Raw genomic sequence first — 286,873 nt, 5'->3', positions numbered from 1 at the left:
AGGAAGAGGAAGGCCACCTGGGCAAGGACAGGAGTGATGAGTCACAGTTTGTCACGGCCCCAGGGCTTCAGCACAGTAGTTGTGTGGCCTCCAGGAAACTGGTCTTTTCTTCTCTGGCCACGGAGGCCGGAGGTCGGCAGGTCTTCCCAGCAGGTCTCGGCACTGACCGGCATGTCCTGCTGCCTTGGGCTTTCCAGTAAACTGCCACCTGCCCTCTCCAGGCAGAGCCACACTGACCCTTATGAGTGTGTTGCTAAGAGCTGCTCACATCCTTGGGCTTCCAAATGTGACCCCGGAGCCAGGTCTGCAACATTAGCTGACTTGATTAACGGAAAGAGTTGACAGTTCAGGGGACATCACGTAAGGGAAGAAAACAGCTCCTTACCAAGTGGCATTTGCCTGGAGATGTTCCGTCCCCAGGAGGGGACTATCCTGGGGGTGACAGAGAGGTGAACAACCTACGTGTCCGCACCTCTTTGGAGTCTTTGGTTGAGTCAGAAAACAAATGTTCTTCTTGTTCTCAAGGAATCCCACACCCGGGGATGAAACTCGTGGACAAGTTCAAGGAAAATGGAAAACTGTTTCTATACAAAAAAAAAAAAAAGAAAACTGTTTCTATTTGTGATTCCCTCCCCATCTCTCCCGCATGAGGGAATTACTGCGTTCTGATGGGTCTCTATTTTAATGGCGAGACTGCCGTCATCATTTTTCAGAGAACCCCTGTGGACTTGGACAACTGGGGGCCATGGTGGGAAGTGGGGTCCCAGAAGGCTCTTCTCTTTTGGAGTCTTCTGCTTATTTTTGCCTTCCTGTTTTTAATTAGAAGTAACTTTTATTTTCCTACTATGAGATTTTCATGTGTTGAGTTTAGAAAAAAACGCAGAACAATAAACGAGACAATTAAAATCCCCGTTACTTAAGTGATCCTGTTAGTTACAACTTAGCATCTGTCTCTCTGCTCATTTCTCCCTGCTCATATTAAACAACTGTCTTATTTACCAACAAGGAGAAAATACTGGTTTATTCTTCTATGGAAATCTGGCAGGGGGAGCTGAGTATGAAAGCTCTTTTGCACGTTTTTCTCTTGACCGTGTCCTGGTTCATGTAACCCAGTGGTCCCCAACCCCCGGGCCACGGACCAGTACCAGTCCATGGGCCATTTGGTACCGGTTCGCAGAGAAAGAATAAATAACTTACATTATTTCCATTTTGTTTATATTTAAGTCTGAATGATGTTTTATTTTTTTTAAATGACCATATTCTCTCTGTTACATCCGTCTAAGACTCACTCTTGATGCTTGTCTCGGTCACGTGATACATTTATCCGTCCCACCCTAAAGGCCGGTCTGAAAATATTTTCTGACATTAAACCAGTCTTTGGCCCAAAAAAGGTTGGGGACCACTGATGTAACCAATCTTCTAGTGTTGAATATTTGTATTCTCCTTTATTTTTAGGAATTAAAGATATTTTTTATATTTTCCTAACTTTTCTACATCACCGTGATTCTACCATAACAATTCCGAATATCTTTGTAACTAAACCTTTATGTGCATTCTGACTTATTTCCTCAAGTTCAGTTCTTAGAAATAACACTCTGAATCCTTTTTTTTTTTTTTTAATTTTAATTTTTTTTTTATTCAGTAAGAGAAAGGGAGGCAGAGAGACAGACTCCTGCATGCACCCTGACCAGGATCCACCTGGAAAGCCCAGTAGGGGGTGATGCTCTGACTATCTGGGGCCGTTGCTCTGGTGCTCAACAACCGAGCTCTTCTTAGTGCCTGAGCCGGAAGCCATGGAGCTTAGGAAGAGCTTACGTCAGGACTGTCCCTGCTTTGGAAGAAATGAGATGATTGGGTTGCAGCCCATAAGTGAAGGCATTGAGTCCAGAATTGGAAAGCAGCGTGTGGGGGACATGGTGACACCCCTGCCCCACAGCCACCCAAAGGTCTCGACCAGGCAGCCTGCCCTCCCTCTGAGTGTGCACATGGTCACGGCCTTCCTCCAACTTTCTTTTCCTTCACTGTAATCCGCTCATCTAACATGAGAAGGTAGCTAGGAAGGGAGGAAGCAAACAAGGGCTCCTCTTAGCTCCGAGTCCTCCCGGGAAAGCCATGCCACTGAAATTGCCCTCCCAACCACAGTCACCGCTGGGCCCCAGCCCTGAGGCCCCAGGGCAGCCCTTCATCTAGTAAACAAATGGATGTAAACCCCAACACATTTCTTTTTTTTTTTTTTCATTTTTCCGAAGCTGGAAATGGGGAGGCAGTCAGACAGACTCCCGCATGCACCCGACCGGGATCCACCCGGCATGCCCACCAGGGGACGATGCTTTGCCCCTCTGGGGTGTCGCTCTGTTGCGTCCAGAGCCATTCTAGCGCCTGAGGCAGAAGCCACAGAGCCATCCCCAGCGCTCGGGCCATCTTTGCTCCAATGGAGCCTCGCTGCGGGAGGGGAAGAGAGAGACAGAGAGGAAGGAGAGGGGGAGGGGTGGAGAAGCAGATGGGCGCCTCTCCTGTGTGCCCTGACCGGGAATCGAACCCGGGACTCCTGCACGCCAGGCCTACGCTCTACCGCTGAGCCAACCGGCCAGGGCCCCCAACACATTTCTTGACTAAACAGAAACACTCCCAGAAAACAACCACTTAGAAAAGTCCACCCGGAGCCAGGGACATCTGGGTCCGGTCCCCTGGCTCCTCCACTGGCTGTCTGTCACTCACACCCTCAGGTGGCCTTCTTGCCCCTGAGATCAGTCTGCCTTTGGCCAGCACTGGTTGCACTTTCATGAACTCCATTTCCAAATTCCTGTGATTTTTGCTTCATCCTGTTAGTGTATTTTGGCCCATTTTCTTCCATCAAACTGAGAACCAAGACATCACCCACATGGAAATAGAAGCCTTTTATCTTTTCTTTTTTTAAATTAGTTAATTTATTGATTGATTTTTAGAAAGAAACATGTTGTTCAGCCTATTTACGCATTCTTTGGTTGATTCTTGTATGTGTCCTGCCCGGGGATCGAACCTATAACCTTGGCATATTGGGACAGTGCTCTAACCTACTGAGCTACCCAGCCAGGGCAACAGCCTATATCTCATAAATCAGATGACACTGCTGTTCAGGGTGAGCTGCAGCCCTGTTTTTTTTGTTGGGTTTTATTTTATTTTTTTGCTTTTGTTTTTGTTTTTAACAGAGACAGAGAGTCAGAGAGAGGGATAGATAGGGACAGATAGACAGGAATGGAGAGAGATGAGAAGCATCAATCATTAGTTTTTCGTTGTGACACCATAGTTGTTCATTGATTGCTTTCTCATATGTGCCTTGACCGTGGACCTTCAGCAGACCAAGTAACCCCTTGCTCAAGCCAGCGACCTTGGGTTCAAGCTGGTGAGCTTTTGCTCAAACCAAATGAGCCCACGCTCAAGCTGGCGACTTTGGGTTCTCGAACCTGGGTCCTCTGCATCCCAGTCCAACGCTCTATCCACTGCACCAATGCCTGGTCAGGCTGCAGCCCTGTTTTTAATAAGGCCTTCAAAGTTAACTCAAGCTAATCTAATATTCTAATTCTATACTAAAACGGATGCCTTCTCCAGAAAGATGACCTCAAATCAAGCTTCTGGGAAGCGTGTGGTTTTTCTTTTTCCTTTTTTTGTATTTTTCTGAAGTTGGAAACGGGGAGGCAGTCAGACAGACTCCCGCATGCGCCTGACCGGGATCCACCCGGCATGCCCACCAGGGGGCGATGCTCTGCCCATCTGGGGCGTCACTCTGTTGTGACCAGAGCCATTCTAGTGCCTGAGGCAGAGGCCACGGAGCCATCCCCAGCACCCGGGCCAGTGTTGCTCCAATGGAGCCTTGGCTGCGGGAGGGGAAGAGAGAGACAGAGAGGAAGGAGAGGGGGAGGGGTGGAGAAGCAGATGGGCGCTTCTCCTGTGTGCCCTGGCCAGGAATCGAACCCAGGACTCCTGCACGCCAGGCCGACGCTCTACCACTGAGCCAACTGGCCAGGGCTGGAAGCGTGTGTTTTGATGGGACACTAATATTCTTATTCTAGTTAAGGCGTGAGCGGAACATGCGCGAATAGCTTTGCAGTGATACCCCTCCCCACCACCGTGCTTACGAATGAAGAGGGACCTACTGCGCCCTAACCTGCAGCGAGAACTGCTCAGCATGGGTTCCCAAGCCCCTGCCAAATGAGGTCCTCATGGTGGGAAATTTTGCAGGGCGTGAGTCCTATATTATGTATTATTCAGCTCAGGAAACTTACTTTTGTTTGGTCCGGTGTTTCTCAAGGTTACCGGGTGGTGGGACTTAGCCAGGCGCCGCGGCACCCAATGGACGTCTGTCCGACGAGTCAGCGAACCTCCCGACGTGTGCACTGGGCGATGCTGCTCCCACCAAGGGTGCAGGGGCACAGGAGTATAGATTAATTCGGGGGCTATACTTTTAGACAGGTGACCCCTAACTGCCCATCGGAATCACACTCGGAGGCACACGTGCACTGGAAGTCAGTCCTGGGCTGGTCGGTCCCATGAGCAGCAAACTCTCGAAGGCAGAGAGCTTGAAGAAATGAGTAATTCAGTTAATGAATGCCTGGGGATGAGAAAATGAACTCATCGTCCTAAGTATTCGAGACTCTCCTAGCTGAGAAAATTTCTCTGAATTTCTTCGAAGAAATTGTTAGCAGCTGTTGATTGTGGTTAAAGTCACTGCGACAGTAGAGAATTGAGTGATTGGCCCAAGCTCGTGCACTGAATTAGTCATGGCAGCACCTTAGGACGGCTCTTCCTACAACAATGTCTGACGCTGTGTTGCTAGCCCCGCCAGCTCTGGCTGTTTTTGTTTTTGTCTTCACATTTTTTTTTTAACTTATTCGGTGACACCTGTTAATAAAGTTACACAGGTTTCAGGGGCGTAGCTCAAGCTGTTTTATTTATTTATTTATTTATTTATTTATTTATTTTTTCTAAAGCTGGAAACGGGGAGAGACAGTCAGACAGACTCCCGCATGCGCCCGACCGGGATCCACCCGGCACGCACACCAGTGGCGACGCTCTGCCCACCGGGGGCGATGCTCTGCCCCTCCGGGGCGTCGCTCTGCCGCGACCAGAGCCACTCTAGCGCCTGGGGCAGAGGCCAAGGAGCCATCACCAGCGCCCGGGCCATCTTTGCTCCAATGGAGCCTTGGCTGCGGGAGGGGAAGAGAGAGACAGAGAGGAAGGAGGGGATGGGGGTGGAGAAGCAAATGGGCGCTTCTCCCATGTGCCCTGGCCGGGAATCGAACCTGGGTCCCCCGCACGCCAGGCCGACGCTCCACTGCTGAGCCAACCGGCCAGGGCCTCAAGCTGTTTTAAACCACGTACCGATGCTGTGCTACGTGCTGATTGTATGGCCACCTCTTCAAGTGAGCAGGGTTTGTGTGCAGGCACCATCGTTCACCTCACAAGCGAATACCCCCGCCTATATTGCAAATGTGTGTTTTGTATCACCCGTTTCGAGAACGGGAATTAAAAATCCCTCAGGTGGCTACAATGATCACTTTAGTAATCGGGTCACCCTGGGATTTTTCCTTCAGTATTTCTTACTGGAATTTTATGAAAGTTTTCTTTCTTTTTTTTTTTTCTTTGGCTCCCTATTAAGTCCCTTGGAAGCTCAAAGGAACGCACATGTATTTCCTTCTGAAACAGATTTGTTCTTCAGGGGAAGGTCGGAGGTTTGTTTTGCTGCAGAAGGATAAATGAGCCTCGACAGACCTGTGGCCTTTTCCGGGTAAACGCTGCCCAGGAATCATTGGCGGTCACGGGAGTACTAACTTGGGCTACAGAAGGCCCGAGGGGCTCTGTTTAATGCATCTGTTCCAATGTTGTTATCTTCACAGTTGCCAAGTCCAAATAAATAGGAGATCGGGTAACGTGATTTTAGGAGCTACAGATTGGCCCTTATGCCCCCAAATACTTCCCCACTTATTTTCCTCAGTTACTAAATGCTACAATAAAACTTTAATAATTTGGATTAAAGTTTGTGCCCTGTCCATGGATCAAACCCACAACCTTGTTGTTTTCGGGATGATGCTCTAACCAGCTGAGTTACCTAGCCAGGACCAAAAGTTTGAAATTTTTGATTAAAAAAACGACACAGAAAGAAATAGAGCCTGACCTGTGGAGGCATAGTGGATAAAGCGTTGACCTGGAATACTGAGGTCGTGGGTTCAAAACCCAGAGCTTGCCTGATCAAGATACATACAAGAAGCAAGTACTATGAGTTGATGCTTCCTGTTCCTTTTCCTTTTTCTCTCTCTCTTCTCTCTCTAAAATCAATAAATCATTTTTAAATATTTTTTTATTCATTTTAGAGAGGAGAGAGAGAGAGAGAGAGAGAGAAGGGGGGAGGAGCAGGAAGCATCAACTCCCATATGTGCCTTGACCAGGCAAGCCCAGGGCTTTGAACCGGCGACCTCAGCGTTTCCAGGTCCACGCTTTATCCACTGCGCCACCACAGGTCAGGCCAATAAATCATTTAAAAAAAAAAGTAGAAAACCTGAGGAGTTCTATACATATGAATAAAGTTGACTGTAATTTAAAACCTTACCCAAAGAAAACTCGAAGTCCAGCTGGCTTTTCCTGTGGACTCTACCAACATGTAAGATAGAAATAAAACCAATCTCACACAAACTGTCAGATAAGTGAAAAAGAGAACGTTCCTCAACTTATTTTTTTTTCTTTTTGTATTTTTCTGAAGTTGGAAACGGGGAGGCAGTCAGACAGACTCCCACATGCGCCCGACCAGGATCCGCCCGGCACGCCCACCGGGGGCAATGCTCTGCCCATCTGGGGCATTGCTCTGTTGCAACCAGAGCCATTCTAGCGCCTGAGGTAGAGGCCACGGGGCCATCCTCAGCGCCCGGGCAACTTTGCTCCAATGGAGCCTTGGCTGCGGGAGGGGAAGAGAGAGACAGAGAGGAAGGAGAGGGGAAGGGGTGGAGAAGCAGATGGGTGCTTCTCCTGTGTGCCCTGGCCGGGAATTGAACCCAGGACTGCTGCATGCCAGGCTGATGCTCTACCACTGAGCCAACTGGCCAGGGCCTCCTCAACTTATTATATGAGGCTATCATAACTGTTTACCAAGACCTGTCAATGAGATTACATGAAAAAAATAAGAAATTAAAGATTAATATTATTTGTAAAGATATATGCACAGATGCCAAATAAAATATTGCCCAGGTGATTTTGAACTTCTATAAAAAGTTGATGCAGGCCCTGACCGGTTGGCTCAGCGGTAGAGCGTTGGCCTGGTGTGCGGGGGACCCTGGTTCGATTCCCGGCCAGGGCACATAGGAGAAGCGCCCATTTGCTTCTCCACCCCCCCCCTCCTTCCTCTCTGTCTCTCTCTTCCCCTCCCGCAGCCAAGGCTCCATTGGAGCAAAGATGGCCCGGGCGCTGGGGATGGCTCCTTGGCCTCTGCCCCAGGCGCTAGAGTGGCTCTGGTCGCGGCAGAGCGATGCCCAGGAGGGGTAGAGCATCGCCCCCTGGTGGGCAGAGCATCGCCCCTGGTGGGCGTGCCGGGTGGATCCCGGTCGGGCGCATGCGGGAGTCTGTCTGACTGTCTCTCCCCGTTTCCAGCTTCAGAAAAATACAAAAAAAAAAAAAAAAAATAGTTGATGCATCATGACCAATATGAACTTTTTTTTTTTTTTTTTTTTTTTTTTTTTCATTTTTCTGAAGCTGGAAACAGGGAGAGACAGTCAGACAGACTCCCGCATGCGCCCGACCGGGATCCACCCGGCACGCCCACCAGGGGCGAGGCTATGCCCACCAGGGGGCGATGCTCTGCCCATCCTGGGCGTCGCCATGTTGCGACCAGAGCCACTCTAGCGCCTGGGGCAGAGGCCACAGAGCCATCCCCAGCGCCCGGGCCATCTTTGCTCCAATGGAGCCTTGGCTGCGGGAGGGGAAGAGAGAGACAGAGAGGAAAGCGCGGCGGAGGGGTGGAGAAGCAAATGGGCGCTTCTCCTGTGTGCCCTGGCCAGGAATCGAACCCGGGTCCTCTGCACGCTAGGCCGACGCTCTACCGCTGAGCCAACCGGCCAGGGCTCAATATGAACTTATACCACGGATATAAAATTGGTTTCCTAAAATACAGTGCAATGTAACACACTAACAAAATAAAGGAGAAAAATTGTTTTAATCAATGAATTAAAATGTTCGATAAGCCTGATCTGTGGTGGCGCAGTGGATAAAGCGTCGACCTGGAAATGCTGAGGTTGCCGGTTTGAAATCCTGGGCTTGCCTGGTCAAGGCACATATGGGAGTTGATGCTTCCAGCTCCTCCCTCCTTCTCTCTCTCTGTCTCTCCTCCCTCTCTCTCCCTCTGTCTCTCCCTCTCCTCTCTAAAATGAATAAATAAAAAATAATAAAAAAATTAAAATGTTCGATAAAGTTAGCCTGTGTAAAGATACTTCATAGAAAAATGTTGAAAGTTTTCCCCTGGCAGTTAGGAATGAGGACAGGTGTCCACTTGTCCCCGCCTGTACAGGAGTTGGGGCGGTGGTCTGGGGGCCCTAGGAAGGTCAGAAGTCAGTCTGAGAGCCGCATCTCAGATGAGGACCCATGGACACAGGGATGGCGGGGTTGAGGTGGACCATTGGATCAGGTGGCCGAAAGAGGAAGGAGGTGCAGGCTGTGGGCTGGAGGCTTATCTGGACTATTCACACGGGCACCAAAGGCACTTGGGGAGCTAGGATGGGAGGTTTAACCTGTGCCGTGCCATCAACGAGTACAGAGGAATGACCAGGACTTGTGTAGATGGCACAGAGGAGGAAGGGAGAGTACAGGCAGACCTTGGAGATATGGCAGGTTCGGGGCCAGACCACCCCAATGTGGGGGAGTGTCGCAGGAGAGCAAGCGGTAACCTTTGTGCTGGTGGAGGGTCTTGCCTTCAGTTTGTAAAAAACTCAGCATGCGTGAAGCACAGGAGAACAATGTGGTGATACAACCACCTGCTAAACCGCCAACGTTATTCTTGGGCAGAGCCATAACGGTTTGGAAAAAATGGTGGGCGGTGGAGAGCCAGGAGGACCTTGATCACAGGGCCCGGAGGCTAGGAGTTGGCATACACAAGCCAGCTCCCCTGCCACAGTGCTGGGGGTAGCCTCTGGCGGGACAAGGCCAGAAAGGGTTTGGCATCAGAGAGTGTCCACAGAGTGCTCCCTCAGTGCCTTGCACGTAGATGTTCCGTAAGTGTTACATAAAAGGCGCGGGGCAAGGGGAGGGGGAAGTCATGATGCAAATGTATGTCGATGGAGAAGGGGCTCCCACCAGCAGAAGGATGTGAATGTGGAAGGGCAGTGGTGAGGATGTCATAGGCAGAATTTCTTGGCCTTGCACCAGGTTCCTGGCACACTTGGGATGGTGTTCAGAAGTGTGACACTGGATGACAGAGTCTATCTCTGAAGAGCTTGTGAGGGCCCATCCAGCGGGTGATTCTGTGGTGTCTGCTTCCAGGATACGTCCCACAGTCCTACATTCCTTTCATTTTCATTAGGAGCATCCTGGTCCTGCCCGTGATTTCTTCCCTGAACCCTTTTTCCTGCCTCCTGCCATTTCTTACGGACTACTTCCAAGTTAATCTCTTCCTTCATCTCCCTGCTTGAGAACCTTTGCTGCCTCCCTCCTCAATCAAGTGCAGTTTCCTCACCTAAAGGTCAGGGCCGTCCTCTGCTTGCTGAGAATAGTTTGATCCTATTGTCCAACCATGTCACCAGCTCCCCCTCACTGTTCCCCAAGGTGGTGACACTGTATTTCTTCCATGCTCTGCTACAAGCTGTTCTTCCTCCGGAGCGAGCGCGTCCTCTCTCTGGTCTCTACCTGTTCAAATCCTATTCTTGTCAGGGTCACACCATCAGCCAGCAAGCTTATGAAACCCCTTGTCCCTCACATGCACCCAGGAGCGGTACTGAGCATACTTAACCGGGGCCCCACCACAGGACACTATCTTTGCAGAACAAACTGAGGCTGTAGATGGAGGAGGACCTCCAGGTCCCGGGATTGGGCGAGGGCGTGGGTTCCAGAGGAGGGAACCAAGGTGGAGGGCAGAGGAGGGACAATGAGGGGCTCAGGGATTTAATATTTAACACTGGACACAGTGGTGCAGATCCGCAGAGCGCCAGCCATTCGTCACCCTCACGTGAGCATCCTCTTTGCAACGCCCAGTGTTCATGGACTTCTGCAGCATCCAGCCCTCTGTGCTTTGTGGACCACTGATCCACGCTGTCCCTCTCCGTCCTGCGTGCAAGAGGAGTATAAACCCTTCAAAGGACATCCGGCTCATCGCCATGGCCCTCCACTACCCGCAGTGTCCCGCGGACTCTCAGCAAATACTCGTTCCTTTGGCTCGCAGAAGGAGAGGCTAGCTGTTAACTCTTGGATGTCAGCAAAGCCAGGTTCCTAAGGAGAAGGGGAAAGAGAAATGATTTTAAACAAGCGCCTGCTCTGTAAACACCAATGCGTTCTCACAGTCAACCTGGGAGGCTAATTTTTTTCTTGTGCGCGTTTTGCAGCAGAGTAAGTCCAGGCCCTGGGTGACTCGGTGTGTCCCCACTGGAGGTGGCAGAAGGGCGCTCGCCATCCTGTCTGTCTTCCACTCAACTCACCGGCACCTGGTCAACACTCACGCGTCTCTTCTGCAGGGTGGTCGTTCTATTGACGCGGGTGGCTCTTTCCAAACCATGCCCATCACAGGTGTGTGTCTATCTCATGAGGATTCAGTGAACCGAAGACCGTTCTTACCTTTCTGGTTTTGGGCCAGTAGCCCCGGGAAGCCTGACCGTGGACTTTGCGGAAGGATCTCAATTGGTCTTCGCAATTCGGTTTTTACAGCCTTGACTACGGTGACTTGGATTATTTTGAAAAGAGGTCTTTTTCCGAATCTTTGCAGAAGGAAGCTTCCAGCACAGCCAGAAAGTATAAAGGGAAACCATTTTAATTTTTTAATCTGTGCCATTATTAGCTCCCAGCTTCTGCTTCTAATTATGTAGAAGCGCACCGAGCCGACAGAGCGCCTGGCCCTGACTCATGACTTACTAATGAGATCATATTTTTCATTATGGCTCCAAAATCCCATCAATCTTTTCCTAATTATTTTTAAGTGAATTTGCCGCTCGCAAAGGGGAAGGACGTATGTTATGTGGCGCTAGCAGGCACCAGGGAAGTTTTGTGTGATTTCCATTTCAGGAACTTTTGTTGGCAAGATGGCCCGTCACCCTTGCCAATGTTAATAAATCACATTTCGACGTCTAGGAACGGGTTTAATGCCGTGGGTACCCCCTCTGCGCCGTGTACCAGAACTCACGCTTAGATGCAATGTCGCAGACCCCGTAGCGCTGCTAGGAGCGGGGGTCTGTCTGTCCTGACGCTGCGCCGGAGCTAATGCTGGGCATGCCTGACAGCCGGCCTCGTTGGGACTCAGAGACTCGGCCCCGGGTTAACTCTTTACAGGTGGACATTAGGAAGGCCCAGGAGGTGCGGGAGGAGGGCTGGAGTAGACAGACTTTGGGGGTGGGGTGGGAGAGGGGGAGCAGTGCTGTAAAGTGTGGTGCGGCACAGGCACTCTCTGGCCCCCACCAGCCTGCAGCGATGTCCCCCAAACTCCACTGAGCCCCAGTTTTTCCTGTCCTGCTGTTCAGTTACATCCAGTCCTCCCCGGGGGAGCTTCTACCTGAACTCTGTCCGCACTCACTGACCACGTGGTCCATGTGAGCTGGTCCTCACCCCGTCCACCCTGCAGCTAGTCACCCGTCTGAGGGAGAACACCCGGCACTTGCATCTTGCTTGCTCCTGCTGACCTTTGCTCCGCATGCCAACTTTTGTATTTTCCCCATAAAACATAGGACTCCAAAGTGGAACTCCAGTTGTCTGATTACAAATATCAAGGGTTTAGCCTGACCAGGTGGTAGTGCAGTGCATAAAGCGTCAGACTGATACGTGGAGGACCCAGGTTCAAAACCCTGAGGTTGCCAGCTTGAGTTTAGCTCACCAACTAGAGCCATGGGGTCGCTCGCTTGAGTGTGGAATCACAGATATGACCTTATGCTCGCTGGCTTGAGCCCAAAGGTCACTGGCTTGAGGCCAAGGTCGCTGGCTTGAGCAAGGGGTCACTCACTCTTCTGTAGCCCCCCCCACCTCCATCAAGGCACATATGAGAAAACAATCACTGAACAACTAAGGTGCCGCAACAAAGAATTGATGCTTCTCATCTCTCTCCCTTCCAGTCTGTCTGTCCCTATCTGTCCTCCCCCCCCCTCACACAAGTGCACGCACACACACACACACACAACAAATATAAAAGGTTTAATTTAAAAAAAATTTTTTAATGTAAAGCAGATGTTCGATGTCAGTGCCATCATGTTTGTAGCTCTTGGAGGTTCCAGTAAGCCCTTGGAGAGTGGCTGAAGAAGGAGGTCGCCTCTGTGAGTAAGGAGGGGATGTGGCCTCCAGGCTAAGTTTAGGGGGCAGGCGGTACTGGCAGTAGGAACACCTGCCTGTGCCCAGAGGAAAAGCTGCCTGAGTCCCTGACCATGGCGACCCTCCTCTCACCTGCCCCGTGTCAGCCCCTTGTGTTCCCTGGGGCAGCTTCCTCCCCTTAGTGTGCCTCAGCCAGAGCTGGACCGTGAGAGCCTCGCTGAGCCGTTCTCCGTACCCAGCACTCTGGAGAAATGTCCTGGACTGGAGGGGGGTGGGGGAGGGCAGGACTCCAGACAGGGAAGCGCTACCAGGGAAAGGCGCTGCCTCCATGCCTATCTGAAAGCAAGCCCGGGAAGGCAGGCCCAGGGCCTAGCAGTGGGAATGTGACCAATGACCGTGGCAGGGCCCCGGGCGCCCCACTCCCATGGAGATGCAGAGCCAGGCCCGGCCTCCCATCCTGCTCCTGGTCCTCCAGCCCGCTCCTTGCCCCCACCTCATCCATGTACTATAATAACTAAGTCGACTGGAAGAGAAACACTGGAGGGAGGCTGAGGGGAAGCCTACGGGGTGGCCAGGCCAGGAAGGAGAACTCCCAGCAGCACAAAGGAGCATTGTGCTGGGCCCTCTGCGGGCGCGGGGACTTGGCACCCTCAGCCCTCAATGGTCCACTTTCTCTGGAGGGGATCCTCGGGTCCTGGCTGAATAAAGAGTGGGAAGGAGGGTGGACAGTCCAAGGACTGCAGAGCTCAGAGGAGCGCCAAGAAAGGAAGGGGCAGGAGCGAGGGTGGACACAGGGCCCCTGTCTGTCCTCACCTCCGTCTGGGACGAACTACGCCGTCACCTTGCCAGCTGGCCCTGGGAGAGCGGCTCCCCATGTGACTGGTCGACCAGCGTGAAAATCATGTTCTTGCGGGAAGGGCGGCCAGGAAAGGACCCTGGACCCGCCCCTGCAGCCATCCGTGGCCAGGCCGCGATTCACTGTATTGCTCCCGTGGTTTGAGACTGTAAGGAATGGGGGAGAGGACAGGAGAAAGGGGGGACATTGACCTCCCCAGGTATGTTGGGTGAGGGGTTTCCTTCTTACATCTTCAGTGACAGCAACGCCTCAGCTTCCTGGTTTGGGAGCTGCTCCCTGCCTTCCACCGGCCCTGTTTGCCCATGTCTGCCGATGTCTGCCCACGGCTGCCCACGGCTGGGGAAGGTGTATAGAGCCAGGACCTCCTTGAGAGTGACTGTTTGTTGAAAACAAGATGTACTAGGGAGTTGAGAGAATCTGAAAGCCAGGGATCCAGGGAGGCTTTGACTTGGAACTCCCTTGAGTCCCTTCCCTCAAGGTTCCCCAGGGCCAGGGGACGAGTAATTCACCCTGGACCAGCGCTTTGCCCCAAGGACAAGTTGGGGGTAGGGGAGAGCCTGGGACCAGCCAGAAAGGGCGCTGAGAGGGGAGCTGGCACTGCGGAACGGAGGATGTTCCAGCAGCTTAATCCGTGGGGATAGGACCATTCGTTAGGTGGGAGCCCCTGAAAGGAGGAAATGCCCCCCCCCCCCGGGCAGCCCGCCAGCTCCCCCCTTCTGTCTTCCTCTCCAAATCCTTAGTGCCTTTGTTCAGGGCTGATCCAAGCCTGCAGAGCCAGAGCCACCTGTTCCTGTCCCCTCCTACCTCCCTGACCTCGGAAATGAGAGGGAACACCATGGGAAACCCAGACAGCTGCTGTGGCCGCTCCCCCTCCCCCAAAGACAAGCCACGCCATTCTAGGAATTGGGCCAGACCCTGGCAGATGAGTTACTCTCTGAGAGAAATGCTTCTTTCTGGAAGCACATTAACTCTTTCCTTCACTAATGGCCTTATTGAATAGAAGGTCAAGTCAGGGCTAGGAGGGACCTCCCAGATATAGCCTTCCCCTTCTTGTTCCAGGGGCCTGCCCACGGTTGGGACACACATTCCAGCAGAGTCATGGCAGCCGGCCTCCAAGACAGCCCCCCATGATCCCTGCCTCACAATGTCTGCAGCCTTGGTGTCCCTCTCATGGTGACCTAGGGCTGGCCTGGGTAAGTAATAGAAAACTGCAGAAGTGACTGCGTTCAACTTCCAGGGCTGGCTCACAAAAGACATGGCGGCTTCCATCTCCTCTCTCCTTGCTGTGTGAGAAACCACTGCCAACATGTCACAAGGGCGCTCAAGCAGCTGCATGACAAGGTTCACGCGGTGAAAGGTGAGGCCCACGTGTTTACTGTCGTGTCAGAGGGAAACAGAGCTGGCCGCCTGTGTAACACGGGTTTGTGCCGACTGTACTGCGGGGGAGGTGGGTGTCCGCAGGGGCTGAGCTGGGCTTCGACCTGTGCAGAGGTGGGGCCCATGGAGGGAGGGCGAGAGCAAGTGGAAGGCAGGGACCAGCAAGGGCCTGGGCAGAGGCAGAGAAATGGACAGTCATAAAAAGGGGGGTGGAGGCTATTTCCTGAGAACTGTTAGGTCAGGTGACACCTGAAGGGGCCCTGACTCATGCCAGGGATAGGGCTTCGAGCTTTGAGAGACCTGGCTATCATTTGTTTACGCGTGAGATTCTGCACGAAGGGTCTACGTTGAGAAGAGGGTTCAGGGTAGCCTGACCGGAGTTTGGTCAAGACGAGTCTCTGGAAACAGCTCAGCCACTGTGAGCTTGGGAAGAGTCTGGTTTGCAGCACTAGGAAACCACCCAGCAAGGAAGGGAACCCATGTGTCCAGGGTTCGTGCCTCATGCGTCTTCTACCACAGTGCTTGGCCCCGATAGCAGAGAAGTCACCAGTGGGCTGCTCTGGAGTTGAGTTTCGATTTTTCTTTCTTTCTTTTTTTTTTTTCTTAATCCCTTCATCTTTTTCACCCAGTGGTTGGCCATTTTTCTTAAAAATGCAACCCTAAGCCTTTCTGGATACTGGTTCCTATAGACTTTTAAAAATTCACGAACACGACCCTGGCCAGTTAGCTCAGTGGTAGAGCGTTGGCCTGGTGTACAGAGGTCCCGGGTTCGATTCCCGGCCAGGGCACACAGGAGAAGTGCCCATCTGCTTCTCCACCCCTCCCCCTCTCCTTCCTCTCTGTCTCTCTCTTCCCCTCCTGCAGCCGAGGCTCCATTGGAGCAGGGATGGCCCGGGCGCTGGGGATGGCTCCTTGGCCTCTGCCCCAGGCGCTAGAGTGGCTCTGGTCGCGACAGAGCGACGCCCAGAGGTGCAGAGCGTCGTCCCCTGGTGGGCAGAGCATCGTCCCCTGGTGGGCGTGCCGGGTGGATCCCGGTCGGGCGCATGCGAGAGTCTGTCTGTCTCTCCCCGTTTCCAGCTTCAGAAAAATACAAAAAAAAAAAAAATTCACGAACACCCTGACCATTCATAGTCAAGGTAGAGTTTACTGTGGTGATGGCCAGGCAGCTTGTGGAACCAGGGCCTCCGGCCAGACCTGGCGCAAGAACCCCTTCCTCTGGACACCTCCATGAGTAGGATGAAGTGTCTGCCCCTCTGATTGGCGATGTCTGCTGTTAGCAGGTGGCTGGAACTACTGGTCTCCATTGGACTCAGCCAAGGATTTCAGGGTCCCTGTTGTCCACCTGTCGCCCTGATACTTAAAACAGTGGCTGGGAGTAGCAAGAACTTAACCGTGAGTGTAGGATGGATGGATGGATGGATGGATGGATGGATGAGTGAATGATTGGATGAATGACAAAAATGTATAAGTAGCCAGTTATCCTTGAAGTGACTTCTATATAGATAGTATGAAGTAGTCAACCCTGAGAGCAGTCCACCAATTGTCAGAATGATGGTCTAACATTTAGGGCTAGCCCTGGCTGGGTAGCTCAGTTTGTTAGAGTGTCATCTAATACATCAAGGTGGCAGATTTGATCCCCGGTCGGGGCACATACAAGAATCCACCAATGAATATGTAAATAACTAGAACAATAAATCAGTTTATTTCTCTTTATATATCTCTCTCTCCCTCCTTACCTTCCTCTCTTCCTCTCCCTTTAAAATCAATCAGTTAAAAAAAGTAAAATAAAATTCAGGTCTGTGGCCTTCCCTGACGTCTGGACAGTATTTCCCCACAGAAGTAAAGCTGCGGAAAGCACCCCGTCCACCCAGCGATGCTGCTGACCTGCACCCCTCCAACAACACGTGCTACTCTTACTTAGTTCAGGCTCCCAACACCAAGCTCACAAACGGACTTCCCTCCTTTTTAATCCTTTTTAATTAATTTGGAAAAAAAATATATATCAATTACTAATACGAAAGACTGTCGTTGGCCGGGGCCTAGTGCAGGATGGTGGAGACTCAGAGATGAAAAGCAGAGTCCTTACCCCCGAGCCCCGGTCTGCCGGGGAGAGAACTAGCAGGTGTCAGTCAAATGTAGCAGGTGCCCCAGCAGAGACAGGGGCACCTGAGGCCATGAATCCCAACCCAGGAAGTTTTCTTGGGGAAGACACTAGAGAGTTGACGCATACAAAGAGCAGGCAGAGGAAGCAGCATTTGCAAAGGCCTAGAGGTTAAAAAGGGGACGGTTGATCATTTAGAACCAAGCCCTAGCACCACCCTTGGGCTCCCATCATTCTGCACTTCCCAGCGGTGCTGCCTGTGGGAGTTTGGGCAGGTTCCTTGGCGCTGCCCGGTTCATCTTCGCATCTGGGTAGTGGGTGGGTGACACCCACCTCGCGGGGCTACTGAGCATTTAGTGGGAGAGGGCACACACCTGACTGAGGGTCTGTGCGTCTGTGCCTGGGTGGGGTCGGGAAGAGTAGCAATGGGTGGTGCTCCGGAAGGTGCCTGCCCCTCTGGGTAAGAATCCGGGGTTTGGAGGAGGGGGATGCAGACCAGGGAGATGAGAAGTAGGATCAGATCAGGAGAAGGAAGGGTCACGGGGACAGTGGGCAGGAGAGGGTACAGGTGGCACGGCGGGACGTAGCGAAGCCAGCCCTGAGCCCAGCTCCTGAAAAGACAGAGGAAGAGTCTGTGAATTTTGGTCCAAAACTTGTGCAGGAAAACCCAAAAGAACTACCAGTCTGCCTGCTTCTCGCTTCAACATCCCTGCACCTTTATGTTAGGTGCAGAGTACTTAGGGGCTTGGTGATTTTTTTCGCAGCCACAGATAACGGCCCAGAGGGGAAGGATTAAACTCCAAAGACAGAAGATTTCATTCATCTTTAAGAGCTCCGTGAAATGGCTCAAAAATGCATTAAAATCAAAGCAAGATTTCCAAAGCCACGGAATTATGGATGGCAGCAGAGGGCCCTCTTATGTGGGAGGTTCTTTGAGTAGGACTTTGTCTCGCCATCCAAAGACTAAAATTTGTCATCAGTCGTTTGGGTCTCTTAAAAACAAGAATGTTCCGGCCCTGGCCAGTTGGCGCAGTGGATAAAGCGTCGACCTGGAAATGCTGAGGTTGCTGGTTCAAAACCCTGGGCTTGCCTGGTCAAGGCACATATGGGAGTTGATGCTTCCAGCTCCTCCCCCCCTTCTCTCTCTCTGTCTCTCCCTCTCCTCTCTAAAATAAATTTAAAAAAAAATTAAAAAATAAATAAATAAATTAGCATTTTAAAAAAACAAACAAGAGGCCCTGGCCGGTTGGCTCAGTGGTAGAGCATCAACCTGGCGTGCAGGAGTCCCGGGTTTGATTCCTGGCCAGGGCACACAGGAGAAGCGCCCATCTGCTTCTCCACCCTTCCCCCTCTTCTTCCTCTCTGTCTCTCTCTTCCCCTCCCGCAGCCGAGGCTCCACTGGAGCAAAGATGGCCCAGGCGCTGGGGATGGCTCCTTGGCCTCTGCTCCAGGCACTCGAGTGGCTCTGGTCGCAACAGAGCAATGCCCCAGAGGGGCAGAGCATCGCCCCCTGGTGGGCAGAGCGTCACCCCCTGGTGGGCGTGCCGGGTGGATCCCAGTCGGGCACATGCGGGAGTCTGTCTGACTGTCTCTCCCCGTTTCCGGCTTCAGAAAAATACAGAAAAAAACAAAAGAAAACAAACAAACAAAAAAAACAAGAATGTTCAATTTCATCGCGTACGCACAGATGTGTACATGTGTGTATGGGAAGCCTGTACCAGTTAGCACACACCATGTGCCTCTTGTATGAGGTGGAGAGAGTAACCGTACCTGCAGCACGGAGGGGTCGTGAAGGCAGAAAACGTGCCTGGTGCATGGTTACTGCACAGGGACCATCAGCGATAATGAAATGGTGACTGCGGACCGTGCATGGTGCCTCCTGAATGGTCTTAGTCCGTAGTCCTCTCTATGTGGCCTGCGTCCCTTGGCCGGGGGTGTTCCCAAGACCCTTTTTAGGACACGCAGGGTCACCACTGCGCGGACACACATGCTCGGGTGCCTAATGCCCTCCCCCTTCTCACCCTCTCATGAGGGCACAGCACAGCTGCCCAGCAAGCTCATGGCACCAGCTGTCGGAGCAGGTTCCACGCAGGAGCTGCCGGAGCTGAGGTTGGGGGCTCCAACTGTCAGGAGATCTGGGATCACGTGAAGCCACGTCCCTGTCGTGCCAAATGTCATTCTGGTTGGGAAAGCAGTTATTTTTCATAAAAATCGACTTGCTCTATCATGGGTTTCTTATTCATTTTAAATCAATTCAAGACTTCAGTTTTCTCTGTTTTAATTTCTTTTTAATATTTTTACATTTATTGCTTGACTTAAGAGAGCTTCTGAGAGGAAGGAGGAGAGGAAAGTGTTTATTTTGTGGTTCCCCCTATTTGTGCGTTCACTGGTCACCACCTGTGTGTGCCCTGACAGGGGATCAAACCTGCAACCTTCATGTTTCAGGACCATGCTCCAGCCCACTGAGCCAACCAGCCACGGCTCTTCCTTTCTAATACCATAAATCTTGGTAGCTATAGCCCAGATCAACAGAAAGCATTGAGGTTCACCATAGCGGTTAGGAGTGAAAGTTTGGGAAGTGCTCTGTGGCCCCACTGGCTCTGGTCTCCACCACGGTCCAATACGACTGTCCTCACGGCCTCCACCCCCCACCCAGCATCCACTCCGACCCTGTCCCCATTCTCCCAGCACCAAACAGAAACAAGACAAATAACGAGAACTGTTGCAGACTGGAAGAGCCTGAGGAAGGACCAACTCCTGGCACAAGGGTAGAGCCAAAGGGGCCTCCAGGAACAGGGTGTGGCTGGCAGGTCCCCTGGGTGAGATGGCTTTCTGGCTCAGGACCCCCCCCCCACACACACACACACAGCCTGCCTGACTCGCCGGGGGCTGGGGACGCAGGGGACGGGTGCTGCAGAGGGACTCTCCTGGGCCCAGCTCCCAGTGGGGTGGACGTGAGGGACGAGGCCAGAGCCGATGGGGGCCAGCAGCACGGGGTGGGTGACCCCTGCAGCCTTGTCCCTGCATTGCAGGCAGAGCCCCCCATTTGTTCACGTCACACGGACGCCTTTCCCTGGCTTCTTGTCCTCAGAATGAAGAGCACAACTCTAGGTGTGGCCTTCAAGGCCCCATGGGTCCGACTCCTGCTGACTCCACAACAACCCTCACATAACTCCTCACCCTCCCACTGTTGTGCACAGGCAACCTGACTGAATCAGTCTGCATCTTCAGTGTCCCGACCTCAGATGTGAACCTATGGCTCCTTCTCCAGCCTCTGTGCCAGCTTCAGATCTTTTGGAAGCAAGTGTCAGGATGGAGTCTGAAGTCCCAGAGAATTCCTAGGGGAGAAGTCTGTGAAAGGCAAGGGAAGTGGAGAGGAAGGAGTCAGGGAAGGTCCACAGATTGAGACACAGGTCTGACACCTGTGGGCTGGAGGGAGGGAGAGATCAGGAAGGAAGTGAGCCCCTGAGGGGCCTCCAGGCTAGTGGGGAGCGCAGAGCCAATCTAACCTTTCCTACAACCCATGATGGAGGTGAGGTTCCTCCATATCAAAGCAGAGAAGACAGAGGCTCTTGGATTCAGCCGACCCATGATCACACAGCTCAGCTGTCTGGGCCTGTGATCCAAAGCCCAAATTCTCAGCTCAATATTTGTCTTTTGTGTTCATCCGCCAATGTCCCACAGGTTGTCCATTCCTTGCGTTGGGGCTCTGACGTCACTTTACTTTTGTTTTTTTGGGTTTTTTATGAGAGAGACAGAGAAAGGGACAGATAAGGACAGACAGACAGGAAGGGAGAGAGATGAGAAGCATCAATTCTTTGTGGTGGCTTCTTAGTTGTTCACTGATTGCTTTCTCATGTGTGCCTTGACCAGGGGGCTACAGCAGAGCAAATGACCCCTTGCTCAAGCCAGCGACCTTGGACCCAAGCTGACATCACCTTCCTTAACTGCAGAAGTGATTCCTGCTGTCGCCCACCAGCTTCTTGTCCCACGGGCCGGCCGTGTACCTGAGCAGTGCTCCGCCCCAGCTGCTGATGGATGAGTAGATCACAGTGTCAGTTCCTCCCTATTTCCTTTTCTTGCCCCCAGCAGCTGCCACAATTCAGAGCACTCCAGCTTCTCTGGTGTCCTCTCTTGCTGTGAGTCCTTCCCAGAGCACGCTAACCTCCTCAACCAAGTGCAGTAACATAAAAATATCAGAGTACAGTATAAGCTCCAGAGGAGAAGCGGCTGTGCATACGGGGAGCCCAGGTGTGCGCAGGGAGCCCGGGGAGTGGGAGCAGGAGCAGCCAGCTCTCTGCCCCAGGGCTGCACTCGCCCAATGGGTACAGGGATTTATATGGCTCTACAATTTTAGGGCAGTCATTAGGTATAGACTCTGGCTTCGTCCTTCCGGGGTTGAATCCCAGCTCCACTGGGATTGATGAGCAGTGTAACCTTGTCAAGTTCCTTCATCGAGATTCTGTGACTTTACCTGACCAGGCGGTTACGCAGTGGATAGAGCATCGGACTGGGATGCGGAGGACCCAGGTTCAAGACCCCGAGGTCACCAGCTTGAGCACCAGCTCATCTGGTTTGAGCAAAGCTCACCAGCTTGGACCCAAGGTCGCTGGCTTGAGCAAGGGGTTACTTGGTCTGCTGTAGCCCCATGGTCAAGGCACATATGAGAAAGCAATCAATGAACAAATAAGGTGTCTCAACGAAAAACTGATAATGGATGCTTCTCATCTCTCTCCAATCCTGTCTGTCCCTATCTCTATCCCTCTCTCTGACTCTCTGTCTCTGTAAAAAAAAAAAAGAAGAAGAAAAAGAAAAAGAATGGGCTTTGCCTAAATTAGCAAAACACACAAAAATCTTTTTTTTCCCTTGAGTATAGATAGTAAACCAAAGTAGGAAGGAAGTCTACAAAATTCCCGACAAACCTTATTTTGTGTCATTTGCTATTTTATTACATATGTTTGGTAATTGAACAATTTCCTGCTCTGGTTTGGATTTTTTTTTTTTTTAATTACAAGATGGCACGAATATTCTTCAAACATAACTCAAGCCTCAAGCAAACGTGACAGTCCTCTCTGCTGCCTCTGCCCTTTGCCCTGTCCCTACCTGCCCTTGTAGTGACCTGCTAAATCTACTTGCTGTGCCCTGACGTATACATAGCTTTGCTTTTTTTTTCTGTACATAAAACTATCTGAGTACTGATTTTTCAACTTGCTTTCCCTCCCTTTGTGTATCGCATATCCCTGTCAGGATGTGTGGACTGATTGATGGCTGGGTGTTTCACACCTAGCAACTGTTGCTCTCTCCGCTTCCCATTCCTAGACACTTTGTTTCTAGTGTGGCTCTCACAGAACAATGCCGGATAAACATCCCCTGCATATCTATTTCTATAGTTCTGTTTTACATTTATTTATACCCTGCCTATTACTAAAATGGATTTTAAGAAGCTAAAAATTATTTCCTAAATTGAATCCAACTCTCAGGGATGCCAGTTGTGATTTCAGATAATGGAGGTGGGGGAGATGGGGAGGGAGAGATCAAGCGAATGTCAGAAAATTTAGGAGGGCCTGACCAGGCGGTGGCGCAGTGGATAGAGCATTGGACTGGGATGTTGAAGGACCCAGGTTCGAGACCCCGAGGTCGCCAGCTTGAGCATGGGCTCATCTGGCTTGAGCAAAAACTCACCAGCTTGGACCCAGGGTCGCTGGCTCCAACAAGGGGTTACTAGGTCTGCTGAAGCCCGCAGTCAAGGCACGTATGAGAAAGCAATCAATGAACAACTAAGAAGTCGCAACGCACAACGAAAAACTAATGATTGATGCTTCTCATCTGTCTCCATTCCTGTCTGTCTGTCCCTTTCTATTCCTCTGACTCTCTCTCTCTGTCTCTGTAAAAATAAAAAAAATAATAATGAAAAAAAAAAGAAAAAGAAAATTTAGGAGGGAATTCAGCTAAAATGGTAATTTGGAGAGGGTGAAACAGATGGGACTTGGTGGTAGGGGATCCAAAAGTTTCCAGAGACGCTTCTCTTTGAAGTAGAGTATGCAGCCCACGTATCTTTGGCAGCACACATCGAAAGCAAAGTGATGTTGATTCACCCTCCCCCAAACAATCCGTCCCACCAGAACATCCTCCATCATTCATTTTTTTAATACATTTTTTAAAATATTTAAAAAAAATTTTTTTAATTCATTTTAGAAAGGAGAGGGGGGGGAGAGAGAGAGAGAGAGAGGAGAGAGAGAATGGGGGGGAGGAGCAGGAAGCATCAACTCCCATACGTGCCTTGACCAGGCAAGCCCAGGGTTTCGAACCGGCAACCTCAGCATTTCCAGGTCGACGCTTTATCCACTGTGCCTCCATAGGTCAGGCTAATACATTTTTTTCTATTTAACACATTTAGAGAGGAGAGAGACAGAGAAGTGGGGGAGGATCAGGAAGCATTAACTCCCATATGTGCCTTGACCAGGTGAATCCAGGGCTTCAAACCGACGACCTCAGAGGATTGCACTCTTAAAACTCACCAAGAGCCTCCTGCCCAGGAGATTTGTCAAGGTAAGTTATACTTGCATTTGCTGTTTTAGAAATTAAAATTGAGAAAATTAAATTTTTTTAACCGTTCATTTGCAATGAACAATGACGAACCCTCTGCATGTTAACTGAAATAACACATGTGTATAAAGTAGAATGAGCCTGACCTGTGGTGGTGCAGTGGATAAAGTGTTGACCTGGAATGCTGAGGTCGCTGGTTCGAAACCTGTACTTCTCTGGTCAAGGCACATATGGGAGTTTATGCTTCCTGCTCCTCCTCCCTTCTCTCTCTCTCCTCTAAAATTAAATAAATAAAGTTAAAAAAAAAAAGAATAATGCGCCTGACCTGTGGTGGCGCAGTGGATAAAGCGTCAACCTGGAAATGCTGAGGTCGCCGGTTTGAAACCCTGGGCTTGCCTGGTCAAGGCACATATGGGAGTTGATGCTTCCAGCTCCTACGCCCCTTCTCTCTCTCTGTCTCTCCTCTCTCTTTCTCCCTTTCCTCTCTAAAAAATGAATAAATTTTAAAAAATGAAAAAAAAAAGGAATAATGATATTTTATCACACAAAACATTGCAAAGAGAATCATTGTCTTACGGTTTTATATGTCTCTTTGCTGTCAGCCTTAATAAGAGACAGCTGGACTCTCATATCTGCATTCAGCCTACTGCAGTGTGATATTTTGAGTTGTCATATGAAGAAAATGTGGCCTCACCCAGATGCATAGTTGGAAAAGGGTCTCCAGGGCCCCAGGGGCCCCCTCTCCACATGTGGAGAAATGCTGGGCTGCAGCGGGAGCATCCTGATGAAGGACCGGACAGTGGCAGGGACACAGAGATCTACTCTGAGAACTCTGTATTACCATGACGTGACTTCCCACAGCACAGTCATTGTCATGACACTACAATCAGAAGCTGAAAATTATCTGTGCTTCACAGATTGTCCTCATTTCCAACACAATGTAAAAGTATAACTTCAATATCTTTTTTTTTTTTTTTTGATAGAGACAGAGAGAGAGGGGGACAGATAGGGACAGAAAGACAGGAAAGGAGAAAGATGAGAAGCATCAGTTCTTCGTTGTGTCTCCTTGGTTGTTCATTGATTGCTTTCTCATATGTGCCTTGACTGAGAGGCTCCAGCAGACCAAGTGACCCCTTGCTCGAGCCAGCAACCTTGGGCTCAAGCCAGGGTCCATGGGGTCATGTCTATGATCCTACATTCAAGCCAGTGACCCCGCGGGTCCTCTGCATTCCAGTACGACACTCTATACTGTGCCACGGCCTGGTCAGGGTAAATATCTGAAATAATAAAATGAAGCAAAGGACTTCATTTATCATTGAAAATACAGCTGTTGGTATCTAAGGGTGAGAGGAACTATATCTAATCATCTCTCAGAATATAAAAAATGTGAATAAAACGTATTCAGACACAGAAACCCTGTGGGTCACAGGTATAACATTTTTTTTTTTAATACATGAATTGAATCATACACATCATAAAATTATAGAGCTAAATACGATCTTGAAGATCAAATAGTGTGACTTCTTTCTCAGATAAGGGGAACTGCTTCAGCAAGGCTCAAACAATTGACCAATTTTTGCCTACAAATTAGTTGAAACTCAGCTTATCCAAAATCAGTCGGCTTCATAAAAATCATTTCATTACATAAGGGCTGAGGTCGATAGAGCCAGTGGGGAAAACTTTAAGCGAGAAAGTTTTATGAGGTTAATTTTGAACGCCATAGCAATAATAGCTAATATTTAGTGATGCCAGGAATCTCACATAGAACATAAGATTCAGTTTTCACAATTGATACACATTTCTGTCAGTCTGTGTGGCTGTCACCAAGTACTGTAGACTGGGGGTAGTTTTGACAATTCTGGAAGCTGGAAACCTGAGGTCAGGGTGCCCGCGTGACGAGGTTATTAGGAGGGCCCTCTCCCCGGGGTGTGGATGGGATACTTCTTGTGGTGTCCTCACATGGCGCAAAGAGCAAGGGAGCCCTGTGGGGTTCCCCTTTTTAAGGGCACTGATACCATTCATTCGGGCCCCATCCTCTTGACCAGCTCACCTCTCGAAGGCCCCACCTCCTAGTACCGCCACTTTGGTGGTAGGGATTTCAACCTATGAAGTTTTGGGGAGAGGGCACACACATTCAGTCCATAACTACATAGATCTGTTTATCTCATTTGGCAGATTAAAGAGGTAAATTTAAATCACTTTCAGCAACTTCCACACAGTCACAGAGCCCAAAAGGGAGCAAGCCATGTCCTTCTGATGTCAACTGCCTTCCTCTGGACACACTGCCCTGCGTCTCCACAAAGTGATTTAGTTTCATCTTTTTTTTTTTTACAGAGACAGAGAGAGGGATAGACAAGGACAAACAGACAGGAATGGAGAGATGAGAAGCATCAATCATTAGTTTTTTTGTTGCGCATTGCGACACCTTAGTTGGTCATTGATTGCTTTCTCATATGTGCCTTGACCGCGGGCCTTCAGCAGACGGAGTAACCCCTTGCTGGAGCCAGCGACCTTGGGTCCAAGCTGGTGAGCTTTTTGCTCAAGCCAGATGAGCCCGCGCTCAAGCTGGCAACCTCAGGGTCTCAAACCTGGGTCCTCGGCATCCCAGTCTGACGCTCTATCCACTGCGCCACCACTTGGTCAGGCTAGTTTTATCTTTTTTTTTTTTTTAATATTTATTTATTTATTTATTTATTTCAGAGACAGCGAGAGTCAGAGAGAGGAATAGATAGGGACAGACAGACAGGAACAGAGAGAGATGAGAAGCAACAATCATCAGTTTTTCGTTGCCACACCTTAGTTGTTCATTGGCTTTCTCATATGTGCCTTGACCGCGGGCCTTCAGCAGACCGAGTAACCCCTTGCTTGAGTCAGCGGCCTTGGGTCCAAGCTGGTGAGCATTTTGCTCACACCAGATGAGCCCGCGCTCAAGCTGGCGACCTCCAGGTCTCAAACCTGGGTCCTTCCACATCCCAGTCCGACGCTCTATCCACTGCGCCACCGCCTGGTCAGGCTAGTTTCATCTTTTTAAAGTCATAAAACTCACTTAACTTTTCTAGATCAGTAAAGTCAGAGGTAGACCTCTCCCTAAAATAAAAAAGAAAAAAAAAGGGGCCTGACCTGTGGTGGCACAGTGGATCGAGCGTCAACCTGGAATGCTGAGGTCGCTGGTTCAAAACCCTGGGCTTGCCTGGTCAAGGCACATATGGGAGTCAATGCTTCCTGCTCCTCCCCCCTTCTCTCTCTCTCTCTCTCTCTCTCTCTCCTCTAAAATAAATAAAAATAAAAATAATTTTTTAAAAAAGAGCCTGACCAGGTGGTGGCGCAGTGGATAGAGCTTTGGACTGGGGTGTGGAGGACCCAGGTTCGAGACCTCGAAGTCGCCAGCTTGAGCGCGGGCTCATCTGGTTCTAGGAAGGCTCACCAACTTGAGCCCAAGGTCGCTGACTTGAGCAAGGGGTCACTTGGTCTGTTGTAGCCCCTCGGGGCCAAGGCACATATGAGAAAGCAATCTGTGAACAACTAAGGTGCCACAACGAAGAATTGATGCTTCTCATCTCTTTCCCTTCCTGTCTATCCCTCTCTCTGACTTTCTGTTTGTCACAAAATAAATAAATTTTTTTTAAAAATGAAAGAATGACTTCTGAAATCCTCAAGTGAGCCTTTATCCTCATTCTGTGGACTGCATTTTCCAGTTTTCAGGCGAGATAGTCTATCATTTCCGCCACAAGAACAAAATGGGCAGATGTTTACTTCTACTTGATACCCCTGTTGTTGAGTCGGTGGTTTAAGTCGGAGATTCAAAGGCTCACGGAAGCTCTCAGTGTTTTGGAAACATCACCTGGATTCCCAACTTTATGGGAAAACAGAAAGACCGGGCATCACTTGTTACACATTCTGACCAGCAGGGACCCTGTTCAGTCCATCCTTGTTCCGACCACCTTCTCCTTGATACCCCAACATGGAGGCCCATTTTTCTCATTGAACAAACCTGCCCTGTCCTTACTGTCACATGACTTTGCAATCCCTGGTGGAAGAAAAACTTTATCCACCTTTCAGGAATGTTAACACTGTGCTACCATAGGCTGCGCCTGGATTTATATCATGAAATTCCAGCAAGGTGACTTATTCATGGCTCCAACTGGCATGAAAGTTACACAGCACCTCTTGCTTCAGTATTTTTCAAAGCAAGGTCTGCAGGAACCTCGTTTGAAGAGCATGTGATGGTCGGCGGCTATTTCTGCTAGAGCATCAATTGGCAAACCTGAAGACTCTCTGGAAATTGGCCGAGGAGTTTGCATTTTAAACAATTCCCTGGGAGATCCTTACTGTGTACTCCATGTTGAGCACCATCATCCTGGTAAAAGCAGGCAATTAATTAGCTTTGACGATTAAAATACAAGCAGGGAAAAAATTAATTTGCAACTTGTTTTCACTGCAGTGGTCCTCCCACTAAACAGAGAAGTTTGAAGAAAACTGAAAGCAGAGAGAACATGATTCCTTGTAGCTAGGGAGGGCAGAGAAGGCTCTTAATCAAAACCTAGGGCAGGGGTCAGGAACCTATGGCTCGCGAGACAGATGTGGCTCTTTTGATGGCTGCATCTGGCTCACAGACAAATCTTTATTAAAAAAAATAATGTTAAAAATATAAAATATTCTCATGTATTACAATCCATTCATTTCCTACCTCTCATGTTCATGGCTGCGATTGGCTGGAGCCAATCACAGCTGTCCTCTGGGACAACACCAAATTTTTATTGGATAATGCGTAAAGTACACAGATCATTGTATGGCTCTCACAGAATTACATTTTAAAATATGTGGCGTTCATGGCTCGCTCAGCCAGAAAGTTTCCCGACCCCTGACCTAGGGTGTAGACAAGTGGAGAATGGAAGGGAGGATGTTTCAGGGAGTAGGAACTGCATGAGCAAAGGCACAGAAGGTTCACAGCTTAGGGTCACACATATGGAAGGGGAAGCAGTTTGTTTGGGGTATCTGGTGGACAGCAAGTAAGTACAAAGTTATCGTGGGAGACAGAGGGACTAATAGGGGCTAGTGACAGAACCTGAGGAATACTGACAGGTGCTCAAGAAAGTAGAACATTTTATTTTTATTTATTTATTTATTTTATTTTACAGAGACAGAGAGTCAGAGAGAGGGATAGACAGGGACAGACAGACAGGAGAGTGGAGAGATGAGAAGCATCAATCATTAGTTTTTCGTTGCGCACTGCGGCACCTTAGTTGTTCATTGATTGCTTTCTCATATGTGCCTTGACCACGAGCCTTCAGCAGACCGAGTAACCACTTGCTTGAGCCAGCAACCCTGGGTCCAAGCTGGTGAGCTTTTGCTCAAACCAGATGAGTCTGCGCTCAAGCTGGCGACCTCGGGGTCTCGAACCTGGGTTCTCGGCATCCCAGTCCAACGCTCTATCCACTGCGCCACTGCCTGATCAGGCAGAACATTTTAATGTTTAACAGTTTAACCCTCCCTCCCTCCCTCCCTTCATCCCTCCCTCCCTCCCTCCCTTCCTTCCTCTCCCTTCATCCCTCCCTCCCTCCCTCCCTCCCTTCCTTCCTCTCCCTTCATTAATATACTTCTCTCTGACTTTGAAGATTTGTATTTGTATATTAGACAAATTAGAGAGTGAAAAGTGGTGAGTTTGCCTGACCAGGTAGTGGCGCAGTGGATAGAGTGTCGGACTGGGATGCGGAAGGACCCAGGTTCGAGACCCCAAGGTCGCCAGCTTGAGCGCAGGCTCATCTGGCTTGAGCAAAGAGCTCACCAGCTTAGACCCAAGGTCGCTGGCTCCAGCAGGGGGTTACTCGGTCTGCTGAAGGCCCACGGTCAAGGCACATGTGAGAAAGCAATCAATGAACAACTAAGAAGTCGCAACGCGCAATGAGAAACTGATGATTGATGCTTCTCATCTCTCTCCGTTCCTGTCTGTCTGTCCCTGTCTATCTCTACCTCTGTAAAAAAAAGAACAAAAAGTAAAGTGGTGAGTTATATACTTGTATAATTAAGTTCCCAACTGGACCACTTTGGCCTCTATCCTGTATTGGCTTTCTCAAAACATGATAACATCCCTTAGAAAAAATATTCTTTGCTATAGGTATGGAACCAACTGTAGAGATTGCCAGGTACATTGGTCAGAAAAGGACTAGTCTGACCAGGTGGTGGCTCAGTGGATAGAAGGTCGACCTGGGACACCAAGGACCTAGGTTCAAAACCCTGATGTCACAGGCTTGAGCACGGGGTCGCCGGCTTGAATGTGAGATCATGGACATGATCCCATGGTCGCTGGCTTGAGCCCAAAGGTCACTGGCTTGAGCAAGGGGGTCACTCACTCTGCTGGAGCCCCTTGGTCAAGGAACATAGAAGAAAGCAATCAATGAACAACTAAGGAGCTGCAATGAAGAATTGATGCTTCTCATTGCTCTCCCTTCCTGTCTGTCTGTCCCTGTCTGTTTCTGTCTCTCTCTCTCTTGCTAAAATAAATAAATAAAAGCTATAGGACCAAAAATGGCCAAAGGTTAGTGGTACCCTAAGATAAAGCAAATTATTGCACTCATGTCATGCCTGGGGTGTAAGGGTTCACGAAGCTACAAGAAGAAAAGTAGCTTGACCTGTGGTGGCACAGTGGATAAAGCGTCGACCTGGAAATGCTGAGGTCGCTGGTTTGAAACCCTGGGCTTGCCTGGTCAAGGCACATATGGGAGTTGATGCTTCCAGCTCCTCCCCACCTTGTCTCTCTGTCTCTCCTCTCTCTCTCCCTCTCTGTCTCTCTCTCTCCCTTTCTCTCTCCTCTCTAAAAATGAATAAATAAAAAAATTTTTTTTAAAAAAGAAAAGTAAAGTAAAGGAGCAAATGGGAAACAAAAATATAACGTGATATAGTTCAGGTAAAGCACTTAGAATTATGTCCAGCATACAACTATTGCTCAGTAATGTCAAGACACTGTTATCATCATCATCATCATTACTCTGTAGCCCTTTGGGGAACTCCTCTTCTTACATAAGCTTTCACAGTTGTCACTATTTCTAGGTTCTGTTAGCCCAGACTCCCAGTAATATTCATTGAAATCAAGGCAATGACTTCCTAAGTGGAAAGTATAGCACAAAAGTATTATTTTCATTTATTATTCAGTTTTTTACTTTGATACAACCTGACCTTTCCTCATGCCACGGGACTGATAAGAGAAATAATGGGGGACATCCGGTTGCCATATATCTATCATTCCAGTAACTTTCCAGTCCTGACCTCATTATATTCATTTAGAACAAAAAACCTAAGGTCATCTCTCCTTCTTAAGTCATAACTCCTTCCTGTAACAAAGTCTTTTACAATTTTACATGACCCAGAGCAGGTATTCCAAACCCTAATTCATTCAGTGGCCAGGCGGCTAGAACGACAGTTGCTGAGCCCCACATAGTGTGCCACCCTGTCAAAAGGGGGCAGCAGCCCATCGGTTACAGCAGCAAGCAAACCTGGCAAGAGACAAATGAGCCATAGCGAATTTTCAGACACAAGCAATTCTGCCTTTTTATCTGAAGTCTCCCATTTCTTTTCAAACTTAGAAACTACTTTAAGAAAGTTTAAACATTGTGAGAGGTAAACAAACCACATCTGTAAACCACTGGTTGGCCACCTCTAACTCAAGGCATATTTATTTCCCATGCACAGAAATCTCTTTCCCCTTTCTGTCCAAGCTGAATTTCCTTCCAATCACACAGCCCAGGCTGAGCTGCCATGACGGTGTCTGTACCCTGGGGAGAAGCCACCCACTGTCCTTGCTGCTATTTCCTGCCAGTCCAGGAAACATACTGCAGACTGAGAAATGAACCAGTGCCAAGGCATTCTGGTAGGGAATTTTAAAAATCCTCCTTACAGGAGGGCATTAGACATCAAGTGTTTATGTCAAACAGTAACTCCATTTTATGAAAGTAATTAAGTTCCCAAATCGATTTAAAAGGTATTTGCTAGCAGGGGGTGGGGTGGGGGCAAGCGAAGATATAATTAAGGCAGAATGTTTCTAATTTTTATCTTTGAGGAGAGAAATGGAAGGAGTTAGCTTTTCATGAAATCATAAGTTAAAAAAAAAAAGACGTCCTATCCTAGCAAAACACTCATTTTGAGAAACACGAGGAGGGAAAGTATACCCAAAAGTAGCAAGATGATTGTTTTAGGATTGCACGTTGTTTTAAAATCTCGTTTTACTTATTAATGTACTTTATCCAGTGGCTAAATTCCAGCACATGCAACTTTTGTGTAAGAATATACAATTCAATCTCATGTTGATTTTCCTGTTATTGACAATCTTGTGGGTTTTGTTTTTTTTAAGAAAAAACACTTGTTTTATTTTCTTCTTAGTATTAATATTTATTTCCTTTTCCAAAAGGATGACACTTTTGGAATAGGAAAATACTACTTTTTTAAAATCTTTGAGGGCAAAAAGCTTTGGACACCGCTGGGTTGCTAATTGATCTAAACAGAATGACTGGCCTGACCAGGCGGTGGCGCAGTGGATAGAGCATCAGACTGGGATGCAGAGGACCCAGGTTCGAGACCCCGAGGTCTCCAGCTTGAGTGCGGGCTCATCTGGTTTCAGCAAAAGCTCACCAGCTTGGACCCAAGGTCACTGGCTCGAGCAAGGGGCTACTCGGTCTGCTGAAGGCCCGCGGTCAAGGCACATATGAGAGAGCAACCAATGAATAACTAAGGTGTTGCAATGCGCAATGAAAAACACTAATGATTGATGCTTCTTATCTCTCTCCGTTCCTGTCTGTCTGTCCCTGTCTATCCCTCTCTCTGACTCTCTCTCTGTCTCTGTGTAAAAAAACCCAAAAAACAGAATGACTACTCCCTGTGAAAAATTAGTTAGCAATTAGGAATTGGCAACAATGAACATATAAAAGGGTTTTTGTTTTTTTTTAGATTTTAATCTTTAATAAAAAAATTTTAAAGATTTTTATTTTTTTAATTTTTTTTTATTTTTCTGAAGCTGGAAACAGGTAGAGACAGTCAGACAGACTCCCGCATGCGCCCGACCGGGATCCACCCGGCACGCCCACCAGGGGCGACGCTCTGCCCACCAGGGGGCGATGCTCTGCCCCTCCTGGGCATCGCCATGTTGCGACCAGAGCCACTCTAGCGCCTGAGGCAGAGGCCACAGAGCCATGCCCAGCGCCCGGGCCATCCTTGCTCCAATGGAGCCTTGGCTGCGGGAGGGGAAGAGAGAGACAGAGAGGAAAGCGCGCCGGAGGGGTGGAGAAGCAAATGGACGCTTCTCCTGTGTGCCCTGGCCGGAAATCGAACCCGGGTCCTCCGCACGCTAGGCCGACGCTCTACCGCTGAGCCAACCGGCCAGGGCAAAGATTTTAATCTTTAGGAAAAAAGGTTTGGCATCTACCCCAACCTTTTATTGATAATACTATATTATAGAGTAATAAATACTATAGTTCTTCAAGTATTATAACGCTACTGCTTATCTGATGCGTTAAACTCACGCATGTTAAGCTCATGAATTTAAAGGATATTTTACATTTTTAAAAACTTTATCCAGAGTTTTTTCTTGTTGACCATGCTTCTCATAAATGTAAAAAATTACATCTGTACATTATGTATATAGGTGATTTAGTTTCTTCCCAATGCAGTAGCTAAAATGCATATAAAGACTGGACTTTAAAACGAAATTTAAAACTTCTTTTACTGATGAAGTTATGCATTTGGCAAAGTAAAAAATATTTAGCACAATGCTTTGCACAGAAACACATTTAGATGTTTGAACACAATATAATGCTGGCAATATTTAAATATTATTGGCATGAAAAGTGAAGTGTTTCATTTCACTGTAAAATTGCAAGGAGACACTTCAGATGATAACTGGCAAAAAGTGTAAATTTAGCTTTGTTACAATGCAGCATCACCTTGTGGGGGCTGGGGTGGGGGTGGATTAACATAATTTGAAAGGCCAAGCTGTCAAAATTAACACCTAATATTGACTGTGCATTTATTGCAAGAGTCCTAAGCAACTCAGCATCAAGAAAGGAACAGAAGGGATTCATGAACCTCAGTGTTGCTTCATTAGAGACTGTGCGTCAGCCTCCACTTGGAGCGCGGACAGCCCCCGGGCAGCAGTGCCCTCGAGGTGCCAGCGGGAGGATGCCGGGCATCCAGTCCCGGGACGACACCGGAACAGCGTGGGTGGCACCCGGGACCGGAACTCACGCGGAACCCTCCCTGAGGCTTTTATTTCGTTTTCATTCTCCGCGGCCTAGCTAAGCAGGGACGCGCTGCCACACGGAAGGGAGGCCGGGTCTCTGCTCCGGTGGAAACAGGTGATCGAGTCGCGCGCGGGCTGCATGGATCCCTCCGCCGCGCGCAGGTCCTTCCGCGCCATGTAGTGCGCCGCCGGCCCGGCTTCCGCCAGCGCGGGCCCCGTGCGGCCGGCAGGGTGAGCGTAGTCTCGGCTGCGCAGGGCGGCGCGGGTGGCGGCGGCGGACGGGGAGACGCGGAGATGCCGTGCAGCCGAGCGCCCGGCGGCGGCGGGGCGAGGAGGCAGGTGTAATGGGCGCCGCCCCCGCCCGCGCCAGCACAGGAAGCGGCCCAGCCCGGCCTCGCGGGGCGGGAGCGCCCGGGCTCTGGCCGGCGCGTGACCTAGTTCCTCCTGAAGTGGGATTTGACAGGTTGTCAACCCGACTTCCCCGCTCCCTCCGCCTTCCGGATTCCCCTCCCGGGGCGCCGGATCCGATGGCCGCCCGCTCTTCCTGCCTCGGCTTCCCATTGGTCCTCTGGCCGCCAGGCATCCCGCCCCGCCTCCGCCTCGGTCTCTCATTGGCCTATAAGTGCTTGCGCTCCGCTTCGCTCTCCCATTGGCCCGGCGGTCCGCTCCGCCCGTCCACGGCCCCTCTAGGGCATTCGCGCCTCTTTGGGGTCGCTCAGCTCTCGGCCTGTGTGGGTGTCACCAGTCCCCGGCCACTCTCGCCCTGGCTCGTCCAGCTCCTGTCCCTCGCTTCTGCGCCACCCCCAGCATCTATCGCCGCCCCCACGTCTCTAGCCGTGCTCTGAGCTCCGGGAGCCTGAGCTGAGCCCCGAGCTCGCCTGCGCTGCGCTGCTCTCCTGCCCCTCTCTTTTTCCCGTCGCTTCGCATTTTCCTTTCTTCCTGGGAGTGAGAGACAGCGAAAGCCTTGGAGTTCCGTCCGGGGCTGGATCTGCAGGGCCCTATCGCGGCCCCTGGCTCCGCCCCTCCGCCACTCCCTCCCTTGCTCGGGCGGGGGGGGGGGGGGGGGGGCGCAGTCCTCCCAGCGAGCGCGGGAGACGAGGGACTGCGTGGTAAACATCAGTGTTAAGATGGTGATTGCTTTGGGTTGGTTTTTGAAACGGAATGATCTGGGACGCCCACATCAACCCAGACCTGGGGATCAGGATGGAGTTCTTTAAGAAGGCCGACTGAGAACGTCACGACAAAGTTGATAAGCCCCGCAACAGAGTCAGCTTTTCCTGGGGAATTGACTCCTAGCGATGCCGATGCCGTGTCGTTTTCCTAACAACGTTACCTTTGTGTGTGTGTGTTTTCCGATTTGTGCTAGTTTTGTAAAGGGCTGCTTTGGGCTGGAAGGGTCAATAAACTGATGACACTTGAGGTATGGAGCTTACTTCACAAACAAAGCAAAACGAGACACCCTAGATTATTCAAATGAGGGAACTCACATAGATTTCTCAAGGTCATTGAAGTGAGAGATCTCAAACTTAAACCCAGGTTCAGCCTCCACAGACGTCCATCAGGAGAATCCGTCATGGCTTACTAGTATGTGCAGAACAGCACGTGGATCGCTGTGTTCCCGTCTACCACAGGGATCCTTAGGAAGCCCCCACCATGAACTCCACGACAGTTGAAAACAAAAAAGAATCAGTATAACAAGCACAATCGTACATGCAGTTTACTCAGTGTCACAAAACGACCAGAAACTGTAGTTCGCATCACAACTGCTTTTAACTAATATCTAGCTAGGATGCTAGAGAAATGAAAAATACAAGTAGGCCCCTAGGCTTACTTAATTTTATCCAAAATATTTTGAACTTCGTGGATTAGTCTGCGGGCCGCGAGTTTGAGACCCCTGGCCTAAGGCTTAGTTTTAAGACTAAGCCTTTCTTATCCTTTTAATCCTAAAATCTTCTCAACACTAAGCTTTTCCCCACACCCTTGACTGTTGCATGATGTAGGGTGGTGCACTCTTATGAGGAATCCCATTTATGCCTCAGATAAGTGGCTTTGTATCAGAGACTTCCTTATTTGTATACTGGCTTAAAGGCTTTAATTTCTACACTATAAAATAAAGGAGACCAGGAGCTCTCTCTCTTGGTTTCTGAAATTAGCATTGCAGAGGAGAAGCAGCCAAGATGGCCAAGTGCTGAAGGAGAAGCCAGTTTATGCAGAGTTTGTACAGAGAGGAGATGGGGAACAGAGGTGAATAAGGCTGGTGAGGTAGAAACCTTTGATTCTAGGAATACTCGGATGAGTCAGTGGCTTTGGGAGCCCTGAATGGAAAGGGAAATGTTTTCCCACTGTGTGTATTTCTCACCCACTGGGTGCGAGCTAGGATTAAAGGTAATGGCCCACCAGTTCTTGGCTCCGTTGTTTTATTACTGTTCTTATCAAACCTGAACCTGCATGGGCTAGGTGGCTGTGATGGTGGCCATGGCTACTGGCTTTACAAGGAGGGAAGCTGAGTAGATATTCAACACTGCCCCTGTTGGTACTCGGCATCCTGCACAGCACACGGGGACAGCTGGTCAGTGTGAGCCATGCTGCTGCAGCATAGAGAACAGGGTGGGGGAGAATTAACCTGTCACCCAAGGATATTCGCCTCAGGTCCCGCCTCTAGCGTTGTGATATCAGAAGCCTTACAGAAATCACACTGTTTTTAGAAGTGGAAGGGGACTTTGAGGTTAAAGTGTTCGAGCCTTCATTGCACAGACTTGGAAACTGGCACTCGCAGGGACTAGTCTGTCTCAGTTTCTTCCTCTGTGAAGTGGGGCTGGTACCACTGGTCCCATCTAAACTCATGGTTATTATGTGGTTCAAGTGAGGTAATGGTTCTACAAGGGTCTTGAGAAAGTAAATAAAATGTTACTCTTATGAAAGGCTTTTTATTTTTATTGTTATTAACATAATAATAATGTCTTAAGAGGAGAAAGGGATGCCTGACCTGTGGTGGCGCAATGGATAAAGCGTCGACCTGGAAATGCTGAGATCGCCGGTTCAAAACTCTGGGCTTGCCTGGTCAAGGCACATAAGGGAGTTGATGCTTTCAGCTCTTTCCCCCCTTCTCTCTCTCTGTCTCTCCTCTCTCTCTCTTTCTGTCTCTCCCTCTCCTCTCTAAAAAAATGAATAAATAAATAAAAAAGAAGAGAAAGGGAGAGTGTGTTCAAAGGATGGGCTTACTTGGCTCCTAGAAATAAATAACATTCAAGAAAGAGCAGTGGCCTGACCTGTGGTGGCGCAGTGGATAAAGCGTTGACCTGGAAATGCTGAGGTCGCCTGTTCGAAACCCTGGGCTTGCCTGGTCAAGGCACATATAGGAGTTCATGCTTCCAGCTCCTCCCCTCTTCCCTCTCTCCCTCTCTGTCTCTCTCTCTCCCTCTCTAAAAAATGAATAAATAAAATAAAAAATTAAAAAAAAAAGAAAGAGCAGTGTGTGTGTGTGTGTGTGTGTGTGTGTGTGTGTGTACACACAAGGTGGGGAAGGTGTAACGCAAGGCGGCAGTTCAGATCTGGCTCTCCTGCCTTTAGGGAGTGTCTCGGGGTGGGAGGGGAGGTTATAAATGAAGTTATCTGTCCTCTAGTGACTTTTAAGGAATCACTCACAGGGGAGGACAATTCTAGTATAAGGAAGAAACAACCCGTTTCAAAGTAATCGCATGTTTATGGCTTTGCTTCCCAAGTTAGTTAAGGTCCTCTGCAATACACACACACACACACACACACACACACACACACACACCCCTAGATAGGGTTGTCATGCAGCAGATTTCTAGGAGGAAATCACTGTGGAGGAAAAAGGAGAAGACGGGAATGAGCAGAGCGTCCGACCCTCTTGGGAGAGGGAGGTGAAGGGGGCAGAGAAAGTGGAGAGGTCTGCAGCTCTCAGATGGTTTGGGCCAGGCTGATCTGCAGTGCTGGTGCCAAGTTTCCTTCTAAGGAATGTGTATGTGGATTCTGAAGACAGGTGCTTGGTCAGGTACACTTCTTGGAGCAGGAGATCTGAGTGGGGTATTTTTTAAAATCTATTTATTGATTTTTTTAGAGAGAGAGAGAGAGAGAAAGGAAAGGAGGGAGAGAGACACACACATCCATTTGTTGTTCCACTTACTTATGCATTCATTGGTTGATCCTTGTACATGCCCTCCTGCAACCTGAGTGTATCGGGACGATGCTCTGACCAACTGAGCTACACTGCCAGGCCCTCAGTAGGGTATTTTCACACCATTCCATGAGATTTGAAAACGGCTTCATTCATTCATTCATTCATGCAATAGGGTAATCATCCACCAGTTGTCATGTGTCAGTCGCTATAGCAAGTGTGACCCTGACCCTTGTCTTTCCCAGCTATCTTCCATGTCATTTGTTCTGTTTCTAAATAGCAAGCTGGCCTGATCAAGATTCCTTGCTTGTTGACTTAGCTGATGTCTGGTATCTGGGTAGTTCTTAACACTGGCATAACACTTAATAAATGTTCAAATTGCAGAGGGAAATCCATCGTACCCCACTGTGATTTGAAGTGTAGTTACATTTACTTCTAGAACCCTCCACTGTTGACTGCAGAATGAGAGGAAAATGTTAACCATTGGTATATCTAAAGCCTATTATTTTATGAAGGCCAAAATAAAGGGTATATGAGGGTTCACTAGCGAAAAGAGGAAAAAATTTATAAAAGTAAAAAGCTGAAGAGATCAACAGAATGAAAAACACAAAAGAGGAGAAATAGAATTGATGAAAAGGAAATCCAGATCTTAGGGAGGAAATAGGGAATTACCTTACTGTTCAATCTTATTCTTTCTTTTTATTTATTCATTATTAGAGAATGGAGAGAGAGAGAAGGGTGGAGGAGCAGGAAGCATCAACTGCCATATGTGCCTTGACTGGGCAAGCCCAGGGTTTCGAACTGGCGACCTTAGGGTTCCAGGTTGAGACTTTATCCACTGCGCCAGCACAGGCCAGGCCTCAACCTTATTCTTTTCCATAAGGTTGAGCAGGCATTTCAAGAAGTTACAGTGAGCCTGACCTGTGGTGGTGCAGTGGATAAAGAGTCAACCTGGAACCGCTGAGGTTGCCGGTTCAAAACCCTGGGCTTGCCCGGTCAAGGCACATATGGGAGTTGATGCTTTCTGCTCCTCCCCCCTTCTCTCTCTCTCTCTCCCCTCTCTATAATGAATAAATAAAATCTTTATTAAAAAAAGTTACAGTGAAATAAAAATCAAAGAAGATGAGTCCTGGCTGGATAGCTCGGTTGGTCATTGTCCCAAAGTACAGAGGTTGCCAGTTTGATTCCTGGTCAGGGCACATACAGGAACAAATTGATGTTCCTCTCTTTCTCTCTTTTTTTCTTTCTCCCCCTTCCTCTCTTGCTAAAATCAACAAATAAAAATAAAATTAAAAATTATAAAAGCAAAGAAGATTACTCAATTGTAATGAGAACACATAGAAACTGATGGAAAAGTAGAAACTATGGGCAAAGAAATAAAGAAATGGGTGAGAAATACATATGATTAGGAATTTGAAATAAACCAGTGTGTGTGTGTGTGTGTGGAGGGGGGATGACACACAGAAAATAAAATGTGGGAGGGAGGAGAGAAGCAATTGTACCCAATGAATCTGTGATATATAAGAGGTATTGGAGAGGGTGTGCAGTAAGGGGAGCCCTGGGTCTCTGTTGGTGGGAATGTAAATTGGTGCAGCTACTATAGAAGACAATATGGAGGTTCCGTAAAAAACATAAAACTACCACTGCCATAAGATCCAGCAAATTTCATTTCTGGGTATTTATCTGAAGAAAACTAAATTACTATCTCAAAAAGATATATGCACCCCATGTCTGTTGCCAGCATTATCTACAATAGTCAAGACAATGGAAACAAACACAGTGTCCGTGGACAAATGGATAAAGAAGATGTGGTACCTGTGTGTATACAGAGGAATATTATTTAGTCGTAAAAAGAAGGAAATTGTATGAACAACTAAAGTGACGCAACTACAATGCTTCTCATGTCTCTCCCTGCCTGTCTCTCTCATACAAACAAAAATATGCATGTTGCAACAACGAGTTAACTTTGAGATCATTATGCTAAGTGAATAAGCCAGAGAAAGACATTGTATAATCTTCTTATATGTGGAATCTAAACAAGCCCAAGCTTAAAGATACAGAAGACAGATTAGTTGTGTCAGGTGCAGAAATTGAGGAGGGTGGAGTGGGGATAAGGAGTGAAATGAGTGAACGTCATCAAAAGGTACGAAAAGTCAAACTTCCAGTTATAAGATAAATAAGTCGTGGGGATGTGATGTGATGTGAGCACAGTGACTAGAGTTAATAATACTGTATTGTATATTTGAGGTTTGCTAAGAGAGAAGACCTGAAAGGTTCTCATCACAAGAAAAAAAAAGTTTGTAACTGTGTAGTGATGGATGTTAACTAGATTTATGGTGGTGATCATTTCACGATATATTACATGTATCAAATTATGTGGCACATCCAAAATGAATACAATGTGATATGTCATTATATCTCAATTAATTATAAAAAAGTTTAAATTTTACTAACATCTGGGTATATTTTGAAATGATTTTTATTTAGTTTCAGGTATGAAGTCCTGTGTAGATTCTTTGCAAATTGAAATCTAATAAACAAAACAAAACATTGCAAGTAGTTTTGGAAACTTTTTCACATGAAACAATATTGTAATGGGTTTTATACCTTTTGTAAACAAGTTACATTAACAGAATTGAAAGAGGAGGTTTTTGGTCAAAATGAAGGTAAGAATGAAACGTGAAGCATGTGAGTTTTTTTGTACCTACGCAGGGGAGACTGACTGAGGTTGGCGAGACCTGTCTGGTCCCTACTAGAAGGGAAATGCTAGTTCAGAGGGCTGGATAAGAATGCAGAATGTAAGGGCAGGAGAGAAATATGATAGCTCTTAATTATCATCACTAACATACAAGGTGAATACAAAACAAGGACAGACACATCAGAGGTGTCCTAGGTATCTTAAATTAATAATAATGAGCATCGTTCTCTACCTTTCCATTAGCCATCTTTTGTGCACTAACAGTTTTTCAGGACTTCTTCTGAGTTTCAAACAAAATTTGGGAAATGTATTTGGCTTGGGTGCAGCTATACTGTACCCACTGTAAGACCTTTGCTTCTTGAGTCTGCTTCTCTCTCCAAATGTTTAAAGTTTTTTGTTGTTGTTGTTTTGTTTTTATGATTTGGAGAGACTGCAGTTTCCCAGTCTTCTAGATTTTTCTCCTAGACCTAGACACTTCCCTTTTCCCAGAGGCAAAGGAACTTGGACTGTAAAAGTGGAAAAAGCTTGGGCAGCATGTCCAGCTCTGCTCCCAGCTCAATGCAGTCCCGCTCTGTAAAGCCCAAGGGTGTCTGGTCATAATGGTAGCCCCACCCAGATCTCCTGGTGCCTGGTGCTCCCAGCCCCTCCCCCCTGCCCTGCACAACCTTAGTGCACTTCTTTTTATTTTATTTATTTATTTATTTTTTTGTATTTTTCTGAAGTTGGAAACGGGGAGGCAGTCAGACAGACTTCTGCATGCGCCCGACCAGGATCCACTTGGCACGCCCACCAGGGGCGATGCTCTGTCCATCTGGGGCGTTGCTCTGTTGCAACCAGAGCCATTCTAGTGCCTGAGGCAGAGGCCATGGAGCCATCCTCAGCGCCCGGGCCAACTTTGCTCCAATGGAGCCTTGGCTGCGGGAGGGGAAGAGAGAGACAGAGAGGAAGGAGATGGGGAGGGGTGGAGAAGCAGAAGGGTGCTTCTCCTGTGTGCCCTGGCCGGGAATCAAACCCAGGACTCCTGCACGCCAGGCCGACACTCTACCACTGAGCAAACTGGCCAGGGCCTCTTAGTGCACTTCTAACCCATGTGTTTTTACCTTCTGTTGTCTATGCCAAGGATGCTTTTTTTTTCTTTAAGTTTTATTTATGCCTGCCTCTTGGCTAATTCTTCCTTCTCCCCCTCTGCCTCCTCCTCCTCCTCCTCCTCCTCCTCTTCCTGGCCTTAAATGATATTCCTTTCTTTTTCTAAATGCAGCAGGATGGGGCAGCCACTTAACTGCTGTAAGCTGGGGCTGATGTTCTCAGATAGCTAATAGGGATAACTAGACAGACATTTACACATATTAGAACATTATGCAGGAAGATTCAAATAATTGGGAGAAGATTTGTGCCTTTTTTCTTTTCTTGCGTCCCTAGGTAATTAATCTAAAACTCTTTTTTTTTTTTTAATTTATTTATTTATTTTTAGAGAGGAGAGAGAAAGGGAGAGAGAGAGAAGGGGGGAGGAGCTGGAAGCATCAACTCCCATATGTGCCTTGACCAGGCAAGCTCAGGGTTTTGAACCTGCGACCTCAGCATTTCCAGGTGCCACCACAGGTCAGGCAATCTAAAACTCTTGAATAGAATTGAATCCTGCTCTTATTGGAGGAAAGGAACTGAATCTGATGGAGGGAAATAGGAAATAAAAACAAACAAACCAAGAATCTGAAAGGAAGTAATTCAAGGAAGAGGACTTTTATTTTTACTCAAAAGAAATGGACTCTGTCCTAAAAATGGACTAAATAAGGCTAACAGTCATTTTTGGGGTGATAGTGCTGCCTTCCAAATTGGTAGCCCCCCCCTTTTTCTTGAGAATGTTGCTACGTATTTTTTTTTCTCAGGTGATGAGTGGGGTTTTTTTTGTTTTTTCCTTCTTAGGATTAGGAAGTCAAGTCCTTCCGGTACGTGGGACCTTTCTTGGCCACCACAATTTCATCAACGGTGGCGAGCTCACGCACCACATCAGCCACAGCTCGAAGGCCTTGGAATTTGGCTGCGAAGGTGTCCCACACCTCTTGCTGGGCCACGTTTATGATCCCTTCCACCCCCACTCCCACGAAGAAGTGGCCGGCCTGGTGGATGGCCGTCAGGGACGCCAGCACGTGGGAGACCGCCAAGCCGGCGTTCTCTGCCAAGGTGGCGGGAAGCGTCCGCAGGGCCTGGGCGAAGGCGAGGAACACCAGGCCGGCGGGCCCTTCCAGAGCGGCGCCCTTATCAGAGAGGATCTGCGCCAGGGCCATCTCAGTGGCCCCGGCTCCGGGCAGCAGTCTGGGGTCCAGACACAGCTGGAAATAGGCATCAATACCATGGTAGACCGCCTGCTCCGCCTCCCAGAGTCCCTCCTGCGTAGCACCCCGTAGGACCAAGGTGACCGCAGGGATGTCCGGACTTTCCCATTCAAACACCACGGCTGAACCTTCTTTGCCCAGCTCCTGCCCGTAGACCCGCTGACAAGTCCCCGGCTCCAGGGGAGGGACCAGAAAGCGCATCACAGGCGTACCCAGGACCTCACTCAGGTACACCAACTGGCGCAGGGACCGCATCCGAATCACCATCATGCCGTGCGTGTCGGCCAGTGCGAGGCTCGTCTCCTCGATGTCCCCCCATACCACCGCCACGTTCACGCCCGCGGTTACCAGCTGGCCCAGCTGCGTTTTGATCAACTGCCTGCTTCCTTTCGTGAGTTGAAGGAGTTCGGTCGGACTGGAGAAACGGGCAGTCGCTGGTGCGTTTGGACTGGCAGGGCCAAAAGAGCAAGAAAAGAGAGCCACCCTGGCGCCCTTCAGCACCGTGGTCACTTGGCCGCAGGGGCTCCCAGGCAGGGCCAAGCCAGGGAGCACGCACGAGTCTTCCAACCGCCCTCCCTGCAGCCTGCACACCCCCACCCGCTCTGGGTAGAAGGTGCCGTCTAGCTCCTTGACGGCCCAGCAGGCCTGAGCCACCAGCTTGGTCAGGTGGCCCGGCTGTGACAGAGTGTGGGTATTCATCACAGAATGGAGGACCCAGAACGGGTCTTCCAGCGGCCCCAGCACCCGGATGGCCAGTGAAGGCAGCAGGGCCAGGGTCTCTGCTGTGGCAGTGGCGTAGGCCTCCCAGAGACGGGCGCGGGGCAGGCCGGCCAGCAGCAGGTGCTCAGCCTGCTCCAGCAAGGCCTCGGCCAGCAGTACCACGAAGGTCACACCGTCACCTATGTGCTCCGCCTGGTAGAGGGCTGTGTCCTGCAGGAGCCGGGCGGCGGGGTGCTCCAGCTCCAGGGCCTCGAGGATGGCTGCAGCATACCCAGTGAAGACGGTCTCTCCTTGGGCTGTCACCAGGAGCTTCTGGCGGCTGTGAGGGCCATAGCATGGCCTTATGATTCTTGCCAAAGCCTGCGCCGCGGGTAGACTGTGGAGAAGGTGTTTCTCATCCTTTCTGGGGCTGGGCCATAGCGGCTGGGGCAGCTCCTGCATGGAAGGGTCTCCGCAGCTCATGGCCTGCGGAGAGGGCAGCCCCCCAAGCTGTAGGGATGCTTCAGAGAAAACAGCAAGTACCCCCCCTTCACACACACACGCACACACACACACACACACCTTTGAAGCACCTGAAGGGGTCAGTGGATAGAGGTGCCCATCACCTGATGTCCGTGCACTTCTGCCCTCCAGGGTCAGGGCGGTTTTACCTGCTGAGAATGTGGGCCTGACTGCCCCCTCTCCCCCAACAAACCGATCTGTAAAGGAATGGGGTCTTCGGGCCTCTGACACTTGCTAGCTAAAAGGGATCTTATCTTGATGACCTCACAGAGTGGCAGGTGGAACCTGGAGCATGGAATGAGGTCACAGAAGGATAGTTATGGAAGGGGAGGGCTTGCAGGCGAGGTGGAAGTCAGACCTGGTTGTCCCACGAATGAGTGACACGCCCATGTGCTAGGCCCCAGAGGTTCATTTAAACTTGTGAGACTAGGATGCAACAATGAACCAGATGACAGCATGACCCACTTCAAATTCCGGATGAAGCTGCCTCTGTCTGTCTGAAAGGAAGTGGCATTGTGGGCTCTACCCCCTGTGCAGTGCCACTTAGTACCCGCCACAGCTGTTGTCTGCCTGCCTCTGCCTCTCTCCTTCTCCGTCCGTCATTGTTCTGTTCATCTGATTCCTTCAGCTTTCTGTTGGTCTGTCTTTCAGGCTGCAGGTGTGTGGGGCCACCCAGAGTTCGACAAGTCCTTTTTCCAATGACAGCGATGTCACGGAGCTGACAATGGCAGGCCAAGATGACGGAGGGAAAGATGTCCATGCTAGCGCTCCTACGGACGAACAGAAGTAGACACAACAGAGTGGAAGGGACCAGCCTGCCGGCTGTCAGTCAGGAAGGTCGCAAACCCAAGTGAGTGGGATCGGGGCCTCCAACCCTCAGAACGTTAGTTTTGTATTTCTATCTACCTACCTTCCTCCTTTTCTCTTGTGGAGCCTGCTGGTATAATGATCGCTGCTTTTTCAGTTTCGCAAATATTCACTGAGTACCCGTTATGTGCAATGTAAGGAAGAATACAGGGATGACAGGAACAGAGAGACCAGCGAGGGAAGGAGAGCGATTTCTACCAGATGAGCATCTTCCCACAGGTGTTAGACACCTGCTGGGGGAGATGAATGTGTCGAAAAGACTAGGGGAACGACAGAGCAATATTCATTTTTTTAAGACCATTCATTTTCATTTGGGAGGAAAAAAACAACCCCACAACAAAAGCCCTTTTTACTTTGTTGAAGGGTGGCATGTGTTCCTAAGGGGGAAGAAATAGAACTCTGAAACTGATGATAACAGGAGTCATGGTGGTATGGCATTGTTTTAATATTTCCGTACAGGAGATAGTAGTAAGAGGCCTGACCTGCAGTGGCACAGTGGATAAAGCGTTGACCTGGAATGCTGAGGTTGCTGGTTTGAAACCATGGGCTTGCTGGTCAAGGCACATATGGGAGCTGATACTTCCTGCTCCTCCCTCTCTCTCACTCTTTCTCTCTCCTCTCTTCTCTCTCCCTCTAAAAGTGAATAAAATCTAATCTAAGAAAATCAACCTTAAAAAAAACAGTAGTGAGAGAAAGGAAAGGAAAAATAACAGTGAAAGTGAAATAAAATTAAGGCTAAAGAGATAATTCTGGAGGAAGAAAACCCAATTGCTTTTATAAGAATGATGCTTTATTTCTTATAACATTAAAAAGAAAACTACAAAGAAACTCAGAGGAGATGTAGAGTACAGCACAGGGAACACAGTCAATGATACTATAATAACTATGTATGGTGCCAGGTGAATACTAGGTTTGTTAGGGGGAATCACTTTGTAAATTATATGTCTAACCACAGTGTTGTATACCTGAAGGTAATATAAAATAATGTTGAGTATTAACTGTAATTGAGAAATAAAAAAAACAACAAAAGAAAAAAAAAGACAAAGTAAGTAAATGTCATCTGGAATCCCAGCCCAGAGATAATCCTTGTTTACATTTTTAAAATTCTTTAAAAATGTATTCATTGATTTTAGAGAGAAAGGAAGGTGAGACAGAGAAAAAGAGATAGACATATCGATCCACTTCTGCAGGTGCCCTGACCAGGGAGAGAACTGGCAACCTTTGCGTGTCAGGATGATGCTCTAACCAATCCAGCACTCTGCTTAGGGCTTTGTTTAGATTTTGATGAATGTGATTACTTTGTGTACACACACACACACACACACACACACACACACACACACACACACACACACAGAACTGTGGACAGTTTTACAGAACTGGATTGCATGATACATATTGTATATGTAACTCTGTAACCATTTTCCCCTCAACACTATCTGGGATGAGAAATGTTTCTAAAGGAGCTATGTTGTCTGAAGACTGTGGACAAGTCTTCTGACCTCTCTTGATTATAGGCACTCCATGGGAAACAGCTTGATCCTCTCCTTCCAGGTTTCCGAAAGCCACCCACACTGGGAAGAGTCACAGAACAGATTCTGATTATCGGTGGCCAAGATGACTTGCCTGTTTATTTATAGAAATGTAAACGGTAATGACCAAGGTAAAATGTAGCAAAATATGCAGGTATACATTATTTATAAAGATACAGTTTTTTTTTGTTTGTTTACTTTATTGATTTTAGAGAGGGGAAAGGAGAGAGCAGGAGAGAGCTTAGAACATCTGTCTGTTCCTTTGTGCGCCCTGACTGGAAATGGAACTGTCAACCTCTGTACTTTGGGGTGATCTGACCAACTGAGCTATCGGCCAGGTCAGTTTCTTTTTTCTTTTAATAAGAGAGAGACAGACAGGAAAAGAGAGAGATGAGAAGCATCAAGTTATAGTTGTGCCACTTTAGTTGTTTATTCATTGCTTCTTATATGTGCCTTGACCCGGGTGTGAGGTGGGGGAGGCTCCAGCTGAGCAAGTGACCCCTTGCTCAAGTCAGCGACCTTGGGCTCAAGCCAGTGACCATGGGGTCTCGTCTGTGGTCCCAACTTAGGCCGGTGACCCTGTGCTCAAGCCAGATGAGCCCATACTCAAGCCTGCGACCTTGAGGTTTCAAACCTAGTAGACTGAATTTTTTTTTTTTTGTATTTTTCTGAAGCTGGAAACGGGGAGGCAGTCAGACAGACTCCCGCATGTGCCCGACCGGGATCCACCCGGCATGCCCACCAGGGGGCAATGCTCTGCCCATCCGGGGCGTCGCTCTGTCGCGATCAGAGCCACTCTAGCGCTTGGGGCAGAAGCCAAGGAGCCATCCCCAGCGCCCAGGCCATCTTTTGCTCCAATGGAGCCTTGGCTGCGGGAGGGGAAGAGAGAGACAGAGAGGAAGGAGAGGGGGAGGGGAGGAGAAGCAGATGGGCGCCTCTCCTGTATGCCCTGGCTGGGAATCGAACCCGGGACTTCCGCACGCCAGGCCGATGCTCTACCACTGAGCCAACCAGCCAGAGCCAAGACTGAATTTTCTTTTTTTATATTTTTCTGAAGCTGGAAACGGGGAGAGACAGTCAGACAGACTCCCACATGTGCCCAACCGGGATCCACCAGGCACGCCCACCAGGGGGCGATGCTCTGCCCCTCCAGGGTGTCGCTCTGTTGAGACCAGAGCCACTCTAGCACCTGGGGCAGAGGCCAAGGAGCCATCCCCAGCGCCCGGGCCATCTTTGCTCCAATGGAGCCTCGCTGCGGGAGGGGAAGAGAGAAACAGAGAGGAAGGAGAGGGGGAGGGGTGGAGAAGCAGATGGGCGCTTCTCCTGTGTGCCCTGTCCGGGAATCGAACCCGGGACTTCTGCATGCCAGGCCGATGCTCTACCACTGAGCCAACCGGCCAGGGCCCCAAGACTGAATTTTTTAAACTTATTTTTACATAGCTTAAACTAGCCAAGGAACTACTAAGTCTTTATTTTTTAATTGATTTTAGTGAGAGAGGCAGGGAGACACACACACACACACACACACACACACACACACGGGAACATCAGTCCTGTATGTGCCCTGACCAGGGATTGAACTAGCACCCTCTGTGTTTCAGTATGACGCTCTTAATCAACTGAGCTATCCAGCCAGGGTGGAACTACTAAATATTGATTTTTCTTTTACTCTATGGACATGGTCATTGTGAAATTTACTTTGATTTTATTTAGTCTTTAGGTACATTCATTAGGTGTAAAATAAATGTAAATACATTTGTGTGTGTGTGTGAAGAAGTTTGCTTGGTGTGAACCCATTATATAAAACTTGCTCACAGCATACACTTTGATTTGCTAAGATGGATAGGCATCCATGTAGGCTGTTCGGTAGTTATAACCTTCCTGGGACCTGAGAATGTGACCTTATTTATCAATAGAATTGTTGCAGATATAATTAAGTAAGACGTAGTCATATTGGAGCAGGGTGGATCCTAAATCCAATATGACTGGTATCCTTATAAGAACAGAAGACACACACACACAGAGAACACCCCGTAAAGACAAAGACACACAGACACGAGGGCCATGTAACGACGGAGGTGGAGATTGGTGTGATGCACCTGTAAGCCAAGAGGGCCAAGGCTAGTGGGCAACCTCCAGAGGTCAGGAGAGGGGCTTGGACAGATTGTCCCACAGAGCCGTCCGGAAGAAACCAGTCCTGCCGACACCTTGATTCTGTTGGACTTCTAGCTACCAGAACCGGAGAGAATACATTTCTACAGTTTGTGGTCATTTGGCGTGGTAGCCCTAGGAATCAGTCCAGTAGTCTTGTGTGTCAAAATAGGAGAGGCACCTAAGTGTGTGTGTGTGTGTGTGTGTGTGTGTGTGTGTGTGTGTGAGTGAGAGAGAGAGAGAGAGAGAAATAGAGAGAAAGGGAGGGAGCACCCATTTCTAGAAGTTTCTAATACTTTCTGGCAGCATGCTCCTCTCCTGAATAGACATACCGTCTGCTGATGTGTCGTGACCCCCCCCCTTCACCCTCAGATGCATTTCTCTTAAAACGATGATCTGGTACACAATGGATATAAATATTTAATCTTCCTATTTGTATGTCTTTCTGTGTTTATTTTTTCAGTTGCCTGCTTGTCCCTTTTCTGTGTATCTTGTTAAGTGGTGCCAGGCTTAGAGCGTCTAGCCTGGAGGGCAAGATCTTTATCTGCCGAAATGGGTGCAGGTCTGCTCGCTCTGGCCTCATGCTCTTAAATGCAAATTACTGTTTAAGGTGATTGTTGTTTGTTTCTTCTCGGTGTTTTTCATTTTTCTGTCCATGGTATGCCTTACCGAAATAACTTATGCAAAGCACTATGAATTTTAAAAGCTAAAAATGGGCCCTGTCTGGTTGACTCAGCGGTAGACTGTTGGCCCAGCATGTGGAAGTCCCGGGTTTGATTCCTGGTCAGGGCACATAGGAGAAGCACCCACTGCTTCTCCACCCTTTCCCTTCTCTCTGTCTCTTTCCCACAGCCAAGGCTCCATTGGAGCAAAGTTGGCCCAGGCGCTGAGGATGGCTCCATGGCCTCTGCCTCAGGCCCTAGAATGGCTCTTGTTGCAACAGAGCGACCCCCCAGATGGGCCGAGCATCACCCCCTGGTGGGCATGCCAGCTGAATCCCAGTCAGGCGCATGTGGGAGTCTGACTGCCATCCTGCTTCTCACTTTAGAAAAATACAAAATACGCCCTGGCCGATTGGCTCAGTGGTAGAGCGTCGGCCTGGAGTGCGGAAGTCCCGGGTTCGATTCCCGGCCAGGGCACACAGGAGAGGCACCCATCTGCTTCTCCACCCCTCCCCCTCTCCTTCCTGTCTCTCTCTTCCCCTTCCGCAGCCAAGGTTCCATTGGAGCAAAAGATGGCCTGGGCGCTGGGGATGGCTCCTTGGCCTCTGCCCCAGGTGCTAGAGTGGCTCTGGTCGTGACAGAGCGATGCCCCAGATGGGCAGAGCATCGCCCCCTGGTGGGCGTGCCGGGTGGATCCTGGTGGGGTGCATGCGGGAGTCTGTCTGACTGCCTCCCCGTTTCCAGCTTCAGAAAAATACAAAAAAAAAAAAAAAAAAAAAGAAAAATACAAAATACAAAAAGAAAGAAAGCTAAAAACACACTGTGGACTAAACATGAATGGGTTTTAAGTGATTCAAATTATTATTATTATTATTTTTTAATTTTTCTGAAGCTGGAAACGGGGAGGCTGTGAGACTACCGCATGCGCCCGACCGGGATCCAGCTGGCATGCCCACCAGGGGGCGACGCTCCGCCCATTGGGCCGTGGCTCCGCTTCATCCAGAGCCACTCTAGCGCCTAAGGCAGAGGCCACAGAGCCATCCTCAGCACCCGGGCAAACTTTGATCCAATGGAGCCTTGGCTGCGGGAGGGGAAGAGAGAGGCAGAGAGGAAGGAGAGGGGGAGGGGTGGAGAAGCGGACGTGCGCTTCTCCTGTGTGCCCTGGCCGGGAATCGAACCCGGGACTCCTGCACGCCAGGCCGACGCTCTACCACTGAGCCAACCGGCCAGGGCGAGAAGCATCAATTTATAGTTGGCACTTTTAGTTGCTTTGCATATGTGCCTTGACTGAGGGACTCCAGCCGAGCCAGTGACTTTTGGGCTCAAACCAGCAACCATGGAATTATGTCTATGACCCCGCACTCCAGCCAGCGACCTCTGGGTTTTCTCCGAACCCCAGGTGGAGGCTCTATCCACTCTACCACCACCGGCCAGATTGTATAATAATTACTTTTAATTTATAGTCCGCAGTTACTACACTAGTGCCTTCCCAAGCTCAAAATTCCCATGGCTGTCAATTTGATCAACTTAAAGAAAAGCCAGTGGGGATTAAACCTTGCAGGAATTCATGACTAGATCTTATTTGTGTCCTCATTTCAGCCATTTCAAAAGACGTTGCTTTTAGTCAGAATAGACTCTGGAAATCAAACTGTATATTTTGTCCAACTAGGACATACAATTTAAAGTTTATATTCTTTGAGAGGAAGGGGAGGTGAACGGCACAGCTGGAAACGCCAGCCCATGATTTTTACCCTATACTTAAATTGTGTTGTAAGGATTAAAAGAAATCATCAGATGTTCCCAGCGTGTCCAGCCAAGAGTATATGCCTTATTAAATGATAGTTGATTCTTAAAAATGATTGTTTATCCTAATTCTTTTGCAGATGAGTAATAGGTCTTTAGTATGTGTTTCTGCCCAATTCAAACCAACAATGTTTTCCCGGCCACACATAGTATTAATCAATAGAGGACAGAAAGCACATTGTCCAATTGCTTCCCTGTTCAAATAATAAGAAACCCAAGAATCCCACGTTTGTACCTGTCCTCCTTGAGAAAGTGCACATTTCAGATTTCCCATGCTAGTCCCATTTTCCTGTCACCATTTTTACTGATGACAAGAGGTGGCTTGGAGATCTTCAGCTATTTTTTCTGTCCCAGCACACTGAACGTCAAAGTCAAGTTTGCTGGGTTTGCCTCGGGTTTTTATTTTTTTGTTTTTTGGGTTTTTTTTTTTACATCTTCCTGCGTTTCCGTCCTCAATATGCCACCGTTTCTTCTTACGTGCCAGCTGCTGCAGAAGCCCGCTCTGGATCGATATCTAAAATGTTCTAATAACGAAACGAAACCATCAGCACGGTGGGATGATGGCGAAGGCACTGCGCGCTCTGCTCCGCAGGCGCGCGGTGCTACCGGGAGAGCCGCGCGCGGGGCGGCCGAGCCGGGCTGGTGGCAGCGTGCGCAGCGGCGGGGTGCACCCCAGTGCGTTAGGAGCCCAGCCGAGGCCTCCACCTTCTCCCCGCCCCTGCCACCCCCCGCGGCCGCCGCGCGCACCCGGATCCTGGATTCCTTCGCCGCAGCTTGGCGCTCTCCCGAGCCAAAGCCGGAGCCCGGCGTTCGAGGGGGACGGCGCGGGGGCGGGGGAGGGGCGGTGAGGTCAGCGGCGGCGGTGAGGCCGCGGGCGGCGCATGCGCGGAGCCAGCTCCGTGAGTGGCAGCGGCGGCGCGCGGGGGGTGGCGCGGCCGGCGGGTGGGGGAGGGGTCAGGGGCGAGGCGGCGGCCCGTTAGAGAGGTCCGTGGTGCGGGGCGCCCGGGCAGCCCCCGCGCGGCCCTCGCTTGACGACCACGGTCGCGCGCGCGTATGTGTGTCTGTCGGTGTGTTGCACACGCACACCCGCAAAACTTCCTCCTCCCCTGCCCCGGAGGGCGGGCGCAGAGGGGCCGGCGCGCGCGCAGCCCGGAACCCACAACAACAACTGGAGCAGCTGTCAAAACTTCGCTGCCGTCGCCGCCTGGCCCGCGCGGGGGAGGGGCAGTCGGCGGGCGCGACGCCCTCCCCTCGCCCGCGATCGCCCTCCCGGGCCCGCCCCGCGCGCCCCTGCGCCTGCCCCGCCCCGCCGCGGGCGGCCTGGGGGAGGGGCGCGGGCGGAGACCCAGGCGGGCACCCCCACCCCGTCTCCCCGCCGCGCCCGCACCGCCCCGCCCGCGCCCCGCCCGCCGCCCGCACCGCCCGCCCGCGGCCCCTCCCTCGCGCCACCGCCCCGCCCGCCGCCCCCCGCCCGGCCCCTGCGCGCCGAGGTGCGCGCGCCCGCGCCTATGTGTGTGAGTGCGTGTCCTGCTCGCTCCATGTTGCCGCCTCTCCCGGTACCTGCTGCGGCGGCTCCCGGGGCTGCGGGAGATGCGAGAGGCTGAGCCGGGAAGCAGGAACCCGAGCAGCAGCGGCGGCCGCCGCGGCGGCCACAGCGGCCGCGGCGGGAGGAGCCCCCCAGGAGGAGGACCGGGGTCCATGTGTCTTTCCTGGTGACTAGGATGTCGTCGGAGGAGGACAAGAGCGCGGAGCAGCCGCAGCCGCCGCCACCACCCCCCGAGGAGCCCGGAGCCCCGGCCCCGAGCCCCGCAGCCGCAGACAAAAGACCTCGGGGCCGGCCTCGCAAAGATGGCGCTTCCCCTTTCCAGAGAGCCAGAAAGAAGTAAGTTGAGTGTGAGGGCGCCAGGCCGGGAGCCAGCCGCGGCGCCGGGCCGGAGCTGTCACCGCGCGCCCGGCCGTCGCCCCCGCGCCCACCGCCCCCGCGGGTTGGGGGGGGTGGGGCCGCCCGCCGCGCGTCCCCGGTCCGCCTTCCGCCCGCCGCCCTGCCCCGCGCCCCTCTCAGCGCCCGGGCCTCCCGCGGACGCCCGCACCGCCCGTCCTGCCGGGCTCCGCCGCCTCGCGCCGCCGCCACACTTTACTTTTTAGTTGGGCCCTTGCACGGGGCTTTCAGGATGCCTCTCTTTGGGGAGACACGTCTTGTGGACGCCTCCTGGCCTAGCCAGGTTAAAAATTTTAAAATAAATAAATAAATAAAAAGCAACAAACCTTGCGGCACACCTGGCGGTACCCGGGCGAGTTTATTGTCAACTACAACGCGGCGCGCCCCGGGGATGCCGGCCGAGCTGTCAAACGCCGCGGCCAGGTGGTCCCCGGGCCGGCTTGGGTTGGGAAGAGAACGCGGGGTGGGGGGGGCGCGGCGAGGACTGACGCGACGAGTGCCGCTGTTCTTTGTCACCCTTTAACTTTTTCGCCTCTCGAACCTGCGCTCTCCTCCTTGGGCGATCGATTAGGAAGTCGTTTGACTTCTCCGTCCCCTCCCCCAGCCCGGCACTACATGGCCCTGCGCCCCTACGCAGCGCTCCTGTGCGGTCGAGCAGCTGCAGGCGGCGCGTGCGGGAAGTTTGGGAAACGCAGGCCAGATGTGCGGAGTACGTTGGCCCTGCGGGACACAGGCGAGAGCGCCGCTGAACTTCCCTGGAAGTTCCTGGGTCGGGGACAGCCCTCGCTGGCTTTGCAGCGCGCCCCGGCGCCGTGTGCCTAGTCGGCTTGTTCCATCGCGAAGCGTGGGCTTTGCCCTGGATGGCCGTCCGGCAACCTCGCCTGGGAAGGTAGACACCCTTCTTGGTGTTGGCAGGGAGTCGCTCAAGCCCTTGTGGCTGCGGAGGGAGCCACGGGAGGTCTGTGACTGTCTACCGAAGTTGTAGCATGGCGTGTGTGTGTGTGTGTGTGTGTGTGTGTGTGTGTGCGTGTGTGCGTGTGTGTGTGTGCGTGCGTGCGTGTGTGTGTGTGTGTGTGTGTGTGTGTCGCTTACTCATTTCATGATACGGCCGTCTGCCCAGCTGTTGTTGGCGGAAGGGAAGCACGGGACGGAGGAAAAAGCGGAAAAAGCCACACATGTATGGATACTCTGTTCCTTTTTTCGCTCGTTTGGGTGAATTCACTTAGTCATACTGTTGCGTTTGCTGATACATAGTTAAAAGCGTAGTGTGATTTGAGCAGGGTCGAGCAGGGTTGCGGGGGAAATCCCACGCAGCCTTCGACTGGAGTGCTTTTTATTTTCTTTCTCCGCTATCCTTTGGGAAAACGAGTCATGGCCTTCAGCTTGCCTCCATATTTTATTGCCAGCTCTGAGCGAGCTATGACAAATCGTCAGGGAAACAAGTTCAGGATGTATATGTTATTGCATTAGCTTCTTTTTGATACCGAGTTAGGGTTTGGCATGCCACTTGCATTGTAACGTCATGCCTGATTTAGAACATGCCATTATTATTCTTGTGTTAACTGAAATTTGGAGGAAGGAGGTGTGTTTTAAGTAACTTTAAACTTCTCTGCCACTTTTTTTTTTGTATCCTAAAGCAACCCATGTTAAGCCATATTAGGGTATTTTAATTTGATTGCTTTTCATTGCTCTTTGGGAAGCACTTCTTAGTTTCTTTCTGAATGTTCACTTGAGATTATGGTATGTTTTAGATTTGCTTTTAAATTCATACCCTAGAAAGAGCACACCTTTCTCACCCATGCACACATTTTTCTCCTGAGATTGAAGTGAGCTCACTTGTATGAGCGTAATTTCTGGTGCACCAGAAAAGAGGTTGTTTTGGGGTATACCCACTGTATTATTTTTGTTTCTACAGAATACACCCATCCTACAGTATGGAAACATAAACCCTTTGGAAAATATTTAAACTATTCTAAATCCTAAGAAAGAGTTTTTCTCTTTCAGATTTGAAAACTGGCAACGGCATTCCTTATAAGAAATGAAGTCGGCCCTGGCCAGTTGGCGGAGCAGTAGAGCGTCGGCCTGGCGTGCGGGGGACCCGGGTTCGATTCCCGGCCAGGGCACATAGGAGAGGCGCCCATTTGCTTCTCCACCCCCCCCCCTCCTTCCTCTCTGTCTCTCTCTTCCCCTCCCGCAGCCAAGGTTCCATTGGAGCAAAGATGGCCTGGGCGCTGGGGATGGCTCCTTGGCCTCTGCCCCAGGCGTTGGAGTGGCTCTGGTCACCGCAGAGCGTCGCCCCGGAGGGGCAGAGCATCGCCCCCTGGTGGGCAGAGCGTAGCCCCTGGTGGGCGTGCCGGGTGGATCCCGGTCAGGCGCATGCGGGAGTCTGACTGTCTCTTCCCGTTTCCAGCTTCAGAAAAATACAAAAAAAAAAAAAAATGAAGTCTAGTGGTAACTTGAGTGGCTCCAAACTTTTTAGTGAATTCTTTAAAATTTGGTGCCTCTTTCTCAGGGGATGGCATCACCAATTGTTTTTAGAAACCTGTACATGGAAACCAGTAAGTGAAAGGAAAGCAAAGAGAAGGATTTTCAAAGGAATGGTTCTCCCCAGTGTTAGGATACAGGCAAAAGAGGCCCTGTGTTTAGTTGGGTGGTGAAGACCCTTTGAAAGTGAAACTGATAGGTAGCAAATGTAAATCAGGATGGTAAATGCTGAAAGTATTTACAAGGTACAATAATCATGTAAGAAATGGAAGTTAATATTCCTTGTCAAATGTGGTGGAGATGAAGGCTTTTAAATTGTCAGTGTTATGTAGATGGTCACTTTTAAGTGGCTTGTATGTTAGATGCATCATGACACTATTTTTCAAAAATTAATTTGTGTGCCTGACCGGACGGTGGCGCAGTGGATAGAGCATCAGACTGGGATGCGGAAGACCCAGGTTTGAGACCCCGAGGTCGCCAGCTTGAGTGAGGGCTCATCTGGTTTGAGCAAAAAGTTCACCAGCTTGATCCCAAGGTCACTGGCTCGAGCAAGGGGTTCCTCGGTCTGCTGAAGGCCCGCGGTCAAGGCACGTATGAGAAAGCAATCAATGAACAATTAAGGTGTTGCAACGTGCAATGAAAAACTAATGATTAATGCTTCTCATCTCTCCGTTCCTGTCTGTCTGTCCCTGTCTATCCCTCTCTCTGACTGTCTCTGTAAAAAAAAAATAAATTAATTTGTGTAATTTTTTTATTAAAGTTCTTTTTTTAAATTTTTTATTCATTTTAGAGAGGAGAGAGAGTTAGAATGAGAGAGAGAGAGAGAGAGAGAGAAAGGGGGGAGGAGAAGGAAGCATCAATTCCCATATATGCCTTGACCAGGCAAGCCCAGGGTTTTGAACCGGTGACCTCAGTGTTCCAGGTCACCGCTTTATCCACTGCGCCACCACAGGTCAGGCAAAAAAAGTTTTTGTACTGCTAATTACACTTTGAATTTTTAATAATTAGGCAAACACTTTTTTTATACTATTAACTTTTTTGACATCTTTCCTGAGGTTTATTTACTATTAAATAATTTTATCAAATTAAAAAAGCACAGGCTATGTAGTTACAGTTTTACATTACCAACGGTTACTCTAACATTATTTTCACTATGTAAAACCAAGAAAGCTTGAACTGTAGCTATTAATCTTAGAGGCAGAATTTGCAAAATAGATACAGAAATAGGAATATCCTGTCCTACAAAAATCAGGTGGAACAGTGACATTTACCTTCTTCTAAGAGTTAATCTTCACAGTAGGAACTGTATACCGTATTTTATTAAATATTTTAACACTCCATTTGTTTCAGAATATTTTTTTTCTTATTTTCCTCATTAAAACTCAAGGTGTGTCTTATGGTCAGGTGCGTTTTATGGAGCGAAAAATACGGTAATTATTTGGTTATTTGGAGTAGCTCTTAATCTCTCCTTTTTTTTCTTTTTAAATATTATATTGACTTTAGAAGGGGAGAAGGAGAGAGGGAGGGAGGGAGAGAGAGAGAGAGAAGGAGAGAGAGAGAGAGAGAGAGAGAGAGAGAGAGGGAGGGAGAGGGAGAAAGAGACAGGGACAGGTACATTGATGTGCTCCTGTATCTGCCCTGGACAGGAATCGAACTGGAAACCTCTGTGCTTCGGGACAATGCTCTAACCAACCCAACTATACAACCAGGGCAAGTAGCTCATCATCTTGATCAGAGGCGCAGATCTTCCTGTTGCTGAGGAAGTGCCTGCCACAGTTAGTCTTGTTCTAGAGGTCTGATTACTTTTCTTTTGAAGTTAAGGAAACTCTTCCTGAAGCCTTGATTTCTTCTTCTTTTTTTTTTTTCATCCTTAGCCTGTATAAGGGAAGTCAGGAAAACATTCTTCCATCTCTCTTGCCAAGTTAACAAAATTGATATTATGGATGGGATGGGTCTTGGGGTGGCAGAGACGCAGCAGGTGGTGGGAATAGGGTTTCTTTTTTTTTTTTTTTTTTTAATTTTTTTAAAATTTTTTATTTATTCATTTTAGAGAGGAGAGGGAGAGACAGAGAGAGAGAGAGAGAGGAGAGACAGAGAGAGATGAGGGGAGGAACTGGAAGCATCAACTCCCATATGTGCCTTGACCAGGCAAGCCCAGGGTTTCGAACCGGCAACCTCAGCATTTCCAAGTGGACGCCCTATCCACTGCGCCACCACAGGTCAGGCGGAATAGGGTTTCTGAGGCTCCTTCCTTGACTTGTTTTGAATACTCTACCCTGCACCCCTTTCTTTTTAGAGGTCAATTACTGTTATTAGACCACCACCTTGAGCAATATTGTTGTAGAGGAATTAGTCACAACTGGTGATGTTACACAAGGAATTGACAAAATATGGCTATGCTGTAGTTGATATAAGGCCCCTCTCCCAACAGAAGTTCTCATTTCCGTAGTTGTGAACTTGGTGATTAAAAAAAATTCTACTGCACCATAATAGATGCAGTTTCATAAAACAACAGTTTATAGTTGAGAGCTATCATTATGATTCATGCTCTTTGAGGGAGTGCAAATTTCTAATTTTTTTATGATAGTAATTTTTTTTAATTTTAAAAGAAATTAGATAAATGAAATTTTCCGTAATGGCTGGTCTCTGGCACTTAATGGGCAATGAGATGTTTTAATTTGTTTGAAAAGCTGGTCCAGGAACGGCAGCCTCTCTTATCTGTTAGGCGGTGATTCTCTAAGTAGACCTCATCCTGGTTTGCCTGTTCCTCCTGTTGGTCTTATTTGTAGCATCTCTAATCTTTGAGAATGTGATCTTTTCAGTCAAATATAAAAGTCTCACAAGTTTATTTTCCCATTCTGAAAATACTGACTTAACCCAGTTTTGTATTATCTCAGTTAACTCTGCCGTGTCGGGTTTGTAGTTCCTGGGCAGAGCGGCAGGGCACACCACCCAATGCCCCTTTACGTTCCTGTCTGTGCCTTTTTGCAAAACTGCACATTATTCCCCGGCCGCTAATCAGATTTCCCCTGGGCCACGTATAGTGCTGGTCCAGTCTTGTGTTCTTAAACCGTTTACTGTTTCTCCTGAGGAGTACCCCTGGACCTCATTGTCTTTCCAAACTGAAAATGATCGGTTTTAGTTCTAGAGTGACTTGGATTCACTGTGTGCGCGTGCATGCGTGCACTTACCTGTTGGGGACATGTGACAGATCCTTGATAGGATAGGATAGAGTCTTCAGTCAATGAGATGTTTGGACTGAACGTGAACTGAGTGAGCACCACAGGTCCAGAATACAGTTCCAAGTCACTGTGTTTCCCTTTTTTTCTTTATTATTATTATTTTTGCTCATTTTTTCATTTCAACAAAGTAATAATCCCTTTTCTCTTTAAAAATTTTCTTGATTGTGTTTGTGCTAAAGTGGCAATTTTCAGAACTTCTTGACAGTATCAATGGCAGAAGTTATTGAGTGCAATAGGGATGATGTTGTCCTCGTTGCCCCCCCCCCCTCCGTAAGACACCCTGCACATGAGTGTGTGCTTCTGGTTTGTGTCCATCGGTCTCGAATTTGTCATTGGAAGTGTCGGTCTTTCTATCGACAGCGTCTGAAGGGCTTAAGAACACAAGTTCAGAGAAGCTGGAATAACACAGCTTTTTGTACTCTTCTCTAGAAAAAAGAGCCTCCTCTGAAAGATCGATGGACTTGGCTCCCGCTGTTCATTTTGTGTGATCACAGTGGCTAGGTATGGTGCACACGTTCTGAAATTGTTGAAGTCCGAGAACTACTCTTCCAACACTTGGTAGCTCTTTCATTTAGCGTATTATTGGAAGAGCCTGCAGGTCCGTGCTGGCGGTGGACAAGCATTTTGAAGGAGGGGGTCGCTGTGGCCAAGAGGGGTCTACAGAGAAGTAGAGAAAGTAGTACTTGAATTAGACCTTGAGGGATCATTAGGATTTAGCCAGGCAGAGTAAGAAGAAAGCGAGAGAACTGTGTATGTATGTGTGTGGGGGTGGGGGGTGGCGGGCAGGTAAAATAAAATTATTGAGGAGGGCGGGAAAGGTTAAAGGCATTTTCATGGAGTGTGACTGAAACAAGAGGTTTCATGTGGGGATTGGGACCAAGCTGTAGGTCCTTGAATGCCATGCTAATGAGTTTGGGCTTTATAGTCCTGGGGTTATAAACCGTTTACAAGGGTCAGGTAGGTAATTTAAATGAGTTGCATGCAGCTTGTAAGATTCTGAGTGACAGCTGAGATTTAAAAGCCATTGGTTGGGGAAAATGGTGAGCGGTGAGTCCTAGGAGGCCTTGGGTCTCGCTTAGGTGCAGCTAGGAAGACAGTTCTGGCTCAGGGTTGCCATGTGGGACTGAGATGTTGTTTCTAGCAGCTGGAAGCCTGTTTTTTTTATTATTATTTTTTTTATTTATTCATTTTATTTAATTTTTAAATTTTATTTATTTATTTTTTACAGAGACAGAGAGTGAGTCAGAGAGAGGGATAGACAGGGACAGACAGATAGGAATGGACAGGGATGAGAAGCATCAATCAGTTTTTCATTGTGCGTTGCAACACCTTAGTTGTTCATTGATTGCTTTCTCATATGTGCCTTGACCGTGGGCCTTCAGCAGACTGAGTATCCCCTTGCTGGAGCCAGCGACCTTGGGTTCAAGCTGGTGGGCTTTTGCTCAAACCAGATGAGCCCGCGCTCAAGCTGGCGACCTTGGGGGTCTCGAACCTGGGTCCTCTGCATCCCAGTACAACGCTCTATCCACTGCGCCACCGCCTGGTCAGGCTAATTTTATTTATTTACTTATTTATTTATTACAGAGACAGAGAGTGAGTCAGAGAGAGGGATAGACAGGGACAGACAAGAACGGAGAGAGATGAGAAGCATCAATCATTAGTTTTTCATTGTGCATTGCAACACCTTAGTTCATTGATTGCTTTCTCATATGTGCCTTGACCGTGGGCCTTCAGCAGACCAAGTAACCCCTTGTTGGAGCCAGCAACCTTGGGTTCAAGCTGGTGAGATTTTGCTCAAACCAGATGAGCCTGTGCTCAAGCTGGCGACCTCGGGGTCTCGAACCTGGGTCTTCTGCATCCCTGTCTGATGCTCTATCCACTGCGCCACCACCTGGTCAGGCTATTTATTCATTTTAGAGAAGAGAGAGAGAGAAAGAGAGAGATAGAGAAGGGGAGGAGCAGGAAGCATCAACCTCCATATGTGCCTTGACCAGACAAGTGCAGGGTTATGAACCTGCGACCTCAGGGTTCCAGGTCAACGGTTAATCCACTGCGCCAACGCAGGTCAGGCTGGAAGCCTGGGTTTTTACTTGAAATCTCTTGATTTGGGGACTACACCTTGTGAGCTAGGTTTAATCTGTGGACTGTGAGTGGGCTACAGGTTTTCAACCAATGCCCTAGTTATTTTAATTTGTAGATTAATATTTACTTTTAAAGATTTTATTTATTCATTTTAGAGAGGAGTGAGAGAGAGAAAGGGGGGAGGGGCAGGAAGCATCAACTCCCATATATGCCTTGAACAGCCAAGCCTGGGGTTTTGAACTGGCGACCTCAGCATTCCAGGTCGATGCTTTATCCACTGTGCCACCACAGGTCAGGCCATTGATGAATGTTTTAAAAGCAGGTGTTTTCAGTCTTCCCTAGGACAGGGATGTTATCACTTTCCTTTGTATTCTTTTACTTACCTATTTATTTACTTATTTTTGTTACTTTGTATTCATATCGCATTTCATGCAGTTGAATATAGATACTCTTTTTTTTTTTTAATGGGAGAGACAGAGAGAGGGACAGATAGGAACAGACAGACAGGAAGGGAGAGAGATGAGAAACATCAATTCTTCGTTGTGGTTTCTTAGTTGTTCATTGATTGATCTCTCATATGTGCCCTGACCAGGGGCCTTCAGCAGACCGAGTAACCTCTTGCTCGAGCCAGTGACCTTGGGCTCAAGCTGGTGAGCTATGCTCAAACCAGATAAGCCTGCGCTAAGCTGGCGACCTCGGGGTCTCAAACCTGAGTCCTCCACATCCCAGTCCGACACTCTATCCACTGCGCCACCGCCTGGTCAGGCTGTAGGTACTCTTAATACCTGGCCATTTGATGATAGCTAATTTGGGAAAACCACCCTGATGATGATATGAGGAGAGGACTCACCTAGAGGCGGAGGTAACAGGCCGTTTGCAGTAGTCATGGTGTGAGGCAGATAGGGCAGAGGGTAGGTTGCTGGTAGTGTGGAGGGAAAAGAAGAGGGGTTTCAGTCAACGCAGAGGGGGATTGTGACGTTCCTGACATAGATGTCTAGAGGTTAGACATATCCGGGAGCATTGGTATGTAGAATTTTGAGTTTAGGAGCTAGCTTAGGATAAGCGATGGAATATGTGATTTACTGGAAATCACTGTGCATATGGAAAAGTGTGTGGGAAAGGGATTAAAAAATTCTAACCCTTAAGAGATGGAGGGAAAAGGACCCTGGAAAGCTTGCATAGATGTGCAAAGATGCTCATGGCAGCAGAGGAAAGTAGAAAAATGTAGAGGAGAATTTGGCAACAACATAATACCCATCAGTGGATAACCGTGTAGTTTTTGTCAGGACAGAGGTAGACCTGTAGGTACCCAAAGGAGGAGAATGTCTGTGATACATTGGTTGACTTGATAACATTTCCGAGAGTTGCAAAGCAGTAAGTGTAATACTATTTTTTTGTAAAAAGCACACAAACCCAAATTATGTGTAGGTTTTGTGAATCGAAAATGATTTGAAAGGATGCACATAATAAATACAGATACTTCTGGGGAGTATATACTTTCCTATGTGCATCAGTGCAATTTGAAAAGCCAATAAAATACAGTTGACCTTGAACAACATAGGGGTTAGGGACGCTGACTCCCTGCACTGTTGAAAATCTGTGTATGACTTTTGTCTCCTCAAAACTTAACTAATAGCCTACTGCTGATTGGAAGACTTACCAGTAACACATTTTTTTTTTTTTTTTTTTTTTTTTACAGGGACAGAGAGAGTCAGAGAGAGGGATAGATAGGGACAGACAGGAATGGAGAAAGATGAGAAGCATTAATCATCAGTTTTTCGTTGCAACACCTTAGTTGTTCATTGATCGCTTTCTCATATGTGCCTTGACCGGGGGCCTTCAGCAGACCGAGTAACTCCTTGCTGGAGCCAGAGACCTTGGGTCCAAGCTGGTGAGCTTTTTGCTCAAGCCAGATGAGCCCACGCTCAAGCTGGCAACCTCGGGGTCTCGAACCTGGGTCCTTCCGCATCCCAGTCCGACGCTCTATCCACTATGCCACCACCTGATCAGGCAACACATTTTGTATGTTATGTATATTATACATTGTCTTCTTGCCATAAAGTAAGCTAAAGAAAATGTTACTAAGAAAATCATAAGGAAGGTGGTGCAGTGGATAGAGCTTTGGACTGGGATGCAGAGGACCCAGGTTCAAAACCACGAGGTCACCGGCTTGAGCGTGGGATCATAGACATGACCCTATGGTTGCTGACTTGAGGCCCAAGGTCACTGGCTTGAGCAAGGGGTCACTCGCTCTACTGTAGCCCCTGCCCCATCAAGGCACACATGAGAAAGCAATCAATGAACTACAAAGGAGCTGCAACAAAGAATTGATGCTTCTCATCTCTCTCCCTTCCTGTCTGTCTCTGTCACAAAAAGAAAGGAAAAGAAAATCATAAGGAAGAGAACATTTATAGTATTTATTGGAATACTGTATAAGCGGACCTGTGCTGTTCAAACCCGTGTTGTTCCAACATCAGCTGCAATTTAAAACCATAGTCTTGTTTTACAAATGAGAAAACCAAGTTCTGGGGAACGTCACAGATTCCGGAACCAAGATTATCTTGAGTTCAAATCGTGGTGCCACTACGTGTTCACTATTTGACCTTGGGAAGCTACTTAACCTTTCTTGTCCTGGCACATCTAGTTTTGGATTGTCGTGAATTTATATGTGTTTAGAATTCAGAACCATGCCTGGCACAAACTACATGCTGTTAAAAGGTACTATGATAAGAATTCGCTGTTAGTATTATTGTTATTATTTTGGCCGTTGTTATCAATTGCCAAGCACGTGTTTGCCTGATGTCATAGAGCTTGGTATTGACAGATGGTAAGGAGAAACCAAACTCTCAAAATGCCATGGCATAAAATAATGTCATAGTTATTGGGGATGGGGGCAGGGGGACAAGAAGATTTCTTCTCTGTACAGCTGTCCTTTATAAAGAGAAAAAGAAGATTTAAAAAGAGAGAAAAAACTAGGTCAGCAGAAATATCTATAGAATGTTTTTTATTACGAGTAACACATGAAAAAGAGCCAAAGCCGTCCTGTTCTGTAGAAGCTATATGTGTGTAGTAGTAATGTTACCACAAAACCATTTCAGAAAGTTTTGTTACCCAAACTTGTCAGTGCTGATCATAGTGATCTTTGATTTGGTCTCTCTGAGCGAGACTTATTATCAGGTGGTTTTTCAATGATTGTTTATGCCCTTTTATCCTTGGTCATTTTTACACCTCAATGTAATCCATTTACATCAGAATCATCATAGTTGATGGTCATACTGTATAGTCTGTGTGTTCCATCTTTCTGTGGAGCCTAGCCTGCCCCCCTACCCCATCCTGATTTTCTGATCTGTGGCATCCTCTTGACATGCACCATGTGTTTGGAGCAAGCACCCAGGTGCACAGAAAGTAACAATGTACTTCCAGAGTTCCAGAATTTCAAAACTGGATGAGTGAGAATTCTGAGAATGTTAAGCCCCCCCACACACCCATTTTACAGACTGCTGAGCCCGAGAAAGAGGATTGCAAGCTGGAAGCCAGTCAGACAGATAAGTGTGACCCCGTACATAAATAAAAGGGAAGCCTGAACCAGGAGGTGGCACAGTGGATAGACCGTCGGGCTGGGACTTGGAGGACCCAGGTGCGAGATCCCAAGGTCACCAGCTTGAGCCCAAGGTTGCTTACTGGCTTGAGCCCAAGGTCGCTGGCTTGAGCAAGGGGTCACTCGCTCTGCTGTAGCCCCCACTCAAGGCACATATGAGAAGGCAGTCAATGAGAAACTAAGGTGCCGCAATGAAAAATTGATACTTCTCATCTCTCACCCTTCCTGTCTGTCTGTCCCTATCTATCCCTCTCTCTGTCTCTCTTTGTGTCTGTCACACACACACACACACACACACACACACACACACACACAAAGGGGGGGGCAGAAGGTAATTCCTTATGACAGGGGTAACTCCCTGTGACTCATGCATGCTGGATTCGTACTGTTGTGTCCCCACCTTCCCTGTTTCTTGGCTCTCTCCGTGACTCACTGTAACCCATAGAATGCAGCAAAGATGACGCGGTGCCTGTTGGGGGCCCCAAGTTTTGAGACGGCCTTGAACTCCCCCCCTTTTTTTTTGCACTTGGAGCCCTGAGTCGTCATTATGCAAGAAGCTGGATCATATACCCTGCTGGCGAGATCTGGTGGTGAGGGAGGGATTCTGAGAGGACATAGAGATGCCCCAGCTATCCCAGAGTCCCAGCTGAGTTGAGCCCCAGGTCAGGTGACCACCTGCTACCTGCTGAGGAACCAGCCAGCTGAGCCTAGTCCAGAGGGCCAAGTGAGGAGGAAATAACACGGTGTTGTTTTCCTTGGTTAGTGTTTGTGACAGCTTGTTACATAGGGAGATAGAAGCAGATGGCTTTGTGAATGGAGGGGCACAAAGAACATAAATATGCTTGAGATGTGAATGACAAAGGTCATCGCTGTCTGGTGTCTTTTGCAGAGAAAGTTCAATGATGCCACCCCCTACCCTCTGCTTCTTATTTCTCTGAGGTATTGTGAACGAGAGATGAGTTTTGTTTTTGTTTTTTTGTATTTTTCCGAAGCTGGAAACGGGGAGGCAGTCAGACTCCCGCATGCGCCCAACCGGGATTCACCCGGCATGCCCACCAGGGGGCGATGCTTTGCCCATCTGGGGCGTCGCTCTGCTGCAAACAGAGCCATTCTAGCGCTTGAGGCACAGGCCACAGAGCCATCCCCAGCGCCTGGGCAAACTTTGCTCCAATGGAGCCCTGGCTGCTGGAGGGGAAGAGAGACAGAGAGGAAGGAGAGGGGGAGAGGTGGAGAAGCAGATGGGCGCCTCTCCTGTATGCCCTGACCGGGAATCGAACCCAAGACTCCTGCACGCCAGGCCGACGCTCTACCACTGAGCCAACCGGCCAGGGCGAGTTTTGTTTTTTAATTGAGGAATTTAAATGGTATTTTAAAATGTCACAGTGTGGCTTTGACTGTAGTTAGATAATATAAAATGGGAAGATACGAATATCTACTTTCAAGAAAGTATGATTTTTCACTTTTTTTTTTAATACAGAGATCTCATATACATGTATTTGAAGTACCATAACTCTACGTCAGAGTACCTGGGCTCTATTTCTGAGCCCAGGTTAGACTTGTGTTTACTTGATGGGAAGACCTCAGAATAATAGCGACTTGCATAGGAGTGTCTATCTCACAGCCAAACCTGGAGGGTAGGTGCCTTGGCGCGACAGAGCTGTCAGGGACTTGGCCCATTTTTTTTCTCACCACTCAGATATTTCTAGGATGTGGCCACGGCGGTCAGATGCCCATGATGGCTACTAGAGCTCTGGTCATGACGCCCACATTCTATCAATAAGAGCAGACCAAGGTCACAGCCGTCCCCTTTAAAACACCCTTCTAAGAAGTATCGTATGCTTCAGCTTGTGTACAGTCGGCTGGAACATAGTCGTATGACCAGATATAGCTGCCAAGGAGGCTGGGAATGTAGTCCCATCGCCACGTTCATTGCTGCCTACAATGGATTTAGAATGTTCCTAAGAATGGGAGTGGGCACCGTGGAAGAAGCCTGGCAGCCCTCACTACTTGGAGCAAGTGGCTTATCTCTCCTCTGGTGAGAGAGAGGGTTCGGACCCCCTGGCGATAGAAGGTATAGTTCATGCTGAGGGCCAGCCCCAGTTTGGTGGTAGTGACAGCCTGCAATGCTCTGTTGAACCCAGAGACCCTAAGGAAGTAGTAGAGGTATTTATTTTTGGGTTAATACATGAGGAACAGCACGCTGTCATTTATACACTGCCCTGTGTGCACCTTAGCCTTTTTTTTTATGTATAGTTACTTCAGTTTTTTTATCTTTTTATTCAAAATGTTTACTTATTTTGCTAACCTTAGTACTATCTTTTCTTTTTTTTTTCAGGGACAGAGAGAGTCAGAGAGAGGGATAGACAGGGACAGACAGACAGGAACAGAGAGATGAGAAGCATCAATCATTAGTTTTTTGTTGCGCGTTGTGACACCTTAGTTGTTCATTGATTGCGCTTTCATGTGTGCCTTAACTGCAGGCCTTCAGCAGACCGAGTAACCCCTTGCTCGAGCCAGCGACCTTGAGTCCAAGCTGGTGAGCTTTTGCTCAAACCAGATGAGCCCGTGCTCAAGCCAGCGACCTCGGGGTCTCGAACTTGGGTCTTCCGCATCCCAGTCCAATGTTCTATCCACTGCGCCACCACCTGGTCAGGCTATCATTTTTTTCTTTTAAAAAATTTTCTAAAATTCATTCCATAGTGTAAGCCTGCTAATAATTAGCCAAGTCCCCATGTTGTGCAGAACACTCTCAAAACTGGAGATGACACAGAGTCGTTTGAGCCCCTTTTTCTGTGCATGGAAGATAGTCTGGAACAGTAGTGGTCAACCTGGTCCCTACCGCCCACTAGTGGGCGCTCCAGCTTTCATGGTGGGCGGTAGCGGAGCAACCAAAGTATAAATAAAAAGATAGACTTAACTATAGTAAGTTGTTTTATAAAGATTTATTCTGCCAAACTTAGCAAAAATCTGACATAAAGTACTTGGTAAGTAATTATTATTATATGCTTTAACTTGCTGTAACTCTCTTTATAAATTTTATAAAGTAAAGTTACTTCCCTACTTTACAAATCACCATTACTGTAGAACCGGTGGGTGGTTAGAAAATTTTACTACTAACGGAGATATAAAAGTGGGCGGAAGGTATAAAAAGTTTGACTAGCCCTGGTTTGGAATATGCGGGGGTGGGAGGGGGAGAGCCAGCCTCAGTTCTTGGTGGCTTCGGTCCACAGGGTATACTTCCTGCTCACAGGGCACGTTTCTCATGGGCCGGATCGGGAGTTTTACGATACCAACACCTGGGCTGAGGGAGACCTCTTTCTGTCTTTCCAGAATTGCCAAGGGAGGAAGAAGAGAGTGTGGTAGATTGTCCCCCAGATGTGGCACGTTGTCAGTCCTGTTAGCATTTCATTGGCCTGGGAACATCAGTGGTAACACCTCCGCTCAAGGAGGCAGAGAAGTGGCATCCTATCCTACATCTGGAGGGAGAACTTGTAAATATTTGGCAAAGAGCAGTGACAGACATCATAGAGTAATATTTATTTTAGTCCAGATACTCATATTTGACTTTGGAATACGTTTTGTTACCTGTCGTTGAATGTGACCATCTGGTTTGTTGTATGACAACCTGTTAATTAAGGGGTGTGTTTAATGATACGATCAGACGTACAACACAGTTTCTAGAGGTAGAACTCATGCAGGAGGCATAGGGCTCAGGCTCCTGATTTCTCTACTATAGCCGTGCTATTTTTCTTTCTCCCACTCACGTGAAAGGAGGGAAGGAACCAAATATTAAAATGACTATGAAATGTAGCATGTTGGTGACCTAAAATCTGTTTCTCACGTATTTCTGAAAGCACGTATTTTATTTTCAGCCAGTGTTACTTTGCGTGTTTTCTGCTGATTACCCGAGGAGATGTTAGTGACCACCTGTGCATTGTAGACTGGAGATGCTAAAATAAGACACAATTCCTATCCTTTTTTTTTTTTTTTACTAATACAGCACAAATCATAATGCAAAATCCAGCAAATGGAAGGTATCGTGAAGTTCTAAGGAAGCTTAGAGAAGGCAGGACTTAAGACGGGGAGGATTGAAAAAAATAAACCTCCACGCTGAGCCTCAAAGAATTCAATAAACTTGACAGAAAGAATGGGGCGGGAGAGGAACTAGCCCATGGCCATCGTGGGCTGGGCACTTCTCTTGCTGACCAGTCATTGCATTTGATACTTAGCAGTCACCTGCAGTGGAATCATTGGGTCCACACTTTAGGTGAAGGAACGAAGTTTTAGGAAGGTCACTTAGCTGGTAAGCGATTGAGTCAGGATACTCTGACTCTGATCTTGTGTAAGGGAAATCCAGTCCACCTTCTAGCTATAGGATGAAAAAGGTCTGAGGATCTCATTTAGAACACAGTAACTGTAGTTGATCACACTGTATAGTCTGTGATTGAAATTTGCTAAGAGACCAGAACTCAGATTTTCTCACCATAAGAAGAGAAATGTATACTGTGATGGGGTATATTTAGTAGATGGGAGGAGTCCTTTTACAATGTATACTATAGGAAATCGTCATGATATACACTTGAAATATCTTACACTTTTGTTTGTCAGTTATAACTCAGTAAAACTGGGAGAAAATATAGTGCACACCCACACAAAAAGGGACACTGCAGTCCAGTCTGTGAGAAAATGAGGAAGGGAAAGGGAGTTGGGAATCTCAAAGTTTTACCATAGACAATAGGGGGAACCATTGGAGAATTTAAACAGAAGAGTAGTATTGTATCTTGGTTAGAAAAACAACCTTGGCAACAAGTGTGCAGGGAGTCTTCACCCCGTTACTCATGTTCCGGGGACCAGAGTGAGCACCCAAACTGATTTACCATATTTTTTGTTTGGTTTCCATCAGGAAATAGTACTTGCCTACCTTTCATATTCGAGTCATTCAATCCCAGCCTCAGAAAGAACTTCAGTTATCTTATTATTTCAGTGTCTTCAGTGTATGGATAGGCAGTGCAGTGTGCCAGTGGGCAAGTGTGACAGTTGAGAGATTACACCTGAAGATCAGGAGACGATGGTCTTTATTTATTTATTTATTTATTTTCTGGTTACTGGTACTTATCCTAGGTTCCATTAGCTGACAACCAAGTGTTAGACCTGTAACTGGAAAAATGTCTTTGTGGTCCATCCAGCTGTGCTTGTGTCAGCGGTTTGATTCTATTCCGTTGTATGGATGGACCACATTTGTGTTTACCAAATCACCAGTTGATGATGGACATTTGGTTTGTTTCCGGTGTCTTTGTGTACTATGAATACTGCTACTATTTGCTTACTTACCTTTGGACAGGTGTTTTCATTTCTCTGGGTAGGTTCCATAGAAATGGCTTGGCTATACTGTTCGTGCAGGTTTCACTTTCTGAGCGCTTCCAAACTTTTCAAAGTGCCGTACCATTCTACGTTCTCATTACCATTGAGTGAAGGTTTACATCCTTGCGGATGCTTGGAATTGTAAAGTCGTTCAGCTGTTCTAGTGGGTGTGTAGTGATACCTCATTGTTTGTTTGTTTATTTTTTAGCCAGAGAGGGAGATAGGGGAGAGAGATGTGAAGCATTAACTTATAGTTGCGGCACCTTAGTTTTTCATTGATTGCTTTCTCATATGTACCTTGATGGGGGGGTGGCTCCAGCTGAGCCAGTGACCCCTTGCTGAAGGGAGCGAGCTTTGTACTCAAGCTAGTGACCATGGGGTCACATCCATGATCCCAGGCTCAAGCTGGCCACCCATGCTCAAGCTGGTGAGCTCGTGCTCAAGCCAGTGACCTCAGGGTTTCGAACCTGGGTTCTCAGCATCCCAGGTCGACCCTCTATCCTCTGTGCCACCGCCTGGTCAGGCTGACATAGTGGTTTTAATTTGTATTTCCCTGATGAGTTATGTTGGTGAGCATCTTTTCAAATGATTTATCATTTCTCTTAATAGTTTTTGGTTTAACTTTCAATTTAAATACTATTTTGGGGGGAAGGTGTATCTTTTTTTTTTGAGTTGTTAGAGTTATGTATACAGCTATATTAGACTTTTTTTTTTTTTTACAGAGGCAGAGAGAGAGAGTCAGAGAGAGGGATAGACAGGAGGGATGGACAGACAGGAACGAAGAGATGAGAAACATTAATCATCAGTTTTTCGTTGCGACACTTTAGTTGTTCATTGATTGCTTTCTCATATGTGTCTTGACTGTGGGCCTTCAGCAGACCAAGTAACCCTTTGCTCGAGCCAGCGACCTTGGGTCCAAGCTGGTGAACTCTGCTCAAACCAGATGAGCCGGCACTCAAGCTGGCTTTGGGGTCTCGAACCTGGGTCCTCTGCATCTATCCACTGCACCACCACCTGGTCTATCCACTGCACCACCACCTGGTCAGGCATACTTTGTTTTTTTCAGAGCGATTTTATGTTCACAGCAACAACTGAGAAGATGCAGACATTTCCTGTAGACTGTCTGCCCCTACAGCTGCACATCTCCCCATTGTCAATATCCCTAACCCTAGTGGTACATTTGTCACAACAGATGAACCTTCCGTGACACATCATCATCACCCAAAGTCCATAATGTGATGTTAGATTTCACTCTAGGTGTTGTACATTCCATGGATTTTGACAAACGGATAATGACCTGAATCCACTGTTATAACATACAGACAGAGTAGTTTCACTGCCCCAAAATGCCTCTGTGCTCCAACTATTCCTTTCTCCGTTCTTCCAAATTCCTGGTGACCACTGCCTTTTTTTTTTCTAATCTAATATTTCCCTATTTGCCGCCTTTATACATTTTTGATACAAGTCCTATAGAAGTCTCATGTTTTGCAGTTATTTTTTCCCAGTCTGTGTCTTATTCTTTTTGTTTGGAAATAGTGTCTTTTGAAATGCTGAGGTGTCTCATTTTCCCAGTGTGTTACTTTTTCCCCCCTTACGGACTGTGCTTTGGGTTTTGTATCTAAGAGCTCTTTGCCTAACCCAAGACTGAAAAGATCTAGGTTAGCTTTTATATTACCTGGGTCTACATTAAGGTCAATGTTGCATGCCTGTTGAGTGAATCTTTATGTGTGGTGTGAGGTAAAGTTGCGGTTTATTTTGCATAGGGATATACAGTTGTCTCAGCACCATTTGTTGAAAAAGACTGTCTTAGCCTTGGCCGGTTGGCTCAGTGGTAGAGCGTTGGCCTGGCATGCAGGAGTCCCGGGCTCGATTCCTGGCCAGGACACACAGGAGAGGCGCCGATCTGCTTCTCCACCCCTCCCCCTCTCCTTCCTCTCTGTCTCTCTCTTCCCCTCCCGCAGCCGAGGCTCCATTGGAGCAGAGTTGGCCTGGGCGCTGAGGATGGCTCCATGGCCTCTGCCCCAGGCGCTAGAATGCCTCAGATGGGCAGAGCATCATCCCCTGGTGGGCATGCCGGGTGGATCCCGGTCAGGCGCATGCGGGGAGTCTGCCTGACTGCCTCCCTGTTTCTAACTTCAGAAAAAAAAAAATACCAAAAAAAAAAAGAAAAAGACTGTCTTTTCCTCATTGAATTGTGTGGCACCTTTGTTGAAAACCACTTGATCATAAACGTGTGGGTTTATTTCTGGACTCTCTTCTGTTCCATTGATCTGTATGTCTGTTCTTATGCCTACAGTACATGATTGCGATTATTATAAATTTATTTTAAGTTTTGAGGTCGGGTAGTATGATTTCCAAAACTTTGTTATTTTCCAAAATTGTTTTGCCTACTGCATTCTCATATACATTTTAGGGTTAGCTTGTCAGTTTCTCCAAAAAAAAAAAAATCTATTGGAATGTTTTGATAAGGGCTTCCATTTAATCTATAGATCAGTTTTGAGGGAATTGCTACCTTACTCTTTCAGTACATAAAATTCTGTCTCTTCATTTTGGTTTTTAATTGCTTTCAGCAATATTTTATAATTACCAGTATACATATCTTGTGCTTTTTTTGTTGTTGTTGTTTATTCCTAAGTATTGAATTCTTTTTGATGTCATTGTAAATAGAATTATTTTCTTAATTGCATTTATAAATTGTTGTTTGTATATAGAAATACAATTGATTTCTTCTTCTTCTTTTTATTTTTTTATTTATTGATTTTCCAGAGAGAGGAGGGGGGACAGGGAAGAAGTAGTAGTTACTTCACTCTAGCTGTTCACTGGTTGCTTCTTGTATGTGCCTTGACCAGGCAAGCCCAGGATTTTAAACTGCTGACCTCAGTGTTCCAGGTCAGCACTCTATCCACTGCACCACCACAGGCCAGGCTATCATTGATTTCTTTTATTTTTTATTTCTTTTATTGATTTCAGAGAGAGAGAGAAACATCGATTTGTTCCACATATTCATGCATTCATTGTATTTATGGATGTTAGAGAGAGGAGGGGACGGGCAAGAGAGAGAGAGGCAGGAACATCAATCTGTTCCTGTAGGTGCCCTGACCACGGATCGAACTGGCAACCTCTGCACTTTTATTTTTCCTGTCTTTACCACACAGCCTTCTTATTATTATTACCCTTTGCTTCTCCAGTGAACCCTTCTCTCCGACCCCCTCTCTCTTTTGCTTCTTTCTCCCTGGGGCAGGGAGGACCTGGTCCAGGAGGAGTCAGGAGTCACAGGGCTCGGCAGGCGTTGCAGTTGTGTTGGGAATAAGTCCCCTGAGGTTTTGGTCCATGCTAGTGCTGCTGTCGTTGGGAAATGGTGCCCGGGTGGAGAACTGAATGGTCATTTCACATTTTTAAAAAAAAATTATTTTTAACTTTCCTTATTGCCAGTATTTTCCCAATCAGGTGTTTATTCATGATACCTTATTATATTTGCCAGTCTAGTACATAGTTTTTCATCCTATTTTTTGTTTGTTGTTTTTTTTCCTGAAGTTAGAAGCAGTGAGCCAGACAGACTCCCACATGGCCCGACTGAGATCCACCTGATATGCCCACCAGGGAGCGATGTTTCACTGAGACCCGAGCTATTTTAGTGCCTGAGGCAGAGGCCATGGAGCCATCCTCAGTGCCCAGGCCAACTTTACTCCAATGGAGCCTTGGCTGTGGGAGGGGAAGAGAGAGACAGAGAGGAAGGAGAGGGGTGGGGTGGAGAAGCAGATGGGTGGTTCTCCTGTGTTCCCTGGCGGGGAATCCAACCCAGGACTTCCATACACTGGGTTCGATGCTCTACCGCTGAGCCAACTGGCCAGGGCATATTTTTTCATCTTAATCCAGTTCATGGTAACTGTTACCTCCTTGTGTTTTTTATTAATTTTTAGAGAGAGAAGTGAGAGAGAGAAGGGGGGAGGAGCAAGAAGCATCATCTCCCATATGTGCCTTGACTAGGCAAGCTCAGGGTTTCAAACCAGCGACCTCAGAGTTCCAGGTTGATGCTTTATCCACTGTGCCACCACAGGTCAGGCCACTTCCCTGTGTTATTAAGAGGCTATTGTCGTATGTTGGCCTTTCTCCTCCCACCCCCACCCTCACCCCCAGGTCTGTGGGATAATAGTGATAGGTTGGAATTAATTTGAGCTTTGTTTACAGTGGGATTTGTTTAGTTTTAAATTAGCATGGCTGGGATTATATTATGAAATAATTCTCTAATTTTTTTTTTTTAACACAGGGACAGAGAGAGAGTCAGAGAGAGGGATAGATAGGGACAGACAGACAGGAACTGAGAGAGATGAGAAGCATCAATCATCAGTTTTTCGTTGCGACACCTTAGTTGTTCATTGATTGCCTTCTCATATGTGCCTTGACCGGGGGCCTTCAGCAGATTGAGTAACCCCTTGCTCGAGCCAGCAACCTTGGGTCCAAGCTGGTGAGCTTTTTGTTCAAGCCAGATGAGCCCGAGCTTAAGCTGGTGACCTTGGGGTCTCGAACCTGGGTCCTTTCTCATCCCAGTCTGACGCTCTATCCACTGCGCCACCGCCTTGTCAGGCTCTAAAATTTTTGAACTACAACTAGATTATCCTTCTCCTTCTTAAAATATGTCATCCAAGCATGGTCTTTTTCAGCGTGGGCCTGAGTTTCTTCTTTCTGATTGTAAAAGTCTGTTATTTCGATCACTTAAATTTTATTTAGCCTGAAGGGGCAGTGGCGCAGTGAACAGAGTGTCGGACTGGGATGCGGAAGACCCAGGTTCGAGACTCCGAGGTCGCCAGCTTGAGCGCAGGCTCATCTGGTTTCAGCAAAAGCTCACCAGCTTGAGCCCAAGGTCGCTGGCTCGAGCAAGGGGTTACTCGGTCTGCTGAAGGCCCACGGTCAAGGCACGTATGAGAAGGCAATCAATGAACAATTAAGGTGTTACAATGCGCAACGAAAAAACTAATGACTGATGCTTCTCATCTCTCTCCGTTCCTGTCTGTCTGTCCCTGTTTATCCCTCTCTCTGACTCTCTCTGTCTCTGAAAAAAAAAATTATTTAAAATTTTATATATATATTTATTTAGAGAGATTATTTAATATATATATATTTAGAGAGAGTGAGTCAGGGACAGACAGACAGACAGGAAGGGAGAGAGATGAGAAGCATCAGCTTGTTGTTGCTGCACCTTAGTTCATTGATTTCTTCTCATACATGACTTGATAGGGGTAGGGGGCCTTTTTCTGAGCCAGTGACCCCTTGCTTAAGCCAGCGACCTTTGGGCTTAAGCCTGCGACCATGGGTTGTATCTATGTTCTCACGCTAAAGCTGGCTACCCTGTGCTCAAGCGGGTAACCTCGGGGTTTCGAACCTGGGTCCTCAGCATCCCAGTGCGACACTCCATCCACTGGTCAGGTATGACTCTTCTCTTTTATCTGTGATCGTGTCGCGACATTAACTAACTTCATAGCCTCAATGGAAATTGGTAGAACGTGTTGAGCGTCACAGAGAAACCTGTTAACACACCAAGGCGGAGTGATTCCATGTCTTTATTGAACCCTGTTGCTTTTTCTCCCTTCATATTTATGTTGGCAGCTGCCAAAGTGCAGTTCTGTGCTTCCACAGAGTTCTTTTTTCTCCCCTCCCCCTTTATTGACTGTATTGGGGTGATAACTGGTTAACAAAATGATATGCAGGTTTCAGACAACCATTCCACCACACACCCTCCCTGTATTGTGCTCCCCAGAGCTCTCTCCAAGGCCCTGTGCCACTGCTTTCTGCCGCTTGCTTTGTAGGTGATACTGAGGATTTTAGGGGAAGTTGTGGGGGAAATGAGGGGAACCCTGGAATGGGTGAGGGGAAGCGATAAAGTTAATTCAAGCCAATCGGGTAGATTACTCTTCCTGCTGCTGACAAGTTCCTGTCATACAGAATGAGCCTTTTGTGCCACCGCTGAGTTTGTCCCCTGGTGTGCAAGGGCACACAACCAAAAACGATGAAGTGAAGGAAGTCTATTGATTGAGGATAATAAAAATGAGTTCTTCCAATACAGTGTTTTTATTACCTTGTTGAGTTGTTTCCACCAATGGCAGGCGGATCTTTGCGCCTCACACACACACTTTCTAAAAAGACTTTTTGTAAATGTAACTTAATTAGAATAAAAATCTTGGGGGTTGAAACATGGGTAGAATTTTATTCGTATTTGAAACGAGTTACATTGCAATGGACGTAAAAAAACTTAGACCGTTTTGCATTGTGTCTCCTGCAGCCATTTAAAGTATTCTTTGGAGAGACATTGTGTAATGTGGTTAAAATAAAAGAATAGACTCTATTTTTCAGTTCATTGTTGTCTGCCCCCAAAAGCCTGGGTTTATCCCTTGTCTGACCACCTGCACACAGGCAAGCAGCAGTCATGCAGATCTGCTAGCTTCTTTATAGAAGGGCATCTTTCTTGGTTGTGTCTTAAATCTTAACTCCTTTTAATTTTATTCTGAACTTCAGTGATTTACTGTATAGTATTTTAGGCTTGGAGAACGTTGCCTATAAGAAGATAATCTATAGTCAAGGTTCAGAGCTGGTAAGATTTTGCAGGATACCAGGTCTTAGAAGGGAAATTTGACCTGACTTCTGTGGAAACAAAGTCATGAACTTGACTTCCATGGATGCTGCTCGAATCCTGTGGCCCATCCCCTCACATTGACCGGTTTTAAACTATTTAAGAACGGGTTCTTTGGTAACCAAGACCACTGTTAAATCATGTAAGCTAGTTTATCAGAACGACAGAAGTAGACGACAGTTACATAATGTTTTTGTGTTGTTGTTGTTTTTATTCGTTCCGTGCCAGGAGCCCAGAACACTTGGCCAGTTTCACAGAGGATTAGGAAGTTTGAGGAGAAAAAGTAGAATTGTTTATTGATCAGGAGAGTAATTCTCCATAATTACAGATGCTTGTTTGGAGGGTTGGAAGAGGTGGTTAAAAAAACCCACCACCTTATATTTAAAAAACCCCATGATAAACATCTATAAAAAATTTGGCAAAAGTGATTGTAGCCTCTGAAGTAGATTTTTTCATTAAAACAAATTCTTTGTTAAATGGGGGGAAAAGCCATGGTTTGGGAGAGTGTGATTCGACAAGGACTTTTTTTTGGGTTAGACATTGAAGACCATTGTAGGTGGTGGTGGATACTTCAGTTGTGACTTCTTCACCAGAGAGAGATTAGAAAAGGAAGGAGAAGGGTTAATTAACATATGGTTTTCTTTAACGTTGTGATGCAAAAATATGCTTGATCCATTGTGTTTTATGTTCTCGGCTTCTCCCGGCAAAATTTCATTAAGGAAGATGGAATAATGCACTAGACTTGTTGGATTATCTGAAATCAAGCAGCAGAGGAGCGAGTTCCTGTCAATGGGTTAGCAAAGAGTTAAAGTTGAGGGTGCTCTCTCTCCGTTGGCTGGCTGGAGCGAGCTTCCCGGTCTGGGCTTGGGAGAAATCCATCCCACCTTTTTGAGGCGCCTGCTACACTGGATTCTACTTTCTCTGGTCCTGCTCCTTCCTCCACCTACCTTCCCCCTCCTCTTTGCTGGTAGGCTCTGGGGAGTGTGTATCTGTGTTTTCTAGGGGGGGTGTGTGGGGGGGTGTGGCGTGAGATTCTCTGGGCCGTAGGAGAGCTTGCGAGAAAGTCGCTTTTTGCAAAGGCTCGTTCGTTTCGTCCCGTGCGTGGACGCTGCAGGGCAACCCGGTTGGCAGCTGGGGAGCTGCCCTGAGCCACCCGCCCCGGAGGCTGGGTTGGAGTGGCTGAGCGTTCTTCTATTGGGGCATTGGGTCTAGCAGGGGAAGATGGCTGATCCGAGCGGTGGTAGCAGTTTGCAGGTTTAGGGACAGACATGTAAAATGACAATGAAAAGAGCCAGGAGCCCAAGTATCCGAAGGAAAAAAAGTTCTGTGGGGTTTTATTTATTTATAATTTTTATTTTTTTCCCCAGAGAATCATATCTTTGCATCTGGTTCCGGAGGGTGACTTGGCTTGGGTTGTTCCTGTTAAAAATAAACAGACAGTTAACAGAAAGCATTGCATTTCTCTGTTATGTACTTAGCTGTAGAAGAACTTGAAATAGGATGGCACCCAGTGTCCAGGTGTGTGTTCTTGTTGTGGAATCAAATCTAGGTTCAGAAATAACAGAATCATAAAAGTCTTACGTTTGGGTTAGAAAGTTGATGGACAGAGGAGGATGGGAACAAAATAGCACCTTCCCTTCGCCCCTTCACCTTTCAGCTCTCAAGATGTTTTCTCTTAGTGTCTTACGTAGTTACAGTAGCTACTCTAAAAATAATTCAGTGTTTTGATTCCAGTTCCATAGAAGTTGTGTGTATATAAGATATATACACTTTACATATTTCAGTGGTAATGTGAATTCAACACACTTTGAAATGTTTATGTAATTTGAAAACCCTGAAACCAAAAAAAAAAGAACCACTTGGACTCAAGTATTCCATGAAAGGTTTGAGGATTTTCAAAATAGTTCTTCATGTGTGTTTAATTCCCAGTTATAATTTGAAAAGGGAAGAAAAAAAATGAGAAGTACACTTTTTGGTCCCTTAACCAGTATTTGACTTTGAATTTCTTTTGGTAATCTACTAGAATTTAATAAGAAGAAATAGGAAAATGTTATTATGTAGGTAATATGTTTTAGGAAACTTGTTTCAGCAGAGAGATAAACAGTTTGAGGGATGAATAAATAGATTCTCTTTTTAAGGAAAACTGATCGTATAGGGTTAACTTCATTATGTTTACAAATTCATATTTAGACTATTTAATATTTAGGTATATTTTTATATTACATATAAAATTTACATATTTAACCTCAGGAAGCATGTTGCACCTCTTTTTCTTTTCTTTTTAAATTTTTTTTCAATTTTATTTTATTTTATTTTTTCAGAGACAGAGATAGAGTCAGAGAGAGGGATAGATAGGGACAGACAGACAGGAACGGAGAGAGATGAGAAGCATCAATCATTAGTTTTTCCTTGCGACACCTTAATTGTTCATTGATTGCTTTCTCATGTGTGCCTTTGACCATGGGGCTACAGCACCAAGTAACCCCTTGCTTGAGCCAGCGACCTTGGTGAGCATTTTTTTTTTTTTTTAATTTTGCTCAAGCCAGATGAGCCCGCGCTCAAGCTGGCGACCTCAGGGTCTCGAACCTGGGTCCTCCACATCCTAGTCTGATGCTCTATCCACTGCGCCACCGCCTGGTCAGGCTCTTTTTCTTTCTTACAAAACCTTGTATTATATGTTAAGGATGATACACTATCTCTTCTTTATTTATTTTTTATTTTATTTTTTTTCTTGGTATTTCTCCAAAGCTAGAAACGGGGAGAGACAGTCAGACAGACTCCTGCATGCGCCGACCGGGATCCACGGGATCCACTCGGCACGCTCACCAGGGGGCCACACTCTGCCCACCAGGGGGCGATGCTCTGCACCTCCGGGGTGTTGCTCTGTTGCCACCAGAGCTACTCTAGCGCCTGGGGCAGAGGTCAAGGAGCCATCCCCAGGCCGGGACCATCTTTGCTCCAATGGAGCCTCGCTGGGCTGGGCTGCGGGAGGGGAAGAGAGAGACAGAGAGGAAGGAGAGGGGGAGGGGTGGAGAAGCTGATGGGCGCTTCTCCTGTGTGCCCTGGCCTGGAATCGAACCCGGGACTTCTGCACGCCAGGCCGACGCTCTACCACTGAGCCAACCGGCCAGGGCAAACTATCTCTTATAGAATAATTTTTATTATGTCTCAAAGCAGCATAAAATCTTTCTTGGCTACTTATCTAAAAGAAAGGTTAAATAATACTAAAAAATATTTTATATGTTTTATTTTATGTAAGGATAATTGATTTGAAACTAATGTATTTGTTGTAAGACAGACTTTGAATTTTAACTATTTGATAGTATATATTTCAGAATAAATAGTTGCTGCTTCCAATATAAAAAAAAACACCCCTATTTGTTATATAACAACCATTATTGTCCTGGTTGTATAGTTTCTTTGCACACGTTTTTAATTTCCAAACCTATTTACATACAAAATGTAAAATAGACCAATGGGAACTAGTTGTGTCCTCTCTAAAATACCTAATACCTTATTACAAACCGAACCATTTTTTATTTTCCCTTGACTTCATTTTCATGTGACAAAAAAAATGTAATTTTCTGAAGTGTCAAATTATACAGTAGCTCCCTATATTTTAATTTGAAAGGAATTTGGTAAATTATTTTCTCTTAGTTTTTTAGCTTTCTGTTCTGTTTCATGAATAATGGCATAGTAGGTCTGTGACTTGGCTGAAATGAAATGTGTGATGCATTCATTCGTCTTGTGGCTGTCATAGGCAGTTGGTTCGTAATGTAGACGGGGAATACCTCCAACTCTTCTTCCAACGAACAAGTGCATTAATTGACGTTGTTGCTGGTATTGCTGATACGGCAATGGTAAAGAAAAATGTTGTCAAACAGAAGCTTCCTCACAACGTAATTTATATTTCAAAGAAGTAAATCCCCATTTGTTTTTAGATGTTTCATTTTTTTTAAAGGCTTCTCTTTTTTGAGTAGTGTATTGTTAGACACAATGACAAACACTATAAGCCATAATGTCACACAACCTTCCCCCTTCAGCTGACTTTTTCCTGCAGAAACGAAGCTACCACCTAAAACAACAGAAACAAAGCAAACACAAAATCCTCTTTTTTCTCCCTGGGAAAACTGATGCCTTATTTAGGATTTCATACAGCTTTTTTTTTTTCATATTCCTTGAATCTTTTGTCATATGTTAGAATTGGGCATGTTTCTTTTAGAAGTTGGTTTTATCTTTATAGTTGATCTTGCTACCACCTCTGTAGTTTGGCATAAACACTTTTTATTTTAACTAAATTGTTTTGAATAGGGATAACTGATGACATGTTCCCTTTTACATCTATATATAAACTTTTAAGGAGTAGCTTTTCCCTTTTCAGATAGTGACAGATTAAAAAGTAAATAATAAATTTTGTATTACCTAAACATAAGTAAAAAAATATTTCTTGTTAAAAGTACAGAGGAGGCTGGCCCTGGCCAGCTGGCTTAACGGTAGAGCGTCAGCCCGGCTTGTGGAAGTCCCGGGTTGATTCTTGGCCAGGGCACACAGGAGAAGCGCCCATCTGCTTCTCCACCCCTTCCCCTCTCCTTCCTCTTTGTCTCTCTCTTCCCCTCCTGCAGCCAAGGCTCCATTGGAGCAAAGTTGGTCCAGGTGCTGAGGATGGCTCTTTGGCCTCCACCTCAGGTGCTAGAATGGCTCCGGTTGCAACAGAGCAACGCCCCAGATGGGCAGAGCATCGTCCCCTGGTGGGCTTGAAGGGTGGATCCTGGTTGGGCACATGTGGGAGTCTGTCTGTCTGCCTCCTTGCTTCTCACTTTAGAAAAATATGAAAAAAGTACAGAGGAGCCTGACCAGTCAGTGGCGCAGTGGATAAAGTATCAGACTGGGACAGGGAGGACCCAGGTTCGAATCCTCCAGGTTGGTGGCTTGAGCATGGGCTCACCGGCTTGAGCGTGGGGTCATAGACATGACCCCATGGTCACTGACTTGAGCCCAAAGGTCGTTGGCTTGAAGCCTAAGATGGCTGGCTTGAGCCAGGAGTCACTCACTCTGCTGTAGCAACCCCCCCTCCCCCAATCAAGGCACATATGAGAAAGCAGTCAATGAACAACTAAGGAGCTGCAACAAAGAATTGATGCTTCTCATCTCTCTCCCTTTCTGTCTGTCCATATCTGTCCCTCTCTCTGTCAAAAAAAAAAAAAAGGTACAGAAGAGCCCTGGTCACGTGGCTCAGATGGTTAGAGCATCGTCCCCATCCTCCAAGGTTGCAGGTTTTATCCCTGGTCAGGTCAGAGTTTGTTGTTACGGCTCCAAATTACAGTGAGTGTGTCATACTGAAGGTGGGACCCTTTTGATTCCCCCAAATGAAAGGCTGGTGTTATTGGACCCTGAGGAGAGCTTAGGAGGTGGCGACTGACAGGTAAGCAGGGATCATATCGTTCTCTGCATGCCATGATAAGGGGCAGGGATTTTATTCTCAAACCACAGTGAAAACCAGTGGAGGGTTTTAATCTGGGTGAACCAGCATGGCTACTGAAGTCATCTTGGAAAACGGGGCTTAGACTAGGCTTGTGATGGGTCAGGGGCAGTCGGTTCCATATATCTTTTGAAAGTTACTATGATAAGATCCTGCTAAAGAATTTGATGAGACAGGTCTGAGAAAGAGAATTCCAAGTTGTCTTCTAGAATTTTGGCTTTAGCAGCTTGGGTGGACAGTAGCGTCATTTACTTAGACTAGAGAGCCTTGCGGAGAAACGGGTTTTAAACTATACTGCTCATGAAAATTAGGGGATATTTGAAAATGAATATGAAGCTATAAAATATCTCCAAATTTTTGTGAGCAGTGTAGATGTATTTATTTAAGCACTCCCTATCCATGGTCATTTCATTGTTTCCAACTGTATTATCTTTGTAGCGAGCAGGTTTGTATACTTACCATTGTGAGTGTATTATAGAGGTGACATTTCTAGATGTAGAGTTCTCTTCATCACAGAGCTCACAAGTTTCAAGCTTGGCTTGATGGTGAGTGGACCAGCAGCTCTCCAGAAATGAGGTTATGACCCACACACCCATGGCCGCCGCCCCCCCCCCCCATCTTTACCCACACCAGGTGCTGGTGGAGAGGGTGAGGACAGGCCCTACAATTCTGCTGGTTCTGACAGAATCTTTTCTTGATGAAAGTCACTTCAGCTCTCTTTTCCCAGAAGTCGTAGCCTGCATGTGGTTTCTTCCAGCCGCTCACTGTACAGTTAGTTGTTTGTCAGCCCTTCTAACTTTGGAGACATTTATGAACCCCTCTTCATAATTCTGTTTGTCACAACCATTTGGGGCATGCCAGGCAGCAGCCTAAGTGCTTCACATTGCTGTATTCATTCATTTAATCAATCCTCACGACAGTCTAAAAATACTACGCCTGCTCCAGCCTTGATCCTCTTCGTTCTAGTAAACATTACCTCCATTTTTCCCAGTTGGGAAAAGTGAGACAAGGGTCTTCTGCTTTCCATTTGTCTTTTCCTTTCTATCTTATCCTGGCCTGGCATGTCTCTCTGGTAAGTTCAGCTCTGTTGCTTGAATACCTTTTGTCATTTGTTGGGTTAGAACCCAGATGAACTGCAGACACATTCAGTTTGGAGAATGCTCTGCTTCTGGGCCGATGATGTTGGTAGCATATTGGGTCTAGTTGGTAAAAGTGCCCAGGTTCAGATATTAGCCTCATCCCTTATTAGCTGCTTGATTTGGGGGCTGATCATTGAGCCTTTTTGGTAGCTCAGTTTTTATCAACTTTAAAATAGGGTATCTTAAAAATAGCATCGCTTTTGTAGGTTTTCTGTGGGCAATAAACAATGCATGTGAAAGTGGATAGAGATAGCCCATGGCCAGGAGTTCAGTTTGTACTCCCATCAATCAATGATTATTTTTAAAGTTATTGGCCAAGAGTGGACGTCCTGTGTAGCACTCCAAGCATGGGGACAATACAGGCAACGGAATGACATGCTTATGAAACATGTATGTTTGTGTATAAAATTTAGGAAACACGAAATCCCATTAGTGTTCTAGCTAGTCAGCCATGCTGAAATGGGATATATGTGTATTCAGCTTTTTATGTTTATTTCTGAGTAACATAGCATTTCATAGCCATTTTAATTTGCATGCCTCATGATGGAGGTTAAATTGAGGAGGCTTCCCACTAGCATTGATTGATTTACATATCCAGTTTGCAGATTACCTACCTGTGTCTTGTATTGGGTCTCTCTTGGCTGCCAGTACCACAGACCTTAACTTACAATGTCTAAAGCAATGGGTAAAAAAAAAATTTTTTTTTTAAGCGATGGGTAAAATTTTTATGTCATGTGATCAGCAGCCCTGCTGTAACCCAGTAGCAACTCAGTGGAATTGACCACAGGACTCGGGTGTTTTTCTTCCGCTCTTTTAACTTCAGTTTGCTGTTGATGGTCACTAAATGGAGTCACTTAAATAATTGCTTGGACCCTGCAGTGCACCAGGCAGCGGTCTCTGAAGTGCGGGACCCCCGGCACTGAGCTGGCAGATCCTCATGTGCTGCTTACTCTTGGTGGGGCTGAGGGAGCAGACCAGACCAACAAACCTGTAGGTAACAGGTGCTCTTGTGTCAGGAGATGTTAAAAGTCACGGAGAAAATTAAGCTGTGAAAGAGATGGCAAGGCTGAGTTGAGTTTTTTATTTTTTATTAAAAAATTTTTATTGATTGATTTTTTAGTGAGAGATGAAGGGGGGGAGAGAGGGGGAGAGAGGGGGAGAAAGGAACATCATTCTGTCCTGTATGTGCCCTGATCAGGGATCGAACTGGCAACCTCTGCACTTCCAGACGATGCTCTAACCAACTGAGCCATCCAGCTAGGGTGAGTTGGGTGTATTTTAAGTGGGGGTGACTGGGGAGGGACTCACTGAGGTGACGTTTGAGTTGAGAGCCTTGCATGTGGCAGAGAGGGCTGAGACCAACATGTGTGCAGGGGGAGAGCTCTGCAGACAGGAACGATGGTGTGCAGTGTGTGGAGGGTCCTAGCAGCTCTGAGGGAACGGTGGTGTGCAGTGTGTGGAGGGTCTTAGCAGCTCTGAGGGAACAATGGTGTGCAGTGTGTGGAGGGTCCTAGCAGCTCTGAGGGAACGGTGGTGTGCAGTGTGTGGAGGGCCCTAGCAGCTCTGAGGGAACGGTGGTGTGCAGTGTGTGGAGGGTCCTAGCAGCTCTGAGGGAACGGTGGTGTGCAGTGTGTGGAGGGTCCTAGCAGCTCTGAGGGAACGGTGGTGTGCAGTGTGTGGAGGGTCCTAGCAGCTCTGAGGGAACGGTGGTGTGCAGTGTGTGGAGGGTCCTAGCAGCTCTGAGGGAACGGTGGTGTGCAGTGTGTGGAGGGTCCTAGCAGCTCTGAGGGAACGGTGGTGTGCAGTGTGTGGAGGGTCCTAGCAGCTCTGAGGGAATGGTGGTGTGCAGTGTGTGGAGGGTCCTAGCAGCTCTGAGGGAACGGTGGTGTGCAGTGTGTGGTGGTCCTAGCAGCTCTGAGGGCACGGTGGTGTGCAGTGTGTGGAGGGTCCTAGCAGCTCTGAGGGAACGGTGGTGTGCAGTGTGTGGTGGTCCTAGCAGCTCTGAGGGAACGGTGGTGTGCAGTGTGTGGTGGTCCTAGCAGCTCTGAGGGAACGGTGGTGTGCAGTGTGTGGAGGGTCCTAGCAGCTCTGAGGGAACGGTGGTGTGCAGTGTGTGGAGGGTCTTAGTAACTCTGAGGGAACAATGGTGTGTAGTGGGTGGAGGGTCTTAGTAGCTCTGAGGGAACAATGGTGTGCAGTGTGTGGAGGGTCCTAGCAGCTCTGAGGGAACGGTGGTGTGCAGTGTGTGGAGGGTCTTAGTAACTCTGAGGGAACAATGGTGTGCAGTGTGTGGAGGGTCCTAGCAGCTCTGAGGGAACGGTGGTGTGCAGTGGGTGGAGGGTCTTAGCAGCTCTGAGGGAACGGTGGTGTGCAGTGTGTGGTGGTCCTAGCAGCCCTGAGGGAACGGTGGTGTGCAGTGTGTGGTGGTCCTAGCAGCCCTGAGGGAACAATGGTGTGCAGTGTGTGGAGGGTCCTAGCAGCTCTGAGGGAACGGTGGTGTGCAGTGGGTGGAGGGTCTTAGCAGCTCTGAGGGGTGAGGACAAGGAGCACCCGTGTGGTGGGGCTTGCACTGAGCTGGAGGGAAGCCGTTGGTAGCGCTTTGGGCTTTGATTCTGGGGAAGGAAGTGGGATTCCTTTGGGGGTTTCTGAGCAAAGGGCTGACCCTCTCTGATGATGACTCCCAAGGGTTCATGCTGGCAGCTCTGCTGAGACTAGTGTAAGAGGATCAAGTCTGGAGCAGGCGTGGTGGTGGTTGGAGGGTGTTGCAAGCAGCCGGAGAGGGAAGGTGATTGGGGTAAAAGGCGTCAAAGAAGGAGTTCTGCATCTGTTTAAGAAAGGTGAAGCTGCCGGGATTTGCTGAGGAGGAGTCAGATGGGGGCTGTGAGGAGGAGAGGGGTCCTCGGTCCCATTTCTAGTAGTCCACATGATAACAGCCAGTGTAGACAAAGTGTGTTCATTGGTTCACATTCATTTCTTTCATTTGGAACAAACACCTCTCCTGGAAGATCTGTCCTCAGTTCCTGTTGGCTGTGACTGGTCACGGACTCACGTCATGTTGTAGGTGCAGGTGAGGTCAGGAGAGCAGATACCTGTTCCTCTCAGGCCTTATTGTGGGAGGTGGCCCCTGTCATCAGCAAGGACAGATTGTGAGTGGGTGGCTGTTGGTTGGGTAATATTTGTTGTAAGTGCCCACTTTTCTGTTGGGTTAGTCATTGTTTTTTTTTATTTTTTTTAAATAAGTGATTTGTAAGTAGTTTTGCATTCTAAGAAAATAAGCCCTTGTTATAATAGATTCTGAGTATTTCTAAGCCATATATTTTCATTGGTTTTTTTTTAGCTCTAAGATCAGTTTTTAGATTTTGAAATAAATGAATCCTTTCAAAGTTACAATTAGGGGCAGGTGAATATGGAATCCCATGCATAATTTATAATTTTTCCTATTCTGGGTGCAAGTGTCATTTTAACCAGAATGCTGGCCCTTCTTTTTCTTTTATTTTTAAGAGAGTGACAGGAAGGGAGAGAGATGGGAAGCATGAACTCATACTTGTGTCACTTCACTTGTTCATTGATTGCTTCTTATATGTGCCTTGGCAGGGCTGTGGTGGTGGGGTGGGGTCAAGCTGAGCCAACAACCCCTTGTTCAAGCCAGCGACCGTGGGATGTCGATGATCTCGCGCTCAAGCTGAAACCCCCGTGCCCAAGCTGGAGACCTTGGGGCTTCAATCCTGGGACCTTATTGCCCCAGGTTGGCACTCTGTTCCCTGTATCACCACCTGTCAGACTGGCCATTCTTTGTAAAACTAGGTTTCTGCTCTTTAAAGGTAGCAGTGGGGTGGATGGGAGAAACCGAACCCCTCCCTCTCCCCGTGGTTCCGCCCCTGTGCCCCTCAGCCCTCCTAGCACTGAAGGCATGTGGTTTCACTGGAGGCAGACCCTCCCTCGGGTCCTTCCTGCTCTCCGCCTCTGCAGTCCTCATCTTTTGACCTGACCTCCTTCCCTCCCTCCCACTCTTTCTTTACCCACAAGGCCGGTAACTGGGTTCCAGACTTTTGTGTTCATGTGTGATTCATTGTTCAAGATGGGGTGGAGGCAGCGTCGCTTTACAATGGTAGCACCTCCCTCTCATAGGACACAGTGGCGTTTTCTTTCGAGCGTCAGCTTCACGACTTCTTAGCTGGGCTACCCGGACCCCATTATGGCACACAGCATGGGTCCCATGGTGCCTGGGACAGCAGTGGTTCCGATGTGACATTCGGCAAGGGCGTTGAACCCCGAGCTCCCGAGGAGAGAGCACACGCTGAATGCTAAGCTCAGTGCCTTTCAGCCACTTAGAGTCGACTAGGTTCAGATTTGTCCTAAGTTGTGGATGTGCTAAAACTTGTGTGCGTGAGTCTTACCAGTTTGGTGCTTACTGAGCGCTTACTATCTGTGAGGTCCTCTGTTCGGCATTATAAGTACCTCTGCTGGGAAAAGACGACGGCATACCTGCCCATAAATCCTACACCTGGGCGACAGGGACGAGGGTGGAGATCCAGGTGGAGGTGTGGACACGCTCTGAGTGCTTACGGGAGGAGCCACTCCCCGTCCCCTGAGGCTTGCGTGACACTTTCCCCGAGGAGAGGTCACACATAAGCCTCAGAGGCTTGTGGAGACTCTCCAGAGGTATTGTAGGCGGAGGGAAGAGCGTTTATAACAACGAAGAGTTTTGAAGGGGACAACAAAAGCCTAAACGTGACAGATGAATGACCCACTTGGTGAGTGTAGGTCACATCACGAGGGTCTTGTGTGTCCCAGTAAGAAGCCTGCATTTCTGTCTCTGAGGCATGGAGTATGTAACCACGGAAGAATGAAAGAAGGGTGTGGCATCAGATTTGCCTTTTTAAGACACTTGCCTGGCGCTAGTCTGAAGTATAGATAGTGTGGGGTTGGAAGGGGTTGGGTGGTAGCCGATGATGGGGCCCAGAGCCTGAATTAAAACACTTTTGGAGGAGAGGAAGAGGCATCAGGCTGGAGAGGGTTCAAGGGTCAGGACAACAGGAGAGATTTAGGAAGAAGGGACAAGTGAAATGATGGAAGTATCTAGGCAAACGGAACAGATTTGGGTCGAGGCCAGATGAGGACAGATTCAGTTTTAGATCAGTCTGTTGATCTCAGGTGGCCCGTGTGGCATTCTGGCGAAGGTGGCCACTGGGTGTTTGGATAGGTGGGTCGTGGGTGAGAACATGGGAGCTGAGAGCAAAGGCAGGGGCTGAGGGAAGAGGAGCCTGTCTGGTGGAAGGAGAGTATTTCTAGGAGGGGCTGCAAGACACTGCAGGGGAGGCAGAGAGGCATACTTCAGGGAAGTCAGGAGATGGAGAGAGGTGGTGGAAAGTTGCATCGAGGACTGCATGAGCCGTTTTGGAGACAGCTGTGAAGGGAAGGGTAAAGACAACTTACAGAGCCTGACCAGGCAGTGCTGCAGTGGATAGAGTATCAGACTGGGACCTGGAGGACCCAGGTTCAAAACCCAGAGGTCTCCGGCTTGAGCATAGGCTCATCCGGCTTGATCGTGGGAACATAGACATGATCCCATGGTCACTGGCTGGAGCCCAAAGGTCACTGGCTTGAAGCCCAAGGTTACTGGCTTGAACCAAAAGGTCACTCGCTCTACATTAGCCCTCCTCCACACTCCCTCTTTCAAGGCACATATGAGAAAGAAATCAATGAACAACCAAGGTGCCACAACAGACACTTGATGCTTCTCATCTCTCTCCCTTCCTGTCTGTCTGTCTATCCCTGTCTGTCCCTCTCTCTGACACACACACACACACACACACACACACACACACACACACACACACACATACACACACAAAGACAGCTTACATAGCGCCTGATAGGTGTGACAGTTCATCGAGAACCAGTGAAACAGCAGGTTGGAAGATGGCAATGGAGTAGGCGGACATACCAACTTCCACCTCCCAGAACCAAAGTGGATTACAAACTAATTTTAAGAACCATCACCTGGAAAAACCAACTTTGGACTAAACTAAGAGGACTCTTCAAGGAACACTGAAGAAGGCAGACTGAGACTGGCAGGAAAAGCGGAAATGCAGAGAGGGCTGCCCAGCTCCCCAGAGTGAAGGCAGCCGGGAGAGGCTCACATGGTGGGAAGTGAGTTTAGCAGAGAGGGGAGGGTCCTGAGTCCCAGGGACAAAGCCCTAGCCTGCAGCCCCAGAGCCTAGAAGAGGCGTATGGACAGTATTTAGCTGGAAACAAGACAGGATACTGTTTGTGAGAAAGAGACTGATTTCTAAGACCCAGAATTCTTTTTAAAGAAACTGCACAGAAAACCTCTCTCAGAACCACTCACCTTGGGCTCTAGGGGATGGGGAGAGAGGAGAGGATTGGAGTAGCAGGAAGAGAGTGTAATCTAGGAGGTACAAGGAGAAACATTTTGAGAGACAGCCACCCTAACCTCTGGGACGAGTCACTCCCCAAATCTGAAGTGAATATTTCCCCTGGAAACAGCAATACCAGCAAAGGGAAGCAGGACACCAGCCAAACAAGCTCTCCCGCGGCACTCAGAGCAGAGTTGCTTAGAAGGAGGGAGCTTTTGGGACTATAGTAGTGAGTGTTAGGGTCTGAGCTGCAGCGCCCCCACCCACATGGCTGAGGGCTCGCCGGAGGGCAGGCAGCGGAGGGACATGGAAGCGCGGTTCTGTCAGCAAGGGCGGAAGCCAGCTGGCCCAGGTGTGAGCTCAGTCTTGTCCGGCTGGGGAGGACAGGACATGCAAAAGTGGTCAAGCTCAGCTACGGGCTCCTGCAATCCAGCCTGCGGGGGGGGGGGGGGGACCCAAGACAGGGTGGAGACCCGCCCTTGAGCAAGGGCTCAAGAGCACAGCCTTGCCCCACCTGCGGAACTGAGGCTTGTGGCCTGACTTGGGAGCCTGCTCCTCCCGGGGGGTGGGGTGGAGCCAAAAGCCCAGAACAGGCGGAGTTCCACTACTGAATGTGGGCACGCAGTCCTGCCCAGCCTGTGGAGCCAAGGCTTGCAGCCGTCCCACTAGTGGGCTCCTCCTGCAGAGGCAGGGCGAAAGCCCAGAATCAGGCGGAGACCCGCAGGTGAGCAAAGGTGCTCACCCTGCCCTCAGGGCCAAGCATAACGCCACCCGCGGGGGTGGGCGAAGGCCAAGGCCACCAAGGCTTATACACTTGAGTATGTGATCACAGCCACTCTTGTAAAGGAGAGGCAGAAACCACAGTAACAGCCCCAGTGGGCAGGCACCGGCAACGCCCATACCGGAACACCCTAGGCAGCAATGGCACAGGGGGTGGCGGACCTGCAAACAGACCACAACTAGGGAACACAGAGGCCACAACCAGTAGACGCCAGTGGCCAAAACCTTCCTTTACACAGACAAAGTGAGAAGGCAGAGAAATGCAACACAAATGAATCAAGAGAAATCCCTAGAAAATGACCTGAATGAGTAAGATATAACCAAATTACCAGATGCAGAGTTTAAAATAACGATTGTTAGGATGCTCAAAGATATTAGAATAACAATAGATGGTCATTACGAACACCTAAATAAAGAAATAGCAAATATAAAAGAGGACATTGAAATAATAAAAAAGAATCAGAAATGACGAACACAATATCATAAATGAAGAACACAATGGAAGGAATTAAAAGCAGGATGGATGAAGCTGAGAATCGAATCAGCAAGTTAGAGGACGAGATAAATAAAGCAGAGCAGAAAAAAGAAAAGAGACTCAAAAAGTCTGAGGAAACTCTAAGAGAGCTCTGTGGCACCATGAAGAGAAATAACATCCACATCATACGGGTTCCTGAAGAAGAAAAAGAACAAGGGATAGAGACTTTGTTCAAACATGTCATAGCTGAAAACTTCCCTCAATTAAGGCATAAAAATGTCTCACAAGTTCAAGAAGCACAGAGAACTCCATTAAAGAGAAACCCAAAGAAATCTACACCAAGACACATAATTAAAATACCAAAGCTAAGTGATAAAGAGAAAATATTAAAAGCTGCAAGAGAAAAAAAGACTATTACCTACAAATGAGCCCCCATAAGGATGACTTCCGACTTCTCAACAGAAACACTTGAGGCCAAAAGGGAATGGCAAGAAATATTCAAAGTAATGCAGAACAAGAACCTACAACCAAGACTACTTTATCCAGCAAGGCTATCGTTTAAAATTGAAGGAGAAATAAAAAGCTTTCCAGACAAAAAAACACTCAAGGAATTCACTACAACCAAACCAAGGCTGCAAGAAATGCTAAGAGGCCTGTTGTAACAGAACAAAGGAGAAAAAGAATATAGCAAAAGAGGATTACAGTTTTAAAGAATAAAATGGCAATAAACAACTACATATCAATAATAACCTTAAGTGTAAATGGATTAAATGATCCAATCAAAAGACATAGGGTAGCTGCATGGATAAGAAAACAGGACCCATACATATGCTGTCTACAAGAGACACACCTTAAAACAAAAGATGCACATAGACTGAAGATAAAAGGATGGAAAAAATATTTCACGCAAGTGGAAATGAAAAAAAAGCTGGGGTAGCAATACTTATATCAGACAAAATAGACTTTAAAACAAAGGCTAGCCCTGGCCGGTTGGCTCAGCGGTAGAGCGTCGGCCTAGCGTGCGGAGGACCCGGGTTCGATTCCCGGCCAGGGCACACAGGAGAAGCGCCCATTTGCTTCTCCACCCCTCCGCCGCACTTTCCTCTCTGTCTCTCTCTTCCCCTCCCGCAGCCAAGGCTCCATTGGAGCAAAGATGGCCCGGGCGCTGGGGATGGCTCTGTGGCCTCTGCCCCAGGCGCTAGAGTGGCTCTGGTCGCAATATGGCGACGCCCAGGATGGGCAGAGCATCGCCCCCTGGTGGGAAGAGCGTCGCCCCATGGTGGGCGTGCCGGGTGGATCCCGGTCGGGCGCATGCGGGAGTCTGTCTGACTGTCTCTCCCCGTTTCCAGCTTCAGAAAAATGAAAAAAATAAAAAAATAAAAAAATAAAACAAAGGCTATAGTAAGAGATAAAGAAGGTCACTACATAATGATAAAGGGAGCAATCCAACAGGAAGATATAACCGTTATAAATATCTACACACCTAATATAGGAGCGCCTAAATATATAAAGCAGACTTTGATGGATTTAAAGGGAGAGATCAACAGCAATACTATAATAGTAGGGGATTTCAATACCCCACTAACATCACTAGATAGATCCTCAAGTAAGAAAATTAACAAAGAAACAGCAGACTTAAAGGACATACTAGATCAACTCGATTTAATAGATATCTTCAGAACCTTTCACCATAAAGCAGCAGAATATACATTCTTTTCAAGTGCTCATGGTACATTCTCTAGGATAGACCACATGTTAGGGCACAAAAGCGGTCTTAACAAATTTAAAAAGGTTGAAATCATATCGAGCACTTTCTCTGATCACAATGACAGGAAACTAGAAATCAACCACAACAGAAAAACTGAAAAATATTAAAACACTTGGAAACTAAATAGTATGTTATTAAATAACGAATGGGTTAACAATGAGATCAAGGAAGAAATTTAAAAATTCCTAGAAACGAATGATAACGAGTATACATCAACTCGAAATTTATGGGACACAGCAAATGCAGACAAACCCACAGCTAACATCATACTCAGTGGGCAGAAATTAAAAGCAATCCCCTTAAGATCAGGAACAAGGCAAGCGTGCCCCCTTTCACCACTCTTCTTCAAGGGAAGTTCATAGCATTACAGGCAGACCTTAAGAAGCTAGGAAAAGCTCAAATAAACAACTTGACCCGGCATCTAAATGAACTAGAAAAAGAACAGCAAGTAAAGCCCAGAGCTCGTAGAAGGAAGGAAATAATAAAGATCAGAGCAGAAATAAATGACATAGAGGCTAAAGAAACAATACAGAGGATCAATGAAACCAGGAGATGGTTCTTTGAAAAGGTAAACAAGATCGATGAACCTTTAACCAGATTCACCAAGAAAAAAAGAGAGAGGACTCAAATAAATAAAATTAGAAATGAGAGTGGAGAAATAACAACTGACACAACAGAAATACAAAATATTGTAAGAAAATACTATGAAGAACTGTATGCCAAAAAACTAGACAACCTAGATGAAATGGACAAATTCCTTAAAACATATAATCTTCCAAAAATTAATCTGGAAGAATCAGAAAACCTAAACAGACTGATTACAACAAATGAGATTGAAACAGTTATCAAAAAACTCCCAAAAAAGAAAAGTCCTGGGCCTGATGGCTTCACAAGTGAATTCTACCAAATATTCAAAGAAGAATTAACTCCTATCCTTCTCAAGCTATTTCAAAAAGTTCAAGAGTAAGAAAGACTTCCAAGCTCCTTTTATGAGGTGAGCATAATTCTGATTCCAAAATCAGGCAAAGACAACACAAAGAAAGAAAATTACAGGCCAATATCCCTGATGAATTTAGATGCTAAAATCCGCAACAAAATATTAGCAAACTGGATCCAGCAACATATGAAAAAAACCATACACCATGATCAAGTGGGATTTATTCTTGGGAGGCAAGGCTGGTACAATATTTGCAAATTACTCAATGTGATTCATCACATAAAAGGAAGGAGAAAAACCACATGATAATTTCAATAGATGCAGAAAAAGCATTTGATAAAAAATCCAGCACCCATTCATGATCAAAACTCTCAGCAAAATGGGAATACAGGGAACATACCTCAACATAATACAGGCCATCTATGACAAACCCACAGCTAACATCATACTCAGTGGGCAGAAATTAAAAGCAATCCCCTTAAGATCAGGAACAAGACAAGGGTGCCCCCTTTCACTCTTCTTCAACATAGTTCTGGAAGTCCTAGCCACAGAGGAAAAAGAAACGAAAGGCATCTAAATTGGAAAAGGAGTAAAACTATTATTATTTGCAGGTGATATGACACTGTATATAGAAAACCCTAAAGTCTCAGTCAAAAAACTATGGACCTGATAAATGCGTTCAGTAAGGTGGCAGGATATAAAATTAATACTCAGAAATCAGAGGCATTTTTATACACTAACAATGAACTGTCAGAAAGAGAAATTAATGAAGCAATCCCCTTCACCATTGCAACTAAAAAAATAAAGTACCTAGGAATAAATTTAACCAGGGAGATTAAAGACTTGTACTCAGAAAATTATAAAACATTGATAAAAGAAATCAGGGAAGACACAAACAAGTGGAAGCATATACCGTGCTCATGGTTAGGAAGAATAAACATCATTAAAATGTCTATATTACCCAAAGTAATTTATAAATGCAATGCAATACTGATTAAAATACCAATGACTTACTTCAAAGATATAGAACACATATTCCAAAAATTTATATGGAACCAAAAGAGAACACGAATAGCCTCAGCAATCTTGAAAAAGAAGAATAAAGTGGGAGGTATCACGCTTCCAGATATCAAGTTATACTACAAGGCCATTGTACTCAAAACAGCCTGGTACTGGCATAAGAACAGGTATATAGATCAATGGAACGGATCTGAAAACCCAGAAATAAACTCACACTTTTATGGACAACTGATATTTGACAAAGGAGGTAAGAGCATACATTGGAGTAAAGACAGCCTCTTCAACAAATGGTGTTGGGAAAATTGGACAGCTACCTGCAAAAAAATGAAACTAGACCACCAAATTACACCATTCACAAAAATAAACTCAAAATGAATAAAAAACTTAAATGTAAGCTGTGAAACTATAAGCATCCTAGAAGAAAACATAGGCAGTAAGCTCTCTGACATCTCTCGCAGCAATATATTTGCCGATTTATTTCTACGGGCAAGTGAATTAAAAGACTGGATGAACAAAGGGGACAATATCAAACTAAAAAGCTTCCGCACAGCCCTGGCCAGTTGGCTCAGTGGTAGAATGTCGGCCTGGCGTGCAGAAGTCCCGGGTTCGATTCCCGGCCAGGGCGCACAGGAGAAGCGCCCATCTGCTTCTCTACCCCTCCCCCTCTCCTTCCTCTCTGTCTCTCTCTTCCCCTCCCGCAGCCGAGGCTCCACTGGAGCAAAGATGGTCTGGGCGCTGGGGATGACTCCTCGGCCTCTGCCCCAGGCGCTACAGTGCAACAAAGCGACGCCCCGGAGGGGCAGAGCATCGCCCCCTGGTGGGCAGAGCTTCACCCCCTGGTGGGTGTGCCAGGTGGATCCCGGTTGGGCGCATGTGGGAGTCTGTCTGACTGTCCCGTTTCCGGCTTCAGAAAAATACAGGGAAAAAAAAAAAGAGCTTCTGCACAGCTAAAGACAATAAGAACAGAATAAAAAGACAAACTACACAATAGGAGAATGTATTTGAAAATACGTCTGAGAAGGGTTTAATAACCAAAATTTATAAAGAACTTGTAAAACTCAATACCAGGGATACAGATAATCCAATAAAAAAATGGGTGAAAGAAATGAATAGACACTTCTCCAAAGAGGACATATAGATGGCCAATAGGCATATGAAAATATGCTCAACATCACTAATCATTAGAGAAATGCAAGTTAAAACCACAATGAGATATCACCTCACACCAGTCAGAATGGCACTCATCAACAAAACAACACAGAATAAGTGCTGGCGAGGATGTGGAGAAAAGGGAACCCTCCTGCACTGCTGGTGTGAATGCAGACTGGTGTAGCCACTGTGGAAAATAGTATGGAGAGTCCTCAAAAAACTGAAAATCGAATTGCCTTTTGACCCAGCTATACCACTTTTAGGAATATACCCCGAGAACAACATAGCACTGTTTGAAAAGAAGAAATGCACCCCCATGTTTATGGCAGCATTGCTCACAATAGCGAAGATCTGGAAACAGCCCAAGTGTCCGTCAGTGGACGAGTGGTTTAAAAAGCTTTGGACATATATACTATGGAATAGTACTCAGCCATAAGAAATGATGACATTGGATCATTTACAACAACATGGATGGACCTTGATAACATTATACTGAGTGAAATAAGTAAATCAGAAAAAACTACGAAGTATATGATTCCATATATAGGTGGGACATAAAAATGAGACTCAGAAACATGGACAAGAGAGGAGAGGGAGGGTGTTGGGGGAGGGGAGGGGCACAAAGAAAACCAGTTAGAAGGTGATGGAAGACAACTGGACTTTGGTTGATGGGAACGCAGCATAATCAAATGTCAAAATAACCTAGAGATGTTTTCTCTGAACATATGTTCCCTGATTTATCAGTGTCACCTTATTAAAATTAATAAAATATAATTTCATGAGAGCCATAAAAAAATAAACATGATTGAAAAAAAAAAACAGAAACAGCAGGTTGTTGACTGGATTTTGGAGATTTTGTGTTGAATGAGATTTAGAGATCGAATGGGCATACGTGACCCTGAGACTTTCTAAAGATGCTCTGCTCTGAAGGGAAAGTACATGGCAGGGATCCCCAAACCACGCCCTGCAAACCGCATGCGGCCCTCTGAGGCCATTTATCCGAGCCCCGCTGCACTTCCTGAAGGGGCACCTCTTTCATTGGTGGTCAGTGAGAGGAGCATAGTTCTCATTGAAATACTGGTCAGTTTGTTGATTTAAATTTACTTGTTCTTTATTTTAAATATTGTATTTGTTCCTGTTTTGTTATTTTACTTTAAAATAAGATATGTTCAGTGTGCATAGGTATTTGTTCATAGTTTTTTTTTATAGTCCGGTCCTCCAATGGTGTGAGGGACAGTTAACTAGTCCCCTGTGTAAAAAGTTTGGGGACCCCTGGTATATGGTGTCAGAGAGAAGGGAGAGTTCAGGATGAATGGGCATGGAGAAGTAAGTGTATAGAGTTGGTTAGCTTGTGGCTTATTGATTTATGGGAAGTGAAGAGCAGCAGGGGTGCCAATAACGATAAAAAATGGGGTGTGCATTTCGGGTGAGGATACGGCCACATGGATTTTGGACTCCTCTCTGATGACCTCGTCTTAGCTTGAGCACTTATATAAGGACACCGTTTTCAAATAAGGTCACATATCTCAGACAGACGTAAATTTGGGGGCACACAACTCAACCCAAGATAGTAGTTTTGGAAATGAATTCCTAAAGCAAAATGTCCTGAACCTATGAAAATATATAACAAGAATAGAACGTTGTTGTTGGTGCCGTTGTTAAGCCGGACCCGTTCTAAGGGGATTGACCTCCTCAGGGCTAGAGTCTCTGCAATTCCCAAATTTTTAGTAATTTGTGAAATCATCAGCCCATTCAGATGAAATTCTGTCCAGATTCATACATCTGAATGGTAAATGAAAACTTCCCCTGTGTGTGTGTGTGTGTGTGTGTGTGTTTAAGCACAAGAACACCATGGTTACCAAGGAGAGATCACTGAGGATAATCTTTTCTGATGCAAAATGTCATTGTATGTTTTTCAGTAAATGGTTTTAAAATGCTTACTGATGGGTTTCCCTCAGCAGCCAAAACAGCAGATTGGTTTGTTAAGTAATAAACTTTTTTTTTTTTTTTTTTTTTTTTGTATTTTTCTGAAGCTAGAAACGGGGAGAGACAGACAGACTCCCGCATGCGCCCAACTGGGATCCACCCTGCACGCCCACCAGGGGGGCGACGCTCTACCCCTCTGGGGTGTCGCTCTGCCACAACTGGAGCCACTTTAGCGCCTGGGGCAGAGGCCAAGGAGCCATTCCCAGGGCCCGGGCCATCTTTGCTCCAATGGAACCTAGGCTGCGGGAGGGGAAGAGAGAGACAGAGAGCAAGGAGAGGGGGAGGGGTGGAGAAGCAGATGAGCGCTTCTCCTGTGTGCCCTCGCCGACACTCTACCACTGAGCCAAGCGGCCAGGGCCTAAACTTTTTTTAAAAATTTATTGGTGGTGCAGTGGGATAAAGCTTCAACCTGGAATGCTGAGGTCGCCTGTTCGATACCCTGGGCTTGCCTGGTCAAGGCACATATGGGAGTTGATGCTTCCTGCTCCTCCCTTTCTCTCTCTCTCTCTCTCTCTCTCTCTCTCTCTCTCTCCTCTCTGAAAATTGAATAAATAAAATCTTTAAAAAAAAAAAAATAGGCCCTGGCCGGTTGGCTCAGCGGTAGAGCGTCGGCCTAGCGTGCGGAGGACCCGGGTTCGATTCCCGGCCAGGGCACACTGGAGAAGCGCCCATTTGCTTCTCCACCCCTCCGCCGCGCTTTCCTCTCTGTCTCTCTCTTCCCCTCCCGCAGCCAAGGCTCCATTGGAGCAAAGATGGCCCGGGCGCTGGGGATGGCTCCTCGGCCTCTGCCCCAGGCGCTAGAGTGGCTCTGGTCGCAATATGGCGACGCCCAGGATGGGCAGAGCATCGCCCCCTGGTGGGCAGAGCGCCGCCCCATGGTGGGCGTGCGGGGTGGATCCCGGTCGGGCGCATGCGGGAGTCTGTCTGACTGTCTCTCCCTGTTTCCAGCTTCAGAAAAATGAAAAAAAAAATAAATAAATAAAAAAATAAAATAAAATAAAATTTATTTTATTTATTTACTTATTAGTGATAGTGAGACAGAAAGAGAGACAGGAAGGAGGCGAGATGAGAAGCAGTAACTCATAGTTGAGTCACTTTAGTTGTTCACTGATTGCTTCTCCTATGTGCCTTGATGGGTGGAGGGGCTCCAGCTGAGCCAGTGACCTCTTGCTCACACCAGCAATCGTGGGCTCAAACCAGTGATCTTTGGGCTTAAGCCAGCTACCATGAGATCATTTTGATAATCCCACACTCAAGCTGGTGACCTCAGGGGTTTTTTGTTTCGTTTTGTTTTGTTTCTTACAGAGACAGAGAGAGAGATAGACAGACAGGAACAGAGAGAGATGAGAAGCATCAATCATCAGTTTTTCGTTGACGACACCTTAGTTCATTGATTGCCTTCTCATATGTGCCTTGACCGCAGGCCTTCAGCAGACCGAGCAACTCCTTGCTCGAGCCAGCGACCTTGGGCTCCAGCTGGTGAGCTTTTTGCTCAAGCCAGATGAGCCCGTGTTCAAGCTGGCGACCTTGGGGTCTCGAACCTGGGTCTTCCGCATCCCAGTCCGGCACTCATTCCACTGCGCCACTGCCTGGTCAGGCAGTAATAAACCTTTTTTTTCTCCCTAAATATAGTAGTAAAAGGAAATGTGTCGCAGTCCAGATGGAATCACCTGAAGATGCGCTGTTGCTGTAGTGTTTGTGCATAACTTCTGCCTCTTGTTGTATTTTCAGTTTCCAAGGGTGGTGGAGGGGGCAGATTTTCTTTGTTGTTTATTATTTTTTAAACTTATAGCAGCCTCATCTTTGTTTCCCTGCCATGTTTTAGAACGTTTGGTGGTGATGGAAATGTTCCACTTCTCTGTTGCTCAGTGTGGTGGCCACAGGACATGCAGCTGGTGGAACTCAGGAACTGAATTTTTAATAGTATTTAATTTTAATTAATTTAAATTTAAATACCCCCTTTTTTTCTCCCCAGTCCTGCCTGCCTCTTCTCTTCTCTCAGGAAGTCATTTTTTTTTTCCTTGAAGCTGGAAACGGGGAGAGACAGTCAGACAGACTCCCACATGAGCCCCACCAGGATCCACCCGGCACGCCCACCAGGGGGCGACGCTCTGCCCACAGATCCCTAGACCTCCCGCGTGCGTGCCCACAGATCCCTAGACCTCCCGCGTGCGTGCCCACAGATCCCTAGACCTCCCGCGTGCGTGCCCACAGATCCCTAGACCTCCCGCGTGCGTGCCCACAGATCCCTAGACCTCCCGCGTGCGTGCCCACAGATCCCTAGACCTCCCGCATGGGTGCCCACAGATCCCTAGACTTCCCCCATAGGCTTTCCACATCCTTTTTCCTGGCTGTTCAGGGTTCTGGTCTGGGAAGTTGTCTCAGTATTTTTATTTGCTCATCACTTTCAATGTATTACCTTGGTGATCATTAATTCCAATTAAAATCTAATAATAAAAAGTAGAAATCACTCATTTTAAGATGCAAACCTCTTTACTCAATTTATTTAAACAAATCAGTCCTCAGTATATTTGAGCTTAGTCTTACTTTGTTCTCTCTTTGTTATTTTTAGGCGTTTATTTCTCTTCCAGATTAAAACGCACCTCAGTTCTCAGTCAACTTCTTTTTGGTGGAACAGTTTGAATGATGATAGTACCCAGTTCTAACTAGGTAATTGGACTTCCCTACTAACCTTCCAATTTTAAAGCCATCAAAGCGTAGACTAACCATGTTTTTTGGGGGAGAGGGAAGCAGGAGGGAGGGTAGAAAGGAAGCACGCAAAGTTTTCTTTTTTCAAGTCATTACTAGATTCAAAGAGTCTGTGTTAGGTTGACCCATGCAAAATTACAATACTTTTTTTTTTAAGATAAAATGGTCAAATATTGGCAATTTCATGAGGTTCCAAGTATTTGCTCTTTTCAGTTCACACAGGAAGTTCTGATGGAGGAGGGTTGCACAAGCGGGCTGATTTCATGCAGGCAGACTCGGGAAGGTCACGCATTAGTCCAAGGTTCAGTACCTGGGGCAGAGAACAGGATCAGGACGATCTTATACCTTTTGCTGGACCATTTTTTTTCATTTTTTTTTTTTCATAGTGTGGCTTTATTTTGACACATATTTTGGTTTTGAACTTTCAAACTGTCGGGAAGTTTCTCATACTGAAACAAGCAGGTTAAAAAGAAAACATTTCAAAGCCAAATATATAATGTCTTGTGAATGCTTGCCATGTTGGTTTATCTTTGCCGTAGTGTCCCTCCATTCCCCCAATTCTGTTAACACGGGCGATAAAACTTTTGTTTTCTGTTCCACCGTAATACAGTAGGATAAGAGTCTAGGTTCAGGAACATTTATCTTAACAGACTTTAATTACACTAATAACTACCTCTGGGCTCTTGACAAATGCTGTTTTGATGAATGAGAGATAATTTTATGGTAATGGATCTAAAGTAGTGTGCGGGACACAGCGAGGTCCTTGACAAATGCTAGTTGATTTTGAATTGCTCTTTTCCCTTAGAGTGTCTGAGACATTGGAAGACAGCCTCGAGACTAAAATAGTCCCCAAAACATGATAAAAACTGAAACCCAAATGAGAACTGTTTTGAAATCCTAACATTTGTTTTTCCCTGCCATAACCCCAGGTACTCTTCAGAGTGTAGAACTCAGTTTCACAAAAGGAGTGGGCTTCATTAGCTGCTATCAGAGTCCCGTGATTAGAATATACTTATTTTGTGTGTGTGTGTTTTAAATTCAGTTTATTTACAGACATCTAAACACACACACACAAACAAACACACACACACACCCGTATGTATATGAGTAAAACTGATCCGATGATATATTTATTATAAAGGGCTAAAATTTTTTTTTCCCCCAACCTAGGATACTTCACTATGTATCATGGAAATGGTGGGATATGGGGAGTTTGATCAGATCACATTATTGTAAATCATAGCTATGTCTTTATTGTAAAGCATTTCTTATTCTAAGAGTACACATGCTCATCATAAATTGAGACTCCAACACAAGGTATAAATCAGGAGCCGAGTTCTGGTCCCCAGACGGAGCACTGGGAACTTTCTGGTGTTTCTATCCAGATGTTTTTCATTTGTAGATAAGCAGTGTGTGTATGGAGGAAAAAAATACAGACTAGGTAAACATGTTTTCTGAAAACAAGTGGAATGATTGCTGTAGACATTGTTCTATAACTTTCTTTTGGTTAACAGTATATCTTGTACTTTTCATAGGCACATCTTGATTCAGCAATGACAGAAACAGTGATTTTTCCCCATATTGACTCCTGTTCTTAAATATTACAATATTATAAAGTCATGCTAGATAATTGTCAGTAATAGGGATGGCTCAAGTAAAACCAAATAGGATACGTTAGATTAAAAAATGAAAACGTGCACTGTCTTTTTATTTCCCAGGTTAAGACAGTGTGATATCTTTAATAGACATGGTATTTAAAAAATATTCTGGGCCCTGGCTGGTTGGCACAGTGGTAGAGCGTCCACCTGGTGTGTGGAAGTCCTGGGTTTGATTTCCAGTCAGGGCACACAGAAGAAGTGCCCATCTGCTTCTTCACCCCTCTTCTCTCGCTTCTCTCTCTCTCTCTTTCTCTCTCTCTCCCCTTTCTGTAGCCAAGGCTCAATTGGAGTGAGTTAACCCCAGGGTGCTAAGGATGGCTCCATGGCCTCTGCCTCAGGTGCTAAGAAGAGCTCGATTGCTGAGCCACGAAGCAACACCCTAGATGGGCAGAACATCACCCCCTAGTGGGTTTGCCGGGTGCATCCTAGTCGGGGCTCATGTGAGAGTCTGTCTCTCTGCCTTCCCTCCTTTCACTGAATTTAAAAAAATTCTGGTGTGTCTCTTGTCTATTGTAAACCCCCACTTAAACCTTTTGGGGGCCTGTTTATATCTTTTTGCTTTAAGGTAACATTGTTCTGTGGTTATTCTCCTGAAAGATTAAAGTTTTTTTTTTTTTTTAAAGGAATACAGAACAAAATTCTGTATTGAATGTGTCCACTGTAAATTAGAAATCCTGGTTCCCCTTGCTGGTCTTATGGTCTTTGGAGACTCCTGAGAGCCTGAGGTCTGTATTATATCTGTACTGGTTCAAATCCTGGAAGTTCCCACGTCACAGTTGTGTGACCATGACTCTCTCCATGCATCACTTTTCCCGTCCATCCGTTGTGATGGGTCATAAAAAGTACTGTGTTTGTTGAACCTAAGTCAGCTGCTATGACAAATACACCCCTGAGATTTTGGGGGCTTGGGACAGTAACAGTTAATTCTCCTGGGAGCTAGTAATCTGTTCTCTGCTGTCTTCACATGGGACTCACAAGATTGTCCTGGGCATGAGTTTCCACCTAGCAGATATGGGCGGGAAGGGGTGCAGGATTGAGAAGGAGGTTTGGGGGTAGAGCCTGGGGGTGGGGGTAGGGAAGGAGGTATTAATTTCTTTTGCCCACATTTCATTATCTGGAAGTCGGAAGGGAAGTTAGGAAACACAATGCAGCTGCATGTCCAGGAGGGGAGTGGAGGGAATGGCCAGCCAGCCCATCTTTGTCATAAACACTCAGCATGGAGAAGGGTTCTAAAGTCATTTCACCTCCTGGGGTCTGTGTTTCCACTTGCAAAGTGGGGGGGAGGAGGAAGGGTATGGGGAGGGGAACAGTTAGCATTTATTGAAGACTTCTCTAAAGTACTATTTTAGGAGAACTTTATATTACCTAACCACATAACTCATTTAGGATCTACAGAAGTCCTCTGAAGTCAAGACTGTCACTCTCCTTTGTTTCTTTTATAACATCCTGGGAAACCGAGGCTCGGAGTGACTCAGGGAGTCAGGATTTGATCCAGGAGTGTTCTCGCTCTGCGTGGTCTGCGCTTGTGGCGCTTGGTTCAGAGTTCGGTGCACACGGGCCTCCGTTCACACCTGTGCTCGGCCGTGTCCTGGCGCTTTCTCCTCTGGGGGGGGCTCTTCTTCAGCCAGGGTCGTGTTTGTGTTGAAATAATTTTTTTCAGGTTGCTGCCCCCCTCCATTTCTGATCTTCCCCCCACTTTCCTCTCTATCTGTTTTGACATTCAGTAGTCTTATATTCTACTCTCTGTTCCCACCTGACTTTTAACTCATATAAAAATTTGCCCACATACACATGTGTAGAGAATAGTTGAGTGTAACCCTGAGGACCCAGTGTGCCCGGCTTAAACCAGCACATGGCCAGTCTTCATTGACACTGTTGCCCACTTCTCTCATGTGTTATTTTGAAACAAATTTCAGGCACAATATAATGTCATTTATAAATAGCTGAGAATGCAGCTCTAAAAAGTAAAGACTTAAAAGAGAACGTGGTACTACTATTATCAGTTAAATCCATGACGTCAGATACTCAGTGTTTAGAGTGTAAGCAGGTATCTTTTCATTTTTTTACAAAATCCTGTTTGTTTGATTCCAGATCTGAGCAAGGCCCACACATGGTGATTAAGTCTCTGTATCTGTAGGTTACTACCCGTTTTTATGTGCAGTTTATTTGTTGAGGAAATGAGTTCCCCATCCTCTGGATTTTGCTGATCGTGTCCCTGAGGTGTAATGTGTTTCTCTGTTCTCTTGGGTCTCCAAATAAGTAGTTGGAACTGGGGTCTTGTCTGGATTAAGGTTCAATTTTATTTTTCATGGCTGATCCTTAGGCTGTGGTGTGTTCTTCCATTAGGGATGCACCTGGAGTCTGGGTGTCCCTTTTTGTGACGTAGCAGCTGTTGATGCCCAGGGCCTCGATCGGTTGATCATGACGGGTCGTAAAAGGTCTTATGGTCTTAGGGGAATCCTGAGAGCCTGAACTGTTACTCCCTCATGTTATTAGTTGGAATACTTTTTATTTTATTTATTTTGAGAGAGAGAGAAAAGGGGAGGAGGAGCAGGAAGCATAAACTCCCATATATGCCTTGACCGGGCAAGCCTGGGGTTCTGAACTAGTGGATAAAGTGTTCCAGGTTGATCAACGCTTTATCCACTGTGCCTCCGTGGGTCAGGCTGGAATACCTTTTTATAAAGAGACAGCCCCCCTCACCTATTCTTTGGTTGCCCAGTGGGTAGCAGTTTATACAGGAGAGTCAGGACACCTCTCTGATCCTTTCTCTTTACCAGGTTTGCATTGTAATTAATCCCTCAGCTTGCGAGCAGCCCCAAACAGTGATGGATATACATTTCCCTTGTTCTTGATTTTTCTTGTATGCCAGTCGCTGTGCGGAACTGTATCTGGAAACTCACAGGTGAAGTTTCTTGCTCCGTCCGTGGAGTCCCTCGCTGCTGGTGGTGCCCAGTTGCTTGGTGTGGTGCGGGAGCAGTGTGCAGGCAGGTGGGGAGCGCACAACAGGCGCTTTGCTTGCAGGTCAGAAAAGGGCCCTGCAGTGACTCTTTTTTTTTTTCCTGAAGTGAGAAGTGGGGAGGCAGAGAGACAGACTCCCGCATGTACCCAACCGGGCTCCACTCGGCATGCCCACCAGGGGGCGATGCTCTGCCCATCTGGGGCTGTTGCTCCATTGCAACTGGAGCCATTCTAGCACCTGAGGCGGAGGCCATGGAGCCGTCCTCAGCGCCCATGCCAACTTTGCTCCAGTGGAGCTTTGGCTGCAGGAGAGGAAAAGAGAGATAGAGAGAAAGGAGAGGGGGAGGGGTAGAGAAGCAGATGGACACTTCTTCTGTGTGCCCTGGCTAGGAATCGAACCTGGGACTTCCACACGCTGGGCCAACACTCTACCACTGAGCCAACTGGCCAGGGCCCTGCAGTGAATCTTGAGCTGAGTTTTGAAGGTTGAACGGCTGCTTGCTCCTCCTGGCAGGGGTAGAGGTAACTTCCCAGGAGAGGGGAGGGCCCTGTGTGCAGAGACTGAGGAGCGAGCGAGCATGTAATGAGGACAGGGTGCTTGGCTTAAAAGGTAGGGTGGGTTTTTTAATCAGTTCAAGGAGTAGTTTTTCTTTCTTTCTTTCCTTCTTCTTTTCCAAATGAGAGGAGAAGAGATAGATAGATTCCCGCATGCGCCCCAACCTGGATCTACCCAACAACCCCTGTCTGGGGTTGATGCTCTGCCCCTCTGGGGCCATGCTTGCAACCGAGCTATTTTAGTGCCTAAGGCGAGGCAACGGAACCATCCTCAGCACTGATGCACTCGAACCAACCAATCGAGCCATGGTTGCGGGGGGGGGGGGAGTGAGAGAGAGAGAGAAGCGGGGGGGGGGGGTGGAGAAGCAGATGGACACTTCTCCTGTGTGCCCTGACCAGGAATTGAACCCGGGACTTCCACATGCTGGGCCGATGCTTGACTGCTGAGCCAACCGGCCAGGGCCAAATAATTTTTTTGACCTCTGAAGGCCAGGGAGAGACATTGAAAGGTTGATCCAGTGAATGTCAGAAACCCGTTTTATGACGATCTCGCTGGGAGCACTGTGAGCGCTGTGCAGACTCTGGGACCCTTTTTTGAACCGCGTCTCCTCACTCCACCCGCACCCCCAAACACACACAGCCCCAGGCCTCCTTCTAGTGTCCTCTCCTCTTCTTTTCGGACCCTGGGCACCTGGCAAGGCCAGGAAAGCGGCTGTCTTTTTTTAAAAAAAGAAAAAGTAGTTGATGGTTTGGAAGGCACCACTGCTGTCGCAAAAGCACAGGGCTTCATGGTCAGAGTCACCAGAGAGACAATGATGCCAGTTGTGGACAACTCGTGAGCCTCACCTGTGGTGCCAGGCCCTGGGCTCAGCACACCCTCGTCCTCACGGTACAGGTGAGCATATGCGCAGAAGATGTTGGCACCTTGTTTGAGGTGATGCTTGCGATACAAGATCAAGGTGAGATGGAACCCCAGCATCTGGCCTCAGGGGAGCCCACATTCCCGAGTTGCCTTTCTGGTTTAATGACCCTTCTCATCACCCAACATGTACAGACCAGCCATGGTGTCCATGTGTCATGTGCTGCCTCTCCTCCCGGACTCTCTGGGTCTCCTGTCTTACCCTTGCTCTGATATCAGCAGGGTCTTTGCCAGGCTCTCTGGTCCAGTCAGTGCCCAGCCCATGTCAAACTGACAGTCCCCAGTGTACCTGATGATTTGATCATTGACCGTGTGTGTGTGTGTGTGTGTGTGTGTGTGTGTGTGTGTGTATAGAAGGGGTTTTAGCATTTCTACTGAAAATATTTTTCCCACAGGTACATGCAAGGTTTCTTAGGTTTTGTAAGATTGCCATTCAATTATAAATAGGCCTTCAAGATGTTTACATTAGCCTGACCTGTGGTGGTGCAGTGGATAGAGCATTGATCTAGAATGCTGAGGTCGCCGGTTCAAAACCCTGGGCATTGGCCTGGTCAAGACACATAACGGGAAGCAACTACTACGTGTGGATGCTTCTCACTCCTCTCTCCACCTTTCTCTCTCTCTATCGTCTCCCTGAAATCAATAAATAAAATCTGTTAAGAAAATAAAAAAGATGTTTACATTATATCAGAAATAAATTAACACAGCTAAATTATAACCATTCCTCAGCAAGAAAATAGAGAATATTTTGCCCCCAAGATCTTAATGTTTGTAAGCACTAAGTGGTGTTTTATTTTACATACATACATTGTAAATGTATATTATCCATGTGTTGAAAACATATACAAAATAGAAAATACATAATGTAAAAAAATTTAAGGTCTGTGAATAATATTGTTTATAATTTTACACTTAAGGAGGTTAGTCATATAAAGATGTTCATGTCAGAGCCACAGGGTTTTAGGAGCTGCAGAGGATTGCATCGCTTGGATAAATGACTCATCTGAATTCTCTTGTTGGACAAGGAGGATATTTTTTCCCCAATCTTTGAGAGTTAGAAACAGTGTGCAGATGACCATTCTGATAGCCAAACCTTGGTGCATTTGATTACAATAAATTCCCAAGTGGAATCCCTGGGCCAAAGAATATAGATAAATTTAAAAATTTAATATTCACGAATATCACTGTGGTATCATCGTACCAATTTATGCCCCTACCAGTAATATATGAATATGCCTGTTTGTTTTTTTGCCAGTACTGACTATTGTGATTTAAAAAAAAAATCCTTTAAAAGAGCACTAAAGATTGGTTTGGGAATGTAACTACCCTTTAGTCCTCCCTTTGGTTTACAAAATCAATCATACTTTTAGCTGTTTGAATAGAAAAGAGAACCCATAGCCCTGGCCAGAGAGCTCCGTTGGTTAGAGCATTGGCCCAGAGCACAGAGGCTGACGGTTCGATCCCCTGTCAGGGCACATACAGGAACAGATTAATGTTCCTGTCTCTTTCTCTTTCTCTCTCCCTTCCTTTCTGGTTAAAAATCAATATAAATAAAAATTTAAAAAATAAAAAGAGAACCCTTAAAAGCAAATTGACACATTCATTGCAGAACAGAGCAGGTATGGGGTGGGGTGGGGTGGTGTTGATAGAAATGACCGGCATGGTGTTGTGAGCGTTCTTGGAAAAGGGGGTCAGTTTGGAGGGTGGGATAAGTTTGGAGAGGGAGAAGGGTGCATGGAGGATTTACTGAATGAGGAGGGTGAGCCCAGGGGGCAGGTGAAGAATCCCTCAGAATGGATCCCCGTTGTTGCTGTTCCCAGCAGAGAGCATCACTTGTGTCTGAATGAAGCCCAGGTGGGTTGCTTTTTATTTCACTGATCTGGAAAGGTTTTTTGTGTGCCCCAGAAGAACTTTTTTTGTTTTTTAAGATATTTTTGAGGGGAGAGTACCCAAGAGACAGAATTGAAAAGGGTGGATTGTGGCTGTTTTTTGTTTTTTATAAAGAGCTTGCACACCAAGGTACAGGTGTTGGGCTCTAATGTGCCACGTTTCAGACAGAACCTAGCGAAATTTCACGCAGCTAGAAAAATGCAGAGTGTGTGGGTAGGGTCCCAGGGAGGCAGGCGGAGCTCCAGAGCCAGCTTGAGGGATATCTGGTTTGCCCGATGGCGGGTACACTGGGGGTGGGGTTGTGAGGCATTCCCTGGAAGGAAGGGGCGGCGTTTGGTGATGAACTCCTGTGGGGACACGGAACAACCACACGTCACTGAAAGCTCTGAGCCTGCACTTTGAGGAACTGCCGGTGTCAAGGAGAGACAGACTGTTTTCTTGAAGTTCTTGTATAGTGTAGCTCATGAAGGTTTAAGCTACAATGTTAAGGTGCAGGCTGTGTTGAGTTCCACCATTTTTAACCAGAGGCGTGTGTTTCTTGAGCTACTTTAAGGCCTCTGAGGTGGCCCCAAAATAAGGGAAACCGGATGTAACGCGTCTTAAATGTAAGGAAGAAGGACCCGGGAAGGTGCGGCTCTGGACGGGGCTGCTCCTCCCCACACCGTTGACATCTGGGGCTCCTTCCTCCTGTGGGAGCTGGGTGGTTCTGTGCGAGGAGGGTGGATTGGCTGTGTCCCCAGGCTCCACCCACCAGATGTCTCCAGACCTTGCCAGAGAGTAAGGATGCCTCCCCCTTCTTCCCAAGTTGAGAAGTGCTGGTTTTATGCACGGAACCCAGACTGCAAGGTAGGAATCCCTGGAACCCCCAGCACAGGGTGCAGCCCGTACCTTACTATTTGTTGAATGAGGGAATAAGTGTATTTATTTGGCTTTGAATTAAAAACAGAACAGAACGTGGACTGTCTGACAAGCTACTTTATCACAGAATGGGGTGTCCATCGAGGCTTGGTTCAGGTCTCATTTTATAACATGAAATATTAAATAGGTGGGGTGATTTCTAGTGTTTAATTGGTTCTGATGTTTGTTTTTTAAAATTTTTCATTGATTTGAGAGAGAGAGACACATTAACTTGTTCCACCTAGTTCTGCATTCATTGGTTGCTTCTCATGAGCCCGAAACAGGGATTGAAGCCACGACCTCGTCACACTGTGATGATGCTTTATCCACTGAACCAACCAGCCAGGGCTGGTTCTGATGATTTTTTTTTGTATTTTTCTGAAGTTAGAAGCAGGGAGGCAAACAGACTACCGCATGCGCCTGATTGGGATCTACTTGGCATGCCCACCAGGGGGTGATGCTCCTCTGCAACCAGTCATTCTAGCGCCTGAGGCTGAGGCCATGGAGCCATCCTCAGCGCCCTGGCCAACTTTGCTCCAATGGAGCCTTGTCTGTAGGAGGGGAAGAGAAAGACAGAGAGGAAGGAGAGAGGAAAGGATGGAGAAGCAGATGGACGCTTCTTCTGTGTGCCCTGGCTAGGAATCAAACCTGGGACTTCTACACTCTGGGCTGCCGCTCTGCCGCTGAGCCAACCTATAGGGCCTGATGCTTTTTTGCTGTGGAATGTTCAGAACTTCTCTGCCAAATTTAGTTCGAACATCATTATGTAGCGTTCAGATCCTTCTCGTATCCCTTGTTCATTTTATTTGTCAACACTTACTTGTTCTGTTCTGAATACGGCTGAATTTTACCCTCAACCTCCACCTATTCAAGGCATTCTCGCCCCCTGGGTTACTCTTCTCGCTTCCCTGTCTCCACATTCAGTCTGAAATCTTATCTTTCCTTCTTTGTGAAGTCTTCACCCATCATAAAGTAATCTCTTCTCTCTCTCTTTTTTTTTTTTTTTTTTAATTCAGTGAGAGGAGGGGAGGCAGAGATAGACTCCTGCATGCACTCCTGCTGGGATCCACCAGGCAAGCCTGCTAGGGGGTGATGCTCTGTTGTTGATCAGAGGGTTCTTTGAAGAGGGAGAGACTGAGCAGCTTTTGCATATTTTATTTTATTGCTTGTCAGTTTTTAAAAGAGGTAAGAGAGTTTGTACTTTTATTTCACTGAAGTTGAGAACAGAATACAGAACTTCTTAGCACCTGAGGCGGAGGCCATGGAGCCATCCTCAGCGCCCAGGGCCAACTTGCTCCAATGGAGCCTTGGCTGCAGGAGGGGGGAGGGGGGAGAGAGAGAGAAGCGAGAGGGCGAGGGGTGGAGAAGCAGATGGGCACTTCTCCTGTGTGCCCTGACCAGGAATCGAACCCAGGATATCCACATGCAAGGCGAACAGTCTACCACTGAGCCAACCGGCCAGGACTTGACCACTCCTCTCTCAATTACTCTAATTTGGTTTGTAGGAGGGATTCATTCACTGGATATGAGATTGAATAAATCCTGCTGATAATAAGATTGTTTGATGCTACTTTATATGCATGTTTAGCCATGCATTTTGATCAAGTAGTAAATAAATATTTCTAAGGACTTTTTGTCATAGAATATTTAACATATATAACAGTAGAGAGATTTTTATATTGAATCCTCCCCCCCCCCCCCATGTTCCATCACCTTGTTTTAACAGCTGTCCTTTTGTGGTCAGTCAGTCATGCGTAACTAGATGGGGTTTTTTTGTTTGTTTGTTTGTTTTTGAACATGACTTATGCAAGATGTCAAAACTGGTTCAACTGAAATGATATGGGAAGATGGAGTTTAGAAGCCACTCAGGAAGGGGCCTTGGAAGGAGTTTCCTTTGTGTGGTGAGGGCCTCAGACTGAGGGGTGCATGGGAGGTAGGGGGGGGGGAGCACAGCATATGGGTTCTTTCCAGAGGTTAGGCTGAGAGAGGAAGATTTCACAACAGAGTTCTTTGGAGAGGGAGAGACTGAGCAGCTTTTAATATTTTATTTTATTGCTTGTCAGTTTTTAAAAGAGGTAAGAGAGTTTGTACTTTTATTTTACTGAAGTTGAGAACAGAATACAGAGCTTGACCAGATGGCGGCACAGTGGGCAGTGTCAGCCTGGGATGTAGAGGACCCAGGTACAAAACCCTGAGGTCACTGGCCTGAGCACAGGGTCACTGGCTTGAGCATGGGATCATAGACATGACCCCATGGTCGCTGGCTTGAGCAATGGGTCACTGGCTCAGCTGTAGCCCCCTGGTCAAGGCACGTATTAGAAAGCAATCAATGAACCTCTAGGGTGTCATAACAAGAAGTTGATGCTTCTCATCTCTTTCCCTTCCAGTATGTCCATGTCTGTCTGTCTCTTTCTCTGTCTCTGTTGCTAAAACAAAACAAAACAAAACAAAAAACACAGCCCTGGCCAGGTAGCTTAGTTGGTTAGAGTGTTGTCCTCATACACCATTGTTTTTGGTTCTGTCCCAGGCCAGGGCACATAGAGGAATCGACCAATGAATGCATGGATGGGTGAACAGTAAATTGATGTGTGTGTGTCTCTCTCTTTCTCTTTCTTTGTTTCTCTTCTTTCCTCTCCTTCTCTAAAATAAATAAATTAATTAAAAAGAAAATAGAACACAGTAAATTAAGGTCAGCCACCACCACTGCTGCCAAGACCCAGGATTCTGACTTAATAGACTTGTTTCAGAGCAAAGGGATTTTTGGAACTCGAGTCTGTCTGTTGTGTTTCATGGTTCATCCTGTTTGTTTCCCATTCACTAGTTAAAGAGCATGAGAGACCTGGGATACAGGCGGATGTAAATCTAGAAATGGGCACAAAAATATATAGTACATCTGAGTATCCACTGTGTACTGAAGAGGTTCCGGCAGGTTCCGGGCAGGGTAGAAGTCCGGAAGAGGTATTTCTGCCTTCGGGAACTTACAGTCTAGATAAGGAAAAAAAAGGAAAAAGAACAAACCAAACCCATTGCTTGAATAGTTCATTAACAAATTAGTTTAAATAATAATGCAAAGCATCTCTCTCTTTTTTTTTTTTAATGCAAGGCATCTTTTAAAGATACACGATGGAGGTGGGCAGGTGCACAAAGTCCAGTTGACCTGGAGAGGGGAGGAGGAGACAGGTAGTCTGGGACATTTTAGGAGTCTGTGTTTAAGAATGGGGTGCTTGGAGTGGAGGGAGTTTCCTTTTCAAGTGAACTTTGAATTGTGAAATTTTGTATTCCTTTCCTCTACATGTAACTTTGTGTATAACTAGAGTTTCATTTAAAAAAAAATAATGTGTGCCAGGCGGTGGCTCAGTGGATAGAGCATGGGACTGGGATGAGCCCAAGGTTGCTGGCTCGAACAAGGGGTCACTCGGTCTGCTGTACCCCCCCCCCCCAAGGCACATATGAGAAATCAATCAATGAACAACTAAGGAGCTGCAACGATGAATTGATGTTTCTCATCTCTCTCCCTTTCTGTCTGTCTGTCTGTCTCTCATCTCTCTCTCTCTCTCTTTCTGTCTGTCTGTCCCTCTCTGTTTCTGCCACACACACACACAAAAATAGTGCTAGTGTTTCCTCCCCTATAGTTTAAGAATAGACTATTACCCAATGTTCTTTGAAGTCCCCTAAATGCCTCTCCTCGGTCACAGCCTCCTTCCTGTCCAGAGTAAATCACTCTGAGATTTGTGTTTAACAATTTCTTGGTTCTTTTGAGGATTCTCTTTTCTCCCCCAGTTTTTCTGTTGACTGAGAGAGAGAGAAGAGAGGATGGAGAGGGGGAAGAGAAGCAGATGGTCGCTTCTCCTCTGTGCCCTAACCTGGAAACCAAACCTGGGACATGCACACACCAGGCTGATGCTCTACCACTGAGCCAACTGGACAGGGCTATTAGTAATATTTTTAAGAAAAATTATTTCATATTATCAAATCATTGATGTATTTTAGGTGGCTTCAGGGGCAGATCATGCTCTGACCATAGAAAAGTAATATAACAACTGAATTTTTAGTGTGTGTGTGTGTGTGTGTGTGTGTGTGTGTTTATATACATAGGTATATATAAAATTATTGAACCAAGTGGTGACAAGGGTTTTATTTTGTACCTTAATAATCCAACACATTGGCACAAATTGTTAGTTTCTGGGTGTTTTTGGCAATACACAGGCTCAGAAATGGTTAGAAGTCTCTGAGGTTGAAAATTAGGTCTCAGGCTTTAATCATAGAGGCATCTCTATTAGTATAAGCAGGCCCCCAGCAGCATACGTTACCCCCTTTGCACGTGACTCCTAAGAACTGCCGTCAGATATACCAGGCCTCCTATTTTCAGAAGGTCTGCTCAATAGCGCGGGGCAAGAAATAACACTGAACTGCTGGCGCATAAAAGATAAGGCACTGTTCCTGTGGATCCCAAGGGAAAAACCTCTTTTAACCCTCCGCCCATTTATGAAATTATAGATTAATATATGCTCTTTATAAAAAACCCATGAGGTGTTGAAAGGCCCCTCCCTGGCCCTCGGTTTTCCCTGCATACCTGCCTCCAGTGTGGTGCGCCTCTGTCTAGATGTTTTGTGGTGTATTTGTGCACGCGCACACGTACAAACGTACATGCTCATACAACACGGATGTTGACACATTTGTGTGCCCTTATAAAACACCCGGGAATTGTGTGTATTCTGTAGCGTGCTTTTTTCTTCGTCAAAACTGTGTCTTAGAGATCTTTTTATATTCGGACCAATAGAGCTATATTTTTTATTTATTTATTTTTTGTATTTTTCTGAAGTTGGAAATGGGGAGGCAGTCAGACAGACTCCCGCATGCGCCCGACTGGGATCCACCCGGCATGCCCACCAGGAGGCGATGCTCTGCCCATCTGGGATGTTGCTCTGTTGGAACCAGAGGCATTCTAGCGCCTGAGGCAGAGGCCATAGAGCCATTCTCAGCGCCCGGGCCAACTTTGCTCCAATGGAGCCTAGGCTGCGGGAGGGGAAGAGAGAGATAGAGAGGAAGGAGAGGGGGAGGGATGGAGAAGCAGATGGGCGCTTCTCCTGTGTGCCCTGGCTGGGAATTGAACCCCAGGTGTCTGCGTGTCAGGCCTGACCCCCCCTATCCACCGTACCAACCAGTTGGGGTAGAGCTGACTGTTGGTAGTGGTTAGAGACTGAAAACCATCAAACGGCCGGAGCATGCTTTATGTAAATATTCCCTTCGATCGGCTTCTCTGTTGCTGGTGCAACAGCAAACATCTTCCATCTATATACAACTGACATATTTATGCACATGAGGTTGGAGAGAGTACAAGGCGTGAAACTGATGGATGGAATGGTGCATGCGTTCTATGTTTGGGTGGCTATTGCTAAAAGTGCCTTCCAGCAGGCGCTGTACTGTTCACACCCGTGCAGCTGCTCGGTCGGTGCATGTTGGTGCCGTTCTTTTCTGTGTCACTGCCATTCCCTGGATAGTGTTGGTGGTTTTCTTCTTCCAGTTCACTGTCTGATTTCCCCGATCGCATGGTGAGGTTGAATGCCTGGTCGCATGTTGTAGGTCCGTTCCATTTGTTGTGTCCACAAATTGCTTGTTTGTATCTTTTGTCCCTCGGTGTACTTGATGTTCAGGAGGAAGTTATAATATCTTTTTCATTAAAGCGATTCCTGGTGACTTGATTGTTTGGTTACTTTTGAACTGTCACTATTTGTTATGCAGGATGTGGAGGAAAGTTGTTGGCGTTTGTAGGTTGCAATGTTGATCTCACACTCTCTCTCTTTGCTTTTCTGTCGGCTAACTCGTATTTTCTAAGTAGATGTTGGTGATGGTATTCACCAGCGATAACAGTTTTGTCTATTTCCTTGTGGTGTTAACACTTCTTATTATTTTCTTTCTTTTACTTTAATGACCTAATATTCATCAGCATTACGTTATGTGGCTTTCTGTTGAAGTTTGACCCCATACGAAATTTTATTTTTCTGCTCTGTGGAAAGCAGAACTATTAATTTGCATATTTAGAATGGTTAGGTAGTTACTACAATTTTCATTTATTTTCTTTCTTTTTTTTTTTTTTGCATTTTTCCAAAGCTGGAAACGGGGAAGCAGTCAGACAGACTCCCGCATGCGCCTGACCAGGATTCACCTGGCATGCCCACCAGGGGGCAATGCTCTGCTTATCTGGGGCATTGCTCTGCTGTAATCAGAGCCATTCTAGCGCCTGAGGCAGAGGCCATAGAGCCATCCTCAGCGCCTGGGCAAACTTTTCTGCAATGGAGCCTTGGCTGTGGAAGGGGAAGAGAAAGACAGAGAGGAAGGAGAGGGGGAGGGGTGGAGAAGCAGATGGGTGCTTCTCCTGTGTGCCCTGGCTGGGAATCGAACCCAGGACTCCCGCACGCCACACCGACGCTCTACCACTGAGCCAACCGGCCAGGGCCTCATTTATTTTCTTTTTATTTAGCACGTTTGCGAGAGAGAGAGAAACAGAAAAGAAGGGAGAGAGATGAGAAGCCTCACCTCATAGTTGCGGCACCTTAGTTGTTCATTGATTGCTTTCTCATTTGTGCCTTGACGGGGCTATAGCCACACCAGTGACCTCTTGCTCAAGCCAGTGACCATGGGGTCATGTCTATGAACTCTTGCTCAAGCTGATGAGCCTCTGCTCAAGCCAGCGACCTTGGAGTTTCGAACCTGGGTCCTCAGTGCCCCAGGGCAACGCTCTATCCACTGCGCACCCCCCACCTCCATCAGGCTCAATTCTTGTTATTAAACCCATGTTTTTCCTGCTGAGTTCTAGAACTATTGTGTTCCTTCAGCACCGAACGCCTTGAGTGCCTGTGTTATGTCTGGTGCTTGTAGGTGCTGGGTGTGCGGTAGTAAGAAGCACAAAGTTCTGATCCTCGTGGAGATTTTATTCCAATTGAAGAGAGAGATCAATAAATTGCAGGTAAATATGCAAAGGCCCTGACATGGAACATCGTGGGTGTGTTCATGAGAGCGCAGTGCGGCAGGACAGTACGGAGAGAGGAGCGCGTTTGCGTGGGACATCAGAGTGAGCCGGGACAGCCATGGCTTGGAGGCCGTGTAGCATTTTATTCTCAGTGCAGTGAGCAACCAACCGTTGGGGGATTGAGAGAGGAGAGTGATCAGATTTGATTTAAGGTTTTATTTGTTTTTTATTGATTGATTTTAGAGAGAGGAGAAGGGGAAGAAAGAAAGAAAGAGAGAGAGAGAGAGAGAGAGAGGAAAAGAAAAGAAAAAAGAAAAGGAAATCTGTTTCTGTATGTGCCCTTACCGGGAATCACACCTGCAACCTTTGTTGTACTGGGACGAAGCTCTAACATCTTTAACCAACCGAGCTCTCTGGCCAGGGCTAATTTAAGGTTTTATAAGATCACTGATAATTGTTCAGAGAGCCTATGGATCAGTGAGAGTGGAAATGGGGACCATTAATTGCAGGATAGCCAGTGGGTAAGAAGGTTGGCTTTGGAGCTAGACCTGTTCAGTTTGGGCACATTCATGATCTTCTCTGAGCTCCCTTTCATTTACTCATAAATAGAGATGGTAGTAAGAATGCCTTTGACATACTGAATACCTAGGAAAGGTATGTTATATAATTCCCAATTGTAACAGTAACCCCCCCCCCCCAAAAAAAAAATTGGTGGTGACATTAGGCTGCTCACAGTGTCAGTGTTCTTTGAAATATATCTGGAAGGCAGGGCTGACAAGGTTTGCTGATATACCACAGGGCGTGTGACAGAGAAATCTGAGCTGCTTTGGGTGGTTGGTGCTACTCTTTCCTGAGTCGGAAACACTTTTGGGAAAAAGAGCACATTCCAGGGGGTGAGGCGTGGCATCGTATTTGGTTTTTGACACGTTACCTTTGAAATGCTTGTGTGGATCCAAGTGGAAATGTTGAGTAGACAGTTAAATATGAGTTGGACTTCCCTGGGCACGTAGGGAACGGAGGGATTTGGGCATTGACGGCAGAAACGCCCAGAGACCAGATGAGATTGCCGGAGGGAGTGAGGCTTTGTATATATATGAAGAGAAGAGACTTTGTGCCCGAGCCCTGGACGCTCACTGCATTTAGAGGTCAGTAAGGAGGAAGAAGCAGCAGAAGGAAGAATGTGGTAGAAATATCAGAGGGCATCACGTCCAAGAAGCCAAGGAGAAAAAGGGATCACTTGTCTTGTGGGTACGGGACAGATGCGTGCACAGTGGTTTCTGTCTACAGTGTGAACTGCGTCACGCGGTCAGACTGAGACCTGGCCAGAGGTCTGTTAGCTCAGTTCTGAAAGTTTTTCTGGTTCTGATTAGGGTCAGGCCCACCCAGGGGCAGGTCTGCAGATCAGTTGAGGTGTTCTCTGCTTCTCTGTGTACCTTTGTACATTTTTTGTGGGGTGCCACATATTGTGATTTTGTTGTTGCCGCTGAGAGCTAGGTTTTGTTGTCATGCTTCAGTAAGTGTTGAACTTTCCCCACCCCCGCCCCCTTGCCCAGTAGTGATTTTGTGGTGGATCTTTTTGGTTCTGTTGAGACTTCCTTGTCGGCTCTGGTGGGAGTAGAATAGCATCTAGGGGACACACTGCCCCTAGAGATGTTCCCGCCATAGTCTCTACTGAACGCATTATGATATAGTCAACAAGGTCTTAGCACTTTGGCTCCCTGTGACCTCGGGAACTTGTTCGTATGGCTACTGACTGACTCTTCTGCACTTGTTCTCTCCTTGACGTTGTTCTTGTTCTGCCTTGTGGGGTGTACACCATGGATGTATAGACTGGTACCCAGGTAAGAACTCAGGGGCCCTCGTGCAGGTTTCTGGACCTCTTCCTGCTGCACTATACCAGGATTCTGTCCCGTATGAGGGAGCCTCTGGTAGCCTTCTGTGTCCTCCTTTCTGCAGAATTGCTGGCGTCTGAGTTCCAGTCTCGGCTGCAGTTTATAAATGAACTCCACACCAACGGCCTTTGTCATGGCAGGTTCACCTCATTCATTTCCTTTCGTACAGGGATTGCAGTCCTGTCCCTTGTCTGTCGTCCAGTGTCTGATAACGGTTGTTTCTTATATTTTGTCTGGTCTTCTAGTTGTTGATGACTGGAGGGTGATTTTGAATCTTTTATTTCCTTGTGGCTTGAAGTAGAAGTCTCATATATTATTTTGGAAACTCAACTTAGTTTTAACTGATAAGATGAATATGGAATGTTAAGTCTTTCTCATCTCTTATGTAATTCTGCCTCTGTCTTGCCTTCACCTGACCTCCTTCCCCATGACATTGACATGATGCTGTTTTGGCTGTGTAACCTGATGTATGAGATTGACACATTTCTAATTTTAAATCATACTGTATTCTGGTTATATTTATTTGTATTTTATTTAGATATGTTTTTATCCATATTTTCTTGGCTATCTTTGTTAGAATTTTGGTTCCACTGTTTCTGTTTAATTGTTTTTGTAGAGTAGGGATGGGTTTTTGACAGTTTGCGGTAAATCACTTATAAAACCATTTGGACTTTGATCACTTTAACTTTTGAAAATCTTATATCTTATCTCCTTTATTGGTTTTAATTGCCAAGCATCCTTATTTATTTTTTATTTATTTGGCAAGAGGAGGGGAGATAGTAGGGCAGACTCCTGCATGTGCCCTGGCTGGGATTTACCCAGCAACCCCATCTGGGGCCGATGCTCAAGTACTGAGCTATTTGTAGCACCCGAGGCTGACGTGCTTGGACCTCAGTGCCTGTGGCTGATGCTCAAACCAATCTACCCATTGACTTGGAAGGGAGGAAGAGGGAGAGAAAGGGAGAATGAGGGGGAGAGAAGCATATGGTCTCTCTCCTGTGTGCCACTGGCCATGCCCCAAGTATCCTTTTTTCATGTAAGATTTAAATAGATTTCCTATTGTTTAAAACAGCCTTTTGTTTTATCTTTTCATATTGATCATTTATATCTTACTTTTAATTCTTTCAATGTTTTAACTACTGAGTTCATTTCTACCTTTTTAAATATTGGATAATGTGCTGAAATCTGATTATTGCTTTGTCAGTTTTTAAGTTTTTTTATATGTGATGTCATTTTTTTCTTATTTTATGCATTTTAATTTTTTTCATTTTAATTTTTTTTGACTCCTAGTCCTTATTTATGAGACATGAAAAAATTGAAGGGCATTAGTGTTTTGTTTTATTTAATTGCTCTGGGTCAAAGAATGACTATTAATGTTTACTTCACGGACGTTTGTAAGTTTCATCATGACCAGATTATGCTTAATATTTACATTATTTTGAGTGGTTTACAGGAGTGTGCATCACTTTCTTAAAAACACATATGTCTGGCCCTGGCTGGTTGGCACAGTGGTAGAGCATTGGCCTGGTGTGTGGATGTCGTGGGTTCGATTCCTGGTCAGGGCACACACAGGAGAAGCAGCCATCTGCTTCTCTACTACTCCCCCTCTCGCTTCTCTCTCTCTCCTCCTCCCCTCCTGCAGCCATGGCTTGATTGGAGCGTGTTGGCCCCGGGCACTGAGGATGGCTCCATGGGCTCTACCTCAGGTGCTAAGAAGAGCTCAGTTGTTGAGCAATGAACAACACCCCAGATGGGAAGAGCATCGCCCCCTAGTGGGCATGCCAGGTGGATCCTGGTCAGGGTACATGTGGGAGTCTATGTCTCTGCCTCCCTCCTCACCTCTCACTGAATAATAAAACCCCAATGTGTCTGGGCATCACTCCCTAATTTCATTAGCTCTGTCAGTGTAACTGGGTGTGTGAACTTTGGAAAGTGCCTGTTAGGTGAACAGAAACCACGACTGTAGACAGGGTGTTGTTCCAAGGTCAGCTAGAAGGAGGGACAGAGCCTACAACGTGGAGGAATTGAAGCATCGCAAGTGATGATGACGTGTTAACCTGGGATGGTCCTCACATGCAGGTGTGAGGCACATCTAAATGTGCAGGAGGAGTAACGGACGTGTTTATATCACCATTTAACATGGTGAAACATTGGTGATGTTGTCTGGGTTGTTTTATTTTCTGTACCTTGGACTGTTGGGTGCTTTGTATTGGGTTTAATGCTCAGCCTTAAAATTGAACACTGACCGACCTCTCTGCATTTGTTTCCTCGTAGGCCTCGGAGTAGAGGCAAGACCGCTGTGGAGGATGAGGACAGCATGGATGGGCTGGAGGCCACGGAGATAGAGGCCGGCGTGGAAACAGGTATTCCACCTTGGGAGGAAAAGGGGTCACAGTGGAACCTGTTTGTGCACTTAGCGTCTGTCTTCACACCGAGTTCTGATAATCCCTGTGCTGAAATAGTTTGCAAGCACCATAACCAAGTAGAAAAACTGAGTTCTCTTTTTTTTCAGCTGTGATTTAGTAGAACTTATTTAATATCTGGAGAGAAATGGTTTATAAAAGGAAATTAAAACGGGCATAAACCGTAATTCCAGGTCACTGGTAGGGCAGCTTGTAGTGCATGCCTGAGTTATGAACTGTGTGGTGTTGGTTTATTTTATTTTATTTTATTTTGTATTTTTCCTAAGTGAGATGCAATGGGGTGGCAGACAGACAGATTCCCGCATGTGTCCCACCAGGATCTACCCGGCATGCCCACCAGGGGGCGATGCTCTGCACATCTGGGGCTTTGATCTGTTGCAGCCAGAGCCATTTTAGCGCCTGAGGCAGAGGCCACAGAGCCATCCTCAGTGCCCAGGCCAACTTTGCTCCAATGGAGCCTTGGCTGAGGGAGGGGGGCGAGAGAGAGAGAGAGAGAGAGAGAAAGAGAAGAAGGAGAGGGGGAAGGGTGGAGGAGAGGAACAGATGGGTGCTTCTCCTGTGTGCCCTGGCCGGGAATCGAACCTGGGACTTCCACACCGTGTAGTGTTGGTTTAAAGCTTACTGTGTTGTTATGCATGGGAGGAAAAAACATATATTCCATTAGTGAAGAGTAATGTGACATGCTGGGTTAAGCCAGACCGAATACTTTTGGGTCCACTGGACTTTTAGGTGCCTTAAATAAGCTAAGGGGTCTCGTGCATCTGTGAAAGGTTGGTACAGTCGGGTGCCCAACATGGTTTCCAAAATTTACACAAAGTTAGTGATTTAATGAGTTGTCAAAGGGGCGAGGTTTCCTATTGTATTTAGAAGATATTTGTATGAGATGGTCTCTCACGGGCAGTGTTTTTAGCGGCTGTTTGGTAGACCTTAGATATGATGACAGGCTTTTTTTCTGAAGTTGAGTATCATCTATTTGATGTTTATAGAACCTCGTCCAGTTCTTAGAGAAACAGTTAGAAAGTGCTGTATCTTTTGAAGTATACTTTTCCTTAAACTGCTTTTGGTGTCAAATGTGTTCTGTTACATAGTTACTATTTCTGGAAAGCTTTAGAAGATTCTAGAATCCTCATGCCTGTGTCCAGCAGGGTCTCGTTAGGTCGAGTGTCAACAGTGGGAATTCAGAATTCTCCCATTCCACTCTTTGCTGCACTTTTATTACCATATTACTTTGAATTTATGTAACTTCTTTTTTTTTTTTTTTTCATTTTTCCGAAGCTGGAAACGGGGAGGCAGTCAGACAGACTCCCGCATGCGCCCGACCGGGATCCACCCGGCATGCCCACCAGGGGGCGATGTTCTGCCCCTCTGGGGCGTTGCTCTGTTGCATCCAGAGCCATTCCAGCGCCTGAGGCAGAGGCCATGGAGCCATCCTCAGCACCCGGGCCATCTTTGCTCCAATGGAGCCTCGGCTGCGGGAGGGGAAGAGAGAGACAGAGAGGAAGGAGAGGGGGAGGGGTGGAGAAGCAGATGGGCGCCTCTCCTGTGTGCCCTGGCCAGGAATCGAACCCGGGACTCCCGCACGCCAGGCCGACGCTCTACCGCTGAGCCAACCGGCCAACCTGGGGCGTCCATACACCAGGCTGACGCTCTACCACCTGGCTAGGGCCAGGTCTTCCTTTCTAATACATGCATTCAATGGTATAAATGTCCCTCAAAGCTCTGCTTTCACCACATCCCACAAATTTTGATGTTATATTTTTGTTATTATTTAATTCAAAATATTTTAAAATTTCTATTGAAAAAAACTTTTGGGGCCCTGGACGGTTGGCTCAGCGGTAGAGCGTCGGCCTGGCATGCGGGGGACCTGGGTTTGATTCCCGGCCAGGGCACATAGGAGAAGCGCCCATTTGCTTCTCCACCCCCCACCCCCTCCTTCCTCTCTGTCTCTCTCTTCCCCTCCTGCAGCCAAGGCTCCATTGGAGCAAAGATGGCCCGGGCGCTGGGGATGGCTCCTTGGCCTCTGCCCCAGGCGCTAGAGTGGCTCTGGTCACGGCAGAGCGTCGCCCCTGGTGGGCGTGCCGGGTGGATCCCGGTCGGGCGCATGCAGGAGTCTGTCTGACTGTCTCTCCCCGTTTCCATCTTCAGAAAAATACAAAAAAAAAACAACAAAAAAACTTTTGGGGGGGATCCCCATGTTATTTCGAAATATATGTTATTTAACCTCCAAATATTTTGGAATTTTCTGGTTATCTTTCTGTTACTGATTTCTGGTTTCATTCCATTGTGGTCTGAGAGCAGACCATTGTATGATTTCTATTATTCTGAATTGTTCTGTGGCCCAGGTTGTGGTCTGTGGGTGAATGTAGCATGTGGTGGAGAAGAAGGTGTATCCTGCTGTTGTTGGAGGGGGCCATCTGTAGGTGTCCATTATATCCAAGTGATTAATCGGGGTGTTGAGTCCAGCTCTGTCCTTACTGACTTTCTGCCTGCTGGGTCTGTTTTTGACAGGTGGTTGTTAATGTCTCCATATATAATAGTGTATATCTGTCCCTGTAGTTCTATCAGTTTTTGCCTCACGTATTTTGACACTGTTAGGTGTATACGTGTTGAGGATTATCGTGTGTTTTTTTGGAGAATCTGACCCCCCCCCCCCCCAGGCTATGCCCTGGCTGTCCTTGATAACTTGACTGGCTGTGAATGAAGCCTGCTGTGTCTGAAATGTATGTAGCTTCTCCTGCTTTCTTTGGATCTGGAATCTCTCTCAGCAAATTTCCAGTATTCAGTACACTATTAAGTAATAGTCATCAGACATCTTTAGACTTACTCATCGCGTGTAACTGCAGCTCTGTGTCCTTTGACCAGTTTCTCCCCATTTCCTGCAACTGCTCAGCCCCTGGTGACCACTGTTCCAGTCTCTGCCCAACTTGAAGTTTTTTTATTAGAACCTTCACTTGGTTTGTTTGCTTCTCTAGGCTACAGACTTTTCAAAGTCCTACTTGAAGGGAACTTTCCCCAAAATTATCCCTCATACAATCACTTCTATTCTCAAGAATCCAGGGAGTCAGTGAGCAGCACTTGCTTGAATTTTTCCTTCCACATTTTAGTTAAGACAAGGTTAGGTGACATTCAGTCGATGCTGTGAACATTTCTACCCAGTGCTCTCTGAATGCATGCTAGACTTGGCCAGGAGACCTCGTTTCTGACAGGGGAAGAACACACTCAGAGCACATGCTGCCGTCTTGGGTTTCACCTTGTACAGACCAGTCTCTCAATTGCCCACAGTTTTGTTTTTTTCCCCCCCTTTTTCTAAGAATAACTTCTTCTTTTCTCTTCTGTCTGTGATTACCTATGCCACCCATGCCCCCCCCTTTTAGAAATTCTCCTCAGTCCTTAGACTTCTCAGCTTCTTTTTCTAGAGTTTTTACTTAGCCAGAAGTATCTGTACCTTCTATAGGGAGGTCGTTTTAATGGATGTTGCATTGTACCTGTCAAGTCTAGACGTCGTATTTAATCATTCTGTATTTCTGAAGCAAAGCTTCTCACTAAAAGTCCTGAGTAGTTTTTGTTTGTCTGGGCTTGTTTTTTCCACCCCCCCCCCAAAAAAAAACCCCTCCTTTGTGCTATACCTAACAGTTACCTCTCCCCCTCCCTGACCCTTGGCATCCACTGATAGGTTTTCTCCTTCACTGTTATTCTGTGTCTAAGAATTCCATATAAATAAAATACAGTGTGTAACCTCTGAGACTGGACTCTTGCATGCAGTTTAATTACCTGTGAGATCCATCCTGGTTGAAATATGTATGTACCAGCCAGTAAAGACTGTTCCTTTTTATTACCAAGCGATCTTATTTTCTATAGATGCACCGTAATTTATTTAACCATTCAAGATTATTCCTTTTTTATTACCAAGTGTTCTTACTTTGTATAGATGCACCATAATTTGTTTAACCATTCACCTGTTGAAGTCATGTGGGTGGTCTCTGGTCTTTGGCTGTTTAGAAAGGCCATGAACATGCATGTATGGGCTTTCTGTGTAGAAATAAGCTTTTGTAAATGTGAGTATACCAACTTTCTTCTTCCTTTTTTGAATCGATCTTAGCGATTCTTTTTCCTTTGCCCTTCCCTAAACATTCTAGAATCGGTTTGTCTCTTTTTACAAATAATCCTGCTGGGATTTTCATTGAAACTGCACCTGTGGGGAACGACATCCGTTTGTGGGGAAACAACATCTTTACCATGTGGAGTCTCCCATTCCATGAACCTGGTATACTTCTCCATGTGGGGCTTCTTTGATATCTTTCATGGGCATTTTGTAGTTTTTGTTACACAGATCCCGTTCATGCTTTGTTAGTGATACTGATTATTTTATTTCTTGGGAAGCTGTTATAAATACTTTTTTTTTTTGCCATACTTCCCAAGCGTTTATTAGCAAGGGGGTGCTCTGACACTCTGAAATTCAGCATCCTGTCTGTAAGCTCACTTGGCACACTGCAAGCTCCCACCATCCCTTTTAGGTGTTTTGTCCACAGCCAGTAGACCAGGTTCGTTTTAGTCCTAAGAAAAGATACAGCTTACCTTATAGAAGGGATGGGCCAGGTCAGGCAACCAGCATGCTAAGGATTCACGGCTGCAGCCTCACCCCTGACAGTTGGACAGTGGGGCCTCCAGGCTCAACATTCTTGACGAGGCTGGGGTGTTCCCCATGTTAGCCAGTCTCCGGAAACAGAACCCCACTCAGGTTACAGCCACTGTCCGTTTTAAAGTGCTAGTATGCTGATTAAGAAGTCACTACTGGCCCTGGCTGGCTAGCTTAGCAGTAGAGTGTCAGCCTGGTGTGTGGAAGTCCCGGGTTCGATTTCTGGTCAGGGCACACAGGAGAAGCATCCATCTACTTCTCCACCCCTCCCCCTCTCCTTTCTCTCTGTCTCTCTCTTCCCCTCCAGCAGCCAAGGCTCCATTGGAGCAAAGTTGGCCCAGGTGCTGAGGAGGCTCCATGGCCTCTGCCTCAGGTACTAGAATGACTCCCATTGCAATGGAGCAACACCCCAGATGGGCAGAGCATTGCCCCATGGTGGGCATGTCAGGTGGATCCCAGTTGGGTGCATATGGGAGTCTGTCTGTCTGCCTCCCCACTTCTCACTTAAGAAAAATACAAAAAAAAAAGAAAAAAGAGTCACTACACCAGTGGAAACAGCTTTAATGCTCACTTGCTCCCTCACTCTTTCTCTGTGCTGATTAGCACAACCCGTGTCGTGTCATGGCTGAGGGGTGCAGATAGGCTGGGGCGCTCTGGAACCTGCTTGTGGGAGGGTGGCTGTCCACCTGCCAGAGCAGTGCGGTCCTCCTCCCCGCCCACTCCTGGAGGGCGAATCAGAGCGGAACATGCACATGCATGCACATGTCGCTGGGTTCCGTTTTAAAGTAAATCACGGATAGTGAACACTGCCCCCTTCCGCACTGGGTTGTGTGTAGAATCAGTTCCTTTCACCTGGTGTAAACTGAAGGAAAAGGAACTGGTTTCCACTTGTATGTTGCTAATACATATATAAAGATACGATTTACGTTTATGTGTGTCTGCCTTCTGCTCTGCTCTTGCTGAATTCACTATTGGTGTCATGTGTGCTGCAGACATTTTTGTGGGTGTCTTGTCCAACTTACAGAGGAGATGTTTTAATTCGTTAACTTGCCTTAATCATGAACCCCAAAAATAAAGCATTTAAAGGCTGCCGTGTCTTTCCTCTTAGCGTGATTTCTGGTGTTTTCCCTAGGTGTGGGAATTGTTCTTCTTATCTGTGTGTTCCAAATGCTTTTTCCATCGCAGTTTTGACCTCCCCTTTGACTTGTGATGTGTCTGAGAGCGTCTTTAAAACCTCTAGGTATTTGCATGGATTTTCTTTTTGGTTTTGTCATTTATTTCTGATTTTAGGATAGCATGTTGGTTTTGGGATACTTTTTACATTTTGGAATTGATTGGAAGTTTCTTGACGTCTTCATTGGCTCGGGAAAAGTCAGCTGCTAGATCTTCAGATATTGCTTCTGCATCATTCTTCCCTCTCACCCATTAAATGCTTGTTAGACTGTATCGCTGTGTTTGTTGCAATTTAGCCTCTCTTTTCTATTTTTATTCTTTTGTCCCCCTGTCCTGTATTCTGGACCGGTCATTCTAGAGACATTTTCCAACTTACATGCTCTTTGCTTTGTTCAACAGTTTATCCATTGAGCTCACTTACCATATTTTAAAATACCTTTATTCTCTTTCATATTTGCAGCATTCACATTCTATAGTTTTCTAGTTCCTCTTGAGGTGTTTGCTCTCTAATCTTATTCAGTAGTGCTTAAAAAAGAAAGAGAAAATAAACCTCGGTATTTTCAGGGATTCATGTCCTATTCAACAAATGCTCCTCAGTAGCGCAGTCTCAATCGTTACCATTTCTCTTTGACACTAAGTGGTAACACTGGTGTGCCCCTGCTGGTGACAGTGCCCCTGGCACAGGTGTGTGTGGGGGGTATGGGGGGGGGAGCGCCTTCTGGCGTTGATTCCTGGCTTTGCTTCCTTTTAGTCCAGGCACCAGGAGCTTGTTGAACTTGCAGACTTGAGTTTTCTGATCTTGTATATGAGGCTGTTACGTCAGGTGTCCTTACCATAAAAGGGAAGAATGAAGTCAGAGAACTATCTACGGGGCACACTTGTGTTTGTCCTTCCAGCCTTCGCTGGGCTTGTAGTTCCTTTCTCAGCCGCACTCCCTGCATCTTCCGTGAATTCAGACCTTGCCTAGTCTCTTCGTCAGGTCGGTGACTGTGTCCTGTCGTTACCAGTTGACTATGTCCTGTCTCCCGACTGGATCCGTGAATGATAAGGGAGGACTCCGGTTCTGTGCTTGCCCTGGCCAGCGTTTGAATGGAACGTGTGGTGCTCAGTGGTGGAGTGACTATGTTTGGTTGAAAAACCCCCAAAACATCCTAAAGTAGTGATTTCTTATTAAACTCCGTAGCCCAAGGCCAGGAGGCGCTGATTCAATTCTCTTTGTTCCTGTTACTTCTCACAACACAGATGCATCATGTGTGACCTGAGGTTGCGTGTTTGACATCTAGTGGGTGATGTCCAACTAGAGGGGTGATGTCCAAGCTTCAATGTGGTTAGACTATGGGGTGTGAATGTGGGTTATCAGAAAAGTAACCCCATTCCTGCCTGTACTGGATACTCCAGGTAGTGAGTGGGTGAAGTGCTTTACAGGTGTTACCTTTTTTTGATCCTAAAGACAGTTTTATAGGCTGTATTAAGTTAGCTACCTGTTCAGTGATTAGCACACTGAGTTGCTGATGAGGTACCTTGCCAATATCACATCGCTAGCAAGTGACTTCAGCGAGGGTACACATCCATCCTGGACCATTCAGTTTTAAGCCTTCTATTTTAATTACTAGGACAAATAGCCGTCGCTGTTCGTCTAAACTTTCTGTGTCGTAGGACCAGCTCCTTAGGATTAAGTAACAGTGGTGGGAGGTGGTAGAATGGCATTGTGTAAGGCCAGGCTTTGGATCTGACTTACCAGCATACCCCGTTTACATTTTCCCCCAAAGATTTGCCCCGCACAAAGATGACAGCAGCCGGCTGAGGAGCAGTGTGCTCTGGCTGGCTGTCCTCGGTTCTCTTAGGAACCTCCTCCCTGACAGGTCCTGGTTAGGGTCGTTCCTGCTGCAGTGCGCCACCTGATGGTTCCAGATGAGACACAGGTAGGATCTCAGGAATAAAAATCACCTTATCGTAACCCCCAGGAGTGGAGCATCCTCTGGGCACCGGCCCAGGATGGTGGTGTTCAAGAGTGCGTTCTTCCTGGCACACAATGGGTAAGCCAGTGCTGGCATCGGAACTGCCTCTTCGGTTGCCGCCGGGTTCGCAGTCATTTCATCCCTAGTGGTGTCTTCTGAGTCAGGCTGTGGGGGGAGAGACCTGCACACGAGTGTCATTGTCCTGTCTTGACTTTGACGGAGAGTAGGAGCCAACTAACTTATTGTACCAAATGAAGAGCCCCAGTTGAACAATATAGGTTCTGCAATGACGAGCAGTTTCGCACCTCGTTGGGTACCTTTTTCTCTTTCTGCTTTTTTTTTTTTTTTTTGTGACAGGGACAGAGAGAAACAGAGATAGGGACAGATAGACAGGAAGGGAGAGAGATGAGAAGCATCAATTCTTCGTTGCAGCACCTTAGTTGTTCATTGATTGCTTTCTCATATGTGCCTTGACTGGGGGCTACAGCAGACCAAGTGACCCCTTGCTCAAGCTGGCCACCTCGGGGTTTCGAACTTGGGTCCTCCGTGTCCCAGTTCGATGCTCTATCCATTGTGCCACTGCCTGGTCAGGCCTTTTTTCTCTTTCTGTTTTGGGGTTGGAACTACCCGCCTAGGAGCAGTTACACCATTCTTTTTTATTCCTTAAACTTAAAGGACCCAGCCTGACCATGCGGTGGCACTGTGGATAGAGCGTCAGACTGGGACGCAGAGGACCTAGGTTCGAGACCCCGAGGTCGCCAGCTTGAGCGCGGGCTCATCTGGTTTGAGCAAAGCTCACCAGCTTGGACCCAAGGTCGCTGGCTCGAGCAAGGGGTTACTCGGTCTGCTGGAGGCCCGTGGTCAAGACACATATGAGAAAGCAATCAATGAACAACTAAGGTGTCGCAACAAAAAACTAATGATTGATGTTTCTCATCTCTCTCCGTTCCTGTCTGTCTGTTCCTGTCTATCCCTTTGATTCTCTCTCTGTCTCTGTTGAAAAAACAAACAAACAGACAGACAAAGGACCCAAACAAGAAAATCCAACCCAAGAGTTAGGGTTGGAGTCTTGAGGATGAGTCAGGCAGGCAAGGGAGCCGGGGTGTGTTTTGTTCAATGATTTAGCTTGTAGAGGGGCTCATCCTTAGAGGTCGTAATGGTCATTTTAAATGAACTAGGATCTCAATTTATAAATTGAGAAGAAACTTTTTTTATTTAATGAGTCACGTTGCGATACATTTGCTCTGCTTTTATCCTAAATGTAAGGTTTTTGACACCTTATTACTGGGAAGAAACTTCTCAGAGGGAACTGTAATTGGGGGAAAAGCACGTCACGTTTTACATTTTTGGACTGCCATTTTGCAATAGAGGGTAAATATAAAAAATGCCATTTGTTATGTATATGAACTTCCCCTTTATTGGTGAAGTATTGTTGTTTTTTACTTTTAAAAAAAATTTTTTTAAAGCAAGACAGAGGAAGGGAGAGAGACAGAGACAGAAATATCAATCTGTTCCTGTATGTGCCCCGACTGGGGATCAAACCCACAACCTTTGTATATTGGGACAATGCTCCAACCAACGGAGCCATCCAGCCAGGGCATCTTTTTCTTCTTCCTTGATGACATGTGCTTTATAGATGAATTCACCAGAGAGTAACATATATGCAGAAATGACTCTCTCTCTCTCTCTTCTCTCGTTCACTCTGAAGCAGAAATCAAAGAGCAGTCTGAAGAGGACGCAGATGCCGAGGTGGACAGAAGCAAGCGGCCGGCCCCGGCCCTCCAGCGCTCCGTGTCGGAGGAGTCCGCGAGCTCCCTGGTCTCAGTGGGTGTGGAAGCCAAAATCAGGTTAGAGCAGCAGTTTTCAGCCTCTTGACATTCAGGGACTGGCAGAAAGAGGAGGATTATTTGGGGGACCATTAAGGCAGATGGGGGACCATTACCATGAGCATAAGCAGATTTGACTAAGATCACTGGGTCTGTCTTCTTCATCCAACATCAGGGTGGCTTGCTCTTTGGCAGACCGGCATGAAAATTCCTGGCAGATGGGCTCACGGGCCGGCGGTTGAGAAACACACTGGGTTAGTGAATGAAAGTGGGTGGTTGGAGACTAGTCGCAGGGGTGGACTGTAGAGAACATTCAGGGAGTCCAGTGTAAGCTGTAAAAATCTGGATGGAATGATAATGTTTAGTTGCTTCACATTTGAGGCTGATCCCTCTGCAAGTAGTTGGGGGAGAGATGTCCCTGGGACGGTGGTTGTAGAAGCCAGCGGTACTCAAGACCTGAGCAGGGATCACCTCTGTGCTCTTCCTACTAGAACAAGTAACTGGTATTCACCTATAAACTTAACCTGTGTACTCCTGGGCCTTACACTGTCTTCATTTTTTGTAAATTTTTAAATATCTTCTTTAAATTGCTTTTATGGAGGAAGGGAGAGCGAGAAGAATCAACTCGTAGCCGCTTCACTTTAGTTGTTCTTTGCTTGCTTCGACATATGTGCCTTGAGTGGGCCAGCCCAGGGTTTTGAACCAGGGACCTCAGTGTTCCAGGTCGACCGCTCTGTCCATTGCACCGCCCCAGAGCAGGCTGTCTTTGTTCTTTAAACAAAGACATACAGGACATTATCAGCTGTATGTAATTCATCTTGGAAGCCTTAATTTTTTTTTTTTTACTTTATCTGAGAGCTCTGAATAAAGCTCCAAAATCACCCACCTTCTAGCAAGCTCCCCCCTTTCTCTTGCTTCGGCACGCTGCCCCCACCCCCCACTTTGTGTCCTCTGCAGGGTCCAGCAGACTCCTTCTGTCACAGTCCTGGTGTCCTAGGGACGCCACTTCTCTCTGCTCACTCCCTGGGAGCCTCACTCAGCCTGGTGGCTAGATCCTGTCTGTGTTCTCAGGAACCCGGCGTTTATGTCCGTGGGGCGGCTTTCCTCCGAACCCCACACTTCCATCTGTCCTCTTGACACTGTCCTAGACACCCACCCTCGACATACCCCTCCAAAGCCCCCTTTACTGACCCCACCTCGGCCGCAGTCCCCTCCCCAGCCTTCTCCATCGCAGGAAGTAGTACCAGTGCTCGCCCGTTGCTCAGGGCAAAGACTTGAGTTAATCCTTGATTTCCGTGTTTTCCCGTGCCTCCTGTTCTGAATCCTGTAGCTCAGTGGGAGAGGACATTCCTAACGAGTCCTGACCCTCTAACCTGCCTGCCAGCCCTGCTTGGGCCCCTGTTGTTTGCAGGAGTCTCAAGTAGCCTTTTAACTATATAGTTTTCCTGCTTCTTCTTCTCTGTACTTTCTACAGTCTGGGTTGTTCTCAGCACAATTGCAAAAAAAGAAAAGGCATTCTAAAAGCCATCAGATCTACCCTTAATTCTCTTTATCGACTGTTATATTTTAATTCAATTTGAAGTCCCTGCCATGTCCTGCAGGTTAAGATCTGAGCCCAGAGCCCTATTGGGTTTCATCTGTTACTTCCTGTTGTGCTGTGACCCAGGTGTCCTCAGGGCTCCCGACTTGGGGGATCCTGCCTCTGCCCATAGGCCCCTGTCATGTGGCCTTTCTCCGCAAGGAGGGGGAGCTTCCATACGGGTCTCTCCCCAAGTTCCTGTCATTCTGATCTGATGGTCTCCTGGGAAAATGAGAGTGCCTGGTGGGAGTTTGAGTGAAGGGTGTAGAGGTTTTCTTAGCCCCTAGCTTTTTTTTTTTCCTTTATGGAAATGAAGGTTTAGTTTACAATACAGTAAAATTCATTCATTGAATGAGTTCAGAGATTCTCTGTAAACTCAGTGGTCCTAGGCCCACTGCAACCACAAGATGAAGAACAGTTCGATCAAACCAAACGTTCTCGGATGTGTCCAGTATGGTCATCCCTGAGCTTGGCTCCTGCCCCCCAACAACCGCTGACCTGTTTGTTGTTGCCGTCGTTCTAGCTTTGCAGTGACACCCTGTGAGTGGAACCAGAAAGGGTCTTGTTTGCTTAGCGTGATGCAGTCAAGGTCAGGTTCTATGTTGTGGAGGTACCCGCCACACTTTTTAAATTTTATTTCTCGGTGAGAGATATTGGGGTCATTTCCATTTTTGGTAATTAAGGATAAAACTGGTATAAATATTCCTTCCTAGGTTTTGTTGTGAATATAGGGTTTTTATTTCGCCTAGGGGAAAGGTCATTTTAAAGGAAGACACCAAAGTGCTTCCCAGTGCACTGTTTTTGCGTCCCTACTATGATTTATGAGTGTTCCCATTATGATGTATGAATGTCCCGACTTTTGTGTGAGAGGCCCTACTGTGCTGTATGAGTGTCCCACTGGAGAGCGGTCTGGCAGGACGTGTCTTGTTCTGACTTCTCTGGACTCTTAGGCACGGCACCCTTCATCTTGGGGTCTGGTATTCCCAGTGGCCCTGCCGTCACCCTAGGTACAGGAGACCTGTCATGATCTGGGTCCAGGACGTGGTCTTGCTATTTGTCCAGGGGAAAAGGCCCTGTTCTGTGGTGAAATTTCTGAGATCTTCCACACCTAGGAATAACTTTATTGCACCTTCACATTTGATCGATGGTTCTGGGTATAAAATGGAAGGTTATAACAATGTGTATCAGAACTTCAGAAGAATTGCTTGGTTTTCTTGGCGGTGAAGTTGCCCTTAGGATGGCCATGAGGCTGCTGTCACTCTGACTGTTATTGTTCATGGCTAATGTTTTAGGGGGAGAAACAGGCAGAAATGGGGTATGCTGAGAGACATGTGAGCTTAATCGCTGAGAGAAAAGTACGAAACCAGAAAATTATAATAATAGTAAGATCGTGGCAAAGGATACTGCTTGTGGTATCCTTTAGTCAAGAAAAAAATATTTTCTTTCTTCTTTGACTACTTTTCTGAAAGTAGACCCCATCTAATTGTGCATAATGTGTGTGTATCAGTGAGCAGTGCATTTATCATTCCATTGAACGAGATAATATTGGGGAAATATAAACCAGCAACTTTCATAAACAAAGGGAAGTTAGTTAAGAGAGACCCAATATAAAATTTACTAAAAAAAAATGACTGAGCCTCCCCTATTTGTTAGACGAGATGCTACCTGATTCATGAATCACATAGTAAAGCCAATTAGATCTCCAAATTTAAAATAAATCACCTAAATAGATTATAGATTAGTTCTATCACCTGTTAATGCAAAGACATCATGAAAGTTCCTGGGGGAGATACGTCAGAGGTAATGGTGGAGACTTTGATCCCGAGAAGAAAGATTTGGGTGTAGCCACTGTTAAATGCATTGTGAAAAAAATACATAGTATGTCCAAAAGAGGCAGTCCTTTTAATTCTGTTCTTCCTAAGTTTCCTCATTAAGCATATATTCTGTAAGCATATGTCGTTTCTGGCCTTTAACTTTAAAAATACTTTCCTTTTAAAAAATTAATATGTTTTATTGTTTCGAACAATTTTAGCTTTACAGAAAAATCAAACCAACCTTCTCCTGCCTCGGTTTCCTCTGTTGTCTACACATCGTACATTAGTATGATGCATTTGTTACAACGAATGACGCCTGTTTTGGTACATTATTATTAACTTAATAAGTCCTTGGCTTCCACTAGGGCAGTGGTCCCCAACCCCCGGGCCGCGGACCGGTACTGGTCCGTGGGCCATTTGGTACTGGTCCGCAGAGAAAGAATAAATAACTTACATTATTTCCATTTTATTTATATTGTAAGTCTGAACGATGTTTTATTTTTAAAAAATGACCAGATTCCCTCTGTTACATTCGTCGTAAGACTCACTCTTGACGCTTGTCTCGGTCATGTGATACATTTATCCATCCCACCCTAAAGGCCGGTCCGTGAAAATATTTTCTGACATTAAACCGGTCCGTGGCCCAAATAAGGGTTGGGGACCACTGCACTAGGGTTCTTCTCTGTGTTACATTGTTTTATAAACGTATACTGTCAGGTATTGGCCGTAACAGTGTATCTTATGAAAGTTTCTCAGCTCTTTGTGGATAAAAAAATAGTTCAGTCAAGTGGTGAAGTAAAACTTTCTAGCCACTTGTTTGACAAAGCTAGATGTATTGATGTGGCCGTAAAACCCTTCCTCTTCCCAATCTAGGTTTTCCTTTATTCTTTTTTAATACTGTGATTTTTCTTGAATCGAATTTAAAAGAAAATTGGTTCTCTATGTACAAACTATAATTTTTTTGACTTGGTATGTTTTTACTATTTAATAAAAACAAACCATGCTGTGGAAAAGTAGAATTGCAAAGCTATAATTGTTTTTAAATGTAATTGTTCTGACGCCCTAGACCAGAGAGTTTCAACTGTTTTTGTCTCATGATGACCATAAACTGATCGCTAACATTTTAGTGATTTATTTTATTTTGACACATGCACACACAAAATTTTTTTTGCCAACCTGACCCCAAAATAGAAAAAAATGGTATAGTTGTTAATTAGCAACAATCACACCTTAGAATAAACCTCATTGGCTGTGATACTTGCCACTACGCAAAGCTAAAAAATAGGTATAATTTTGATTCATTCACACCTGTGGCTGTGGTTGTTGCCGTTGTCATTTTTTAACTTGCCAGTCGAAGGGGAAAGAGGTCAGTGCCTCTGACCAAATAAATAGTCAGGTAAGCGCATGGTCTAAAAATTCTTGCGGTTCAGCCGGTTGAAAGTTGCCACCGTAGACATTATTTGAAAGCTTAGCTCCCACTCAAGATGCAATATCTGAATGTAAGGCACACGTGTCTGAGGTTGTCTCCGCCCCGTGAGGAAGCCGAAATGTAATGACTTTCTCCTTCTCCCATCTTCCTTTCTTCCTTCTGTGTCTACCAGTGAACAGCTCTGCGCTTTCTGTTACTGTGGTGAGAAGAACTCCTTAGGACAAGGAGACTTGAAGCAGTTCCGAGTGACACCGGGGTTTCTCTTGCCGTGGAAAAACCACCCCGCCAGCACAGATGACCGCAGCAATGGGACCCGTGACAGAATGCAGAACTCGGCACCACGAAAGCAGAGAGGACAGAAAAGGTAAGCAACTTCTAGTGCCACTGTGGCGGGAAGGCAGTGAGCAGTCGTAGGCCACCTTGCTTGCATCGCATTGTCTGTGACTATTCGAATGGGGGGGGGGGGTGTTGACCAAACAGTTTCTCATGTGTTTCAACTTTGATAGGATGCTTTGTGACTCACCCTTATTAACCCGACACATGCCCCTTCTCTCAGAATTTCTTTTGCCCTGTTCTGAAAAGTTGATCGTCCCTGTCCTGTGGTGGCACAGTGGGTAGAAGTGTCAACCTGGAACACTGAGGTTGCCAGTTCGAAACCCTGGGCTTCCCTAGTCAAGGCACATATTGGAGTTGATGCTTTCTGCTCTTCCCTCCCTTCTCTATCTGTCTCTCTTTCTCTGTCTCCTCTCTCTAAAATGAATAAATAAAATCTAAAATAAATAAATAAAAAAAAAGAAAAGTTGATCTTAATCATATAGTAACCATGTCAGCGTGATCACTAAGGTACACTCTTAGAAGGAAACTTTGAAGAATGGAACAATATGTGAGAAGGAGATTTAAAAAGATGAAGCCCCTTCCCTTTCTCTAAGTAAATCTTGGATGGTTTGTGAGAATATAAAGAGGAAATAGCAAAACCAATGTTTTTCAGTAGACATGTCCTTTATGTGCTGTTTATTTATTTATTCATATGGTTCCGAGAAGGTCGAGCTGTCCTGTAAACTCTTTTCACAGTATTGGCCTGACTCGCTTTCTTTGTAAGTAGTAATCATCTGCTGAGAGGGTCCTTTCTGAAATTACAGAAGATGTACTTCTTTTTTTTTTTTTTTTTTGGTATTTTTCTGAAGCTGGAAACGGGGAGAGACAGTCAGATTGACTCCCGCATGCGCCCGACTGGGATCCACCCGGTACGCCCACCAGGGGCGACGCTCTGCCCACCAGGGGGCGATGCTCTGCCCCTCTGGGGCGTCGCTCTGCCGCAACCAGAGCCACTCTAGTGCCTGGGGCAGAGGCCAAGGAGCCATCCCCAGCGCCCGGGCCATCTTTGCTCCAATGGAGCCTTGGCTGCGGGAGGGGAAGAGAGAGACAGAGAGGAAGGAGGGGGGGGTGGAGAAGCAGATGGGCGCTTCTCCTATGTGCCCTGGCCGGGAATCGAACCCGGGTCCCCCCGCACGCCAGGCCGACGCTCTACCGCTGAGCCAACTGGCCAGGGCCACTTTTTTCTTTTTAAAGTGAAACAAGAATTCACTAAGCTACTGGTATAACTATATAGCTGTGTTTATATTCATGGTCATTGTCGTTCCCCAAAAGTCTTGTCTACTGTGTTTGCTTTCCAATTTAAAAATATTTTCCCATGTTGTAGAGTTTTGGTTAAAGGCCATCGTAATCTATGTGGACTTGGCTCTGTGGTTGAGGGAACGGAATTTTTCCGAGGTCAGCGAGAAAGTGTAAAATTAATTTAGCTTAGAAGGCTCACTGGCTCTGCCCCTTGAGGGTGATGATGTAATCACCCCAGTGCTTGTCTGGCCTTTATCCAGAATTAAGGACAGAGGCAGAAGCATTGTTGTGTTGTGCTGATTTGATTGGCTCCTTCTCTTGCACCGCAGCCAATGCCTTTAAGACCTGAAGTAGGAAATGAAACAATCACAAGAGAGACTCTTTGAAAGAATTTAAGGTGGGACAATTTAAGGAAGTCCTGGAGTTAACTGTATTAAGGAAGTCCTGGAGTTAACTGTATTTGGTGTCTTAATATTTTCAAAAGCCTTAGCTAGATCACATACATGAGCTTTTACCTTTTGATAAAATGAGTGAGGTCATTCGAATAAAATGTATGAAAAGTCCAGCGCACTTAACAGTGTCCATCGAAACCTGGCAAAGGTATGGACTGGAACCAGGTTGTATATATCTTCACGTTCTGCTTTGAGTAATGGCTATCAAAAAAACACCTGTTCTGGGGAATACAGTTGGGCTTCACGTACTTATTTTATAAGCTAAGTTAATTTTTAGCGAAAATCTTTATGAGCTAAGATGATAATTGTGTAAAAATAGCCTTGGTTTAATGAAAGTCTTCATACACAACTTGGTGTTTACCAAGTTATTAAGTAATGATAACAAGCCAGTTAATGGACCTTATGAATAAAAACAATTTATAAAATGTGGAAATCACTTGGGGTAAACATTAATTTAGCTTGGTGTAAATGACTTTAAATATTTACAGAATATGTTACTAATGGACTATAAACCAGATAAACTGTTCTTTTTTTCCTTTAATTGGTAAAGGAGGTTTTTAAATAAGTTTTTTTCCTTCTTGGTTTTCTAAATAGAAGAATGTATAATCAAGGATTCATTTCTTCCTTTTGTTTTAGACTTAAAATTTGGGGCGTTTGTATTTCAGCTGTCTTCTCAGGGTTCTCAGTAGGGCTGCTGTGGTCCTTAGGGTAGACCTCAGCATCTTACTGATGTGCTCTGTGCACATAGTCTGGTCGCAAAACCTGAAGGTGAAATTTTGATTAAGTTATTGATTAGGAACTGGTTAGTAATAAACTGGTTAGTGATTCCTTCGGTTTTTATACCCATACTTCCTCCCAATCAAATACTGGTAGAAGGAAATATGTTAAAATGTTACATTAAACTTTTTTTTTAAGTGAGAGTCAGGGAGGCAGAGAGACAGACTCCTGTATGTACCCCAGCTGGAATCCACTTGACATGGGGCGATGCTCTGCCCATCTGAGGCTGCTGCTCTGTTGCTTGGCAACCTAGCTATTTCAGTGCCTGAGGTAAGGCCACAGAGCCATCCTCAGCACCCAGGGCCAACCTGCTCAAACCATTCAAGCCATGGCTGCAGGAGGAGGGGAGGAGGTTAGGGGGGAGAGAAAGCAGATGGTCGTTTCTCCTGTGTGCCCTGACCAGGAATCAAATCTGGGACTTCCACATGCCAGGCTGACACTCTGCTACTGAGCCAACCAGCTAGGGTCAACATTTGAATTTATAAATGGACCGTCTGTCTTTCCCCCACTGCCCAAAATATCAGTGATTAATAATGAAGAGTATATTTGTAGGAATGGAAATTATATTTGTAGGACAGAGTTTGTTCTCATTTTACTGTTGACGTCTATAAAAAAAAAACAATGGGAATTTAAAGTTAGTGTAGCATGCTAAACTTTCTAAAAAGGTTAAGTCTATGCATTTGTAATGCCAAACATAAAAGTCCTGGTTATTTTTATGCAGTTTGATCTTTAAATGTCCTTCCTGAAATATGTTAATATGTTTTCTCTTCCAGTGATTCCAGGTATAAAAAAGTTTAGTGCCCCAGTCATTGTGCTGATCTTCTCTTAATAGGAACCATGATAAATGCCCAGGAGACAGAAGTACAGTGAGTCATAACCTACGTTCAGTAGTGATTTAATCCAGAGTTCCGATAGGCTAAATACTGTGATATCAGGAGGAGATCAAATTTTTACTGCCAGTCAGCCCATTTCCCCCATGTGACGTGCAAAGGCAACAGTAGCTGTTGCTTACGTCATTGTGTCAGTGACTGTCTGAAGTTTCAGGACTTGGAAAGTCTGAAATCTCCCATCTGTTGCACACCTTACTCAGTGTTAATTTCCTTATATATACTGTAGTTTTTGCTGTTACACTGTCTCCCTTCTCCCCATCCACTGGGATAGCTGTTTTCCCTTTCCTTTTTCACTTCTGATTTGCAACAGGGCAGGCTTGGAGAGAGTGCCTGCAGCATCCTGATACAGACTGTCTTGTTGAGGTGTGGGGAGGGGACCCTAGAAAACTCCAGCTAACACATTTCTGCTCCCACCGCCCCCCTCCTCACACTCAGTGGGTTTTTTATTTCCCTTGGAAAACAACCTTTCTTGACATAAAATTAATTGCCGGCTCTGTTTGTGGTAGCCCTCACAAAAAAGCAAAATTAAAATTTCTGGCCTTGGCCGGTTGGCTCAGTGATAGAGTGCTGGCCTGGCGTGTGGATGTCTTGGATTTGAGATTTCCGGCCAGGGCACACAGGAGAAGCACCCATCCGCTTCTTCACCTCTCCCCTCACCTCCCCCATCTCTTTCTCTTTCTTTTTTCCTCCTGCAGCCAGGGTTCAAATGTTTCGAGCTAAGTTGGCCCTGGGTGCTAAGGATGGCTCCATGGCCTCACCTCAGGTGCTAAAATAGTTTGGTTGTGGTTGCGAAGCTACAGAGCAGCACCCCAGATAGGCAGAGCATCGCCCCCTAGTGGGCTTGCTGGGTGGATCCATGTCAGGGTGCATGCAGGAGTCTGTCTCTCTGCCTCCCCTCCTCTCACTTAATAAAAAAATTAAAAAGTTAAAATTTCTGATTTGATCAAGTTAGGTTTTATAAGCATTTAAGTAAGGCAAAAGAGAATATATCATATTTTATGTGATAAAATACGATTCCGGATTAGACTGTTAGAACACCAGTGTGTGTGTGTGTGTGTGTGTGTGTGTGTGTGTGTGTGTGTGTGTGTTTAAATGTTATAGAATGGCAAAATAAATTTCCAACTCTAATTTTTACCCTTTTTACAGATCTGGAGACTTTTTTTTAGTTGTTGCTTACCTGATACCAGGTAGCGATCTAGTTTTACGTTACACTATTAATAATAACAGATGTGTTCTAAAAGTTGTTTTCTGACAGTTATCCCTGATAAGTTAAAACCGATCTAGCGGTATGTTCTACATAAGTTGTTATAAAATGAAACAGTCAACACTGGCAGACCTGTTTTTATTTTATGCCCGCAGAGACCGACCTCCTCCTCAGAATGCAGTGTCTTGTGTAAGTGTGAGCACACAGACTGTGTCCGATGACCAGGCTGGTAAATTGTGGGACGAGCTCAGCCTGGTCGGCCTGCCAGATGCCATCGATGTCCAAGCCTTATTTGATCCTACAGGTGAGAGGGCCTGCCTTCCAGAACAAACTACCTCTTGATTCCGGGAGCGTCTTAATTTTCATGAACAGAGTGACTTCTTAGTCAACAGCCTGTCACTGAGAAATAGTGATGATCCCGTTGTAAAGAATGGCCTGGTTAAGGGTGGCTTCTTAGGTAAAATAAATGGTCTAGTTATAATGACCTAATTTAACGTTGCAGTCTGACCAGGGCTAATGCTGGGCGGGATGCTTTTACAAGTGTTCGCGTCTCTGTGTTGATGGTAATGCTGCGGTGACCTGATAGTTGAGGAATGAGAACATTTTAAAGGGATCTGAGAGGACTTGGGGAGCAGGGTGCTCTGGGTGTGTTTATTGTAGGGGTGAAGGGCGTTAGCTCTTAGCCATGTGGGTATCCCATTGTAACAGAATAGCAACACATACCCATGATATGAGGAGGTTGTGGGGTTTGGGGTAAATTTCATTCAGCACTTAAACACTGTGTATGGATAGCAGTCCAGATGCTCTGTGATGGAGAATTTAATGGCCCAGCTATTGTTTGATGATTGCTGAGGACTCTTGGTGTGGGGTAGAGCGGAATGGAGGTATATACATTGTTGTTCATTGGCTGAACATCCTTGTTATCCTAAAGTATTACATACTGTCGATAGTTTGATGGGTAGGGTTCCCAATAAAATATCTCATAGCAGTATTGAAATGAAATGACTAATCACTGATTTTTTTTGTTGGAGGAATAATCGCTCATGCCATGATTCTTGGTCTCATGAGTTCCTCAGAATCAGCGGTGAGGGCTTGTGGAAACATAGACTTCTGGGTTCCATGGGTCTCAGTTGTGAGCTAAGACTGTGCATTTCTTAGAAGTTCCCAGATGCAGCCGGACGGCATTTGGAGAAGGGCTGCTTTTCATTCCCTTGTGTCTTTTACACGGGAGAGCGGGTGTGGGGGAAGGGGGGAGGTTTGCATCTGTGTTAATTACCGTGTTAATCTGGTTAATGTTACTCCTTTGCTCCTCTCTGCCCTCTCACCATTTCAGGCACTTGTTGGGCTCATCACCGTTGTGTGGAGTGGTCACTGGGTTTGTGCCAGGTGGAAGAACCGTCGTTAGTGAACGTGGACAAAGCGGTCATCTCAGGGAGCACAGAAGTAAGTAACAGAAACAGACATCTAAGCCCAGCTTGATACCCTTGGCTGCAAAAGCCTCCCTCAGAGGGATGATTTGTCCAATGATGGCTGTCATGTAACAACCCTTAACATAGAAAATTAAATTTTATCTAAGCATTGTTTGTGCAAACCACAAGAACATAGTCTGAGTTATGCAATAAATGTAACTCTTTAAATATTTGACGTTTAAATCAGAAATCAAGCTCGATAGAAGCAAGAGTTACTACTTACTAATACATCCACGTGGTTACTTTTTAAAGAAAAAACCACATGATGAAGACCTAACACAGGAGAGAGAGGCGGTCTGACAGGTCTGTGGTCTGCAGCATGGGCCAGCTCTGTTTGATAAGCTGGCAGCTGAGTTCACCTTTCTGGCTCTGTCCCCAAGTAGTAGTGTCCTGGGCACAGCCGCCGTCCTGCAGAGCGTTCGCTGTGGAATGGGTGTGGGAAGGGATGCACGTACCTTCCTTGTAAGGGTGGCCAGCCCTGGGAAGCACGATTGCTTTGCTGCTGTCCAGTTCTCTTCAGTTGTTGACAAGTATATTTGGGTGATTTGAAACGGCCCCTTCACCAGGAATATGACACGTGGAAATGTTGACTGTAGGAATGACACAGTCTTCAACTGACTGAATATGATTGAAACTTTTAAAAAGGGTCGTTGTGACAAGGGCTTAGCTTCAAGTCATCATTTGATTAGTATAACATGAGCCTTACTCAGTAGTTATCAGAATGATCTAATGTCCATGGATAAGTAACTCTCATCTCAAGATTAGTCAAGTTAAAAGAGTGCTTGTTTTGGAAATGTGACATGACCTTTAAGTGCTCATGTTAATCAGAGTTTGAACAGTATAAGACACAACGTTAAATTCCACTGTGAAGAGACTTGGATGGCCAGATCAAGACTGTGATGGATCTGTGAGAGTTAGTTCTCCTGTGAACTGATCATTCAGAAGTCATCCGGGGTTATTCTGTGATGCTGAGAAGTACAGGCATCTCTTGGAGATTGTTGTGGGGTTCGTCCCAGACCATGGCGGTAAACCAGGTGTCCCAGTAAAAGGGAACAGTCCTCTCGCCGGCGGAGGGTCTTGCCTTTTCTTTGTCGACAACTCAGCATCTGTGAAGCACAGAGAGGGTAGTTAAAGGGAAGCTTGCCTCACACTCTCTGTTTTGAGCAGAAGATAGCATTCCTGGTGAAGATACTAGATGTTCTTGTTCTCTAAATGCACACTGATTGATACTGAAATGGAATGCAGAGATCAAGGCTGCGCTCTATCCCCTGACAAAGGAATGGGGGCCATGCGAGACCTGCATTCCTTCCTACTTTATTTGGAGGTGGAGTGGACCCAGGCAGGTAGAGGGCAGACAGGGAGAGCTAGGTGTGGATGGAGCGATGGGATGGTGAGGGAAGCGGGGCGGCTCCACCGCAGTGTGCACACGTCTTCTGACATTTCTACGGTTGTCTTGTGTTTCTCCATCGTCAAAACAGACACAGGGTAGACCAGTCAGCTAGAACTTTTGAAATGCCTTCTCCCCTAAAGAAAACAAGAGTCTGTGGCCCTGGCCAGTTGGCTCAGTGGTAGAGCATCAGCCCAGTGTGTGAATGTCCCAGGTTTGATTCCCGGCCAGGGCACACAAGAAAGCACCCATCTGCTTCTCCACCCCTCCCCCTCTCCTTCCTCTCTGTCTCTCTTCCCCTTCCACAGCCAAGGCTCCATTGGAGCAAAGTTGGCCCGGGCGCTGAGGATGGCTCTATGGCCTCCACCTCAGGTGCTAGAATGGCTCAGGTTGCAACAGAGCGATGCCCCAGATGGGCAGAGCATCGCTCCCTGGTGGGCATGCCGGTTGGATCCCGGTTGGGAGCATGCGGGAGTCTGTCTGACTGCCTCCTAGCTTCTAACTTCAGAAAAATACAAAAAAAAATATTAAAAAAGAAATCAAGAGTTTGCCTCGCTGACAAAAAGTTGAATGTACAACAACACGTTTGTTGACGGGGCCGTGGGAAATGATGCTCTTACACTAGGCTCGCGAGAACGCAGCCGGTACGCATTTTCTGGAGGGAAGTGGAGCGATACTTTACAAGGTAGGTGTGCACATTTTTCGTTACCCTTCCAGGAAGCCACACTGTAGAGTGTAGAACATGCCTGCCGCAGTACCCAGGACATGTGGAATGAGATGTTAACAGTTGTAGTAGTGTTCAATTTGCAAAATGTTGGAGGCAGCCTACACGACCACCCCAGCAGTGATGGTTGAACGAACCGTGGTGCGGTTCCTACAGCTGAAAAACAACAATGAGGAACAGCCCTTTAAGCTGACGTGGCGTGGCGTCCAATATATACTTTTAAATGGAGAAAGTACCAAAGACCATTTATGGTGTGCAAGCCTTTATACAGGAAGAATAAGGTGTGAGGAAATGTGCATGCATGTGCCAGTCTGTGGAAGAAGAAACAGGGAAAGTGAAACCAGAAACTAATGCTTAGTTCCCTGTGTGGTGTCAGTGGGAAAGAGGCAGGAGGACATAATGGATCGCTGTAGCCGGGAGAGGGTGGGGGGCAGACACTGCTCTTAAGATACGTCTCTGTGTACAGCCCTGACTTATAACTGTTGGACTGTTTCACTGACCCCTTAAATAAGCAATTGCAGCCGTCTAGGATATGGAGGACCAAAAGGACTAGCAAAATTTGCACTTGGAGAGAGAGGAAAGAAAAGAGGTAACCTGTGTACCATATTTCTCCATGTATAAGACACTCCCATGTATAAGACACACCTTAATTTTGGGGCCCAGAATTTGAAAAAAAAAAAAAGTATTACATAAAGTTATTGAACTCAAGTTTCATTCATCTATAACGAGTGCAAAAACAAGTGGGAAATACAAGTTTAAAAACTACAATCGCTGTGTAAGACGCACCCAGTTTTTAGACCTCAAATTTTTGGAAAAAACGTGCATCTTATACGTGGGGAAATACGGCAGCTGGAAATGTGTGTCTTAACTAGATCCAAGTAAACCTAAAGACAACAAGAACCGTGGCGCGTGGTGTTGGAGTCCAGCAAGTGGCCAAGCTTCTCCTAGGGCTGTGGGTTAGTGGTTCTGAAACTGCTTTACTTGTATACTGTCAGTGCGCAAATAAGTAACCATGCGGCAGGTAAGGAGACCGGGGCTTTTCTGTGTGGGAGGGAGGAAGCTGTATGTAAGTAAGGGAAGGCTAGCATGAATTTCTGCGACATTGGGGTGGAGCTAGAGGGCTTCACAGCTTTTAGTATTTACTCAGACGGATGCTGAAACATCGATGTGTGCGTCCATGTGAGTTGGCATGCGTACATCCATTTCCTCGCTCTGCCTGCCTTGCAGCCTGGGCAGCAGGGACCCCTGAAGCAGTGAGCACACCTAGTGCCCAGACCTTGGCTTCCAACCCTGTTCTCTTTGGGAAGTCACGGAGTTCCTGGTGCAGGGAACATGAAACAGGACGGTTGCTCAAGTGGAAGGCAGCGTGGGGTCGGAAGGACGGGGACCTACTGAGCGTACAAGGCCACCCTGGAGGTTTTCCTAGAGCCCCTGTGAGCAGCCACAGAAAATGCCTGGATTCGGTTTTCATCCACAGAATATAATCAGCCCATAGGCAACCAGACTGATAGAGGTCATTCACATCACTCCTTTACCTGACGCTCTTGCATGACTCCTCATTTCACGCAGGGAATAAAAGCTCATTCTGACTGACCCCCCCCCCTTGACTTAGTGTCACTGTCCCCTCACCCGCTTCCTTTGGCCACACTGACCCTGTGGTCACCCTCAGAGGCACTGGGCTAGGCAATTGCCCACCCCAGGGCTGGTCACAGCCCTTGTTCTCACTGTCCAAGTGATCTTTGGTGTTGATATGTGTGGCTTGCTCCCTCATTTCCTTTAGGTGTTTATTCATGTTATCTCATCAGTGAGGGCTTTGCTGGACTCCCTGTTGAAAGTGGGGAGTGCCGCCCCTCTATACCCTGCTTTAAGGTGGTTCCCCCCTCTGCCCCATTGGCGTCTGACATAGTATGTGTTTCCTTAACGCTGGCTTCTCTCTCTTCTGGCCGGAATGATAATGCCATTCTGACAGGGTCTTTTCCTGTTCTGGTCTTTCTCAAGAAATAGTTGTGGGGCCTGAATGAATAGCCCTACAGATCATTCATGAATCATTCATGGTGACAAGTAAGAAGTCCAGAGTGCAACATGTTATTTCTTTATTTTTTAAGTAAGAGGAGGGGAGACAGACTCGCGCATGCACTCCAGCTGAGATCTACCTGGCAAGCCCCCTACTGGCTATGCTCTGCCTATCTAGGGCCATTGCTTGGCAACCAAGCTATTTTTGGCACCTTTAGTGGAGGCTCTTCGGAGCCATCCTCAGCGCCTGGGGCCAACACTCTGGAACCAGTCAAGCCATGTCTGTAGGAGGGGAGGAGAGAGAGAGAGAAGCGAGAGCAGAAGGGTGGAGAAGCAGATGGTCACTTCTCCTCTGTGGCTTGACTGGAAATTGAACCTGGGACTTTCACATGCTGGGCTGACACTACCACTGAGCCAACTGGCCAGGGCCAGAGTCCAAAGTATCAAAGTATTAAGGGAGGTCACCAGTGTGGTTCATTTTATACATGTTTATAAATTTATAATTGTCCAAAAAAAAATCTTAAAAACTAACTTTTTTTTTTTTTTACAAGTGTACGAAAGTGGTTGGGGTGGGCAGTTAAGGACAATGAAAATTGTTAATATCTCAAAAGGTTCCCTGAGGCAGAGTATATGAAAGGATTGTTAAACTTATAATACCTCTTTATTTGATCAAAAGACATGTGGTCTAAATTTGTTGACTCTCATTGGGATGACATGTGGTTGAATCTATACTGCTCACAAAAATTAGGGGATGTTTCAAAATGAACACGAAGCAATAAAATACCCCCTAATTTTTGTGAGCAGTATATTAAGATCTTCATCTGCCTCTCCGGGAGAAAGGTGACCTCGACAACGAAAAAATAATGAGTTCTCAGGGAAGAGGTCAGGGGTTGAGCCTTTCAAACACAGATATCTGGAACTATTTCTGTTGCTGTTTTATTGCCAGACACAATGCAAGTTTGTGTACAAAAAAAAAAAGTGAAAAAAGAAACTCACATATGTCACCAAAAAAGCCTCGGACACAGAATTTCCTAATCTGATTAAATTATTTAAAAGACTTTTGGTATGTCTTAAACCTCTTTGTTAAAAAGAAAAAAGATAAAGTACCTTTAGATTACAGAGGGTGAAAATTTTCGAGCTAAATTTTGGTCATTTGGGTTGGGACTGAGAAATGTTTGTGGTAGTGATGCGTGACTTCTGTTCTGGTTGCCTTATTTTCCTGGGGGTCCCCTCTCCACTCTTTTTAAATATAAGGCAGCTTTGGAAAAGAGGGGGCTTTGGATTTAAGAAGAAGGAAGAGACCAAGGTGCAGAGCTCAGAGGGAGGGGCTGCCGTCCTCTCTTAGCTTTTAGTGAGAAATACATACTTGAGCACGCCACCCTTATTACACCCTCTCCTCGGAACATGGGAGCCTACCAGCATCTTACTTAAATTTGGAAATGTGCACTGCTAGTGTGAGCTCTTATTCCTTTGGTGCCCTGGCTAAGACTGGTGGCACTGTGAGGGCATGGGGAATATCTGCTTAGATTTATCATTTTATATCGAGCATCTCACATCTCACTGAGTTGTAGCTCACAGGAGAGTTATTTAAGGGATGGACGCATGCATGACAGGAACTTGCCAGTGAAGAGCCATCCTGAGTCCGTTCCCTCGAGCCGAGAGGAAGGCGCTGCTGCCACCCAGTGGCTACTACTGCCCAGCATCCTGCGGTGCCTGGGACAGACAGCCTCCCGCCACAGAGAGCGAATGACCCAGCTCAGAATGCCAATAGCACTGAGGTTGAGAAGTCTTAGTTTTAATCAATCACACCATACCTCTTTTTTCTGGGATTTCAGACAGCTTGTCTGTTTTCCCATCTTTTTTGCTAGTTGGAAGAATGTGCCAAACTATATAAATCTGTGTTTCGGGAAGGGTAAGAGTTCTTCTCTTTTAATTTCCTCTTCGGAGCCCTGGGGGTGCTATCTTGGAAATCTCGATACTTTGCATATTACTGGGGGGGGGGGGGTGATGGTTGGATTCTGCCAACTGCAGCTGTTTGGTCATTTGTTTACCTAGACCAGGGGTCGGGAACATTTTTCGCTGAGAGAGCCATGAACGCCACATATTTTAAAATGTAATTTTGTGAGAGCCATACAACGACCTGTGTACCTTACGCATTATCCAATAAAAATTTGGTGTTGTCCCAGAGGACAGCTGTGATTGGCTCCAGCCACCGCAACCATGAACATGAGCGGTAGGAAATGAATGGATTGTAATACATGAGAATGTTTTATATTTTTAACATTACCTTTTTTATTAAAGATTTGTCTGCAAGCCAGATACAGCCATCAAAAGAGCCACATCTGGCTTGGGATCCATAGGTTCCTGACCCCTGACCTAGACCCTCTCTTTCCTCCACTTCCCTCATTGCCCCTCCTGAAAGAAGTAACTCATTCGTCTGCAACACATACTTCTGTTATTTTTAACCAGTTCTGAATTGAATTTGGTCTCTTACTGCATAAATAAAACGTGAAAATGTTACTTACATCATCTCCGTTAGGACTGATCATTTCTTGTTTTCTCTCGCCTCTCCCTTTGCGCACGCGCGCGCGCACACACACACACACACACACACACACACCAATTCGTATTGAAATTCCATTATACTGATTTTGTGTCTGGCACCTTTGTGTAAAACTACCTAGTTCTGAGAGAAGAGTTGTAAGTTTTCTTTTTATATTTTGGGTTCTTTCCATCAACTGCAAAAGAACAAAAGTAGCTTTTCTATTGTAAGATGGCAGTTCCCACTTAGAATGTACTATAAATAAGCAATGTCATGTAAGTGTAATTTTGGTTAAAAAACTAAAAAACAGCCTGACCTGTGGTGGTGCACTGGATAAAGTGTTGACCTGGAACACTGAGGTCGCTGGTTCAAAACCCTGGGCTTGCCCAGTCAAGGCACGTATGGGAGTTTATACTTGCTGCTCTTCCCCCTTCTCTCTCTGTCTCTGTTTCTCTCTCCGTCTCTCTTCTCTAAAATGAATAAATAAATAAAAATAATTCAAAAAAATAAATAAGAAAATAAAAAAAGATGAGAATAAAAAACAGTATACAGTACAGTAAAAGTCTCCTCACAGCCCTTCTTTATCCAACTGAAAGTAGATTAAGTAAGATTTAAAATATTGGTCTGCCTCTTCATGGGAGGTGATTTGCAAGTAGCTGTTTCTTTTTTTTTTCAGTGATGTTATCTAATACTGTTTTAATATAATCCTAGTGATTTGTAATGTCAAATTTTAAAAAAGTTATCAAAGTTTATATTGTTTTCCCCTATGGTTTTCTAAGAGGAATGCAGACATTCGGGTGCTTGTGCTGGGGGGGATCCAGAAGACGACCTCCAGATCAGGGCTCACAGGCAGGAGCCCCCGAGTTGTGATTACAGCTGGGACTTAGCCGGTGTGATTGGTGAGAATAAGTAAGGGGGGACTCTGAGAGAAGGTAGTGACAGAGGCTGGAGGAATCCAGGCGCAGCCTTCCTCAGGTGCTCTCTCTCCCATTGAGGGGGTCACATGGGCAACCAACGTACTGTTTTCATTACTGTTCTGTACACCTGTCGTGTTCAAGTGAAAAGAGTGAACGGTGTGTGGCATTTTTGTTGTTACCAGCTTAGAGGGCAAAGCATCATGTTTATTGTGCCAGGACGTGGCAAATGTATAGAATGCAGCAAACATCAGCATTACCAGAGCGAGCCTGTGGCACACTATTTCAACTCACAGGAAATGAATGATCAGAAGAAACAATGAATCAAAAATGGACTGTCTCATTATGGTGGGAATTCCTCACCAAGGTTACAACTAAAGTCAGTTTCTGAGCGCTCTCATTTATTCACAGAGCACAGAAATCCATGTACCCACTTGGAGTAAAAGAAATCATGTTTGACTAACTAGCCGTCAAAGAAATGGGTGCTACAGATAGCAAACTTTTTTAAACTATTAGCCTTTCAGTAAGAATGGTGGTTAAAAGTTGACCTTGTGGCCTGGCCTGTGGTGGCATAGTGGATCAAGCATTGAACTGGAACGCTGATGTCACTAGTTTAAAACTCCAAAACCCTGAACTTGCCTGATCAAGGCACATGTGGGAGTTGATGCTTCCTGCTCCTACTCTCTCTCTCTCTTTCTCTCTCTCTTTCTCTCTCTCTCTCTCTCTCTCTCCCTCCCTCCCCCCCCCCCCACCTTTTCTCTAAAATGAATAAATAAAAAAATAAAAATAAAGTGCTTGGATTTAAAAAAAGAAAAGTTGACCTTGTGAACAATGTCTAGTCATTTAAAAAACAAGGCAAATGATTTCATTTGGGTTTCCTAGGCTCTTGGTAAGTCAACAGATGTCACTGTACTGCTCAGTTATTGTTCATTCTGGTGACTGCAGAATATAGTTTTTTTTGGTTTTGTTTTTTTTTTTTTTCATTTTTCTGAAGCTGGAAACGGAGAGACAGTCAGACAGACTCCCGCCTGCACCCGACCGGGATCCACCCGGCACGCCCACCAGGGGCGATGCTCTGCCCATCCTGGGCGTCGCCATGTTGCGACCAGAGCCACTCTAGCACCTGAGGCAGAGGCCACAGAGCCATCCCCAGCGCCCGGGCCATCTTTGCTCCAATGGAGCCTTGGCTGTGGGAGGGGAAGAGAGAGACAGAGGAAAGCGCGGCAGAGGGGTGGAGAAGCAAATGGGCACTTCTCCTGTGTGCCCTGGCCGGGAATCGAACCCGGGTCCTCTGCACGCTAGGCCTACGGTCTACCGCTGAGCCAACCAGCCAGGGCCCAGAATATAGTTTTAATAAACAGTCTGTGTGAAACAACCACAGAGACAGTATTTTCAAAGAAGTTGAGAGAACACTAATTCAGTACAACCTGAAGTTGTGTTACAGTTTCACAGAGTTGAAAAAAAATAAGTAGGGAGAGAAATAAAGGCCGTGGAGGTTTTTGTCTAACCCTGTGATTTTCAACCTTTTTCATCTCATGGCATGCACAAACTAATCACTAAACTTCTGCAGCACACCAAAAGAAAAAAAAAAATTTTGTTTTGCCTGACAAAAAATATATGCATATAGGTATAATTTTGATTCATTCACACTGGATGGCTATTGTATGGACTGTTGTCATTCTTTTATTTGTTTGGTACTCTAAGGGAAAAGAGGTTCATGCTCCTGACTAAACAGGGCATTGCATGTTGTAAAATATTTTGTGGCACACTGGTTGAAAATCGCTGTTCTGACCCAATTATTTTGAGCACTTTAAATCATAACAAGGCATTCTATTTTGTACAAATGAAGATGTTTGCGGGGGTTGGTGGCTGGCTTATCCAGAGGGCCTGGGAAAAGAAGAAGCTACTCTTCTAACCAGTGCTGCTTTGAGGGGTTCCCCCTTTCTGGGGTTCTCTTAGCTCCTGCAGGGCCACTCCTTGGTGTTCTTGCTTGTGGTTCCTTTTATCCTCAGTCAGAGACAGCAGCGATGTATCGGATCCTTCACCTGCCTTGAGTTTCTTTTTTCTTTTTTTGTTTTTTTGAGTTTTTCTGAAGTGAGAAGTAGGGGGTGGCAGACAGACTCCCGCATGTGCCTGACTGGGATCCACCCGGCACGCCCACCAGGGGCGATGCTCTTCCCACCAGGGGGCGATGCTCTGCCCATCCTGGGCGTCGCCATGTTGCGACCAGAGCCATTCTAGTGCCTGAGGCAGAGGCCATGGAGCCATCCTCAGTGCCCGGGCCAACTTTGCTCCCGTGGAGCCCTGGCTGTGGGAGGGGAAGAGAAAGACAGAGAGAAAGGAGAGGGGGAGGGGTGGAGAAGCAGATGGGCGCTTCTCCTATGTGCCCTGGCTGGGAATTGAACCCGGGACTTCCACATGCCGGGCTGATGCTCTACAGCTGAGCCAACTGGCCAGGGCTGCATTGAGTTTCTTGGACTTTCTGTGACCAGCTGGAGAAAACGCCTCCTTTAAAGGAATGACGTGATTTAGACTAGATGAATTGTGCCTTTGATGAATGCAGTTCTTCACACAATGTTATCAATAGTTAGGGTGGGTTCACTTCCATAGCCGGGTTCTTCCTTGGCTTCTGTTCAAAACAGAGCTTCCTTCTTTGTTCGTCTTTCGTCTTGACTTTTGAATTTTTTCAACCTGTATTTTTTTTGTTTCCTTCTGAACCCATTTTCCACTTCTCCAAAGATTTTGATGTGCTTTGTGTTTAATCACTTCAAAAGTAACGCATGTTTTGTCTTTGGATTTAAAAATCAGTGTGTGTGTCGGGGGGGTTGTTAAAGTTTTCTAGTGGGATCTGTTTGGGAGTTGATTTTTATATTTTAAACTTAAAATAGTATATTAGATTTAGATAATATCTACTTTTATATTTTATTTTTATTTTTTATTAATTTTACTAGGGTGACATCAACAAATCAGGGTACATATGTTCAAAGAAAACATGTCCAGGATATCTTGTCAATCAATTATGTTGCATACCCATCACCCAAAGTCAGATTGACCTCCGTCACCTTCTGTCTACTTTTCTTTGTGCCCCTCCCCCTCCCCCTCTTCCTCTCTCCCCCCCTCAACCACCACACTCTTATCAATGTCTCTTAGTCTCGTTTTTATGTCCCACCTATGTATGGAATAAAGCAGTTCTTGGTTTTTTCTGATTTACTTATTTTACTTCGTATAATGTTATCAAGATCCCACCATTTTGTTGTAAATGTCATCATTTCTTATGGCTGAGTAGTATTCCATAGTGTATAGGTGCCACATCTTCTTTATCCAGTCTTCTATTGAAGGGCTTTTTGGTTGTTTCCATGTCTTGGCCACTGTGAACAATGCTGCAATGAACATGGGGCCTGCATGTGTCTTTACGTATCAATGTTTCTGAGTTTTTGGGGTATATACCCAGTAGAGGGATTGCTGGGTCATAAGGTAGTTCTATTTTCAGTTTTTTGAGGAACCACCATACTTTCTTCCATAATGGTTATACTACTTTACATTCCCACCAACAGTGAATGAGGGTTCCTTTTTCTCCACAGCCTCTCCAACATTTGCTATTACCTGTCTTGTTAATAATAGTTAATCTAACAGGTGTGAGGTGGTATCTCATTGCAGTTTTGATTTGCATTTCTCTAATAACTAATGAAGATGAGCATCTTTTCATATATCTGTTGGCCATTTGTATTTCTTTCTGTGAGAAGTGTCTGTTCATGTCCTCTTCCCATTTTTTTATTGGATTGTTTGTTTGTTGTTGAGTTTTATGAGTTCTTTGTATATTTTGTATATTAGGCCCTTATCTGAGCTGTTGTTTGAAAATATCATTTCCCATTTAGTTGGCTGTCTGTTTATTTTGTTGTCAGTTTCTCTTGCCGAACAAAAACTTCTTAGTCTGATGTAGTCCCATTCATTTATTTTTGCCTTCACTTCCCTTGCCTTTGGAGTCAAATTCATAAAATGCTCTTTAAAACCAAGGTCCATGAGTTTAGAACCTATGTCTTCTTCTATGTACTTTATTGTTTCAGGTCTTATATTTAGGTCTTTGATCCATTTTGAATTAATTTTAGTACAAGGGGACAAACTGTAGTCGAGTTTCATTCTATTTCATATGGCTTTCCAGTTTTCCCAGCACCATTTGTTGAAGAAGCTTTCTTTTCTCCATTGTGTGTTGTTGGCCGCTTTATCAAAAATTATTTGACCATATATATGTGGTTTTATTTCTGGGCTTTCTATTCTGTTCCATTGGTCTGAGTGTCTATTTTTCTGCCAATATCATGCTGTTTTGATTGTCGTGGCTCTATAATAGAGTTTGAAGTCAGGTATTGTAATGCCTCCAGCTTCGTTCTTTTTCTTTAGGATTGCTTTGGTTATTCGGAGTTTTTATAGTTCCATATAAATCTGATGATTTTTTTGTTCCATTTCTTTAAAAAATGTCATTGGAATTTTGATGGGAATTAAATTTGTATATTGCTTTGGGTAATATGGCCATCTTGATTATATTTATTCTTCCTATCTAGGAACAAGGAATATTCTTCCATCTCGTTGTATCTTTTTCGATTTCCCTTAACAATGGTTTGTAGTTTTCATTATATAAGTCCTTTACCTTCTTTGTTATGTTTATTCCTAGGTATTTTATTTTTTTTGTTGCAATCCTGAAGGGGATTATTTTTTTGACTTGGTTCTCAAGTCTTTCATTGTTGGCATATAGATAGGCTATGGACTTTTGTATGTTAATTTTGTATCCTGCGACCTTACTGTATTGGCTTATTGTTTCTAGTAATCTTTTTGTAGATTCTTTGGCGTTTTTGATGTATAGGATCATATCATCTGCAAAAAGTGATACCTTTACTTCTTCTTTTCCGATATGGATGCCTTTTATTTCTTTGTCTTGACAGATTGCTCTGGCTAGAACCTCTAGCACCACTTTAAATAATAGTGGAGAGAGTGGACAACCCTGTCTTGTTCCTGATTTAAGGGGGAAAGCCTTCAGTTTTGTTCTATTTAATATGATGTTAGCTGATGGTTTATCATATATGGCCTTTATCATGTTGAGATATTTTCCTTCTATACCCATTTTGTTGAGAGTCTTAAACATAAAATTGTGTTGTATTTTATTGAATGCCTTTTCTGCGTCTATTGATAAGATCATGTGTTTTTTGTTCTTTGTTTTGTTGATATGGTGTATTACGTTAACCGTTTTATGTATGTTGAACCATCCTTGAGATTCTGGAATGAATCCCACTTGATTATGATGTATTATTTTTTTAATATGTTGTTGTATTCAATTTGCTAGTATTTTGTTTAGTATTTTAGCATCTGTATTCATTAGAGATATTGGTCTGTAGTTTTCTTTTTTTGTGCCGTCCTTGCCCGGATTCGGTATGAGGGTTATGTTGGCCTCATAAAATGTGTTTGGAAGTATTGCTTCTTCTTCAATTTTTTGGAAGACTTTGAGTAGAATAGGAACCAAGTCTTCTTTGAATGTTTGATAGAATTTGCTAGTATAACCGTCTGGGCCTGGACTTTTATTTTGGGGGAGCTTTTTAATATTTTTTTCTATTTCTTCCCTACTAATAGGTCTGTTTAGGCTTTCTGCTTCTTCTTGACTCAGTCTAGGAAGGTTGTATTGTTCTAGGAATTTATCCATTTCTTCTAAGTTGTTGAATTTAGTGGCATAAAGTTTTGTTTTTTTTTTTTTTTTTCATTTTTCTGAAGCTGGAAACAGGGAGAGACAGTCAGACAGACTCCCGCATGTGCCCGACCTGGATCCACCCGGCACGCCCACCAGGGGGCGATGCTCTGCCCACCAGGGGGCGATGCTCTGCCCATCCTGGGCGTCGCCATGTTGTGACCAGAGCCACTCTAGCGCCTGGGGCAGAGGCCAAGGAGCCATCCCCAGCGCCCGGGCCATCTCTGTTCCAATGGAGCCTTGGCTGCAGGAGGGGAAGAGAGAGACAGAGAGGAAAGCACAGCGGAGGGGTGGAGAAGCAAATGGGCGCTTCTCCTTTGTGCCCTGACCGGGAATCGAACCCGGGTCCTCCGCACGCTAGGCCGACGCTCTACCGCTGAGCCAACCGGCCAGGGCGGCATAAAGTTTTTCATAGTATTCTACAATAATTCTTTGTATATCTATGATGTCCGCGGTGATTTCTCCTCTTTCATTTTGGATTTTGTTTATATGAGTTCTTTCTCTTTTTTTCCTTGGTAAGTCTTGCCAGGGTTTGTTAATTTTGTTGTTCTTTTCAAAGAACCAGCTGTTTGTTCTATTAATTTTTTCTATAGTTGTTCTCTATTTCATTTATTTCTGCTCCGATTTTATTATCTCCTTTCTTCGGCTGGTTTTGGGTTGTCTTTGTTCTTCTCTTTCCAGTTCCTTAAGGTGTGAAGTTAAGTGGTTCACTTGGGCTCTCTCTTGTTTGTTCATATATGCCTGAAGTGATATGAACTTCCCTCTTATCACTGCTTTTGCTCCATCCCATAGATTCTGATATGTCGTATTGTCATCTTCATTTGTCTGTATATATCTTTTGATCTCTGCGCTTATTTTTTCTTTGACCCATTCATTTTTTAAAAGTATGTTGTTTAGTTTCCACATTTTTGTGGTGCTTTTTTTCTCTTTTTTGCAGTTGAATACTTTCAAGGCTTTATGATCAGAAAATATGCTTGGTACAACTTTGATTTTTCTGAATTTGCTGATGTTGTTTTTGTGGCCCAACATATGGTCAATTGTTGAGAATGTTCCATGTACACTGGAGAAAAATGTATACTCTTGTCACTTTGGGATGAAATGTCCTGTAGATGTCTTTCATATCCAGGTGCTCTAGTGTTTTGTTTTGTTTTTTCCATTTTAGAGAGGAGGGAGAGAGAGAGAGAGAGAGAAGGGGGAGGAGCAGGAAGCATCAACTCCCATATGTGCCTTGACCAGGAAAGCCAGGGTTTTGAACGGGCAACCTCAGTGTTTCCAGGTTGACGGTTTATCCACTGCGCCACCACAGGTCAGGCTGCTCTAGTGTTTTGTTTAAGGCCAATATATCTTTATTGATCCTCTGTTTGGATGACTGATCTAGAGCCATCAGCGGTGTATTGAGGTCTCCAAGTATGATTGTATTTTTGTTAGTTCTTGTTTTAAGGTCAGTAAATAGCTGTCTTATATATTTTGGTGCTCCTTGGTTTGGTTTGGTGCATATATATTAAGAATTGTTATGTCTTCTTGATTCAGCGTCCCTTTAATCATTATGAAATGACCATTTTTGTCTCTGAGTACTTTTGCTGTCTTGTAGTCAGCATTATCAGATATGAATATTGCTACACCTGCTTTTTTTTGGATGTTATTTGCTTGGAGTATTGTTTTCCAGCCTTTCACTTTGAATTTGTTTTTATCTTTGTTGCTTAGATGAGTTTCTTGTAGGCAGCATACAGTTGGATATTCTTTTTTACTCCATTCTGCTACTCTGTGCCTTTTTATTGGTGAGTTTAATCCGTTTACATTTAGTGTAATTATTGACACTTGTGAGTTTCCTATTGCCATTTTATATCTTGCTTTCTGTTAGTTTTGTGTCTTGTTTGATCCTTCTCTTTCGTTTTCCTACCTTTTGTTTTTGTTTGGTTGTATTCCATACATCTTTCCTCTGTTGCTAGCTTTTTTAAATCATGTGCTTCTGTGGTAGTTTTTTCAATGGTGGTTACCATTAAGTAATGAAAAGGGTTCCTACCCTGTTCATTGTAGTGTACTATCTTGTGAGTACTTTTGCACTCCATCATCCTTTGCTACTGTTAATCTCCGTCCTCTCCCCCTTTTGTTTTTGTTGTTGTCACTGTTTAAATTTGTTTTTATTGTGTTCTTGGTGGAGCTTTTACTTGTGGTTTTGTTTTGTTTTGTTCTTTATATCTGGTTGGAAAACCCCCTTTAGTAATTCCTGGAGTGGGGGTTATCTGATGATAAATTCCCTCATCTTTTCTGTATCTGTGAATGTTTTTATTTCTCCTTCATATTTGAAGGATAGCTTTGATGGGTATAATATTCGTGGCTGAAAGTTCCTCTCTCTCAGGACTTTAAATATTGGGGTCCACTTTCTTCTAGCTTGTAGAGTTTCTGTTGAGAAATCTGATGATAATCTAATGGGCCTTCCTTTATGTGTTGTATTCTTCTTTTCCCTGGAAGCCTTGAGAATTTTTTCTTTGTCATTGGTTTGTGCCAATTTCATTATGATGTGCCTTGGAATAGGTTTGTTTGGGTTCAGAAAACTCGGAGTTCTGTTTGCTTCTTGAATTTGAGGCTTTAGTTCTTTCCACAGGCTTGGAAAGTTCTCATCTATTATTTGTTTGAATATGTTCTCCATTCCATTTTCTCTCTCTTCTCCCTCTGATATACCTGTTATTCTTATGTTATTCTTTTTGATAGAGTCAGACAATTCCTGTAGGGCTTTCTCATTTTTTTTAATTTTTGAGTCTCTTTCTTCTTTTCTCTGTTGTGCCTCAAGTTGCTTGTCTTCTATTTCACTAATCCTACCTTCTATCTGGCCTCTTCTATTAGCTAAGCTTGTTACTTCGTTTTTCAGCTCGTGAATTGAGTTTTTCATCTCTGTTTGATTTGTTTTTATAGTTTTAATTTCCTTGGTAATATATTCTTTGTGTTCATTGAGTTGTTTTCTGAGCTCCCTAAATTGCCTTTCTGTGTTTTCTTTATATCTCTGAGTATTTTTAGGATTTCTATTTTAAATTCTCTCATTTAGCTCCAAGGTTTCCATATATTAAATTTTTTCTCTATAGATTTTTTTCTCATCTATCTGTGCTACCTCTCTGTCTTTTGTATCCATGATATTCAATTTCTTTTTCCTTAATGGCATCTCAGGGGGGTTTTGTTGATAGTATTAATGATAATTAATAAAGAATAAAAAGTTAAAAAATTTTTAAAAAGAATAAATTCAAAAGAATTATTATTTCCCCTCCCTTTTTTTCCTCTCCTCTCCTCTTCCCTCCTTCTTGAAAAAATCTTGTGGTGGACTTTGAATTATATTGTGCTAAATAGAACAAGAACTACCTATAATGGAGGGCCTGAGTTGGGGAGAAGTGATAAAGGGGCAAAAAAGGGGGTATGAACCCACAAAATGCAAAAAAGGAAAAGATTTGGGTTGAGAATAAAATGATTTGCTTTCAAGTGTTGGTTGACTAAGAGATATGATGAGAGGAATAAGAGGGAAAGAGGAAAATGGGGGAAAAAATTTAAAAATTACTATTGTGTTTAGTGGAGCAAGAGCTAGATAAAAAGGAGAGCCAGGGTTGGGAGCACTGCTAGTGAGTTTAAAAAGTGAAGTAAAAAACCCCCAAAGTGCCACAAAGAAAAGTTGAGTCCCAGATAAAATAATTTGTTCGTGATTGAGGATTGAATGAGAGGAAAAGTAAAGGAGAAAAGAAGAAACAAATATAGAGGGAGAATTTAAAAGAAAGAAAGAGGAAAACAAAAAGAAGAAAAAAGAATAAAAGGAGAGAGAGAGAGAGTTAAGGGTTTTGGAGTGCAACCCTCATAAAGAGAAAGGAAGAAGAAAGAAAGGATAATGGAAGATGTAACACTTATGGGTAGTGTAGTTCAAGGAGAGGAGAGAGTAATATCAGTAGAAAATTAAATGACCAAATTGGAAGAGGAAGAAAATAATCAAGACAAGAAGATAAGAGAAAGAAACGAACAAATATAATAAAATGGGATAGATTAAAAAGTCTGTGGATTATTCTTGATTTTGAGAGGTTATCTTTTTGCTTTTTCTTTTCTCTCCCTCTTCCTGGTCGGTGACTCTGTACCGCGGGTTCTGCCCCTGTGGCATGCTTAGGTAGAGGTTTTCAGTTGATAAGTCTCTATGGCGATGTCATATATTGGGCTTCAGTCTCATTGGCAGTCAAGGCTCATTAGCATTTTCAGGCTCCGCCAATGAGAGAGTCCGTATTCCTGGAGCCTCTCTCCTAGTCTTTCCTTCCTGAATTAGTAGCCTGATGATCCAGCTATGGGGTTGCTGCTGCCTCTGCCTGGGGAGTAAGAGGCTCAAAGAGCTGGCAAATCCCTACTCTGTTCCCACTCAGCGCAGGGCTCTGGGTAAGGCTCAGTCAGTCAGAGCTGCTAGCATAATCAGGCGGAGCTTCGGCCCACACAAAGACCTCTGACTCTGCCCCTCTGTCCGGGAACACAGGCGCCCGCTCCTGCGGGAATCTCTCGCTCACTCTCCGCCCTCGCTGACCAGGAGATCAGGCCGGCTGCCTCTCACTCCGAGTGAGGCGCCCCGCCTGTACAGAAAAGTTCCAGCGTAGGGAATTTCACTCCCTCTCCCTCCCCGTGTGCCGTTTTTTCAGGGCACAGGGGCGGCCCCGAGATTCCGCTTTCGGCCCACAGAAAGGCCTCTGACTCTGCCCCTCTGTCCGGGAACACAGGCGCCTACTCCCGGGGCTCTAGGAGGAATCTCTTGCCCACTCTCTGCGCTTGCCGACCAGGAGATCAGGGCGGATGGATGTCCCAAGTGCCTTTCTTTGTCTGGGTTTGACACGAGCGTTAGCTTGTGTTGACTGGGTTGCCACAAGCACAGTTTTTCCTCGGCTTGGATGTCTGTGCCACAGCCTGGTTTGGACATTTGTGCTGCAGTCTGGTTCTATTCACACCCTATGCCCGCCTCAGTTCCTATACTCTCAGGTCCTAGTGAAAGCAGCCCTTATTTAGGTTAGTGAGGAAGGCGGAGTGTTTCTTCCTCCTTATTTCCTTCGAGGTTGATTATATATTTAGTCAATTTTTTGCTCAATCATACCTTCGCATTTAGTGTAGAACTTCAGGAGGCTCCAAGGATTTTTCTGTCTCTGGTTGAAGATCTTGTTGAATTTTTGGGGAGATTTATTGTTATCGTTCCTTATGGCGCCATTTCTCTGACGTCATCCCATATCTACTTTTTAAAATATAGCCTAGCAAACATCTGTTCTTTTTTAATTTGTGGGCCTTTGTTATGGTTATATATTGGTGCATTTAAAAATTTCTATGTAGATCCTGACCTGTGGTGGCACAGTGGCTAAAGCCTCGACCTGGAATGCTGAAGTTGCTGCTTCAAAACCCCGAGCTTGCCTGGTCAAGGCACTTATGGGAGTTGATGCTTTCTGCTCCTCCCCCTTCTCTTTCTCTCTCCTTTGTAAAATGAATAAATTAAAAATACAAAGTTCTATGTAATTTGAGTAAAATTCTCTATTTTTGTACTATGGAGATCTGTGTATGTTTGTGCAAGTTTGAATGAAACTGTATCATCATCACTACATTCTTTATTTCATATCCACTTAACATCTTGGTTTCCGAGAGTGTGTTATCGTCTATTTATGTATTTCTACTCAGTTTTACTGTCACATGTCAAGGAAATTCATTTGATACATAAACTTTAAAGACTTCCTTCTTGTGTTGGAACCCACACTGTGACGTAAATCTTATTTAAATGTGAATGTTATCTTTGGCCTGTTTACCACTTCATGGTTGTATCCTGTTTCTTTCCTCCCTCCCTGCTCCCTCCCTTCCTCCCTCCCTTCCTGCCTTCCTTCTTTCCTCCCTCCCTGCCTTCCTGCCTCCCTCCCTCCCTCCCTCTCTCTCCCTCTCTTCCTCTCCCTTCCTCCCTCCCTCCCTCCCTCTCTCTCCCTCTCTTCCTCTCCCTTCCTCCCTCCCTCCCTCCCTCTCTCTCCCTCTCTTCCTCTCCCTCCCTCCCTCCCTCTACCCATCCCTCCCTCCCTCCCTCCCTCCCTTCCTCCCTTCCTGCATCCCTCCCACCCTCCCTCCCTCCCTCCCTTTGCCCCTTCTTTTCTTTCCCCATGTGTCAGAGCCCAGTCCTGGGAGCAAGTCCCACCGCTCAAGGAAGTGCACCTTGCAGGGACCAACATTAAGGCTGTTATATTGAGACCGTGTGACATGTATGAAGAGTGGGTGCTTCCTAGTGATACAGAGATCAGGGGAACAGAGAAAATCCGTCTCTCCACTTCTTTGTTAAGTGGGGACTATCCTAATATTAGCTCTTCTTATTAGATATTTTTCTTCTAGAATAATTTCTCTGATTACCATCCTCCCATTTTCACTCCTTCTGGGACCCTTGTTAAGCAGACATTGGACCTTCTGGGTCACTAACTTTTTTCTACTTTTATTTCCTGTAACATTCTGAGAGAATACCAGCTGACCAGTAAGGAGAAAGGTTTAGTAAAGGTTAGAAACAGTTCGGTGTGTGGAAACCCTAATAACCGCTATATTTTTAGAGCACTTAGCCCATAGATGATGCAGAATAAATACTTGATAATTAGTCACCAAGCTTTGGCGTATCCTCAGGTTTCCTACTGTTTCATAATTCATCTTGAACCTTAAATGGAAATTTTGTTGATCCTGTTCTGTATTATTGGTTTATTTTGAGAGAGCCTTCCTTATTTCAGTCTACTGAAGCGGAAGTTTTGGAAGTTTCTCAGACTGGATGTGCTCTCTTGGCCTAATGTCAAAAGATACTACAGGCCCTGGCCGGTTGGCTCAGCGGTAGAGCGGGGGACCCAGGTTCGATTCCCGGCCGGGGCACATAGGAGAAGCGCCCATTTGCTTCTCCACCCCCCCCCCCCTTCCTCTCTGTCTCTCTCTCTTCCCCTCCCGCAGCCAAGGCTCCATTGGAGCAAAGATGGCCCGGGCGCTGGGGATGGCTCCTTGGCCTCTGCCCCAGGCGCTAGAGTGGCTCTGGTCTCGGCAGAGCGACGCCCCAGAGGGGCAGAGCATCGCCCCCTGGTGGGCGTGCCGGGTGGATCCCGGTCGGGCGCATGCGGGAGTCTGTCTGACTCTCTCCCCGTTTCTAGCTTCAGAAAAATACAAAAAAAAAAAAAAGATACTACAATACTTTTTTCTCTTCTGTGCCCCCCCCCCTTTTGTTTAATGATTGAAGAAGTGGAGGCCCTGGCCAGCTCTGTTGGTTAGAACATTGTCCAAATGCTAAGGCTGTGGGTTCAATCCCTCGTTAGGGCACATGAGGGAAAGTAGCCAATGAATGCACAACTAAGTGGGATAAGCAAATGCTTTCCTCCCTCCCCCCCCCCCCCCCGTTTCTTCTTTTCCCCTTCCTTTCTCTGTCTCTCTCAAAGCAATCCATCGATAAGAAAAAGCAGAGGGAAAAGTGCTATTGAGGAGTTTAAATATTGACTCAAATAAATTGTTTGGTCAATAAACCACTTCAGAGCTCTCTTCCTTCCCTTCCCTTCTCCAGATGTTCATTGGCATCACGATTGTTTCTTAATTAGTTTATAATTCGGTTGATTTTCTAATAATGTGGTTTATGAGAGTCACTGATGCTGGAGAAGTTCCCTGTGGGAATTCGATCTTGGATATTCTCTGCAGTTTTACAGATACTTTTAATTTGGTTCAAAAACAGATATTCTGGCCTGTATAGAAAGTGTCCATTGTCTTTTCGATGCCAAATGTCTTTCAGAACTTTGGGAATAATAACAGATGGGTTTGAGGCACTCACTGAAATGCATTGAGTACTCTTTTTCCCTGCCTGTAGTCCCTGATCATCTTTATACGTTCTTGTGAATTAGTGTGTTGAATACACTCCAGGACCTTCTCATAGCAGTTTAGCTAATGCCATAGAATGGTTTCCATTGCAGATGTGATTAAGAGAACATGTTGACGTTTCCAAAGTAATAGAGATGGTGGGGAAACAATCAATTTTAATTATTTCATTTCCTTCTCATGCAGATGAGTGGAAGTCATTCTATTTTATTTGCCAGGATCTTTTTTTTTTTATTTATTAATATTGCCAAGGCTTCTGTACAGCTTGGTACGTACTATCTAAGCAACCAAGATTCTGGAGTTTAACGGTTCAGCATAAATTATATGCTAATGAGTTTAATATAAACACTCCTTGGTGAGTGATCGAACTTAAAAAATGCACTTTTTCTCCCTTAGCATTTTCTTGGCCTTTTTCCTGAGGAATCCGGGCCACTCAGATGACCAAGATGTCACCTGCTTTCATTCTGGGTTCTGTTAATACACTAGACATAGTTAGATACCTTGGGAGGTTTTAAACGAAAAATATATCTGGTTTGGAGAAGGCTGATTGCTAATGCTTTATTAGTGAAAAAAAAATACAGCTTTCTTTCCTTCTGTGGTTTTAATGCAGGAATACCCCCCCTTTTTTAATTTATTGATTTTTAGTTAAAGGAGGGGGGTAAAGCAGGAAGCAACTACTCCTAGTTGCTTCTTGTATGTACTTTGATTGGGCAAGCCCGAGGTATTTGAACTGGCAGCCTCCGTGTTCCAGGTTGACGCTTTCTTTACCCACTGTGCCACCACAGGTCAGGCAGCAACACCCTTGAGTGCAAAAAAAAAAAAAAAAGGAACTGAAGTGTGTATCAGTCCGTGGGTTTGTGGGCTTTATATAAAATGGACACACCATGAGCACGACTAGGGCCTGTGAGTCACCAGGAAGCCGCAGGAGTCTGTTGGCTACACTCAGACATGCAGAAGACAAACCAAGGGACACGAAGCTTGTTTCTGCCCATTCAGTGCCGTGGGCCCGCGGTTCTGAGAAAGAGGCTCGCACAGGAAACGCTGCCTACACGTTGAGGTGGCGTGTTAGTGTGTGAAGGCATCCATAGCAACAATGTTAGCAGTGCCCCCATTTCTTGACGGTTGCCCCAGATCATCCCGTTTGGCAGTAGGGGTTCAGCTGTGCCAATCGTGCGTCCCGCTCACAGATGAGTCCCGAGGGTGAGCTCCACTTGGGACGTACGAACACGGCCTTTCACCACCTGGTCGTGGTGCTTACTACAGAGGAGAGACTGAACCATCGTTGTCTCCACGCACGGATCTGGAACAGGAGAGTAGAGGACAAGTGACCAGCAGGTGGCAATAAGTACTAACACAGCAGCTCATATAATAGACGGCTAGACCCTCCTGCTCCGAGGGAGATTTTATCCTGCAGGTGCAGTGCACCCAGCAAGCGCTCCAGAGAGAAAGGGGGTCCAGGATGCGCTTGGAGGAGAGCTAGGCTTAGGGGAAGGGGACCAAGGAGATTCAGCATGGTACGTCACCCAGACGGGCTTCTTACAGGTGCCTTAGATGTACCCTGTTGACCATGGTGGGAGGGGAGGCTTACATCTTTGCTTTTACCCCTTGTAAGAGATTGAAATTGGTGGGGGGTGGGAGTGGCAAAGAAGAGGAGAGAACTGCTGACCTAGTTTTTCTTCACACTCCCAGCCTTTATTGACTAAGAAACCATAAAGCTCATTACTGCTGTGACATGGGTAGTATCGTTGCCTTTAACGATATACACTGCTCACAAGTTAGGGGGTATTTTATCACTTCACACTCACTTTGAAATATCCTCTTAATTTTTGTGAGCACTAGTATAGTTGTCCCTCGTTAACTTCTACTATTGACTAGTCGATTTTTTTTCCTCACGTCAGAGTGTGATGGTAAGATCACGCCCTATGTTCGCTTGATCTGTTTAAACGCTGTTAAAATAACCCTTAATGAGAAACCAGCCTTTTTAACCGTATTACTGATTAAAAAATGTTCTTTTGGTTGTTGTTGCACACTTTTGACAAAACCAGTCAAAAAAATAAAGCGAGATGCTTAACTTTGTCAACTTGAATGGCAGGGGGACTCTGTGAACTTCAGCAAGTGCTGAACCAGGCAGGCGACTTAGGTGTTACTGTTATTTACCATATTTGAATGTTCTGCATTTGAAGGTGCCTTTACTGGGTTCTTTGATAAAGAAACTTCCTTTCCTTTTTTCGTCCCTTCAGCGATGTGCATTTTGCCAGCACCTTGGAGCCACTATTAAATGCTGTGAAGAGAAATGTACCCAAGTGTACCATTACCCTTGTGCCGCAGGGGCCGGCACCTTTCAGGACGCCAGCCGCCTCTTCCTCCTCTGTCCAGAACACATCGACCAAGCGCCAGAGAGATGTAAGTTGGCCGCAGACATGCGCTCCACCATCTGCCCGTTTATGCGCTTAGAGTAACCAGTGGTGTTAACTTCCCCTGAGGTGTTATTCAACTCATAGGAAAAGGTAATAGTCTGTCATCTCCATCTTTCTGAGGGATCTTAACCCAGAGGTCCTTGGGGAACGAGAGTGGGGTGTAGAAATCTGTTATTAACCAAGGCGTTATTTCCTCAGAAATTCAAGTGTCGTGGATGTGTAGTTTTTCTTATTTACAAAAAATTGTTAAACTGCAGTCAAAAGATAGACATACCAAGGATAGGATATTTTAATATGTGCTTTAAAGTGAATCATTGAAACATTAAACAGATTTCATGGTCTTTCACACAAAAAACACCACCCAACTGGGAGAATTAGGAGACGATTAACTGAGGTCGTTCAACGGGTGTGCCCCAAGAATTTTTAAAACACTCCACCCCTGACTGTTTAGTCAGGGGTACTTACTTCTGTCCCCCTTAGATTGTCAAATAAAAAAACGAAAGCCAACTCGAGAATCGCCATCCTGTGTGATGAATCCAAAGCATACCTATTTTTTATTTTTTTGTCAGATTGGCAAAAAAATGCACATTTTTTTGTGTTGGTTTTTTTTTTTTCGGGTGCTGTAGAATTTTAGCAGTGAGTGTTTGTGTGTGCCGCGATGTGACAGAGGTGGACAGTCGCTGGTTCAGGTGTGCTTTCTCAGGACGCACACTGTCGGAGTGTACAGGCATTCGGACTCGGTGAAGATGGTACTGCCAGCAGGCCCGCATTCCCAAAGGAAATCCACCGGTGCTGCCGCCCGACTCCTCCACCGGCCTCACCGGAGCCCTCCCCAGTGCCTTTTTCCCTCTCTTCCAAATAGTTTTCTGTGATTAAGTGACAGAATACTTAAATGTTTGAATAACATGTGATCCAGAGAATGGTAACTCTTTCCTGTCTTGATCATTCATCAAAGAGACCTCACCTTTTTTTCTCCCCATGATTTACCAGTGGGTGTGGATGCCCAGGATCTCTCTCCCTGGTAAATTGGATTTCCAACCTCACTGTGACATCTCCGCAATGCTCTTTCCCGTCTTTCTAACGAGATTGTCAGCTTTCACGTGTCTCTTAGCGATGTCAACAGAAAGCCTTTTTCTCTTGCCTTTTCCTTCTTCATGAAGCACAAACCCAGTTCCCTCGGGCTTAGACTGAAGCGATCTCAAGTGCGGCTAGCTTCTTTCATGATCATCAGTGTAATTGTATCTTCAGTTAAAGTTACTTTGTGTCTGCATGTATCATCGTACGGCTGTCATCACCATTCAGACATAGATGACGGGTAAGGCCCACCAAAACGTCAGATTGTATTGAGGTGAATAAGGGATTTATCACGTTTTTAAAATGTTTTGGATGACACATGGTTAAATCTGAGAGAAAAAGAACATTCACGCACAGCCTCTCTTATGGGTGTTACTCATATTAAGACCTGATGTAGCAAATCACTTCACTATGCATAAGCTCTACCGTGTCAGTCATTAGAGTCGTTCCTATTCTGGGTGATATGTTACCCTTTGCCAACGGAATCTAAAACAGTGTTTGTTTTCAAGAATCTGAATTGTACTCAGCCTTTTGTACTCAGTTCAGTCAGGCTTTAGACCTCCATCAAGAATGTGTCAACTTCTCTACATCTGTGTCTGATGTTAGATTATTTTATTACATGAAGACAGGGCTATTCTCTGCTATAGACTGTATTGTAACAGTGTAGAGACCTCATTGATACCTTAGATCATAAATTGGTTGAAGGAATGAAGTGTGAGAACTGAGGTAAGATGACTTGTGGTCATTTATCATACACACAGGAAAAGGTTCACCCTGGCAACAGGAACCTAGAAGAGATCCTGGGATTGATTATTGGTACTGGGCCTTGATCCCAAATAAAATTTAGGGAGACTCACAAAAATGCACGAATGGTAGGATAGAATGAAACTAGAAAAGAACATGGGACCCTGGCTGGTTGGCTCAGTGGTAGAGCGTCGGCCCAGCCTGTGGAAGTTCCAGGTTCGATTCTCGGCCAGAGCACACAGGAGAAGTACCCATCTACTTCTCCACCCTTTCCCCTCTCCTCTCCTCTCCCTCTCTCTCTCTCTCTCTCTCTCTTTCTCTCTCTTCCCCTCCTGCAGCCAAGGTTCCATTGGAGCAAAGTTGGCCCGGGCACTGAGGATGGCTCCATGGCCTCCACCTCAGGTGCTAGAATGGCTCCGGTTGCAACAGAGCAATGCCCCAGATCAGGGGTCCCCTAACTTTTTACACAGGGGACCAGTTCACTGTCCCTCAGACGGTTGAAGGGCCAGACTATAAAGAAAACTATGAACAAATCCCTATGCACACTGCACATATCTTATTTTAAAGTAAAAAAACAAAACTGGAACAAATACAATATTTAAAATAAAGAACAAGTAAATTTTAATCAACAAACTGACCAGTATTTCAGTGGGAACTATGCTCCTCTCACTGACCACCAATGAAAGAGGAGCCCCTTCTGGAAGTGCAGCAGGGGCCGGATAAATGGCCTCAGGGGGCCACATGCGGCCCGCAAGCCGTAGTTTGGGGACCCCTGCCCCAGATGGACAGAGCGTCACCCCCTGGTGGGCATGCCAGGGTGGATCTCGGTCGGGCACATGTGGGAGTCTGTCTCTTTGCTTCCCCACTTCTCACTTCAGAAAAATACAAAAATAAAAAGAAGAAGAAGAAGCACGGAACTTTGGCCCTGGGAACATAAGGAGGTTACAGAAGAAGGGGGTGGTGAGGCTAATGCTGATGTATGCGTGTGTCCTAAACTCAAGCCAGAGCCTTCCAGCAAACACCTGGCCTGTGCGGTACAACAAGGATGCACTCGACACCGAGGCTGTGTATTCACGGTATACTACAGTGAATAGCTATCCTGACGTGGGTGCCTTGCTGTGGAAGAGACAGATCCCACAGGACAGTTTCTTATAACAGCCTTCAGCGTAAGCCAGGGATATAGAGTTGGAGCCCCACTGAGTAGATTCTATTTCTTGGGGCTCTTGAACCATGCGGCCTTGAATATACAGCTATCTGACCATCTGTCTTCATCCCAGGAGAGAGAGAATATTGTAGATAGAATGAATCACAATGATACATAGGACTGAGCCCCAGTCTTCAAAAAAAAATCGTTCTAGCTGTCCTAATTGTGTGGCATAGTGCAAGGTACATAACATAACGTTTTATGTTTTAAAGATAGGGATACATTAAACGATACTCATCAGTGAACATCCTGTAGCATTGTACTTTGTCTGTATTAACTTTTACAGGAAGGTAATTTTAGTTCTTCTCTAAGGCTCAAACTATATGTATACATTTTTTTTAGAAAGAGAGTGAGTCAGGGACAGATTGGCAGGAAGGGGGAGAGATGAGAAGCATCAACTTGTTGTGGCACTTTAGTTGTTCATTGGTTGCTTTCTCATACGTGCCTTGACCAGGGGGGCTCCATCTCAGCCAGTGACTTATTGCTCAAGCCAACGACCTTGGGCTTCAAGCCAGCAACCTTGGGCTTCAAGCCAGCAACCTTGGGCTTCAAGCCAGTGACCTTTGGGCTCAAGCCAGCGACCACAGGGTTATGTCTATGATCACATGCTCAAGCCAGGGACCCAACACTCAAGCTAGTGAGCCCACGCTCAAGCCTGATAAGCCCGCACTGAAGCCAGTGACCTTGGGGATTTGAACCTGGGTCCTCAGCATCCCAGGTCAGCACTCTACCCACTGCACCACCGCCTGGTCAGGCTGACTATACCTTATGCTGCTGGCTAAGTGTAGAGCAATATGTTAGAGAAATAGCTGAGGTAGGGTTAGTTTGTGCAAGGTGGCAAATCTAACAACAACAAAAAAGGACCTCATTAGAAAGAATCCCAACAAAGACAGTGTCAGTGAGCAAGGCCAGGACTTTGAGTAGAAAACAGTTTTCGGGTGCCCTGCGTCATAGGTAAATGCTGGTCATGCCTGCAGCGTTATTGTCACGGTGATGTGCATAAACATGGACCTTGACCCTGAAATTTGCACCAAGTGTCCAGCACAGAGACATGGCCAGACATGCTCCCTGAGGGGTATTTTCCCTCCTAGGGCACACTGATGGGCAGGAAACCAGCCGCACAGGGTCAGAGGAGAGAGAGCACTCCGGGCAGCTGGAGCAGCACTGCACAGGCCTGTGAGGAAGGAGCCAGGCAAGGCTGTGGGACAGTCAGCTCATCACTGTGCCTGGACCATAGCGTCCACTGGTTGGCTAGAGACGGTCTCCAGGGGAACGCAGACTGCATCCCCCTGCACAGGGTTTGGACTGATTCCACCCACAGAGGGCAGTCTTTGCTGGGTGGAACCAGGGGAATGCTGGCTGTCTGGGAGTCCTGCCCCCCCCCCCCCCCTTTGTCTGCCCTCCTCACTCAGATCCCTCCTTTTACTTCAGTCACATGTTCAACATGACTGTTTCTTGGCTGTCTTTGCATCTCTGGACACTGAGTCCTGCTTTTCTGTTACCCCTCACCTTGCCAGTCCCTGACTTTTTTTTTCTTCCCTACCAGCCTGCTCTGTGTACAACATCCCCGATTCCTGTTTTTCCCCTGGAGATCCCCTGTGAGGAGGAGTCACATGGCACCGCGCCTTGCCCGTAATGACAGCAGCTGTCCAATCGCGGGCTGTTCGCCTGGAGGACATCACAGAGCTGTGCTGCGACAGTCCTCACATCGCTGCTGTGGATGTCCCTTGGACATTTCTTTTTTTTTTTTAATTCATTTTAGAGAGGAGAGAGAAAGGGAGAGGGGGGGGGGGAGAGAGAGAGGAGAGAGAGACAGAGAGAGAAGGTGGGGAGGAGCTGGAAGCATCAACTCCCATATGTGCCTTGACCAGGCAAGCCCAGGGTTTCAAACCAGCGACCTCAGCATTTCCAGGTCGACGCTTTATCCATTGCGCCACCACAGGTCAGGCCCTTGCTCTTTATTTACATCAGTACATTCATTCTCCCGTGCTTCTACACTTTCAGAAGGAGCAGCCCCACCTTGCAATGTGACCAAAGTTTAGGGACCTGGAGTAGCTCCCTTCTGATTGAAGTTCATTGGGGTTTTTTTTGTTTTGTCTTTCCTCCATTTCTTCTCTTGTCACACCACAGCCACTTAGGAATTGACCTGGTCAGAGCTTATCCCTCTTGTTTCTCATGCTCTGTTCTCACCCCATCACATAGCTTCCTCCTCCTCTTTGACCTCTCTGCATGCTCAGGAGTTCTTCCTCGCCTTCGCCCTCCCGTCTAGGGGAGCCAGTGTTGTTGAGCAGTAAAGTGCGTGTGTGACCTTTGGAGCCACATGGACCTGAATCTTTACTCCAGTCCTCTCAAAATTTTCTTGAGCTTTGAAGCCTTTCGCTCAATCTCTGTTTTTTTTGTTCCCAACTGCTTAAAGTCTCCCATAGTTGTTTTGATTATTTCTTCCAACGTAGTGTCTCCTGTGTTTTTGCAGACCCGTGTGTGTACATACCTAGAACCACACGAGATACAACGTGCTGTCCAGTCATGTCATCTTTGTGTGCGCCACCTTTCAAAGGCTTTTTCTGCATCTTCTCCCTGATTGGAAAAGTGGGTGAAACCAACCCTCTCGTTTTCTGTGTCCTACTTTTCTCCCCTGTTGTTAATTTTACATTTCCTATAGTAAATGTTTTTTGGACCCAGTGTATCATGTGGATGTTTGTGTTTAATTTATTACCAGTGGTCCATACCGATCAAACACTAGGACAGTATTGTCATGAATATATTCCTGGGAACTATTACTGTCACAGAATGAGCAGCCTCTCCTTGCCATGGTGACACCCAGTCACCTGGTTGCGAACAGTCTGTTCTCTGCAACAGAAGTAGGGTGGGAGCGGCAGCAGTACTTTTAATTTTTTCAGCAGTCACGTTAAAAAACGTTTTGAAATTGATTTTAATCATATGTATATTGAACCCAGTACATACACAATAGTATAATTCTAACGTGTAACTGATTAGAAAAAATGTGCAGATATTTGACTTTTTTTTTCCTTCCTGGTTGAATCCTTGGCATTGGGGGTGAGTTTCCAGAGGTACGGCACATCTCAATTTGAACTCCTCACATTTCATTCGCTCGGTCACCCTGTGGCAAGTTGAAATGTCAGAGTAGCAAGCTTCTAGAAGGTGACACGGAAGCATTTTAGACAGTCTTCCTGACACATTGCAATGGAAAGATGACCTGAGTCACTGATCCTCGGAGTCCAGTCCAGTATTTTCCCCAATCTCTGTGTGTCCTGAGGGTCAGCAGATATCAAAGATTAGTTTTTAAATGTTCATAGCTTGAACAAGTAAATATTGCCACTCTCTTTTAGTATGAAGAGAAACAATTCACCTTATTATATCATTTCCATAAAAAGAAAATGAACTAATTTTTGGCATTCCCCCTTTTAAATGAATGCCTGTCAGTCAAAGAGCCATTTAAAAGTGATTTTAGAAACAAGTCAGTTTTTAAAAATCTGTGTTCGCCTGACCAGGTGGTGACACAATGGATAGAGCATCAGACTGGGAGAGGACCCCGGTTCAAAACCCCGAGGTCGCTGGCTTGAGCACGGGCTCATCTGGCTTAAGCAAGGGCTCACTCACTCTGCTGGAGTCCCCCGGTCAAGGCACATAGGAGAAAGCAATCAATTGTACAACTAAGGTGTTGCAACGAAAAATTGATGCTTCTGATCTCCTTTCCTGTCTGTCCCTCTCTGTGTCTCTCTGTGTCTCTGTCACAAAAAAACAAACAAACAAAACCCCCAAAAAATCTATGTTCAATAAGACTTGTGTTAGGCAGTTGAGGGTGTGAAGTTGAAAATGACAAGGTCCCTGCCTTTCGAGGGAGCACAGTCCTGTGTTATAATTCATTATGTAACCCTTTCTCCTAAGCACATGGAGAAAGGAATATTCAGCAACAACACCGGTGTTGAGGTGTGGGGCTATTTCAGAAGTGGGGACCGTGTTTGAGCAGAGCTGTGAAGGTCTCTTTGGAATGGGCCAGGGGCACAGCAGAGGGCCTGCATTTCATGTAGCCAGAACCAGGGGTGAACTTCAGCAGATGTTCTGTGCGTGACAACTGCTTGACTTGACCTGCAGGTGTTGAGTGGGTCTGAGATTCATTTGGAAAGGGAGGTAATGGTGTTTTGTTTTTGTGTTGTGGCTTTTTTTTCCCCTTTTTTCATACTAGAAAGTTTATATTTTTTTCCTTTTAGGTGGAAAAGGAAGTATTTGTGGCTTTTTTTTTTTTTTTAGTTTCAGTAGGTAGAAGGGGCTTAGAGTCAGAGAAGACTGACCTAACCTTCAAAATATAAAGGATGGGAAAAAATGTACATACATAATTTAAAAGAGTCCTAGGGTAATCAGCTAATTAGACCACTTCGTTGAGACCCTAAGTGTCAGATATAGGCTTATAATTATATGTTATCAAATTGGTATGACTTTAGAGTAAACATTATCTTCCTTATGTAATATATGTGAGTTTAGTAGTGTATACAGGGCAAGGAAGTTTATTCTTAGTCGTTTTTTTGTTTTCGTGGTAAAAGAACTGTTAAAAAAAAGTGCTGTTTCTTTTGATCCACATTTAAGGGGTTAGATGATGAACATAATTATATAGAATTGATTGCCTTTTTTTTTACGCCTGGCAATTAATATAGGTGAATATAAAAATAATATACGAAGTATTGTATTTGGATATGAATATGTGATTTCTATCTGTAATGTTCTCCCTCATGCCGTATTTTCCAGGATTTAAAAAAAAAAAACCACGAAAAAAACTGATTTGATCCAAATAAAAATTAGTCTGTTTATGTTTAAGAAGCATCTTCTTCTAATGGATATTAATGTTTCTTAATTTTTGTCTCTTATCCATCTTTTTCTTCATTTTGAAACGTAGTTGACATCCCAAATAAAGTACGTTTTTTTTTCACACTGCAAATGTCTCTCATCTTGTCTTTTCCTGTCTGGCCCTTTTCAGCCAAGTGGATGGAGCACTGCCTCAGGCACCCACCCAGCCTAATCATGGGTATTGGGTATTTGGGATTTAAGTTACATAGTAGCACTGCTTGTGGTCTCAAGTAGCTACCTGGGATTCAATTTACATGTAAAGAGATATTACCTTGTTGTTATACCTTGTTGTTATCGAGGCGCCTTATTCTGATTGGCATGGAGGCTTGACCACCGAAATTCTCTCCAAGTGAATTTTCTTTTAAAACTGTGAAGTCAGAAGAAAAACAAACAAACTGATGTTAAATTCTTACCCAACGATTCCATTGTCTCACTGTTGATTGTAGCAAAGGAAGACGCCAACTGCGCGGTGTGCGACAGCCCAGGAGACCTCTTAGATCAGTTCTTTTGTACCACGTGCGGGCAGCACTATCACGGAATGTGCCTGGACATAGCGGTCACTCCATTAAAACGGGCAGGTTGGCAATGTCCCGAGTGCAAAGTGTGTCAGAACTGCAAGTAAGTTTTCACCTCGACTCCCAAGGTGTGTACTGCATGAGTGTAAGAGAGACCCTGTGTCTGTAGCTGCAGGAGGTCTGTGTCGTGTGCTGAAGGGGGTCCGGGCAGCGGTGCACATGCTCCCCTCAACTTTGTCATGTCTCAATTAAGTAGAAAGAAAGAAGGAAAGAGAGAGAGAGAGAGAGAGAGAGAAAGAAAGAAAGGAAGAAAGAAAGAAAAATGCCAGCTATGTGTGAATGTTCACAGTATGTACCCTGAAACCCACTTCTAAATGAAAAAGCTAATTTTAATTCATTTAAAATTCTCTGGTTGTCTAAAGCGTCAGTACAGAATTCTGCAGCATGAGCAGGACCCATGCATATTTTATATATTTGGGTAAAAATTAAAGGCTATCCAGAAACACTGGTATCTTTCTACCTGTGCCTTGTTTCTTGGAAGGGACAAAGGGAATTTGAGGAACGGGTGGTTTCCCTGCAAGATCTTCCCCTGTAGCTCAGGAGATGAAATAATGCAATTTGAGCTGTAGTATTTTTTAAGTTGGAGAAGATATAACCGGAGGCCAACTCACCCATCTTCTTTCTTCTGCCTATTCCTGAGTTTTGGTCAGTATTCCTTCCCTCTTTCTACATTCCCCCACCCCCAATTTTTCTTTCCCTTCTTTTTGATTAAATTCTTAGTGTCTAAGAAGTAAATAATAGCCAAGAAGCAAGGCAGAGGGTTTTGGGGTTTTATTTATTTATTCTCAGTACAGTTCTTAATAATTGTAAGAGTATAATTCTTATACCGATTCATTTAGCACATGTTGCTTCATGAACACGCTAAACTCTTCCACCAGAATTAGATGGAACTCTCACAGAAATCTGATCGTTGTCCCCATTTTATATTTGGAACAGAGGGAACGGAAGTCTGAGGTTATTCTGGGGTCACACAGCTAGAGAAACAGCGGTCTGAGTGTCAAGAACAGGCCAATGCCAAATCTGATCCTCCTTTTATTATCTTCCCAACTCCCCGTGCCAAGATTTCCATCAGTATCAGCTAGGAATGGTAACTCCTTTTCCAGAGAAAGGTCCGCACGGAGGTGCTTTGAAATCTAAGGGATCAGAATCAACCTTCTTGCCTGAACCCTTCCCTTCTCTGCAGGAACCCCAAAACAACTAAGGCAGGTTCACCGTAAGGGGGAAGCATTCAATAACGGAAAACCCTTTCAGGGAGCTTTGGACACTGTCACATTTGCTAGCGGGGTTGCCTTTGTCGTTATCTGTGCACGCAGGGACAGAACAGGCAGACACAGAGGTTCAGGAGGTGTCGATGAACAGGCCAGTGTGCTGGTATCGTTTCCTTAGGTGATGACTTGTGTTACACACATAAGTGGAAAGATCAGGCATCATTAATGCTATCTTATTTTTTAGACAATCGGGAGAAGATAGCAAGATGCTAGTATGTGATACGTGTGACAAAGGGTATCATACCTTTTGCCTTCAACCAGTTATGAAATCAGTACCAACCAATGGCTGGAAGTGCAAAGTAAGTTCTTTTTATCTTTTTAAGAAAACTGTCCTCATCTGTATGTTTATATATATATATATATATATATATATATATATACACACACACACACACACACACACACACACACACACAGAGAGAGAGAGAGAGAGAGAGAAGACCAGAAGACCAACCGGATATCTCTGCAGATTCATGCATTGCCATCAACCTTAAAATGAGCAACTTGATTGACACATAATTGATATTTTAATCAACTACGTTCTTAAAGTCTGTAACTTAATTGAACACACGTACACCCTCATGAAACCATTATTTGCCCCTTCAACATAATGAACATATTCATCTCTCCTAACGGTTTCATGGTGCCCTTGTGAGCCCCTCCAGCTGTTCACTAGTCACCCCTCCAATCTGCTTTCTCTCGCCATAAATTAGTTTGTATTTTCCAGAATGTTATATCAGTGGCATTATATAGTATATATATATTTTCTATTTTTTCTTTTTGTTCTGGCTTTGAAACTCACTATGATTAGTTTGTGATTCACCCACGTTGTGGAGTAGTGGATATAACCACAGTTTGTTTATGGAATGGCTTGTTGGTGAACATTTGTGTTGTTTATCAGTTTAGGCTTTTCTGAAAATGCTGCTGAATGTGTTAACTAACATATATGGTACCTCATGGCTTAGAAATGGATTTTTTTTGAATGATTTACCTTTAATTTTCCCAGAAACCTCTGAAATAGATAGTATCCCCATATGAAGCTACTGAAACAGAGATATATTTTAAAAATCCATTAATTTAAAATCTAGAGATAAAATACATTTTGATAGATAAGCTTCTGGGTGGTTTTACAGTAACTTTTCTATGTACATATATGTATGTATGTATGTAACACTGGTATTAACTTGGGAATCATGTAAATTGCGCCTCCCTCATGGTAATTTTAGTTAGTGGTGCTTGACTTAGATACTTATTTTTTTAGGTATTTAAAGTCTCTCTTGGGTTTTGAGAGACAAGATCTATAGACATTTTTCCATTTCTTTTATTCATTATTATTGCTTAAGATATCAATATATTTGGTATTGCATAGGATATATCAATATTTATCCCCTTTCTACAGTCATTTCAAATTCTTTGGATCAGTGATGCTCTGTTCTTTCTTCTGTTTTGGTATTTGCATCCTTCCGGCCCTAGATGTTCCAGGCTTCTCTCTTTAAGCTGCCTGAGGTTGTCTCTATTCTCAGTACCTCTAAATCAGGGGTAGTCAACCTTTTTATACCTACCACCCACTTTTTTATCTGTTAGTAGTAAAATTTTCTAACTGCCCACCAGTTCCACATAATGGTGATTTATAAAGTAGGGAAGTAACTTAACTTTATAAGGCAGAATTACAGCAAGTTAAAGCATATAATAATAATTACTTACCAAGTACTTTATGTCGGATTTTTGCTAAGTTTGGCAGAATAAATCTTTAAATCTTTATAAAACAACTTACTATAGTTAAATCTGTCTTTTTATTTATACTTTGGTTGCTCCGCTACCGCCCACCTTGAAAGCTGGAATGCCCAGTAGTGGGCGGTAGGGACCAGGTTGACTACCACTACTCTAAACCATGTTGATTGGCTGACAAGTCTGCCTCTGTGGAGTTAGTATAGCACCAGGTAGACAAGTTTTAGAATTACCTGTTTAAGGAGCCACAAGATATTTAAATTCTTAAAGTAGAAGGTAACAAGAATGTGTTTACCTTTCATTCTCAACCGACTGAATAACACCATAACACCCCCCCCCCCCCCTTTTAGGAGATAATTTGCCAAAAAATATTCACCATGACTTTTCTTTGAATATTCTGTAGGCTGAATCAATCATGAAGGTAGTTCCTGTGCTTTCCTTGGAATCTAGACAGGTCAGCTCATAAATTCTAGGTTAAGAGCTGGTGAGGTTCTAAGGGTTCAGTACATTGTCTCAAGTTGACTGATTTGTCAAAAGCAGAATGGGAACTGAAGTTCGGGTTTCCTGTCCTGTGAGGAGATGTCTTATCTCATATATTATTATCCTGTATCCCTGTGCTGTCATACTTACTTCCTCAGTAGCCGGGCTTTGCTCTCTAGAGGAATTCAGAAATGTTTCACCAAGATGTAGAGCAGGGGTCCTCAAACTATGGCGCGGCCCCCTGAGGCCATTTGTCTGGCCCCCACCGCACTTCCGAAAGGGGCACCTCTTTCATTGGTGGTCAGTGAGAGGAGCATAGTTCCCATTGAAATACTGGTCAGTTTGTTGATTTAAATTTACTTGTTCTTTATTTTAAATATTGTATTTGTTCCCGTTTTGTTTTTTTACTTTAAAATAAGATATGTGCAGTGTGCATAGGGATTTGTTCATAGTTTTTTTTATAGTCAGGCCCTCCAACGGTCTGAGGGACAGTGAACTGGCCCCCTGTGTAAAAAGTTTGGGGACCCCGATGTAGAGGGTAAAAAGTTGGAGACTCTAGAACTGTGGGCCATCTGCACCTCCCCACCCCCCATGTGAAGGGTTTTTAAAATGATAATCTTAAATTTATAGGACAGACATAAAGCTAGTCATACAACTTCTTTTATCTATACAGCTAGTGCTCAACTTATGACCACGATTGGTTCTGACAGACTGGTCATAACACAATTTGGTCGTAAGTTGAGTAGGCTATATGTACAGTACTGTGAAATGATGTTATAAAAATCTTTAAGTCATAATTTTATCATAATTTTTCATTAGTTATATATCATAATTTTCTTTGTTCATTTTATGCCATTTGTATCATCTCTACACCATTTTGTTTCTTTTTCTTTTTTTTTCTTTACAGAGACAGAGAGAGAGTCAGAGATAGGGATACATAGGGACAGACAGACAGGAATGGAGAGATGAGAAGCATCAATCATCAGTTTTTCGTTGCGACACCTTAGTTGTTCATTGATTGCTTTCTCATATGTGCCTTGACTGCGGGCCTTCAGCAGACCGAGTAACCCCTTGCTCGAGCCATCTACCTTTGGTCCAAGCTGGTGAGCTTTTGCTCAAACCAGATGATCCTGTGCTCAAGCTGGCGACCTTGGGGTCTCGAACCTGGGTCCTCAGCATCCCAGTCCGACGCTCTATCCACTGCGCCACCGCCTGGTCAGGCACCATTTTGTTTCTTATTTTTACATTTGTCAGGTTTAAGTAAAACACTGCATTACCAGTACAACTGGTTTAATATTTGCAAAGACAATTTCCTTTTGGTAGACATCTTGGGAGGGGTTTGATGAAAAATATCCAAGACACAAAACACAAATTGCTGTACCGAGTCTGGGATAACAGTTGAAATGGTGCATGCGGAGATGATAGTGCTGCCAGAAGCTGGTCCGCACTGTCGTACGCCCAGCTGGGGAACGCATGTGCTGCCAGACGTGGAGCAGTCGTGGCTAGCAATTGTGGTTGTAAAGTCGAATGGTTGTAAGTTGCATAGGTTGTAAGTCGATCAATATTTGTACAGTAATTACACTGACTTTAAAATTAAATAGGACTGTTCCTGTCTGTCTGTCCCTGTCTATCCCTCTCTCTCACTCTCTCTCTGTCTCTGTAAAAAAAAAAAAAAAAAAAAATTAGGACTTATAAAGCAAATATTCATTTATTCATTATGCATAGCTTTGTCTTGAAAATCAGTTGCCAAGTCTGGGTTTAGTAGGAAGGTATGTATTTTCTCAGGTTCGGCTGGTACTGGGTGTTACGTTTTTTTTGTTGTTGTTATTATTTTTGTTTTGGCTTTGATTGTGCTGATACAGAAAGTGCCCTTTGTGGAGGAACTTGCATCAAGTAGTATTGATAACTGCCATGACCACTTTTCCCAGTTCAGAGGGATGGGACTTCTGAACGGAGTCAGCAGCCCTTGAACATGATGTAGGGAAGTGTCCCTCCCTGGTGACCCCGGGAAGCTTTGCTTACAGGGGCACCATCCTGGCTCAACTGAAATCTACTAGGAACTACTGGGGTACCTACCCCGCTATTGTTAAAATACGGAACAGCAGTTCCCCATTAGGAGTAACTGGTGCGCTCTCTGTGTGGTGGCCACATGGTGGGAATGGAGCTGGAGTTCTCTGCTGGCTCTGGACCTTCTGCTGAGGCTCTCCGGGCGTGTCCAGTGCCCGCAGGACATTCCCTGCTGTTCACCACGGGTTTTACCCTGTTCCCTAAGGTCTCTGACAGCCAGTGGGACTAACAGTGATAAACAGATGTAAATACAGGTACTACATCTGCATTGCATTACCTGGGGCAGACCAGTTACATTGTATACAAATGAACTACTTTAGGTGAGCATTCCCTGGGAAACACCTAGCCTGCGCGGAGTGCCTACCTGTGGTCTCCCTGCGGCCTCACATCACTGCCCCTACTGCCCCGTGGGCGCAAATGCGCGCTTCCGGGGTCCCTGCCCCGACCCTTCTAGTTGCCGCGGGGTGGGTCGCCTGTTGGTTTCTCCCGCGCCAGTGCGGCGGCTGGGTGGCGAACCAGGTGGTCCCTGGATTGAAGGCACGGGGCAGCTTCCAGGCGGAGGCTCCCGGGCTGCTGGGCCCCCAGGCAGCGACATGGCGCCTTCCAGCTGGAGGCTCTTCCTGGAGCTGGAAAGGAATGGTGGCCCCAGGGAGGTAGCCAGGTGCTGGTCCAAGAGGTACGGGTAGGGGTAGGGGTCGTTCGTCCTGGGGAAGGAGTGCCCTGAGCAAGCCGGGCGAGCCCCCTCGGAGGCTCCTGGGTGCGGAGGGAGGAGGCACAGAGCTGGGGAGCCCCTACGCCCCGCCCCTGCGCCAGGTGAAGGTTGGTGCTTGGGCCTGGAGGCGCCTCCCTCAGTTCGAGGCAGCCCCAGGGTGGGGCCTCCTCCGGGTCACTCCCCCCCCCCCCCGCCCCCAGGAGGGGGCTGAGGTCTGATAAGGGTCTGAGCTACGGCCACAGGTCAGCAGTTCGGGAGTCTCAGCGTCTGCAGGATGTGGTCGTGCGGTCTCTTCTCCCCTAGCTGGGTCATCGGGCCGAGGAGAAGCTGGTGACAGAATGGGTGTGTACGCGCCATTCTCTCCTCGTAATTTATTTTCTTCACTTTTCGAGGAAAAAGGATATTTTAAGACTAGACATTTACCTTTGATTATAGTTTTGTCTGTCCCCACATTTGTTACAGTTTAACCCTATTAGTGATGTACATTTGACATAATCACTTTAAATTATATATATTTTTAGGTTGTGCTAAAACCGTATTAATTTCTGCTTTACTCGTATTTAATCAGATTGTTGAACCGGTATGGTTTTCTTTTTTAGCAACTGTTTTGATACTTACTATAGTAGCTTTTAAAGGTGTGGTATTTGTGTTTTTTTTATTTTATTTTGTGAAAGCCCTCATTTATTCATTCATTCATTTTTTGACTAGCTGATTGGACAGCATACAAGAACGTAGATAAAATTGTCTACTATGCTTTTTCGTATCAATTTCTCCTTATATTTTTATTTTTAAAAAGAAAAACTTATTTTGTAGCTGTTGCTGAGCAAGTAGCTAAGACCATTGTTACTAAGTATAAGTATATTGAGCCTTTTATCAATGTGTAAAACTCTCTTTAATCCTGCATGATACTGTTATTCTTAACCAGATATTTTGCTTTGCTTGACAATACGGCCACACGGGGGTTTTCCTTCACCAGTTGAATGAGTTTTTCACGTCTTTTTTTTTTTTTTTTTTTTAAATTTTGGATCCTTCCATGTCATTTTAAATGTATCTTCTGAAAGGTTTCAGGGAACCTAAGTTTCTGAAGTTCATGATGATGATGGAGAAAATGCTTGGCTGTTTCTAAGACAGACGTCCTTCTTTTGCTCTCCTTTCTGTTTTTCTTCCGTTCTTTGTTTCCTGCAATGATTTACAAGTTAGGCTCTTACTGTTTGAACGGGAAGTTATAAATGTGGAAAGTGTCATTTTTATTCCTCCCCTCACTTCCATTGAAAACGGAAAGATGAGATTCTTTTCTTTCTCCTCTCTTTGTCTTGGTTAGTTTAACCCCTCTTTTCTTGTGCCCTCTCCATATATACATATATATATATTCTCCCTAAATTTCAATTTCATTTCACCCCCTATTCTTTTGACAGCCTGGCTATTCTCTCCTTAAATAAGAGCTGTGAATTTTCTGAAAGTGTTTTATCAGGACAGATACTGTTGCCGTCACAAGAACTCGGTTTGGTCGAGTTCTGTTACAAATTTTCTTTATTCTCGGGAAATGGTCTTCTCCCTTCCTTGAGTTTTTCCAGCTTATCACAGAAGAACGTTTTTTCTTTTTTCTCTCTTTTTTGAAGTTTACCTGATTATAAGCCTTTTCTTTTTCCTATTTAAAAGCTTTTGGGGCTTCATTTTTGATCATTTCTTTGGACTTGCTTCCAGAATGCAGCCAGGGCCCTCCACTCATTAGCGTGGTCTGAACACGTCCACCACGGTCCATCTGCAGTCAAGCCCGTGAAACAGTCTAGAGAAGTGTGGTCAACTTTGACTCTCCCCCCCCCCCCCAAATACTCACTGTCTTTGCATTCTCCTTAATACTGTTTAGTAACATCTAGATACTTTTGCTTCAGACTCTTAATTCACTATCTTTGTCGCGTTTCCTGTGATATCGAGACAGATTTTCAGAATTCCGGGTTTATTTTCTCAAAGTTGTTCTGGGACTTCCCTTCACCCTGCTCTCTCACTGATTTCCTCTCTGTTGTCCCGCTGTTCTCTTTCCTAGTGACAGATCCTGGATCATACTGCTGAAAATCGGATTGGATACTTAAACGGTTTCTGTTTGTTTTGTTGTTCGTTCTGTTCTGTGGAGTTAATCATAACGTGGTTGAAAGATCAGGTTGTGGCATCCAATCTCAGCATTTCCAGTTATGAAGTACAGGTTCCTGGGCAGTTATTTGACTCTTCCTGACTCAGTGTTCCCCATGCAGAGAAGGTTCATAGCACTTAGGTCACAGGGGTGTTGGGTTTAGTGAGAGGATGCATTATAGAGTGCCCAGCATGATGCTTAAAATGAGTCCCCAAGAGCCCAGAGAGTCGGCAGGGAGAAGAAGGGGCCTCTTCCTCCACCATTAAATTGGCTCATTTATTGAACACTTGAAGGCCCAGTAGGTGCCCAACCCTGGGGTGGAAGCTGAAGACTGGGAGGGGGTGCTTTTCAGGAACTTGGCTGTAGACCAGTCATTGCCAGCTCAGTTTCTGTTCCCTATTTCTCTCTCAAGAATGCTTATGTGTTGGTATGTTACGCATTAAAAAAAGAAAAAGTATATTTGAAAATAATTTCAGACTTTAAAAGTTGGAAAAATAAAAATACCCATACGCCGAAAAAAAAAAAAATACCCATATGCCGTTCACCTATTACCGGGATTCCAGTACCCTGCCTTTGTCCTTTTTCCCTACCCCCCCCATATTTTTTGGCTGAACCATTTGAGGGTAATTTGCATACACTGTGCTCTTATGACCCCTAAATACTTGTGTGTATTTTCTAGTAATGAGGATGTTCTTAAAGAATCATAGCCTTGTTACCTACTCCATATGTTTACAGTGATGTAGTCTTTTCTTCCAGTCTACCATATGTATTTCAATTTTGTCACTTGGTCTAAGGTCCCATGTGGCCTTGTCTCCCTTCCGGTGTAGGGGCCAAGCTCTGGTCTATCTTAAGGCATTCCATTTAATGTCATGTGTCCTTTCATCTGGAAATTATCTAAGCTCTTTTATTATTATTATTTTTTTTTATAGAGACAGTGAGTCAGAGAGAGGGATAGATGGGGACAGACAGGAACAGAGAAAGATGAGAAGCATCAATCATCAGTTTTTTGTTGCGACACTTTAGTTGTTCATTGATTGCTTTCTCATATGTGCCTTGACCGCAGGCCTTCAGCAGACAGAGTGACCCCTTGCTCGAGCCAGCGACCTTGGGTCCAAGCTAGTGAGCTTTTGCTCAAACCAGATGAGCCCGCGCTCAAGCTGGTGACCTCAAGGTCTTGAACCTGGGTCCTCCGCATCCCTGTCTGACACTCTACCCACTGCGCCACCGCCTGGTCAGGCTATTAACATTTTTATTATTGGATTATGCTGTTTTTGAAGACTAGCATCCTCCCCCACATACCTCATCTCCCATCCCCCCCAATAGAACTTTTTTCATTTTGTCCTTGTCTGACATTTCCTCACAGTTAGGTAGAGTTACACATTCTTGAGCAAAATACAGCAGAAGCAACGAACACCCGCCCTCAGGGACCGTGGCTGGGGGCACCTCATGCCCGTTCCTCCTCACGGGTGAGGTCAGCTCTGGAGGTCTGATTGATCTGCTGTCAGATTTCTCCACCATTTCCCTGTCTCCCTGTGTCCAGTACAGCAGTGTGGGAGGGGGCCCTCTAAGACCATGCAGATACCTTTCTCCTCTTCTAAATTTCCTCCAGGATTTTAGGATGCCCTCCCCCCCCTTTTTTTACCTGTTGGCTGTAAATTTGAATTCATTACTGTAGCTGATTCATCTGTGCTCAGGTGGTCCCCTCTTTCCCCTTGGTGGCCTCTTCAGTCTGATTCCTGTGTCCTGGGGCAGGCCCTCCCCCTTGATTTAAGCACTTCATTCCATCTTGGCCAACAGGAGGCTCAGGCTCATCTTACTCCCAGGCCCTGGAATAGGTCCTCTCCATGGTCAGGTGCCTTCAGTGGAGAGTGGGCCCTAGGTGTGCTCTTGGCAACAGGTGTTTGTTTCTTAGCCCGTTCAGCGGATGGGGCAGGAGACGCATGCATGTGTGTGCATTTACGCAGACATGTGTGCACACAGAAATCGCCGTAATGATTTTGCACCCATACCTCCAGCTCTGACCCCTCCCACAGAGGTTTTTGCCTTCTCCTGTTCTTTTTTTTTTTTAATTTTTTATTTATTCATTTTAGAGAGGAAAGAGAAAGGGAGAGAGAGACAGAGAGAGAGACAGAGAGAGACAGAGAGGGAGAGAGAGACAGACAGAGAGAGAGAAAGGGGGGAGGAGCAGGAAGCATCAACTCCCATATGTGCCTTGACCAGGCAAGCCCAGGGTTTCGAACCGGCGACCTCAGCATTTCCAGGTCGACGCTTTATCCACTGCGCCACCACAGGTCAGGCCGCCTTCTCCTGTTCTTGCAGGTTCCTTCTTCTGGAACAAGAATCCTGGGTCCCAACAATAGGGACACATGTGCTCCGCTGCCCAGTGCAACAGACAAACCTTCAGCTTGCTCAGTGATGTAGCTCTTATTCCCCTTTTCTTATTGATTGCATTTTAAAAAATATATAGCTTATTAACATGCTTTCCAAAGTTGAGTCACTTAAAAAGTTCTGCCCAGAATTGTCACACCCTCCCGTGGGACTTCTGCCACTTTGGCCCTTGTAGGCGGTGATCTTGCTTTCTGGTCTTTCCTTGCTGTTCTGTTTTATAATGATAAGCAGATAGGTTATTTTCCCCTTGACCTTGAAGGTAGCCTGTTTGTCCCTCTTTTGCATGGTGCTTTTTTTCACTTGAAAAAAAAATCTACAAGTCACTTCATGTCAGTTCAGAAGAGATTCCCATCTCCCTTCCCCCCCACCCCCATTTCTTATCTGCATTGTTGTTTATTCAGCCAGTGGCTTATACTCCAATATACTTAGGTGGTTTCCATATTTTACATCAGGTAACTCTGTGCACAGGGTTTTTTGAAACTGTAAAGAAAGGCTGTTGAGGACCAGTCCTGGAAGTGGGCTGAGGGGCTCAGGGCAATTGCCCATGTAGGTGGTTAGAGAGCTTCAGGTGCCCTCTTCCAGGGGTTTGTGGTGGCTCACCTCACCGCCATGTCACCTGTATCCTTGCCAGTAAGTGGGTCACAGTCAACTTTTGAATATTTGCTCATTTTATGGTAAAAAAAAAAAGGTATCTCAGGGTAGCATCTTCTTCATTTCTCTTCTGAGGGAAGTTAGTCCCTTTTTTTGATGCCTGGGAGGGTAATTTTGAACTCTTGTGAGTTGTCTGGTCTGTGTGTGTTGCCTGCCTATTGCTCTTGACGATTTTGATTTTTTTATACTTTCGCCCGTTCCCCATGTAAGGGTTCTTTCTCAATTGAGAGTACTGTATAAGGTCTTGACCGGTGTTCTATGATGCAAATATGTTCTTCCATTTAGCCATTTCCTGTTTGACTTTGCTTATGTTATGTTTTTTTGCAACAAAGAAGTTTATTTTCTTGTACATTTTTGCATGTTATTTTTAAGTTTTTGCTGTAGTCCATTGGGAGCTCTGCTGCCTCTGTATGGGTTGAGGGGTCTTGTTATTTTTTTCTGATTTGCTATTTCTCTCCAGTTGTCTATGAACCAGTCTCTATGAAGACTGAGATTCCCAGGCTGGAGTTTTAAGATTTGGTTGGGCGAGTTTCTGGAATTTCGTGTCTCTTCCATGGATTTGTCTCTGTGTGTATGAAGCAACACCGTGATGTGTCAGTGATCGCAGCTTTGCTGAGGGGGGTGGGGTGGAATGGGTGTCACCCACCAGAGCTTTCTCATCTCCCAGTTTTTCCTACCTGTCTTGTGTTTGTTTTTTCCCTTATGGGTCCTAGGGTCCACTTACCTAACTCAGTGAAAAAACCTCACTGGAGTTTTTTATTGGGATCGCTTCAAATTTATTAATTGATTTAGAGGGAGAAAGGACATCTCTCCATGATCTTTAAGATGTCCTAACTAAAAGCAAGGCATATCTTTGCCATCTGATCCAATCTAGTTCCCTGTCTTCTTCTAAGAGTGTTCTGTGCTTTTCTTTGTATATGTCTTAGGCATTCCTTTTTTTTTTTTTTTTTTTGTACTTTTCTGAAGCTGGAAACGGGGAGGCAGTCAGACTCCCACATGCGCCCGACCGGGATCCACTCGGCATGCCCACCAGGGGGCGATGCTCTGCCCATCCAGGGCGTAGCTCTGTCGCGACCAGAGCCACTCTAGCGCCTGGGGCGGAGGCCAAGGAGCCATCCCCATCACCCGGGCCATCTTTTGCTCCAGTGGAGCTTCGGCTGCAGGAGGGGAAGAGAGAGACAGAGAAGAAGGAGAGGGGGAGGGGTAGAGAGGCAGATGGGCGCCTCTCCTGTGTGCCCTGGCCGGGAATCGAACCCAGTACTTCCGCACGCCAGGCCGACGCTCTACCACTGAGCTAACCGGCCAGGGCCGTCTTAGGCATTTCTTACATACATCCATAAAGATTTTATTTATTTATTTTGTTTGTTCTTTTTAATTTTTATTATTTATTTATTTTTTATTATTTTTTTTACAGAGACAGAGAGAGAGGCAGAGAGAGAGACAGACAGCGACAGACAGACAGGAATGGAGAGAGATGAGAAGCATCAATCATTAGTTTTTCGTTGCACATTGCAACACCTTAGTTGTTCATTGATTGCTTTCTCATATGTGCCTTGACCGCAGGCCTTCAGCAGACAGAGTAACCCCTTGCTCAAGCCAGTGACCTTGCGCTCAAGCTGGTGAGCTTTTGCTCAAACCAGATGAGCCCTCGCTCAAGCTGGTGACTTTGGGGTCTTGGACCTGGGTCCTCCGCATCCCAGTCCAACCCACTATCCACTGCGCCACAGCCCGGTCAGGCTTATTTTGTTTTATAAAAGGGATTTCCTCATTCATTATACCTTTTAACACAGTGGTCCCCAACCTTTTTTGGGCTACGGACTGGTTTAATGTCAGAAAATATTTTCACAGACCGGCCTTTAGGGTGAGACGTATAAAGGTATCACCTGACAGAGACAAGATGGGTGTAACAGGGCATCTGGTCATTTTGTTGTTGTTGTTGTTGTATTTTTCTGAAGTTGGAAACGGGGAGGCAGTCAGACAGACTCCCGCATGCGCCCGACCGGGATCCACCCGGCATGCCCACCAGGGGGCGATGCTCTACCCATCTGGGGCTTTGCTCTGTTGCAACCAGAGCCATTCTAGCACCTGAGGCAGAAGCCATAGAGCCATTCCCAGCGCCCGGGCCAACTTTGCTCCAGTGGAGCCTTGGCTGCAGGAGGGGAAGAGAGAGACAGAGAGGAAGGGAGATCATTTTTTAAAAATAAAACATCGTTCAGACTTAAATATAAATAAAACGGAAATAATGTAAGTTATTTATTCTTTCTCTGCGGACCAGTATCGTCCGCGGCCCGGGGATTGGGGACCACTGTTTTAACAGGTTATTATTTGGGGACATGAATTCTATTGACTTTTCATTGCCTTGTGTTCTGTCTTGCTGCTTTATTCTTTTTATTGAGTTGATGATCAGTCCTGGAGGAGTATCAATGTATACTATCTTGACATCTATAAATACAGTCTTGTTTCTTCTTTCCTTACCCATTTGCTGTGTTTTTATCTTGTTTCAATGTTTACATTGACTTCGGAACCACGTTAAGTAGAGTCGAGGTCCTTGCCTCCTCCCTGACCTTAGTGGGAATGCCTCTGGGGTCCCCCGTTAAAGAAAAAGAGTTGAGGTGTGTTCACATACTCCAGTAAGGAAATACTCATCTGGTTTTGTTTTCTCAAGAGTTTTTAAATTAGGAATGGGTTTATATTCCCCCTCCCCCCAACACTTCCAGCATCTATTGAAATTATTTATTCTCCTTGGACCGAAGATTATGTTAAATTGTATCAATAGATTTTTCTAATATTTAACCATCCTTGCACTTGTATAAAACTCGAGTTGGATGGGGTTATTATTTTCCCGATTTTCTGTTGGGGTCCATTTGTAATGTTATGCGGGATGTTTGTATTACCATGAGTACATTCCTGTTACATCTGTAAGACTAGCAGATTTATGGCTCAGGCTAGCTTTTGTTTGTTGGCAAGCGCTTGCTCACATCAGCTTAGTGGCTCAAAAAGATCCAGTCCTGTTTGTCAATATTTCAGATGGGAAAGTTGAGTGGGTGGTGAGAGGCCCCCCCCACCCACCCACCCATTCGTCAGTCCTGCGCCCAGGATTTTCCATCAGGCTATCCGCTAGGCACAGAAGAAGGTTTTGGTTGGCCTCGGGCAAGCCTCACACCTTCATAAAAGGCTCTGTTTTGAAAAAATAAAGCCATTCCGTTCTTCAGATAGGAGAAGCCACTATTGGTGAGGTTTGCAATTGTAGACACCAAGTCATTTGGAGTGGGAGTGGGAGACCAGTATTTCTTTAGTGTGAATTATTGTCATTGGTCTCTAAGCAACCCTCAGCAAGTGATGTACCCTCTAGGGCAGTGGTCCCCAACCCCTGGGCCGCGGACTGCTATCGGTCCGTGGGCCATTTGGTACCGATCCTCAGAGAAAGAATAAATAACTTACATTATTTTTGTTCCATTTATATTTAAGTCTGAACGATGTTTTATTTTTTAAAAATGACCAGATTCTCTCTGTTACATTTGTCTAAGACTCACTCCTGACGCTTGTCTCGGTCACGTGATACATTTATCCGTCCCACCCTAAAGGCTGGTCCATGAAAATATTTTCTGACATTAAACTGGTCCATGACCCAAAAAAGGCTTGGGACCACTGCCCTAGGGACACCATTCTGCTCTCTGCCATGGGGGTTGAGGAGACCTGTACTGCACATTGAGCTACTTTCTGATCCTGGAGCCTGTTTCTGTTTTGAAGTTTGAGCGGGTGCTGCTGTTTTGGATTTTCATCTTCCTGTTGATGTTTTTCTTGGATGCTTGTATCCCCTATTTGCTTTTTCTTGGAGGTGTTAGTGCCTATTGTGTGAGGGATGTCATATCAGGTGTTCAGAAACAAAGTGCCTTCTTCAAAAAAACATATACCCTAAAGTAGTATCATGAAAATGAAAAGCTTCTGATGTATGATCTACTACAGGATCTATGGGTGTTTTTAAGATTTCAAAAACGTTTGCGCTGGAACCGCAGTGCACGTGCATAACACACTGGTTTTGTCTCTGTTTTCCTGGTGTGCAGAGCTGCAGGATCTGTGTAGAGTGTGGCACCCGGTCTAGTGCCCAGTGGCACCACAACTGCCTGGTGTGTGACAATTGTTACCAGCAACAGGATAATTTGTGTCCTTTCTGTGGGAAGTGCTACAGTTCAGAGCTGCAGAAGGACATGCTTCATTGTATTATGTGCAAAAGGTAAGGAGGCAAGTCCTGCCCCCATTTCCTTGTTGCGGCAGCTCCTCTGATCATTCTCTGACACGTTTCTGTGCTCTGAGCCTCACACTCCCTTCCACCCCCACCCCCCCACTCTGGTTCCTTTTAGGACTGAGTGTTGCTATAGGGAAGAATTAAATTAACTTTTCATAAATCCAAAAGGCGTAAGGAAGGGAATGGGCAAAATAATCAGAGCAGACCAGTCGTGAGCTTTCTTTTTATTTTTTATTTTTTTCATTTTTCTGAAGCTGGAAACAGGGAGAGACAGTCTGACAGACTCCCGCATGCGCCTGACCGGGATCCACCCGGCACGCCCACCAGGGGCGAAGCTCTGCCCACCAGGGGGCGATGCTCTGCCCATCCTGGGCGTCGCCATGTTGCGACCAGAGCCACTCTAGCGCCTGAGGCAGAGGCCACAGAGCCATCCCCAGCGCCCGGGCCATCTTTGCTCCAATGGAGCCTTGGCTGTGGGAGGGGAAGAGAGAGACAGAGAGGAAAGCGCAGCGGAGGGGTGGAGAAGCAAATGGGCGCTTCTCCTGTGTGCCCTGGCCGGGAATCGAACCCGGGTCCTCCGCACGCTAGGCCGATGCTCTACCACTGAGCCAACCGGCCAGGGCCAGTCGTGAGCTTTAAGAGGATGGAAACTAGAGAGGAAATGGTGTGAGGCTGCGGAAGTAAAAGTAGGTCGTCACCTCTGATGACATCGGGAAGCGCCAGTTCCTTGTCTATACCTTCCCCGGTGGCCGGACCATGTCAGGAACCTCCCTTTTGTTGTCCTCAACCCTCATTTAGCTGGCTTCTCTGCAGTGGCGTCTCCTTGCCCTTTCTGATGGACTTGACTTTTCAATCGGAAGAGTTTACTTAAGACGCTGTGTCGCTGCAGGTGGGTTCACTTAGAATGTGACAGACCGCCGGATCACGAACTAGACCTGCAGTTCAAAGAGGAGTACATCTGCACGTACTGCAAACACATGGCCGCTGAGATGGACGCGCTGCAGCCAGAGGATGGCGTGGAGATGGCTGAAGTTGGCGCAGGTATACTGGTGCCCGCCAGTCACCAGGTCACTACTTAGTCATGATGGGGGAGTCCTAGGGGCCGGACTCCATCTTCTTTTTTATTTCCTGGGCCCCTCGGAACCAGATGGCCGGCATCTTACCTGGTTTCCTCCCTGCTGTGCTCCTTGGGTCCTCGCTCCTCGTGCGAGCCACGCAGGTCCCTCCGTATCTGGCAGTATGACCCAGTTTGCACTTCAGAATCTGGGTTCTTTCACTTGAAACAAGTTTTAGTTTTATAATGTTTTTAAAAATATTTTTCCAACTGTTTTGAGGGAGAGAGAGAGAGAGGGAGGGAGAGAGAGAAGCATCAACTTTTTCCATTTAGTGCACTCATTGTCTGTATCTCATGTGTGCTCTGAACGGGGGTCAAACCCATGACCTTGGCATATGGGGATGATGTTTTATCCACTGAGCCACTCAGCCGAGGCCATCATGCCCTTTTTAAATGTTAATGTTCCCCTCCAGAGCCCATACTTCTGCACAGGTATTTGTAGCTGGGTACAGTGGGGTATCAACATGATGATGCTCAGGTGGGAAAGCAGCAGACCCCACCACACTGCTCTGCCTTCCCATCAGTACAAGTGGTGGCTTCTGTATAAAAGCTCCTGTGTCGTTATCTGTGAGGGGCTTAAGCACAGCTAGTGCTCGACTTACGACCACGATTGGTTCCGACAGACTGGTCATAACATGATTTGGTCGTAAGTTGAGTAGGCTATATGTACAGTACTGCAAAATGATGTTATAAAAATCTTTAAGTCATATTTTATCATAATTTTCTTTCATTGTTATATATCATAATTTTCTTTGTTCATTTTATGCCATTTGTATCATCTCTACACCATTTTGTTTCTTATTTTTACATTCATCAGGTTTAAGTAAAACACTGCATTACCAGTACAACTGGTTTAATATTTGTAAGACATACAAAATTACAAAATACAGGTACATACAAAAATACAAAATACAGGTGTAAAAAATACCATAGGAAACATTTTCCCAATTGCAAAACATATCAAAATATATAAACATGTACGCAACATTTTATTGGCCAGCACTGTTGTATGCCCAGCTGGGCAACACTTGCTCTGCCAGACGTGGAGCAGTCGTGGCTAGCGATTGTGGTTGTAAAGTCGAATGGTCATAAGTTGCATAGGTCGTAAGTCGATCAATACCTGTAGATGCAGCCTGATGACTCCTATTTTAATTCCAGGTAGCCATCAGTATACGGTTGTGGAATGTGCTTTTTAAACAAGAAAATGCTGATAACCTTTCTTTTTATTATTATTACTATTTTTCTTCTTTTCCAAGTGAGGTGGGGAGATAGAGACAGACTCTCCCATGAGCCTATCTGGGGTTGCTGCTCTGTTGCTCAGCAACCGAGCTATTTTTAGCACCTGAGGTAGAGGCTTCACTGAGCCAATCTTATCGCCTGGGGCCAATGTGCTCAAACCAATTGAGCCATGGCTGCAGGAGAGGGGGGAAATAGAGAAGGGAGAGGGGGAGGGTGGAGAAGCATATGGTTGCATCTCCTGTGTACACTGACCGGAAATTGAACCCAGGACATCCACACGCTGGGCCAACTGTCCAGGGCCCAAATTACCTTTTCAGTCCATTGTACCTTCCACGTTTTTAAAGATGAAAATGTATATTGAGTACAGGATAGGAGAACATGAAGAATTTTACGGCATTTCTTTGGTGATAAAGTCTCCTCACTAGTAGTGCACAGTGATCCTTGTTGGCTTGGTTAACAAGGAACAGGAAACCTCTTTCTGAGCTAAAGAATTAATACATTTCTGTTAAGATTACAACCACGAAATGGAGGTTGAAGGCCTGGAAGACTCCATGGTATTTCTGGAGCAAGCTATAAACAAAGATGCCGGTGGTCAGGAGCCCATACCTGGAATTGTTCCAGATGGTAAGAACATTTTCTGTCATTATGGACATCGTCTGTTTTCTGCAGAAGATGTGTGTATCCAGTGACTGTGAATGTCTGCAAAAGCTTCAGTGTACCCTAGGTAGAAATTAGCCAGAATATAGAACACAGTACTTAGGAAGACTGTTTGGAGAGGAGCTTGTGGTAAAATACCCTTGGACAGAAATAATTTAATAGGCAGAAGGACACCCACTATATTTGTAGTTCAGCCGTCCTCTAGAATTAATCGCAGATACCCTCTCTGTTTAGAGAATCCAGTGATTTTCATTACAAAGTAATTTATTTCCTTCTCTTTTAGTTATACTTGTAATTATGAATCAGGGCCCATTGCTGATGGTGAGATGCTTCATGCTGAGATAATGAAACGTTGATTTTAGACGGTCTCAGCGGTCCTGTTGAGGGTTATTTCAGTTATTTCAATTAAGCTTTTCACAATATTGATAGTAGCTGTTACTGTACTTGAGGATCTGAATTACTGAATTACTGAGAGAAAGAGAGACCAGGTTGGGTAAAAACTACTTAATTAAATTTAATCTTGGCCTCATCAGAAAGTCTGCGGCAGTTGGTGTGAAATGGTGTTCTATCGATCGAGTATAAAAAGTCTCTAAGATTTTTTTAAATTTTCTTGAGATGAAGTTTATAGTTAACAATTCCTTAAAAGAATGTGTAAGGTGAAGAAAAACGAGACCAAGGCATCGGTAGTCATTCCTATCATCATGCATAATCAGAGTCCTGAGTCTTTTCATTTATACCCATCGCCACACCCTGCTTATGAAATAAATAGTAGCATTGTGTTTTGTGCGTATATTGGAAATGGGCAATTGACAGCAGCATGAAAACCTGACTCAGAGTACTGTTGGGAAAGCAGAGTTAGGGGAAATTTTGGTTCCTTGGTAGAGATTCCGTAAATGTGTTGTTTACAGAAGTCCAAGTTCACACTGGAGAGCAGCAGAAGACCACCCCATCAGAAAGCCTAGACATCCAGGGTCTTCTCGTTGGTGGTAAGTGGTTTGTTCGTGATGTGTACTTGGAGTTACAACCATGCCTTGATGGTTTCCGGACCGATTCCTGTCATTGCCTATGGACTTTCCCAAATCCATTATTCCAAAAGAGTTGTGTCCTAGTGCTTATTTACACGTTGCGGTGGCGGCATCCTTTATTAAGTGGTCCTTTGCTTGCAAAGAATTGGTGGTGGGATTCTACAGGTGGCTATGTTCTCTGCCAAGTCAACCGTTTGTTAGTTAAGCAAGTTAAAATCATTGTGTAAGACTCATGGCTGACCGTGATTGAACTGTGGGTTTACATTTTGTCTTAGTACTTCCTGCCTAGCATAGAGAGTAGAGTAGAAAGACTCGACCTCTGGTCTGCACATGTCACCCACCTATGCTCCTCTCTGCCAGGGTGATTGATTGATCACCTGTCTTTTGTATTAGGGTGAGTTTTTTTCATTTGAGTCACTCAAATGATGGTGCCTTTGGTTTTAAACCTTAAGTCAGGGGTCAGGAACCTATGGCTCGTGAGCCAGATGTGGCTCTTTTGATGGCTGCATCTGGCTCGCAGACAAATCTTTAATAATAATAAAAAACATTCTCATCTATTACAATCCATTCATTTCCTACTGCTCATGTTCATGGCTCCAGCCAATCACAGCTGTCCCCCGGGACAACACCAAATTTTTATTGGGTAATGCGTGATGTACACGGGTCGTTGTATGGCTCTCACAGAATTACATTTTAAAATATGTGGTGTTCATGGCTCGCTCAGCCAAAAAGATTCCCAACCCCTGCCTTAAGTGTTTACTCTTCATGGGTGTTTAACTTTATATGAAGTATTCTTGATGCATTTTTGTTTTTTTAAAAATATCAGGTACATACAGCCTGACTGGGTGGTGGCACAGTGGATAGAGCGTCGGACTGGGATGCAGAGAACCCAGGTTCGAGGCCCCAAGGTCGCCAGCTTGAGCGAGGGCTCATCTGGTTTGAGCAAAAGCTCACCAGCTTGAGCCCAAGGTTGCTGGCTTGAGCAAGGGGTTACTCCGTCTGCTGAAGGCCCGCAGTCAAGGCATGTATGAGAAGGCAATCAATGAACAACTAAGGTGTTACAATGCGCAACGAAAAAACTAATGATTGATGCTTCTCATCTCTCCATTCTTGTCTGTCTGTCCCTGTCTATCCCTCTCTTTGACTCTCTCTCTGTCTCTTTAAAAAAAATATATATATATATCAGGTACAGTCAGATCTATTATTTGATGTTTTTCCTTTATCCTCGACTAGAGTCATTCAGTAATGTAGGGATGAGAAGTGAGATTCTGTTCTGATCCCAGAATGTGGATAGATTCTAGTCATGAGGCATCCATGAGGGAATTAGTGGCTCTGTTATTGTAACTTTGAACTGACCTGGATGGTATTTGAAATAAGTGCTTATCTTCACTGGTGTTCCTCCAGGGAGCACTGGGAAGAGCATTGGTCATGTCAGTTGGACCTCTAAGTTTACTGTTGAGTCAGATGGGGTTCAAGATCTAACACCCTAGTAGTCCCCAGGTTTAAAATTTGCCAGGCGATGACTAGAGATATTTCTGGTAATCTAATTATATTTATTTGCTTGCTAAGATTAGTTTCTTCAGTTAGTATTTAGATGATGAGGAAGAATAAGGATTATATATAAAAAATATATTGAATATGTTAGCAGGTACAGCTAAGCAAAATCAGTCCTTTAGGTCTGTGGTCATTACTCAGTTGGGTCTTCAGAACTTTGTTAATATCTGGGGTGCCTGCTGTTGCAAGACAGCGTGACATTCTCGCCTTGTCTTCACTCTTTACCGTGGACACCTCAGATACCTCCACTGAACCTCATTCTTTTAGCTGTTCAACCCCTACAAATTTTTAAATACTTGCATTAATTGCTCAAGTTATGAACTGTCATATACGTATAATAGAATGATATTAGAAACTGTAGGTTAGTATTCTCACCAGCTGTACCTTACACTCTCGGGATCCTATGTAGGCGATGTTTCCGTCCGTTTTTCTGATTTGATCTGTGACCTATTGTTTTTAAGCCACAAAGCGACACATGTAAGGCATTCGTGTCTGACACCTGCCTACTTGTAGGGACTAATTTAAAAATGCCTATATGTACATTAATGTGACCGATGTTCCGCACTTTATAGAATCATCTCAAGGGAGAGCGGAGCCTGAATTGGAAAATCAGCTTTCCCACGCAGTTGATGACGGAGAAACGGCGCCGTCAAAAACTCCACCTATTCCTGACCGCAGTCGGCATGAGAACAAAATGGAAGTGGCGGACAGCGGCGAGGTGCTGGCACAGCTGATTCCAGCGGTGTTTGAGGGGCCCGCCGCAGCGGCACCCACCAAAGGGTCCAGGCCTCCGGAAGGAGTCCCTGAGCCTGCCATTGTACCCCCGGAAACCTTCGTGTCCCCGTGTGAGGGAGGCCCTCCTCTCTGTCCTAAGGAGCAGCGGGCTGTGGAAAGGCTACCAGAAGAAACAGAAAAGAAAGAAAATTGTGCCTCGTCCGCTGCCCACATGAACTTCAAAACGACTCCAGCCGTTGAGAGTTGTGCGAAGGATGGCTCATGCCAAGACAAATCCACAGAACCGCTGCCCGTGGTGGACTCGCCGTGTCCATCGGCGGCGGACAGAAGCAAGGCCAGCGTGTCTTCCTCCCCACCCCAACCCCCAGACCTGCCTTCCCGCGATGTGCTGCATGGCTACCCTGCAGCGCTCAATGCCTCTGTCGGGAACATCATGCCAACCACCTATTTCTCAGTCACTCCAAAAATTGGCATGGGTAAACCAGCTATTACCAAAAGAAAGTTTTCTCCTGGTCGACCTCGGTCCAAACAGGTAGGGTGATTTTAATGATGCTAACTAAAAGATCTAGAGTGCTTGTATTAAATACTAAAGGTGTATGTGTGACTTTAGTTTGGAGGACTGTGTTTTTTGTCTTCAGATAGAACTTGGGTGTAATGGGGATGTAGGTGTCATGGCCTTTTTTTTTTTTTAATGTTGTTCATGAAGACTCTTAAACTCGAGTGGTCTCTTTTGGAATTTTAGCTCAGTTGCAACCTAAAAATGAGTAACCTATTGGGTTAATAGTTGCTAAGAGAAAACACTTAAAAATTCTTTTAGTGCTATGCCACAGTAACAGCAGAGCCTTTAAAAAGACAAATTTTGGGTTATACTGTGACATTTCAAGCTAGGACCTAACATCCGTGGTTTTATGGGAAAATCTTAGAAATGTCTTGTTGGTCTTGAGGAAGCGAGCCCGTAATTGTTTTAAGTAACGTAGGTTCTCCCCTCGGGGTGAGGTCCAGTCTTCTCAAGTGGGATTTGAGTGAGTGTACGTGCAAAACGTAGACGCTGCGCCTGAGACCAGTCTGCAGCATCCCTGCTCTCTGCGGGTCTTCTGAAACGGCCAGGTATCCAACAGCGCACCAGCACTGAGTCACAATAGTAATTTGGAGTTTCCAAGTCTCATGGTTTAAACTGACTAAAAGTTTGACTTTCTACAGGAATAATATCTCGATCATCGAATTTTGGAATTGTAAGATGAGTAGAAAAATGAAAGTAGTATTTTACTTTAATGTGAGCATTAGTCCTCTCTACATAAAGTCTATATATATATATATATATAAAATGTATTTTTTTAAACTACTTTTTAGCCTCTTAAGACAACAGTTGACCCTGTGACACCAGGGAGACGTGTATTCTCAAACCAGTCTTCCTGCACCTTAGTCTACTCTTGGTTGTTATTGGGGTTTTTTTTCCCTTTTACATTTTTGAATAGTTATATAGTAATTGTTGCCTCTTAAAAAGTTTTAGCCATGGATATTTGATTCTCAGATATAATTCTGGCTCAGATCCTTTACCTTCTTTAAGGATATCACATCCTAAATATTTCTGTTACATTTTACAATATTTTTTCTCCTTAGTTAGAGACTTCTATAAATCTAGCTGTGAAACCATTAGGATTATTTTCCTGTTGACTTACGTCCCCAAACTGCGTGTGTGTATGTGTATGTGTGTGTTACGTGAGCCATATCTTCCTGTTTGCCGTTGTTTCTGCTGTGTCCCCTTCGACCGCCCAATGCTGGTGGTGCCCTGCTCTGTAGGTCCCTGTCATTGTCCAACTGCTCCTTCCTGACTTGCAGCTGATCTCATCAGCATGTGTGGGCAGTTCGCTCCCCCGATCTTGGTTTTAGTCCTGCAGTAAACAGCCTGCCCTGGATGGGCCCCAGCTTGCCGACACACTGCCTTGTTTGTGAAGAAGGGACATTCACTGCCTAGAGCAGGGTAGCCCTTTCACTTGTGTAATCACTTCCGAGATATTGGGGTCAGAACGGACACAAACAGGAATGTGCACGCACGTCCTTGTATGGGGAATCCTCAAGTTCACTATCCTATCGTATGAACCTCTATTTAATATAAGGTTTTCCTTCTTGTATCACAGTTTTGGTTTTATTTAGTATTTATTTTGTATTGTCTTGGCAGTGGGGATGGGCCAATCGAACGAGATGGATTTTCATAACAGTTACTGTGATAGAAGCAAGATTCTTTGGTTTCTATCTGGCCTTTTATTGTTACTATCATGGGCATTTCCATATTCTGTTGAATGTCACCTGTTATGTGGTCTTGACCAGTAGAGTGAATGCCTACCGTTCTAACCAAAGAACTGGACATTTCCATCACTCAAAATTCTGTTTTCATAGTGGTCAAGTCTTTGTTTATCTTAACCATTTTCTGATACTACATGAGCTCTTCCAAGAACCCACTCAGAAATCAAGGGGATAATTTAATTAGAAAGAAAGGAAATCTGAAAGCTCCAAACTGATGTGACTGTGGTCGATTGGGTTATGGATGCTTTCTGGAGCTGGCATTAACCAGTGCCGTCCAACAGAAAGATGCAAGTCTGTGTCTTATTTAAAAATTTTAAATCATCCCACTGCAAAAATAGTAAAAGGAAAAAAAAAGCAGGTGAGATACATTTTTTTTTTTTTTTACATTTTAATGTTTTATTTAACCCAATATATTTTAGCACTTACCTGCATGGAAATTATTAGTGAAGTGTTTTCCATTTGCTTTTCACACCAAGTATTCTAGGTCCGGCTGTGGACTGACTACGTTAGAAGTGTGCATTTTTAAAAATATGAAAACTTCAGTTCCAGGATTATTGACGGGAGAGTGAAAATGGCCCGCCTTCTGGTCCAGGAAGCCCTCTGGCTTCATGGTAATAAAGATGGCACACACTTGAACCAGCCAGGCAGGAGGTGAGAGACAAAGGATTTCTTCCCGAGGTTCCTCGTGGAGTGTGGAGAAAATAAAAGCACGGCTTTCAAGCCAGGCAGCCAACCCTGTTTTCTCTCTGGGTTGGTTATTTGCTAGTTTCTATACTTTATCAAAGTCTTTGTTTTTTTGCTTCTTCTCACTGTTCCAGTTTGGTGTCACCTGGGAGGTCACATTCCAAGGTTGGGCCAGAAAGATAACAGAGTAAGCATATCTCCTTGTGGCTGAGTGGCAGGAGTACGTCGTCTTTTTAAAAAAAAACAAAAAACGAGAGAATGACAGAGAGCGAGAGGAGGGACAGACAGGAAGGGAAAAAGATGAGAAGCATCAACCTTGTTGTTATGCCAATTTAGTTCACTGATTGATTGCTTTCTCGTATGTGCTTTGATGTGGGTGGGGGTACCTTCAGCTGAGCCAGTGATCCCTTGCTTAAGCGACTTTTGAGCTCAAGCCAGCGACCTTGGGCTACAAACCAGCGACCATGGGGTCATGTCTATGATCATACTCAAGTCGGCGACCCTGCACTCAAGCTGGTGAGCCTGCGCTCAAGCCCTGTGACCTCGTGGTTTCAAACCTGGGTCCTCAGCATCCCAGGTTGATGCTCTATCCACTGCACCACCACCTGGTCAGGCAGGAGTACACTTTTTAGAAAGTGACTTCTAAGCAGTATTTTGCATTGTTTACGCCGATTTTTACCATGATTAACTGCTCCCAGGAATGATTGATATAAAAATCAACACAAACATTTCCATGGTGCAGTGGCTTGGGTGCAAGGCCTCCTTCTTCCACTGTTGTCTGTGTGACATGAAGCAGGCTACCTTTCGAACAGTCTTGTGGCTTCATCTGCAAAGACCACCGGATGGTGGTGGTTACAGTTGAACAGCAACACACAAAAAGCACCTGACACACGGCAAGCTGCAGTGCCGTGCTCTTTTCTTTCCTGAGCTGCAGTCAGTGCATATACTACTATTCTGTGAAAATGGGAGACCCGAGGAGGATATAATCACGTATTAAATGTAGCTGGGGGGTGGGGGTTGTCCTACAAGCAGCCAGATTGACGAATAAATGATCTGGACTACAATGCACCAATGAAACTAACTGCAGACCCTGACCGGGTTCAACACGGCTCTCCCTAAACACAGTATGTTGCGGGCTTCTTGAGTTCAGAGCCAAATCGTGGTTGCACAGACTCTGAAACGGAACAGCCTGTTAATTATGCCGTGTGTGATGTGTGTTGGACTGGAGGAAACCACAGGGTACTGTGGGGCAGCAGAGGAGGTGAGAGGAAAAACAACTCAGGCATACAAGGCTTGAGGTATGTTTTCTAGGAGAACTGAAGTGTGACCTGCAGACCTACAACGTCAACACTGCCTGGCTCAGGGCCCACTTTGACTTGAGTGAAAGTGTGTATTTTAAGAAGATCCCTGTGCTGGCGCAAGTCCAAGCAACCCACAGTACTCTTTAAGCCATTGAGAACATAGAATGTGGTTTTAAACTGAAAGAAAAAAGAAAGGGGTCTAGCTCTTTGGAGTGTCAACCAGCAGGCATCCAGGTGGGAAACAACAGACTGGCCTCTTAAGTTTGTGCCTGTCGTGATCTTTCTGAAGCCATTACCAAAACCATGGCCAGCTCCAGCCCAATTCACGTTCTGTGTCAGGACTGAGTTTCTTGTTATGTTTGATGTTGAACGCAGTTTTTTGTATGTGAGACTAGATGTGAAAAGAATTCTGTTGAGGGGGACCATGGCTTGTTGGCTGCTGTGGCTGTCATGTAGGTGAGTGAATGTATGTCCCTAAAAGTTGAATTATAAATGCTTAGGCTTTTCGTTTCACTCGTTGTCCTCTTTCCTGCTTCACTGTTTTCACTTTCTCCAAAGTAGACTGACCTTTTTGTGCATCCTTAGTTTCGCATAGTATGCTGGGAGCAGGTGGCCCGAAGATATCTTAGGACTTGGGGGTGTGAACTCTGCCCAGGTGACATCTCTGTGGCCACTCTTAAAACTGACTCAGTAGATTAGGATACTCTTAGGCTCTGGTCCTGATATTGATGATATTCAACAGCCAACAACAGGATTAGAAGTTGCTACAGAGGATAAGAAGTTGGTTCTATTTAGCTTTCTGCACAGCCTAAAGAATGTTGCTGGCTACATTTTTGCACCCTTTTGCTTTTAATTCATTTTGCCAATACTTTGTAAAGAGAGTAACAATGCATTGGATAGATTCATTGTTATATAGGTGAGGAAATCCCAAGATTCTAGGGTATAATTGGTGAGTGGACTTGTATGTTTCGTATCATGCTACAGTGTTTATTGATGTAGTTACACATGCAAAAAAGGGTAATAAGTGCTCAGTAGAAAAAAAAAGTAGATATTCCATAAATGGTAAACAGGATTGTTAACAAAGCAGTGAACTGAGGGAGCATGGTCTATTCTCATCAGTTTACATTCCCATGGTAACAAGTAAATACAAGCCTGCTAAGTGTAAATTCACTGTAAATTGCAGTGCAGCAAGGGTGTAAACTATATTGCAGTCAACCTCTCCGAATGCTCTGTGTTCATCTTTGATCAGAGCTGAGATCAGAAAGATAATTTGTAACCCAAGTTAATTATTACAGCTGTATTTTAGTTTTAAGGTCTGAAGAAGAATATATTAGGTAATTTCTCCTTTGTCAAAATATCTATGTATAACCATAATTTTTCTTCTGTGCCTGTAAAATCGCATACAATCCATCTTCCGATGCCTTAGGATTAAATATACTTATTAAAATTCATAATGTAATTACCAAAGCTTTTATTATATAAGTACTTCATAGCAGTTGAGTGGTTTTCTAATTATCCCTGAAATGACATCCAAACTTTCTTGATCTCTATAGAACCCTTCATTTTTTTTGTACATCCATATTTTATGAACTAGGAATGCTTTTAAAAATGAGATATCATTTTGGCATCAGAGATAACTTTTAAATTATGATGGATAACAGCATTATCTTGGAGTATGGCTCTCTATGGCATGTTTTAAGAACAGCCTACGGGCCTAACATTCAGCCGCCTACCAAAAGGAATTTAAGATAAGTACATTAGCCAGATAGCCTCAGGCAGACACCAGTAGAAATATTGAGAACCAATTCAGATGTGTCTTGCCCCCTTACCCCACTCTCAACCACTAAATAATTATGAACATGAGCCCCAAATTGTGATCAGTGAGAAGATGCAAAAGGCATGCTAAGGAAGACGATAGCTTGTTGGAGCGCTGAGGAATGGCCTCTCTGATGAGCAAGAATGAAGGCTGTCCTCCGTAGTTGAGGAATTGTCAGGAATTGTCCAAGCAGCCGTGGGAGAGGGGGCGTCATTCTGAGTAGGGTGGGCTCTGACTGGGGAGCAGGTTTCTGTTGAAGGAGTGGTTGGTGGGAGTGGGGGGTGGGTGGGGAGAGGATTGGAGAGGCACAGGAGAGGAGAGTGATGAGGGCAGAGAATAGATCCAGTGACCCCCCCCTCCCCACCCATCAGTCCCTGTGTAATGATGGGGCCACATAATGGTCAAGGGAGAGATTTCTTTTTTTTTTTTTAATTTTTTTTAAAATTTTTTATTTATTCATTTTAGAGAGGAGAGGGAGAGACAGAGAGAGAGAAGGGGGGGAGGAGCTGGAAGCATCAACTCCCATATGTGCCTTGACCAGGCAAGCCCAGGGTTTTGAACCGGCGACCTCAGCATTTCCAGGTCGACGCTTTATCCACTGCGCCACCAGAGGCCAGGCTTGGGAGAGATTTCTTTAGACGGGGAACTTGAGCGTCAGTGTGCGTGAGCAAATGGAAATGCCAGGAAGGAGGCTGACATACATACATACAGTGTGGTGCTGTTCTCAGAGCACGTGAACTTGGGGCACCAAATCCGAGAGGCTGTTTATTTGCAGCCCCGGGAAACGCGGGGCTTTGAAGAGCAAGTGGAGGAAAGGAGGGTTTGCATGGAGACTGAGGAATGTCGTCATGGAGCAGAGAACCATACTCAGAGGGGCTGCCCTGAGTCCAACAGAGCTGTCTGTGGATGCGGAGAGTGTGAGTAAAGAAAGAACAGAGAAAGCACTTTGGGTGGCATAGAGGTCGCCAGAGACCCCTGACACGGTGGGAGAGGAGACAGATGGACTCACAAAGTGATCTGATAGTGGGGAAGTGAGTAGCCAAGTGTGAAGCTGGGGGCGTGTTGATGAAACTGCAGCCAACCTCTCCCTTGTGTAATTTTTTCCCTTAAATATTGTTATTTCACTCACTATCTGCTCCACAAAGGGAAGTCAGGCTCTTCTATTTTTGGTTCGTTATTTAAATTCCCAGTGGTATTTCTATGTGATTAATAAAGGCTGCTACATGTTAGTTTGATAATGTTCTTGAAACCTGGTAAGTACTGTGTATTTTTTTTTTTTGTCTTCAGTTTTGGTCATTGGTAACGCTTCGAGTGTGCATTGTTGAACTAACCTGCTTCAGACAGGTTCTTTTATTGCTTGACATTTGTGTTTTCCTTTAAAATGTTACCTTTGTGGAGTAGATGTTTTTCTTCCTGGCTGCTTGGCACTTTCATCTGATTATTAGTTCACATTATTATTGCTGAATGTGGTTATTTGGAAGTAAGATGGTCCTTAGTTTTGTTTTAACTGTTTTAATAAGATGCTATTCCTTGTCTAAATAACCTGGTACTTTCAGGCATTGTTAATTTGCAAATTTAGGACAATCGCTCTAACATTTTTCACTTTTCAGATTAGTCCTTTGGGTGTCACCTAAGTATCAGAGTCTCCTAACTAAAAACCAACCCATAGCAAATGATCACTGAAGGACTAGTACTTAAATGCCAGGATTGTAATGGTATTTGCATCTGAGGGTTGCACAGTAATTTTCCACAATTTAAAGTATCTATTATATTGATCGCTCATTTTTTTTGTTTGTTTTTTATTGCATTCTTGGCCTCCTGGTTTGACTGCTTATAGTAATAGGTATACCTAATGTTTCTTACAGTTATCCATTCTCCTCTACAGCGGAGGGATAGTTATTAGAAAAACATCATCCTCACGTTGTTTCTTACAGTGTTAGAGTTTGATTGACTTTTATTTCTATGCAGTGTTACAATTGTAGTTCATAAGTCAACGTTGATATTACTAGAAACCTTGATTATTTTATTTTATTTTTTTACATTTTCTTTGTACAGGTGTTTCAGCCAGAATAAAATATTTAATGTAAATAGTAGCTGCGGACATTGAGGTTACAAAGTCACTGTAAATGATAAGTGGTTCCCCCACCACCACACTTGAAGCAATTTGTTCTAAATTTCCACCTATTCTGCATTGGCTTTTTGTTTTGTTTTGTTTTTTAATTAATTTTAATGGGGTGACATTGATAAATCAGGGTACATATGTTCAGAGAAAACATCTCTAGGTTATTTTGACATTTGATTGATTAAGCTGCATTCCCATCACCCAAAGTCCAATTGTCTTCCGTCACCTTCTAACTGGTTTTCTTTGTGCCCCTCCCCTCCCCCAACCCCCTCCCTCTCCTCCCCCCACCCATAACCCCCACACTCTTGTCCATGTCTCTGAGTCTCATTTTTATGTCCCACCTATGTATGGAATCATGTAGTTCTTAGTTTTTTCTGATTTACTTATTTCGCTCAGTATAATGTTATCAAGGTCCATCCATGTTGTTGTAAATGATCTGATGTCATCATTTCTTATGGCTGAGTAGTATTCCATAGTATATATGTACCAAAGCTTTTTAATCCACTCGTCCACTGACGGACACTTGGGCTGTTTCCAGATCTTCGCTATTGTGAACAATGCTGCCATAAACATGGGGGTGCATTTCTTCTTTTCAAACAGTGCTATGGTGTTCTTGGGGTATATTCCTAAAAGTGGGATAGCTGGATCAAAAGGCAGTTCGATTTTTAATTTTTTGAGGAATCTCCGTACTGTTTTCCATAGTGGCTGCACCAGTCTACATTCCCACCAGCAGTGCAGGAGGGTTCCCTTTTTTCCACATCCTCGCCAGCACTTATTCTGTGTTGTTTTGTTGATGAGTGCCATTCTGACTGGTGTGAGGTGATATCTCATTGTGGTTTTAATTTGCATTTCTCTAATGACTAGTGATGTTTCATATGCCCATTGGCTATCTGTAAGTCCTCTCTGGAGAAGTGTCTATTTATTTCTTTTGCCCATTTTTTGATTGGATTTTTTGTCTTCCTGGTATTGAGTTTTACAAGTTCTTTATAAATTTTGGTTATTAACCCCTTATCAGATGTATTGTCAAATATATTCTCCCATTGTGTAGTTTGTCTTTTTATTCTGTTCTTATTGTCTTTAGCTGTGCAAAAGCTTTTTAGTTTGATATAGTCCCATTTGTTTATCCTGTCTTTTATTTCACTTGCCCTTAGAGATAAATCGGCAAATATATTGCTGCGAGAGATACCATAGAGTTTACTGCCTGTTTTCTTTTAAGATGCTTATGGTTTTACAGCTTACATTTAAGTCTGCATTGGCTTTTTGCTCTTCTGAAATTCCTTAGTTGCTGGCTTTGACCTTTTATGTTGCTGAGTTTTACACATCTGTTTTCTCACCTGCCATATCCTAGGGGGCTTGGAGCACCCATAATACAGTGAGCCCACCTTCCTGGTCCCCAGACATTTCAGAAGGTCGGGACATTTTTAAACCCAGGCCGCTTCCAGGCAGTGCCGTTTGGAGCATCAAAGTGGTAAATAAAATTGCATTTACATTCATCTTATCATTTCTTTCTGGTTTTATCCGCATAGAAATTAATACTTGAACCTTTTCCCTGCCTGAATGGTTTCAGCTTTTGTAACCTAAACGTTTTAATAGGAAGAAGCAACATGCTCGCACTTGAAAAATTTGGATCATGAGGAAATTAAATCGCAATTTTACACACCTGATTTTAAGTGTCAGCATTTAAAGCCTCCCCCCTTTTATTTCATGGTTTCTTCCTTTTATGTCATAGTTCGCAGAGTGGGGGCACATCCTGGTCACGGTAGGCTATAAAGAAGTGAAGGTCTTGATTATTTATTTATGGCACAGAATTTAATTGCTTAGAAAAGAACAAGAGAAAAGCTACGCTAAGCAGTTAAGGTACTCATGGAGAATAAACCCCAGAGTTTCCAAAGGTTCACCGGGTTAACCTCAAAGTCATGGGCCCTCTTTCCTCTGTCCCTGGGAGACTGCTAGTCCTTGACATAGCTTAACATAAGTTAAGGAGTCTGAGGCATTTTGAAGGGTAAAATATTAATTTGAAAAACTGTCAACCACCTGAAAAGTTAAAAATATCTTACTGACTAGAGAACATAGGTTTTCTTCATCTGCCTCATTTAACGTTATTCTGGAATGAGGTGCTTAATTTAGACTAATCAAGGATATCAGAGTTGTAGATAGATTCCACTTTCTGTCATCATCGGAAGAACTTACTTTTCCAACTCCGACGTCAGGCAAGGTGTTGGACTATAACTGTTTAAGAGAATGAAAGGTGAAGAAAAGGGCATATTTAATTCTGAAGCAAAGAGCACCCATTTTCACTTAATTCTTACCTGGGTCATTGGATTTGGGGGGAAAATAAGTTGTGAGATTACATTATAGTCCTGATTTAATCACTGACTTAAAAAATGTGGGGCCGTACCTATTAAGAACAGAACAAGAAACTATCTGGTTCAGTCCTACACTACCCCCTTGTCCAGCACTCAGGAGAGCTGATAGCAGGTTAAGAAGACAAAGATAGGCAGTTTGAAGACTACAAGGTGGCTGTGTTTATTAACAAACACTGGAGGGGAAAATAGACCGTTCCCTTTCCTTTGTTTCATGTGTGTCTATCTTGTCTCTCAACATAATCATGAAAGACTGACCCGGAAACCATTCTGCTAAGTAGGTAATGGTGTTCAGCATTTCAGGCTGTCATTAGTGACATCAGTTGAACATAAGACATACTATTTAACTTGTGAGAGGAAAAAAAATCAAAGGATTTTCCTGAGTATTTTCATTTTAAATATATATAAGGTTATGTGGATGCCAGGTGTTTTGAGGGTATTAATAAGTCTGAATGTAAACAAGAAAAAAATCCAGAACAACAAATAACCCCTAGTACTTATTTGTTAAAATATTACGGAATTTAACGTGTTGTCCCCTAGAATTGTTTCCTTGTACTGGATAAGAGTTCAGATACATTATTTCCATTTTGAGGAATTATTTATCTCGATGATACAAAGCAAGCTCTATACCTTTCTCCACTTTGCCTTTCTATGAATGAATTGTCCCTTAAATATGGTGGTAGACTGAGACACACATGTTCAGTTCATACAGACAACCATCACATAGTAAGAGAAACTGCAGTTTTAATGGCAAGGAGCAGTGCTGTTGTGTACTAGCAAAAATTAGTGCTCGTGCCATGTAGCAGTTCAGAATCGTGAATAAGAACCAGATTTTGCTAGTTCTACAACTTTGGATAAGTTGCTTAACCTTTTATCTCTTGGTGCCCTTATCTCTTAAATAGGAGATAATAAGCCGGGACTGTATAGGATTGTTGAAAGTAAAAGGCCCTTAGAGCATTCCAGAGTAAGTGCCCCAAACATGCTATTTCTTACTGTAATTACCGAGAGGCCAGGGAACCGCCTTCCTGCATAGCAAGGACAAGTTGCTGCTTGCAGAGATTCTTGGTGGGTTGGGGACCTTTGGTCCACCCGGAATGCAGGATTAGGAAATGGAGAAATAAGGCCAGGATTGATCGATGGGGAAGCATTTACAACAACAGGACCCAGAGCTTGAGGAGGTCATAACATTTCATGTTTATGTATATCCCTCTGAAGTTGCAGTGTATATACATGTTGAAAGCTATCCATAATATCCCTGGTCTCTCTGTCAATATTTATCAAATTAGAATAAAAGAAAAGTGGCAACTCTTTATGTGTGTGACATTTGATAAGATATTTGAGCTCACTTTTTGGGGTTTTAACATTGCTCTGGACTCGGACAGAGTGTTGACTTTCCCTTTTCTGTTGTGTAGGGCCGAGGGTCGGGTTTTCCCGGGAAGCGGAGACCGCGTGGTGCAGGGCTCTCGGGCCGTGGCGGCAGAGGCCGGTCCAAGCTGAAGAGCGGATTGGGGGCCGTGGTCCTCCCCGGGGTAAGGCTCGCCTCCTTGTTGCTGAGCTGTGATCATCAACAATGCGGTGATAGTGACCAGTGACCTCAGGGTGGCAAATTATTGAGGTGCAAGTCACTTTACTGGGCTCAAGATTTTATTTTACTGTCTCTTTTGCTTAAAAAACAAAAAACCGGCCCTGGCCAGTTGGCTCAGTGGTAGAGCGTCGGCCTGGCGTGCAGAAGTCCCGGGTTCGATTCCCGGCCAGGGCACACAGGAGAGGCACCCATCTGCTTCTCCACCCCTCCCCCTCTCCTTCCTCTTTGTCTCTCTTCCCCTCCCGCAGCTGAGACTCCATTGGAGCAAAGATGGCCCGGGCGCTGGGGATGGCTCCTTGGCCTCTGCCCCAGGCGCTAAAGTGGCTCTGGTCGCGGCAGAGCGACGCCCCGGAGGGGCAGAGCATCGCCCCCTGGTGGGTGTGCCAGGTGGATCCCGGTCGGGTGCATGCGGGAGTCTGTCTGACTGTCTCTTCCCGTTTCTAGCTTCAGAAAAATACAAAATAAATAAATAAATAAATAAAACTTCTGGTTAGGTTTTCTACTTCTTGATCCTTTTTTTTCTCTTTTCTTGCCTTCCTCTTTGACTCGGTTCTTTCTGTGCCAACCATCCTCCAAAGTTTAAATGTAATGCATTTTATTTATTTTTAAAAAGGGTAAACTCCTGTCATATTCTTGTTTGTTTGAAAAAAAAATTCTGTTGGCGTTCCAAGTATTTGGTTGTGAGCTGCTATCAAGTGTTGTGAAATGGTTTACAGGAGAAACTGAAGATGTTGCAGATTAGCACGGACTCGGGAAGGTTGTATGACCAGCCTCGACCTATCTTAAGATTGATGGATATTTGCACGCTGACATTATAAGGCTTTCTCTAAGTAGGTACTGAAAAAAAATTGTATTTGGGAAGTCATATTTCCTGCAGTCACTATTTCCCCCAAATCCTGTTTTTCCACAGTCTAATGGTCACTGTTAAGTTCTTGAGACAGGTGGGATTAATTTTACTACTAAAGGAGTATGGAAACATGGATTCTGTTTTTTGTTTTGTTTTTAAGAGAGCAAATTCCCTCCCCAAATTTAACAGGGCTCGTTGTGGTAAACTGACATAAAATAAAGGCCCACATATTTGAAGTGTTACAGTTTTGTAGGTTTTGAGATACGAATACACCTTGAGAATTACACCATAACTGGGACAGTGAACAGACTCATGCCCCACCCCACCCTATCCCTTGGCATTCCTCTCGGCCACCATCCCTCAGCCCCAGGCACTGTCTGATTGAATTCCATCTCTGTCCATGAGCTTGCAGGAATAACGTCCTTTTTATGGTCTGGTGTATTTCATGCAGCATAACTGAGATCAGTCCATGCTCATGCCTGTCCATCCATTCCTTTCTGTTGTTCACGCGGGTCCATGTTATGATGGGCCTCTGCGGGCCTGTTATTCACCTGTTAAGGACATTTTAATGTTTACTTTTTTTTTTTTTTTTTTTTGGCTTTTAAAAACACAGCTGCTGTGAAACTTTCTGTTTAAGTCTCTGTATGGATGTATGTGCAGTGGTGGGAGTCACATAATTTAACAGCCGGTTCTCTGCCCTAATGACTGGTTTCAGTATAACAAAACGATATGCCAGAAAAGGTAGTTTATTATCTTATGCATTTAATACTGAAATAAGAACAATAGGAGAGATACATAAAACTAGATGATGTTGTAAGAAAGAGTTTTAAAATATTAATGAAAAAATATTAATACCTGAGGAAGAGCAGTAAAACTGTTCTTTAAGACATTTCCATATTGCTTCTTGATTGGCGTCCTCACTTGTGATTTTCTTTTCATCTATGGATGGAATGAACGTTACTAATGGCACTTAAAATACGCTGTTGTGTGGATGAACATTAAAAAAGAGTAAGGGATGTCCATTTGTGATTTCCACGTTGAGTGTCTGTTCAGATGCCTACCTTAGAATCCTGATCACAAGTGCCATTTTAACAACCGGTTCGCAGAACTAAAAAAAAAAAAAAAAAATTGGGTATCTGTTCTATGGAACTGGTGCGAACTGGCTGAATCCCACCACTGGATATATGCTTTCTGTTTTTGTGGAATGGCTAGATTGTATGGTAGGTGTGTGTATGCCTGGCTTTTTAAGAGAAGGCTCCTTTTCAAGTTGGGTGGGTGTTAGTAATAACTCGTTTCTCTAACGGTCCGCTTCTTAGGTGCTTGTTTTCTATCTGTATATGTTCTTTGATAAAGTCACTCTTCAAATTCTTAGTACGTTTTTTTTTTTGTTTGTTGGTTGGTTTTTAACAGGGACAGAGAGAGAGTCAGAGAGAGGGATAGATAGGGACAGACAGACTGGAACAGAGAGATGAGAAGCATCAATCATCAGTTTTTGTTGCGACACCTTAGTTGTTCATTGATTGCTTTCTCATACGCGCCTTGACCGTGGGCCTTCAGCAGACTGAGTAACCCCTTGCTCAAGCCAGCAACCTTGGGTCCAAGCTGATGAGCTTTGTTCAAACCAGATGAGCCTGCGCTTAAGCTGGTGACCTCGGGGTCTTGAACCTGGGTCCTCTGCATCCCAGTCCGATGCTCTATCCACTGCACCACCGCCTGGTCAGGCTCAAATTCTTAGTATGTTTTTAAAAACTGAGTAGTTTCTTAATTTTTCGAGTTGAGATTTCTTTATGTATTCTGGACACAAGATCTTTATCGCATGCATGATTTGTAAATATTTTTTTGGCCCTTTTGTTTGTTTGTCTTTTCACTTCTTAACCATGTCTTTTGACAACCATATGCTTTAATTTAATGAAGTCCAATTTATTTCTTCTGTGGATTATGCTTTTGGAGAAATATTTGCATAACCTTTGGTACCATGTTGGGTAGATATGATGAGATCAGGTAACCTTGTCTTGTGTTTGATCTTGAGGAGTTAGCATTTCGCCTTTTGTCATAACGTGGTGTTAGGTCTTGTTCTGTTTTGCTTAATAGACATCCTAAGTCAGTTTGAGGACGCTCCTATGCATAATTTGTTGAGGGTTTTTTTTGTTTTTTTTTTCATGAGAGCAGATGTTGGATTCTTCAAATGCCTTTTCTCATTGATAGAGAGCATCTCATGGCTTATTTGTTGATATGGCAAATCCCATCGATTGGGTGTTTTGTATGGTAAAGGTCTCTTCTGTTCCTGGGATGAACTAACTCTACTTGGTCGTGATAGTTCATCTTTCCCTTTTTCTGCTTTTTTAATAGGTTTCTGCTGCTGATATTTCCTCAAACAAGGATGAAGAAGAGAACTCCATGCACAATACCGTCGTGTTGTTTTCTAGTAGTGACAAGTTCACTTTGCATCAGGTTTGGACTGAGCTGCCCACGGCTCCCCACTCTGACCTCCTCCCTGTCCATTTCCACTTTCTCTCTCTCATGCACACTGACGTCGTCCAGTGTTCAGCTCTAGACCTGTGTTAGCGAAGAAAGTACTTGTAAAAAAAAATTCTAAGATTAGCACATTCCTAGCTCAGGGCCTTATTTAAAAATGTGTCTGCGTGTTCGTTTCAGGATATGTGCGTGGTGTGTGGCAGCTTTGGCCAGGGTACCGAGGGAAGGTTACTCGCCTGTTCTCAGTGTGGTCAGTGTTACCATCCGTACTGCGTCAGTATTAAGGTGAGTATGCTGCCAGGTAAAAAAGAAATGACTCCCTGGGAATGAATGTGTCTAAATTGGATTCCATTCGATTTGGGTGGTATGTGGCTTCTTGTTCTTTATAATGAAGCAGACAGTGTCAGGATAACTGAAGGTAAGGGACAGCACTTATTAACCACTTTCCATATGGCTGTTCCAAGTGCCACCTGAAGAAACCAACTCTATGCATCTGTCATCTTAAATTATAGTGACGGACGATCATACTACCGCCTGGTAAAAGAGAACCACAAAAAGGCACGCATTTTATTTCACAGATGCTTTATGAACGATTGTTTTCTAAGGCGGGAGGGCTAGTTGGCACACCCCGTTTTTTTAAAGGTGAAATTCTAGAGCATTTCGAGGAAAACATGCAAGCCCTCGTGGTGTCTCCCCTTACTCCCTCTTCTCACCCTTTCGCCACAGACGGGAGGTAGTCTGTCAGGCTTCTTGGGTCAGTTGGTTGATATTTTTAATCAGTTTGGGCTCATCTTGGCCATACTTCTTCAAAATTTTTTTCTGGTTCCTCCCTGTCCCCCCTTGTGGATTCTCAGGTATGTGTATGTGTGTGTAGGATTGCGTGACTTCCCCCCACATTACTAACAGGTTTTTCCCCCCAGTTTTTCTCTCAGTTTGTATTGTTTCTAATACATTCCCCAAAACTCACTGATGCAGTGTAATCTTATTGGAAGCCCACCCACTCTGTTTTTCATATCATTGTCATATTTTTTAATTCCAGTTCCATTTTATAGTTTATCTTGTAGTTTTAAATTTCTTTCCTCCCCCCTTCAAGTCTTTGTATATATTTATCTGACTTTTCTCACTGGATTAACTAATCTTTCTCCTCATTAGGAGATGTTTTACTGCCTTTTTTTTTTTTTAGTGTCTAGTAATTTTTGGTGATATATGGACATCGTGCATTGTGATAGTATTACTTTATTTTAGACGTTAACTAGGAATATTTTAAACAAAAAATACACAAGCACAGCTTAGCTTGTAATAGTGTCAGTGTGATGATGTTGTGTACATCCCGGAGCCTCTGCAGAATAGCTCCAGGAGTGGGTTAATGTGGAAAAGACAGCATCGTAGTATTATTATGAAAATAGTTCTGACCTCCTGAACCCCCTGGGGTTCCCCAGATAGCACTGGTTTCGTCCTCCTTGGGGCTTGGCCACACCTTTCCCTGCCCAGATGCACGGGTGCCTTTTCCTCCTCACTGGTAGAGACCCAGATGTTTTCCACCACCGTGTTGGCTCTGTTTCTTCTTCAGTTTACACGTTCCCAATAGCTGTTGCCTTGGCTGTGGGTCTCTGGCGTCCTATATATGCAGCTAGGTGTTCAGCCTAAGGTTTTGGGGACACCTGTGTAGGTGGTCCCTCCTTTCTTCCTTTCTAGTGCTCTGTCCTGCAGATTGCGCTATCCTGGCTTTGCTAAACTCTGTCCTGTGTCCCGAGCTCAGTGAGACCACTGTGCTCTGCTGGGCTTTCCCTCCAGGGACAACATCCTGGAGAATGTCCACAGGGGCGATGTCCTAGGGCTCACTGGTCCAACCCCTGAAAACTTCTGTGCTTCATACATTTTGTCCAGTTTTCTAGTATGTTAGGACGGCAGAAAGGTCTCATTTCCAGTTACTCCACCGTTGTTAAAGCAGATACATATTGCAGACTCTAAAACACAACTATCACGCCTCCAGACATGGTACTATGGGGTGGGGGGTGGGGAATCCTGGATCATGCGCTACCTGAAAGAGCTCTTGAAAATAAAGACCGACTCAGTTGTCAGGAGAGACCTGGAATCTGCCCTGCAAGGGGATTTCGGAGGGTGGGGGAGCTGTTCAAATGTTGAAATGCTGCAGAGAGGTCAGGGGCACACTAACATGTCGGCTACATTTGGGAGTCAGGAGGTCTGGACTGGCATGATGAGCATGCTTAGCAGTGGTAGTGACCAGTGCACGGTGACCCAATGCAGTTTGTCACAGAGTGAGTGTGAACTGAGTCACTTGGACAGTGTGGCTGTCACAGACCACAGCGTAGCTGTCTGAATTAGAATTTAGTAGGAATGAAGGTACAGTATGAAAAAGAAAAGTTTTACCACCCAATTCCTTGGATCTGTCGCCCCCTTGTCTTTTCTGCAACCGGTATTGGTAACTTGCTCACGGGCCACACCTGGCCACTGGCTGCTTTTGGAAATTAGGTTTTATTGAAACATGTACACGCTCTTTTGTTTTACGTCTGCCTTAGAATTGGAAAGATTCTGCTGAAACAAAGTTTGATGCCATTTTGACTGGTTCCCTTCCCCCTTGTTTCTTTCCCAGGCAGCTTTTAGACTTTCTTATTCCTCGTGGTCTGACTTTGATTGTCTTGATTGCTTGCTGTTTCATTATAACACAGGCCCTTTGTAACCCTTCTGTCTCTAGACTCTCTAGTTTTTTGAGATCTTTTAAGTGGGCTCCAAATTCTTAATATTGCATGGTATGGCTGCTTTGAGGAACTTCTTAGAAGTATAGGGTTTCTCAAGCTTTTCTAGAGATTCTCAAAGTGTTTTAGACCCTTGTTGCAGGGACAGTAAACAGAGGAGTGAACATGGACGTGAAAAGTCCTAGCTTCATAGCTATAACCCTTCAAGATCTTATAAAATATTCTTGGAAGCTCGTGGAGTTTTTTTTAGTTTTTTTTTTCTTTTTTTTTTTTAATTGATTTTAATATACAAGTATCTTCGCAGTGTACACAAGTTTCAGGTGCACAAATCCATGAAATGTCATAAAGGGAAAACTCAGTCAATACATTTTCAATCTTACGTTAACAAGAATGGGGCTGTTGACTTGATTTCTATAAAATCCAGTCACCGCATCTATAAAGTGGACATAAAATCCACAGCAATGGTACCTGGCCCGGTAGTTCAGTTATTTCAGAGCGTCATCCCCAAAACACCAAGGTTGTGGGTTTGATCCCTGGTCAGGGCACGTGCAGAAAGTGGCCAATGAGTGCACAACTAAGTGGAACGACAGAATGATGTCTGTGTCTCTCTCTCTCTCTCTCTCTCTCTCTTGCTTTCTCTTTCTCCTTCTCTCTCTCTCTCTCTCCCCCCTTCCTCTTTCTCTCCCTCTAAAATCAAGCAATAAAAACAACAGCCTTATAAAGTAGGCTAAAAACAAGGCATTAAAATATATACCACTTCCTGTTATTCTGACCAGTAGACAGACTCTAGGAGAGTTTGTGTGGGCCGGCCTCCATGCTGGTCCCCTCTTGGCACTCAGTAAACGTTAGTCTCTGGCCCCTTTTCTGCCCTTAGGTACATAAGCGCCACATTCATTCTTAGGGTATATTCAATCAGGCACCTTGTATTAGCCAGTGTCTAAATTGCACGGATTGGGTGTTTCTTTTCCAGATCACGAAAGTGGTCCTTAGCAAAGGCTGGAGGTGCCTTGAATGCACAGTGTGTGAGGCCTGCGGGAAGGCCACTGACCCTGGGAGACTCCTGCTCTGTGATGACTGTGACATCAGTTACCACACCTACTGCCTGGACCCTCCGCTGCAGACTGTGCCCAAGGGAGGCTGGAAGTGCAAATGGTACGCTAGGGCTCACATGTCCCTCGTTCATCTGTCAAGTTCAGAGCTTCTCACCACGTCACTTTAGTTGTTAGTTTTTATTCAGTGAGAGGAGGGGAGGCAGAAAGACAGACTCCTGCATGTGCCCCAGCCGGAATCCACCCAGCAAGCCCACTAGGGGACAATGCTCTGCCCGTCTGGGGCATTGCTCCGTTGCTCAGCAACCAAGCTCTTCTTAGCACCTGAGGTGGAGGCTTGGAGCCATCCTCAGTGCCTGGGGCTAACTCGCTCCAATCAAGCCTTGACTGCAGGAGGGGAAGAGAGAGAAAAGCGAGAGGGGAAGGGGTGGAAAAGCAAATGGGTGCTTGTCCTATGTGCCCTGACCTGAAATTGAACCCAGAACATCCACATACTGGGCCGACGCTCTACCGCTGAGCCAACTGGCCAGGACCCACATTAGTTTTTAAAAGTCAGTCTCGTTTCCTTAATGGTATAATTCGTGTTGACTATGAGAGAGAGCAGTCATCAAAATTTTCAGATGCACCTTAAATAATTTCCCCTGGTTTTGTAGGTGTGTTGCTCCTTGAATACCTGAATGATGTAAATGAATAAAGTTGTGACTGGGGTTGGGGGGCATTGGCTTTCAGGTGTGTTTGGTGCCGACACTGTGGAGCCACATCTGCGGGTCTGCGGTGTGAATGGCAGAACAACTATACGCAGTGTGCCCCTTGTGCAAGCTTGTCTTCCTGCCCCATCTGCTACCGAAACTACCGCGAGGAAGACCTCATTCTGCAGTGCAGACAGTGTGATAGGTACCGTGCTGGGGCGTGCTATATATTTTTTTTCTTTCCCCATCTTTTGCAAACTTCTCTCTCCTAAATGTAGCAGAAGGGAATTAGAAAATAAATTTTTCTTAAATTTAGGAAACAACACTTTGGCTTTCCAGATTATTTTTGTTTTTATTTAGTGAGAGGAGGGGAGTCAGAGACAGACTCCCACATTTGCACCAACCAGGATCCACCCAGCAGGCCCACTAGGGGGAGAAGCTCTGCCCATCTAGGGTGTTGCTCTGTTGCTCAGCAGCCAAGCTGTTTTTAGTGCCTGAGGCCGAGGCCATGGAGCCTTCCTCAGCGCCTGGGGCCAACTCTCTCCAATCAAATCATGGCTGCAGGAGGAGACTAGAGAGAGAGAGAAAGAAGAGAAAGAGAGAGAAGTTAGAGTGGGCGGGGTGTAGAAGAAGATGGGTGCTTCTTCCTGTGTGTCCTGACTGGGAATCGAAATTCACGACGTAAACGTGCCCAGCCAATGCTCTACCACTGAGCCAACCAGCCAGGGCCTCCAGTTTTTTTGGGTTTTTTTAGTCAGCTTAGAAACCTATAGAAATTTCCTAATTTGTGTTCTCTCAGATCCAGACTGAAAGTTTTAAATTTGGGCCTTTTTGAGGGTTTATAAATCTCTTGGAAGTTAGATGCGGTGAGATGATTTTCTGCATATGAGCATTGTTCTGAGAGTGTTTCCTGATGCTGTGTTACTAAATTTTTACAAAGGACCTCACATGTTCTGTTATCCTTCAACCATTTTTTTCTTAGAGCTCTAAATACTAAGTATCTAGATGTTAGCTGCAGGCTCCCACACTTCCTACATTGTTTCTGTATGCCTTCAAAACCCAATGTTCTGTGTTCTTGTGGGCATTCACCGGTAGCTACTGCGCTTTGAGCGGTTATGCACTGTATCAGTAGCGCAGGACTCAGGGCTCCGCCCATAATTATTTGATCTAAGGCAGATTCTGTTACCTGCTGCACAGTGAAAGCCCAACGTGGAGCTCACACACACACGGCACCATGTGCTGCCCTGGAATTCCTTCCCAAATGTTCAGTGCATGATTATTACACAGCTGGCCCTCCCTCCTCATATAGGTGCCTTCTCATTTCTCCTAGTATTTGATTTTGTTCCTCTTCCTTCCTTCCCTCTCAGCTTTGAAGATTTTTGAGGGGTCCGTAGGCGAGGTGAGAAGAGAAAAGGGGAACTTGTTCTAGGCAGGGGGAGCATTTGAGGGTTAGGGTCTTGAAGTGTTTGGAGACTGTCGGCTCCAGTTTTTAAAAGAAAACTGCTCTCAGTGTATTTCTCTGTCTCTCTTTTTAATGTACCACGATGGTTTTTTTTAGATGGATGCATGCAGTCTGTCAGAACTTAAACTCTGAAGAGGAAGTGGAAAACGCGGCAGACGTTGGTTTCGACTGCAGCATGTGCAGACCCTATATGCCTACATCAAATGGTAAGGGAAGAATTGAACCCGCGAGTCCTTGCTGCAACCCCGTGGGCCTCGCTGTCCGTAACCAGTGCATGGCGTGGGCTTACTGATAATTTTTCTTTTTGTGAAACTGTTGCTTGAACAAGTATGTTATGAAAACAAACTTATTTTTTGTTACAAATGAACTCGACTCCTTCCAACACGACATAGTAAAACAGTTTGCTTACCTGAAGAGAAGTGAGCATTCATTTTAGACACAATGTAGTTTTACGGTTGAAACCTACGGCCTTGTGGTCGCTGACGTGGCCAGAAACCCTGCTCCAGGTTCTGTGCCTTCGCGGGGGTCCCTCCTGTGCGTGTGCTTCCCCACCTTGTCTGTGTTCATGACCTAGGCTTGAAACTCTTCTGGGTACAGTTTCCAAGCTCTTGTTTTAGTAAAGTGGTTCTAGCAATAGAAATGTTCATTTAGCAATCTTTAAAGATATACTGCTCAGAAAAATTAGGGGATATTTCAAAATGAGTATGAAGCAATAAATAAAAGCAGTTGATTTTTTTTTTATTAAACCTCAAAAGCTAACAACAAGTCAAAGAAAGTTGTTCAATAATGCAAATGAGATGCAAAACCAACTTTTATTGCATTAGTGAAAATGCACCAGGCTGAACGTACTGAAGTATCTGTTCATTCCCTGATCCCCTCCTTTTCGTGAGCAGTGTAGTTTAACTTTTCAAAGTAAATAAATAAATAAAACTGAAAAGACCCATGCCTTCTCTCTGGTTTCAGTGCCTTCCTCTGACTGCTGTGACGCCTCGCTTGTCGCACAAATCGTCACGAAAGCGAAAGAGCTCGGTAAGGTCCCCAGCGCTCCCTGCGGCTGTTCTTTATGGGCAGCATAGGACCGCGTTGTCTTCAATGGCGTTATTCACTGGCTCTCTCTCTGCCTGAGCCGTGTGGGTGCTCGGTCTTTTTCCCACGTGTCGGTGGTCAGTGCTATAGCTGATAGGTCCACAATCATCTTCTCTCCGGCTTTGGTGGGACAGCGTTCCCATAACTGTTCCCCGGCCACTGGGGGGAATGATTGCTCCTCCAGTAGCCGGTACCTCCCTGTTTGCTATGTTTTCATTGATAGGTGACTGGACTTAGTTGTCAGCGGAAATCTGGGCTAGTTAACAGATTCCTTTAGCATGAACTCAGCTGCTATTTTTTTCTGTAATGGATCAGGCTAGAGTGGTGATTAATACAATATTCTTTTTTTAAGTGAGAGGAGGGGAGCTAGAGAGGCAGACTCCCCACATGTCCCCCATTTGGGATCCACTTGGCAACCCCTGCCTGGGCCCATGATTGAATCACCCGAGCCATCCTCAGTGCCCAGGACTGACGCTTGAACCAGTTGAGCCACTGGCTGTGAGAGGGGAAGAGGGAGAGATTGAGAGAGGGGGTTGGGAGGTGCTTCTCCTGTGTGCCCTGACCAAGAATCAAACCCGGGACATCCGCACCCTGGGCCAACACTATCTATTGAGCCAACCGGCCAGGGCCATGGTACGCCTATCGAACCTTCATTCTTTTGATTACTTCCGTTTGTTATCACCAGATACAAAAATATTTGGATAGTTCAGAAATTGTTCTGCCTGACCAGGTGGTGGCGCAGGGGATAGAGCGTCGGACTGGGATGTGGAAGATCCAGGTTCAAGACCCCGAAGTTGCCAGCTTGAGCGTGGGCTCATCTGGTTTGATCAGAGCTCACCAGCTTGGACCCAAGGTCACTGGCTCGAGCAAAGAGTTACTCCGTCTGCTAAAGGCCCATGGTCAAGGCACATATGAGAAAGCAATCAATGAACAACTAAGGTGTCGCAACGAAAAACTAATGATTGATGCTTCTCATCTCTCTTCGTTCCCGTCTGTCTGTCCCTCCCAATGACTCTCTCTCTGTCTCTGTAAAAAAAAAAAAAAAAAAGAAAGAAATTGTTTTAATGAATGGCAGTTTTGTGGATTTAAAGACTTACAGATTTCTCCTTATTTATATCTCCCCCTGTGGGTGGTCATCGAGAGCTCTTGTGTCTCCTGTCTGATGTGACCATCCCCTCTCAGTCTTAGGGACAGGCTCAAAGCTCAGAGGTGGCCACATTCCTTTCGTCTTTCTGAATCCTCACCTTGAGACCTAAGCAAAGAGATGCCAGGAAGATCTTTTTAAAAAACAAAACAACAAAAACCTTGCAACGTTTCTGCCATAACTTAAGGAAGTGTGTGTGGTCTGTTACTCTTACTTTTCATCGAGTACTCCTAAGTTATTTATCCGTGCATTTCCTAGATACATTGCTTTACAGAAGTCATGTCCCCCTTGACATTTTGTATCATTAAACTGACATATCCGCCGGAAGGAAAGTGGGTGTTTTCATTGGTGTCCTTGGCTGTTGTGACTTTTAGATCCACCCAAAACCTACACCCAGGATGGTGTGTGCTTGACCGAATCAGGGATGACCCAGTTACAGAGACTTATTGCCACCACTCCGAGAAGAAAACGGTCCAAACCAAAGTTGAAACTGAAGATTATCAATCAGAACAGCGTGGCCGTCCTGCAGACCCCTCCAGACATACAGTCCGAGCACTCACGTGATGGCGAGATGGACGACAGTCGAGGTAATGCCAGTTTACTCTCTGTAGGGGGGACGTTTGTGAGAATTAAAACAAAGAGGAAGGCTTTTGAAATACGAACAGTTTCTCTAAGAGTAGTAGATGTCACTGACTGAGACAGCCCTCGCTGGAACACGTGTCCTTTCTAAGTGTGCGGTCTTCCTGGACCTTGGCTTTGCTGATCCTCACCCTCCCGTGTGCCTTCTAGCCCAGAGCTGCATTATCCGGCACCCCATGTGCTTGAGGTCACAGCTGGCAAAGTTTGGGGGGCCTGACTCGGGTCTGCCAACGGCAGCATTGGCCTCCTCAGAGGCTGTGAGCTTGAGCACCTTTCCAAACAGTACTGAAAAGACCTCCGAGTGTCTGTTCTCCCCTGTGACATTCATGTTCTGTGGAACGACCCTGAGAAGCGGTGGCTGTCTGTTCAGCTGTGCAGTTTCCTCCCAGGGGCTGTCGGAAGGTAGGGCCCCATTCCAGCAATGTGACACATGACATTGTATGCATAATGCACACATGGTGTTAGGTCCCACAGGAGCCCACAAAGTGCACATGAACGTGTGGCATCCCTGTGATATTTCAGCGTTACCCACTGGTGATTTTTCAGTGTTATCTCTGCATTTGCTTTTTTTTTATACCCCCCCCCCCCAGAAGGAGAACTTATGGATTGTGACGGGAAGTCGGAATCCAGTCCTGAACGGGAAGCGGCGGAGGATGAAGCCAAGGGCGTGGAAGGCAGCGCGGAGGCCGTCAAGAAGCGGAAAAGGAAGCCGTACAGACCAGGTACGGCCCGAGCCCAGCGGGTCGGTCTAGACCAGGGGTCTCAAACTCAACTCAGCATGTGGGCCGCAGAGCAAGATCACAGCTGTTCGGCGGGCCGCACTAGGTCTACAAAAGGCAACTGTTACGCAACACTTTTCTCACTGCAGTTGAAAACAAAAAAAATCAGTACAACAAGCACAATCGTACATGCAGTTTACTCAGTGTCACAAAACGACCAGAAACTGTAGTTCGCATCACAACTGCTGTTAACTAAGCTAATATCTAGCTAGGATGCTAGAGAAATGAAAAATACAAGTAGGCCCCTAGGCTTACTTAATTTTATCCAAAATATTTTGAACTTCGTGGATTAGTCTGCGGGCCGCACAAAATTGTTCAGCGGGCCGCGAGTTTGAGACCCCTGGTCTAGTCAGTCAGAACTGCGTTCACGTAAGAAAAACGCAGTAAAGAGCTAGGGCTTTCACTCACGATGAAAATGGCCGGGGTGAAATACACCTTCTCTGCAGCTCTCCACACTGAGGCTCGAGTGTGTCAACTAAAAGAACGGAACTATTTGAATATGCTTTTTAGGTGACAGATTCCATAGGTTGACTGTGGGATGCTTCACCATAGGTAATGAATACCTTATCCCAAATGCTACCCCTTTTAATTAAATGCCTTCCTAGATGGCTTTCATTTACACCCTTCTAATATTTTTGTTTTGAAAAGTTATTTTTAGTGTTGACGCAGCAGTGCCAGTTAATACACATTATGAAGGTGACGGGCTAGGGTTCCCATGCCTCCTAAAGTTCACCTCCCTGTTAGTACTGTGATGACAAAACAGTTTCCTCTCTGCTTCGGGGGGAGAGAGGAGAGCTGTCTTGCTTGTCAAATTTTATTTGCCCTGTTGGAAAGAAATTATTGAACTTTTTTTTTTTTTTTTTCTTTTTCATTTTTCTGAAGCTGGAAACGGAGAGACAGTCAGACACTCCCGCATGCGCCCGACCGGGATCCACCCGGCACACCCACCATGGGGCGACGCTCTGCCCACCAGGGGGCGATGCTCTGCCCATCCTGGGCATCGCCATGTTGCGACCAGAGCCACTCTAGCGCCTGGGGCAGAGGCCACAGAGCCATCCCCAGCGCCCGGGCCATCTTTGCTCCAATGGAGCCTCGGCTGCGGGAGAGGAAGAGAGAGACAGAGAGGAAAGCGCGGCGGAGGGGTGGAGAAGCAAATGGGCGCTTCTCCTGTGTGCCCTGGCCGGGAATCGAACCCGGGTCCTCCGCACGCTAGGTCGACGCTCTACCGCTGAGCCAACCGGCCAGGGCTTTTTTTTTTTTTTTTTACAATTTTATTCATATTTTTTGGAGAGGAAGTAGAGAGAGAGAGAAAGCGAGCGAAGGAGGGAGCAGGAAGCATCAACTCCCATATGTGCCTTGACCAGGCAAACCTGGTGTTTCGAACTGGCGACCTCAGTGTTCCAGGTCAATGCTTTATCCACTGCATCACCACAGGCCAGGCAGGGAAAAAAAACCTATTGAAATGGTGACAATACAGAACTTGTAGGCTTTTTTAGGCAGTTTATTTACCAGTCAATGAGGTATTAAATTGAATCTGTTGAATCTTTATTCTTCTGACTACTTATGTTACCAATAAGAGCGATCTATACACCCTGTGGTGAGTAAGGAGAAACTAACTCACTTGCTGTGTTCTGGTGGTTGTTAGAAGCTAACCTTCCTTATGGAGAGATCACATCTGTAAGGACCTCGGTTAGCACCATCCAATTCATTGTCTGAAATGACTTCCTCTTCCTTATGATGAGGCTTATAAGTTACAAATAACATTTACATTACTTTTAGACTCTTTACCCCTGTTAATGTATCGAACCCTCATGCAGATGAGGGGTTCTGTATGTTATCATGGTTTACCTGCAAGGGGAGAAGTGCTGGGAGAGAGGTCTGTAACTTGCTCAGAGTTGAGTTGTGACCAGAATGGCAGAGTTTGGCCCCAGAGGCCATGCCTTGGGCCCTCATGAGGAGGGACCGGACACAGTACACCCTTGAAGCCATTCGAATTTGTTTGGGTCCTCTAGTTTAGTTTGTATCTTGTCTCTTTTCTCCCTCAGGTAATATACAGGTAGTTTAAGTGATGACATGTGAGTCACTGATATTAGCAATGTAACTCTTAACATTGGTTCGAAGAGGAAATACCTACAGTCTCGCTGCACTCGAATGAATTTTTATTCCTGTTTTGGTCAGTTCGTCATAAGACGACAATCGCTTGAACCTCTTTTATTTGCTTATTATGTCCAAACTCTTGTGTGTTTGCATACCACTGAGATTGATGATTTGAAAGGAGCCCATACTGACTGTACACCCCTTCACTGTGTGAGTCACTCATTTCCCAAGCGATTTCACGTGACTGACTTAACTGAAGTAGTAGGGAGAGACCAGTTGCTGATGAGGCTGCCCTATCTCGGATAGGTATTGGTGGATTTATGGTGCGGCAGAGAAGTCGAACCGGGCAAGGGAAAGCCAAGCGGTCTGTGATCAGGAAGGACTCCTCGGGCTCCGTTTCCGAGCAGTTGCCCGGCAGAGATGACGGTATGTATAGGTGTGATTTGATTTCACCCCATGCTGTTGCCGTCACCACTGCAAAAGACCTGCCCGAAAAGAAGGCTTACAGCCCTGCTTGTCGCTGCATACGGTCATTTGAAACACCACATATTTCATAACTGTGACCGCTGTTGCAGGCTGGGGTGAGCAGCTACCTGATCCTCTGGCTGACGAATCTGTTTCCGTTACCGAGAACACTGAGAAAATCAAGAAGAGATACCGGAAAAGGAAAAACAAGCTCGAAGAAACCTTCCCCGCCTATTTACAAGTAATGTGTTGCTTCACATCATCTATGGAGTTTGTTCATGAAAGAAATGTAATGTATTCTTGAGTTTAAAAAAAAATAGGTTTCTTGTGTTTGTTACTTTTTTTCCTTTGTTCTGCTCTTAATTATCACAAATGCCATGTTAACCTTCCAAGGCTCATAAACGTGAGCATGTACGTTTTTTGTGCTTTGATGCATTTCACAAAGTTCTTTTCTTCCCAGTTTTTCACTTCTGAATATTTTTTTTTAAAAACTGAGTGCTTTGAGGCAGGGGGAAGCATTCATTTGTCCTTCTACTTTACTTGTGCATTCGTGTTTTTCTTCCCCTCTGTGCCAGACGGGTGATCAAACCCACAACCTTGGTGTTACCAGGGTGATGCTCTAACCAACCGACTGAGCTGACTGGCCCAGGCCCTCCTCTCAATACTTGATAAGCTCCACAAGGACACTTTGGGCTGAGAGAATCTCTGTTTGTTGCAGAGCAGTCGCCCTGTGTTGCCTTTGCCAGGGCCCACGGGCATCTCCCTTCGCCACTCCAGGTTCCGGCTGCAGGGCCCGCGGGCATCTCCCTTCGCCACTCCAGGTTCCGGCCGCAGGGCCCGCGGGCATCTCCCTTTGCCACTCCAGGTTCCGGGCGCAGGGCCCGCAGGCATCTCCCTTCGCCACTCCAGGTTCCGGCCGCAGGGCTCAGCTGCTTTCACCTCACAGAAACTAAGTACTAAAATTCCGCGGCTCACCGAAACTATAATTTTTTGCCTATCTGACAAAAAAAAATTAGGTATAATTCTGATTCATTCATACTGAATGGCTATTATTGTGTTCGCTATTGTCATTTCTTAAAATGTGACAATCCTAAGAGAAACAAGCTCAGGCCCATGTTTTAAGCCTTCTTGCGGCATACCGGTTGAGTCTCGCTGGGTTACAGGAACACTGTTCACTGAGCCAGGATGGGCTCTATACCTTTACTAACCATTTACCGCTGTTAGAACCTCAGTGAACCAAAGATTTAATGAGCAGAACTGCTTTCTACTCTTTAAAGTAGACATCAGAGAAATATCCTCCAACACAAAGAAATTAGTTCGGTAGATGTAGACAACATGGAAATAGATGTCTTCCTTGTGCGTCTTATAAATGTTCCATCACAGAAGAGATCAGGGCCACGTGTCCTATTGGACAGAGTCCCCTATCAGAAGTAGGACCAAGACTGAAGGTCTGGCCCAGCTGCTAGCTGACAGCACGTTTCTGGGCCTGTTGCTCAGTCCTCCTCGTGTCAGGAACATATGGAAAAGCCTTCTATATTTAGTAAGACTTCTAAGCATAGCCACCTGAGTAGATAGCAATATTTACGAGAGTAAGTTCTTGTTAAGTGACATGCCACCCAGTGACCTAGCTTTATGGAGTTTTCACATTTCTGTTCCATAATGAAACAACTCTTTCATTTAAAAAAATGCCAAAACTTTAAACCCAAATATTTTCCCCTCTACCAGACCTCACCTAGCTCCTCCCCCATCCCTTCTCCATCCACAGTTAGCATTGCTGACCGTCTGACACTTATCTATTTTTATAACTTTTTCTTTATAATTTATGTTTAGATGGCTTTAATATTCTTGGTTTGTATTTAATTCTTAGCTGGACAGAATCATGCAATTTCTGCTCTCTTTTAAGACTTTAGAGTTTATCTTTGACGGCATAGCTGTTGCATCCTTTTAAAATCTCAACTGTATTATGTGGGGGAGGTGCAGTTGCAGACATCACAGCAGTGTTCGCATTTTGGTATTAAAAATGCTGCCGGGCACTGGTGGTGTGTGTGCATGTTTGGCGAGGACGTGTTCAGTGTTGACAAGTCCTGCAGAGCTATCCTCTCCAATGATTCCTTCTCCAGACAAACTGAAGACAGTAAAGCAGAGTTGTTGGGTTAGGGTTAGGGACAGGTGGGGGGTCCCCAGTGTTTCCTTTGGTCCTTTTCATTGACCCTTGAGACGCTGTGGAGAGATGGCTGGATTGTAAGGTGAGCAGTGTGAACTGTTGGTCCCTGGGAGCGGAGACCGTATTTTGAAATGGAGATATGTTCCTAGGAGTAAATGAAGGTCAAGCCAGACGCCTTTCGGAGGAAGCACAAGTTATGCACACAAGACAGTGAAAATGTCTGTAAACACAGCCATCAGATTAATAATGTGTTAAGTCTTTAAGTGTGTTTATGAATCAACATGAGGTGACTGTCACCCGTTTGAGGTCTGTATTAAAGCTGTAGCTCAAACCTTGGCGATGTCCCCTGCCAGTTATCTCTAAATAATAACAGTCACAAAGCGGGAGTTGTTAGGAATTAGAGACAATCGTACTATAAATATATCAGTCTTCAGATTTAATTGTCGCCTAATTGGGACTAACAGTATTATAGACTGCTGTCACTGCAAATACTAGTGATAGAATTGTGTGCCGTCATTTGCATAATTATGTTTGTGTCTGGTGAAAATACAGAAATTGCACTTTTGAAAGAAGGGAAATCTATATAAAAGATTTTGTATTGTTGATATATTTCTATATTCAGTTTCTCAGTTGTTACAATACCAAGTTTGTCTTGTTATTTCTGCCTTCTTGTCAGAAATGGTGGCAGAATGATCTCGTCATCATTTCAGAATTTTGTAACAGAATCAGCCTTTTTCATTTGTGTGTGTGTGTGTGTGTGTGTTTGTTTATTTATTTATTTATTTTTACCTAGGAAGCTTTCTTTGGAAAAGATCTTCTAGATACAAGTAGACAAAACAAGCTCAGTCTAGATAATCTGTCGGAAGACGCTGCTCAGCTTTCGTGTAAGACTGGTGTGAACACGCAGTTCCTGGACCCTTCCTTAGACCCTCTCCTTAGTTCTTCCTCAGCTCCAGCAAAACCTGGTGCTCACGGTACGTGCACTCTTCTTGGTTGCAGGGTCCTTACCTCCCTTACCATCAAACCTTGGACGTTCATCCATTCGGCCTCGTGCAGTTTTAAAATCAGAGTGATTGAAGTGTAACTTGTATTCAGTAAGTGTAACTTCTAAGCAGACAGGTCTGTATACTATGTGACAAACAGACTTATCTGTGTAACTATCACCAGAGTCCAGTGTTGCAACAGGAAAAGGTTAGGTATTGCATGTTCCTGAGGGTAGCGTAAGGGAATGTAATTGGGCTGTGAGTTGTAAATGTAATAATCTTCGATGTGGAAGGTATGTTTTTGCACATGATTCAGCCAAGGAAAGTCAGAAGAGGGACTGCAAGAGAACTGCTGGTGGGCAGCTGGCTGGCAGGAGGCGGCGTTAGTGGGGGAATCTCATTGTCATGGGTCCGGGTCTCGCCATGGATCGTTTGGGCTGGATAAATCTTTGTTGGAGGAGGAGGAGGGTGGTCCTGTGTGGTGTAGGGCATTTGCAGCTTCTCTGTCCCATGATGTTGTGATGCTCAAAGATGTCTTCAAATACTGCCAGTTGATCCCTAGTAAGAACTAGTGCCCAAAATGCAGTGAATATCAGGACTATTTAGCATTACAGTCTGAGAACTTAATATGTTATAAACATTTGTTATTACATTAGCCTCAGCAGGGCTTTAGGAATTGAACGAGCTGGGTATATATGAGTTGTGATCACTGAGTGTTGTTCCCCCACTGCTAGATCTTTGTCTTACTAATGCTGATAGAGGAATGGATTCCTTTTCTTCTTCCCATTGGTTATGTTTGCTGCTCAGTTAATTGTATAAACTCCATTTGGAAAAGACTCCTGGCAGCTTCCACAGGGGAAGACAGCTTCATACATTGAGTTGTTACAGTGTCGTTAACATGATATTATTCTGGATGGAAACTCAGGCTTTTGTGTTTGGTGTCACCTTCTAGACCAGTGGTAGTCAACCTGGCCTCTACCGCCCACTAGTGGACGTTCCAGCTTTCATGGTGGGTGGTAGCAGAGCAACCAAAGTATAAATAAAAAGATAGATTTAACTATAGTAAGTTGTTTTATAAAGATTTATTCTGCCAAACTTAGTGAAAATCCGACATAAAGTATTTGGTAAGTATTTATTATTATATGCTTTAACTTGCTGTAACTCTGCTTTATAAATTTTATAAAGTAAAGTTACTTCCCTACTTTATAAATCACCATTACTGTGGAACCTTTGGGCGGTTAGAAAATTTGACTACTAACAGAGATACAAAAGTGGGCGGTAGGTATGAAAGGGTTGACTACCCCTGGTCTAGACTGTCTGTCAAGCACAAGGCCATGCTTTTATTTTTTCTTTCTTGGCAATCATTTTCCTTTTCCTTTTTTTTTTTTTTTTTTAAATTCAGTGAGAGGTCATGAGACAGAGACAGACTCCCCCATGCACCCTGACTGGGATCCACCTGGCATAACCACTAGGGGCATTGTTCGTTGCTCAGCAACCGAGCTCTTAGCACCAGAGGTAGAGGCCATGGAGCCATCCTCAATGCCTGGGGCCAACTCCCTCAATTCGAGCCACGGCTGTGGGAAGAAGAAGAAGAAGAAGAAGAGAGAGAGAGAGAGAGAGAGAGAGAGAGAGAGAGAGATAGGAAGGAGAGGAGGAGGGGAGAAGCAGATGGGTGTTTTTCCTATGTTCCCCATCAGGGAATCGAACCTGGGACATCCACATGCGGGGACCAACACTTTACCACTGAGCCAACCAGCCAGGGGCCAATCATGTTACTTTTACTTTCACTCTGTGGTTTTAAGTCCTGGCCTGCTCCAATTCATTCCAGAGTGTTGTTACAGTAAAGTGTCATGGAAGATCTGTGGGTCCTTCAGAGGATAACCTGACCATAGAAGATGTGTCTTATTGTAAAAGTCACGGCTGGCCATTTAAAGGCTGAAATAGATCTTACCTCCTGGTTTACACTTACTTCACAGGGAATGTCTAATTAATGGGGTTTTTTTTAATACTTTATCTTCTGTGTTTTATTTTTAGAGATGTCATTTTTAGAGATGTCGCTTTCTTAATGAAGTGTTTGCTTTGTTTGTTATAGTATTCCCTTTCACTTTATTGCCTGTAGGCCTTTGTTTTATTGTTAATATAAATGAGTCACAAAACGAAAACAGTTGTAACCTCCAATGTGTCATTACTCAAAACATGGTTGTTACTACTGCCAGTACCCTTTCCGTGAAAAATCCTTTGGAAGTGATGATGGTCTTAATTGCTGATGACTCCAGCACTTACCTCTCAGCATCTGCTGGCCTCAGAGATACGGAGTCAACAGCAGCCCAAATGAGGGTGTTTTGAGATTTAATGTCTAGGGAAATATATAGAGACATTAAAAATAATGCTCACCGCATCTAGGCACTGCGGACGACCCCCTGGCCGATATATCCGAGGTCTTGAACACAGATGATGACATCCTTGGGATCATTTCAGATGACCTGGCAAAATCAGTGGACCATTCAGGTACATGGAATGCATTTTTTGCCTGGCATCTGTTTCCTGATATGAGTGAGAGGTTGTGTGTGCGTGCGTGCGTGCGTGTATATAACAAGTTTGTCTTTTCTCTGAAACTGGGATAAAAGACCACACACACCTTTTCATTTATTTATTTTGTCATGTTCAAAGAACTTGTGGTGCAATTCAACTGGCCTCGGCTTTTCTGCTTCAGGAGGGGATGTGACAAGTTTTTAGCTCATTCCCTTTTCGCTGTTTTTCCAGCTGTGTCCGGTTTCAGGTCGTCTCTCATCTCTTCTCTTGTTTGCGTTGCCCCCCCACCCCTGTGCCTCCTGCTCCTGTGGTAATCACCCGTTTTATCTGGTTTGGGTCTTGTAGGTCTTGATTTATGCACTTTCCAGGTTGAGAGCTCACCTTTTGCATTTGGTAAGGAACTGGGCAGTGGATGCCAGCTGACTTAGAGTAGTCTTTTTTTATTTTTATTTTTTTTCAAATAGTGATTTCAGCTGAAACCAGCCCGTAGGTGCATGCATACCTATTCTAGTGCTCCTTTGTGACTAATCCAAACCTTGCTTCTCCCCTCTCTGCGTGCAGCTAAAGCATGGTCCTGTGCTTTGGATGACTTTCTCCATAGTATCTTTTTTAATTTATTTTTTAATGACTGGTTTTATTTTTGTTAATAATGTAATTGATCTTTTTACACAAAACGTGACAGTGTTTGTTTCTAATAGAAAAGCAGATAAGTGCAGACTAAATTTTGCTTTTTAATAATTATCATCTTAAGAAAGTACGGTGTAGAAGTTAGACAATTGGTTACTTTTAAGCGTGGCGATTGCTTGAAACACCAGTTTGTGTGAGATAAGAGCACGGAATGTCATACACGCAATCTACATTTTTGTGTGTATTCTCAATCAAGAATATTTTTAAAAATACAACCTGGGGTTGAAATGACTTACCAGGATCATGGTTACTGAATGTTGATTAAGCATTTTAGAGCTTTTCATTAATTTACATGAAACATGTCCTTCCTGTTTCACAAGCTGCCTGTGATAGTGACCCACCATTTCCAAGTTTAAAGCTGTTCTTGGCGTAGTGACTATATTGCCTATAGAAGATCCTCTCAGACTCCTACCATAATATATGGTGCTTATTTGGGGGCAGTGAGCACGTTAGAATCAGCAAGTGTTATTTCCTCAGTAAATATATTTATTTTGATAAAAACAGAACACAGTGGCACCTAGTTTACAATTTGTTCCTGATATTTACTATCCAGATGGATGGAAGACTCCTGATTCGTTCAGAAATCCAGACTTTTCATTGCTCGATGTTAATCAGACGGTTGTGTCTGAACGCAGGTCACAGTGTTCACGCATTATGCGTTCCTCTTCAGAATTCACTTTTTCATTTCTTGATCTTCTTCCTCCAGCCGGACTGGATATTGGCCCCGTGGCCGGTGACCCTTCCTCTCTGCCTCAGCTGAATGTCAGTCAGAGCTCACGGCCATTAAGCGAGGAGCAACTGGACGGAATCCTTAGTCCTGAGCTAGACAAAATGGTCACAGACGGTAAACTATTTGCCCTCCATCTAGGCTTTCTAGAAGACACGAGTAAATATGACTTTCAAAGACTTTTGCATGCTGATTTATCATTTAACTTCTGTTCTGATGATTTCTGTGACATGCTGTTTTGTAGCAGGATATGGAAATGGTAACAGTTACTATTTCTCTTTCCTTCTCCTTTCCTAGGAGCAATTCTTGGGAAGTTATATAAAATTCCAGGTAATTGTGTTCTGATTTTTCAGTCTACAAAGGGGGCATTCCCTGCTTGTCTCCCACAGACTGTTAATCCTGTTACAATGTTCACTGTGTCTCCTAGAACTCGGAGGAAAGGACGTTGAAGACTTGTTTACTGCCGTGCTCAGTCCTGTGACTGCGCCTCCAACCTCATTAGCACAGCCTCCCCCTCCCCCCACACCACAGCTGATGCCCATTCACAACCAGGGTATGTCGCCTGGAAAAGTCTGAGGGTGGTGCTGGCGGGGGGGTGTCTGTGTGTGTGGTGTTGGCATGTTTACTGAAGCAGACTCAGCCCTGTGTCTTAGTAACAACACAGACCGATAGGAAAAAGCCCTTTTTTTGTGATGACAGGAAAATACCAGTCTCTGAATTTATCTCAGTCATATACCTGCTTCCCTGAGATCCTCTGGAAATCGGTGATCTGCTTTGTGACCAGAATTCTTGGGCCCTGGCTGATTGGCTCAGTGGTAGAGCATTGGCCCAGCATGTGGGAGTCCTGGATTTGATTCCTGGTCACCGCACACAGGAGAACTGATCATCTGCTTCTCCATTCCTCCCCATTCCCTTCTCTCTCCACCCTCTCTCTTTTCTTCTCCCATAGCCACGGCTCAATTGTTTTGAGCAAGTTGGCCTCGGGTGCTGAGGATGGCTCCATTGCCTTACCTAAGACACTAAAAAAACTCAGTTGCTAAGCAACAGGGTAATGCTCCAGACGGGCAGAGCATCACCTCCTAGTGGTCTTGCTGGGTAGATGCTGGTCAGGACACATGAGGGAGTCTGTTTGCCTGCCTCCCCACTTCTCACTTAATAAAATATATAAATAAATAAAAATAATTCTTTTCCTCCTTTTCTTGGCGATGGGGACAGTGTTGCCATGTCTCCCTGCCTCCCTTCCTGGGGTCAGCCCACCTTGGCTCAGACCTTGTAGCCTCTTTGCTGGGAGAACCACTTTCCCATTGCCCGGCTACCTTGTACTGGAGGGTCTGATCTCAGCCTCACTGTCGTTTCCACGTTGACGAACTCCACCCCCCCATCCTACCCTTTTAGTTTGTAACGCGTGATGCCAGTTTGAGGGCCTGTTGGGTTGGCTGCGGTTTTTTCTTTGACTGCGAGCCCTGAAGGCTGTGGTTACAGTTTCAGTCCTGACAGTAGCTAGGGGACGATGGCATCATTTCCAATGAAGATGCTGTTGTGTATCCTGATGACACTGAAGACAATGGGGTGCTTTTCAACAAATCTCTTCCTCCTCCCTGGAGCCTCCTTTTTCTGACGTTGAAAGTAGAGTTTGCATTCTACTTTGAAATAAGTCTTGCCCTTTGACGTAATCTTGGGGTGAGCTTAGAGTTCTGACCCAGCGGGCCCAGCCCTGCCCTTCTGTAGGCCAAGCCCTAACCTGCAAGTCCCTGAGTCAGATGTCCTCAAATACTGCCAGCTGTCAGCCTCAGAGTCCCCAGGTGGAAGCTGAGCTCCACGTGCTGTTGTGTTGGTCAGGTGGGCGCACACCACGCACTGTGAAACACCCCCACATATGGGCATGACCTGCGCCCCTGTGCCGAGTTAGCTCCTCCTTGAATTGGTGTGACCGCGTCATCAGGTGAGGGGCTCTGTGTGCATATGCTAGCGAGCCAAGCATGAGTCCCCATGGTAACCGTGTTTCTGTTTGTTTGTGTAGCTGCTGACAGGATCATTGGGTCTCCCGTGTGTTTATTACTTTAGAATATGTCTATCAAGGGGGGGGGGGGGTGTTGGCGTTCTGAAGGTACTCGAAGAAAAGGTGTTTTGGTTGGTTGGTTTGATGAATATTTTCTGCCGGGAAACTTAGATAAGGAGAGTTGGAGATTATAATTAAGGTGGGGTTCCATGCCTGAAGGGAGAGTTCTGGGGACGTCTCACTGTGGCATATGATCTGTTTAGAAGGAAGAGGATGAGGTGGGAAGCTTGTGAATAAGCCGGAATGAGAGCTGAAGGGCATCTAAGTGGCAAGGATGGGGCCACACTCAGAACGGACATATTTTTAGCAGCCCCGGTCTAACTGATCGTGGCAGATGGTCCCCTGCTGGTTAGTCCACACTGTTTCAGAGAAAGTGCCAACTTGAGAATCATAAATGGGGTTGTTGTTGTTTTTTATTAACAGGAATGGGACTAACACAGAAGATTGTCTGTTTGCAAACTTTGAACAAAGAAAAGAAAGTATTTGATAAAAACATGCCAGATCTATGCTTTCCGTAGCATGGATGCGTCCTGAACAGTCATTGCACGGTGCCGAGGACGGTTGCACATTACGTCAGTCACATCCAAAAATCCTTTATTTCACAGAAAGTGGAGTTGCTTCTGCATTTGACAAGTAGCAGAATTAAGAGCAAGCCCAGGGCAGTCAGACACCAAGACACGTGCTATTTCAAGTCCTGTATATTATGAAAAAATGTAAATGGAATTTTTAGAGACCAGATTTCAGAAACGTATGACCAGTCACACTTTAAGCAGTGTTTTATAGGATAATATTGGGGGAAAAAAATCTTAAATAGCATTACCAGTTTATATTTACAAATAACTTCAGTTGCCTCCTTTTTGTTTCTTTTACTGTTTATGAACAATATGCAAACTGAATTAATTATTCTTCTTTTAAGATGTTTTTTCCCGGATGCCACTCATGAATGGCCTTATTGGACCCACTCCACATCTCCCACATAACGCCTTGCCTCCTGGAAGTGGGCTGGGAGCTTTCTCTGCCTTAGCACAGCTGCCCTACACCGACGCCAGGTACTGGAACCCTGACTTCCTAGGGAAACCTAAGTGACTTCTGTTATATAAATGTTACTCTGTTGCCTGACTAGGCGGTGGCGCAGTAGATAGAGCATTGGACTGAGATGCCAAGGACCCAGGTTCGAGACCCCAAGGTCACCAGCTTGAGTGCAGGCTCATCTGGTTTGAGCAAAAGCTCACCAGCTTGGACCCAAGGTCGCTGGCTTGAGCAAGGGGTTACTCGGTCTGCCGAAGGCCCGCGGTCAAGGCACATATGAGAAAGCAATCAATGAACAACTAAGGTGTCACAACGAAAAACTGATGATTGATGCTTCTCATCTCTCCGTCCCTGTCTATCCCTCTCTCTGACTCTGTCTCTGTAAAAAAAAAAAAAAAAAAGTTACTCTGTTACTGTGCACAATGCTGGTGTACATGTTACTCTGCTACTGTGTACAGTCCGGTCCGTTGATTGTGACCTTTACCAAAAAATCAGCAAGCCTTGTAGCTATTTTGTAGTAATAGGAATTGATGGAATTGTACTAGAAAGCTACGTCTGTGGAGTAATGTATGTTATCTGGCAGGGATAAAAACCCAGCATTTAATCCGATGGCCAGTGACCCTAACAGCCCCTGGACGACAGCAGCTCCCCCAGCGGAAGGGGAGAGTGACACGATGTCCAATGCCCAGAGAAGCACACTCAAGTGGGAGAAGGAGGAGGCCCTGGGGGAGATGGCTACGGTCGCGCCCGTTCTCTACACCAACATTAACTTCCCCAGCCTGAAGGAGGAGTTCCCTGGTGAGTCCTGGGTGCAGGACTTCTGCCTCCATTAGCAGTGTGCCACGTGGCGGACGGGTTTGGTTTCGTCTGTGTTCTTGTTACTCTAGCAGAGAGCCCAGGTGTCATCAGTGGTTTTCACCTGGTGTAACTGTGCGCCATGTGAATGTTCCCTTCCTCCCTCCTTCCCTCTCTCCTTTCCTTCTTCTCGCCCTTCCTTCCTCCCATAATGCCTTCCTTCCTTCCTCCCATAATGCCTTCCTGCCTTCCTCCCATCCTTCCTTCTTCTCTCCCTTCCTTCCTTCCATCCTTCCTTCCCTCCTTCTGCCCTTTCTCTCTTCTTTCTTTCTTTTAGTGTGGAATAAATTGTTTCTGCATTAAATACTTAACTGTTCACCTCACCCAGATTTCATTTTATATACTGTCCCAACACTGAATTTTGTAGAGATAGCTAGAAATCATGACTTCTCCATGTCTTTGTTGTACACAAAGCTCATAAATTGCCTGCTTATAATAATGCTTAATTACTTCCTTTTGGTCAGTTGGATAGCCTTCTCTTGATTATAGACAGATTGACAGATATTTTACAATACTTTTAGCTTTGGTTCTAACAGTTATCTCCCATGTTTGGGGAGATTTCTTTTATTTGACTTAATTGATCTTGGCTGCCGAGCCCCTTTGGTGTAGGAATGTCCAACTCGATACACGAGATTGTTAATAAGGCAACACTTGATCACTTTATTCAGAAAATATTTTTGTTTTCATCTGCTCTGTGCCATGAACTTTGTATGGTACAAAGAACTTAACGTGGGGCTATTCACATATGAACATCTGGCTGTAAAACGTTGGACGATCAGTAGTTCATCAGCCTTTCTACTGTGACGTGTCCTTCCAGGATTGGTTGTAAGAATGTCCACTGTGTCTTCCCTTGCAGACTGGACCACGCGCGTAAAGCAGATCGCAAAGCTGTGGAGGAAAGCTAGCTCCCAGGAGAGAGCGCCTTATGTGGTACGTACGCATCTCCTGCGCGTCCTCAGTTCTAGCTCTGAACACGATGCTTGAGCCTGTTCTTATCGTCTTGGGCTAATAAAAAGATACTCAGCGGCGGAAAACATACGTTCGTGCGTGTGTGACTACTAAACAGCTCTGTTTTTATAATGATTTCCTAACTCTTTCTAAAAACTTCATACAAAGTGTGACATTTTTTATAAGGCAGTTATTTGGCCCAGGATGTGGAAGACTGAGCTCAGTTATTGAGGGGCACATTGAACTCCTTTCACTTAAAAATGGTTTTATCTCTTGAAAAGAGGCTGACTTTTTAGGCTGCTTGAGCGCGTGTCCTGTTTCTTCCACAATAAGCTTTGCTTTTTAAATATTAGGTTCAGTAGTAAATAGTCATGTAGCTTGAGAGACATGTCTAACCTTTTAAGGACCTGTTGCAACTTGCATGTCGCCAGGAGCCGTTAAGTGACAAGTTGTTATTTCCCAAAGAGCCCAGTGGAAATTGTCAGCTGGACACAGGCCCTTGCTTTTGCTCTGAAGCCTATCACGTTGACTTTATTGTTTTGAAAAATATCCTCAGTTAACTTTCCAACTTTGATCTTCAGCGTGCATATATGGTACATTTTTTGGGCAGGGCAAGAATTACTTCTGATGTGTTGGTAGCGCTTTGTTTTGTGTTACCTTGATCATAACGGGTAATGACAGGTTGAGATGATTTATTATTGTTAATGTCAGGCTTCAAATTTTAGATTTGGAGGATGGATTTGATATTTTTCTTTTTCCCTAAATTGGGTGAGATGTGAATTCTTCCACCGCCTTCAGAGTCTGTTAAGAAAATTGGAAAAGAAAAGACTGGATGGCACATGGGTTCTCCAGCCAGGTTCAGACAGAGGGGGTGACACACCTCCCAGAAGGGAGACACAGCGCGCTGCCCGGGCCTCCTCCTGCAGCACCGAGGTGGACGTTCTGAAGGGTTAGGGTTCCACTACTTAAAGTGACGTGTCCTTGCTTTTATAGGACCAGTGTACTTTTATTTTGTTTTAACTTGTTAACTTCTATTGGGAGATCCTTTTCTTACCCACCCACCCCCCTTTTATTTTCAAAGCAAAAAGCCCGAGACAACAGGGCTGCGTTGCGCATCAACAAAGTGCAGATGTCGAATGACTCCCTCAAGAGGCAGCAGCAGGACAGCGTTGAGCCCGGTGCCCGGCTAGACGCTGAGCTCTTCAAGGACCCCCTGAAGCAGCGAGAGTCAGAACACGAGCAGGAGTGGAAATTCAGACAGGTGCGTGGCTTTTCGCTCCCGGCCTGCCGTTTTCAAAGGGCACTGTGCTTTGCCCGAGAAGAGGCTGTCTGTTGACGGCATAATCTCAGAATACATCTAGTTCTTCTTAACAGAATGTGCGTCACAGTTCGGTTGAAGAACCAGAGATGTTCCTCCCTCTGTCAGACGTAGGTTGAGTGAGTTGCTTTGGGCGGTTCGTTGGGGGTGCAGGGAAGGCACCGCCCCTGGCGCCGGCGGGTAGGGCCGATCTGGCGTGCTGTGGGAGGCTCCAGTTCCAAGTCGGGGCGCCATCTGGTGCCGATGACCTCTCAGCAGAAATCAGAACGGGCAGGTTTTGAGGGCAGGGCGGTTCCATTCCACCTCAGCTGTGTGATTGCTCACCCCCCCTCAATTCCACAGCAAATGCGGCAGAAGAGCAAGCAGCAGGCGAAGATTGAAGCCACTCAGAAACTGGAGCAGGTGAAGAGCGAGCAGCAGCAGCAGCAGCAGCTCCTCGCGCAGCCTCTGCCAGTGCCCTCGGGCTCAGACACATCGAGCAGCGGGATGCAAAGCCCCCTGACCCCCCAGCCCGGCAACGGCAACGGCAGCACGTCTCCCGCGCAGCCGGCCATCCACAAGGACCTGTTTACAAAGCCACTCCCCAGCGCACAGACATCTGCATCTGCGGACAACGTATTTGTCAAGCCGCAGGCGCCGCCGCCACAAGCCCAATCCCGGGTCCCCCTCCAAGAGGGCCTGGCGCAGCCTCCGCCATCCCAGACGCCCTCCCCACAGGTGTTCTCGCCTGGGTCCTCGAACTCCCGCCCGCCGTCCCCCATGGACCCGTATGCGAAGATGGTGGGCACCCCGAGGCCAGCGCCTGTGGCCCACAGCTTCCCCAGGAGAACGGCGGAGGGCTGTGCGTCCCTGCCACCAGGGCCGGGGCCTTGTCCTGCGCCGCTGAGTGAGGGCACAGCTCGGAGGCCCTCCCCAGTAGGGGACCCATGCTGCTCCTCCTCCGTGTGCGGCGACCCCTACGCAAAACCTCCGGACACGCCAAGGCCTGTCGTGGCAGAACCATTTCCTAAACCTCTGGGCCTTCCCCGGGCAACCGTGGTTCTGGAGCAGACCGCGAAGGGGGGCCCCCTAGCAGCTGGAACCAATGATCACTTCCTGAAGCCATCTCCGAGGACAGACGTGTTTCAGAGACCACGGATCCCTGACCCGTACGCACGACCCTTGCTGGCACCTGCACCTCTTGACAGTGGTCCCGGACCTTTTAAGACCCCGATGCAGCCACCCCCGTCCTCCCAGGACCCTTATGGGTCAGTGCCGCCAGCCCCGAGGCGGCTGTCTGTGGACCCTTACGAGCGGCCGGTGCTGACCCCGAGACCGGCAGACAGTTTCTCTCACAACCCATCAGGTGATCCATACAGCCAGCCGCCCCGCACCCCGCACCCAGCCCTGAGCGAGCCGTTTGCCTACCCCTCAAGGGCCTTTCCACAGCCTGGGACTGCACCAAGGCCCGCCACTCAGGACCCGTACGCCCAGCCATCAGGGCCGCCTCACTCTCATCTGGACCCCTATGCCCAGCCCCCCGGCACACCTCGGCCCCCCATGATGGACCCCTATAGTCAGCAGCCTCCAACCCCCCGGCCACTGGCACAGACCGACCTGTTCCTGCCGTCTGCTGCAAACCAGAGACACCCTGACCCATACGCCCACCCCCTTGGGACTCCGAGACCTGGAGCTTCTGTGTTCTACCCCCCACCGCCAGCAACGCTGAGGCCTAGGATCTCCGAGGGATTCTCTCGGTCCTCGGCGGCGAGACCTGCCCTCCTGCCGAGCCAGGACCCATTCCTGCAAATGGCTCAGAACCGGGGCCCACCTCTACCCGGCCCCGTGGCGAGACTCCCTGATGTCCGTTCCCAAACCCCAAGGCCGCCTGGACCCGGCCTTGTGGACACGTTCAGCCGTGTCTCCCCGTCTTCTGCTCGTGATCCTTACGATCAGCCCCCCATGACCCCACGGCCTCAGGCTGATGCCTTCGTGACCAGTCAGGCTGTGCCTGACGCTGCTGACCAGCCCCGGCCTGGGTCTGAGGGGAACTTCAGTGCTCCCACGAACACCTCCATGACCTCGCAAGGCCAGCCGTTTCCCAGCATCTCCCAGCCTCCCGGGCCAGTACCGACCTCGGGAGGGACCGACACGCAGAACACCGTCAACATGTCTCAGGCGGACACGGAGAAATTGAGACAGGTAAACACATTGTAGGTTCTCAGAGGGTTTAAGTGCATTATTTAGGAGCGCTACTCATCTCATCAGACTGATGGGCTGATCTACACAGGTGTTCAATGTGTCTTCAGTAGAATTTGTCAAACAAGGTAAAGGGGAGGGGTGGAATTAACCCAGGTGAATTTATTCTATATCTACTTTCAGTGTTTATCACTTTTTAGGTGAATTCTTATTGACAAAAGCTGTCAATTTTGTGAACCTTGTCAGGCAACAGAAAGGCCCCAAGTAGTCAACTTACGTTTTATAGCCTGTAGAGCAGCTATGTGTAACTGGTGTTCTATCAAACTTTAAACATGAAGCTATTTTTTTTCTCCTTTAAGTGAGAGGAGGGGAGACAGAGAGACAGGCTCCTGCATGCACCCTGGTTGGGATCCACCTGGGAACTGCTATCTGGGGCCATTGCTCAAATCACCTGAGCCATGGCTGCGGGAAGGGAAGAGAGAGAGAGAAAGGGGAGATGGTCGGAAAGAGAAGCAGATGGTCGCTTCTCCTGTGTGCCCTGACCTGGGAATCAAACCCGGGACGTCCGCACACCCGGGCCGATGCTCTATCCACTGAGCAAATCGATCAGGAACATGTGACGCTAGTTTAAACATGACTGTAGTCCCATCCGGGGAGCATTACGCATTCTAAAGCTGTGCATTGTCAGAAACCACAGTGAGTCTCGTCTCCTTCAGCGGCAGAAGTTACGGGAGATCATCCTGCAGCAGCAGCAGCAGAAAAAGATGGCTGGCCGGCAGGAGAAGGCACCCCTGGACACAGCTGCCATGCCGCGCCCTGCACCCCTGCCACACTGGCAGCCTGAGAACGCCAGCCAGGCTTTCAGCAGGCCACCGCCCCCCTACCCCGGGACCCTCAGATCCCCTGCTGGCCCTCCACTGGGACCCAGATACTCTCTCTTCCCCAAAGACCCCCGTGGACCTTACACTCCTGACGTTGCTGGTATGGGCATGAGACATGGATTCAGGTAACGTGTTTTGTTTTGTGCCCTGTGAGAAGTTGCCTTTGGACGAAGGGATTAGACCAGAGGTAGTCAACCTTCATACACCTACCGCCCACTTTTGTATCTCTGTTCGTAGTAAAATTTTCTTACCGCCTACCAGTTCCACAGTAATGGTGATTTATAAAGTAGGGAAGTAACTTTACTTTATAAAACTTATAAAGCAGAGTTACAGGAAGTTAAATCATATAATAATAATTACTTACCAAGTACTTATGTCGGATTTTCACTAAGTTTGGCAGAATAAATCTTTTTTTTTTTTTTTTTTTTGTATTTTTCTGAAGCTAGAAACGGGGAGAGACAGTCAGACAGACTCCCGCATGCGCCCGACCGGCATCCACCCGGCACTCCCACCAGGGGGCGATGCTCTGCCCCTCCGGGGCGTCGCTCTGCTGCGACCAGAGCCACCCCAGTGCCTAGGGCAGAGGCCAAGGAGCCATCCCCAGTGCCCAGGCCATCTCTGCTCCAATGGAGCCTCGGCTGCGGGAGGGGAAGAGAGAGACAGAGAGGAAGGAGAGGGGGAGGGGTGGAGAAGCAGATGGGTGCCTCTCCTGTGTGCCCTGGCCGGGAATCGAACCCGGGACCTCTGCACGCCAGGCCGACACTCCACCACCGAGCCAACCGGCCAGGGCCGGCAGAATAAATCTTTATAAAACAACTTACTATAGTTAAATCTATCTTTTTATTTATATTTTGGTTGCTCCACTACCGCCCACCATGAAAGCTGGAACGCCCACTAGTGGGCGGTAGGTACCAGGTTGACTACCACTGGATTAGAAAAACGAGGGTCGCCCGTAATTTATGTAGTCATAACTGCTTTTTCCTCCTTGATCCCTTTGAGTTACGACCAGTGTTATTTCCCCCATGTTTAATTTTACTTTACGTTGTGACTGGAGATTTCTCCTCCCTTGGAAGGATATTGTCCTTCATGAATTTTCCATGATGAGATAGGGTGGTAAAGTTAGTTGGTTGTATTTTTTGTTTGTTTCTTTGTTTCTTTGTTCAGAAGTGATTGATGGGAAGGCTAAAGCCAAACACGCCCCAGGTGTACTGAGGAACTTGCCTTTTTTTTTTTAATTAATAAATTTTTATTAATTTTAATGGGGTGACACCAATAAATCAGGGTACATATATTCAAAGAAAACATGTCCAGGTTATCTTGTCATTCAATTATGTTGCATACCCATCACCCAAAGTCAGATTGTCCTCCGGAACTTGCCTTTTTATTTTTTTTATTTTTTATTTTTATTTTTTTGTATTTTTTCAAAGCCAGAAACGGGGAAGCAGTCAGACAGACTCCCGCATGCGCCCAACCGGGATCCACCCGGCACGCCCACCAGGGGGTGATGCTCTGCCCATCCGGGTGTCACTCTGTTGCGACCAGAGCCACTCTAGTGCCTGAGGCAGAGGCCACAGAGCCATCCTCAGCGCCTGGGCAAACTTTGCTCCAGTGGAGCCTTGGCTGCGGGAGGGGAAGAGAGAGAGAGAGAGGAGGGAGAGGGGGAGGGGTGGAGAAGCAAATGGGCGCTTCTCCTGTGTGCCCTGGCCAGGAATCGAACCCGGGACTCCTGCACGCCAGGCCGACGCTCTACCACTGAGCCAACCAGCCAGGGCCCAGAACTTGCCTTTTTAAGATACGTTTTTCCTTTTATCACACAGTTTTTTTAGTCTAACACCGACCTCCATGTTATTATAGCGTTAGCCTTGTTTTTCTTTTTTATTCCATTTTAGTTTTAAACATATGCCTGTTCTGTTTTCTGTTTACTTGTAAATTGTCTTTAGTTTTCCCCAGGAGGGATGGTCTAAGTCTGTGGTCCCCAACTCCCGGGCCGTGGACCGGTACCAGTCCATGGTCCATTTGGTACCGGTCCGCAGAGAAAAAATAAATAACTTACATTATTTCCGTTTTATTTATATTTAAGTCTGAACAATGTTTTATTTTTTTAAAATGACCAGATTCCCTCTATTACAGCCGTCTAAGATTCTTGATGTTTGTCTCGGTCACGTGATACATTTATCCGTCCCACCCTAAAGGCCGGTCCGTGAAAATATTTTCTGACATTAAACCAGTCCGTGGCCCAAAAAAGGTTGGGGACCACTGGTCTAAGTAACGCAAGTAATCTTGTAATGCATTCATTGGCTGAGTCTTCCCCAGCGAGGCCTGTTTGGCTTTGTCTTAACCACCTCCTGTCTTCAAGCAGTGGGGGCAGTCTTCCCCACATCAGCTTCCTCCTCGGAGCCTCTCTAAATGGGGAAGAAAAGAAATGGACTTGTGCTCCAGGAGGATCACACTTATTTCTGAACAGTCGATTCCACCCCTGCTTGGTGGCTGTTCCTTTGTGTTCCTGTACCTTGTCTCTTGAGCATAGGTCTTCAGAGCTCTGATACTTTGTTCCTTGTGGATACTTAGGAAATGTTTTACTTGCATTTGGATACTTTTTCGAATGCTTGCTAAGCAGGGCCAGTAAGCCAGTGTATTTGGCAACATTTGTATCTGGGTTTAATCTGATATATTTCCTTACCCCAAATGTAACAATGTAACGTGGCACTTAATACTGTGTGCTTGCTTTTTTTCTTTTTTTCTTTGTAGATTTGGATTTCCAGGAGGAAGTCAGGGCACCCTGTCCGGTCAGGAACGCTTCCTTGTGCCTCCACAACACATCCAGGGACCTGGAGTACCTCTGCAACTGAGGAGATCGATGTCGGTGGACGCGCCACAGCCGCTGCCTAGCTCCCAAATGAACACCCCGGTGGGACTCCCTCAGCCCTTCCCGCCGCAGGGCCTGCCGGCCCAGCAGCATCACATCCTGGGCCAGGCCTTCATTGAGCTGAGGCACCGGGCCCCTGATGGGCGGCCCCGGCTACACTTCAGTGCTCCTCCTGGGAATGCCCTGGAGGCGCCTTCTCCTCTGAGACATGGGAACTTCCTGCCCCGGTCCGAGTTTCTGGGCCCCAGACACACAGACCCCATGCGACGACCTTCTCAAGGTCTGCTCAGTCAGCTCCCTGTGCATCCAAATTTGGAGCAGGTGCCGCTATCTCAGCCGGAGCAGGGTCACCCTGTGCACTCCTCCCCTGTGGTACTGAGGACCCTGAGCCACCCTTTAGGGGGTGAGTTTTCAGAGGCCCCCTTGTCCGCATCGGCATCAGTTGAAATGACACCGGATCATTTACAGGTAGCTGCTCAGTCTTCCAACGGCCTTGAGGAAAAACTTGATTCCGATGACCCTTCTGTCAAAGAGCTAGATGTTAAAGACCTGGAGGGGGTTGAGGTCAAAGACTTAGATGATGAGGATCTTGAAAACTTAAATCTAGACACCGAGGACGGCAAGGGAGATGAACTGGACACTCTGGGTAATTTGGAAGCTAACGACCCCAACCTGGATGACCTTTTGAGGTCAGGAGAGTTTGATATCATTGCGTACACAGATCCAGAACTGGACCTCGGGGACAAGAAGGGCATGTTCAACGAGGAGCTAGACCTGCACGTCTCCATTGATGACAAGTTAGAAACCCCGGGTGTCTCTGCGGAACCCACAGAAAAGGAGCCAGAAGAAAAAGCCGCAGTTCCTTCCGATCAGCATTCTCCATGGAAAAAGCCCACTGGTCCCAGCGAGATCAAAACCGAAGTGCTGTCCCCAAATGCTGAAAGTGAGCCCAAGTGTGAGGGCGAGGGCAGAGACGACGCCAACACGCCTTGCGCGCAGAAGGCGGGCCACGTGGCCAGGGAAGACGGGGACAGGGCCACGCCCTCATCCTGTGATGCAGCCCTGCCTGACACACGGGCTCCTCAGGAAGCGGCCGGCACCGGCATGGCCCTCGGATCTGCTCAGCTGCCTGCTGACGGTGCCCTTGGCTCCTGTGGCATCCCGGGGTCAAACCCCGTCCTCTCCAGTCTTCTGGCCATTGAAAAGCCAGACAGCGCAGATGGGAGGCCACCGGGGTCCCCGCCGGTGTTGCCGGCCTCCCCACCCAGCCACGTGTCAGGTCTGCCGCCTCTAACGACACCGCCAAGTCACGTTTTGGACAATGCCATGAGCTCAAACATGACGGTAGTTTCTAGGATCAACCACACTTTCCCTCAGGGTGTGCAGGTAAATCCAGGACTCCTGCAGGGTCCATCAGCGGCAAATCATGGTTTCGGGACAGGAAAGCCTGCAACTCAAACCATGCCTGTCCCCAGCCAGTCTGGCTCAAACGAAGGTGCCGGTGGCATGCCCGGGCCCCAGCCGCCTGCGGTGCCCCCTGCGCTGGCCCAGCAGAGCAGAGAGCGCCCCCTGCTCCTGGAGGAACAACCCCTGCTCCTGCAGGACCTTTTGGATCAGGAACGGCAGGAGCAGCAGCAGCAGAGGCAGATGCAGGCCATGATCCGGCAGCGGTCCGAGCCCTTCTTCCCCAACATCGGTAGGAGCTGCCGCCTCACATAGCCATCACAGCGGTAGCAGGGCCAGTAGCAGGGTGTTGTCTGGGCAGGGAGCGCGTGCTGGATTTCGGGTTTAGAGTCCTGTGTGCATTCCCCCTTCGGCTTCTAAGTGAAAGTCTTTACATTGTGTAGATTCCTCCTGGGTAAATCAACAGGTTCCAATAGCTCAGTTGGCTGTTCCTGATTCTGTTGTCTAATAGACGAGCTGTTTTCTCTTTAGTTCCTTTTCTCTGTTATCACCATAATGGTTCTCAGAGGCATTGACTTGAAAGAGATGACAACAGAGATAACTTCCATTTGCGGATGATAAATACTTGGCAGTTTTTTGTAAGATCAAGCTCTTTAGTTTCTGATGGTTTACTAATTTGGGTACCTCTGCAAGACAGCAATGCAGTAACATTTCCCGAGGGTTTCTAAGAAAGAATCAGCCATCAGAGGACATACGTCTTAGGACTGCTTTCTTCTGAACAGTAAAGTCGACGTTCTGTGCTGCATGCAGTACCAATTCCATTGTATCAGCAGCTCATTTCTCTTTCACTTATGTGCAGAGAGGTCTTTTCTCAGTAGACTTACTGTAAGACTGTCCTCAAGAAGTATGGCCTGACCTGTGGTGGCACAGTGGATAAAGCATCGACCTGGAAATGCTGAGGTCGCTGGTTCGAAACCCTGGGCTTGCCTGGTCAAGGCACACATGGGAGTTGATGCTTCCAGCTCCTCCCCCCCTTCTCTCTCTCTGTCTCTCTCCTCTCTCTCTCTCTCTCTCTCTCTCTTTGTCTCTCTCCCTCTCTCCTCTCTAAAATGAATAAAAAAATTAAAAAAAAAAAAAAAAAAAAAAAAGAAGTTGATGCATTTTCCCTGCAAACGGTGATCACTAATTTAGTGGCATTCCTTAGTCTTGGAAATAACTGCCAATTCTCATGATGCTGACATTACTAGAAACGCAGTTTGATTAGCACTTGACAGTTTGGATGAAGAGGAAACTCCTTGCTTTTATTATCGCTGTCATTTCCCTTTGACCTGACAAGTTTCTTGTTTTCACTATTATGGGAGATATGGTGAGGTTCAGGCTAAGGTTCTCGATGTCTTGTAATTCCTTACCTAGTCTAGAAGCATTTTTGTTCTTGTTGTTTGTTTTTTACTTCAGTGAGAGGAGAGGAGGCAGATACAGATTCCTGCATGCACCCCAACCAGGATCCACCTGGCAAACCCACTAGGGGGCAATGCTCTGCTCATCTGGGGTGCTGCTCCATTGCTCAGCAACCAAGTTCTTCTTAGTGCCTGAGGCAAAGGCCATGGAGCCATTCTCAGTACCTGGGGACAACTTGCTCCAGTTGAGCCATGACTATAGGAGGGACGGAAGAGAGAGAGAGAGAGAGAGAGAGAGAAAAGTGATGGGGAGGGGCAGAAAAGCAGATGGTCTCTTTTCCTGTGTGCCCTGGCTGGGAATTGAACCCAGGACATCCATACGCCGCTGGGCTGACACCACCAAGCCATCAGGCTAGGGCCTAGAAGCGTATTAACAGTGATAACCAAATAATAAGGAATGAGAATCTATAAAATTACATAATGTTTGTGATGATTATGTTACCTCTAAGTGTAACTTGAGCCACGTGCTGTGAAATGAGTAACTTTACAATATATTTCTTTCTTCAGATTTTGATGCAATCACAGATCCTATCATGAAAGCCAAAATGGTGGCCCTGAAGGGCATAAATAAAGTAATGGCACAGAACAACATGGGCATGCCACCGATGGTCATAAACAGGTAGGGGGAATCCTCCTTCTCCCTTTGTATCAGGAAGTACACGAAGTCATCACGAGTAGCGACGAAGGATGTTAGTGTAACTCAAAAGCCAGTATTCTGGGAATGGACAGCATTTATATTGGTTGTGTTATTGGCTTGGTATGATTGCTTGTAAGGGTTTAATTTCCATCTGTTTAATGGGAAACATCATAGAACATCTAGAAAGGTTTGTAAGCTGAGTGAGGCTCTAAAGTAAATGCCCCCAAACTAAATTTGAACCAGAAAAAAGCATCATTAGGCGTAGATGACATTTGAAAGTTAACAGTTCAAGAATTCGTACACCTTTTCACTGTTAGCAGAAATCTGGAAATTATGCATTAAAGAAGACTCTAAGGCAGGGGTCCCCAAACTACAGCCCACGGGCCACATGCGGCCCCCTGAGGCCATTTATCCGGCCCCCGCCGCACTTCTGGAAGGGGCACCTCTTTCATTGGTGGTCAGTGAGAGGAGCATAGTTCCCATTGAAATACTTGTCAGTTGGTTGATTTAAATTTACTTGTTCTTTATTTTAAATATTGTATTTGTTCCTGTTTTGTTTTTTTTACTTTAAAATAAGATCTGTGCAGTGTGCATAGGGATTTGTTCATAGTTTTCTTTATAGTCTGGCCCTTCAACGGTCTGAGGGACAGTGAACTGGTCCCCTGTGTAAAAAGTTTGGGGACCCCTGCTCTAAGGCCTGACCAGGTGGTGGCGCAGTGGATAGAGCGTTGGACTGGAATGCCAAGGACCCAGGTTCGAGACCCTGAAGTCTCTAGCTTGAGTGCGGGCTCCTCTGGTTTGAGCAAAATCTCACCAGCTTGGACCCAAGGTCACTGGCTCGAGCAAAGGGTTACTCTGTCTGCTGAAAGCCCGCATGGGGTCAAGACACATATGAGAAAGCAGTCAATGAACAACTAAGATGTCGCAATGCACAACAAAAAACTAATGATTGATGCTTCTCATCTTTCCATTCCTGTCCTTCTGTCCCTGTCTCTCTCTCTGACTCTCTCTCTCTGTCTCTGTTAAAAACAAAACAAAACAAAAAAAACTCTTTAAGAGCTTGTTTGACCGCATGAATTTCTGGATTCGAGTATTTATGTAGCCTAAGGGATTAACCTCTGGGCAGCATCTTAAGTTTTGATTATGGACCACCATCAGAATTATATGAGGTGTGTTGTGTGTTTAAATGCATATCTGTTTACTCCAATGCAGACCTGCTGACTCATTTTTTCACAGATAGCGCTGATCTGTCTGTTTTCAGCACCACATGTGAATGGTTCTTATGTATATTGCTGTTTGATAATCTCTGTCAGTAGACAGGGATGGAGCTTCCATTTAGTCTCATTATCTTGTTGAGAAACTTTCCACAAAAGAGGTGATTATGGGGTTGAATACAAAATCTCCATGAATTTAATAAACAGGAGACTTCAGATAAATTAGGACTCTGTGAAGGTTTAATTCTTTTCATTTGTTGAGAGAAGTTTGGGAATTGTTAAAAAGCACCACTGAGATCGAAGTAGAGACAGTGGTTTCTAAGGATTTACCCTGTTGCAGAGCATTTGTTAACACCATTTCTCTTTCACGGGGATTCTTTTTGATGTCGTGAACCTTTTGACATGGCAGGGAAACCTCTGAATTTCTTAGAATAGTTTATGTGCGACACCAAAAACATTATTACAGAGGAACTCGATTCTATTTGAAACAGTTACTTAAATTTAAAAAGTATGGTATATGCTTTCACACATTTAGCAGTAGGTGCAATAATTACCATAATTTCATAGTAACAGTGAACTTAAATGACCCATATTAGGTATGTACAACAGCTTTTGTTACAAAAGTATTGTGAGTTCTATTGGTGACAAATAGACAAAATAGAAGGAAATGATTTATCAATGTGTTAGGTACAGTGTTTGCTGCTCAGAGTGCATTGAGAAAGTGGGGTCGATATGATCATCCCTTAAAGTAGTACAGTATGCTGACTGTGAGTGGTGTTTGGATTAAGAGATCATTCCATCCCTGTCATGAGGGCAGGGGTGATAAATGAATCAAAATACTGGCTGAGCCTGGGTTGTAGTACAGTGGGTAGAGTGCTGAACTGGAACACTAAAGTCGCCAGTTCAAAACCCTGGGCTTGTCTGGTCAGGGCACATACGACAGGCAATCAGTGAACAGCTAGAGTGAAGCAACTACTTCTCCTTTTTCACACACCCCCAACACCACCTCTATAAAGTCAATCAATAAATGCTTTAAAAAACAGATTGGCTAGAGCGTCGGCCTGGCGTGCAGAAGTCCCGGGTTCGATTCCCAGCCAGGGCACACAGGAGAGGCACCCATCTGCTTCTCCACCCCTCCCCCTCTCCTTCCTCTCTGTCTCTCTCTTCCCCTCCTGCAGCCGAGGCTCCATTGGAGCAAAGATGGCCCGGGCGCTGGGGATGGCTCCTTGGCCTCTGCCCCAGGCGCTAGAGTGGCTCTGGTCGCAATAGAGCGACGCCCCGGAGGGGCAGAGCATCGCCCCCTGGTGGGCGTGCCGGGTGGATCCTGGTTGGGCACATGCGGAAGTCTGTCTGACTGTCTCTCCCCGTTTCTAGCTTCAGAAAAATTAAAAAAAAAAAAAATAGATTGGCTAAATACTTTTAACCGTGTAGATGTTTTCCTTGGTCAATGGCCAGTTTTTTATTTGCTTTAACAGTAGATGGAGAGATGTACCAAAATGTGCAAAGCTATTTAATTGAGAAAGATACATCATTAGAATACAAAAGAACTAAATTCCCAAGTACTTTTATTATTTTTATTTTTTTTTAGTTTGGAAAAGGCATTTTAAAAAAATATTGGAAGAAGTAATTCTTTTTAGAATGTATGTTATAAAATTATTTATTCACTAGGCTTTTTTTTTTTTGTCCAAAAGTCTTGAATTAACTATTTCAAGGTATAATGAAGTATATAATAGAGACTAGTCTCGTTAGTTCATCGCATACCATTTGTCCTTGTGGGGAAAGAGACTTGACCTCTCTGATTCCTCCTTTTTTTAAGCAAAAGAGAGAGAAGAAGGTAGAGAGATGAGAAGCATCAATTTTTCGTTGCGGCTCCTTAGTTCATTGATTGCTTTCTCATATGTGCCTTGACCAGGGGGCTACAGCAGAGTAAGTGACCCCTTGCTCAAGTCAGCAACCTTGGGGTCACATCTATGATCCTGCTCTCAAGCTGGCGACTGGGTGCTCTAGCTGGTGACCTCGGGGTTTCGAACCTGGGTCCTGAATGTCTTAGAGCCCTGGTCGGCAAACTGCGGCTCGTGAGCTACATGCAGCTCTTTGGCCCCTTGAGTGTGGCTTTTCCACAAAATACCACGTGCAGGCGCTACCTCGATAAGGAATGTACCTACCTATATAGTTTAAGTTTAAAAAATTTGGCTGTCAAATGAATTTTCAATTGTTGTACTGTTGGTATTTGGCTCTGTTGACTAATGAGTTTGCTGACCACTGTCCTAGACCAATGCTCTATCTACTATGCCCCTTGCCTGGTCAGGCTCTGACCCCTCCTATCAACGTAAATAAAGCCAGTGGTGAGAATCCACATCTCATGGAGGGTAGAGAAGACTTAAGTGGTTGGCACACAGTAAACAGGGCTTTTAGCAAATGGTGCTAAGGCCAGAGGTGGTCCCCGTCTTCTTCATTCCCTGGAAGAGACCGTTGTTAATCGCTTAGAATAACTTGAGTTCTGAATGCTCATCCCGATACCTCTTGCTTCCTGTTCCCAGGTTCCCCTTCATGGGTCAGTCAGTGACGGGGGCGCAGACAAGTGAAGGCCAGACTCTCCTGCCACAGGCCATTCCTCAGGTATGGTTACCTGTCCCCTCCAGAACACACACGCTCCTGTTCCCGCCAGACCCTCCTCTCCTGGGGAGTGAGGCCACTTCTAGAAATTTAACAGGAGCCTTAGATACCATCTCAGCGGAAACAAAAGATGTTTTTTATTATTTTTTAAGAGAAGGACACGTTAGGGTTAACCATTGACCGTTATTTCTGAAGAGGAATCTATATACTATTCAAGGGTAGAAAGTCACTTGGAGAGAATCCAAGTGCTTGGGAGTTCTGGTGTTGCTTTAATTTATTTTTAACTCCACAAAGACATTTTCATGCCCTGCATTTTGGATTTAAGTTGTTATCTGAAAGTGAATTAAAGGTAAACCTGTTTATAAACAGGAGAATATTTTGATAATAATCATTCTCTTTAGATATAGATATGATCTATCTATCCCTTGGAATAATTTAGTCTTTTTGAGTATTCACCATTCATAATAATCAGCTTTAAGTGTAAATATTTAAATATTTAGCATCAGGCAATGTTATGGAAAGTGAAAGTGCTCATTTTATGTGGTGTTTTCTTTTGAGTGAGTTTTTTTTTTTTTCAAGAATCTGCATAGAAAAAGAAAGAGAAAAAGCTACTTTCTACATGTTTTGTGGACTTTCTTTTTTTTTTGTGCCTGGCCCATTGTGCTTTAGATTATGCTCATAATGATGTTCTTTTTATTATTTAAAGAAGGTTGACCATCTCAGGCAATGAAAAAAGCTTCATAGTTGAGTTGGGTTTTTTTCTTTTTCTTTTTTTTTAAACTCAATTTCCTGTGCAAGTTTGGGCAAATTCTGTAACCTGCACGATTTCCAGTTTGTCCATTATTACCCCATCTGCTTTGCAGTATAAAGGTTATTGTAGTACGTTCTAGCTGCTATTGGCTTATAATTGTGACCTTGTGTGCAGCTCATGTCTAACAATTTGTAACAATGGAGTAAAAATGTTCTCCCCCCCCCCCCAAGTTAAATGTATCAGATTGTTGCCAGGGAATTAGTGAGATTAAAAGCAGTTTATTCAGTCACCTTGGAAGAAATGAGATGTTTAATTTAAAAAATAAGACTAGAATTTTTAATTAATGTCTACCTGTATTATTTGTAATTAGAAGCATCAGTTTTTCTTTATGCTGTAAAGTAGTGGAATTTAGTTGACCCAGAACCCTGTTTATGACTCAATAGCAGAAGAACCCAGAGGTAGATTTTATCAAAAAGTAGAGTTTTAGATATCTCACTACATGCTAACGATCTGCCCTAATACTGTATTTCTCATGGATTATCTCTTATGTCACGCATAATTGTTTTTCAACTGACATTTAGAAAATAACAGCAGTTCACAGAGAGAGTTTAAAATGTTCAGAAAATAGGACATCACCACTCAATTCATTCTACCTTTTATTAAAACAAGAGTGTTCAAGATGTCTTAGGAAATTAAAAGGTTTTTTTTCCCTTCCATGTCTCTTTCTCTTTTTTTTAAGTGTTTTATATTTTTTGTTTGTTCGTTTGTTTTTATCCCTTTAAAACTGAAATGTGTAATAAACCTATTTTGTAAATTTTACTTATTTTAGGATGGCAGTATAACACATCAGCTTTCTAGGCCTAATCCTCCAAATTTTGGTCCAGGCTTTGTCAGTAAGTATGCACCTCATCAGTTACCTGTCTCTGGGGATGGCTGGCTTGTGCTGTTCTTGTGGTCTTCCGGAAACGTAGTGTAGGTGTGTTACCTTAAGTTTTAAGCACCCTCATCTTTTTAAGACCCTTGAATATGTGTCTGTTCCTCAAGACATGTATTTTTTATTGCTTTTTTTTTCTGTGCATGAAGAGTTATAGCTAGATAAATATTTTAATACAGAAAAACCATCTTCCCCATTCTCTTCAATATTGTAATTGCTTTTTTTTAAAACTATATATGTAGCTATATCTATACTGATTGGGCACTTGACGTCTTGCTCTAAATGACTGTCTGCCTCGGTGACAAGCACACTTCCGTGGGAACACCACAGGGAACAGGCTTAGAAATTAGCTGGGTTAGCAGCATGGTGTGCAGGTCAAGGATACAGGTTGCCAACGAGTCTCTGCTCTAGTTATCTCCAGGGGTCCCGCGGTGGTTCCGGATAGTGTTTAAAAGTTCTCCTCAAATTGAGCCTTTCTAAAATCTTCAGACTGTTTTAGCTAACTTTTTTTTTTTCACCATTATTTTTTCATTTTGCTTACCTCTGCTCTCCTGGTCCCAGAAACCAGAAAGGCTTTCCTTGCGGTAGGTCTCACTCTACCAGAAGCAGAACTTCTGAAACCTGTGAAAAAGCCTGTTCTTGGGGAAAAAAAGAAAAGAAAAAAAAATGTAAAAAGCCCTTCAAATTTAGACTAGATGTCAAGTTCATCCATGTATTCGGACTTCTCGGTTTAAGAACAAACCCAAGGTCTGGCCCTTTAAAGTGACCCCTGTGTTAATTGTTACCCATAATCTGAGCGCATTCGCATGACAAACAAGTAAACTGCAGTGTGACCAACTGGCTTTTTCTGACTTGACTGTGCCTGTGGGCTCCGGTTGCATTCTTAACTGTATGACAATATTCTGTGACCATTGGTGTAATCATTTTCCAGCTGATGTCCTTCTTGGGATGGTATTTATGCATTTCTTTGACTTTTAAAGTGAGCCAAAAAGATAACGTTCTGAATTTCACTACCATGAGCTGACCTCTTTTTTATTTTTTTGTTTTTTCCATTGGAGTAAAATGCCCCTTAACGAATAAAGAAGGACTGTTGGTACAAGATAGAACACTGTTTTGGGGAGATATTAATGACAGTCATAAAAATAGAAAAGGTTGTCCTTGGTTCATTATCTGCCTACACTTTGCTTATTTTCATACAAGTACAAATGACACAAATTCATAAAAGTTACCAGTGGGTTGTTTTGTTTTTTTTCAACTTACCCATTTCCTTTAAAAAACACAGACTTCAGATTGGTTCTTTTCTAAAACATTCTGTGGCCCCCATCTCTTCCTCCAGGTAGGACATATTTTCACAATTCAGAACCAAGGGAAAACCTTATAAACTAAGGACAGTTAGCATGGGAAACGTGTCTAATCCATGCTCTGGGCCTTAATAGATTATATCCGACTTTGTCTCTTCTTAGTCTGTAAATTTGACATCATCACACATACATACGGGTTCAAGAATTTGTTAGTTCAGTCAGCTGTGTTTACCTGTTAGGTAAACATCTTCTGGTTTTTAAATATTGGATTTATAGATAGCCTTGATAAGTATGACGTTAACCCGTGTCCTGAAAACCCGCCTTCTTTGGTTCTCTCAAAAGAAATACCTTTCTAAAAAACCTACCTTATAAGTTACATTGTGGTCTCATGTTCAGTACTGCGTTTTCAAAATGCCTGTTTACTACAAGGTCAGGTTGAAAGTGCATTTCCTCACACAATGAGTCTGGATGGCTTGGCTGTGGTTGGACTGTGGAGGAAATTAATATGCGCTGAACTGTTGCTTTCCTGGCAGACGACTCGCAGAGGAAGCAGTACGAAGAGTGGCTTCAGGACACTCAGCAGCTGCTCCACATGCAGCAGAAGTACCTCGAGGAGCAAATCGGCGTCCACAGGAAGTCCAAGAAGGCACTCTCGGCCAAGCAGCGCACCGCCAAGAAGGCTGGGCGCGAGTTCCCAGAGGAGGACGCAGAGCAGCTCAAGCATGTCACGGAGCAGCAGAGCATGGTGCAGAAGCAGCTGGAGCAGGTGACAGCAGGGACCTGTCGCCCCAGGGGGGCGGTGGCTCGTGGTGGGTGGAGGACTGGCGGGCGTTTGCAATGGAGGCAAAGGCCAGCTCCATGGGCCTCTCGCTCACTGAGGATGGGACGGCCCAGTACTGTCCCTCGAGAAATAGTCACACGACACGTACCTTCATACGTGCCACTGAAGAGGCGACTCCGCTGTTCTGACCGAGAAGGAACCGTTTTCAGTCTGCTATGAACCTCGGTGCCAAGGGGGGTCAGGGGGACACACAGGTGCTCTCCCTGCCTGGGACACCACTGCTTAGGGTCCTGAGCACAGAGCTCACGAGGAAATCCTGTGTTCAAGCAGCAACAGAAAGGGGGCCCAAGAAGTATGTGTCCACTTGGAGCTGACCTTCCCTTGACCACCGCCTTTAGTTCCCTGGTTTGTAAAGTGAGGTTTCTGATAGAGCAGTGGGATCATTCTGGGGATTTTTTCTCATGCTATACTATTAGTACTGCTTTTCAATGTTTTGGTTTTAAAATACGTTGGTATTTTTTTTGTTTTATTTTTGAAAGCACTCCTGAAAGAATGGAACCATCCTGCTGTTGTGTTCCATTATGAACCAGATGTTTCTCAAAATGCTTCTATTGCAGTAACACTTATACTTGAAAAGAAGTAAAACTTTAAGTTTTTACTTAGTCAAACAATAACACTTTTCCAGATGGGTTAAGGGTCCACTTCTCTAAGTGTTGTTGACCCCTGTGAATTAGAAGTTTGGGTTTACAGAAAGAAGACTACGTACAAATATTGATCACAGCCACCAGAACTATGGAGTACTACATAGCAGTGAAAAGGGGCTGGAATGGATGTTGAGGGCGTAATGCTGAGTAAAACAAGCTAGCCCCAACATGTTGTTTTCATGTTCCATTTGAATAACATTCCTAAAATGACTGTTATAAAGACAGACAGTAGTTTAGTGGTCCAGGGTCAAGGGATCAGGGAAACAGATTTGATTGCCAGAGCTTCCGTATACAGGAATTCTCTGTGTCTTGATTATGGCAATGGCTGCACCAATGCCTATCGATCCAACTTGTTGTGATATTGGCCACTGCCTGAGCTGTGCCTGGACCAGAGCAAGCGGGTGCAGAACAGCCACACCGGGGCTTTGGCCCGTGCACACAGCTGGGAGTGAGATCTGACTCTCCTTCCAGATCCGGAAGCAGCAGAAGGAGCATGCTGAGCTGATGGAGGACTACCGGATCAAGCAGCAGCAGCAGCAGCAGCAGCAGCAGCCGCCGCAGCGCACAATGGCCCTGCCCGCCGTCAGTCAGCCAGGCTTCCCTATGGGACCGCAGCCGCTGCACCACCCGGCTGCCCTTCCTGGCCACAGCAACCCCGCGCACATGCCTGGCCTCCCTGGATGGCAGCCTCCTGGTGCCTCTGCTCACCTCCCCCTCAACCCGGCCCGGATGCAGCCTCCGGTGACGCAGGTACCACTAAAACCCTGCACCCCGGGCCCAGTGCCCGGCGCCAGCCCACAGAGCGGCCCACCCCCGCGGGTTGAATTCGATGACAACAACCCGTTCAGCGAGGGCTTCCAGGAGCGGGAGCGGAAGGAGCGACTGCGCGAGCAGCAGGAGAGACAGCGCATCCAGCTGATGCAGGAGGTGGACCGGCAGCGCGCACTGCAGCAGCGGCTGGAGCTGGAGCAGCAGGGCTTGGCCAGCGCCGAGCTGGGTACACGTGCGCCCGCGCCCCCGCTCACCTTCTATGGCCCCGACCTGCCCTGCGACTTCATGCGGCCTCTCCCACCGTCTCCCCAGCACCCTCCGCCGGTGGGGCCGGTTCTCCAGCAGCAGCAAGGCCTGCAGGGGCCCCTCAGCTCTCCCCCCACCCCAACTTTCCTGCAGACCAGTGAGCGGAGGCCGATAGGACCCCCTGCGTTTGTCCCCGACTCGCCTTCTGTCCCCGGCGGAAGCCCCAGCTTCCACCCCAGCAAGCAGGCGCCCGGTGGCGTCATTCCCGGGGCTGGCTTCCAGCCGTCCCCTGCCAGGACCCCCTTCGCACCCGCCCTGCCCTCGGCACCACCCGGAGCGAACAGCGGCCTCTCCTGCAGCCAAGACGCCACCGGCAGTCACGGACAAGGTTATCCCGGCTCCACCCATTCTCTCATCCAGCTCTATTCTGACATCATCCCCGAGGAGAAGGGGAAGAAGAGGAGAATGAGGAAGAAGAAACGAGAAGAGGATGTGGAATCCACCTGGGCACCGTCCACGCCGCACTCGGACATAACTGCCCCACCCACCCCCAGCGTCTCCGACACTACCTCCATGCCCACGGTGCCCACACCCAGTGAGCTTGCTGCACTCGGAGAGCCCGAGTTGGGGGACGCAAGTGGCCCGCCACCTCCCAGTGTGGCTGCAGGCCAGCGGGGCACAGAACTCGAAAACAGCCTGCCCCACTGCGAGTTCTCCGAAGGAACTCCACAGCAGACGTATGCCACAGCAGAGGGGGACAAGCAGCCCGCAGATGCCCCTGTTGCAGCCAGAGAGGTCAAACCAGAGACGGCCGAGCCCAAGCAGTGCCCAGGCCACAAGGGGCCGCCAGCAGAGGGACAGGCCAAGAGTCAGGCCGCAGAAACGACTGTAGTCTGTCCCATCTCCTCGGGGCAGAGCCCCCCACATCCTGCTGGGGCCCCGGCGACGGGGAAGGGAGAGTCAGGCAATGAACTTCTGAAGCATCTACTCAAAAATAAGAAGGCCGCCGCCCTTGTGAGTCAGAAAACTGAAGGCACACCACTTTGCCTGGAAGGCGACTGCGTGAGGGACAGCATGCCGTTGGAGAGGCCGACCCCAGCGGATGGACTGGTGAGTGTGACGGGTGCTGGCCGTGGCCCCTCTCTTCCTCTTGTCTTGCTTTACATTGTGGTCACACCCAATACTTTGTTAGTTTCAGCACCATGGACCATTCTTCTTACCCTTCTCCCATCATTTTTTATGGTCTTGCTTTTTGCCTTGTGGACCCCCACCCATCAACACACACACACACTTTGTCTTACTCACACCCATAAACCTATGCAAGTAATAATTCATTTACTCCGCTTTTCATAACTGAGAGGCGTAGGGATGCTTCTCACATGGTTCGTGGGCCAGTCAGCGGGTTATTCCCCGATCACATTGGTCTGATCGCAGCAAAGAGGTACATGTCTGCGTGTCTCTGTTGCCGCCCAGACGATCCGCACAGAGGAGCTCCTGCACCTGCCTCCCAGGGGCACCTGGGCAGCCAGGGATCCCGTTTCGCAGCGGTTAGCATGTAACATTACCCCACACAACCCTACACGTAGGCATCTGGTTTATCTTGGCTGCCTTTCACGGGTCAGTCGTTAGCTTTCAGGGTTTTTTGGTTTTTCCGCGTCTGCAAAGAGCTGCTTTGTGACTATACCTTGACAAGGTCTCAGCCCCGCATTTCAGTAAACTTCCTCAGGATGGTCCTCAAACCGGGGTTCCTGGGTCACAGGAGCAGCCGCAGTGCAGTCACTGTTGTGGCCGTTCCAGTATTCCTACGTTCCTGCCGGGCCTTTGAGGGGGGCTCCCGGCTCCCGTGTGTGGCTGACCTGGGTCCCGGGGTGCAATGCCATTCCTCCGGGAAGTGGTGCCTCACTCTCTGTGTTCTGTCATTTGTCTGTTCTGTAGAGGGAGAGTGTTGACCCAGTAGATCGAGGGCAGCTTTGAAACTTTTCTTTAGTGGTGACACATTTTTCAGTCATGTATGTCATCAGCACACACTCGCCCAATCTCTGGCCACCCCCCCCCAAGGCGTCCTTGTCCCGGGAGTGGTGCGCGTGGCCCCTGCGTGCCTGCGCTCGCCCATCCGGGCGCGGCTGTTCCCACCAGTGTGCCCTCCTGCTGTCCTCACAGCGGGCCAGTGTCTGTGCCCCTCTGGAAGCTCAGCTCCAGAACCACCTTGCCCCAACGCCCTTCTCCAGTGCGTGCTGCCGCCCCTGTTCTCTCACCGCGGGTCCGTGGAGTGCCCCCGTACGCAGCTGCTCAAAGGGCACATGCTGTTCCTGGCGCAGCACTGAGCACACAGTCAGTGCTCAGTGCTCGGGTATTGAAAGGAAATTCCAAGATAACTGGTGGTTCCATGTGGGGGAAAATATAGCATGTGAACATAGAAAAAGGGATGAGACAGTGTGTGTTACGTGATTGGACTCTGTCATGTGTTCTGTCCCTTTGCGGGGAGGCAGGGGGGCCGGCGCTGTTACCAAGGCTGATGACCCCTTACCACACTCCTGGTGGTCGACCTGCTGAGCACTTGCCCCGAGACACCACGTAGCATCCCTATTTCATGGATGGTGAAACCCATGTGCTTTGTAGTCACACATGAGGCGGAACGGTTGTGTCTGTGGTTAGACAGTCCCGGGGTATCTCTGAGCCAAGGGCTTCCCTCTGTGTGGAATGGGATTAGGAGATGGGCACCCTTCTATCGGCGTGTGGGCGGGAAGCCTCCTCAGAACCAAAAGGTCATGCCACGCCGTTTGGGTTAAGTCTGCCTCTCATGGCTTCCAGCAGTCGGCCTGGGCAGGCCAGCCTTGCTATACTTAGTCTCTGCATCATCAGAGGGGTCGATTCGTGCTCCCTGTACCTCGGGGCTGCCCCGCACACACAGTGCTGGAGAAATATCTCATACAAGGAGCATCCCTTTGACCTGCCAGGTACATATTTAGTGATCTGACATCAGGAATGGGAGCATCTAATATGTGCCAGAGATGTTACTACATGGAAAGCCAAGGTTCTGTCTCTAATAGAAATTTAGGGAAGGAAAACATCCCCAAGTTGCTACCGCAGCTGTCGATTGAATTATTATTGAACATCTAAGTCTGAGTGACATGCAGGGAAAGGTTTTAGCAGCCATTGATATTTATGCAAGATGAGAATGTTCAAGTTTACGGGGAACCTGTCAGGTTAAAAGCACAGCCTCCAGAAGAAAAGAATGCCAAGTTGCGACCTGTTGTGTTTCAACGAAGTGTGTGCAGCACCAGTAAAAGGGCGCCAATGGGCGCATGAGAACGTAGACTGCTTTTGTCCCAGGCAGACGGACTATCCACTGACCTTTTAACCCCTGCTGCTCCTCTACCATTGGGAATATTCTTTGAAATGTCACAGTGTTAGCTTTTTAAGGGTAATTGTGAGGATTAAGAGATCTCAGCCCCCCCCCCCCGTCCCCGCCCATCCTCAGGATTGGCAGGGTGACCCTGCCCCTGAGCTCTCTGAGAGGCGCAGAACCCCCTGCCCCGCACAGAGCTGCCAATCAGAGTGAGTTTTCCGCAGATGCAGGGGCCAGAGAACCCCGCATTTCTAGCCACCCAGGTGATGCACTCTACAGCTGTGACTGCCCGTGGAGAACCGAGGAGCCAGCCAGGGACCAGCAGGCTGAGCCTGTTCCCACCCTCCTTCCTGTGAGCAGAGGGTGGTCTTGATGTCTTTAAATGGTTGAGAAAAAAAATCTATAAAGAGTGATTTTTTTTAGTGTGTGAAAAATGACACCAAGTTCAAGGTCAGGGTCCATGGACTATAAGTTTTATTGGAACACAACCAAGCTGTGTCCTTGAAGTCTCTGTGACTGCCATCGCAGTATGGGGCAGAGGCCAGTCTTTAGGACAGGTGTAGCCAGAGAGGCTACAACATTTACCTTGTGGCCCTTTACGGAAAAAATTGTGCTGTCCCTGCTCTACTAGCCATTTAGACAAGACTGGAAACCATCATGTTCAAAACTCTCGAAGATCCTTTGCGTAATATATTAACATAATTCCAGCAATTATAGTTGCCCATGGCAGAGTACAGCGATCCAATTTAGAAATCGTGGCCGTACAAAAAAAAAGAATGCCGTATTCTTAGGTATCAGTAGGTACCGGCCTTAAAAGTCTCTTCAAGGGCCAATTTATTCTCACTTCTTAATTTTTAGAGTCAAGACAGCAGTAAAGGAAGGTTTTCTTGGTATTATGTAAGTCCTCTTCCACAGACTTTGAAGTGTCTAGCGATTGTTATTCAGTCAAATGTATGGCCGTGAGCTGTTGAGAAAGGCCAGTGTTGGTTTTTGTTGATCTCTGAGGGTAGCTCTCCCTCTCAACACAAGAGGTGTGGGATTGAGGCTTTTCTGGAGTTTGCCCGTTGTCTGCAGAACCTGTATTTTTGTTGCCTAAGGGAGCCCAGAATAGCTCCGCAAGACGCTGTGTGGGAGCTACCCCTGCCCCACAGCAGGTGAGGGGCGCTCTGGTCTGCTGCAGTTCCTCCCCCGTGGTCCAGGCTGGAGCCGCGCTTTCTTGGAAAGGGAAAGCAACTAGACTTTGTACCCCTGCTCTTTCCTCAAGATCCGCAGTTTTAATAATCCCCATGCACAAGCATGGTGTTTGAGTAAGAGGGACGATATTTTCAGAAAGCAGTGAGGCATTCAATGTCGTCTTAGTCACCAGGTTAGGGGCCTCTGTGTCAGAGGGCGAAACCAATGAGCTTGACACTAAGCTCACATCTTTACTTTTCCCATCACCTCAGCAAACTCTGGGGGCCCAGATGCAAGGTGGTTTTGGATGTGGCAGCAGCAACCCGTTGCCCAAAGCGGACGGAGGAGGTAGAGGTGGAGGAGGAGGAGGAGAGACCAAAAAACCACGAAGCAAACGGGCCCAAAGGACGGGGGAGAAGGCAGCTCCTCGCTCCAAGAAAAGGAGAAAGGATGAGGAGGAGAAGCAGGCTGCGTACTCGGCTGCCGAGACCTTCACCCACCTGAAGCAGGTGAGCCTTTCCTCAGCGCCCCTGATTCTTAAAGGGCGTGAGAACATCAGATGCTTCTTCAGCTCTGAAGTGTAGAGTGTGATAGGGATGCAAGGCATCTCCGCAGGGAACCAGCTGGCAGTCCCTGTCTGCACATGGCAGCTCCTGGTCCTGTTGGCACCGGGCAGGGCTATAAAATAACACACCTGTGGTGGTCGTTGGTCAGGGTTGGCTCAGCACAAGGGAGACCGTGTTGACGTCACTTGTGACATCAGAGGCAAAGAAATGCAGCTGCCAGTGTCATTCCCCTCTCCCCAGGGACCTTTGTTCTCATACCTTGTTACTGGAGGTGGGATATGGCCACCGGCTGGGGTTGGAGGTGGAGGGTGCCACGGGAGTCCCTGCCTCAGCTCACGCCCTTGTTCTTGCTGAGCAAAGATTAAAAAAATAAAAAACGAGGTTTTTTTTAATTTTCTCGTTAGATGCCTGGCAGCCTCTCTTTAAAAAAAAAAAGAAAAAAAGACAGTAAGAATTAATTAATGTTCCTTTTAAAACGGATCTCAAAGGTTCTGTTCACCTCCCGCTCATATCCCCACCATTTTGATACTTTGGAGGAAAAAATTTTTTTTTAAGTCTTATTTTTTCTCAAGCCTGTTTGAATGACTTTTAAGTTGCCTCGGGTCTTAGAAAAGTTGAGAATCGCCCTGTTTTGTTTGACCATGTACATTACTCTCAAATGTGTTTTTTGATAGCAGCTCTCTCTACTCCCTCTAATGGAACCGATCATTGGAGTGAACTTTGCGCACTTTCTTCCTTATGGCAGTGGCCAATTTAATAGTGGGAATCGACTTCTAGGAACTTTTGGCAGTGCCTCCCTTGACGGGGTTTCGGATCACTATTCTCAGTTGATCTACAAGGTATGTTCCTCTGCTGAGGCTTCTCCCCTCTCCCATCCAGTTCCGCATCTAATCTTCCAAGTGGCGTTTGAACTCTCCAGTTCAGCTTAAAGGTCGCCATTCTCCAGAGGCGGAAGTGTCTGGCATGAACGTTGGAAAGTTTTGGTCTAGAAGAGAATTAGGAACCGTGGAAGCAATTAATAACTCCATGGTGTATTTCCATGGTGGAGACCATGCTGTTTGTTGGCCTATATAACCTTTATTAACTCTTCAGTGTAAATTCGGAGTGCTGTTATTTTCCCCACGTATACAACTCACCACTTATTGGGAAATTTGGGGTCGAAAAACTGGGTACATCATAGACAGTGGCTGTAGATATTTTTTTTTACTTGCGCATTTTGCACTTGTTTTTGCGCTCTGTTGAAGACAGTGATGAGGAGTTGTATGAATTTGATGATGAATAAAACTTGAGTTTTAATAACTTCATGTAATACATTTTTTATTTTTTTCCAAATTTCGGGCCCCCAAATTAAGGTGCGTCTTATGCATCAGAGCATCTTATACAAGGGGAAATACAGTAAATAGTGAAGATTTTTTTAAAAATGTAGTTGGGAAGGTATCCTGACATGTTAAAAGAATTTGAAAATTTATTTTGTCTAATTAGGGTGCTAACTGCCACTATGTATTAATTCTCAACTGCTAAGATAATATCACACTAAATCACGTTTAACTTCTGGTATTATTTTTTAAAACCAAGGTTTCTGATTGCCTTATTGGACGTATTTTTTTATTCCACATCTAACATGTGGAAAACTATCTTTTTTTTTTTTCAGAGACAGAGTCAGAGGGATAGATAGGGACAGACAGACAGGAACGGAGAGAGATGAGAAGCATCAATCATTAGTTTTTCGTTGCGACACCTTAGTTGTTCATTGATTGATTTCTCATATGTGCCTTGACCGAGGGCTACAGCAGACCGAGTAACCCCTTGCTCGAGCCAGTGACCCTGGGTCCAAGTTGGTGAGCTTTGCTCAAACCGGATGAGCCAGCGCTCAAGCTGGCGACCCCGGGGTCTTGAACCTGGGTCCTTCCGCATCCCAGTCCGATGATCTATCCACTGCGCCACCGCCTGGTCAGGCTCTTTTTTTCTTTTTGGCAAGACAGTTCTCATTTGTTTTCCTGAGGGCTCCTCAACTCTTAATGTTAATCCTAAAATCATTCTCTGTGACGCTCCATTTGTTCCCCGTGTTGGCTTTTCTCTTTGGTTAGAACCTGGCCTGACTCTTGTAAATGATAAATGCCTTCTGTTCTGACACGGGCTGTCCTTCACCACGATTTCACCCTCTTCCTGCAGTCCTTGGTCCTGGCCAGATGGGCGGTTTCCCCTTCCTCGCACTTGATTTTGCATGCACGATGCTGTTGGTAGCTTGCGGCAATGAAAAGCAAATGACAGATCGGTGACAAGAGGTGAAGGCAGGGCGCGGTGTCTGTAGGTGGAACCGCGTTGGTGCCCGCTTCTGCTGCTCTTAAGAGGCTGCGGGTGATCCAGACTGTACCGTCTGGGATGTGAGCTGCGACGTTAGAATTAGGGCCACACATTCTCAAGTTTTTTACAGAACTGGGGCACACCTTAATGAGAATTTCCTAAAGGAATTTTTGAGAACTTTTTTTATTTACAAATTTATCGTTGGATTTTAAAAGCTGTCCTCCTTCTCCAGCTACAGAGATGACCCTCAGGGAGCCTAGCATTGAATCGGGCATGGTGTCAGTTTGTGTCTTACCATCAAAGCTGAGCATTTATAACTAGGCCCAGCCAAGTGTGTGTCCACATGATCATGAGTTATGCATTCCGTGAAAAAGCCTCTAGGCCTCGGGATACGTGTTTTTCTTCTTGGTTGTGATTTAGGGGGAAGACGCCCCTTGACCACATTCTTAAAGCCTTGCTCCCCATGTGCTAAAAAAAATAATAATTCACAGAACTATATTTTAGCAAGCTCATGGCTTACTTGCTCAGTAGCATGTAATTTAAAATTTTTTGGTCTCCTGCAGCAGAATAATTTAAGTAATCCTCCAACACCCCCTGCCTCTCTTCCTCCTACACCACCTCCTATGGCCTGTCAGAAGATGGCGAATGGCTTTGCGACAACTGAAGAACTTGCTGGAAAAGCCGGCGTGTTAGTGAGCCATGAAGGTATGCCAAGGACGCCTCCCGGTGGGGACACCCCCACCCCCACCCCGGAGGGTGTGCCTGCACCAGTATGGGGGGGCATGGCCATCGCCATCAGGTGGCGTCTGGTGGCCCCTTCGCATACCGGCTCTGACTCAGTGTTGTCATGGTCGCGTGTGCTTGCTTCTCCAGTTACCAGAAGCCTAGGACCTAAACCATTTCAGCTGCCGTTCCGACCTCAGGATGATCTGTTGGCCAGAGCCCTTGCTCAAGTCCCAAAGACGGTTGATGTGCCTGCGTCGCTGCCAACACCACCTCACAACAACCAGGAGGAACTAAGGTAGAGGGTCTTTTTTTTTTTTTTTGAGTAGATGTGTGTGTATATAGCGTCATGTCTGTAGAACTAGTCTGTCGAAACATTTAAGGAGTAAAATTGGGTGAGTAATTTTCTTCAAAATGCAGAGTGTATAAAAACATTCTTGCAGCCCTGGCCGGTTGGTTCAGCAGTAGAGTGTTGGCCCTGCATGTGGAAGTCCTGGGTTCGATTCATGGTCAGGGCACACAGGAGAAGCGTCCATCTGCTTCTCCACCCTACCACCCCCCCTCTTCCCCTCCTGCAGCCAAAGCTCCATTGGAGTAAAGTTGGCCTGGGCACTGAGGATGGCTCCATGGCCTCCGCCTCAGGTGCTAGAATGGTTCCAGTTGCAATGGAGCAACACCCCAGATGGGCGGAGCATCGCCCCCTGGTGGGCCTGCCGGGTGGATCCCGATTGGTCACATGCGGGAGTCTGTCTCCCCGCTTCTCACTTAGGAGAAATACCAAAAAAGAAAAAAAAGCATTCTGGCTACCTAAGAAAACAAGTTGGTGAATTAAAATCTTATACACATGAGAATGGGAAGTTAAACTGGTCATAGCTAGGAGACGGTAAGGCGATGGGCTTATCCACACCAACATTTCCGAGGTCATTGTCCTTCATAAGCTGCCGACGTGGCTGATGGGGTTTGTTGACGTGGACAGCGTCTCAAGTCAAGACAAGTCATGGATATCAGAAGACGCTTTTGGGAGAGAGTGTGTAAGGGCTATCCTGTCCTGAAATGTGTAACTTCTTGGCATCAGTTCTTTTAGTTCCCAGAATTTGACTGAGGAGAGTCGATGTCCCCGAGCTGATGGTCGCTGCCCAGCTAATTAGCTTGGGCAAGGTGCTCACGTGCTGCACTGGGCTTTCCTCCCTTTCCTGAAGATCCGACAACTCGCCTCCTATTTGATGAGACATCGTTTAGTCCGAGTCTCTTGTTCTATTACTGAGATAGCTGCGGACCAAAGAGGAGCAGTCACTTGTTCAGATTTAGAACTGAGCTCTCCTTGTCTCTCCTGCACCTCGCAGACAGAAATCGCCAAGTCTGTGCCTTGGCAGCAGCTGGCCTGGGCTGGTTTCCACAGGGTCTGGAAAGCTGCTCTTGGGCTTCCGGAGGGCAGGGAACGGTGACACCAGGTCCTGTGGTGTCCCACACTGTTTAACCTGTGTCCACAGTTGCCCTCCAGCCCCATTCACCTTCATCACCTTTAGTTTCTCATGTCGCCACCATGTCCTGAGAACCGCATGGTCACGCTCGGTGGAAAGGGGCCGGGCAGTGCAGGAAGCCCCTCCCCCCAGGGGGGGTGTGCCTGTGCTGACATGTCCTGTTCCCTCTTGCAGGATGCAGGATCACAGTGTGGACCGGGACACTCCCGACAGCTTTGTCCCCTCGTCCTCTCCTGAGAGTGTGGTGGGCACAGAAGTGAGCCGCTACCCAGATTTGTCGCTGGTCAAAGAGGAGCCCCCAGAGCCAGTGCCATCCCCCATCATTCCCATCCTCCCCAGCACCGCGGGCAAAGGTAGGGCACGGCTTCGCCGCCGCCTTCCCTGTGACAGCACCCTGATCCTGATGCCCCATGTCCGCATTCTGAGCCACAAATGCATTAATTCTCCGTCTTCCCTGTCTCCCTCCTTCCCTTCTGTTCATTTGTTCTTTCTTTTCTTCCTTCCTTCTTTCCTTCCTCCTTTTTTCCTCCCTGTTTTCCTTTTTTCCTTCCCTTTTTCCTTCCTTCCTTCTTTCTTTTATTTCTAGGTTCAGAGTCTAGACGGAACAACATCAAAACCGAGCCTGGCACTTTACTGTTCACACCGCCTTTCGGCCCCACCCCCAATGGCCCCAGGTCTGGGCTTATCTCTGTGGCCATCACGCTACACCCGACAGCTGCTGAGGTGAGGCTCACGCGGCTTCCCCACGTTACCAACCACCTTTCCCAGTCTACCTCGGGGTGACAGGAGGCTTCCCATGACGTGGATACAGTGGGGTCGCTGAGGATAAAGGCTGAGAGAGTCCAGGGGAGGGTTCTGGTTGCTGTGAACAAGCATCAGAGGTCACTCAGCCGAAGTCCGGATAGAAAGGGGCAGGACGGAGTGGAGAGAGCTCTCGTGTTTTCATTAAGCGAGGCTCACTCTACAGAACTCTCCAGAGAGAGAAGACGTGTGATAACTGTTTCCAAGTAGAAAATTAAGCTACGGAAACGGCCTTCCACAACAACAAGTTTTACGGCCGCAAAATTGTCCATGTTCGGGTGCAGCCGCATGTATGAAACGCATGGGGACTGCTGAGCCATAGTTTTTAAATTTCAATTACGTGAAGACGTTTCACTGGCAAACAGACTAGTCCCATGGTGGGCCATGGTGGTGATCCGCAGCACACAGCCGTGATGGGAGCCAGGTTCTCACGGCCCACCCCCACCGGTGCCCAGAGCTGGACAGAGTCTATAGTCTGGTCCTCTCACAGATGTTTGCTGGGAACTGGCGTCCCTTTGTGGGAATTTCTGTTTAGGAAAACTTCATTGGGAATTCAGTTCCTTCAAACAGTTTTCCCCTGAAGCTCTTGGGTCTTAAGTTTCTCCTACCTGTGAGCGTCTCTCCAGTGGGTCACTGCGCGGGTGATGCGGGGCCAACACGGCATTTTCGTTTTAGAACATCAGCGGCGTCGTGGCTGCGTTTTCCGACCTCCTCCACGTCCGAATCCCTAACAGCTACGAGGTTAGTACTGCTCCAGACGTTCCATCCGTGGGTTTGGTCAATAGCCACAGAGTAAACCCAGGTTTGGAGTATCGACAGCATTTATTTCTTCGTGGGCCTCCACCAGGATCTGCGATCCCTCCCCGCTTAGCGAACTCCTCCCGGCTGAAGCCGCCCAGTGCACCCTTTCCTCCCACGAGCAACGGTGAGCCGGTTTGCGTGTCAGCTTCCAATCTGTCCTGCATTGGAGAGTGTAGGCTTCTTCCCTTAAAAATCTTTTCATTTTCAATCAGCAGCAGGTAGCATGTTGGTTTCAGTGAATGAACCCTGAGGTGGGTGTTCTTGATTCCTGTGGTGTGATTTGACCCTTGTTGCTCTAGGACGGGTATGACGTACTGAGCACCAGCTCTGGGCAGGTGTCTGGGAGCAGCTTTTGTTCCCTGCGTGCCCCAATCTCCCCTCCCCCCCAGCCCATGGCCGCTGGCCGGCTGGCTGGCCTCACATTGTGCCTAGAGGGCCGGCAGCTTTACCATTCTTTCTTCTCTTCTGCACTCCCACCTTCACTGCCCGCATTTCCTCTGTGCCTCCTGCAGGGGGCCCTCTCCCGGGGTGCACCCCGCCTTCCACAGACCTGCTCCAGACCATCATGGCTCTGGTCCCTTCTCATCCTCCACCTGCTCCCTCCCCCGCTGCAGCCAGCAGCCTTTGTTGCCTGTTTCTGTCCTGACACATGGCTGTGGGGACCCCTCAGCTCCCTGGCCCTCCCCTCCGTGCTCTGACTAGGGGCTGTCAGAGCTGGGGTTTGAACTCCTCGTCTCCAGCAGCTCCTGTCACCCTCACTTTCCCTGTGTCTCCCTTTCTGCCCCTCGCTCCTCACCTTGAGTCCTCATGTGTCCATGGTCCTGGGACTCTGCTCATCCCTCTTTGTCCCTGTTAAACTTAAGATTCATGTACACGTGGCTCTTTGCCTGTCATAAAACATCCTATATCATCTTAAACCAAAAGTCACATCTCCCCCCCCCCCCTGCACTTTGACTGGAAAGCCATGTGCCGTGGCTTCCGTCCTCCCCTCCAGCCAGCATCATCTTTCCAGCGGCGTGAGAACGGGCTTGTCCCAGTATTGGCACCCCTGTGCCATGGCACTCGGTCCGTGCCCCAGAACCACTGCTCGGTAGATAAGATGCTTGTTCATTAATAAACAACAGCTTAGGTCAGCTAGATGAGCCATTGCGATAAGTTTGTAGAGCACAGTTTGATACCATCTCCACCTTGGTCACTGTCATCACTGATGGAACACTTTGCCCTTAGGTCTCTCAGGGTACAAAGATCCCAGGCACGGTGTCACAGAAAGCACCGCGCTCAGAACACAATGGTGCTGTCACTGCAAGGTGGTCATTCTTGGGAGTGGCGTGCGGAAATCTTTCAGAGACCTGGCCTTTGTGAACAAGGTACTGTGCTGCCCCTGTTCTGACCCACTCCCTCGTCCATGGGAAGCGTCCTGGGTGAGGAGCTCTGTTCTCACGTCCAAGGGGGTTTCCTCCTGGCCATTCCATGGGAACACATTAGCTACAGCAGACTTCAACTGGATGTTATGAAAGTGCACTTTTTTTTTTTGTCCCCGGTCAGTTGACTCGGTAGTGGCCTGGTGTGTGGATGGTCCCGGGTTTGATTCCTGGTTAGGGCACACAGGAAGGGTGTGACCATCTGCTTTTTCATACCCCACCCCCCTTCACCTCCCACAGCCATGGCTCAATTGGTTCGAGCACATCAGCCCAGGTGCTAAAAATAGCTCAGTTGTGAGCATCAGTCCAAGATGGTCAGAGCATCTGCTCCAGATGAGGGTTGCCAGGTGGATCCTTGTCAGGGCACATGTGAGAGTCTTCTCTCTCTATCTCCCCTCCTCTCACTCAAAAAAAAGAAAGAAAGAAAATACATACCTTTAAATATAAAGTTCATTTTTATAAACCCATTTTCTCCATGGTTACATTATTACATGCTAAACAGACTTGCAGTCTTGTTTTACTCTTTAAGATAGATGGCTGCTGTCACCTTTCCCATGAGAAAAGCCAGCCACGCGTGGGTCTTTTCCTGGTGGAACAGTAACTGGCTGAGTTCCCCACACTTTTCCCTCTGCTTTTCAGGATTCCTGCGAGAGCTCCCACAGGGTTGAGAAGGACATTGTCTTCTGTAGTAACAACTGCTTTATCCTTTACTCATCGACTACACAATCAAAAATCTCGGACAGCAAGGTAAAATCAGTAGTGTCCATGGGTCAGCCATACGCAGTGGGTGACTTGTATGTTCTGGGGACATGTTCGCGAGCTCCCCATGCAGAGAGCGTAAGCGGGTGCTGCTCAGGGTCCGAAAGCCATTGCAGCCACCTGACTTAATCTACGCGATCTATGACGAGTGAATCAATTTCAACGATAGCTTCAAAGTTCAGAATTGAATAAAACACTGATATGAAAACGTTAAATTTTACTTAATTAGTTACAAATATCTTAATTTAAAATGATAAAGTTTGTGATTTTTTTTATGGCGATCTTACCCCAGTGAGACCTGGTCACTAACACAATTTTAGTCTCTTCATGTATTTTGAGGAGAAAATACTTTGCTCTTGTCAGGTGGAAAATGGTATACTTGATTTTGTATACTTTAAGTGTATCTCGGTGTACAGTTGATGCAGATGTTGGTTTTCCCAGAACCATCGTTTTTATTTTTAATTTTTTATTTTTTATTTTTTTTCTTTTTTCATTTTTCTGAAGCTGGAAACAGGGAGAGACAGACAGACTCCCGCATGCGCCCGACCGGGATCCACCCGGCACGCCCACCAGGGGGCGATGCTCTGCCCATCCTGGGCGTCGCCATGTTGCGACCAGAGCCACTCTAGCGCCTGAGGCAGAGGCCACAGAGCCATCCCCAGCACCCGGGCCATCTTTGCTCCAATGGAGCCTTGGCTGCAGGAGGGGAAGAGAGAGACAGAGAGGAAAGCGCGGCGGAGGGGTGGAGAAGCAAATGGGCGCTTCTCCTGTGTGCCCTGGCCGGGAATCGAACCCGGGTCCTCCGCACGCTAGGCCGACGCTCTACCGCTGAGTCAACCGGCCAGGGCTATTTTTAATTTTTTTACTGTTTAAGAAATGTATTTGTAATTGCATTTGACATGCAATAGAATTATTTCCAGGTGTTCAGTGTAGTGATGAAGGGATTTGTATACCTTACGAAGGGGTCCCCCTGTAAGTCTAGTTCCCATCCATAATGACTGCAGTACCCTTGGCTCACTGACTCCCCTTGGCTGTTCTTCACACTCCCACAATTACATTGTATGACTGGCATTCTGTACTTCTGAAACTCCTTTTACTTTTCTGCGTGTGCTCCCAACTCCCCTCTCCCATCTGGGACCAATTTGGTCTCTGTTTCCTGTTTTCGTTGATTCGTTTATTTATTTACTTATTTTAGATTTCACCTATATGTGAAATCATATGGTACTTGCCTGTCTGACTTAATTTCATTTAGCCTAACACCTTCCAGGTCCAGTCATGTTGTTGGAAATGACAAATTTTCATTCTTTTTATGGCCAAGTAGTATTTCATCGTGTGCATGCATGCGTGCGTGTGTACACACACACCACAGCTTCTTTATCCATTTCTCTACGGGTGAGCCCCATGGGTGGCTTCCATAGCTGGGCTGTTGTAAATAACACTGCAGTGAACATGGGGTTTCATGTATCTTTTCAAATCAGTGTTCTGGGTTTCTTCAGATAAATACTCAGAAGTGGAATCAATAGGTCATATGGAACTTCTAGTTTTGTTTTTTTGTTTGTTTGTTTTGAAGACTTCTCTTGTGTGCCTTTTTTGGAGGAGTGTCCTGGAGCCTCCATTTTTGCAGGCCATGGCCCCTGGCATCATGAAACCCAGGCTGAAGGCCAGATAAGCTTGGGCTTCAGCAGAGAATGTGTTAGCTGATGGGAGTTAAGGAACGGTTTTTTCCTGTTAGCGTCTTTAGTTTGTGTATAATTCCTGTCTACTTCTGGGTTCTACGTGCGGTGTGTCTGACAGGCAGTTTTTAGGGTAGAGGAGTGAGAATTAGGAGCCTGTGGGGAGGGGGATGTTAGGTTGGGAGACTCGACCTACAGAGAAAAGCTCATTTGTTCATTGGCAGGGGACTCTCCCTCTTGTATCGCATTTATCGTAATCAAGCTACGGTGAATAGGTGGTTTGGAAAAAGGGGTCAGCTCAGTAAAGATGGTATCAAAGTTCTTGGTTTAATAAAAGTGTTATTTCGTTTGCTTGCTCCTCGAGGGTGTCTGTTTCCCTAGCTTTGGCGTGATTAAAAAGAGCCATGTCCACAAAGAGTGAAGGGCGTGGTTTCTGTGGGGTTCACACTGGCTGCCCCCCATCAGCTTGCACTCTCTCAGTCCCTGACACCTTTGAAGGCCTGCCTCAGGCTCCCCGGGGCCTGAATCCTCCCTGCTCACCATAACAAGCCCTGTCCCCTCCCCACCACTCACAGCCCTTGGTGCTGGGCTCCTCCTTCCAACAAGAATTGCTTCTCTAGAGCTGGTGAGTGATTCTTACTCTTGTTGCCAGGAGCCCGTCCCCTCGCTGCCCCAGTCTCCGGTGCGGGAGCCGCCAGCCCGGGCGGTCCACCAGTACAGCAACAACATCTCCAGCCTCGATGTGCACTGCCTGCCGCAGCTGCCGGAGAAGGCCTCCCCGCCAGCCTCGCCTCCCATCTCCTTCCCTCCTGCGTTCGAGGCGGCCAAGGTCGAGGCAAAGCCGGACGAGCTGAAGGTCACAGTTAAGCTGAAGCCACGGCTGCGGACAGTCCCCGGGGGGCTGGAGGATTGCCGGCCGGCAAATAAGAAGTGGAAGGGCATGCGCTGGAAGAAGTGGAGCATCCACATCGTGCTCCCCAAGGGCACGTTCCGGCCGCCCTGTGAGGACGAGATTGACGAGTTCCTGAGGACATGGGGCACCTCCCTCAAGCCCGACCCTGTGCCCAAGGACTACCGCAAGTGTTGTTTCTGTCACGAGGAGGGCGATGGCCAGACGGACGGGCCTGCGCGGCTGCTCAACCTGGACCTGGACCTGTGGGTCCACTTGAATTGTGCCCTGTGGTCCACCGAGGTCTATGAGACCCAGGCCGGTGCCTTAATCAACGTGGAGCTGGCCCTGAGGCGGGGCCTGCACATGAAGTGCGTCTTCTGTCACAAAATGGGCGCCACCAGTGGGTGCCACCGACTGCGGTGCACCAACATTTACCACTTTACTTGCGCCATGAAAGCACAATGCATGTTCTTTAAGGACAAAACGATGCTCTGCCCCATGCACAAACCAAAGGGCATCCACGAGCAGGAGCTGAGCTACTTCGCAGTCTTCCGGAGGGTCTACGTGCAGCGCGACGAGGTCCGCCAGATCGCCAGCATCGTGCAGCGCGGCGAGCGCGACCACACCTTTCGCGTGGGCAGCCTCATCTTCCACACCATCGGCCAGCTGCTGCCGCAGCAGATGCAGGCCTTCCACTCCCCCAAGGCGCTCTTCCCCGTGGGCTACGAGGCCAGCCGGCTGTACTGGAGCACGCGCTATGCCAACCGGCGCTGCCGCTACCTGTGCTCCATCGAGGAGAAGGATGGCCACCCCATCTTCATCATTAGGATTGTGGAACAGGGCCACGAGGACCTTATCCTCAGCGACACCTCGCCCAAGGGTAAGAACCACCGTCTGTGCGCCCTGCGGTACTGGCAAGCTCTCCTGTTGGGCTGGGAGGTTTTACATCCGTATCCGTGCGTGTTCCTGTGCCTCTTGCATACTTTATAACAATGGGTGTGGAGCTCACACTCACCAGCGCACATCGGAAGTTCTCTGTGTGGTGGAACCTTGCTCTTGTGGCACAGATGTCTGAACACTTGCTAGACTGAGTCCAGATAAGAATATGTGTGCAAACACAGAGCTGATAGAGAAGTTTGTCAATAAAGTTCACCTGTCATTTACATTGGGAACCCTCTCCTTATTGTCACTTAGAAGGCAGGGTCCATCTTGAAAGCCGACTGTGTGCCTTGTCTTGTCTTATCTCTTTTATACCCGATATGAAAGTTAGAGCTAGAAATTAGACAACGTTGACTTCAAGGGTTAGGCCTAGATTGTCATTGTTGCTTTTGATCTAGGAGGTACTGGTGTCTGCTTTCTTAAAGGTTGGCATTTATTTATTTTAAAAAATGTATGAAAAAGTTCTAAGGATGATGCCAATAAAAACACCAATTTCACGGCTTGATTTAGATCTGCAAGTGACATTTCTAGAGATATTAGTGATTGGACATTTTAAACTCTGTTACATGGGTTGTATGAAAATGAATTGACTACTTGCCTAAATTTCAGTTACTTTAAATTTCCTTTTTTACTTTTATGGTTTAATTTCCTTACCAAATTCTCTTCCCCCTGCCCCCTTTGAATGTCACAAAGTCTCCCACATGAGCTGCCGCCAGCCAGGCATCCTGGGTCACCACCAGGGGCTTTGCCTCAGGACCGGGATATCTGTGCGAGTGGTGCTGCGTCCAGCCAGCCTCTCTGTGCAGCAGTTGAAAGCACATCGCTCATGCATACTTCTGTTTTGGTCTGCCTATAGGTGTTTGGGATAAGATTTTGGAGCCCGTGGCGTGCGTGAGAAAAAAGTCCGAAATGCTGCAGCTGTTCCCGGCATACCTGAAGGGAGAGGACCTGTTTGGCCTGACCGTCTCCGCCGTGGCTCGGATTGCAGAATCAGTGAGTGCGCGGCGTGGCAAGTGGGCCCCGGGTGGCCGCTCACTTCAACACGGGCTGCTGGCGGTGTTTCTGGTACCCCCCCCCCCCCCCGTCTCTCCCCAGTGAAGTGTCCATGATCCATGGGGAGGGTTCAGGAAACGTTCAGGTTCATCCAGTGAGGTGGTGCTGCCGCGCGGGTTCTCTGGCACGTCAGGGCGGCCGTGGTGGGGTTACAGGAGAACTCGTGTCCTCTCTGACATCCCTTTTATGGTCCTTTAAGATGACAAGCATGTTCACCAACGAGTCTACACACGGTTTAGGGAAACTGTGATTATATGGGGTTATTTTCAAGAGTGAGAACTCACTCGATGGGCTTTCCTGGGAGAAACAAAGGACCCCAAAGCCACTGGTTGACATTCCCAGCTAGCTGCTTCCTTTGGTAGCGAGCCCAGGTGCTGTGTCTGTCACACCTGTAGGGAGATAGCTGCACACAAGAAGTGTATTCTAGAAAAGACCTGTAGAGGGTGAATTAGTTCTACAAGTAAACCTTACGCTACCGCCTGTGCTCCTGGGACCCTGCGAGCGACCAGCTCATCATGTTGTAGCCAAGTTGAAAGAAGTGAGAAATGACCACGGAAGCATACCACACAAATGATTTTTAACTATACTTAATTTTATTTATTTTTTAAAAATGTTATTTCCCATTTCCAACTGAGAGGAGGGGAGATAGAGGAGCAGACTTCCCCGTGCTCCCTGACTGGGATCCACCTGGCAACCCCATCTGGGACCATGCTCGCAACCAAGCTGTTTTTAGCACCTGAGGTGGAGGCTCCATGGAGCCATCCTCAGTGCCCAGGCCCGATGCGCTTGAACCAGTTGAGCCATGGTTCTGGGGGAAGGGAGGGCAAGAGAGAGAGAGAGGGGGAGAGAGAGAGAGAGAGAGTAATGGGTGGAGAAGCAGATGGGTGCTTCTCCTGTGTGCCCTGACCAGGAATCGAACCTGGAATATCCACACACCGGGCCAATGCTCTACCACTGAGCCAGCCACCAGGGCCTAACTATATTTAATTTTAAAATTCACGGAAGACATAAAAGTTGGCATCACCTTGGGCGAAAGAACACCATAGTCCATTAGCACGCGCCCTGTGTTTGGGAATGTTGGCATTGGTGGGTCCCATGGCTCCACAAACGTGTACCCTGGTCTCCTCCAGGCGGCCTTTGCTGGTGTTTACCAAGTGCCACTTGGAAGCTGAATTTGTATAGGTCCGCCCTTAAACAGAGCTGAGGGCAGGCCGACCGGGCGAACAGAAGTTAACAGACCACTCCATTCCCTACATTTAAAAAATGCTGCTGAGTCGTTTCCGTACAGCTTAATCCAGGCCATCCTCCAGCCATGTGAGATGGCCTGTAGTCTTGACCAGGCCGGTTAACATCTCCTCTCTCTCTCTCTCTCTCTCTCTCTCTCTCTCTCTCTCTCTCTCTCTCTCTCCCTCCTTCCCTCTCCTTTTCAGCTCCCGGGGGTTGAGGCGTGTGAGAACTACACTTTCCGCTATGGCCGGAACCCGCTCATGGAGCTCCCTCTTGCCGTTAACCCCACAGGTTGTGCCCGTTCTGAACCCAAAATGAGTGCCCATGTCAAGAGGTTTGTGTTAAGGTATTTTGTTTTAACTTCACCTAGTACAGCCCAGGGTTTCTAGGCGTCTTAGTGGTTTTTGTGCTTGATTTGTCTGCTGCTTACAAACCCTGCTGTCTCCGGCTGCGTCTGCGCCTGGGCCCGTCCAAGGGCACGCCGTGTGGCTCTCGCTAGGCGGCTTTCTGTGTGTGTGCTTGTTGAACATCTGGCCTGGTGTGGGGCATGATTCAGAGACGTCTTCAGTTCTCCCTTCTCCTTTCTCCTGTGCGTCTGGCCTTGTCTGCAGGCCTCACACCCTGAACAGCACCAGCACCTCCAAGTCCTTCCAGAGCACAGTCACCGGGGAGCTGAACGCCCCGTACAGCAAGCAGTTCGTCCACTCCAAGTCCTCGCAGTACCGGAAAATGAAGACCGAGTGGAAATCCAACGTGTATCTGGCTCGGTCCCGGATTCAGGTGGAGAGGACGACATTCTTGGGGAAGGAGGAATGGGGTGGGAACGTCCAGTGTGAAAAGGGCAGTATGTGGCTTTGTGGACAGGGTCCTGTGGTTGGAATCACATCAGATCTTGCAGGGGTTTTTTTTTATTGTTGTTTTATCCTTTTTTTTTCCAAGTGAGAGGAGGGGAGATAGAAAGACTCCTGCATGCGCCCCGACCAAGATCCACCTAGCAAGCCCCCATTTGGGGCTGATGCTCTGCCCATCTGGGGCCGGCTCACAACCAGGCTATTTTTAGCACCTGAGCCGGAGGCTCCATGGAGCCATCCTCAGCATCCGGGGCTATTGACCTTGAACCAATCAAGCCATGGCTGTGGGAGGAGGGGAAGACAGAGAGCGGAGAGGGGGAGAATGGGTGGAGATTCAGATGGTCACTTCTCCTGTGTGCCCTGATCAGGAATCAAACCCGGAACGTCCATATACTGGGCCAATGCTCTACCACTGAGCAAACCGGCCACAGCCAGATCTTGCTGGTCTATAGCTCTAGCAAGTCTGTACATAGCCTCTGCATATGGAGTGCCCTCTAGTCCAGTGTAGTGATCTCCATACTTACCACGTTTTGGAGTCCTAGTTGTTCACTTCCAAGTCATCTCTGGCATTGATCAGATAAATCGAATTCCCCTGCTTGTTTTTGTCGCCCAGAAAACAATTTATCTCACAGAGGAAGATCTCTAACTTAGACTTCCCTCCTGTGTGCTCCCAGCTGGGGCCCGAGGAAGGGCGTGTCTGGGTGTCCACAAGTAGCACGGGGTCTTCCTTACGTCTCTCCATTGCCTTCGAGTTGGTTTTAGGTGAGAACGCAGAATCTCAGGTTGGGATAAGAAAATACAGATCTTCACGGAATTACCCGTATTTTCCATATGTTACTTTCCCAGAACTTGTAACACTACGGACTACAGATGGGTGTGTGTGGTGTGAGATTTGTTAGGTGGCTGGTGCCGATGGCATGAGCTGCCACAGGAGAGACATGCTGTTGTGTTTTCTCGCCAGTTCAAATTCCTGTATATTTCTTCCACAGCCTCAGAATTTTAGGGAGAAAAATACTGCCTTTCCTAAGAACTTTTCTCCGTTCTGGCTTTCCTGATAATTAAATTATCTTTTCCTGTTTCTCCCTTTTTCGCCCTTGCTTCTAGGAACTCCTTGTCAAATTGGAAAGCTTTTTACTGCCTTATAAATTAAATCTTATAGTTAGCCCCATTTTCACTTGATTAAGTTGGTTATCATTTCAAACCCCTTTAGAAATAGCGGTGGGACGAAATACCAGAAGCCACTATTAGCCTGTTTAGCTGGTAGGATCTTAGCACGGTATCTGGTAGACAGAAGAACACCTGATAGGAACCTAAGCTGGGTGGCTCGGTTGGTCAGAATGTTTACCCGAGGTGCCAGGGTTGTGGGTTCGGTCCCTGGTCAGGGCACATACGGAAACAGCCCGATGTTTCTGTCTCTCCTTGTCTCCACTTCGCTATCTCTAAAATCAGTAAATGAACTGACAGGCAGAGTGACCAGCCAGCCACAGGTACTCTCATAAATAGATCCTAAGAATTTAGCGTAGAAAAGACACTAAAGGTAGCGACAACGTAGCTTTATGTGCTACCAGTGGCCTAGTCTTCAAGTGTCAGAGAGCATATTTAGTTAAAAAAAAAAAAAAGATCACCTGAGTTCAGGTGACGTCTCCAGCATGGCTTCTGATGGGTACTGTGCGTGGGAGAGAAGGCAGGTTGGTTGTCCAGGGAAGCCAAGTGTTCTCAACGTGGCAACGCAGACCCTCTTCCTTGCAGGGGCTGGGTCTCTATGCTGCGAGAGACATTGAGAAGCACACCATGGTCATCGAGTACATCGGGACCATCATTCGGAATGAAGTAGCAAATCGGAAAGAGAAGCTCTATGAGTCTCAGGTGAGGGCCACAGCCACCCTGTTCGTCCTTGTGCCACACACAGCCTGAGAGGCAGGGCCGGGGCCGGCTGTCATGCTGGGTTCAGTCCTGAACAAGAGCTGTCTGTCCATCTCTGGAGATCGTTATCTCTTCCCCGTCTTTCCCATTTGCCTTCTCTTCATCTGGTGGTGTTATTTGTGTAGTGAGGCAACCTACCAATTGCCTGGTTTCCACTGGTAGCCCATCAGGTCCAGTGACAAGTCCGGTCGGTTTTACATCCCCAGCAGGTGTGATCAGGGCTCACAGCTCACTCTCGATGTAGCCTTCCTGACGTGGCTGCGACCACGGAGAGAGATTTGAGTCGTTTCTCTTGCAGAACCGCGGTGTGTACATGTTCCGCATGGATAATGACCACGTGATTGATGCAACGCTCACAGGAGGGCCTGCGAGGTGAGACCAAACAGTCAGATGGGGGGCATTTTGCTGCCAGGCAGATCGGTCTGAACGCAGTAACCTTTGTGTGGGGGACTAAAGATTTCAGGGCAGATAAGTTTCATGACAGTTTTTCTGTATTTTTCTGAACTGAGAAGCAAGGAGGCACCCGACTGGGATCCACCCAGCATGCCCACCAGGGGGCGATGCTCTGCCCATCCGGGGCTGCTGCTCTGTTGCAACTGGAGCCATTCTAGTGCCTGAGGCAGAGGCCATGGAGCCATCCTCAGCACCCGGGCTGCTCCAATGGAGCCTTGGCTGCGGGAGGGGAAGAGAGAGACAGAGAGGAAGGAGAGGGGGAGGGGTGGAGAAGCAGATGGGCACTTCTCCTGTGTGCCCTGACCGGGAATCGAATCCGGGACTTCCACACACCAGGCTGATGCTCTTCCGCTGAGCCAACTGGCCAGGGCCTCATGACAGTTTTTTTACTTAAAATCATATATGTATTTGTCCTTGTTCAGTGACTGGGCCCATGGGAATGTCATTAGAGACAGGTTTTCCCAGTGTGCTGTGAGTTTTTCAAAGCTTGTTCTAGTCAACTTGAGTTTTCTGAAATGGCGGTTTGCAGGTATATCAACCATTCGTGCGCACCAAACTGTGTGGCTGAGGTGGTAACCTTTGAGAGAGGACACAAAATCATCATCAGTTCCAACCGGAGAATCCAGAAAGGAGAAGAGGTGAGAGAGCAGAGCTCACCTGCCTTGGGTGGGTCCTGGGGGGTGTGGTCGCCCCTTTGCTTGGTTCACCTGCTCAAGGCTTGTCCAGCCTTCGCTGCTTAGAAACACTGTCCCACAGTGGGTCCCGGTTTGTCCCCTGTGGTAGTTCTCTGACGTTCTTCCACACTCAGTGTTGAGTATTGACGGCCGCCCCACACACACACACACTCCGCCATCTTTCTTTCTTCAGCACTCAGGCGGGGTCATTTCCTGTGTCTCGGGCTCCGTCTTATCCCCTTACCTGGCCACAGTTTGGCGGGGTCCCTTTCTTATAGAGTACACCTGGCACCAAATGGCCAAAGCATGCCGTGGTGTCCTTGCCTCCTGAGGTCTCAGGATGACAGTGGCTTATGGGCAGTCACCACAGGGGTGGCAGGCTGCAGGTGCAGGGGCATCATCTGCTCCAGATGGCTCGTTGTCACATGTATGAGGAGTACAGGCTTAGAGGCTTTTCACAGCGACAGGTTTTCAGTTTGGCTACTTTTATCTTTCTTTGAAAATGCTTAATACTGAACTTGATGTGTTTCTTTGGTCTCCCAGGTGACTGTTGAGATTATTATTATTTTTGATTGATTGATTTTAGAGAGGGAGGGAGGGAGGAAGGTACTGTGCCTGCTCCCACTTATTTTAGCTGTTCCACTTATTTTTGCATCCCTTGGTTGATTCTTGTATGTACCCTGACCTAGAATTGAACCCACAACCTTGGCACCAGATGACACTCTAATCAGCTGAGCCTCCCGGCCAGGGCTGGATCATGATTAGTCTGGCTTGCCTCGTTGGCGTTTCCCGCCTCTTTCACGAGAATGTGATCAGCATGCATGGAGGCCGTCCCTGGATCAGGAGTTGGCGTTCACCGGAGAGCCCCCATGGAGCAGTGTGGGGTTCTGTAGGGAGCCTCCTGTTTAGGGGGATGAGGAGGCTGAGTGTCTTGTCATTGTCAGAGGCCCCCTGCCCATTGTGAACAGAGCTTTGGGATTCTGCTTGTGTTTTTTAATCAAGAATTGACCCAAGGTTCCTTTTGCACATCTTGGGGTAACGTGATGAGCAACTAAGAGCAAGTATGCAAGGAGCCCAGTACAGTGCCCATGGACCCCAGGACTATCTCAAGAGTCTTGTCTGTCCCCTACCACGTTTGGCAGGGTTGGGGGTCCAGGGCCTTGTACCCCAGGACCCCAGCTTGACAACAGGGCTGGGCCGAGATGTCAATACTTGGGCAATCCTTATAGAAAGACACGTTTGAAATAGTGTTTTCAGTGAGGAACCAGGAAAGAGAGAAGGTGGTAGCTGGCAAGGGCGGTTCGTCTCTGCCCGACATGCACACCCATCAGCAGTGAGGGGAGGACCCCGCCCGGCGCGACAGCTGCGGGGCAGCAGCGGGGAGGTTGCAGACGGGCACCTGCTCAGGCCAGCCACCCTTTCTCAGCTCTGGCTCAGCCTGAGCATACTGCCTCCCGGTTTCCTCTGTTTCTTGGGGATCCCAGGTCTACACAGCCAGGCTTGTTTCTTTATTTCTCTTTTCAAGGCCCCCCAGCCCCCATGCCCCACACCCAGACCCTGTGGAACCTCACTAAAGTAGGTCTTCCTGTAACTCCTGTATTTCTGTTGGTTGGTTGGTTGGTTGTTGAGCCCTGGGCAGACAGAAGCAGGGGACCGACCGACCTCCCATCCCTTCCCTCCCCCCTTCTTCTCTCCCCTCCCTCCCCTCCCCCCTCCTTTTCCCTCTCCTTCCCTTCCCTTCCCTAACCTTCCCTAACCTTCCCTTCCCTCTCCTCCCTTCCCCACCTCCCCTGCCGAGGCCCCCTCCCTGGCCCTCCTGACTCTGTGTCTTTGCCGTGGGCAGTTGTGCTATGACTATAAATTCGACTTTGAAGACGACCAGCACAAGATCCCCTGCCACTGTGGAGCCGTGAACTGCCGAAAGTGGATGAACTGAGCGCGTGCACTCCTCACTGTCGCGGAGGACGGCTCATCCCTTAGGAAGAAGCAATTCAACGCACCGTTTGGATTTGGCAGCAGAAAAAAAAATTTAAAAAGATGTTTTTTGTTTTCTGTTTTATGACTTATGAAAAAAAAAAAAAAACTAAACTAACTTCTGGGAGTTCTGGTTTCCGTGGTCCTGCAGGTGAAGGCAGTACTGGAGACTGCTTGAGACCCGAGCATCTCCTGAAGCCGCTCAGAGGAGCCAGAATGACAGAACGGTCCAGCACTTTTTTTTTTCCTATTCTTTGTTTTCTTTCTTTCTTTTTTTATTTTTTTATTTTTGTGGGTGGGTTTTTTTGTTTTTGTTTTTGTTGTTTTCTTAAGTCTCACTAAGGAGAACTTACTGGGGTAAAGAGCCGACGGCTGCCCTGCCCCGGGGCGGGGCCTTCCTATGAATGTAAGACAGATCACCAGCGAAAGGGAGATGCCTAAAGTGCTGGCCACGGCCTTATCTGAAAAAGGGGCAGGCCCTCTAATTTAAAGTTTTTTTTAAATAAAAGTAGACACCACTGAACAAGGAATGTACTGAAATGACTTCCTTAGGGATAGAGCTAAGGGATAATAACTTGCACTAAAAATACATTTAAATACTTGATTCCATGAGTCAGTTTATTGTAGTTTCTTGATTTCTGTAAAATAAGAGAAAAACTTTTTGTATTTATTATTGAATAAGTGAATGAAGCTATTTTTAAATAAAAAAAAATTAGAAGAAAGCCAAGCTGCTGCTGCTGCTGTTACCTGCAGAACTAACCAACCCTGTTACTTTGTACAAATGTGTAAATATTTTGAGGAGAAAAAAAAAAATACAGTATAAAAAAATAGTTATTGACCAAAATGCTACCAAGGCTCTGCAGCAGCTCGGGTGCTTATAAAATGTTCATAGGGATGTTACAATATAATTTTGTGTTATTAAATATGCCATGGTAATTATGTAATAACCAAAATTTTGACCTAGAGGGTTTGGAGTTTTTTCTTTTTGTTTTCCGGGGGGAAACTACAAGTCAATTAGAACTTGTTTTTATACACCCTTACTTCTGATAGAACGGAGTGTACACCATGACAACTTTTGTATAGCCGTTTTGGTAATTTAAACTAATTTTTTTCATATTGTTGCATCCCTACTTTCTTCAGTCAGGTTATTTTGTGCTTACAATTTGTGATAACTGTGAATAACTGCTTACAAAAAAAAAAAAAAAAAAGACACCCATGGAGGCTGAATTTTCTTCAGCAGAAGTAGTTTTTGATTAGAACTTTGTTTCAAGCCGCAAAGAATCATGTAAATGTACTAGGATCATGTAGCAGGAACTCGGAGCTAACTCTTCTAGTCTTTTATTTAACAAAAAATACGAAAAAGGAAAAAAAAACAAAAGGAGGGATATGATACGTGTGCAGGCTGCAGGACTCTAGCAGAAGGGTTTCTTGGAAGATGTAATTTTAAAATGTGTTTATATGAACTGTTTGTTTACATTTCTTTAATAAAATAAAAAACACACACACTGTTTTGTGTTTGCTTGTAGAAACTGAATCAGCATTTTGAACCAGGTTAGCTTTTTATTTTATACTTAAAAAATTCTGGTACTGACACTTCACAGGCTGAGTATAAAATGAAGTTTTTTGTGTGCACAATTCAAGTGGACTGTAAGCTGTCAGTATATTCAGTGATGCAGTTCTGAACTTGTATATGGCATGATGTATTTTTATCTTACAGAATAAATCAATTGTATATATTTTTCTCTTGATAAATAGCTGTATGAAATTTGTTTCTTGAATATTTTTCTTCTCTTGTACAATATTCTGACATCCTACCAGTATTTGTCCTACCGGGTTTTTTTGTTTTGTTTTGTTTTCTGTTCTGTATAATAGTATCTAATGTTGGCAAAATTTTTGAATTTTTTGAAGTATACAGAGTGTTATGGGTTTTGGAATTTGTGGACACAGATTTAGAAGATCACCATTTACAAATAAAATATTTTACATCTATAAAAGCCCCCGAGTCCTCAATTCACCCCTTCCGTGTTCTGGTTTGAGCTCTGAAACTGGGTGATTGCGTGAAACGCTCCGATGGCCTGGTCCCACCTTTCAGAACCACAGGCGTTGTTCACTAATTTCGTTTTCCTGGAAAGGTTGAGACGCAAGTTTATAACTCGTTGCAAATGGGCTCTTTTCCTTGAAATTGATGGTTTCCTTTTCAAGTACCAAGGTCTTATTTATTCCCTGTAGTCTGTTTTTCTTTTCATTGTTCAACTGCTCTCCTAGATTTATTCTATGTAGTGGAGACTTCATTTCCACACCATTTAATATATTAACATATTTAAGAAGATTAATAAGAATTAACATTGCTCAGAATCACCCCCTCCCATCAAGATCTTCCTTTGTTACTTAGTATAAGTTCTATGTGCTATGTGAAACATGTTTTATTGTAAAATTTTTTATTTCTTCCCTTATAGTTGATAAAGGCATGTTGTATGAGGTTCAGGTGTACAATATAGTGCTTATAGATTACACAGTGATTGTCCCGGTAAGTCTAGGACACTTCATAGTTATTGCAGTATTGGTGACTGTATTTCCTATGCTGTAATTGACATCCCCGTGACTGTTTTTTGTAACTGGGCAATCTGTACTTCTTAAGTCCTTCTTCACCTTTTCATTGACCCCCTAACTTTCTTCTATCCAGCAGTCACCAGTTTATTCTCTGTACTGTGAATTTGCTTTTTTTGTTCATTTATTTTGTGGGGTTTTTTTTTTTAGATTCTACATATAAGTGACATTATATGGTATTTATCTTTGATTTACTTCATTTAGCATAATAACCTCTAGGTCCAGCTATGCTGTCACAAATGGTAAGATTTCATTCTTTTTCATGGCCGAGTAATATTCGTGTGTGTGTGTGTGTGTGTGTGTGTGTGTGTGTGTACACACACATCTTTTATTCGCTGGTCTTTTGACACTTGAGTTGCTTCCATATCTTGGCTATTATAATTAACAATGCAGTGAACACAGAGGTGCATATACCTTCTTGAATTAGTATTTTGGGTTTCTTCTGATCTATACCCAGAAGTGAAACTCTTGGGTCATAAGGCAGCTCCATTTTTAATTTTTTGTTTAGGTAACTCCATCCCGTTTTCCGTAGTGACTGCACCAATTTGCAATTCCACCAGCAGAGTCTAAGGGTTCCTTTTTCTCTGCCTCTTCACCAAACATGTGCTGTTTGCTGATTTATCGATCAGAGCCATTCTGACAGGTGTGAGGCTGTCACACCTGTGGCTTTACTTTGCACGCCCCCCATCCCCCGGCGATCAGTGATGCTGAGCATCTCTTCCTATGTCTGTTGACCACCTGTATGTCCTCAGCAGAGAAATACTCTATTCCTTTGCCCATTTTTAATGAGGTGGTTTTTTTGTTGAGTTGTATGAGTTATTGTTTTATTCTAAAAGAAAGTTTTTTGGTGGAAACTTGAGGGTTCTGTGTATCATATGTTACCTGCAGAGACTGGGTTTACTCCTTCCTCTCCAGTTTGGATGCCTGTTGTCTGTCTGCTGTGGCTAGGGCGCCAGTACAGTGCTGAATAAGAGTGGTGAAAGTGGATAACATGGTCTTGTTTCTGATGGTGAAGGGACAGGCTTTCAGCCTTTTTCTTTTGGGTGTGTTCCCTCTGTTCCCTGTTTCATGAGAGTATTTATCATAAATGAATGCTGGAATATTTTGGTCAAATGCTTTTTTCTGCATCTATGGATACGATCATAGGATTTCATGCTTCTGTTTATGTGGTGAATCGCATGAATTGACTCGCAGATATATCGGAACAGACCTTTCGTCCTAGGAATTGAATCCATCGTGATCTGCAGCTGGTTGTTTGCTATGCTGGGCTTTGGGGCTGCTTAGCCAGAGGGTCGGGGCTCACTGAGGCTGGCTGCTGTGGGTTTGGGGGACCCCTGAGGGGGAGATTGTAGGGGGTCAGGGCTCACTGAGGCTGGCTGCTGTGGGTTTGGGAGACCCCTGAGGGGGAGATTGTAGCAACATTGGCAGCGTGGACTGAGGCTGGGTTCCTGTGTGGAGAAGTCACCAGAGGTGGCTCCGGCTGAGTGTGAGTTGGGTTTGGTGGCATCTTAGGGCATATTGGGGGACAGGGTGGGTTGTGCAGCATTAGCCAGATTGATGGAGACTCATGTGGTGCCCACCTGTGCCCGGCCAATCGGGTGTTGGGGGGGAGGCCTCTACAAAGGAATAATTCCACTGGGCAGCACTTCTGTCCCCGAGTTGCCCTGACTGCCGCCATCCCCCGCTGGCCCTCACTCTGAAGTTAGCTTACTTCCTCCCCGTCTCTGTTCCCCGGTACTTTGGGAGCTGCTGTCCCAGAGACTGAGCCCAGCGTGAGTCAAGTCTGTTGCATGGCCCCCTTGAGACCTGCAGGGCCAGGGCCACTGTCAGGGACATGATCTCTGCTGGTTTTCACGGCCAGGTGTCGCTGGGGACTTCTCTTCCTGGGCTGGAGGCCTGTTTGGGGGCGTGGACCTCCACAGCCAAGACATCCCTCCGATCGATCTTGAACTGCAACATGTGGGTGTGGGACCAGCCCGTCCTGCGCCTGGGCCCCTCCTGCTGGCGTCACCGTGGTTCCTTATCTCCTTGGTCACAGGACTCTGTCCAGCCAGTCTTTAGGTGGTTCTGAATGACTGGTCGTGGGAAGTGAGCATTTATCTACTCCGCCATCTTGACTACAAGTCCCTCAACATTTCTATGACAGACTTCGCTTGTGCATCTGGAAATCTACCAGCCGACCAACATCCTGGAATGCTGTTCTACACCATCCACGACTGGTGCGGCGTCTGTTTCAGGAGGCCGGAGAGGCCGGGGTCTGCAGGGGTCTGAAACCACAGTTGTCACAGCAGCCACCTCCTCTTTGCCCCTAGACTCGGGTTCTGACCATGGAACATGGGAGGGAGGACACTCAGAGTCCTCGCAGAGCCGGGGAGCTGCTGTCTGTGGGCGTAGATGCCAACTCCTTGCCCCACATCAAGGAATGGCAAGAAGGATTAGTGTAGCCGTCAGGTCTGATCTGAGGTCTCACGGCAGGAGGAAGAGTGGGAGGTGATGAATCTAGGAAGAGACACAGCATGAGGTGAAGTGTCTGTTGCACCCCAAGTCATGGAAGATGCTTCTCTCTGCGTGGCCACCTGCTGGCCCAGACCCCACAGCGGTTCCCAGGGGTAGAAGTCGGGAGTAGCAGAGCCTATATTCTTCCCCGTCAGCCTCGGCTTACTGGTCCTGGAGTGCAGCAGTCGCTTACGTTCTTGGACCACGTGCTCCACGTGTCTGCTAAATGTGTAACAATCACTGGGGCGTAACAAATGAGACAGCTGTGGTCCTTGGCGTTGCAGGACCTGTACTCCAGTGGGGGAGATGGACTAAAACAGGCCATTTTTTAAAGCGGAAATCTAACGTGGTGGGCTGGGAGGCAGGAGAGGCCTCCCTGAGCTGACAGGTAAGGGCAGCCCCTGAGGAGTGAAGAGACAGGCAGTGGAGGGACAGAGGTAAGGACTTCCTAACCATGTGCAAGAGTCCTGAGGTCTGAGAGAGGCACAGAACAGAGTCAAGAATGCCAGGAACACGGAGTGGCCAATTAGAGGAGAGAAGCAAGGCCCAAGTCGCGGGGATTCCAAGTGCAGTGGGCAGCGCCCCAAGGGTCTACTGGGACCTTGACCCAACAAAGGATGCCTTGTGCTGCTGCTGCTGCTGCAGAGGAGGGGTGGCTGAGGACGAGGACGGCTGGGGGGACAGCAGCGGGGCCCACGGGAGGCGGAGTGTGGCATCAGAGCACGAGAGCAGCAGGACTGTCCTGTTCACAGACTTGCTCCGTCAGCTCTTTGCAAGGACAGTCTCCACACCTTCGCCGCCTCCTCCTCCTGCCTGCCTGCCTGATGTGGTTTGGGTTTTTTACTTTATTATTATTTTTTAAATTTAAAGTTCTGTAACATCGGTCGGAAAAATGACTTCTCAAAACCCCCCCTCTTGCAGGAAAGCCCAGCTCTGCAGTCATGCTGGCTCCCGTGACGTGAGGACATCGAGCCCCAGATGCCAGCACCCCCAGACACGTCCCCGCAGTCAGCTTCCCAAGTGCCCGAGCAGCACAGTGGACTTCTGGAGACCGGGATGTTTCCTTCCAGTGCTGCTCACTGAGGCTTCGGGCGCTTGTCACCTTGTCATTAAAGCACAGTGTCCAGCGGCCACCAGCATTCGAGTAGCTGCCTGAAGCAGGCCGTTCCTCCCTCTGCAGTGTCTCCTTTCGGTCCGTTCTCGGGCATGTGGAGTGAGAAGGGCTGCATTTACTTTGTTTAAGCAGAGAAGAGACCTTGATTTAGTTTGTGACATGCTGATGCCACACTGGTGGTTTTCCGGGATCTTCTGCCCCCACAGGTGGGTTCCATCAGGCCCCTCAGAGGCAGCCCCTCTCCGCCCCCCAGTGTCCGGGTTCACTTCCCACCCAGACACGGCTGAGGTCCCGGGTAAGACCTGTCTGTTCCCAGAGAAGCAGCCTCCCCGTTTCTCCACGGCAGCCACACGCCTCTGCTCCCAGGACGGGCTGTGCCCATTCGGGTTTGAGGTTCTCTCTGCCTGCCAACTCGGGCTCTCATATTTGAAGACTTTCTGGGGCTCCAGAAATTATTTTCACCTGGTTCTTATATTCCAGCCACTGGGACGTGCGTCTCTGCTTCACAGAGACAGGTCCGCAGGGGCTCACCCTCCCGCCCCGGGGCGTCGCACCCGGCTTCTGCACCCGGCACACTGCAGTCCGCCCAGCCTCCACGTGCTGCTTTTGACTTTCCATGTGCGCTGTCCCCAGGGTCCCATTCCGGGCTCCCTTGCCCTCTGCAGGCTGAGCTCGCCCAGTGTGTTCAAGATGATGGCGACTTTCTAAACACCTCCCTTCTTAGCTCCAAACCCTGAGTCTGTTACCATTAACGCTACACTGAACTCTGTTTGTTTTCTTCCCGCAAAGCCACGTCACTAATATTTCCTGTCAGTGGCAGCTCTG

General features: G+C 46.3%; 2 protein-coding genes, 1 non-coding gene and 1 pseudogene across 14 annotated transcripts; 2 read left to right on the top strand and 2 right to left on the bottom strand.

The window, feature by feature from the left end:
- Positions 1-42,293: 42,293 nt before the first annotated feature.
- CCT8L2 (chaperonin containing TCP1 subunit 8 like 2) lies at positions 42,294-45,870 on the bottom strand. The gene has a single exon (XM_066385432.1). The coding sequence runs from the start codon at positions 43,907-43,909 to the stop codon at positions 42,320-42,322; it is 1,590 nt and encodes a 529-aa protein (XP_066241529.1). The 5' UTR covers positions 43,910-45,870; the 3' UTR covers positions 42,294-42,319.
- Positions 45,871-49,561: 3,691 nt separating this feature from the next.
- Positions 49,562-49,637, top strand: TRNAS-GGA (transfer RNA serine (anticodon GGA)). The gene has a single exon. It is a non-coding gene; the product is annotated as a tRNA-Ser (tRNA).
- Positions 49,638-52,452: 2,815 nt separating this feature from the next.
- On the top strand, positions 52,453-281,209 carry KMT2C (lysine methyltransferase 2C). Of its 12 annotated transcripts, none has more exons than XM_066385386.1 (61): positions 52,453-52,845; positions 120,133-120,221; positions 129,760-129,895; positions 134,869-135,060; positions 139,789-139,937; positions 140,967-141,076; positions 164,499-164,661; positions 173,007-173,178; positions 174,588-174,702; positions 188,622-188,791; positions 189,693-189,844; positions 191,667-191,780; positions 192,722-192,799; positions 194,965-195,659; positions 204,703-204,822; positions 207,130-207,246; positions 210,499-210,600; positions 210,805-210,909; positions 214,312-214,493; positions 215,120-215,284; positions 216,638-216,747; positions 217,505-217,570; positions 219,146-219,358; positions 220,001-220,132; positions 222,593-222,712; positions 222,862-222,992; positions 225,709-225,889; positions 228,302-228,406; positions 228,776-228,823; positions 229,824-229,961; positions 230,142-230,174; positions 230,272-230,397; positions 232,820-232,952; positions 233,516-233,730; positions 234,644-234,717; positions 235,817-235,996; positions 236,396-238,234; positions 238,948-239,237; positions 241,861-243,674; positions 245,347-245,458; positions 249,231-249,309; positions 250,887-250,950; positions 252,826-253,058; positions 254,249-255,904; positions 259,589-259,825; positions 260,557-260,721; positions 262,750-262,891; positions 263,060-263,207; positions 264,565-264,743; positions 264,977-265,113; positions 265,867-266,116; positions 267,220-267,359; positions 268,053-268,160; positions 270,498-271,617; positions 272,533-272,669; positions 274,160-274,302; positions 274,568-274,736; positions 276,557-276,673; positions 277,029-277,102; positions 277,713-277,821; positions 279,701-281,209. In XM_066385386.1, exons 1-61 carry the CDS (start codon positions 52,685-52,687, stop codon positions 279,791-279,793), a joined length of 14,847 nt encoding a protein of 4,948 aa, XP_066241483.1. In that variant the 5' UTR covers positions 52,453-52,684; the 3' UTR covers positions 279,794-281,209. The 12 variants fall into 12 exon arrangements, 11 of the variants coding, with proteins under 11 accessions (XP_066241483.1, XP_066241484.1, XP_066241482.1 ...); XM_066385387.1 differs by having other exon boundaries at positions 129,757-129,895; positions 238,954-239,237; XM_066385385.1 differs by having other exon boundaries at positions 129,757-129,895; positions 260,560-260,721.
- Positions 134,413-134,543, bottom strand: LOC136407252 (U4 spliceosomal RNA; annotated as a pseudogene).
- Positions 281,210-286,873: the final 5,664 nt, after the last annotated feature.

Source organism: Saccopteryx leptura, chromosome 5 (assembly GCF_036850995.1).
Source record: "Saccopteryx leptura isolate mSacLep1 chromosome 5, mSacLep1_pri_phased_curated, whole genome shotgun sequence".
Taxonomy (NCBI): Eukaryota; Metazoa; Chordata; class Mammalia; order Chiroptera; family Emballonuridae; genus Saccopteryx; species Saccopteryx leptura.
This window is presented reverse-complemented; position numbering and strand designations above follow the sequence as displayed.

What these genes read in the sequence shown, in the direction of transcription:
- CCT8L2 (XM_066385432.1), bottom strand. Translation starts at nt 43,909, where the DNA reads ATGAGCTGCGGAGACCCTTCCATGCAGGAGCTGCCCCAGCCGCTATGG.
- KMT2C (XM_066385384.1), top strand. Translation starts at nt 52,685, where the DNA reads ATGTCGTCGGAGGAGGACAAGAGCGCGGAGCAGCCGCAGCCGCCGCCA. An exon ending in CCTTCCCCGCCTATTTACAA is followed by an intron (nt 222,993 to 225,708) that starts GTAATGTGTTGC and finishes ATTTTTACCTAG; the next exon opens with GAAGCTTTCTTTGGAAAAGA. An exon ending in AGGAGAGAGCGCCTTATGTG is followed by an intron (nt 234,718 to 235,816) that starts GTACGTACGCAT and finishes TTATTTTCAAAG; the next exon opens with CAAAAAGCCCGAGACAACAG.